A 212,694-nucleotide genomic window follows, 5' to 3' on the forward strand; every position below is an offset into this window, starting at 1 on the left:
ATCAATATAAACTACTAATTTAGTAGTTTTAGATTGATTTTATGTATTAATTATTAATCAACATAAATTAATTAGTATGATTTTGTGACTAAATTAAAAAAAAATGTCATACAATGTGCATATTCATCTAATATGAAAACACATAATTACATATGCTAATTACAATGCTAAATAATATCATGTGCAACTATAAATAATTTCAACTGCATAAAATATATTATATAAAATCTCAAATATTACAAAATGAGTTTCCAGCTTAATATTGGTTGGACTACAATTTACACGTGAAATATTATTTCGTCACTTCAAAAAATTATCATTGTGTTGCCAATGCAATGTAGGTGAATTTACCAACTCTAGAGACATGACCATCAGTCTTTATATGTGTGTTTCATGCAGGATATTAGTTTTAAGGGTATCATTAGTCTGATTCTCTTCTCTCTCTCTTTCTGCATTTGTGACTTCAGTGTTATTGTTCTCCTCTTTCTTCTATTCTTGCTTCTTACCATCAACACCGAGTTCCTCTTCTGAAAATGAGAGAAGATACAATGCAAAGTATAAGACATGAAAGATGATGAACACTGAAATATAAAATAAAGTAGACTATAAAGAATTTATATGACATATACCTCAACATCAACAATGTCAATGTCATTTTTCCCCAGAAAAGCAAGAAGCTCGATGAAGTTTTCTTCAGTTGGGCGATAGTATCTATTATGTGGCAAGATGACCTGCATAAACAAAGCAACTAAAATGTTACCATAGAAAAGAATACCTTAAGACTTAGTATTCAACCTTCAGGGAAATATTAGGCACAATCATGCTAACTAAGTTACATGCCAAAATTCTCGAGCTATAAATAACTTGTGAAAACAAAAGGAAAGAAAAAAACAACATATAATAAATAATGTATGACAGCTGGCTGGCAAATTGCATCATAGAAGAAAAAAATTATCCTATGGTTACCCATACATATGGGTGGGTAACCTACCCCAATATGCCATGATCCTTAGGGTCTAGAGGAAGTAAACCTCCTACTAACATAATCATTGATTGGTTACATCTTGGCTTCTAAACAACTACCATGATTTCCTTTACACAACATATTATTCAAAGATTTAGAAAACAACACAAGAACGAAGGATATAAAATTGTGTTCAATAATGATGATACATTCAAAGCATTGTGAGGTTAATAAAATAGTTTTGAGCAAATCAAATAAATATGGTAATCTGAAAATTTTCACTATGCCTTTTTTATCACAAATATAAAAATGTGAAACAAAGATCTATGTAATTATTTGATGAAGAACTTAGATTATTGTTTTAGAAAAAAGAAAAATATTTTTCCAATCAATAAATATTTTTGAGCACTCATTTCATTGAAATGGAAGTGGTCTATAAACAATATCCCATTGGGATGAGACAGTGTGCATAAATTGTAATAAATTGCACTACAAGGCAACAAGTGAATTTTAAAAATTGGAATGAAAGATACCTTGGATGTTTATAGTATTAATTGCTCATGCATCAATGTTTAATTTTATAAGATAAAATAATAAACAATGGCTAAATCACATATATCCAATTTTCAACAGATATATTTTTAGGTTTTACAAAGGTGTCCCAGCGTAATTTATTTCATAGTTTGACACTTTCAGTTCCAAATATTTCTTCTTAGGCAAGGGTAAAAGCCAAAAAAAAAAGTTCACGTTGGTTGGATTTATCAATATAGGATCAATCCTCTAATGCTACACCCCTTTCATAATTTCAAACTAATCTTGGGCAAGTTTTCCTTCGGATGTCAAATAGAATAAATTGATGTCGATGATAAACAACAGAGATAAAGAGAGAGGATGGAAGATCTTAACTGAAAATCATATAACACATTTCGAGGGTCAAATTGTCAACAATAAATATGTCCTTAAAATTTTTTGCACTGCATCAACAAACTTACTAAAGATTATGCACCATGTTCTTTTAGAAGTTTAATCATAGCCTGCTAGTTAGCACCCTTTGCATTTGCAAATGGCCGCAAAAGAAATTGTCTCACTTAAGTCCTCAAAGAAAACAATGCACATAGTGGATTTAGTACCACTGATGTTCAAAAATTGAAAAAGAAAAACAAATTAATAAATACTCCAAACAAGGTAAATATTTATAGCAACAAAATGTTTTGAAGGCGAAAATCGCACTCCTTGCTCTTGATCTATAAAACAAGCTTTCAACTGGAAATAAGTTGTGATACCAAAAATGCGAACTACAGGAAGGCTCAAGTGGAACTGGCTAATGATAAAGAAGAGGCATTCAATGCCAAGATGATAATTTGGAAGAATTTTATCTATGAGTCGATGGAGGTAACCAGCAAAACTCTTATCTCACCTCTCGCAAAGGATCTATGATTGTGAATCAAGACTATTGACCACTACGTTTCAACGACCCATAGCAATACACCCCCTTATTTTGCAAAAGGGATAGTAGATAACGGAACAGCAACGAAGTTTATGTATTAATCATAAAAACAAAGTTACAACTATCGCTCTTTAAAGAGAGTCGATGATCAAAGTTCAAATAATCCGCCCCTTGGGCTAGCAGCGCTGTCCCTTTTTATAATGGCCAGGTGGGAATACCAAAAATACAGATAGCCTTAAGGTAGGGAATAATTCGCCATATCTTTAATCTTCAGTTATCTTTTCGTCCTCTTGCACCGATACTGCGCTTCTTCTTCCTTTTCCTAGCCCATGCGCTCCGATATCGATTTCCTCGTTTGGATGCGGTTCGTTGTCAAAGGGACATCAGTTGGTTTTGCCTTGTCTTTTCCTCTGGAATGACGATTTTCCGTTTTCTTCACTTTCTGCATAAAAAAGACAATAATTAATCATTTTACATCAATCACAATACCCCTTAATTCTATCATAATCCTTTATCATATGACCATCTTAGAATGTAAAGAAGTTATGAATTAAAGGAAAAGATAAAGAAATAAGTGGCAATTACATACCTTTTCTAATGCTCAACACACCCCCATGCTTACCCTTTTTCACGCACTCATGAAAACATTGTAATTGACATGCAAGGCAGTTAGGGAATAGGTTGGAGAAGGATTTTCAGTTAGTGGTCTAAAACCATGATTTCTAGCTAAGACTTCAAAAATATGCCCTGTCTGACCTTCAGGCAATTCATATAAGGCTCTATATCCTGGTGCAGGATACCAAATGATTGGACTTCGAAACCTATAGCCTAATCAAGACGGACCTTCTCTCAAGATGAGGTCACCATAGATAACCAAGCGGTCAACAGCTAGCCTAAAATTCTCATAATTGAATGGCTCTCTGTTTTGGATATTCCGATTAGAAGTCTGGTATCGGAATTTGGCTGCTACTATGGCAAGGTCTTTGATGGTTAGGAAGTATTCTACCCCTTGCTGGACAACTGCTTTGTGAATAGGTCCCAATGTCTGGATCACACCCTTTGTTCTCATTAAGCTCATATGTTTATTCCATAGTTGCAATGGGTTTCTAAGTTCACCCCTTACCCACAGATCTAACCCATTCTTCTCTCTCTGGAAGATATTGTAGGCTTTAAGCCATTTTATCTGGTTGACAGCAAAAGAGATGAAGGCCTGAAGCTGGATATCACCCACAAAAGCGCCAGGGTTCTTTTCTGTTTCTCCATCCAACACAAGATTATGTAAATAAAACTCACATAACAATTTCCGGACTTTCACCCCATAATGCTTACAACAGTTTATGAAATCATCAATGGTTTTTATCTCTATAGGCACCCCTGCCTTGACAGCCTTAATTTTTAATTGTAAATACCTTTCCAAAAAAAACAAAGCATAGTTTTTGGCGGGTGCCCTACACGCTAGAACATCAGTATACAGAGAACATAAGGTATCCATTTGATTCATAATTGTGTCTAGTCTATGGGTTAACTTTTTAACTTTTTCCTCTGCCCTTCGCCATCCATCGAAGGCCTCGCTCTCTGATGCATTGATGTTCTTTAGCTGCTGTTGTAACTTCTGATATTTCTCTTGAGGAACAGTTTCCTCTGTGAGCTTTTCTATCGTTTGTTGGGCCTGTTAGCGCTTGAAATTTCACCTCAGGCTGAGAAAGGTAAACCTCAAGGCAACATCAAACCATTTAGCCTCGTAGCTAGCCCTACGGGGCAGGAGAAGGCTCTCTCCGGTCTATCTCGGTAAAATCTTCAATAGATGAGATGACCAATAAAGTAACACTGATATTAGGCTAGTAAACTGATCAAAAGGATTGATTTGGGGTTTTTTGGATTTTTGGTGGCAAAATGAGGAGAGGGCAATTTTGGGTGCGGGGATTGGACACAGTTTCTGCAGGGGGTTCTTTGGGGCGAGGTAGGAGACAGTATTGATGCCTTTGATTGAGGTGGATGGTCAGGAATGAAAGGTGAGGAGCTAAAGAGAGCAAACAATAACTTTGAATTCTCTTTAGACACTAGAAAACATTGAAATTAAACAAACTTAAAAGCAGAGCATGGCAAGCATGAATTCTTACTTTAACACTTCATTTGTTTAATGTGCAGAAGTAAAGGAAAGGAAATGATTCACATAACACACTTACAAGTACATTGAGAGACACACCATCAACACATGAGTCCACAAGAATCCCAAAGAGGACTGCAAAACCCTGGTCTTCCTTAGCCAAAAATTGCAGAGATACAGTGAATAATACAATGATAGCTTCTCCCTCAAGAGTCCAACCATGAAAATGAGCAAGAAAGTACATAATATAGATGATCTAACCTCTTTCCCTGCCTCCATGGGTCGAGCTCACTATCCTAGGAGCTGTTTCAACCACTTATAAACTATGCACTACAAACTAGGAAGTCAAAACAACTTGCCTCTATAAGCTAGGAAACCAATTCATTCATTTAATATTTACCCTTTACATGAATGAATCTTCTAGAAGTGTTACATGAGAGTAAAAGTGTCTAAAAAGTACAATAATTACATCAAAGAGAATCATAATTCACCCCAAAAAGTCAAACTGGGTCAAATCTGCGTTTTCTGAGCTGTACAGTGCATTTTGGCAAAATCTGCCTGACGGGTCGCGCGCCCCTGCCTGACGGGTCGCGCGAGCCATGTTTGGGGCACTTGCAGGTGTCCAAATTGGGCAAGAGTAGGCTTGTTGGAAAGGTCTGCGAGTCTACTTTCCAACCCAACTAGAATTTTTGAATTTGGAGTTCATTTGCCCTGTCAAAAATCAATTCTCCCAAGACTGCTTTCTGCAATTCAAAAAAGTGGCAGAAAGTCATTTTTTGCTAGTTTTTTGACTTTCTGGAGGCCCAAAACTTCACCAAATCTCAAGTCCATCCATGAGCATATGTAACTTTGCATGAAAAATCTGGAAATGCTGAGTTTTTGCCAAACGGAGTTGCCATGATGAAGGGTCGCGTGGGGGGTGAGACCCGTTAATGGGAAAAACCTGCAAATTGCCTGAAAATGCCAAAATTCACCCAAAATTCTCAAAATTTCTTGGGATTTGTGCTGTGGCTAGGCTATTTAGTGCCTTGATCCTTGAGTGAAGCCTCGGCCAAGATGTGGAGGGGATCGGGCCTCTTTCTCCGTTTTAGTGCCTTCGCCAACCGCCTTTGAAGCACTTTCATTTTTGCTTTGTACACGTGCATCCGTGCCCAATAATGGTTTTTCATGTTTCTCAGCAACTTTTTATCTTGGTTGGCCTTAGCCAACAGCCTCTCCAAGTGTGCATTGACCCGGATGAGCATGGTCTCCCGCTCCATTGGCACTAGATCACCGGGCCTTCTTCGGTTCAAGATTCGGTCACTACGGATGCTCCACAACTCATCAAGAAGTTTCTCATCCTCCAACTGTTTGTTGCGCTGCTCCAGGTATGAGATTGTCCATTGTGCACCTTCTAGTCTCTTTTGCAATACCTCATTTTCAGCTCTAAGGTGCTGAATGATCTCCTTTGCCTCTTGGCTCGGAGAACTGGCCTCAAGATCAACAAGCTCAATATCTGGAACTCCTGATGGCCCCTCATCAATCATGGGCTGCTTGCCCCTCTGTGCTGCCTGTGCTGCTGAAGAGAGCGAGGCCCCTTCCACCTGATGTGGAGATAACACTCGGTGAGCTGATGATGAAGGCGAGACCCCTTCCACCTGCTGTGGAGATAGTACTCGCCGAGCTGCTGCAAATAAGGCCCTCGGGCCTTTCTGATAGGTAACCAAAGGTGAGGAGCTGACATGTCTAGTGACAGGGATGTCATGCTGCTGTGATGGTCCTCCCTCCTCGTGAACAACCTCATGATGTGGCGAGGGTGGTGCTGTGCATGACATATACATCATCATACAATTTCATTTGCAAGGATGTTATGGGAGGTAGGGTTAGGGTTTAATTTTTTGATTTCTTAGGAAGAGGGGTAGGGTTTAGGGCTCTTAGCAATTGTGGAAGGGAAATTTAAATAAAAATGATAGGGAATATGGAATGGGAGGTGAAAAATAGGGAAGACAAGGGATACCTCAAAACAGCATATAAAACCCTAGCAATTTGACAACTTCAAGCCAAAGCACAATGGAGACTTCTACTTGCAAATGGAGACCTCTACAAATATAATCATGATCTTCTTAAACTGTAACAAGCAACAATTTTTCATGATTTGAGGGCATACCTTACAAAATTTGGCAATTTGTGGCTCCTTGGCAAGTTTACTGGCAAATTTCTATGGAGAAATCCCCAACGGGTCGCGCGCCCCTGACGGGTCGCGCCAGTGTAATTTTTGCACTGGCAAATGTGTCCTGATGGGTCGCGCGCCTTCAACGGGTCGCGCGCTTTTGCAGGAGGCTTTTGGAGGCCTTTCCGGTGTCGGAATCGGGCGCAGGATAGCTCGTTGGAAAGGTCTTTGAGTCTACTTTCCAACCCAACTGGAATTTTTCAATTTGGAGTTCATTTGACCTGTCAAAAATCAAATCTCCCAAGACTGGTCAAAAAATGCCAAATGAGGCTGCCTCAAGGAAGAGTGTTGTTGCAGTCAACTTTTGAATGTCTTCCTCAACCCCAAATTGAGCTCATGATAGCTCATTGGAAATATCTGTGTGTCTAGTTATCATTTTACCCACTGACTTATCTTTCTTGGTGTCTTGGTGCATCTCCAACTGACCCTCAAGCCTCCTCTTATACTTTTCATGTTCACAATTCAACGACCGAGATTAAGTCCCTAATCAACGGCTAAGATTAGATCTGGCTTGATCCTCGTTATTTAGAACTTTCTCACCCATATTATATTAATACACATTAATATTTTAATTTTCCTAAATTTAGACTTAGATACTCATTAAAAATATTAATTATTTTAATATCTCTCCATCCGAGTGGAATTTCCCCAAATGATTTCTAGGTCTTGGAGATCTCATGTGCCTTAGCCTCTCCACCAATTTTCATAGCTAGAGCACATCCGATGCTATCAAAAATCAACACAAGGTTGGTTGCTAAGGTAACAGTGGGTGACCTACTCAAGTGCCACTCAGATTGTGCAACATGGTTTGGAGCTCTTATCATTTCAACCAATGGTAAATTTATTGTCGGGGGTCCAAAATTTAAATTATCGGCAATATAAGAGAAAATATCAGAAATTATCGGCAAAATTGAAAAAAATACGAAAATAATCGTTTTTTTTTTTTTCAAATTTTTATTCTTTTAAAGCAACATCAACATCAAACAAACACATTGTCACACAAATATGAAAATAAAATTATACAACTACAATATAAAATGTATAAGATGTATATACTAGATATTGAAGTCTGAAATATGATATTTGTCATTTTGTAGTATAATCTCTCTTTCTGGTAGTATCACAAATTGAGTTCTTTTCAATAAGACAATGTCTGGGGTAGCTCTAGGGCAAATATGCACATCATGCCTTGGGATTTGGGTTAGGTGGTATTTCAAGCGGGTGATTCCAATTTCCGCCAAACATGCACACCACGCCCCGGGATTTTGGCAAGGTGATATATCAAGTGGGTGATTCCGCCAAACATTTCCATTCCACAAAGCTTACATCTCAACTTTGCTCTATTACCATGCTCACATTGCTTACCATACTCCCACATTTGATCCAATGGCTTTGCCATTTTGTAGAGTTGATTAATTTTTCAGGTTTTGGACCTACCACACAAAACAAATGTGGAAATTCAAGAGGATAAGAAGAGGTAAACTCTAAATTTATAGTATATACTAATCTTGGAAAACAAAGAAAGGGAAGGCATTTTTTTTTACATACCTGGAAATAATAAATATGGATATGGTATACTGGAGTAAATCTCCACTCCAAAAGTGCTCAGCGGATGGCAATGAAAACTATGAATTTCCTTTGTTTGCTTGATAAAAAATGGTCACAAGACTCACACAACCCTTAAAGCTCAATCTTATCCCAAGAAAAAAAAAAAAAATACCCGAGAAAAACCCAAACCGCAACTTATATTCGGGTTATTTTTTTCTATCAGGGCAATAATTTCCGATTGTCTCGCGATATTTTGAAATTAGCACGATAAATTCACCTAGGCAAATTATCGCAATAATTTCAGGTGATAATATCGACATAAGGTCTTTCGGCAATAATATCGCGATAATTCCGATATTATCACGATATGTGCAACAGTGATTTCAACACACAACTCGCAGAGGTAACACTGCCTACACCCTTTTCAGAGCAAATTGTTGCAGCCAGACTTGTATTTTGTATCTATGACACAAACAAACTTTTGACAAATACAATGATAGAGTACTATGCAATTCTTCACAGCTCTTTGAATTCATTGGTGCAATAGTCTTCTTTTGTGCAGTAACATGGGTGGCCTAAATGCCTTTACTTTGATTGTACCAGTCACTTAAAACACGCATTCTTTCTTTTTATTTTTTTCATCTCTAGCTGTTGCAAATTGGAACTCTCTTGCATGTATAAAGTATCAACATTCTTATGTCTCTGTTGATGCATAATAAATGCAAGGAAGTTCCAATTGCAGCAGCTAGATATGAAATAAAGAAAGAGAAAGAATGTATGTTGGCATTCATACTAAGGACCACTATTTTGGGTGTTGATCTGTCATGCTAACATACAGATTTTTGAACACTTGGGATGCCCCTCGGTGACTGAAAAAACACCAGCCCAATTGGAAGAGTGATTAGTGGTAATGTTGAGCTAGCTTCCCAGAGCTATTGCCTAGGTTTTCCTGGTGCACTACTGAGCAATAACATATCGAAGCACCATGAAAGTCAAAAAATTCGAAAAATATATTTCTGATGTTTATTACATGCCTGTTGAATATGTGCTCAAAATGGCGGATGATCTAAAAGATGTATCATATAGAATATATGAACCAAAATGCAAGAGACATGAAAAAGTATCAATTATATTAGTAATCAATCTCCTTTAGCCCACATGACCTGCATGTTGTACTTCATATGTTGATCACGTCAACATATTTGTATTCACGTTATATCAAATACAGAAAAAATGGAAAATTAAAGTACGTACTGGGACTGGGAGATCCAGCTTCATGCACTTGCTCAACTATTTTTCCAGGCTCGACCAAAGGCTCGAGTGTTATGTCACTGCAATTAGATGAAATTGCATCCATCCTCAGTTCATCTTTTAGAATAGCATATTGAAAATTCAAATCAATGAGTTTCGCCAGGCATTTACATACCCTATTTCTGGAGTCATTGCTTCAGAAAGTAATTTCCCCTGCTTTTGTTTCCTACAAGAAAAATAAAAATAGAAAATGTTTAGTAGTAGTGGTTCCTGTTCCATGGAAAAATTCAGAGTTCAGCCTGAAAGCAAAGCAAAATATCACCAAAAGATCTTAGTAGAGAAATGTAACCTAAACAACATATGCTTTTAGAAACAATTCAAGTGAATAATGTGGACCAGATACGTTTGTGTACACGGTGTAGAAACCAAGATATACACTAAAATAGCCAATGTCATTACTCCTGAGAGGGGCATCAAATAACATTCTAGGAACTTTCCCATGATAGTTCCTGAATGATCCTCAATCATATTCAGTACTTTAAACATCTTTGGATTTTGGTGGAAGGAAAACAACAGAAACCCACAAATCAAGATGGCATGAGAAAATTTGAAAGTGGGAATCGAGAAAAATCATTAATTTTAACCTCGACCATGACTAACAATGTGATTAAATAACTAACATTCGAGGAACTTTCCCATGATAGTTCCTGAATGATCCTCAATCATATTCAGTAGTTTAAACATCTTTGGATTTTGGTGGAAGGGAAACAACAGAAACCCACAAATCAAGATGGCATGAGAAAATTTGAAAGTGGGAATCGAGAAAAATCATTAATTTTAACCTCGACCATGACTAACAATGCGATTAAATAACTTAGAAATGCTCAAATATCTAATGCACCATGTAAGAAATTGATAAATATTTCTGACACTCTGAATGAGTCTAAGGCATTATATTTAAAAGATATGGTCAATGCTACTAAAATTAAGATAACAAGATCAAGATCTCATCTCCAGCATCAAAGCATTGAGTGATAAGATGGCTGCTGCAGGAACAAAAATAAAGGATACGGAATTGGTAAAATTGATCTTCAGATGATTGCCTGGCCTTATAACCCCTTCAAAACCCCATTCGGTAGAAAATTAGGAAAGCATCTAAAGCAGTTCTTGAAAAAAGGAAGCCGAAACAACAAACAAGAAATCTAGAACCAAGAAGAGGCAATCTAAGTTGCATGAAATGTGGAAAAATATAGAAGTCTCCAAAACAAGTATGGCTGGGATTGTGACCTCATCCCCTCCTTCCTCCCCCCTTCCCCAAGAAAATGGAAACGTCAAACAAAACATCATATATATATATATATATATATATATATATGATAATAACACATTTTCTTGCAAAAAATCGAAGATTTATTAAAAACTATGCCCATATAATGACACCCCTAACAATCCTTCTAAAGAAAAACTCATTTCGATGGTACGATGAAGCATAAAAGTGTTTTGAAGACTTTAAGGAAAATATGTCTAATGCCCCTATATTGGCAACTCCAGATTTCTAAAAACCTTTTGCAATTGAGTGTGATGCTTCAAGTTTTCGTATAGAAGCAGTATTAAGGTAAGATGGTCATCCAATAGCTTTCGAAAGCAGGAAACTCAATAAGCGAGAATGTCTAAAATATACATACAACAAAGAAATGCTCGCTATTATGCACGCACTAGACAAGTTGAGGCAATATCTTTTCGGAAGTAATTTCTCCATACGAACAAACTATAACAATCTCTAGTACCTCCTCCAACAAAAAACGCTCTTTGAAGAACAACAAAAGTAGATTGAAAAAATTGCTTCTTTTGACATTGTGATATTACATAAAAGAGGAAAGGACAATGTAGTGGCAAATGCTTTGTCTGGGAAAGACGAAGAACCATCATTACTTGCAGTTTTGGTCATTGTTCCCAAATGGCTTAATGAGATTCGAAGTGAATATGCAAAAGATCCAAAAACCAGTGCCATAATCAATAACCTTCCTCAAAATTCAAAATTTGAATGGAAGGACGATATTCTATGGTAAAAAGGAAGAATTTATCTGAATTCAAATTCCAAGATTAAAGCCAAGATTCTCAAGGAGTCACATGATTCATTATTAGTCGGACATGTAGGGCTCTTTAAAACCTACTATAATGCATGTTAGTCATTCTTTTGGAAGGGAATGAGTAACGATATTCAGAAATATGTAGCATAATGCAATAAATGCTAGAGGAATAAAAATGAAAATATTATGACACCTAGACTACTTCATCCTTTAAATATCCCGAATCAAAAATGGGAAGAAATATCAATGGACTTTATTGAAGGTTTACCTGTGTCTGAGGGTAAGGATAAAATTCTTGTAGTAGTCGACAAACTCACCAAGTATACTCACTTTATTGGAATGAGGAAATTTGACTCAACAAAACAAATCGCTGAGATATTTTACAAAAATGTTTACAAATTACATGGATTTCCCAAGGTCATTGTGAGCAATAGAGATGCCAAATTTAAGGGTAATTTTGGGAAGGAATTTTTCAATCATAGGAACCTACCTCAACATGAGTTTAGCCAAACAGATGGCCAAACAGAGATTGTCAATAAATGTTTAAAAGCCTTCCTACGTTGTTATCCCACAGAAAAACAAAACAAGTGGGTTCAGTGGTTACATCTCATTGAATGGTGGTACAATTACCACATGTCATCAAAAATGACTCCATTTCAAGCTCTATACGGTTACAAAACTCTGAAACGGAAGGACCTTGCCATTATTGAGACAAAACTTCCAGCTGTTAAAAACCAGTTAGAAGAAACTCAAAAAGGCGTCCAAACTCTTAAACAAGATCTAAATAATGCAAGAAATCGTATGAAGCAACAAGTTGATCGAAATAGAACAAAGAGGGAATTTGAAGTTGGAGAATGGGTATTTGTTAAACTTTAGTATTACAAGAAGTTATCCTTAAAACAGAAGGTAAAATACAAATTGGCACCAAGGTTTTATGGACCATACCAAATCGACAAAAAGATTAGCCAAGTAGCATACAGTTTAAGCCTCCCTAATAAAAGTCGTGTTCACAACGTTTTCCATGTTTCCTTCCTTAAAAAGGCACTTGGTGAACATCAATCAGCACAAACAACACTTCCAACTTTAAATGACGAAGGAAGGGTCATTCTAGAACCAGAAGGCATCATCTCTATCAACGAAAAGAAGTTGTGATCTCGAGTAATCAAAGAATACCTAATCAAGTGAAAGGACTTACCAGAAGAGGAAGCTTCTTGAGAGACTGAAATGTTTCGTCAACAACATCTGTCGTTACGTATGCTTTGAGGACAAAGCATCTTTTCAGGATGAAGGCAATGTTATGTAAAAATTAATTAACTCTGTAATGATTAGTTAAATTAAGGAAAAAGGGCATGACCAAAGATCGTGCCCATTCACCAAGAGGCACCCAACGTTGTATTTAAGCCAAGGGCCTCCCACAATTGTATCATCATTTTTCAATTATATATATATTTGTCAATCGTTGAGTTCTTTTACTCCAGAATGAAGAGGATACAACAACCAAGGAGCTTAAAGAAAGAACTAGTTACTGTGAAGGACTTGAAGTAGAAATCATCTCTCTCAAATCCAATCTTGAAAAGTCAAACAAACAATATGAGGAGATTCTTCAAGTATATAAAGAACAAGAAAACAAGTTTAAGAAGGAAATCATAGAGTTGAGAACTCAATTGGAAAAGACTAGAGATGAGAAAGAGGTTGAGGTAAGTATTCTAGAAGGAACGTTAGCGAAAAAGGATAAGCAATTGATATTTCAAGATAGCTCAAATATATTGGACAATATTCTTAGCAATCAAAGGTCTCCCTCCATTCAATCTAGTATTGCCTTTCTTGAAAATGTAAAAGGTTAATCTAGCTCACAAACTTGTGCAAGCAATCATAAGGTTGTCAAAGCAAATTTTGAAAAAATAGATAAAAGTCAACCAATCCAACAACCAAAGAAAGAAAATCTTCTAAGCAAATCATTCACTCCTAACTATCGAAGTAACAATCAATACTCTCCTCTACACAATAATGTTGAATGTTTTATCTATCATAACTTTGGACACTTTGCAGCCAATTATAAAAGCATATTCACAGGAAGATCAACAGCTCCCAAGTACTCAGGTTTCTTTAAGGGATATTGTTTTTCTTGCAACATGTTTGGTCACAAAGCTACTAATTGCAATAGAAGGAATATGAAATGATTCCTCAGCTCCGTTTTCTGGTCATATAAGATGTTATACTTGTAACAAGGTTGGGCATAAGGTCACTGATTGCATATCAAACATTTGGAATAGAAGAAAAAGGTGGGATAAGTTCCAACACATAATTAGAAATTGCAAGCATATATGGAGGAAGAAGGAACATCAATCAAAAATGTAGGGAAGCTTGACCCTACTGCAGTCCATCAATTTTAAAGCTTACTTTTCACAGTGACTACAGAAGTGATGTGAGGTACATGACCTCATGAAGAACAAATGATGACTATCAGCGTAATATCCCTAAGGGAAACTTAATAGTAAATATTCAAAGCAAAATAGTCAGACATCATAAAAACTAGAACAGACAATCAGACCATGAAAATGCTTACACAACAGCGTTGTATACTCATTTTATTAATTGGAAAAGGTGTGCAATCAAGGTGCTAAAATGAGTGCACCTGGGCTTGCTTTTAGCAAGCTAGCAAAGCCCACAATGATCCTTGAATCACCCTCCTCCAAGCTCTGTCAATTTGGCCCAACCACTGGGTTGTAATTCCTAGAAAATGGTGTTACTGCCTGAAATGAAGAGCTGCTAAAGCCCTCTCTACTGCTTAGAAAATTCAGAGAATTTAAAACTGGCCTCTACTCAAGAAACCCAGAATAACCCACGAAGGGTTTGGCCAAAGCTTAACTCCGGAATTTCGACCCCCTTGAGCTCGACTAGCTCTCCTGCAGGGAAATTCGACCTCCTATTGAAATGCCCCCAAAATGCCTGCAAACCCTGTTAGAAGGCTTCCCAAGCCTTCCATCTCCCCCTTGAACTCCCTTAAATCCCCAAACTCTCGGAGTGCCTCTAGAAATCACTGTGCACTCCCTGCACTGTTGTGGCTCTCTTTGTTGTTGTAAATTGACCTCCTCCTACTAGTACGAACTAGGTTGAAGAAGAAATCCCTCTTTGGGCTGGCACTCGAAGTCCACCGAAGCAAGGGCTGGGATTTCCACTCGAAAACACCCGGTGTGCTGAATAGCACATGCAGACTTGTCTCACTGCTCTTGTCAAAGACAAATTCTGAAATGATGAATGATAACCAAAATGAGAGCTCCTCCCTTCTTTTATCGAATTGCCTCCAAGACTGGCCATGTGGGCAAACATCGACTTTCTCCCACCTTTTTCGAGCCAATGAGAGCGTACTCTCCATGTGGGCCAAAAATGCCTTCGTGGTGGCCCCCACTTTCCACCAAAGCGCAATTTTTCATTGAGCACTATAGTTGGAGTACCTCTTAGGCCAAAAATCACCTATGAGTCCCCTAGGCCCCCTTTTCCTAAGTGAAATAATGCAAAATGCCAAAATTGGTCAAAATTTCAATATTCCCTTAGTGAAACACTAAGCAGGAATATCACAATCAGAACCACAGGATTAGTGATGTATGATCTCAAGGGGGACTATGCATGAGTATCTTGGTGATGGTTCTCTATTTTGGTTTGATATTCTTTTTTTTGTTCTGGTATTACTAACATTACATCTGATGTAGTAACAATAAACATGAACATACAGTACAGGCTCAGGGGGAGTTGTGGTTATGAAAGTTCAGCGTTTTACTTTATGTACATGGATCTTATTAAGGATAGTTGCGTATATACACGAAAATTGATCTAGACAGTGGCATATGTTTCTTTGAGATGAAGAAACAGTGGGACAGACTCCGGGGAAGTAATATGATATGCTTCAATCAGTTATTATTTGGCTTTCTGGTTCTTGGTAATTCTTAGGAATGATGGTTGGTTCATGATGGTTCATGAGATGTTTAAAAATGTTATTGTTGTTGTGATTCCTTGATGGATTTGTTGATTGATGAGTTGGATATATTCAGATTTGATAATGATAAGATGGCACGGGTTCAGGGGGAGCATCTGCTATGCTTCTAATAGTGCATTGTTAGCAATATGATGTCTAGAGCATTTCTTATTGATTTATGATGAGTATATATCATTGGTGATGTATAGATGATGTTGTTGAAGACACATGTTGTTGAACTCCTAGATGATGACTCAGTGAAGATGATCCTACGTTAATCACTTGATGAAGAAGATGTGCATGCTATGGTTAATGATTCACTCACTACTTGTTGACATTTATATTTTGTTGTCATTATGTCTTCTATGATGCATATGGTGAAGTTATGGATGATGCCTATATGTTGCTTGAGCTATATGTGAAAAGTTGCTATGATGTTGTTACTCAGTTCTATGTGATATTCTTTGTTTGCGCACATGTTATTGATGCATATGATGACGTATATGCTGCTTGAGGTTTGTGACTCTTCCTATGTGTGAAGAGAGCATGCTGATCTTGATGAGATGAGATCAAGGAGATGAGTTACTCACAGAGCTTGATTGCACAATCTTATGCTACAATTGGTTGATGATGAGTTCATGATTTACTCGTTGTTGTTGGCATCTCTCATTGATGAGAAGATATATACAAATTGTTGTCACTATGTCATGGGTTATCAATGATGGATGGATTGCAAATAGGGATCTTATAGATGATTACTTAAGTTGCATTTTGATATGCTCGATGAAGTATACTTTATGATCGTTATTGATGGATGCATGAAGATAATATCATGGCATTGATATTGCTGATTATAACCCTTCCTATATGTGGAAAAGGCATGTTACATGAACTCAAGAGGATGTTTATTGTTGTTGTTGCTACCACTGCTTAATGATGCCTGGAAACATTGCACATTTGGTCAAATATTGATGACTACATTGTCCTACATAATGATGATGAAGATGTTCATGTTGCAGGTTCCTATATGGTGTATGATGGTTACTGATGACTATCGTGGTCTTGCAACCTCATGAGCGAGGTTCTTGGTTTTGGTTAAAAAGGTCATATCTGTCTCTTGATGTAAAGGTCATATAAAGACCCATGTTGTAAATCATTGTAAAATTCAATCATGTAGGGCTATTGGGGTCAAGTCATTTATGTATGTAATTCCACTACTTTGGGCATTAGATGTAATGTTGAGTCAAATATGTAACCCCAGTATGGTGGGTGATTGATGTAAGCATGAGTATTGGTGAAGGGAAAGGTCATACTTGGTTGAATCATAAAGTCAAGTATTTCATTGAAGATCTTCATCATATGCTCAGGGGGAGCATGGTCAGTATATAGTTTTCATATTCAGCAGAACAAACCTACACTGATCCTCGCTACAAAAGGGAGAGAGAAGTCTTCATTCAGCATTGGTCAGCCCTTTTCCCTTGATGTCAAAGGGGGAGAGTGTTGATTTTTGAGTAGCTTGGGAGGTACTCCAAGCCCTAGGGTTCAGGTTTTGGAGGGCAAAGCGCAACAAGAGTCACTTGTGGGCTTGGAACCCAAGGTTGGGGTTTTGCACCCATCAAGATTTGGGCCAAAACCACGAACACATTTTGACATGTGATGGATGAGGATGATAGCACTCGTCGTGACGAATCCGACACAACGAAGATCACCCGATTCTGAGTTGTAGAAATGGAGTTTTGAATTCTTGAAATTGTGGAGTGGGTTTGCACCAAATGAGTTAAGGTCGGCTTAAGTTTAGTAAGCCTCTTGACACCTAGACAAGCCCCTGTTGGACGTTTTGAGAAGCCCTTCTTATGTGTATAAATAGGAGGTGATTTTGTCTCATTTAGACATATCCATTTGTACAACACATCGCAAGAAAATAGCTTGTTGAGGAGAAAATGAGACCTTGTCTAGGCCGCATCGAAAGCAGGCTGAACAACGAAGAGGAGAGGGCATCGTAGGGCTGTTTTGAGGCCCATTTCAGGTGACCGAGTTGTTGGTTGGAGAGTCGAGGAGTTGTGCTAGAGGGCCGACGCAAGGAGGGACTGTTTGAGGGCCAATTGAGGGTGGACAGTCCCAAAACAAGGTTGTCGCAGACTTGTAGGTGGAGATTTAGGGCAGCCGCAGTGACTTGAAGGAATTTCGAGGTCTATTTGAAGGCTAGAACAGCATCAAACTACCTTGTCCTCTCAAGGAGGGGCAAAACGACATTCAAGGGGAGCAATTATGGGCAAAATGAAGGCTGGATAAGGGACTGTGTTTTGTAACCTAACCAGGCCTAGTTTGCAGCGATGAAGGCAAACCTCAAACAGTGATCTAAGGTATGTTTTGTGAAACATTCTTTTAGGTGTTGGATCCATGATTCAGATCAGTTTTGGATCGATTGCTATTGCAACCTGTGGGAGCCAATTTGAAGGCTTGATTCGGTGATAGAAAGCCTTTCTAGGAGCAAATCCTACCGTGAAGTATTGGGTGCCATTTGTCTGGTGGAGGGCAGTGTGTTGGCTACCCAAAGTAGCCCTAGACAAGAAATCTTGAAGTGACAAAGAGAGTTGAAAGTTGGGTGAAGTTTAGTGCCTAATGTGCAGCACTTTGATGGACAAAAGTGACTGCTAGATTGGCGAATTAGAGCTCAGGGATTGGCCAGCCTAGAGATCAGATAGGATCAACTCGTGTACATGCAGCAAAAGTGACTTGCAACAGTGTTAGGTGGCAGCCCTCCTGGAGTCTCTATGTGTTGTCCTTTGAAGGACTAAGGGGCAGCTAGATATCAGTACGGAAGCGAAGGACTGGCAGGACAAGATACGACATTGAAGCTGCAGCAAAGATTGTCATTGTATCTTGTATTCCATAGATTGTTGTATTATTTAGATTGGTTTAATATAACGAAGATTGGACTGTAAATTATTGTACAATATTTGTTAAACATTGTGTATACTTATGCATATGTGATTTACTGCTTTATATTTTCCACTGTTCAAAGTAGTTCTTGTTGAGATTCTTGGTTTGGTAGCATCAGAGATTTTAAGATTCTAACCTAGACCCAAGATCGTGGAAATTCAACATGGTATCAGAGGGTGTTTGAGCTACTTTGGAAGTCAGTGAATCAGAGTTGTGCACAGCGAAGTACAACTTAAGAGGGAGTTGGTCACATTGTAGGTGACAATGTCAAAGTTGCAAGTTGGTTTCTAGTATGAGGACAGGTTGGAGGGTTTGTCCAACTATAGTCCATGGAAGGAAAGGATCAATTTGGTCTTGCAGGTCAACAGGATCTGGGAGTTCGTCGAGAAAGCCATAAAGAAGCCAACTGACCCAAAGGAGTTGGAAGTGTACGAGGATTTGGATACAAGGGCAAGATTGATCATCCTTGATAGTGTGAAAGATTCCCTAATACTTCATTTGTCTCGAAAGAACACTGCACATGAGATGTGGATGGCTCCTCATAATTTGTTCCAGAATAAGAATGAGAACCGAGTATTGGTATTGGAGGATAAGTTGAAGTCCACCAAGATGATACAGGGTGAAGAAGTGACTTTGTATCTGACGAGATTGTCTCAAGTCAAAGATGAGCTTGCTACCGTCGGCGTGACTATTTCAGATTCTGATACGGTGAGGATTGCTTTGAAAGGGTTCACCGAGGAATGGAAGCCCTTCATCGAAGGTATTGTTACCAGAGAGAAGATGCCAAACCAGAATAGGCTGTGGGACGACTTCATTCAGGAAGAGTTACGAGACAAGGATCTTCATCCGAAGAAGAGGGCTTCAAAGGATGACATGGCACTTGCAGCGCGAATGAAGGTTAAGCAGAAGGACTTGAGTAAAGTCAAGTGTTTCAACTTTGGCGAGATGGGTCATTTTCCGTTGAGATGTCCAATGAAGAAGAAAGGTGATGACGAGAAAAAGAAAGGAAAGCAAGTTGACGGTGTTGCCACTTCTGCTGAGACAGATGCTCTCACCAGGAGATTGGAGGAGGAGGACTTTGCTATGATCTCTCATTTCTCGTAGGGTACTATCAATGAGGATGTATTGTACGTGGACAGTGATGTGACGAAATATATGATAGGGTCACAGGGGGTTTTTGAGACTCTAGCTAAATGGGACTCGAAGTTGCACTTGGTGTTAGGTGACAAGAGATAGAAGGAGATCTGAGGATCGGGAGTTGTGGCATTCACAATGGAGACAAGATGAGTGATGCGGGTCCAACATGTATTATTTGTACCAAGTCTCAAATATAGCGTGATTTCTGTCTCGATGATCAAGAAGAAGGGGTTTGAGGTCTTGTTCTACGATAGGAAGGCAAGACTCAGGCCTAGAGGCTCTAGCTCCGATGGGATTGTGCTTGGAGTTAGAGTGCATGTTTTATACAGGCTAACGGGCAAGCCTATGGATCATGGGAAGAAACAGGTGGAGCAAGTGCAAGTTCCAGAGGTACAGGTACAAGTTCCGGAGAAGAAGGTCCAAATTCCAAAGGCTTAGAGGGAGTCGAGTTCTAAGGGGAGCTTGCAGATTCAGAGGAAGACTTTGCAGCCCAAGAAGAGCGCGTGGTCAGTGGGAAGCAAGGGTGCTTCGACATCTGGAAAGAAGGAATCATAGAGGGATTCAAAAGTGATACAGGAGAAGAAGAAGAAGCAGGATGCTTCCAGTGATAGCGACACTTCCGAGAGAGGGTTAGTTCATTCTTTAGGGATTGCCGGAGTGGTGAGCACCAAGAGTTGGGCGAGCGTTGCAAGTAGTGATGATGATGATGAGTTACTTCCTAGTCTTGTAAGTACCTTCGTCGCTAAGAGAGAGTGTTGACTTTTCAGTAGCTTGGGTGATACTCCAAGCCCTAGGGTTCAGGGTTTGGAGGGCAAAGCGCCACAAGAGTCACTTGTGGGCTTGGAACCCAAGGTTGGGGTTTTGCAGCCATCGAGATTTGGGCCAAAACTATGAACAAATTTCGACATGTGATGGATGAGGATGATAGATCTCGTTGAGACGAATCCAACGCAACAAAGATCACCCAATTTCGAGTTGTAGAAATGGAGTTATGAATTTTTTGGATTGTGGAGTGGGTTTGCACCAAATGAGTTAAAGTCGCCTTAAGTTTAGTAAGCCTCTTGACAGCTGGACAAGCCCTTGTTAGGCGTTTTGGGAAGCCCTTCTTATGTGTATAAATAGGAGGTGATTGTGTCTCATTTAGACATATCCATTGCTGCAACACATCACAAGAAAATAGCTCGTTGAGGAGAAAAGGACCTTGTTTAGGCCGCAGCAAAAGGAGGTTTAACAGCGAATAAGAGAGAGCATCATAGGGTTGTTTTAAGGCCCATTTTAGCTCACCAAGTTGTTTGTTGGAGGGTTGAGGAGTTGTGCTAGAGGGTCGAGGCGAGGAGGGACTGTTTGAGGGCCAATTGAGGGTGGACAGTCCCAAAACAAGCTGTCGCAGACCTGTAAGTGGAGATCTTGGACAGCCGCAATGACTTGAAGGAATTCCAAGTTCTATTTGAAGGCTAGGACAACATCAAACTACCTCAGCCACTCAAGGCGGGGTAGTCGCATTCAAGGGGAGCAATTCTGGGATAAATTAAGGCTGGATAAGGGACTGTGTTTTTTGCCCTAACCAGGCCTGGTTTGCAGCAATGAAGGCAAACCTCAAAGGGATTGGCATAAGGTATTGGCTAAGGATAAAGCCATATAAGGAGATAGAGATCAAAGTGTTAAGTGTGCAAGTTATGGGTTATTAATGTGTAATTTGATCTGAACTAGAGGTGCACTAAGGAGCTAGGAGAGGACTCAGATCTGAAAGATCTGAAGTATGGTGACATATGTGGTTGTTTGATGTACTCACTGAAAATGGCTAACAATGATAGATTTGTGCTGACAATAATGCTCTAATATGAATATGTGATGGTGAAGCATGCGCAGTATGTGTTGTGGTTGCAGTGAAGGTTTGACTCAGTAATTTCAAGATCTATACGCAAGTTTGCTTCAAAGAAATCGCGTGCATACATGGATATGCTTCTAGGTAGTCGCATATATATTCTGCAAAGTGTTTTCAGTATGTACAAATCCGTACGCGGGTGTTGTGAATGATAAGCGCGTACATACACAGATAGGCTTTATGAAAGTCGCGTACACATGCTAGGGCTTTGCAGTATGACTTATTGATGATATTTGATTAGTTCTTTTATGTTTGTTGTTGTTTGTTGATGATGTCTCTATCATGATAATTTGTGCTTCACAGTACTGGTTGGGTTGAGTTTGTTATGGAATGGAATGTTGATTAGTAAAGATGTTACTGTGTTGTGATCGTAATTGGCTCAATGATCTGTGATTGATTCAGTATTTGATTTAGTGATTGTTTCAGTAGCAGAGTGATTAAGATTCAGCTATCGGTATATTGAGATCTGTACACAGGTATTCTTCAGAGGACTCGTGTACATACGCTAGTCTACTTTAGGGAAGTAGCGTATACACTATGACGTATGTCTGATTAGGGTTTTCAGGAACAACACTATGTTTCTGTGATGATGAACAATATATGGATTGGTATATTGATGAGTGGTTGTGCATTGATATGACCTATTGATCTATTCCATTGGTTGATTGAGATTCATTGATTGGTTTGCTAATGTTGCAGTGTTTCAGTTGGTACTATGATTGGATAAGTTGGTTTAGTGTTTGGTTTCATAATTGTTATTTAATATTGGGCTTAATGTTGGAAGTGGGTCCAATCTAAAAATATGATGAAAAGTGGCCTACAGGTTTGATGGTTTCAGTCAAGTGGATCCAGTATGAAATATTATGAAACGTGGTCCACAGAGGTGCTAACGATTAGGGCTTTCAATAAGGGATTCGAAGCTTCCTTCCTGTAGTAGCTGGAGAATTTGTGCAAGGGGTAGGATCTCCCTTCCGGTAGGAGCCGGTAAACAAGATTAGGCGTTGGAGCTCCCTTCTAGTGGGTGTTGGAGAACAAGAGAAGGTTGTAGCCTTCTGTAGGTGGGTGCTTGTGTACTGGTAAGAGTCTGCGCCAGTACAAGATTGTAAAAGGTTTCTTTATAATAAGAAAGAAGACAGCCACAACAATAGCGGTAGTTTTCTCCCATATTGGGTTTCCACCTAAAAATCCTGGTGTTCTATGTGGGTTGCTTATGTGTTGTGTTATCTTCTCTTTACTGCTCATGCTTTCTGCTTAATAAATGAATAATGACATAATGATGCACTAGTTAAAGGTGAATAATTGATGGAACATACGCGAGTTTCATAAATGACAGTAGCATATAGAATGCAGAATAAGAAATGAAAAGTTTGAAGTGAGTTTAAAACACTGATTCACCCCCCCCCCTCTCAGTATTTTTCCCAAAACAACTACAAGGTAGTAGGTAGCTCATCAATCATCATCACCAAAATCAATATCACTGTCACGGTAACCACTACTCCCCTTTGCATCCTCCTCCTTTGTATCCAATGTAATCTCTGCATCTACTGGTGTGGAAGATGACCCCTCAAGAGTATCACCATCATCAAAAGTGATAGGCTCTAGCACTGGCTCATTAATATCCAAGTTGGCCAATGCCAACTCAACACTACTATCCAAACCCATATCATTAGGAAACACGCTCCTAGACCTTTTTCTACTCACTCTCACACACCCATGACAAGAGAGACACATTACAATGATGACAAAGTGGCCCAAATCGGGATTTTAAAGAGCCATGATAGGGTTTTCGAGAGGGACATGTATCACAAAATCGTGACACATTGCTCGGGAGAATCAGATTCGCTAGGTCCATGAATTGCTCATGTTTGGACCTGCTCAACCCACGAATCAAACACGTGTCCCTTGAGAATCGTGTTCAACACTCGTGATTCAAGACATGTGGGGGGGGAGGATGAATCTGGTTTCTTAGGTGACCCCTTTAGGAGAAATATACTCCTAGATTTGTCTTCAATCGGCAGGGAACAGTCCCTTGCAGCCACTAGATAGCTCAATGTGCCATTATTCTCCACTACCTGAGCTAGCCATTCTGCCCTCGCTCATCTCTTATGATCGTATGTTTGAAAGTGGGCCTTCCAACCCCAAAGGTATGATTTTTCATTATGTAATTGGGTGTTTATGCTTGCTTTCCTTGGGCACATTTGGACATGGATTAGTAGGGGGATTCGGCGAAAAGAAAGGGCTTTGACTGTACTCTTGTTACCTTACTTCAACTTGGGGGTTCATCTTGTATACTAGTCCTGTGAGATATCCTCTATTGGCTAAGCTTTAGGAGTGGCATTACATGGGAAACCCTAATTTTCGTTATGTGGTCCCGCTTACCCATATCATATATCTCACTCCTCTCCGCTCATTTCTATCCCTTTTCACAAGTCTTGATTTGGCGTTGTGTTTACAACACTTCAACAAACGCTTGACGATTGCCTTCGCCACAATGAAATTCGGCTTTTGCAAGTATAGCTTTGCCTTCAATAAAATGTAATCACTTCTCCTCTATATGTTATTCTACGTGCACGCCAAGCGGCTCCATCAAGCAATTGGCCTCTCAAGGAGCTGTCAAATTTGGTTTCTAAAAAATGCATGACCCTCCTAGTTTTTTAAATTAGGCCTTAGTTTAATTTTCAAAACGGCCTTGGGAAATTAATATGTGTCTGCCCCTTGCCAAACTTTGGCCTTCGAAATTTGATTTTCAAGTGGCCCTTTACCTTGCCAAGCTTTGTATTTTAAACAAAATATATGTTTAGTCCCCCCTTTAAAATTTAAAATTTGGCCCCTTAAAAAATTTGATCGATGACTTTTTGACTTCTCAACATTGGACTCAAATATGTCAAATTGTTATTATGCCTGGAACAACTTGTTAGAAATTTGTAGGACATTTACTACATGTGCAACAAATTTGCAATCAATGTGAGCTTGATAAATCTAGCCATAAAGTGTTCTTTAGCAACGATTTGGCTTCCTTAGCAAAATAAATTGGCACAATCAAAATAAAACCCTCGAACAATCTGCAATTAAGACCCTCAGGCTGCCAAGAACCACAGCTCTGATACCTCTGTAATATCCCAAACTAAAAAATTTGGCAAATTCTCGGAATTTAACTCAAGAAAGATGCTACATATAAAAATCCATTCATTTAACAAAAGATTGTCATGTAAAATATAGCAAATAGAGTTTTCCAATTCAAAAATACAATGAGCAGAAAATAATCTCAGCTTTTATTATAATAAATAAATTGGGGTTTACATGTTGATGCAATTAATATAGCTGAGATGGGAAACTGGCCTCAAGAACCTGCTCCAATGTTGCACTAGCCCTCCCAAATTGAACTGAACTGCAACTGTTAAGCTCTCCTATGAATTCCAGATGATTTCACCAAGGGGAGAGATGGGTACTCACCCACTCTCGTTGAATCACCTAAGGGTTTCCATCCTAGGGCTACTGCTGAAGCTGGGAAATCTCGGTGCTCCAAGACTCTCCACAAGAAAAGCACTCAACTCCAAGATATATAAAAATGGTCTCCTCCTCCTCTTTTATAGATATGATGGACCTCCCTCTGGCACCCTTTATTTTATTATTATTTTAATCACTTAGTTCCTTTTCACTGCTTTTATTTTAATTAAAATACCTTTTTAATTTGGGAAAATGGTAAATCAGCCACCACCCCTCCTTAGGCCACTAAAAGTCACTTCCCACCATCACATCCCGTTGATCTTCTCATTCCGGTTCCAAAGAGCTATTACACTAAGTTGTTCCATCAAGTATTCTTCCCGGAATGCCACCTTAAGCATAATTAATTGAGTTAGACTAAATAATAACCCCATTTTCCAAAAGTTGTCGGAATGCAACAAAACAAAAGGCAAGTTGTGCGGATGATGGAATATGCCAAGAGAATGCCATCGGACCTCATAAAAACTCCTCAAAACCTCTCCAGAAGCCCCTCGGCCCATTGATTGAGTAAACTTGCTCCTGTGACCTAACTGCCTCCAACCCTGGAAGTCCATCCTAACCACACCATAAGGAATCCCAAAAAAAAGGACATCACAATTATCTTTAGTTGGAGCATTTATTTAGCAAGTACATATAATTTGGCACTGGTCTCTTGGTTTCATTTTGCAATTTCAATACTTGTGGATGTATATGCTCATGAATGTACTTTGATTCTAAATAGTGTATTGTATCTTGGTCATCTTTACTAACTCCTAGAACTTAATTAGTTAAGCCTTAGATTATTTATAGGGTCGACCCCCCTTGGCTTCGCTAGGAGTAAGTCTAGATGGAAGTGTTGAGAATTGAGTAACAACCTCAACTTGAGACTTGCCCCCAAGGCCACACCAAGTAGAGTTAAAGTTTTTCTCCACAATAATCTCAGGTGTGGATTAAGGCAGCAACACAACACATAAACTATTTTTGCATAAGCCACATTTATTCTGATGCAAACCTTTAGCATGGAAACTTTCACATAGAATAGCGAATACATAATATATGACATTTAACAGCTTGGCAATTTAAAGAATCCTCAAAAAAAATGAGTGGAGATTCACAGAGAGTTTACCCATGTCAAACTCATTTACTTTCCTAAAGTTACAGCCTTAATCAAAATGTCATACAAATAAAAATGTATAACGCACCATCCTTTGGGTGGACACCTGAGATCATCCTGCAACAAGGCCATAAAAAACCATTGTGAGCAAACTACATAGTTTATCAAAGACATGCAAAAGTTAGAAAAATAAAAGAATAAAAAAGCGTGCCAGAAAAGAGGCATGACCAACCTTTTGGCTGCCACTTATAAGCTCCCAACGCTCATTGACTAACTGGAGTAATTCGACTTCACCATCGTCATACGTGATCTTTATACATGATAAGCTCAGAGTCACAATTAGTGGCATTAACAAATTTCATTTTAATCAAATCATATCACTTTAAATACATAATACAGTTAAAGTAGAAAGGGGGAAACAAAGAGAAATTCTTTTTGACGTAATTAAGGGAAGCAATTTCCATAACACATATCCATAGAAGATCTCGTCTAATAGATGACACATTTTTCTCAATTCATTTTAAAGAAATAGTTCTATATTAGTGATATAGCTCCCTGTTATTGCAAGCAATGCTTTCCTTTCTCCCCAAGTTCTGAATCCAAAGAGGGACAGCAAAATGTTACTTCAACATTAAGATCTCTCACAAGCAAGGAGAAACATAATAGCTGAAGATCTCTCAAAATCAATGAGAAACATAATATCATATATGTTATCGCCTTTCCGTGACTTTTCACCTTTTAGTCACTTTCCTTATAGAACAAAGACGGAACAGGTGAGAAGACCCAACAACAGTACTTCTAGGCCAAAACTTGCTCAAAGAATAGCACTGTGCTTTTGGATATAGATGCCAAAACTTGCTCAAGGAATAGCACTGTGCTTTTGGATCTAGATGATAACTACATTACAGGAAGTGTTGGAAATAATACAAAATCAGAAGATAGGTTAGCTGGAGTTGAACACTAGAAGGGTCTAGTCGTGAGCAAAAAAAGTAGAGAAATCAGAGCCAGAGTTTGAATAGGTCAAAGATTTGAGATTTGAGACTTCTGCAACATGAATTATGTTGAAATGCTTCCAGATCCATTGTATAAGGTTTTTTTTTGTTTATCAACTTTTGGAACCATCATATATGGCTCACCATCAGGATGAATTTAAGATTATCAACAAACTGTTGCTGCACACTATGATCCCAGATGGGTATTGCTCTGATCCATTTTTTCCAGCAGGAAAGTCAAAATACCCCAATGGCACCTACACAACAGAGTTGTGGTAAAGAATTGCACAGTAAAACAAACAACACAGAGATGGAGGTATGGAGATTTTTTTAAGAGGCAAAAATCCGAAGGGAAAAAACCACCACTACGTTGTTTTTAATTCCGTCAAAACTCAAAGGGATTTTTACGGATACCATTTCCAGGAGCCACAAGAAAGAAACACCTTTTCAGTTCACCACCTTCTTAAAAGATACAACCCCCAAATACAGAATGATCTGGACATGGAGAAACAATTTTCAAAACTGATGATATACCATTTTATTAATGGCCCATTAACTCTAGATGTTGACTGACACATACAGCTTGGATGGTTGAAAATACCCAATGTCATAGAAAAGATTATGTAGAACAATTTACGCTCTAACAAAACGGAGAATGCCCATATAAATGTAATTATAAAACAAATCATGCACTTATAGAACAAACACCATTCTACTTCTACAACAGTGAGTCCGTGCACCAATCCAACACTGATGGAAAGTGGAGATGTCATGCAGAATGAATTTAGACTAGGTATAACTTCAGTCTGTTAAGCATATATCTGTCAAACAGGGATCCCAACGCAGCCAGCAGCTGGAGGAGCTTGGGGAAATTGGGCCAATATTCCGAGGTCAAACAAAGATCCCAACTCAGCGAGCAACTGGAGGAGCTAGGGAAAATTGGGCAGAAATTCCGAGGTCAACATTTGGCCAATTCCTTCGTGGGTTTTTGTGGGTTATTGGTGGAGAGCCCGGGCTTAATTTCCCGGAATTTTCTGAGCACTGGAGGAGGCCCTAGCAGCCATTTCTTGCAGCGAGCAATGCAGATTTCAGAGGGACAGCGTAGAGCTTGGTTGGGGACAGCCACACTTGTGTCCAAATAGTTGATTTTATCACCTGGGCATTGTTAGTTTGCCTTGAGCAAGCCCAGGAGCGTGCTTTCTGATTTTACATTTGTACCCAGCAATTATATCAATAAAATGGCTCAGCTCAGCACAGATTTTGGCATTTTCTGGGTGTTTAATGTGGTGTAATTGTATATGTGTGTTTTTGCTGTGTTAGTTTTGTTTATCATTGTAAATTTTCATTAGGGATATTACAGTGGTATCATAGCATGATTTTGGCCAATTGTGGGTCTAAATCACGCTAATGCTCAAGCGCTATTGTGGGCTAGAATTTCAGAGGGTTAAACACTAGTCCCACATTATTCCTTAGATTGAACTTGTGCCCAAAAATGTCTCAGCGGGGGAAATTTGAAAATTATACTAGGAACCTCGAGACACTGGTGCAATAGCTCGAAGAGAGTGTGTCAGCAAGGGCAGCAAGAAGGAAACGTAGTTACCAACCATTAGATGAAGAAAACGAGAGGAGCATCATTATTGAACGAAATGCTAGTATCAATACTGCAGAGACAAAGAAGGAAGGCGAAGGCAGTGATGAGATGAGAAAGAACATACCCATTGAGGAGGGAATTCATCTAGATACATTCTAGGCAGTTGAGCATGAGGCTAACGGCACGCAGGAGGAGCACGAGGATACACCTAGTGTGATGCAAGAATCACCCTTGTTTGAGTTTCCTTTGGTAGCCCGAGTAGACAGATTCGTGGAGGAGACAGTTGAGCACACATCCGTTGTTGAGGTTGTGAAAATTTTTGAATCTAATTAACCAGAAATCCTACTGCAATAAACTGATTTACATTACCTACTTGTATTCTTCTTATGACAAGTTATTTTCAGAAATATTTAGAAAATATAAATGTAAATAAACTGCAGCCTACACCTCTATACAAATCAAGTACTGAAAAATAAAAGAGACAATCATGCAAAGGACACACTTATTTTTGGACTAAACGTCCCCAGAAAAGCCAAATGCAGGAAAACCGGTGCAGCAGCTCTGAAGGTTTTCTATTATTAAGCAGAAGTTTTAAATACAAGTGTTGGTTGCCCTCCCGGCAAACCAATGATAAAGAAATACAATGGCGGAGAACCTGAGTGACTTTTACCTCACTTCACCCAACAGAATCTAGCTGATCCGGCAACAAATCTCGCTGACCCCGGCTACAACTTCGTTGCCCCTTCACAGTAATTGTGTGGGCCTGTGTGGAGCTCTTTGAGGCTCTACGTCAGCACTACTGCCCATTGCGGCAATTTCCGGCAACTCCCCATCTTTCTGCGTGGAAGGCAGCTCTTTCTCTGCGCTGGCCCTTCTGGCTCTGTGTCAAGGTTGCGTGGGCCCAGAGTGGCATAGTGTCAGCTCTCTCGGCTACTACGCTACCTCCACAAGTTTCTCTCCGCCTTTCTATCAATAGTCCCGAACTATCATTGCCCTTCAGCTGCAAGATCTCCCCAATCGATTTCCCTCTTGAGAACTTCTTTCTGCGTGGAAGGCAGCTCTTTCTCTGCGCTGGCCCTCCTGGCTCTGTGTCAAGGCTGCATGGGCCCAGAGTGGCATAATGTCAGCTCTCTCGGCTACTACGCTACCTCCACAAGTTTCTCTCCGCCTTTCTATCAATAGTCCCGAACTATCATTGCCCTTCAGCTGCAAGATCTCCCCAATCGATTTCCCTCTTGAGAACTTCTCACCTCAGAAAACGATTTCCTCAATCTCTTTGTGTGTCTTCTCCAACTGACCCAATCCTTTATACCTTTCCTGCTGAGAAATCAACAGCCGAGATTAAGTCTCTAATCAACGGCTAAGATTAAATTAGATTTGATCCTCGTCTCTTAGAAGCGTCTCACCCATATTTTCATTAATGCCCATTAATATTTTAACTTTCCTAAGTTTAGATTTAGGAACCCCATTAAAAATATTAATTATTTTAATAAAATACAATCTGGGTGGAATTTCTCCAAATGATTTCTGAGTCTAGGAGGATCTCAATTGTTCTAGCCCCTCCACAAAATTTCGGAGCTAGAGCACATCTGATGCTACCCAAAATCAACACTCCCTCTTAGCGAGGAATGTGCTCTAGCAATACTTCCCAACAGAAGTATCACACTGATCCACGGGATCAGTCCTCTACGTTGCTAATGCTTGGCTTGTTGCCCTTCATCCATTGCTCTGTTGCAATTTGTGTTGCTGCCCATGGCACTGCCACTGTCACTGCTGCATCTGTACTGCAACTCCCTCTCAATATGTTGGATCATGTTGCCCATAGCATTGCCACTGCTAACTACTGCACTACAACTCAATTGCTAAGAAGTAAGCAACTGAAAAGTCACCCAAAAGCTGACATGTTCGTCAGTCTGGATGCCCCGTGATGCTGAAGCTACCTTTGCTGCTAATCTGTGCTGACCCTCTAATGCTACTACGCTGCTATTGTATCTGCTCTGTGCTGACCCTCTAATGCTACTGCGCCGCTGTTGTATCTTCTCTATGCCTCCCGCACTGCTACAACACCCGATTGCGTTGCTTCAGACTTTGGCTCTCTAGCTCCGCCTCTGTCGCTCCATCATCCCTTGCACCAACTGACTCTCGTCATTCTACTACTGTCATTGAGGGCTCCCGTAGCCATATATGATCCAAGAGTTTGGGCACCTCAAGGATCCTGCCCCTATGTAGTCCTCCCAACTACAACTAATATCGCCCCACTTCTTTACTAGAGGTGCATGAACACTCATAGCACAATCCTCATCATTGTCCTCCTTGTCAGCTTTCATTGGAGCAACCTTTGAGTCAGACTTCTCTTCCTTGCCCTTCTTCTAAGGGCACTAAGTGGCGAAATGACCCAGTTCTCCACATCTAAAGCATCTGACTTTGGATATATCTTTCTTTTTCCTCTTCTACTGCCCTTATTGTCCTGCTAATGTGAGAGCTTCCTCCTCCTCTTCCTCCTTTTTGGCTCTGATCCCTTTGTTGCTGCTTCCTGCCTTGGTCAACCGTTTGATCTCTTCTTGCGAAGAGCTGCCCACATCTCCTCCCAACTAGGGAGAGAAGCCCTGCCCAAGATGCTCTGGACAAAGGTTTCACAGTCTTCAATGACTGCATTCAGGGTAGTCCTGACCATGAATTCAAGATCTAGTGTAGACCCTACGGAAGTTAGTTGGTCTCGGATCCATTGCAACCTGAGAAGGAAGGGACTGATTTCTTCTCCATTATGCATCTGATACTGTCTCAGCTGACTCTTAAGCAACATCTTCTGTCGAACGGAAGTTGCCTCGTACAAAGTGGTCAAGGCCTCCCACATTTCCCTTGTTGTGTCCTTCTCAGCAATATGTGAGATCACATGATCCTTGACCCTGTCCAAGATCATGCACTTTGATTTTACCTGAGCCTCCTCGTACTTCTTGAGAGGATTAACATCAACCAGAACAGCAACTGTCTTCAAGGCATAATCCTTGATGCGATTTTTGTCCAAAACTGCCAAGATCCTGGCCATCCAGATACAAAGTTTGATGCTCCATCCAACCTGTCCTGATCCCTCAGTTCATTAACTGCCATCTCTGCTCAAACGAGTGTCGAACAAGTTCTCTTCTCCCTCTTTTTCTGCTACCCCAGCAAAAGTCGAATTTGGTTTTCTTTGACACTAGAAATCCTCTAAGGAACAAGCTCCCTCTGAAATTTGATTTCCTTCACGAAAATCCTTCTGCCCACAACTGTCGAACCACCCCTCTCTAATTTCTCTTTGCTGCTGCTCTACATTGGATCTAGATTTCTTGGCAAGAAATCTTCTAAGGAACTGATTCCCTCTACTTCACTTCTACCCCACTAGGTACTGTTCTGCAGCAACAAAATCAGCAGCCCACTAGCAACTCCAGATTAAGTCTGGGTTGCACCTCCAGCCCCAACACCTAGAAAAACAAGACTCAACAATCTATGCGCTGGCCCAGCAATCATTGCCCTGCCCTCTACAGCGACATCATCACACAAACAGGCAAAAGCAGGCTCTACATGAGCCTCCCTTGGTGACTGCATCACCCCTCCTCTAGTCTCTCGGCTAAAAACTGCGCTCTCTCGGGACAGTTGTCTTTAGCACTAATTCTCCTTTGTCTTTTCATTGATGGCTTCAGTCCTCCTTGATCTAGAATCGCTTTGATACCATGTGAAAATTTCTGAATCTAATTAACCATAAATCTTATTGCAGTAAATTGATTTACATTACCTACTTGTATTCTTCTTTTAACAAGTTATTTTTGGAAATATTCAGAAAATATAAATGTAAATACATTGCACAGTGCAGCCTACACCTCTATACAAATCAAGTACTGAAAAGTAAATGAGACAATCATGCAAAGGACAGACTTATTTTTGGACTAAACGTCACAGGAAAAACCCAATGCGGGAAAACTGGTACAGCAGCTCTGAGGCTTTTCCATTATTAAGCAGAAGTTCTGAATACAAGTGTCGGTTTCCCTCCCAGCAAACCAATGATAGAGAAATACAATGGCGGAGAACCTGAGTGAGTTTTACCTCACTTCACCCAATAGAATCCAACTGACCCGGCAACAAATCTGGCTAGCCCCGTCTACAACTTCTCTGCCCCTTCGCAGTAACTGTGTTGGCCTGCATGGAGCTCTTTGAGGGTCTGCGTCGACACTACTGCCCACTGAGTCAATTTTCCCGGCTGTTCCGGCAGTTTCCGCCAACTCCCCGGCTCTCTGTGTGGAACACAGCTCTTCCTCTGCGCTGGCCCTCCTGGCTCTACATCAAGGCTGCGTGACCCCAGACAGGCACAACGTCAGCTCTCCCGGCTACTGCGCTACCTCCACAAGTTTCTCTCCTCCTCTCTGTCAGTATTCCCGAACTATCACTGCCCCTCAGATGCAAGATCTCCCCAATCGATTTCCCTCCTAAGAACTTCTCACCTCAGAAAATCAATTTCCTCAATCTCTTTGTGTCTTCTCCAACTGACACCAAGCCTTCCTTTATACTTTTCCTATTGAGAAATCAAGGGCTGAGATTAAGTCTCTAATCAATAGCTAAGATTAAATTAGACTTGATCCTCGTCTCTTAGAAGCTTCTCACCCATATTTTCATTAGTACCCATTAATATTTTAATTTTCCTAAGTTTAGACTCAGGAACCCCATTAAAAATATTGATTATTTTAATAAAATACAATCCGGGTGGAACTTCTCCAAACGATTTCTGGGTCTTGGAGATCTCATGTGTTCTAGCCCTTCCACAAAATTTCAAAGCTAGAGCATGTTGATTTTTGGTAGCATCGGATGTTCTCTAGCCATGAAAATTGGTGGAAAGACTAAGGCACATGAGATCTCCAAGACAAAGAAACCGTTTGGAGAAATTCCACTCAGATGAACAGATATTAAAATAATTAATATTTTTAATGATACCCTAAGTCTAAACTTAGGAAAATTAAAATATTAATGTGTATTAACATAATATGGGTGAGAAAGTTCTAAATAACGAGGATCAAGCCAGATCTAATCTTAGTCGTTAATTAGGGACTTAATCTCGGTCATTGAATCGTCAACAGGAAAAGTATAAGAGGAGGCCTGAGGGTCAGTTGGAGACACACCAAGAGAGATCAGTCAGTTCGATTTTCTGGGGCGAGGTTTGCTAAGGAAATTGAACAAGTGATCAGTTGCAGTGAGGGGCAATTCGGCAGGAAGCCGAAGAATACATATCAGAGAGGCAGCAACAAGTCGGAAGAGGCAGCACAACACCTAGGAACATTGATGCAGAGGCTAAAGAGGCCAGCGCAAAGGACGCAGAAGTCACAGAGGTTGAAGTAGAAAGCCACAAAGGCTGACGCAGACAGTGCAGAGGCTGTAGAGGCTGACGCTAGGCTGAAGAGGTTGCGCTAAGGAGGTTTTGTGGTGCGGACTGAGAGCAGATTAGCCGGGAGAGGGTGATGTAGTTCCAGAGGAGTGCTTGGAGCAGCTTTCGCTATCCAAAACAAGGAACAGTTAGAGTCACTGTGGGGTTGTTCATCCAGCTGCTGATTTGCGGAATATTTGTCTCCGGAGTGAGGTTCTACTACCAAGGAAATTCTCTGAAGGGTGAGCCATTTCTGGCACCCTAGTTGTATTCAGAATCTACTTAATAATAAAACCCTCTATATGTTGCACCGGTTTTCCTGCATTGGGTTTTTCCGACGAGGATTGTCTAAAAATAACGGTGTCCCTTGTGTTGTCTATTTCATTTGTTGATCTATATATGTGTGAAGGTTGCATTTGTGTTTACTTAGATATTTATACATTTAAATAACTTCTTAACGCATAGAACAAGCAGGAGATAGTAATCCAGAAAATGTAGTAGGGGTTTCTGAGGTGTTAGATTCAGGAATTTTCCTAGAGCATATCCGTTGCTACCCAAAATCGACAGAGTTATCCATTGATGAGGCATCCAGGTCTATGACAGAGCTTCAAAACAACAACCACATACAGCCGACTGATGAGCATGTCGTGCATGTTGGAACTTGGGTTGTCTATGAAGGCGCAGTTGGAGGCTCATGTTGAGCCCATGATGGAGGAGGATGTGCAACCATCCTTTGGGCTAGCCATGGATGAGGGGCAGCATAGAGACCACAAGTTAGGATTTCAACACAGTTCACTTCGGAGGCGCACTAACAGGATATACAACATTATTAGTTCACCCCTACGCATTGGATTGAGAGAGACAAAGCTACCTAGTCAAATCTCTTGTGTTGTCCTAGATAGCAGGACGAGACGATCGGAGTTGCACAGGGTGCAGCATCCACATGTTGGGGTTGCTCCATGTGTGGGAGTTCATGCATTTGATCCCTCTCTTGGGATTGGATGTCAAAAGATCCTGAATTGGTACCCAGTGGAGTAGGCTATGGAGATGGTGGTGGACCCGGGTGTAGCTCAGCAGGAACTTCCAGGCACTAGGGATATTGGAAGCCCAAACTGGCATTGGGATCCTCGTGGGACTACCTATCATTTCCCAGGTATGCTGGTTGACTACGACCTGGATGGTACAGTTGACCTAGCAATCGAGCGTGCACATTCACTAGGGGAGTTTCGGTTAGCACCAGTGGCCAACCCATTTATGGACAGACTCCTTGGGTTGTCTTGGTATGACAATTGTACATCGAATCACAAAGTGATCAACATCTTTGGCAGGAGTTTGTCAGAGGAGGTGGCATTGGCAGGCCACCAAACGGTGCCTTGAATGGAGCTGGAGATTCTTCACATTTACGTGGGGCACAGAGGACGCAGAGGAGCAGAGCAGTGGTGGCATCGCCACTGACACATAGGGAGATTCACTTCTTGGGCCCCTCAGGGAGGATTTGGAGTGGAGATCCATTCATTGGAGGGTATGGTGATGTGACGATGGAGGTGATGATACCGATTGGGTGTGGTTCGACACATAGGGACACATCTCTAGGCCATCACATCCAAGGATATGTGGGAGCATCTAGCATTGAGCAGTGGTCTATAGTGGTCTACAGGTGGGCATGGAGATGCATGGTGGTATGTCATAGTGTGTTGGATTGCGTTGTGGAGTAGGAGTGTCTTACATCGCATTGAGTACATGCGGGGAGTGATTGGTGCCTTGACACAGATAAGGCATGGGACGGTACAGGATGGTATAGTCGTAGCCGGGGATATCCTGTGGTGTACAGGGACAGATTGCGGCATACAGTGGCATGCCGAGAAGTGTGGTGGTACTTGGTGCTATGTAGCAACATATGGTGCGGCACAGTGTGCCCTTGGAGCGTTGCCTCCAAGGAGACTTGTAGACAGGAACATTAGATGTATCGTTAGGTGTAACTCACCCGAGAGCAATGAGGACGTAGTTGAGCTCTTGAGCACACCACGTTCAACTAAGGCAAGTCTTCAATTGGTTTATCATCAGATCTAAGGCAAAGAGAGGGGCATCCATAGGGTTATTCCGCAGTACCCCTGCAAACTCTTGATCATACACTCGGGGACCTACCCACCCATCACTCTCCAGTTGAGACGTTTGGTGGAGGCACGCGCTGACTGTTGAAAAAAACGTAAGTAGGTTCGATCTTCATAATGACATGATCTTTGTAAATGATGTAATAAAGAGAATAAATTATTTTTGTATCCCTTGCTACACGGGTTTCATGAGCAAGAAGTCTCACTAGGTAAAACACATCTTCTTGATGTCTTTAGGATTTTATTATTATGTCAAAGAGTCATGTCATGTGTAAAAGCTCTTTAAGAGCCTATGTAAATGTATACAAGTCTTCAACAGTATGTAACAGCCCTCCAAGACCAAGAACAATCCTCCAAATACAAGAACACCAAAGTCTGCAAGCAGAATAATGAAGAGATCTTCATGTAGGCTCGAAAATGAATTAAAATAAATAAATGGAAGTAATGTCAACTCAATGGAACAGTCATGTCAGTTCATGAGTTCATGCCGGCTCAAATATGTGGCACAAACCACTATAAATACCCATCTAGGGTCAGGGAAGAAAAATAAGATTTTCGCATTCTTCCTCTGGATTTTTCGCATGGATGAAGATCAAATCCGCACCACAGAGAGGCATTAGGGCTTGATTGCACCTCAGTTGGGTATTAGGTGTTGATTTGGGATAGCATCGAATGCGCTCTAGCCATGAAAAATGGTGGAAAGGCTAATGCACATGAGATCTCCAAGACCCAGAAATGGTTTGGGCAGATTCTAACCGTTTTGGGAGATATTAAAATAATTAATATTTTTAATGGAGTTCCCAAGTCTAAACTCAAGAAAAATAAAATATTAATGGGTATTAATATAAAACTGGGTTAGAAGATTCTAAAAGTCATGGATCAAGCCGAATCTAATCTTAGTCGTTGATTAGAGATTTAATCTCGGTCGTTGATGGACCAACGAGAAAAGTATAAGAGGAGGCTTGAGGGTCAGTTGGAGAATACACCAGAGTGATCAGTCATTCGATTTTCTTGAGCAGGGTTTGCTAAGAAAAATCAAATCAGTGATCAACAGTGGGTGGCAATGAATACATAGCAGAGAGGCAGAGTTGATACCAAAGAGACAGCACAGAGCCCGGAGAGGATGACGCAAAGGCAATTGGGTGCTACGCAGAGGCAGTTGCGAGCTGCATAGAGCCAGGAAAGGCCGGCGTGGGTGACGCAGAGGCTTCAGTAGTTGCCTAGAGGCTAGCAGAGCTGACGCAGGGCCAAGAGGCAGTGATAGGAAGATTTTCGTCGGGCAGACTGGGTGCTAGTGAGCCGGGAAGGGTGACGCAGTCCCTATCAGAGTGACACAAAGCAGTGGAAGCTGCAATTGTTGTTGTGGGATCATTCATCTGGTGATTGATCAGCTGGAATATCTATCTCCGAGGAGAGGTACTACTGCCGAGGGAATTCTCTGTTGGGTGAACCATTTCTGGCACCCTGGTTGTATTCTGAAAACTGCATAATAATAAAACCCTCTGAATAGCTGCACCAATTTTCCCGCATTGGGTTTTTCCGAAGACATTGATGATCTATAGATGTTGATATTGTACTTGTGTTTATTTTCAGTATTTACATGGTAAATAACTTGTTAAGTAATTAAACAAGTAGGAAAGAATAAACTAGATAGTACAGGAAGAATTTCTAATGGGTTAAACTTAGAAATTCCAACATGGTATCAGAGCATGGTTCCAGATCATAGGAGAAATGAAGGCATCAACTAGCAGAAAAGTAGCAGCAAATTCAGCTGTCCAGAGCGATATAGCTGATCCGTGCAAAAGGCGATAGAGGAAGGAGTGACGCAAAGAGACTGCGTCATTAGTCTAGGCCAGAGAGGGGCCAGCGCAAAGGCTGTGGGAGGCAGAATCAGGCTCATGCAGAGCCACACAGAGGCCAGGAGGGCTAACGCGGTTGGATGAGGGAGTTGATTTGCCAGTGTCAAGATTGCGTAGGGCCAAGTGGCTCAATCCTTCAGTTGTTGGGGCATAGGAGGTTGTGGGTAGTTTGCAGAGCGAAGCTAGTGGGGAACTGTGGTCAGAACAATACCTAACAAGGCAAGACCAAGGTGGAGGAAGTTGCTACCGAGGCAAATTTCTAGCCAAGGAATCCTGATCAGTATCAGATGATCGGAGTGGGGCACCTTGACATTGGCAAAAGGATTCCCAGAAGGGAAATCGAGACTCAAAGGGAGTCGAACCAAGAACTTACAGGTGAGAAGTTGAGAGACTCGGAGGAGTCAAAAGAAGAGTAGCACAATGGTCGTGAATGAACTAAGAGATCAGGATAGGTTGGACGAAGCATCCAATTTCGTGGTCAGGAAGGCTAGAATCTTGTCCATTCTAGACAGAAATCGCATCAAGGACTTCGCCTTGAAAACAATAGCGATCCCAGTTGACCCAGCTGAAAATGAGAAGTACGAGGAGGCAATGGCTAGGGCAAACTGCATCATCCTTGTTGGGGTCAAGGATCATGTCGTACCGCATATTGCCGAAAAGGATACGGCAAATGAGATGTGGGAGGCCCTGAAGAAATTGTACCAGCATACTTCCGTGCAGAGGAAGATGTTACTTGAAAATCAGCTGCGGTCATACCAGATGCAGTAGGGAGAGCAGATAGATGTCTTCCTCGGTCGATTGAAGGAGATCCATGACCAGTGAACTTCCATAGGGGCCACGCCGATGATGAGGACCGCATTGAACGCAGTATCAGAGGATTGGGAGGTATTTGTCCAGAGCATACTAGGCAAGACGAGCCTTCCAGATTGCAAGGAATTGTAGGCAGCTCTTCATCAAGAAGAGATCAGACAAGTGACCAAGGCAGGAAATAGCGGCAAAGGGTTCAGAATCAAGGAGGAAGAAAAGGATGTGGCTCTAGAATCTGTGGGGAAGCAAGAGAAGAGAAAGAAGAAGGACCTCTCCAAGGTCAAGTGCTTCCATTGTGGGGAATTGGGTCATTTTGCGAACCAGTGTCCTAGGAAGAAGAGTAAGGGAGAGGCTTCTGAGACCAAGGCAGCACTAGCGCGGGCGAAGAAAGAAGTCGAGGAGGATGACGATTGTGCTATGAGTGCTCATGTGCCACTTGAGAAGAAGTGGGGAGATATCGAGCTGTAGTAAGGATGACTACAAGCGATGAGGGGTAGAATCCTTGAGGTACCCAACCTCTTGGATTATACCTTGCTACGGGAGCCCTGAAGAGGAGTAGCAAGACTGGCAGATGTCAGTAGTCACAGATGTGGATGGAGCGGCAGAGAGTGCCACAGTGCAAGAGTATCGGGATAGCGCGAGACTAGCAGGCTGCAACAGTGCGAGGCATGGGAGTGTTGCACTAGTGTAGGATGGCACAAAGAGGTGTGCAATGGTGCAAGATGCAGGGAGTTGTTGCAACAGCGCAGAGATCAGTGGAGGGAGCACTTGTTAGCGGCAAGGAGAGTTTCAACATCGGGAGTGTTTATAGCCTGACATGGATGTCAGAAGTTGGGTGGATCAGTTACTTACTTCTCAGTAACTGAGTTGCAGTGTAGTAGCAGTATGCAGTAGCACGATGCAGCATGATGAGAGGGGATTCAGTGCATATACAATGCTGGGAGGATGGACCAGCAGTAGCACAAACGCAGAGGTAGCTACCGTACGGATGCAGCAATGGCAGTGGCAGGGCCATGGGCAGCAATACAGGATGCAACAGTGCAAAGGATGTTGGGCAGGGAGACCTAGCATCAGCACAGGGATCGATGCTGGATAATCAAGGTGATGCTCAATGTGGAGTATTACTAGAGCACTGTCCTCGCTAACAGGGAGTGTTGATTTGGGGTAGCATCGAATGTGCTCTAGCCATGAAAATTGGTGGAGAGGCTAAAGCACATGAGATCTCCAAGACCCAGAAATGGTTTGGGCAGATTCTAACCGATTTGAGAGATATTAAAATAATTAATATTTTTTATGGAGTTCCTAAGTCTAAACTTAGGAAAAATAAAATATTAATGGGTATTAATATAAATTTGGGTTAGAAGGTTCCAAAAGTCATGGATCAAGCCAAATCTAATCTTAGTTGTTGATTAGAGATTTAATCTCGGTCGTTGATGGACCAACGAGAAAGTATAAGAGGAGGCTTGAGAGTCAGTTGGAGAATACACCAGAGTGATCAATCATTCGATTTTCTAGAGCGAGGTTTGCTAAGACAAATCGAATCAGTAGTCAACAGCGAGGGGCTGTGAATACATAGCAGAGAGACAGAGTCTGTACCAGAGAGAGCGCAGAGCCCGGAGAGGTTGACATAGAGGCAGCTAGGAGTTGCGCAGAGCCAGGAAAGGCCAGCGTGGCTAACGCAGAGGGTCTAAGGGCTGACGCAGAGGCTTCAGTAGTTGCGCCGAGGCTAGCAAAGCTGACGCAAGGCCCAGAGGCAGTGCTGGCAAGATTTTCGTGGCGCAGACTGGACGCTGGTGAGCCGGGAAGGGTGACACAGTCCCTATCAAAGTGACACAGAGCAGTGCAAGCTGCAATTGTTGTTGTGGGATCATTCATCCAGTGATTGATCAACTGGAATATCTATCTCCGAGGAGAGGTACTACTGCCGAGAGCATTCTCTGTTGGGTGAGCCATTTCTACCACCCTGGTTGTATTCTGAAAACTACATAATAATAAAACCCTCTGAATCGTTGCACGGGTTTTCCCGCATTGGGTTTTTCCACGAACATTGGTCCAAAAATAACGGTATCACTTGTGTGCTTGTTTTCTTTCAATTGATGATCTATAGATGTTGATATTGTACTTGTGTTTAATTTCAGTATTTACATGGTAAATAACTTGTTAAGTAATTAAACAAGTAGGAAGAAATAAACCAAAAAGTACAGGAAGAATTTCTAATGGGTTAAACTTAGAAATTCCAACATTAGGTGCAGTCATGGCCAGATCTTGGTTGCATAAATATGGACGCAACACTAATCCAAGTTTTGGAGCAGTGATGTCATCTCGGATGGATAGAGCATAAACCTTAATCTCGGTACGCCTATGAATAGAAGGTGGGATGGCTGGAACAAAGGTATGTTCTTAGCATACCTGTAGGTACAGTCAAGCTAGATCACGGTTGATGGAGCAGAAGAAATCTCGGATAGATAAGTAGTCTCAGCATATAGATATTTTAGCTCTTGCGAAGGTACAATAATGAGGTATAGTAACAACAGTGATCCTACAGCTGTAATGAGAGTCTTGGCATAATGACAAGGATAAGTAATCTTGGATTCATGACAGAAGCAGTAACCATTACAGTCTCGGCCTAGATGAAAGGTAAGATCACTATTTCAGTGGATCTACTTCATATGCAATCAGTGTATATATGATATTAAGAATTTCAGAACCCTTATTGTTCTTAATGTCTCGGGTTAATAGAGATCACGATGATTCTAAAGATGCTATCTCAGTCATGTTGAAAAGAATTTCGGTAACCATTGGAGTATAAGCATAACGAGGAGCAGTGTCAAGGGATTCAAGCAGCGTTAAGGATTGCAATGTAGGCATGATAAAAAGGAAATAGTAATGACAGTGATTGCTACACTCTCGGCATAACAAAAGAAGTTGTAGTAACAATGATGATCATGATCCTGTTCTTGAAAGAACACGGTCTCGATGAAGATACAGAGATCACCTCTGTGGCAACCTCAAGGGACAGTCATGGTGCAGCAATGATGACAATTGTAATAAAGATCTCAGTGATGCAGTAGTACAGTAGTGATGATGATCTCTGCAGTGATTAAGAAAAGGGATTGGTGTCTTGGTCTTGGAGAGGCAGAATGTGTAAAGGGTCATGGTCTTGGTATTCGTAAATGGAATCTCTATAAGAAGAATTTTGCGTGGGTTTTCCTCTCCAAGAGGGAGAGGTTTTAGCCTTGGCAGAAAGCCAAATATTTTTGTTCTTGTCTCTTTTGTTTTGATAGCAGTGTGATGAAGAAATCACACACACTAAGGAATGGAAGATTAAGCTAAAATTAAATTGTATAAATACTTCACAAATTGTTATCATGTAACAATGAATCACCTTAAATGTGTTTGCCCTAGATTTTTCAACACTGACAAATACAGGTTTAGGGATGGCGTGGCTTATTGTTGAAGTAGCATAAGTTCCATTCCTAGGCTCATATGTGGGAGTTGATTATGAGGAGACTGCACAATGCACTACTGGCGAGATAGTCTGAGGTGTCACAGGAGCTTGAGGGATAGTGGATGGTACACTTCGTCTACAAGAGGGTACCCAAACTCCAAGCAATGTCAAAGTGTATCATCAGGAGTTGGGATAGTGGATTTCACTATGTGGTCTGGCAGGAGCAGCGCAGGTTGGCATGCATGGGACAAACTCCTGATACTTAGCGTCCACCCCTAGGATACATACAAGGGTTAGAGATGACGGCCAGATGGGTTCTAGCAAGTAGCAGCACTAAGAAGCAACAACCCGTGAGGAGTGGGAGTTATGAGCTCCTAGTATGGTTGGGGGATCCAGAGATCCGGTTGGCAGTTGGATCACTCCACTTCGTGATGAGCAAGGTCATGGCAGAGTGTGATCCAGTTCACCTTAGGTTTAACACATGGGGGATCACTGAGACCTCCACTACATGGCGAGGTAGACTTATCTTCTTGTTGCTCAGGGTCGAGATTGGCAGTGGAGGGGTAGATATTGGCATCATGGAGATGCTCGGGCAGGATGAGCTTGGCTCTCACTGATTTTTCGCCAATAAGACTCAAGAGAGGAGGATATAGTCTATGCACAATGGGGAGTATGTCATAGTTAGAGTAGCGCAGATTCAGCATGGTGGCACCACTTTGAGATTAGCGGGGGACTTGAGCATCACAGCTCTTCACAACTCAATAACCTTTAGGGATGAGTTGGCTACTACAAGGGGAGATCACGCAGATCTTCCTTTTGGCTTCAGTGAGTCACTAATGGAGTGGGGGACTTCATTAGCGTGGCAGGTGCATAGCAAGATGATATCAGGAGAACCTCACGGGAGCGCAACACTATCTCTGTAGGGATTGGGTGGTATATTCAAGAGTATACTCTTTGAGTGCATGGGATGGCCTATGTAGTAGGATAACTTCACGAGGGGTCGGGCATAGTGCCACATTATCATGATCCCCTATTAATTGATGGTATGCAGGGAACTTCTGGTACTTGTATCGGGCAAGATAGTGAGTGGAGCGAGGGGAGCTTCACGCTGGACAAGATGGCTTAGGATCTTGGTATTGAGGGATTCTTTCATGTCAGAGCAGTGTAGAGGTCAGGGACAATTCAGTGGCACATCTAGGACCCTAGCCCATTTTGCAACAACAGTGGGGAGCAACACCTACAGAGGATGCTAGTTCAAGCATTGCTTGAGGAAAAGTGATTTTCGGTGAGGAGGACTGTAATATCCCTTCCCATAAAAATTTGCTAAATGTCTTTCTCAATTTTTGTAAATTATGGATGGGGAAATTTTTGGATACAAGCTTAGGAGAAGCAGGTGGATATTAATTAAATTAATGATGTGTGGTAGTGGAGGCCCCAAACATTAGACAAAGGGAAGATTAATCACATAGTGGGATGTGGGGACAACCCATGATGAAATACGCACCCCTTGATGGAGAAATTTGAATGGCTAAGAAGGAGACTCAAATTGCTTGGTGAAGGGGCCCACGTGAAGGAAGAGAAGCAATTATAAATAAGAGGAAGGCAACATCATTAAGCACTTTTGATCATTTGACATTTTACACTTTGTTGCTCAAGTTGTTCAACTGAGTCACAAGTGTTGTTTAGCACCAGAGGTTTCCAAGGCAAAATCTCACCCACTTCTTTGGTGGACCACAAGTGCCACCCTAGGGAGGCAAATTCTACTCATTTTTGTAGTTGGAAGGAAGACCACACAGGCGGCACTAATTCTGAGTTAGCTGGGACGCAGTTCTGGGAGCCACATAGTGATTGGAGGAGAGAAGACACGAAGTGAGGGGTTGTATTGTTGCTTCGGCACACTTTGAACAATTTTCTAGCACAGGAGGGAGATTTGTAGGGACAGAAAGCATCACCCAACGACCACTTGAATTCTTGGAGGAGGGCCTGCATCATTCTCTCCATGGACTGTGCAATCCTTTGTTGAGGCAACTTGTGGGGTGGCTTGCGAAGAGGTTTGAGCAGCTGGGGCTATTTGGAGTTGGATTGGATGGGATTGTGGGGGATTTTCCAACATTTTGGTGGAGCAGCAAACACAACATCTGTTGCAGGTTACATTTCTGCTTGTGGAGGAGGGCCAAGCATTTGGGGTCAACTTTGGAGCGTCAAAACTAGAGCAAACCCTTTCTGGGTTTTTGACAAGGATCTCATAAATAATTTGGCAGAATTTTATGGGCAGATTTGAGGGGTCAAACAAGGATACCAACTCAGCCAGCAGCTGGAGGAGCTAGGGGAAATTGGGCCGAAATTCTGAGGTCAACATTTGGCCAATTCCTTCGTGGGTTTTTGTGGGTTATTGGTAGAGAGCCCGAGGTTAATTTCCCATAATTTTATGAGCACCGAAGGAGGCCCTAGCAACCATTTCTTGCAGCCAACAGTGTAGAATTTAAAAGGGATAGTGTAGAGCTTGGTTGGGGACAGCCACACTTGTGTTCGAACAGTTGATTTCATCACCTAAGCATTGTTAGGTTACCTTGAGCAAGCCCAGGTGTATGCTTTCTGATTTTACTTTTGTACCCAGCGATTATATCAATAAAATGGCTCAGCTCAGCACAGATTTTGGCATTTTCTGGGTGTTTAATGTGGTGTAATTTCATTTGTGTTTTTGCTATGTTTGCTTTGTTTATCATTGTAAATTTCCATTAGGTATATTACAGGTCTGCTATAGCCTCTTCCTATTCCCGAGACGAAATGGGAGAGCATATTGATGGACTTCATTACCAGGTTGCCAGAAGTTCAGGGGCTAGATTGCATCTATGTGGTGGTTGACATACTGACAAAATTCGCCCACTTTTTCGCCATTCCAGCCAAAGACTCAGCTTCACAGGTGACCGAGTTATTTTTTCGAGAGGTGTTTAGGCTACATGGGTTGCCTAAGACAATTGTGAGTGATCGAGATAGCAGATTCATGGGAGGATTCTGACAAGAGCTATTTCGCCTTATGGGCGCACAGCTTACCCCCAGCATGAGCTACCATCCCTAGACAGATGGACAGACAGAGATAGTAAATAAGTGGTTGGAGGGCTACCTGCGCAACTATGTGACCGGGCAGCAGAGAGCGTGCGTGAAGTGGCTACACCTTGGAGAGTAGTGCTACAACAACACTTATCATTTGTCCATAGGTATGTCACTCTTTCGTGCTTTAAATGGTTATGATGCACTAATTTTTGCTGATACGGTCTTTGGAGACAGCATGGCCCCAGGGTCCAAGGACTGGATACAAGAAAGTCAGCATATCCTTATAGCTCTTAAGAATAATTTGCAAAATACTCAAAACTAGCAAAAGTTGTATGCGGACAAGGGTAGAGTTGAGCGGCATTTTCAAATGGGGGGCTTGGTTTTTCTGAGACTTTAGCCATACAAGTAGTCCACACTGAAGCAGAAGGGAGTTGAAAAGTTCAAGCCACGCTTTTATGGACCATACAAGGTGATTCGGCAAGTAGGAATAGTAGCATATGAGTTGGAGCTCCTACAAGAGAGTAAGGTGCACAAAGTATTTCATGTGTCCTGCTTCAAAAAGGCCTTGGGACAACAAGTGATAGCTACTACTGAGTTACCACCCATGGATGATGAGGGGCACTTAGTTTTGGTGTTGAAAGCTATCTTATAGGAGAGAGAAAGGAAGCTCAAGAGCAGCACAATCAAGGAGTTTCTTATGAGATGGAAGGACTTACCTGAGGAGGATGCCACCTGGGAGGGAGAGCAAATTTTGCAGCATCCAGCACTACAGTTGTTTGAGGACAAGCAACATTTGGGAGGGGAGGGCTGTCATGTCTCCAACAAATAATTTTGCTTAGGAGAATTCACAATTTTGCAATTTTGCTAATTGATCAATTTTTTGACTTAGGAGAAAGGGGTTGGAGGCATAAACTAAATTTTTTCAAGGAAAAGGTTACCAACTTAGGAAAAATGAAAAACTAAAGTTGGTGGGTTGTGGGGGCCACCCAAAGAGGGAAATTGAACCCCTTGGAGAAATTCGCACCACAAGAGGAAGAAGGAAAAAGGAGGGAGTGGGTGGGTTCAAACTAGTGGGCCCACAAGGAAGATCAGGGGCAGCAAGTATAAATAGGAGAAGCAAACTCATTTTTGGGGTTCTTGGATTGTGCATTTTCAGTGTTTTCTTGAGTTGTTTAGCCAAGTCAGCTGGTGCTGCTTAGCAGAGGGATTTTCAAACGGAAAATCCCAACTCTCTTTTGGTGAACCCAGTGTGTCACCCTAGGTGAGAATTTCAGAGCTCGGAGGTGATCGATTTCCATCTATTGTGAGCCCATTTCTCTACTGGTTCAACTAGTGCATGTTCCTTGGAGGATGCAGTAGCAGAAGTTCGTGGTGCTTGGAGGAGGTGATTTCTGGGGAGTTACACTTCAGGAATTTGCAGATAATTTCCTTGGAGGGGGACGAAGCACCTGGAAGAATTTCAGAATTAGAGATTGCTGCTCCTAAGAGAGCTGAATTTGGCCACTCTAGGGCCTGTGCAGGGGTGTTTCTGGGTCAAGCTGTGGCGCAGGGATTGAGGGGAGTTTGAGCTGAATTTGGGGGCAGGAATTTCATCCACATTCCTGCAAACAATCTTGCAGAGAATTTCCAGCCAATTGAGGAAGGTTTTGGCACAGAACTTGGCATCATTTCTGGGCTGGACGTTGGGCCAACAGTTGGAGGAGAACACACTAAATTTGGGTAATTCCGAGCAGCCAGAATAAGCCCAAGAGTTTTCTGGGTTTTGTTGGCTATGTGTTGAGGAGCTCAGTCCTAATTTTGCAGATTTTTTGGAGCAGGTTTGAAGCCCCAAATCACAGATTTCCACTAGTAGCAGTTGCAGAAAATTTCTGAGCAGAGCGTACAGCCAGTCTAGCCATTTCCAGCAAGGAGATTTACACATATTCACCTAGGTATTTCATGCTTGTTGTAGCAAGCCCAGGTGTTCTCATTCCATCTCCTATTGTACACAGATTGACTTATAATTTGCAATAAAATAGCTCAGAAATATTGTTCCTGCTCAATGGTGTTCAAATTGTCTTTGCATGTGTGAAATTTTCAGTTGCATGTTCCATTTATTTGCTGTAGCTTAGTTCATGTTCTTGCTATTCATTGTATTTCCCTAAGTATAATATTACACTAATCTAGCCAAATTTGATGATAGATTAAAATCTCTTTGTTCGAGGCTATGTTGCGGGGGAGCGCCCCCCCTCGAACCCGCTCCCGAATCGCGCTCCGGGCGGGAGCGCGCTCCCTCAAAAAAATTTGCGCTCCCTGGTCTGTTAGGAATCGTTATAGGGAGCGATCGCTCCGGCGCTCCCGGAGCGATTTTTAACGCCCGGGAATGATCAGGGAGCGATCGCTCCCGGGCGTTAAAAATCGCTCCGGGAGCAATTCGCGTGGGGCCGGGAGCGGGTCAGCGGAAAAAAATTCAGCGGACCCGAAAAAAAAAAAAAAAAAAAAAAATAAATAAAAAAAAAAAAAAAATAAAAAAAAATAAATAAAAAAAAATAAAATTTAAAAAAAAAATTGGTTTTAAAAGGCCAATGGGCCAAAAACATATTCATTGTTACTTCATTGAGCTTGAGTTTGGCGCTGGAGCAAGAGCAAAGGAGCGAGGAGCAAGTGCTGAGGAGCGAGGAGCAAGTGCCAAGGAGCGAGGAGCAAGTGCCAAGGAGCGAGGAGCAAGCCTACAGAGGTAAGTAACTTAGTAATTTATTTAGTTTAGTTGGTTAGGTAGTAATTTAGTTAATTTAATTTAGCTTATTGAGTTTAAAAATCATGTATTTAAATTAAATTAATAAACTAAATTAATTAATCCCAATAAATTAAATTAATTTGCAGATTCAAGAATCAAAACCCTACAAACATCAAACACCATGGACCTGGCTATATTTCTTGGCATTTTCCTCTTCCTGGTCCCTTTTATGGTTATTATGGTGCTGGAGAGTAGGAAATGGAGGGGCCAGCCCCAAACTGAAGAGGGGGATGAAGAAGCCGGAGAAAGTCAAATGGGTGAAAACCTCGGTGAGGAGGAGCTGGAGGAGGGTGAACATGACCCTCAAAAAACTAAACAAGACCAAACTCTATTGTGGAAATATGTTAACAGGGCTGAAACAGGGAGAGGGGTTGGAACCACTAAATTTCATTGCCCCCATTGCAACACTGATTACACAGGTTCATAATCACGTGCTAGAAGACACCTCTGCGGGAAAAGGCCATGGGATGGAGAGAAACAAATAGGAATCAAAACTTGTACAGCGGTGTCAGCAGCGGAGAGAGCCAAATACATAAGGGAAGAGGAGGAAGCCCAATACAGAACAAAAAAATCAAGGGGTTTCTTTGAACCAAGCTCACAATCACAAAAAACTCCTTCAGCATCCTCCCAAGGCAGTGGATATGGACATGGAGGCACAGGGTCATCATCTTTAAGGCGTAGAACCATATCAGATTTCCTTGATGAGGGGTGTAGGAATGATGTGGATTAAAAAGTTTACAGGTTTCTCTATGCATGTGGGATACCATTCAATGTTCTTCACTCACCTTATTGGCACGAAATGGTTTCTGCCATAAATGATTCCCCTAAAGGATACAAGAGCCCTAGGTATGACAAGGCAAGAACCGTTGGCCTTGATCATGAAAAAGCAAAAATATCACATTCTTTGAATAAAATGACAAGTTCTTGGACTGACCATGGGGTGTCCATTGTATCTGATGGATGGACAAATGTAATAGGCAAGCCATTGATAAGTGTTCTTGCTGTGTCGGTTAGTGGTCCCATCTTTCTAGCTGCACATGATTACTCAGACAAGTTTAAGACCGCCATCAACAATGCAGAAGCATTACTTGAAACAATTGAGCGTATTGGCCCATACAATGTCATCCAAGTCATCACTGATAATGCTCCTAATTGTAAGGCAGCAGGAGCAATTATTGAGGATAAATACCCCAACATATTTTGGTCTGGATGTTTGGTTCACACATTGAACCCTCTGTTGCATGATATTGTCAAAAACAAAAATGAACAATACCAATGGATTGGTAATTTGTACAAGAAAGGCAAACAAATGATAAAATTTATTACAAATCATAGCAATATCCATGGCCTTTTCCGCAGTCACTCGAGATTGGAGTTGTTGAAGATTGCGAAGACTAGATTTGGTAGCTATTACCTCACCTTCAGGCGCCTTTTGAAGGTAAGAGAGGCATTAGCTAGCATGGTATCAAGTCCACATTGGCAGGTGTTAAAGGAAAGGGCTACAAATGTAGCTGACATGGCAGGTTTTGAAATGGTGGAGGAGGCCGCTCTTGATGGGCAGTTTTGGACAAGTGTGAGGCAGGTATTGGATTTCACCAAGCCAATTTATCACATGATTCGGTTTGCAGATACAAACAAACCAGTGATTGGCGAGGTGTATGAGCAAATGGATACCATGTTGGGGGAAATAAAAGACATTGTTCATAATAGAGATCCCAACTTGTACAAACTGATTCATGATTGTGTGTGTGAACGGTGGAATAGGCTTAACCTTCCACTACAGTGCTTGGCGTATATCCTTATGCCAAAATACTACCCTACATCTTGGTTGGGCCAACCTGCAGCAAGGGGTGGGGTTAGGACCAAACCCCATTTAAATCCAGAGGTAACTAAAGGATATTTGGAAGCATTAGAAAAGTTGGTACCTGACAGGGAGGAATGTGCAGCTGTGCGCCTTGAAATAGGCAAATACTTCAGTGGCACTGGTTTGTATGGTAACTTCCATGCAATGGACGACAAAGATAAATTTGAATCTCTCACATGGTGGGAAACATATGGCGGCCACGGACTTTTGCCAAAATTGGCAAAAAAAGTTCTTTCACAGGTTGTAAATTCTTCTTCTGCAGAGAGGTGTTGGAGCACCCACAGCTATATACATAATGTGAAAAGAAACAGACTCAATGAAAACCGAGCAGAAAGCTTGGTTTATGTGCACTACAACTTGAGGTTGTTGAGTCATTACTGTGATCGGGCTAATGAGGATCCCACATATAAAATTTGGGACAATCACCCAGAGGATGACAATTTGGAGGATGGCATTGTACATATTGAAGAACTAGAAGAGGAACTTGTAAGGGATGAAAATGAAGCAGCAGCCATGCCACCTCCACCTCCACCTCCACCATCCAGTAGCAGTGCTCGAGGTCCGAGTCTTGTTCCTTTGCTGTCGCCACCTCCATCTACACCCTTGCGTGGAGGTTCTAGTTCTGGTCGTCGGTCTGTGCGGGAGACTCCTAGAAGACCACCACGACCTGCTTATACTCCTGGAGACTCTCATGGCAAGGGCCACATGTAGATTTACAGTTTACTTGTCTTTTTTAGTTTCTATTAGACTTTAGTTTTCATAACTGTTGAGTTTTGAGTCCTTGACTCTTGACTCTTGACTCTTTCATATCATAATGATATTTTTTGTAAACATTATATCACTGTGACAATGAAAATTTGAAGTTTGAAGTTGGGCCTTGGCAATTATAACTCATTGGTAATGATTGTGAATTATGAATATGATGCTTTGTGAAAGACTAAAGTTGTTTCATTTCATCTCATTATTCATGTTTCATTTTATAAATTTTTAACATTTCATATCGTGTTAACAGTTAGAAGTTAGGACTTAGAAATATCTTCGATATTACTTCTTGTAATGGTTAAACTTAGCTTACAAGTACAACTTTGGTGATCAATGATGATAAATGTTATTGAATTTTCAATTCTGAAAGCTTGAAGTTGAAACTTTAAGATTGAATTTGATGAATCATGATTTATAAGACTCAATATGTTGCAGTTGTAATATGTATTTTACTAACTTGTGGACATGGTTGATGACGATTATAATTTCTAGATGATTGATGTGATATGGTTCAATGATCAATCTATGTTTTTTTATGTTTTTTATGTCTAATTCATCATTCTACATGTTTTTGTTGACATATATGTATCAAAAATTAAAAAATATAAAAAATATATATATTTTTAAAAATTCGCTCCCAAACCAGGAGCTTCTGAAAATGGTCGCTCCCGCTCCCGTTTTCGCTCCCACTCCCGCTCCCAAGTAACATTGGTTCGAGGCGTCTTGCATGCTAAGTCACATGATTACTACAAACCTTGAGCTGATATTGGCTTTACCCCTGTAGGTTATCCAGACACTTTCCATTTTGCTCATTTGTATTTACTGGTTATAATAGACTGAAAAAAACTCACAATTTAGATTTATCATATAATATATGTACATGCATAATCCCAGCACAGCTGACTGGCGACAGAACATGAGTTATCCCACATGATTACTACAGACCTTGAATTAATTCTAGTAAGACCTCAAAATAATCTAGCCTAACCAAATTTTATAATAGATTAACTTCTCTTTGTCCTATATGTCATGAAAGTTGCATGTTGTTTTTTTCTTTTGGCATTTGTTTTCCTTGATCATAAAAAATGTATTGCCTCATTACCTTTTGTTGACAGATGTTGATAGTCGATTACAAAAACGTACCAATAAAATTTGGATTATTGAAAAGACACATGAGATTTAGCACCCGTATCTAATATTGTTATCTGTGAAACAGTTAAATCCAGTGTCTAACTTCTGAATAACGGCACACTCGTAAATGAACAAATCCGGAAGTTCAGGATACACATCATCAACATACATGTAAAGTTTGACTTTGTAGCCTACCTTATGGGTGTTGTTTGCAGGATCAAAATTGTTTATGTTTCCATAACGGAACCTGCAACAAAGCACAAAATTTATAGTGTAAATACCTGTACAAAACTAGCAAGGTATATATCCACAGTTAAGAACAAAATGATAGAATCACCACATGTTCAATCAATGCAATATTTACCTTCTATCAACTGGCCACCATAGTTTTATTCGCTTTCCAACAAGTGTCTCATCCCCTTCCCTATCTTTCTCAACCTTCCATTCAGGAGACTGCTAAAAAGTTTCATGTCAGGTGGATGGCCAAAAAAGCAATAAACAAAAGCTGTTGTATTTCGTAAGAATGAAGATTGGTGTTTTATAACAATCAATTTCTCTACCTTGCTATGATCTTCCACTGGAGTTTTGAAGCCTTGGACTGCTCCCTTAGCCATTTTCTCTGTGGCCTCGTTAGAAGGGACATCTTCATCAGTTTTTTTTATATGTTCTTCACTTTTTCGCCCATTCCTTATACTTTGGCTTCGTTGACAGACATCTTGCAATGTTTTTCGACTGTAGCATGACCTTCTGGGAGCTTCTACAATTTCATCTTGCACCCAATCTTCATTGCTTTTGTTGATCATAAATTCCTGGGCATCAACAGAAACGTCTTCATAATGGCGGTTTTCCTCATCTGCTATTGTATTTGATGGAGAAACTCTCCCCACAAAATCTTGATTCTGTACCTCTACCTCTGACTGTTGCTTCTTGGAATTCATTGACATCAAGTTGACACCATGCACAGGTTGGATTCTCTCATGTTCCGTTCCAGGTTGAGCCTTCTTGGGCCTCCCTCTTTTCCGTTCATGCACCAAACCTTCATTGGCATCTTCCTTTGACCTAGACTCACCCTGGTATCTAGATTTTGAGCTTCGAAGCCGTTTACTTCCATGAGACTTACTTTCCTGATCTACCTGTGAATCCTCTTTTCCCTGTTCTTCACTGGTCATCAAAGTGACACCCATCCTGTTTGGCTTTTGACATGACTTCTCTGAATCATGTAGAATTTCTTCTCTGGAAGAATCTGCCCAGTTTCTTCTAGTTCGTTTTACAAGGGGACTTGATGGCTAATAACAATTAATAAAAAAAAGGCTTAAATAACTAGTGAAGTAAGAGATAATAATACAAATGATTGAGCTTGAAGGAAGACCAGACTTCTAAGACATATTTGAAATGCTACCTGAGAAGAATGTGACATATTCCCAGCATGTAAAAACCTTGTGAATAACTCCCTGTCAGCTAGGCAATGTGGTAGAGAGCTTCCATCTGTCTGCACAAACAAACATGTATAATAGAAGCATAATTTGCATAACTTATTTATCTTGGCATAATAATGATATCTACATTCTTCAGTTCATAGCAGACCTTCTCTTCATTTCCTTCACAAACTTTGTAAAACTGAGAAGGCAAGGGTGTCCCTCCAGGAATACGACCAGAGGAGTTTTTTTTGTGTCCCAAATTCTTTGCAATAATGATGCCAATGTCACAGAGTACATAAAGATTCTGCACATACATGCTATTAAACATAAGGCATTGATATCCATGCTATGCCCATTGCTAGACTTTTATTATATAAGGAAAATATGACACAGAAAAAGCAGCTTACATTAGTGAAATGTTTATCTACTGCATCTTCAGCTCTTTTTATTGCACGGAAAATAGCTAGGATGGATGATAAGTTATCTATATCATCCTTTCTAGTACTGTCACTACGATCTTGGCAGAATAATGCCTGGAGATAAAATAGCAACTGCCTGCATAGAAATTAAGAAATGGTATAGCTCATTCATAAAAGCATATAATCTGTCATATGAATACATAGACAATCAAAATTGCAAATGCTGAGACAGAAACCTAAACTTCCAATGCATATGTTCAAACTCTGTTCTCTAATGAACAAAAATCCTTTCAATTATGTTCCTTCCGATGACGCATATACAACCACGCAGATGCAAAAATTTCTTGGCCAGAATGTATTAATCAAGATGAAACCTATAAAACGGTTCATAAGCTTCTTTGCTTTCAGCATCACTTCCCATTGGGAAGGTTGGATGATGTCCAAGAACGTGAACCAAGTATGTCAGAACATATTCTGGGTATATAGTAAGTGATGCTCCTTCCATTTGTTTAGGTGCAGATGATTGACGGAGTAAAGCTTCACGATGATAAGTATCAACAAAATCTGCTAGGTACTTTTTTGCCTGGAGTAAGGTGACACATAATAAGATATCTTTCAAAAAAATGGGTTTTGAAATACTCTACACAATAACTTGGAAAAGGAGCACAACAAGATGAACAAAGACAAAACAGTAATGCAAGCCTACATCTGCCTGAACATCTTTGACATCATCCGAAGCAGCCAATGCAAAGGCAGAAGCATATTTGTTACTGATTGTATGCCCTTTGAGGCACTGGTGAACTTTATCTAAGAACCTCCGTCGCACATGAACTGATGGATCCTGTGAATCAAGCAAAGAATTTGTATGTCTTATTCAAAACCAACAAGATATACAAATGAAAGCGATGATAAAATTAATATCACGAAGTGGTCATAACATGGTGTTTATCAAGCAAAGAATTTGTCTGTTTTATTCAAAATCAACGAGTTAAACAAATGAAAAAGACGATAGAATTAATATAGTGTAATGGTCATACCACTGTATTTTACTTAGGAGTCCGCATTAGGCAATAGATTGCCATACAACATGTCGTAATAAAGTCTGAATTCACATCACTAGGAGCTAAGAAATGTAATAAATGAGGAATTTATTATGTCACAATCCAATGCTAGATAGTTGTACTGGATATAATCTCCTTGAGACTGTTGTACTTCTAAGTTCTAACATTACTAACTCATCATTACAATGTTCTCCCTCTTCTTTTACAACTCTGTCAAATTTGTTAAATTTCTAATTCGTTATATGAGATCTACACAAAGATTTACCCCATGGCTGAAACTGAAAACATTAAGAAATATAAATCAATGTAATGTCCCAAACGGGATAATCTGCTAATTATGCAGAAATTTACTCAACCCAAAATTTCACCGTAAAATCAACATTCTATTAACAGAAGATTGCCATGTAAATAATCTCATTTTAATTATTATAGATAAACTGGGTTACATGCAAATACAACCAATATAGCTGAGATGAAAAGCTGGCCTCGACAAATCTGCTGCACCGGCCTCCCAAAACTGCACTGAAATCAATCATTGCACCTGTGAACTCTGGCTGAATCCACCAAGGAGATGAGGTGGGTTTCTGTCCACTCTCACCAAAATCACCCGAGGGTTTCCGTCTTGGGGCTACCCATGAAGTAGAGAACCAAGTTCTCAACCTCTCATACAAGAAGTAATGTCAAATCCAAGATGTCCTCCAATGGCCTCCTACTCCTCCTCCTCCTTTATAGATCTTACATGGCCTCCTCCTCCTCAACATTCTATTAACAGAAGATTGCCATGTAAGATATAACATATAGAGTGCATGCAATTTCATAACACAATAAGCAGAAAATAATCTCATTTTAATTATTATAGATAAACTGGGTTACATGCAAATACAACCAATATAGCTGAGAGATGAAAAGCTGGCCTCGACAAATCTGCTGCACCGGCCTCCCAAAACTGAACTGAAATCAATCATTGCACCTGTGAACTCTCGCTGAATCCACCAAGGAGATGAGGTGGGTTTCTGTCCACTCTCATCAAAATCACCCGAGGGTTTCCGTCTTGGGGCTACCCATGAAGTAGAGCACCAGGTTCTCAACCTCTCATACAAGAAGTAATGTCAAATACAAGATGTCCTCCAATGGGCTCCTCCTCCTCCTCCTCCGTTATAGATCTGATGGACTCCTATTTTATTATTATTTTATTCATGGAGCACTTTTCCCTTTTTTATTTCAATTAAAATATTATTTTTAATGCGAGAAAAGGGTAAATTGGCCACCATGTCTCCGCAGGTCACTGCAACTCACATCTAACCATTCCATCTGTTGGAATTTTTAAGTTTAACCCGTTAGAAATTCTTCCTGTACTATCTGGTTTATTTCTTCCTACTTGTTTAATTACTTAACAAGTTATTTACCATGTAAATACTGAAAATAAACACAAGTACAGTATCAACATCTACAGATCATCAACTGAAAGAAAACAAGCACACAAGTGACATTGTTATTTTTGGACCAACGGCCCCGAAAAAACCCAATGCGGGAAAACCGGTGCAACTATTCAGAGAGTTTTATTATTATGCAGTTTTCATAATACAACTAGGGTGCCAGAAATGGCTCACCCAACAAAGAAGGCCCTCGGCATTAGTACCTCTCCTCGAAGACAAATATTCCAGCTGATTAATCATCGGATGAACAATCCCATAGCAACAATTGCAGCGCCCACTGCTCTGCGTCACTCTGTTAGGGATTGCGTCACCCTACCCGACTCACCAGCTCCCAATCTGTCCCACGAAATCCTTCCATCGCTGCCTCTTGGCCCTGCATCAGCTCTACTAGCCTCTGCGTCAGCTTCTGGAGCTTCTGCGTCTTACACGCAGGCCTCTCCTGGCTCTACGCAGCGCCTGGCTGCCTCTGCGTAGCACCCAACTGCCTCTGCGTAGCACCCAGCTGCCTCTATGTCAACCTCTCTGGGCTCTGCATTCTCTCTCTGGTACCAACTCTGCCTCTCTGCTATGTATTCACTGCCCCTCGCTACTAATCACTGATTCTATCTCTCTTATCAAGCCCCGCTCTGGTGTGCTCTCCAACTGACCCTCAAGCCTCCTCTTATACTTTTTTCATTGGTCCACGAACAGTGGAGATTAAATCTCTAATCAACGGCTAAGATTAGATTTGGCTTGATCCATGACATTTGGAACCTTCTAACCCAGTGTTATATTAATAGCCATTAATATTTTATTTTTCCTCAGTTTAGACTTAGGAACTCCATAAAAAATATTAATTATTTTAATATCTCCCGAAACGGTTAGAATATTCCCAAACCATTTCTGGGTCTTGGAGATCTCATGTGCTTTAACCTCTCCACCAATTTTCATGGCTAGAGCACATTCGATGCTACCCCAAATCAACACCATCATGTAGATCTTCTCGTTCTGTTCCAACGAGCTATTACACTAAGGCGTTCTATCAAGTATTCCTCTCAGAATGCCACCTTAAGCATAATTAATTGAGTCAGGCCCAATAATAACAACGTTTTCTCAAAGTTGTCGAAATGCACCAGAACGAAAGGCAAATTGTGCGGATGATGGAATATACCAAACGAATGCCATCGGACCTCATAGAAACTCCTCAAAACCCCTCTAAAAGCCCTTGGGCCCGCTGATGACACCAACCTGCACCTGTGACCTGTCTACCCCCAACTCTGAAAGTCCATCCTAACCATGTCATAAGGAACACCAGAAAAAGGAACATTACAAATCCTCCCACCCCGAGATTGCTTGCCCTCAAGCAATCCAAACTTGTGGATTGATCTGTTGGCCCAACGCAACTGAAACCTAATGCCCAGATCCCATACGAACCACTAGGTGATGCTCTTCCTCTGTGTCAACCCATCATGAACGGACCCTTCAATGCTTGGATCCCAAATTGATCTTTGACTGTACCTAACATCAACCAATCCTCTTGGATCCCAATGCCACCATGGCCAATCATCGTCCAAGTGCCATGGCTCAGACTGTGCTCTGTCTCCAGCTATAGTTGTTGCTCCATAAAGCGAATACCAACTCATCAGCTCTCTCAAATCCCACCTCTGGCATAGGCCAAGGACAATCCCACTCTGTTAATGTTGGGCTAGTGCTACTGAAATGCTAATGAACAGTCAATGCACATCCCACTACCCACTAAAACACATATTAACCCTCTCATCTAAGCAGCCCTGTTGTACTGTGGCCCAGACTAAGGTTGATACTCCATGAAAAGGATACCAACTCATGATCTCTCGCCAATACATCCTATGTGATATTCCCACTTACCAATATTGCTAAGGGGAGATATCAATTTTGCCCAATTTTGGATAAATTCGCACTTGCACTTAAGAAATGTGGGTTTAGAGGTCGCACATGAATTTTTGAGTTAAAGGGAAGCCCAAACATTAGAGGAAGGAGGAGAAAAATCAAACTGCTAGTGGTAAGTGGGGGCTACCCATAGAGAAATACAACCCACAAGGAAACACGCACTCATTGGAGGGATATTGGTGGGGGGAAGTCAAAGTTGGGCCCACATGGGCATTTTAGAGGCTCTTTGACAAAAAGAGGAAGAGGCAATCATATTTTGTCATTCATGATTATTTGAGTTTTCTCTTAGACTAGCACGCTTGAGCTAAGGCCAAGTCTACAAGTGTTGTTGAGCACAAGAGGTTTCCAAGTAGAAATCTCACCCCTTGCTACAGTGGACTTCGAGTGCCAGCCCAAGGAGGGAGTCTCATCCTTTTTAGTTCGATCCGGGAGAAGCGAAGAGTGAGTGTGGAGAAGTTATAGCAGCAACAGCGCAGGCACTGCGCAGTCCTTAGAGGAGTTACATGTGAGAAGGGAATTTAGGGTTGAAACTTGGGGAGGAGTCTGGGGAGGAGATTTGTTGGTGATTGCAATCATTTTGGGGGCTTTTAGTGGTAGGATTATCAGGTGGGTCGAATTGCCCAACAGTAGTGCCATTCAATGAAATTGGGCTGAAATTCCAAAGTCAACATTCAGCAAATTCCTTCATGGGTTTTTGTGGGTATTTGGTGGAGAGTCAGGGGTTAATTTCCTAGAATGTTTTGAGCACCAGAGGTGGCCCTAGCAGCTATTCTTTAGAGTCGGTAGCTCATTTTATGAGCATTTCAGCACAAAGCCAAAGGGATATCAACCAGTACGCTTGGGGGACTTCATATTCATCACTTGGGCTTAGCTAGCTTGCCTTGAGCAAGACCAGGTGCATACTTTCCAAGCACCCATTGTAACCTCATGTTTTATCAATAAAATGGCTCAGTCGCGCAGTTTTTGGCTCTATTTCGTGTTCTAATATGTGGGCAAATTTTTTGTGTTTTTATCTATGCATGCTTTGTTTATTACTTCAAATTTTCCTTAGGGATATTACATCCTATGGGAAGGATCAGATGCATAGGCACCTGTATATGTTATAAGTCCTCTATGTTGCATCGTGCTCCACTCATGCAACCCCGCTTGGTCAACCAACAATATCAATCAAGAAAACCCTGCCTCTCTCCCTATAGTGGGTAAAAGTAGCCAAACTGTGCTGCAAGACCTATCTATGTACTCCTAGAGAGGGTTACTCCCTGAAAGGACTACAGCTATGCTAGTTGTTTGTGCATCTACCCTCACCTCATCAATGGGTCGGCCCAAATATGGATGCACTACCATCTCCAACAACTCCTCCCTCTTCTGATCGCAAACTCCATTCTCCTACCGTCTACTAGCCTCCTGCAAAACTACCCTGTCAACCTCCAACACCTCCTGAGAACAAGTGTCTGCCAATACTGCCACCCTGCTAGTTGTTTGTACATATGTCTGCTCCTCATCAATGACTAACCCCAAGGGTTGTTGCCCATCCTCCTTTATCACAGGCTCAATATGGACCTCCAACTGGCTCTCCCCAAAAGGCTCATCATGCATATTGTGCACATCATCTTCCTCAGCTGACTCATGCTCCACCATATGTTGTTCATGCTAACTCATCACTAGTGACACACTATCCTGAATGTCTCCCATAGGGTCCATTCACTTCTCATCATATAAATTTTCCCTGCTGTCAACAACTCCACATGACTCATGCTCCTCAGAGGCATCCTCGTATGAACCCATGGACTCGTCCAAAGAAGAATCCTCACCCTAAAATTCAGAAGGAATCTTCTTCTGCTCTACCTCTGCCATCTCCTCCATATTACTAAAGCATGAGTGGTCAAGCCCCCAAGCTTCCTTGCAGATGAAGCAAAGACCCTTCATCCACAGCTCATTCTTGTTGCATGATCCACCAAACCTGAGTAGCTCCTCCCTGGTCAATTGTCTCCTGAACAACCCAATGTTCTGCTCAACAAACCTTTCGGCTAGCTCATAAGCAGCGCATGAGACCAATTGTTCTCTCCTCCAAATGCTCAACAATCTACTCCGCAACTCCCTGCAAATGGCATCACGACCTCCCATACATGAAAATATAATGGACTGCATATGTGTTATGACCATGTCAGGATGATGTTTCCTAATGCTAAAGAAGCATTGGAACATCTGATGAATCAAGCCATCACACTCCAGATCAAGCATCATTTCATATTTTCAGAACATGGCCATGCCTCCTAAAATCTAAGGCTTCTTCCCAAACGTAGAGCCTGCACTATTGTCAAAGTCGTGGAAAGTCTCTACTATCAGTCTGAAAACTCTCCTCATAACATCATCAGTGTAAGGAGCTATAAGGGCAGTTAGTGTCATGATGTTACTGAGACAAGATGCAACTGGAAGTCTAACCCTGGTTGATTTGAGGTAGCATCAGATGTGCTCTAGCCATGAAAATTGGTGTAGAGGCTAAACCACATGAGATCTCCAAGACCCAGAAATGGTTTGGGCAGATTCTAACCGGTTTGGGAGATATTAAAATAATTAATATTTTTAATGGAGTTTCTAAGTGTAAACTTAGGAAAAATAAAATATTAATGGATATTAATATAAAACTGAGTTACAATGTTCCAAAAGTCGTGGATCAAGCCAAATCTAATCTTAGCCGTTGATTAGAGATTTAATCTCGGTCGTTGATGGACCAACGAGAAAAGTATAAGACGAGGCTTGAGCGTCAATTGGAGAATACACCAGAGTGATCGGTCATTCTATTCTCTAGAGTAGGATTTGCTAAGAGAGATAGAATCAGTGATCAACAGCAAAGGGTGGTGAATACATAGCAAAGAGGCAGAGTTGGCACTAGAGAGACAGCGTAGAGCCAGGAGAGGTTGATGTAGACACAGATGGGTGCTACGCAGAGTCAAGAAAGGCCAGCGTGTGAGACGCAAAGGGTCTAGGGGCTGACGCAGAAGCTCCAGAAGCTGACGTAGAGGCTAGCAGAGCTGATGCAGGGCCAAAAGGCAGCACTAGAAGGATTTCGTGGGACAAATTGGGTGTTGGTGAGCCAAATAGGGTGACGCAGTCCCTATCAGAGTGAAGCAAAGCAGTGGGAGTTGCAATTGTTGTTGTGAGATTGTTCATCCAGTGATTATTCAGCCGGAATATCTGCCTCTGAGGAGAGGTACTACTGCCGAGGGCATTCTCTGTTGGGTGAGCCATTTCTAGCACCCTGGTTGTATTCTGAAAACTGCATAATAATAAAACCCTCTGAATAGTTGCACCATTTTTCCCGCATTGGGTTTTTCCAGGGACATTGGTCCAAAAATAATGGTGTCACTTGTGTGCTTGTTTTCTTTCAGTTGATGATCTGTAGATGTTGATAATGTATTTGTGTTTATTTTCAGTATTTACATGGTAAATAACTTGTTAAGTAATTAAACAAGTAGGAAGAAATAAACCAGATAGTAAAGGAAGAATTTCTAATGGGTTAAACTTAGAAATTCCAACATGGTATCAGAGGGTGGTTGCAGATCACAGGATAATTGAAGGCATCAGCTAGCAGAGCAGTAGTAGCAGATTCAGCTATCCCAACTGATAGAGTTGATCCGTGTAGAAGGCGACAGAGGAAGGAGTGACGCAGAGAGACTGCACATCATTTTGGGCCAGAGAGAGGCAGCGCAGAGGCTAAGGGAGGCAAAATCAGGCTCACGCAGAGCCACGCAGAGGCCAAGAGGGCTGACGCAGTTAGCTAGGGGAGCTGATTTGCCAGTGACAGGATTGCGCAGAGCCAAGTGGTTAAATCCTTCAATTGTTGAGGTATAGGAGGCTGCGGGTAATTTGCGGAGCGAAGCTGGTGGGGTACTATGGTCAAAACAGTACCTAACAGGGCAAGACCAAGGAGGAGGGATTTCCAAAAGGGAAATCAGGACTCAGGGGCAGTCGAACCAAGAATTTCCAAATGGGAAGTTGAGAGACTCAGCAGGAGTCGAAAGAAGAGCAGCATAATGGTCGTGAATGGACTGAGAGATCAGTATAGGTTGGACGGAGCATCCAACTTCGTGGTCTGGAAGGCCAGGATCTTTTCCATTCTTGACAGATATCGCATCGCCTTGAAAAAAATAGCGATCCCAGTTGACCCAGCTGAAAATGAGAAGTACGAGGAGGCAATGGCCAGGGCGAAGTGCATCATCCTTGGTGGGGTCAAGCATAATATGGTACCGCATATTGCCAAAAAGGATATAGCGAATGAGATGTGGGAGGCCCTGAAGAAATTGTACTAGCATACCTCCGTGTAGAGGAAGATGTTACTTGAAAATCAATTGCGGTCATACCAGATGCAGAAGGGAGAGCAGATAGATATCTTCCTCAGTCGATTGCAGGAGATCTGTGACCAACTATATTCCATAGGGGCCACGCCGGATCAGGAATTGATGGTGAGGACCGCATTGAATGCAGTCTTAGAGGATTGGGAGGTATTTGTGCAGAACATACTCGGCAGGTCGAGCCTTCCAAATTAGGAGGAACTGTGGGCGGCTCTAAGAGATCAGAGGGGTGACCAAGGTTGGGAGTAGCGGCAAAGGGGTCAAAATCAAGGAGGAAGAAAAGGATGCGGCTCTAGCATCTGCGGGGAAGCAGGAGAAGAGAAAGAAGAAGGACCTCTTCAAGGGCAAGTGCTTCCATTATGGGGAACTGGGTCATTTTGCGAACCAGTGTCCTAGGAAGAAGAGTAAGGGAGAGGCTTCTGAGACCAAGGCAGCGCCAGCAAGGGCGGAGAAAGAAGTCGAGGATGACGATTGTGCCATGAGTTCTCATGTGCCACTTGAGAATAAGTGGGGAGACATTGAGCTGTAGTCAAGAGGACTACAAGCGATGAAGAACAGGATCCTTAAGGTACCCAACCTCTTGGATTATACCTTGCTACGGGAGCCCCGAAGAGGAGTAGCAATACTGGCAGATGTCAGTAGAGATGGATGTGGATGGTGCGGCAGAGAGTGCTACAATGCAAGAATCTCGGGACAGCGCAAGGGTAGTAGGCTGAAACAGTGTGAGAGGCACGAGAGTGTTGCACCAGTGCAAGATGGCACAGAGAGGTGTGCAATGGTGCAAGATGCAGGGAGTTGTTGCAGCAGCGCAGAGGTCAATAGAGGGAGCACTTGTTAGCGGCAGAGGAAGCTTTAGCATCGGGAGTGTCTCTAGCCTGACAGGGATGTCAGAGTTTGGTGGATCAGTTACTTACTTCTCAGTAACTGAGTTACAGTGCAGCAGTTAACAGTGGAAGTGCTACGGGCAACACGATGCAGCATGATGAGAGGGGATGCAGTGCAGATGCAGTGCCGGGAGGATGGACCAGCAGCAGCACGGATGCAGAGGGAGTTTCCGTACAGATGCACTAGTGGCAGTGGCAGAGCCATGGGCAGCAGTGCAGAGGATGTTGGGCAGGGAGGCCTAGCATCAGCACAGAGAATGGTGCTGGATAATGAGGGTGATACTCAGTGTGGAGTATTACTAGAGCACAGTCTTCGCTAAGAGGGAGTGTTGATTTGAGGTAGCACCGAATGTGCTCTAGCCATGAAAATTGGTGGAAAGGCTAAAGCACATGAGATCTCCAAGACCCAGAAATGGTTTGGGCAGATTCTAACAGGTTTGGGAGATATTAAAATAATTAATATTTTTAATGGAGTTCCTAAGTCTAAACTTCGGAAAAATAAAATATTAATGGGTATTAATATAGAACAGGGTTAGAATGTTCCAAAAGTCATGGATCAAGCCAAATCTAATCTTAGCCGTTGATTAGAGATTTAATCTCGGTCGTTGATGGACCAACGAGAAAAGTATAAGAGGAGGCTTGAGGATCAATTGGAGAATACACCAGAGTGATCAGTCATTTTATTCTCTAGAGCGAGGTTTGCTAAGAGCGATAGAATCAGTGATCAACAACGAGGGGTAGTGAATACATAGCAGAGAGGCAGAGTTGGTACCAGAGAGACAGCGCAGAGCCCGGAGAGGTTGACGCAGACGCAGTTGGGTGCTATGCAGAGGCAGCCAGGCGCTGCACAGAGCCAAGAAAGGCTAGCGTGTGAGATGTAGAGAGTCTAGGCGCTGATGAAGAAGCTCCAAAAGCTGACGTAGAGGCTAGCAGAGCTGACGCAGGGCCAAGAGGCAATGCTGGAAGGATTCTGTGGGACAAATTGGGTGCTAGTGAGCCGGATAGGGTGACGCAATCACTATCAGAGTGACAAAGAGCAGTGGGAGCTGCACTTGTTGTTGTGGGATCATTCATTCGGTGATTATTCAGCCGAAATATATGTCTTCGAGCAGAGGTACTACTGCCGCGGGCATTCTCTGTTGAGTGAGCCATTTCTGGCACCCTGGTTGTATTCTGAAAACTGCATAATAATAAAATCCTATGAATAGTTGCACTGGTTTTCTCGCATTGGGTTTTTCTAGGGACATTGGTAAAAAAATAACGATGTCACTTGTGTGCTTGTTTCCTTTCAGTTGATGATATATAGATATTGATACTGTACTTGTGTTTATTTTTAGTATTTACATGGTAAATAACTTGTTAAGTAATTAGACAAGTAGGAAGAAATAAACCAGATAGTACAGGGAGAATTTCTAATGGGTTAAACTTAGAAATTCCAACAACCCCTTCAAAGGGTTCCTCCAAGAACTTATGTTGTATGAGAGCAAGCATAGTTGGTTTTAGAGTCCAAATTAGTTTCTTCCCTTTTAACTGGCTCACTTTGGAAAGGAGTGCATCTAGTTCAGCAAGTTTGAAAAGAACATTCCATCTCACCCTCATGTGTTTTAAATCTAATCCAAGTTTAAAGATCTTGTGTCCCAACTCATGTTCTTTCTGTCGCAAGTCTTGTTGTAGCAAGGTAAGTATTCCCTTAGAAAGGGATGCAGTTAATTTTTGTTGCTAGTTTATTAAGGGACTTTATGAAGGTTTGATCCATGGTTTAGCTGAAGACTGGCAAGGACATCAAGTTGATTCATAAAATATTTTGACAAAAACACAATAGTAGTACACAATAAAATGACTAGCTCAATTGTTACACTGACCCTTCACTGTGAAAATTCGAAAAAACCCCGAATCCTACTAATGCAACTGATTAAGTTTCTTCTATTTGTTAAATGAATTGAACAAAATATTTACTGTATTCTACGGTAAATATGGAAACTAGTACACTGTAGCCTTCACAAATAAAATACTACGGAAGAAGAATAATGCTGGAAGAATAGATGCACACACACACAAATACACAATTATTTTTGGACCAATGTCTCCGAAAAAACCCAACTTGGGAAAATCGGTGTAGTTGCTGAGGATTTTATTATTATGAAATAGTAAATCTGAGTACAAAACTATGAATGCTCAAATCTAGCAAACCATACAAAGAAATGACTGACAATAAGCCTAATGAGAAAAATCTCACTCCCATTGGCTATCCGATACTGACCTTGGCTCAAGATGAGTTTCTCTTTGTTGCCTCTACGAAGTCCCTGTGTCAACCTACGCAGCACTGCTACCCACAACTCGAAATTGTTGGTCTCTTGCTATCTGATCCGCTGTTGTCTAGAAGATGGACCCCTCTGGCATCCGGACTCTCTCTCCGTCTTCTAGCACTGAATCACTGCTTCTCCCTAGTAGAATACGAAATCCCCTCTGAAGCACTGTGTTGCCTCTCTGTTGCACTCACTGCCTCTCTGCAATGCACTCATCGGAACAGGAAAATCTTCCTCTGGTCTTACTATCCCGGCCCCTCTCTCACTACTTCGAGCTCACTAGCTATCTCTCCGACAACTCAGCACTGCTACTCTGGAATTCGATCTACCAGTGAATTCGAATTGCTGGTCTTTGATGTGTATTCTCCAAGCCCCATCGAATTTATTCTTATAATCTCTCGTTCAAACATCAACGGCCAAGATTAAAACATAATCGATGGCTAAGATTAACTAGAACTCGATCCATGTCTTCTTCTAGAAGATTCTCACCTTGACTTAATTAATACCCTTTAATTAATCTGATTTCCCAAGTTTAGACTTAGGAAACATTAAAAAATGATTAATTATTTTAATTAAGTCATCCCTAGGTGCTATTTCCATAAACGATTTATGGATTTTGTAGAATACATGTATTCTAGCCTCTCCACCAAATTTCGTGGCTAGAACACATCCGATGCTACAAAAACTAACACTCCCTCTTAGCAAGGAATGTGTTCTAGTGCTGCAACCCACTGAAGCAACACCCCGTCTCTACAGTACCTCTTGTCACACTGCTGATGTCTAGCTGCTACTACCCACCAACTACTACACAACTCTGATATACACTGCATTTGTGTTGTTGCTGGCCCTACTAAACTGTTTCCAACACTGCATTTGCATTGCAACTCCCTCTCCATCTGTTGCTGCTGCAACTGCAACAACTGCAACTGAAAAGCATCCAAAACACTTAATCAACTGTGATGAGTATGATGCATCTATCTCTCGAGTCTCTGGCTGTTGCTCGTCTTTGCGCTGTCACTGAAGCCTCTGTGCTCCAGTTGACTTTGCTTTGTGCCAACTGCACTGCTGCCAACTCTGCACTATGCTGCCCAGTATCTGACCGCTACTAGCCACTGCAACTGTCACTTTGGCATCCGACTGCACCATCTACCATTGATCCATCCTGCTACTGCATGTTATGGGCTCCCGTAGCAAGGTATTGATTCATGAGGTGGACCTCCTCAAGAATCTTGCCCATCCTGTAGATCTCTGGGGCTACAAAACCAAATCACCCCACCTCACTCCTAGAGGTATATCCGTGATCATGGCAAACTCTTCCTCCAATCTAGAGGACAACCTATCGATCTCTGTGGATGCAGCCTCGTGATCCTGCTTCTCTTCCTTGTCCTTCTTTCTGGGAGGACATTGAGTGTTGTAGTGGCCAAGCTCACCACATCTGAAGCATTTGACCTTGAAAATATCCTTCTTCCTCCTACGTTGCTCCTCCTGCCCCTTTGATGCGAGGGCCACATTTTCCTCTTCCTTTACTTGCTTCATCCCACTGTTGTTGCTGGTGCCACTAATGGTGCTCTTCACCAAATCTGGCCTCATTTCCTCCTGCTGCAGATCAGCCCACATTTGATCCCACACTGGTAACTTGTCTTTACCCAGAATTCTTTGGACAAAGACTTGGTAGCCTTTGGAAATGTTGTTGAGAGCTAACCGCACCAATTCTATACGCTGGGGCGCTGACCCTATTGCAGACAGTTGGTCCCGGACATCCTGAAGCCTAGTGAGGAAGGGGTCATGCACTCCCCTTTCTACATCCTTGTGCATCTCATCTTTTTCTCAAGATACATCTTTCGTTGCTCAGAAGATCCCTCATATAGCGTAGCAAGAGCCTCCCACATATGTCGAGCAGTATCTTTGAGACACCACGTGACCTCAAACGCCATCGAGAATCAACCTCTTTGATTTTGCCATCTCCTTCTTGTAGGTCTTCAACATATCTGCATCTGCAAGTACAGTTACCATGTTATCAATGTAGGCTTTGAGATCGTATTCATCTAGAAGACAGGAAATTCTTGCCTACCAGATCACGTAGTTGGAGGCTCTGTCCAACCGATCCTGATCTCTCAGCCCCGCTAATGCCATCTCTGCAAAAAGTCGAATTCGTCCTCTTCTCCTTTGCGCAACTGCTAACTGCCTCTACATACTCCCTGCTAGAGTGGGAAAATCTGCTCACAACCACTGCTGCTCTGTAGGGAAAAATCGAACTTCTAGGCTAGAAGTTCCCCAAGGAAAGAATTCCCTCAGTGTTTGTTGTTTCTTCCCTTTGACACTTTTTCTTGCACTAGCAAACTGCTACAAAATAACTATGTCCCAACTAAAGATCTGATCTACAAGGAAAATATTGTTGCTCCCTCTACCTCTAGTACTCTTTGATCTGGAAAATTTATTCTCTGTCTACTCAGAAAAATAAAATTTTCCTCAAAAAATAACGACCCTCCTGGCCAAAGGAACTGCGTTGCCTCTGAGGGTTTCAAACTGTTGCCTACGCAGAGTTTCGAAAGTCCTCTTCCCTTCTGCTACTAAGCTCTCTGGCTTACGATCTATGCTCTGATACCATGTGAAAATTCGGAAAACACTTGAATCCTACTATAGCAATTGATTAAGTTTCTTCTATCTGTTAAATGAACTGAACAAACTATTTATTGTATTTGGCGATAAATATCGAAACTAATACACTGCAACCTTCACAAATAAAATACTATGGAAGAATAATAATACTGGAAGAATAGATGTGCACACACACAAATACACAGTTATTTTTGGACCAATGTCCCCAAAAAACCCAACTTGGGAAAACCGATGCAGCAACTGAGGGTTTTATTATTATGCAGTAGTAAATCTGAGTGCAAAACTATGGATGCTCAAATCTAGCATACCATAAAGAGAAATGACTGACAATAAGTCTAGTGAAAAAAGTCTCACTCCCACTCACTATCTGACACTGACCTTGGCTCAAGATGAGCTTTCTCTGTTGCCTCTGCGTAATCCCTACGTCAGCCTACGCAGTACTACTTCCAACAACTCGAAATTGTTGCTCTCTTGCTATCTAATCAGCTGTTGTCTAGAAGATGGACCCTTTTAGCCTCCGAACTCTCTCTTTGGCCCCTGGCACTGAATCACTGCTTCTCCTAACCAGAATACAAAATCACCTCTAAAGCACTGTGTTGCCTCTCTATGGCACTCACTACCTCTCTGCAATGCACTCACCAGAACAGGAAAATCCTCCTTCGGCCTTACTATCCCTGCCCCTCTCTCACTGCTTCAAGCTCACTAGGTCTCTCTCCGGCAACTCAGCGTTGCTACTCTGGAATTCAATCTACCAGTGAAATTGAATTGCTGGTATCTAATGTGTATTTACTATTCTCCAAGCCCAATCGAATTTCTTCAGATAATCTCTCGTTGAGACATCAACAACCAAGATTAAAACATAATCGATGGCTAAGAGTAACTAGAACTCGATCCATGTCTTCTTCTAGAAGATTCTCACCATGACTTAATTAATACCCTTTAATTAATTAGATTTCCTAAGTTTAGACTTAGGAAACATTAAAAACGATTCAGTATTTTAATTAAGTCGTCTCTAGGCTGAATTTCTAGAAACGATTTTTGGGTTTTGGAGAATAAAAATATTCTAGCATCTCCACCAAATTTTGTGGCCAGAACACATTCGATGCTACAAAAACTAGCATTCACATGGCATCAAAACTTGACTCAATCCATCAACCAAACTTCGTCATCCCTTTTGGAAAATCAAAGTAATTATATTAGGGTTTGATTCTCCTTTCTTGATAATTACTTGTGAGTGTGTTGGCTTCTTTTACTTCTTTATTAACTTATCTTTCATCATGCAATTACCATATTATATGTGTATGCACATCACAAAACAAGAGACACAAGATATAGGCACATGCCAGGGCAAAACCCCCTTCAAGGGGAAAACCCAGTCAAGATAATTCTTCCTTTCAATAGTATACTTTGAGACACTTTACCCTAGACCACGACCAGACTTTCCCTCCACACCAAGTCAGCCTCCCAAACCTTCGATCCCTTGCAGCAACTTTGACTGGGCAACAACTTCAAGCAACATGCAACTTCCAACAACAGAAAAATCTTAGGAGACTTCGATCTCCCAATCCAGACCACGAAACAGAGAGAGAGAGGCACCAAAATTTCGATTTTCTAACTCTCTATAGAATTCCCCAAACTCGCACTTCTTTCGAGCTCTCGACAACAGAGTTCGCACTTATCTAGCTCCTCTTTAGATATCGAACTTGCTTGGGAGTTGATGCTACAAATGACTTCGACCTCCTTGTATATATAGGCTTCTTGTGGGTCGAATTAGGGTCCTTAGGCCGACTTGATGTGGAGGGTACATAATTCATATTTGACTTAATATAAAACTTTTTTACATTATTCAAAAGCCCAAGAAGGGTCTCTTTAAATGTACAATGACTCTATAAACTCAACATTAATCCTAGGAGTCCACAAGGGGGGCTTTGACTAATATAATGATGACCCAAGCATGAAACCCATGCTTTAATAAGTCATTGTTACAATAATAAAAATTCTTTTCTTTATTCTTTTGACAAGTACATTACATAATGACTCAAGTAAATTATTGAAGACCGAATATAGTTACATTTTCTAACACTCCCTCTTAACTAGGGAGGTATTCATAATGTACACATACAATGGAAGAACTCAAACAATATGAAAACATGAAGAACTTTTAGGCACCGCAAACACATGGACTAGATTCCTGACCAGGGCAATTTATCAAAGTGAGATTAAGGTGGACTCAAGCTTTCAGCCCCTCTAGGTACCATTAGGCTTACTTGCTAACCAGTAACCCAATCATACAAGTGTGTATCCAAAACAAAGCTCAATAAACAACACCACCTTTTCAACTTCGGAACTCATACATTAACACAAACTACCGGCCAGATGTCTCTCTAGGCAATGCTTCACTCGCAAAGCCTCAACAAATCTCTTCAACTTTCTTATCATCAATACAATCAACAATATATACCAAACCAAACAGGATCCTTAGATATTCAAACTTCTTATTAGGAAGAGCCTTTGTCAATATCTCTGCTACCTGTTCATCTTTCGAGACATACTCCAACATTATGATCCCATCCTGCACCAAGTTCCTAATGTAGTGGAACTTATTATTGATATGCTTTGTCCTCGAATGAAACATGGGATCTCCAGACATCTTGATACAACTTTGATTGTCAAAATTAATCACGGTAGGACCCATAGACTTCTCGAACAAATTTGTCAGAAGCTTCCTTAACCAAACAGCCTCTTTTGCTACTTCACAAGCAGCCACATATTTTGCCTCAAAACTACTCAATGCAACGAGATCTTGCTTCCTACTCATCCATGAGATCGTAGCATCTCCCAAACTAAAGCATCCTCTAGTAGTGCTCCTTCTATCAGTCTCATTGTCACCCCAATCAGAGTCTGTGAAGCCAATTAGCTTGACTTCCTTACTATCATAGTTTAGGCAGTGATGTATAGTGCCACGAAGATACCTCAATATATGTTTGGCAATTATGCAGCAATCATGATGAGGCTCCAACTGAAACTGACTAAGAATTTTCATAGCAAAACATATACCTGGCCTAGTATTTACCAGATACATCAAGAAACCCACCAACTGTTGATATGAGGTAGGATCCACGAGACTAGAGTCAGAGCTCCTCAACTTCTTGAGGTTGGTGATCATAGGATAGTCATCGACTTGGAATCCATCATCCCTCAATGCATCAATCCTAGATCCTTCATTTCAAATTCAGCTGCCAACATTTTCTTGCATTCTTGAATTCTTCTCTCTACACCTGTGATGAATAGATCATCCACATATAGTAGAATAATGGCGGGCTCATTATTCACAACCTTGATGTAGAGATTCAGATCAACAGAACTCTTCATGAACCCAATCCTAAGTAGAGATGCATCCATCCTAGCACACCATGCCCTATGTGCTTGCTTCAAACCATATAGGGCCTTCTTAAGTCTGCAAACATGAAAGCCCCTGTTATTTACTTCAAAGCACTTGGGTTGTTCGACGTACACTTCCTCATCAATGGTCCCATTCAGAAATGTGGTCTTAATATCCATTTGATGGATATTCCACCCCATTGTAGCAACCAATGAAAGCAACGATCTAATGGTAGTGTACCTTGTTGCAAGTGCAAAGGTTTCTTCATAGTCAATGCCATCCTTTTGGGAGAAACCCCTTGCAACGAATCTTGCTTTGTACTTGTCTATACTTCCATCAATAGCATGTTTGATCTTATAGATCCACTCTGATGTGACAACCGATTTGTCACTAGGTCTAGGAACGATCTCCCAAACCCCATTCTTCATGATGGATTGATATTATTCTTGCATGGATTTCTTCCAAACCTCTTCATGCTCAGCTTCCTTGAATGTAGATGGTTCTGCTTCAATTAACTTTGTCATATATGCAACATAGCCAAAATATCTCTTTGGTTTCTTACTTTCCCTAAAGGAACCTTTCGCAGCTTCATGTCCTTTAGCATCTTCTAATGTAGCTTTCAACCAATTTTACCTCTTCCTTGCAATTGGGACAACCACCGATTGAATAGGCTCACTTGGTCCTTCTTCAATATTTGTAGTAGAGTTTTCATGATGAGCTTCTTCTTCTTCAAATACTGGAACTTCTTCATTATCAGAATCAACAGGAATATCCATTGTTTTCTTGTAAGCTTGATTTTCATCGAATATGACATCCCTTCTTACTTCAATGAGTCTTCCTTCCTTTATGTAGATTCTATATGCTTTTGAGGAAAGACTATAACCAACGAATACTCCCTTGATACTTGTCGAGTCCAACTTCTTTCACTTGTCTTTCAAAACATGGATATATGCTGGACTTCCAAAGATTCTAAGGTGATCCACACTTGGCTTCTTCCCTGTGAATACTTCTTCGGGTGTAGTATTATCAAGACTCTTATATGGACATCTATTTTGAATGTATACGGCAGTCCTCGCTGCTTCTCCCCATAAGAACTTCAGTAGATCTTAATCAAGGAGCATAGTTCGAATGCCTTCTTCAATTGACCTATTCTTTCTTTCGGCCACTCCATTTTGTTCAGGATAGTAGAGAACAATGAGCTCCCTCTTAATACCTGCTTCCTTACAATATGCAATCAACTCTTTAGAAGTATATTCCCCACCATTCTTAGACCTCGGAGTTTTTATCTTTCTTTCAGTTAGGGTTTCCACTTCAACCCTAAACTCCTTGAACATATCAAATACTTCATCTTTAGTTTTGAGTAGGTAGAGCCATGTCTTCCTAGAATGGTCATCAATGAATGTCACATAGTAAAGATGACCTCCAAGTGATTTGTCAGACATGGTCCCACACACATCGGAATGGATGATGTCTAATATTTTTTTAGACCTAGTTTCACTGTTATGAAATGGCTTTCTAGTATGTTTCCACAAAGAGCATCCCTTGCACACACTTTCATGATCTAACTTCATATTAGAAATACCATGAACCAGTTGACTAAGAGTAGGGATGACCTTCTAATGTAGATGACCATACCTCCTATGCCATAGCTCAATTGGAATTATTTCCATATGAACCAAAGCTTGAGGAGGTGGTGTAATGACCTGATAAAGACTTCCTTCATGAACTCCAATAACCCTAGCTTTATCAATGCTAGAGTCTTTTCCCCAAACGAATATTTTCCATCATCAAAAGCAACTCTTTCCCCTTTATCTTCTAAACAAGAAATAGAAAGTAAATTCTTTTTCAAACCTGGAACATAGAGAATGTTGTTGAGATGTAGCTTCAATCCATTATCTAGCTTCAACGACGTTGATCCCAAGCCTCTAACAGCACAGCTTTTGTTGTCACCCAATTCCACTACATGAGAAGATGGCTCCTTTGATAGTGTATGAAGTTGTTTGCTTTCACTTGTCATGTGTCTCGATGCTCCACTAACAATGATCCATGCATTGTAATCAGTAAGAGATCCTGTAAGGGCAGCCAAGAGTCCTTGACTCTTGACCTTGTTGAACAAGTAGTAGATAACCTTTTTTATCCAACTTCCAACAGTGTTGTAACCCATTCTTATGTAGTTCACTATAGAGGAAGAATCCATTACAATAAAGTGATCTTCGACTCTTCTTCAACTTAGCTCTGATACCATGTTGGAAAATAAAAGTAATTATATTAGGGTTTGATTCTCTTTTCTTGATAATTACTTGTGAGTGTGTTGGCTTCTTATACTTCTTTATTATCTTATGTTTCATCAAGCAATTACCATATTATATGTGTATGAAGATCACAAAACAAGAGACACAAGATATAGGCACATGCCAGGGCAAAACCCCTCTCGAGGGGAAAACCCAGTCAAGATAATTCTTCTTTTCAATAGTATTATTTGAGACTCTTTACCCTAGACCATGACCAGAATTTCCCTCCACACCAAGTCAGCCGCCCAAATCTTCGACCCCTTGCAGCAACTTCGACTAGGTAACAGCATCCGGCAACATACAACGTCTGGCAACAGCGAAATCTTAGGAGGCTTTGATCTCCCAATCCAGACCACGAAGTAAAGAGAGAGAGGCACCAAAATTTCGATTTTCTTCCTCTCTATAGACTTCCCCAAACTCACACTTCTTTCGACCTCCCGGTAACAGACTTCGCACTTCTCCAAATCCTCTTTCGATATCGAACTTGCTTGAGAGTTGATGCTACAAATGACTTCGACCTCCTTGTATATATAGGCTTCTTGTGGGTCGAATTAGGGTCCTTAGGCCGACTTGATGTGGAGGGTACATAATTCATATTTGACTCAATATAAAAACTTTTTACATGATTCAAAAGCCCAAGAAGGGTCTCTTTGAAGGGTCTCTTTGAATGATTCAAGTACATTATTGAAGACCGAACATAGCTACATTTTCTAACAATCTCCCAGCCAGAACTTAAAATATGACAAAATGTAGTTGCAAACCTTGTTCATTCCTCACTTATCAATACTCATCAATCATACAGAAATATATGGAAGTTATATATGGAGAGCTACATCAAATCAGCACATAACACAACGAATCCTCAACTTCAGGTACAATTTTTGATATATTTATTCCCAATTAATTATAGAGATGAGTAATGAGAATAGCAAGCTCAAGATGGCATGAAGGAACCTGGAATCGTTTCATTTTCCTGTAGCAGTCAATCCACACGGTTCCGAGGATCAACTCAGCTGGTTCAGGAGCTTAGGGTTTGAACATAAGGCTCCAGCTCCCCTCTTGTAAAAGCATGGCAGACCAGTCGTGGATCTTTGCCTCAACTCTGGTTCAAAAGAGATTTCTGGTAACCACCCACCATAATAGGCCCTTCATATCAGCTCAAGGTAACACACTGCCCAGAAATGGAACGTTGATGTTGGATGTCACCACAGGAAAGTATTCATGCCCAGCCTCAGATGATTTATACACCGTTGTATAGGAATTGAGGCCTTCGCCCATTCCACGAATGGACCCTTAATTCAACAGTAGATGACTAGGTCTCCTTGCAATAGGTACTCGGCCCTTTCAACGGCCTCATTCCCAAACACAAATTTCTCCAAAGAATTGATAACCAACTCGATCTGACCAAATGCCAACAATGCGGATTACTCACAATCTATCCAATGCTTGACAAACCGCAGGCACTTCAGTTGATCCTGACAGAGACTTCATGGGAAGGAAATTTCGCCTCAGCTCACAATTCAATAACCCAAAACAAGCAACGCAACTGAAAACAATTTGATTTGCACACTAGCTTCATCAAATCTCAGGTTTGTTTAGAATATGAATGCAACTCTGCAATTTGAGGTCCTTGACTCAAAAAAGAAAAATTGACAGCTATGTAACAACTGATCGATGAACTCAGCCGCGAAGCTAAGGATTTGGCCCAGTTGCACGTCATCTTGTCCCTCAGACAGTGAACATGACTCCCAAATAGTGAACACAACTCGACCTTCCTCGTAGTCCACTTGGCCCAATGTTGTATCCAAAGATTGATTTCCCTTGCAACGTCTCCAAACTTAGACCATGAACTCCACAGTCAGTGACGCTGGTTTCAGCTATTAATATGTGACAGACTCACCCTTCATCACATAGCTCGATCACATGCCTTTGGATGTTGCAGCACTCCTGAAATACGAGTTAATTGTCCACCGCAGATCGACACTCAAACAATTAATCCTCAACCTTTGTTCCGACTTGGTCCTCTGCTGTCAGCCATGTCTAGAACATGTGGACACACAAGCGACCCTCCCTCTCTAGAACCCACAAAACGACTTTCGCTACACCGGAGAATGTTGCCGCAAGAATTGCGCATAGGCAAAAGAATAGATCGATCTGGCACTATCAAACTTGTTTTGTTGACGATTATGCACTTTTACAACAACAATAACTCCCCACCTTGATATACGTTTTTGTCGTCCCACGAGAGCCGATCAATATACCTGGACACAACCACTCACGTACATGTATTCAGCCATGGCACCAAATCTCATCACAGACGCGTCATGATGCCGTTGATTTCCAACTTGTTGACTTCAACCCGATCTATAATTAAACTACGCCCATGGCAAGACCGTCGATCTGGCTATGGCACATGGACGTAACAGAGGATCGCCCCACTAGACGACTTGGATCGATCTCAAATAATTTGTCACGTTGATAACCCGACGACCTCATAAAATTGCAAGTTCTTCGCTAAACCCGACCCTGACTGCGTCATGTCCTCATGAACCAATGGTCCATAGGCATACAGTTGACCTTTAAATGTACATCGTCAACCTTTCTCTGTGCACTCTGTCAGACGCTACAAGTGTATTAAGCCTCCTCCATTGCACACCAGAAATGCTAACGCACTGCAGAGAGGCAACATTCATTGCACGGTAATGTTGGTCTACATATGCTTGGCACTTCAACGCATCAACACCATTCCATACACATGCATCACCACTAACAGACCATACAAGGTGTTGGGCCCAGATGAAGGCATTGACTTCGTTTCTAAGAGTTGGCTTTGGTCAATTCCACCCTTAATCTCTTGCCCTGCGTGTAATTTGAACCAATACGCCCATATGATCACAAACCAACACAACCTTGACAAATTTTAGAGCAGCTAGGATTTCAACCTACATGAAAACTTCTCGTTACCGCAACAGATAATAGGATTCAAAATGTTAAATCCCTCAGGCTAGCAGGAAAACTAGCTCTGATACCACTGTAATGTAACAAATGGGATAATATGTTAATTATGCAGAAATTTACTCAACCCAAAATTTCACCGTAAAATCAACATTCTATTAACAGAAGATTTCCATGTAAAATACAATAGATAGAGTGGATGCAATTTGATAACACAATAATCAAAAAATAATCTCATCTTTTATTATGATAGATACACTGGTTTACATGCAAATACAACCAATATAGCTGAGATGAAAAGTTGGCCTTGACAAATCTGTTGCACTACTTCACCGGCCTCCCAAAACTGAACTGAAATCAATCATTTCACTTATGAACTCTAAGTCTAGTTGAATCCACCAAGGAAATGACATGGGTTTTCGTCCACTCTCACCAAAATCACCCGATGGTTTCCATCCTGGGGCTACCCATGAAGTAGAGAATCGGGTTCTCAACCTCTCATACAAGAAGTAATGTCAAATCCAAGATGTCCTCCAATAGCCTCCTCCTTCACCTTTATAGATCGGATGGACTCATATTTTATTATTATTTTAGTCATGGAGCACTTTTCCCTGTTTTATTTCAATTAAAATATTCTTTTTAATTCGAGAAAAGGGTAAATTGGCCACCATGCCTCCTCAAGTCACTGCAACTCACATCTAACCATCCCACCCTGTAGATCTTCTCGTTCCGGTTCCAACAAGCTATTACACTAAGGTGTTATGTCAAGTATCCCCCTGGAATGCCACATTAAACATAATTATTGTGTCAAGCCCAATAATAACTCCGTTTTTTGAAAGTTGTCGGAATCCACCAGAATGAAAGGAAAACTGTGCGGATGATGGAATTGTGAAAATTTCTAAACTAAAATTCTACTCCAGCAACTGATTTATTTTACCTCCTTATTATTCACAATAAATTATTTACGAAATCCCTTCAGCAAATATTAAAATAAATTCTACTACAGCTATCACACAATTACCCAGAGAAAAATACATGCACAAGAACCAATCACATCAACACATTTGTTTTTGGACAATTGTCCCCGGAAAAACCCAATGTGGGAAAATCGGTGCAGCAGATGAGGGCTTTATTAATCTTCGGCAGCAATTGCTTTTACAATGAATGATTATACAGAGAAACTGAAAGAAAACACCTGAGACTTTTTAACACTTTGGAGACCCTGCTCCCACTCTTGTGTCACTTTGTGTGGCTCAACATGGCTCTGAGTGGCTCTGAGTCCCTCTGCATCAGCCTGCATGAGGGTTGCGTCTCTCCTCTGGACTGCGTCTCTCTCTGTGATGTCTCCCACTATCCCTGCATCACCTCCTAATCAGTCACTACCTGCTTTTGATGCCCTCCTCTTCCACCACCCTGCAACTCTCCCTCTAAAATCAATCTCCTTTACTTAAGAATCGATTTTCCTAGAGATACTGAGTATCTATCGGTGTGTCTCCAAATGATCCTCGAGTCTTCTCTTATACTTTTCCTGTTGATGAATCAATGGCCAAGATTAAGTCTCTAATCAACGGTTAAGATTAAAACAGACTTGATCCTCGTCTCTTAGAAGCGTCTCACCCTTATTTTTATTAATACCCATTAATATTCTTATTTTCCTAAGTTTAGACTTAGGAACCCATTAAAAATATTAATTATTTTAATAACTCCTCATCCGGGTGGAATTTCTCAAAACGATTTCTAGGTCTTGAAGATCTCATGTGCCTCAGCCTCTCCTCCAAATTTCAAGGATAGAACACATCCACTGCTACCAAAAATCAACATTCCCTCTTAACGAGGAATGTGCTCTAGCAATGCTTCACTATAGAAACATCACATTGATCTTCTGCATCGGTACCTGTGTTGATGCTTGGCCTACTGCCTCACATCCTGTGCACTATTGCTTCCTATATTGCTGCCCATGACACTACCCCTGCCACTGCTACATTTGTACTGCAGCTCCCTCTCAACATGCTGCATTATGCTGCCCATAGCACTGTCGCTGCTAATTGCTGCACTACAACTCCTGACACTTATCCATTTCTCCTATAGAAATGGATTCTTTACCATCCCCATCTTCTCCCTGAAATGAACAAACTTTGTTCTTCCTAGAGCCTTGGTGAGGATGTCTGCCACCTTTTCTCCTATAGGCGTGTACCTCAATTGTACTACGCCTCGTTGGACACAGTCTCTGACAAAGTGACACCTGATATCAATGTGCTTCGACCGATCATGAAATACTAGATTCTCAGAGAGCTTGATGCAACTCTGATTATCACACATGATCCTGGTCGCTTCCATCCTTCTCTTTAATAGTTGCACAAGCAATTTCCTAAGCCATATGGCTCGCATGAAGTTGTGCTAGCTGCCATATATTCTGCTTCAGCTTAGCTTAGAGCCATGGATTTCTATTTCCTACTAGACCAGGAGGTCATTCTTGATCCAATGTTGAAACAGTACCCAATTGTACTTTTCCGATCTACTGAACTTCCAAGCCAATCTACGTCAATGAACCCACTCAGCCTGACGTCATTGCCTCTGGTGTACAATAATCCATGCTCGACTGTTCCTTCTATATACTTGAGAACATGTTTGGTTGTTGCCCAGTGTGCCCTCTTAAGTTCCACCATGAACTAACTGAGGGTGTTGACAGCATAACAAATGTCTGGCCTGGTATTGACCAAATACATCAAGGACCCTATAAGTTTCCTGTACAAGGTGGGATCAACGTCTTTATCTTTTGATGCATCAATCTTCTTCCAATTGGTAATCATTGGAGTAGCCATAGGTCTACAGTCCTGCATCCTGAATCTCTTCAAGATCTTTGTAGCATATCTCCCTTGTCCAAGGAAGATCTCACCCTTCTGCTGCCAAATTTCCATCCCCAGAAAATAATGCAACTATCCCAAATCCTTCATGTCGAATTCTGTGGTTGGGTTCTTCTTGCAGTCTTTGATGAGCCTGGATGATCCTGTCAAGAAGAGATCATCAACATATAACACTAGGATTAGAGGCTCATTCTCTACGACAAGATAGTAGAGATTAGGGTCTACGTCGCTCTTGACGAACCCCATCTTCTGCAAGTAGCCATCAATTCCTTCCATATTTTGTACTCTTGCACCAATTTTAATAAAATGGATCAACTGCTTCCATATTTCTAATTATTATGGGTGTGTTCAAATTGTTTAAAAAACAGTTGTGGTAAAAAATCGTTATTTGCATGTATATCATTGTTTTTCCTATTTTGGAACATTACAATGGTATCAGAGCTCAAATCTTGGCTCAGCCGTGGGGGATTTTCCTAGGAGTGAGGAGGACCAACAAAACATTACTATAGGAGGCAAAGGAACCGAAGCAGTGAGAGGGAGCTAGAGATCACTCCAGACACAGAGAATCGTGGGAAGGCGGCGGTATCATAAGACATGGGAGAGCCCAAGAGCAGAGAGGAGATTGCCTTTGACAATCTCTTGGAGGCTCTGAGTGACTTGGCAAAATGGCAGAAGGAGATGTTAGATGAGATCAAAATGCAGAACCAGGAGCGAAGCACTCACCAGGATTTTCTATTTGGAGAGACTTCGGGAGCCTCTCAGCAGTTTGACCACCCTTCACTTGTTGAACAGCCACCATCCTCTAGTGGACCAACTAGAGCAACGCTACCTTCTTTCCTACCCTTGGCACAAGGTGAACCAGGGGGAGTTGATGATCAATCGCCTATGGGGGAGCATTTCAGGGAGTGGCAGTCCATGGGAACAGACTTCAAAGAAGCATTATCTTTTAGAGGTTTTTGCCAACTCAAGCAGAATGAGAAGGGAAGGAGCTATAGAGGCCATGGCACGAAGAACTACGAGTTGCAGTGTACCATTGGGAAGATGTACTTCCCCGCTTACAATGGCACAACCAAGTGCACAACTCGTGCTTGGGTGGAGAAGCTGGACACATATTTCAAGCTCAACAGGATGATGCAGGTAGAGGCCACTAAAATGGCCACATTGCATTTGGAGGGGGAGGCACACGACTGGTGGTTTCATGGCTTGTCCACTCTGGGGCATGCCAACGTGACCTCCTATGAGGATTTCACACGAAGAGTAGTGGAGCGTTTTGATCAGAGGGATCTGGAGGCTCACTTCAGGGAGTTGACCCAGCTCAGGAAGACAGGACATCCATAGCATTATATTTCAGAGTTCCTGAGGGTCTCAGTCATGGTGTCGATTTGTCAGATGCTAGACGAGTATACACATTTGTAGAGGGGTTGACGGAGCCACTGGGTGGACTGGTGAAGTCACGCAGGCCCTCTACTCTCCTGGACGTTGTGACTTGTACGAGAGACTTGCAGGGGGGCATCCCCAAGACCCGGGCACCTTTTCCACCATGCACTCCCTACCCTCAGAAGGCGAATGACACTAGAGCACCCCCAGCGCAAAGAGCAGCCCAAGGGCGAGGGCAGCTGGACAATGAGACCAGGAAAGACCTCAAGAGGAGGAAGTTGCGGTTTACATGTCGGAAGCCATGGGCACCAAGCCATCGGTGCATAGAGGGCAAGGCCCATTACATCGAGGTGTCCTTGGACAATGATCAAGAGGATGAGGTGGAGATAGAGCTTGGTGGGGGAGACAGCGAGGATCCGGCAAACAGGGGACCACCACCACATGGGGGAGCATCAGTTGCACCATCTGGGGGAGTCCTAACCTCTTTGTGCCGGGTTCCCAAATTTTTGACCATGAGAATCAGAGGCACAGTGCAGGGGCAGTGTGTCTCAGTCTTAGTAGAGTGGGGCCACCCACAATTTTATTGATGCTCAGATGTGTAAACTTTAAAGCCTTAAAATTTAAAGTGTAAAAAGAGAGTATAATAATTTCTGAATTTATCAATTTGATGTTGAGTACCTACCTGGGGTTTTTGTGATTGAATATGCTTTTGATATGCTCCCGCTCTCGTTACCAGAGCGACTAAAACCTCCCAACCAAACAGACCACCACTTCAGTGCCCAGCTCCAAAGTACTTCAAATTCGAGGTACTTTGACCCCCGGCCAAAAATCTCAAGAACAACTGAGGTCAGATTCTTTCTATCAGTAACATGTAACTTCCTTTCTCTGTAATTCTTCCTCTCTGTCTTCACCAAAAAAAAACTCCTCCCCCTCTTGGGCTCAGAATGCTCGGATTAATACTTGTCCTCCGGTGGTTGCCGCCTTCTTCCACCGCCTTCATTTGATTTCCTGCCTTAGTCATCTATTATACGTGTTATCTCGGGGAGAGTTACTTTAATATATAAAGGTGGATAAGTTTAATTTTCATTCATTCTGTTATTTAAACAAAATGTAATTTAATACATCACTTTATTTTATAGTATTAAAAATAAATGAACAGTTATTCATAACACATTATATTAAGTGTTTGATATTCTTAACAATGAATATTTAATATTTAAAAATGAATATGTGCACGTATTTACATTAAGGGGATTGAGAGTGTTAATTTTATTTAATAACCTTATAATTACAAAATATTTAATATGTATCTTTTGAGAGTGTCGAATCCCTTCTTAATTAATTTAGGTACTTGAACATCTTTCATAATTATTTAATAAGTATACTAGTGCAAGGCGTGCGATGTATGCATATGTAGCTATCATATGCATACATCGTATGCATGCTAATACCCTTTTGCTCTTAAATCGAAATGGGTCATTATGAGATGGTCCAGAGGAAAGGCATCACCACTGCAGAGTTTGAGGAGTTTTCAGTTCTAGTACCTGTTGATTTCTGGTAGCATCGGATGTGCTCTAAGTTGCAAATTTTGCAGGGAGACTTGGGCGCATGTATTCAAAAGAACCCAAAAAGCGTTTTGCGAAATTCCATGCGGAGACAGTTTTATTAAAATAATTAATTATTTTTAATGGGACCCTAAGTCTAAACTTAGGAAATTAAGATAATTAATGGGTATTAATTTAAACTGGGTGTAACTTCTAGAAGAAGACGAGGATCAAGCATAAATGATCTTAGCCATTGATTAGCTTCTAATATCGGTCGTTGAATGCCAACAAGAAGATTATTTAAGGAGGCTTGAGGTGTTGGAATTTCCAAGTCTGACACATTAGAAACCCTTCATACACTTTACTAATTTATCCCTACCTATTTGTTCTGTTAATTAACAAGTTATTTACCATGTAAGTACTGGAAATAAATACAAGTACATGCTCAACACATTACAGATCATCAACTGAAGGAAATAGAAACAAGCACACAAGTGACACCGTTGCTTTTGGACTAATGTCCCCGGAAAAACCCAATGCGGGAAAACCGATGCAGCTATCTAAGGGTTTGATTTATTAAGCAGTTTCAGAATACAATCTGGATGCCAAATCCGACTCACCCAACAAAGAAAAATCTCGGCAGTGGTACCGCTCTACTCGGAAGCAGATATTCCAGCTAAAACTCCTGATAAACACTCCAGCAACTCCATAGCTCCAATCTGCCCCACGAAACCCCAGCGTCAGCCCCTAGGGACTGCATCAGCCTCTCTCTGGCCCAACGTTAGCCTAGCGTCACTCTAGCTTGGCTTGCGTCAGCCTCTAGAGGCATTGCATCAACCCTCTGGCCCTCTGAGGCACTGCGCAGCTCCTGGCTGCCTCTGCGTGAGCCCTGGCAGCTTTTGCGTCCCTCTCTCCGGCTACTGCGTTGATCCTCCCGGTGCTATCTCTGCCTCTCTGCTTCTGTATCCACTGCCCCTCAGCTGCAACTCTAATCACTCTCTCAACTTTCTCAGCAAAACCAGCCCCAGAAAATCGAAATCTTAATCTCTTAGTGTGTTCTCCAAGTGACCCTCAAGCCTCCTCTTATACTTTTCTCATTGACAATTCAACGGTCGAGATTAAGTCCCTAATCAATGGCTAATATTAGATCTAGCTTGATCCATGACTTTTGGACCATTCTAACACAGTTTTATATTAATTCACATTAATATTTTATTTTCCCTAAGTTTAGACTTAGGGACTCCATTAAAAATATTGATTATTTTAATATCTCCCAAACTGCTTAGAATCTGCCCAAACCCTTTCTAGGTATTGGAGATCTCATGTGCCTTAGCCTCTCCACCAAATTTCGTGGCTAGAGCACATCCGATGCTACCCCAAATCAACATGAGGGTCATTCAGAAGATACATAGAGAGTCGATTAGTCAGATCGAATTGCTGAAGCTAAAGGCAAAGTAGTGATTTCATAACGATCACGCAGAGAGGGGCAGAGAGAGTTTTGGCTGGAGGATATTCTCCAGAGCCAAGAATACTCAGCAGAGAGGCAGAGAGACACATAGAAGAGGCAACGTAGTGACCAGAGTGGGTGACGCAGAGCCAGGAAGGGCTTACATAGGGCCCACGCAGAGCAGCGTAGAAGCCTTCCACGCAGAAGTCCGAAATTTGCTAAGTAGGTTGACGTTCTGAGCTGAGAGGGCTAGAGTCAGCTCCTGAGAGCAAATCGATCCAGCAAAGAGGTGACGCAATGCCTTAGAGGCTGACGCAGGCCCACGTAATGACTGCACAAAGGCAGCACAGAAGTAGCCGAGGACTCGTTGGTTCCGCTGCTAGATCAATCGGGACTTGTAGTGTAGAGTGAGGTAGTCTCACTAATTTCCTCTACCGAGTGATTTCTCTGTACTAGATTGCCAACAAGGTATCCAGAGATTGTATTCAGAAATAACTTCTGCTTAATAATAAAAACCCTCAGATCTGCTAACTGATTTTCCTGCATTGGGTTTTTCCGGGGACATTTCTCCAAAAATAACTGTCATTTGTGTTGTATCTTTCTCCTGTTCAGTTTCTTGTTTCGGCATATTATTTTAAATGGTGTAGTTTACAGTGTATGTATTTCAATGTTTGTCGTAGGAAACTGTAAATAACTTGTTCATGTAAATCTAACAAGTAGGAGAAATATCATCAGTCGCTGCAGTAGGGATTCTGGGTTAGAAATTTTCACATGGTATCAGAGCGGTGCAGGTGAAACAAGAAAAGCAGTGCTAGAGAACCCAACACTGAGCAGAAAAGGAGGTCGAATAGTTGCAAGAGGCAGCAGTTTGAATCCCCAAAGGGATTGCGCAGTCCAAGTCAAGAGGGCTGAATTTTCGAGAAAAGCCTCTCTCTGAGTGAGTCGACAGAGAGGAAGGGCTTCCAAATCAAAATTTTGTCGTGCCATAGGGAGCTGCGCGGAGCCTCAGTGTGAGGAAAGAGTTGGTGGGACGTAGTTTTTCTGCAAGTAGTTTGTTGGGCAGAAAATCGTCAGAAGAGAGGAAAAGCACAGTGAGGGAATTTTTTCCTCAGTAGACTTCCCGCCAAGAAGTCTGTTTTCCTATTGGCTGAGCAACAGCAGTAAGAAGAAGAGAGGAGTAATTCAACATTTTCGTGGCAGAGATGGCAACCAGTGGGCTGAGAGATCAGAACAAGTTGGATGGGGCATCCAACTATGTCATCTGGAAGGCAAGGATGTCATTCCTTCTAGATGAGCATTCTCTCAAGACCTATGTCGACAGTGTGGTGGTTGTGCCTATAGATCCAGATCAGTTGAAGAAGTACCAGGCAGAAATGGCAAAGGCCAAAAGGATTATCCTTGACGGAGTAAAGGATCACTTGGTTTGTCATGTCGCTAGCAGAGGGACTGCTAAGGAGATGTGGGATGCCTTGGCAACGTTGTATTAAGGATCTTCTGAGCAGTGGAAGATGTACTTAGAGCAGAAACTGTGATTTGCATAAGATGCAGAAGGGGTAGCGCATGGATCCGTTCCTCACGAAGCTTCAAGAGACCCGGGACAAGTTAGCAGTTGTGGGCTCTACACCTCAAGGTTCTGAGATGGTGAGACTGGCCCTAAACTCAGTCTCAGAAGAGTGGCAAGTCATTGTCTAGAGCATCTTGGGCAGGGCAACTTTGCCAGACTAGGATAGTATGTGAGCAGCTCTCAAGCAGGAAGAGTTGAGGAGAGATCTAGTCAAGTGCAAGCTTGATGGAAGCAGCAGCAGTGGGTCGAAGCCCAAGGAGGAGGAAGAGAATGCATCCCTTGCATCCAAGGGGCAACAGGAGCAACAGAGGCGGAAGAAGGACGTCTCGAAGATCAAATGCTTCAGGCGTGGTGAAATGGGTCACTACGCAACACAGTGTCCTCTCAGGAAGTGTTGTAGGGAAAAGTATCCGATTCGGATGACCCTATCCCACTCTAAGGGTGATAGTACCTCAGCAACAACTGTAAAGAAAACTACTTAAGGTTTACTTCTTTATGAAAGCAAGAGAGAATGAAGAAATGCACTAACCGTTGCCTTGCGCTTAATGTCGAATCCAAACTCTTCTCTTTGCTTGCTTGCTCCCAGCTCCTTGCTCTTTTGCTGGCCCAGCTACAATGAGATCCTGCAAAATAACCAAGAAGGAAACTACAAGAAGCATGCAATCATAACTGATTCAAGGATTAGCATAAATCAAATATACAATTATCACAACATATCATTGAAACAAGTGCATATAGAAGAACCTCAATAGCTTTTATTAATGGAAGAAGTAAAGTTCTGAGAGTGTTACAACCAATGAAGGCTCCAATCCAGCAACACCTCCCAGCAGAAAGAATTTCTCCTCTTCACCTCCTTCAAGCAATCACCCAATAGCTCTATAGTGAAACCAACAACATATCATTACTTTGCACAAAATTCCAGCCTCCTGAGCTCATAGGAGAGAGCTCAATATATAGATGAATTGAGAAAGGATGAGTCAGCTTCCAACTGATGTGTAGCTGCCTTGTGTCCTCTCTCTCTTCAGTTGATCTTCAGTTCTTGAGTCCACTTGGAGAACTTTGCTTCCACTTGGAGAAACAGAGCCTCTGACTCATCACAAGGCGAAATCACTGATCCAAGTGTCATTTTTGGAAGATTCCAGAGCAATGACTCAGTGTGCCACTTGTCCCATCTCGCTCAGCGCAGGTGGCCTTTGTCCTACCTGCTTTGCAACGCAGGTACACCATGGAGGAGCTGAGTTTCAGCGCAGAAGCCTAGTGGAGCACCTGCTTTGATTTCAGGATTGCTTGTTTTTGAGTGTTTTCAGGTGGAGAACTGATCTGAGAGCTGTTGGCTTGCTGACCTTGTTCCTCTAGGGGTAGGAACATCATGTTTAGGGACTTTGGATCCCTTGGATTATTGACAATTCATGCCTGATACTGCAAGGCACAAAATTGTCTATAACAGATGCCCCCTAAAGTATGAGGTCGTTTATCGGGTGAAATGCTTTATTAGGAGGATCCGAAGTTCATTCAATCTGCTGAGAAGTGTCCTGTAATAAGATACAATACAATACATTATTTTTCATACTTTTTCATGATCTAGCTGAGGCGGGCATTCCCATGCTCAGCTTTATAAATTCATTTTGGTACATAGAACAGACGATCGTCTGATGGTAGACTGATAATTCTCTGCTGAAATTATCATCCTTTGAGAAGGATGATCATCTGTTGCAATGATGTACATATCAAATGTCTTTATATCCTGAATATATATCGCAACCCGGATGGATGAAACTAGATCTGGGGTCTTCAATCTCTTCCGATCTTCACTCGATGTACAAGTCGATCCATGTGAGAATTTCTTGAAGTCGAACATGGAAAGACATCGCTTGATTACCGGTCAATGATGTAAACCGTTAACAAGCGTGAGAGGAATCACCGATAAGGATGATGACCCTCAAGGTACAGCAGTACAAGTCACATGGTGGGAATAAAGGACTTGGTGTCGACCACCATGCAAAATCCTCTGGTCGAAGGTCATTGATGTATACCTGTCGCCGGAAGTGAGAAACTTGCCATTGAGGCATGCAAGCTTCAAAGTACTGAAGGGGTTGTTCCTAGATCAACTCCTTGGATAATGAGCTGATGTCGACAAGGAGCGATCCGTCAAAGGAGGGCCTTAATGAATCCCACATCATTGACACGGAACGGAGCTAGTGATTGTGATGAGGTGAAAACAAACTGTGATGTATGATTCAGGGTGGCGGTCATGAAATGGATGAAGGATAATGTATGGCAGTGGATGGGACACGGTTGACTCTTTGCAGAACAACATCTCTTGAACATATAACGACACTGATGTGATGGATCGGTAGCATTACCCCAACTATGGATGGTGTGGCGAGGACCATGGTGATGAGACCGGTGAATGAAACAACCCAACCCGATGCGATACGGAGGACAAAGTGTCATGTTCAAGAGCGACTTGCTACCATTAAAGCTGTGAGGTTCTCCCAATTTTTCCCTAGTCATTGCTGACCAGTACCTCTTTATTTTTGTCAAGCTTGAGGAGGATAACATATGCTTGTTCTATAACCTGCCCTTCGGGCAAGCCCATCGCTATGTTTTAACGAGCCTAGCGATAGGGAAACTCATTCTCGTCTAAAGACAAGTTTGTCGCTATTTAATAAATTTAACGAGTCTAACGACAAGGATAACTCGGTCCTTTTCACTTTTAGAGAGTCTGAAAAGGTACATAAAGTTAACTCCAGAATTCCTTTTTCGTCATCTAATCCCTTAAGTCCGAAAAAGTATAAAACAATACAGAAGGGATGAGTTTTCGGTACTTTTAACGAGCCGAACAAACAAGCGCTCGATCTTTTTGTGCAATAATCCCTCAGGTCCAAAAAGATTAAAATCTAGAGGAGGGATAGCTTTCCGGTCGCTTTAACGAGCTGGAAGGCCAAAACTCGGCAAACTTTTCATATTTTACGAGTCAGTGAAAAGAGCTCAAAGAAGACTCGTCTTTTAAGGAACGAGTGATAAACAGGGATAGCAGCAGATTCCAGGTACAGGTTGGAATATTCCAATCACGGCAGTGTCACAAGGATGGCTTAGTGAAATCACTCTTCGCAGCTGTTCCTCAAAAGAAGGTAAACAATCATATGGAGATGAACGATTGGCCAAATGAATGGATGGAGGTGATGGCATATAAACACGACCAAGGGCTTTTAATATGGCAGTCAAAGGTTACATTTACCAAGGTTATTTACCGGTTCATTTTTTCTGGGTGAGCTTGAACTCTAGGGGAAGATTGCTCACAACTTATGTTTATTTTTTAACGAGCATGAACTATGCGCTAAAACTGCTCGGATCTTGCGTTTATTTTTTAACGAGCATGAACATTGCTAAAACTGCTCGATTATACCAGTCATAATACAAGAAACGCCTCAGGTGAGATAGCTATTTTTTAAGGAGCTTTATCCCACGAAGCTATGCTCCTATTTGGCAAGTTTTAACTTTTGCCCCTCATCCTTTCTTTATGCAAGCTGGAAACGGCTAATCCTACGAGTTTAACGGGTTAGACCTACAGGTTTAAAGGGAGGACCTAAAAATTTAAAAAATAAATAGTCGTCCCGTGCTTGCATTCCAAAAGGTTCGCATGCCCCCAGGTATAAAGTATAATTTCAAGGCTACCCCTCCTCTGTCCCACCTCTGTTTTTCTACTTGTCGTCTTGCTATATTTTTAACGATACTTGTCTTCTCGTTATTTTTCGATGCCGACAGTACTTGTCTTCTCGTCAGTTCACTTTTATATTTTCGCAAGATCGCAAGAGATAAAACATTGGTGTTACGGAGGGAGGTTTGCCTCTTACTTATTATCCGAAAAATGGTTTTATTTGCTGCCGCAAACTAAACTCTTTTTCCCGGCGATGTCTATCATTAGGTTGCTAAGGATGGTGACTACTTGTTGCAGCAATTTCATCTCTTTCTTTGGAGGCTGCCCCTACTTATCCTTCAAAACATATGTTTTAATGGGTGAGGTTTGCCTTCAAAGATGGTGGCTACTTGCCACCACAAATGGATCCCCTCCCTCAGGAGAGCCTACTTACCTAGACAAAGGGAGCGAGAAGCTGATTATCTCACTCACATAACTTTGACAAAAGAATCTTATTCTAGAACAACCCTCTCTTTCTTCTTTCAGACGGGGTACAGACTAGTCATATTCTTCTGCGGAAATCAACTTTATACCCAAGGTTTCCTCTGCCCAAGGCAGGCCAGGGTGCATGCCCCCTGGGTCCCAGTTCTTTCTTCCGAATCACTCGCATTCATCGGGAAGTAGAACCGAGGGTGGAGGCATTCCTTGAGTGAATAAACCGTTAAGGGATGGTATTTGACTATTTGCGATGCGTGATCCTGGAAATGAAAGTTGGTCTACGAGCTTGACCATTCTTCCTTCGTGCGGAAAACACATAACTCTAAAGAGTGAGGACACTATCGCCTCCATGCAATATATATAGTCTCGTCCAAGGAGTAAGTTATAAACCAAGGGTCCCTGGACGACCATGACATTCATATGAACTGTCTTCCCCTTCAATGTAATAGGAACATTGGGGAGAATCCCTAACGGGCGACTGGTTCCTTTATCAAAACCTGATAGACTTCTCATCTCAGGTAAAAGCGTCGGGGAACCCAGTGCTTTCCAAGCAATAGAGGAAAGGATACTCATAGATGCCCCCTCATCAATGATAGTTCCAGCCATCACCATTCTATAGATCTGGACAATGATTCTGAATGGGATACTGGCTGGTAACCGGGGTCTGCCTAGTTGATTCCAATCAAAGGATACAACTAGGTTGCTTGGCGGTGGGACCGAATACACGGCCGGATACGACCCTGACGATGTTCCTTCCTGCGATAAAGGAATGGGAGCATTGCCTTGATGCTCATCAGAGTCTGTGTTGATGAAAAGAATATGGACGGTGTCATCCTTATCCTCTTCAGTGAGGGTGTCATTCGAAGATGGATCTTCAATGACGGTGTCATTTGAGGATGAAACCTCTGAAGGAAGAACCGGGTCAACTGCCGTATCGACCTTTAGACTTTCGTCTGGTCTGGATTCAGTTGGTTCATTCTCAATGACCGACACTTCAGCTGACCACTTGAGCGGGCCAGCTGGATTCTCAACTATCGAGGGATTAGGCACGAGTTTTTGGTATCCAGGAGGAAGTCGTAACGGTGATACCGGACGATCTTCCAAAACTCTCTTCGCCTCATCTAAGAATGGACATCGGTGAATGGCATGATCGCCTTCACACAACATACAGGGTGATCTTGGTCTCCCTTTTCGTCCTTCACTCTCGCTAGTTGATGGACTGCAATCAACATGACTACCAGAGGTTGATGCTACCGGATTGTGCAACCTGGGGGACCAGTCCCTTAGTATCCGGGGAATACAAGGACAATCACGATGGAAGTGGGTCCCTTTGCAAATGACACATGGCGATTTAGGCCCGGTCGGTGCAGTGTGTGGATATTTGTCAGATGTCTTTTGCTTGCCCCCAGTCGCCTTCGCCATAGGCCCCTTCTGTTTCTTTTCTTTCTTCTTCTTTTCCTTCTTCTCCTTGGGAGGCTGACTTTTGCCGGCTCTACCTTGTGAATATGAAGGATCAGAGGAAGAATTGTAAGAAGTGGAAGGCTGGTGGGTAGCTCTAGACTGGTCTGACTGTTGATTCGACTGCTCAGGATTAGTGGCGATTTGAACTACATTAGTTGAAAAGAGCCATACAGGTAGGCCAATTGTCAATCCTGGAAGTGACAATGTGGCCATATGAGGCGCACCAACATCTCCCCAAGAGGAGAAGGGATTGGGACTTCCACCAAGGTGACTTCCTTGGTTGGTGGGCTCCATACTTTTCAACTGAAAGATCAACGTGGGAATAACAGGTGATTATGTTCCGATTAAAATAAATTTTATTAACGACGCTTTCGACACAACTTTGCTTTTTCATGTTTTAAGAGTCGAGAAAAAGCTAAAGATGACTCTAGTCTCCTTCGATGTATTAACGAGCCCGAAGTGACAAATGCTCGGTTGGACTTTTTCAGTTATAGAGTTTGAAAAAGGCCAAAAGAAACTGCTCTGGAGTTCTAGGTAGAGGGTGTGCCAAACCTTTCGCAAAACCACGGAATACGTTTTACGGTACGTGTGGTCAATCTTCGTGAATGCTGTGTTCACTGCATTGCGATCAGTAGGGCGGCCGACACGGCTTCCTATGGATAAAGGCTTTGTTCCTATAGGGGTCTCCCAATATATACGCGACGGTACGTGGGAGCACAAGTCCGTATTAGTGCCACCGACTCTCAGGAGGAATCACCCACCTTCGTAGAGATCGACAGTCACTAAGTTTAACGACGTCGGAACACGTCTCTACCTAGACCTCTATGTGTTTGCGTTATGTTACAAAGCGTTGTTATGTAAATTGAATTTATTTTAATGTTGATCTTGCTTAGCAGTTTGCCTTTAAGGATCACCACGAGATGTATGTAACAAATTCCTGAATGCAGTCTAAGATGAGAAGCAAACTTTTCAATCTTTCAACTTTGAAAATCTTAACTACTGAGGGAGAAGAAAGGCAAATCTTTTCTCACAGATCATAGAGCACACACTAATGCAAAATTTCCTAAATCGTCATGCAAGCAGTCAAATGCAAAATGCACAATGCATGTATTTTCTTTTCCCTTTCTTAATGTTGATGTGTTACAAAAAGAAAGTTGCTATATAACTTTGATTTCGATTTAAAGCGAAAGTAAACAAGCTAGTACAAAATCAAAAGACACCTTAAGATTTACTTGTTTAATCACTGGAAATACATGAAATCAAACCATAATGACAAAAGTGAAAAGACTAATCAGCTATGGACAGCAAACAAGCTAACTCTTTAGACCAGCAAAATGCCTAACACAGGTTCAGATCTAAGAGGCCAAAAGCAAGACTAGTTCACTTTCGTTATGGGAAATTGTAAATGACGTAAGAAATAAAAAAGAACAAGTACAATTTAGTTATATAACAGAGGCAGAATGATGGCAAGTAAGGTTGGTTTCAGATAGGTACTAAGACTGAAAAACTAACTGCAAAACTATAGTGAAAACAGGCAGGAAAAAGGGAGGAAACCCCAACTACACAAGGCAAAATTGGGCCAACGCAGGTGCTGCACAGCCAATCTGGCTCTCAGCGCAGGTAGCCCCTTCGGGACCTACATTGCAAAGCAGGTAGCCTGTGTACTACCTGCTTTGGAAAACGAAAGTTTCGTTTTCACAGTTTCCGGGTCACAATTTTCTCAAAAATTCACAGTTTTTGCTCAAATCAGAAGCTATCAGTCAAGCACACACTAAGGGATGACAAGGAAGGTGAAAAGATATCACTAAGAGCTTACAAGGATCCTTGTAGATCAGCTCTTCAAATCATGAACATGCTCAGAAATGAGCTAGAGTAGCTGCCCTCTACTTCGCTTTTGATATAGTCAAAAGCTTTTCGATTTGGTACTCTTTTGTTCAGGAAATGGATAGCAAAATACTACAAACAATCAAACAGATACGATCCCCAGTGGAGTCGCCAGTTTGTTGTAGGGAAAAGTATCCGATTCGGATGACCCTATCCCACTCTAAGGGTGATAGTACCTCAGCAACAACTGTAAAGAAAACTACTTAAGGTTTACTTCTTTATGAAAGCAAGAGAGAATGAAGAAATGCACTAACCGTTGCCTTGCGCTTAATGTCGAATCCAAACTCTTCTCTTTGCTTGCTTGCTCCCAGCTCCTTGCTCTTTTGCTGGCCCAGCTATAATGAGATCCTGCAAAATAACCAAGAAGGAAACTACAAGAAGCATGCAATCATAACTGATTCAAGGATTAGCATAAATCAAATATACAATTATCACAACATATTATTGAAACAAGTGCATATAGAAGAACCTCAATAGCTTTTATTAATGGAAGAAGTAAAGTTCTGAGAGTGTTACAATCATTGAAGGCTCCAATCCAGCAACACCTCCCAGCAGAAAGAATTTCTCCTCTTCACCTCCTTCAAGCAATCACCCAATAGCTCTATAGTGAAACCAACAACATATCATTACTTTGCACAAAATTCCAGCCTCCTGAGCTCATAGGAGAGAGCTCAATATATAGATGAATTGAGAAAGGATGAGTCAGCTTCCAACTGATGTGTAGCTGCCTTGTGTCCTCTCTCTCTTCAGTTGATCTTCAGTTCTTGAGTCCACTTGGAGAACTTTGCTTCCACTTGGAGAAACAGAGCCTCTGACTCATCACAAGGCGAAATCCCTGATCCAAGTGTCATTTTTGGAAGATTCCAGAGCAATGACTCAGTGTGCCACTTGTCCCATCTCGCTCAGCGTAGGTGGCCTTTGTCCTACCTGCTTTGCAACGCAGGTACACCATGGAGGAGCTGAGTTTCAGCGCAGAAGCCTAGTGGAGCACCTGCTTTGATTTCAGGATTGCTTGTTTTTGAGTGTTTTCAGGTGGAGAACTGATCTGAGAGCTGTTGGCTTTCTGACCTTGTTCCTCTAGGGGTAGGAACATCATGTTTAGGGACTTTGGATCCCTTGGATTATTGACAATTCATGCCTGATACTGCAAGGCACAAAATTGTCTATAACAGGAAGAAGGAAAAAGATGAGAAGCACGATCCGAAGGCTGCACCTGCAAATATCGAGGAGGACGAGTTTGCCATGACAACTGAGATATACCTTCAGGAGGGAGGTGGGTTGATTTAGAGTTGTAGTTCAAAAGAGCTACAGATGGGCAAGATCCTTGAGGAGCCCACGTCTTGGATCAATTCCTTGCTACGGGAGCCCAAATCAGAAGTAGCAGCATGGACCAGTGTCAGTTGGTGCAAAGTGTTGGAGCGACAGATGCAGTAACTAGAACGCCAAGTCTGAGCAGCATAGTGCAATGTTGCAGTAGTGTAGGCAGGCACAATGCAGTAGTAGCAATAGCACAATGCCTTCAGAGGGATAGCGTGGGACTAGCAGCAGTCAGATCTTCAGCATCGAGATGCATCTATGCTGAACACTTGTTCAGAAATTTGGGATGTTTTTTCGTTGTTGATGCAGTAGCAGTAGCAGTTTGCAATGCAGGGGAAGTTGGCAGTGGTAGTGCCAACAGCAGCATGGATGCAAAAATTCAGAGGGAGTTGTAGTACGAATGCATTGTTGACAATGGCAATGGCAGTGTCAATAGCAGTACAATTGCAGCAGCAACGCAGTAGTTGGTGGACAGCATGTCAAACATCAGCGGCGCAAAGGACGATATTATGAAATCAGGGTCATGCTCCAGTGGGAGGCATTGCTAGAGCACATTCCTCGGTAAGACGGAGTGTTGAATTTTGGTAGCATCGGATGTGTTCTAAGTCTCAAATTTTGCAGGGAGGCTTGGGCACATGTCTTCCAAAGAACCCAAAAAGCGTTTTGGGAAATTCCGCTTGGAGAGTTTTATTAAAATAATTAATTATTTTTAATGGGACCCTAAGTCTAAACTTAGGAAATTAAAATAACTAATGGGTATTAATCTAAATTGTGGTTGTAACTTCTAGAAGAAGACAAGGATCAAGCAGAAATGATCTTAGCCATTGATTAGCTTCTAATCTGGGTTGTTGAAGGTCAACGAGAAAATTATTTAAGGAGGCTTGAAGGTCATTTGGAAGATACACAGAGAGTTGATCAGTCAGATTGAATTACTGAAGCTAAAGGCAGCACAGTGATTTCGTAGTGATCACGCAGAGAGGTGCAGAGAGTTTTGGTTTGAGGATCTTCTCCAGAGCCAATAATACTCAGCAAAGAGGCAAAGAGACACACAAAGGAGGTCGCCCAATGCCAAGAGAGGGTGACGTAGAGCCAGGAAGGGCTCACGCACAACATCGCATAAGCCTTCCACGCAGAGGTCTGAAATTTGTTGGGGAGGTTGACGTTCTGAGCCAAGAGGGCTGGAGTCAGCTCCTGAAAGCAAATCGATCCAGCAAAGAAGTGACCCATTGCCTTAGAGGCTGACACAGGCCCACACAGTGATTGCAAAGCGGCAGCACAAAAGTAGTTGGGGACTCGTTGATTTAGCTATCGGATAAGTCGGGACTTGCAGTGTAGAGTGAGGTAATCTCACTAATTTATTTTGCCGAGTGATATTCTCTATACGGATTACCAACAAGGCATCCAAAGATTGTATTCAGAAATAACTTTGCTTAATAAAAAAAACCCTCAGATCTGTTGCACCAGTTTTCCCGTGTTGTGTCATTTATGTTGTATCATTCTCTTGTTCACTTTCTTGTTTCGACATATTATTTTAAATGATGTAGGCTGCAACATATGTATTTCAATGTTTGTCGTAGGAAACTGCAAATAACTTGTTCATGTAAATCTAACAAGTAGGAGAAATATCATCAATTGCTGCAGTAAGGATTCCGGTTTAGGAATTTTCATAGTACTAGGAGACAGGACTATGCAGTGCACTCGATATGTTCCCGCTTTGACAGTGACCATGGGGAATTATTCGATGATAGACCATTTCTTCACGGTGGGCATGCCAAACACCAATGTGGTGATGGGTGTCCAATGGTTGTATTCCCTTGGTCGAGTTACCACCAACTGGAGGAAACTAGAGATGGAGTTTGCCGGGTTGGATGGTAAGCTAGTGGTTCTTCGAGGCATGCATTCATATCCTCCATAGACAGTTTCAACCCATAGGATGGGAGCCAATTTGAGGCATAGGGACATAGCATGGGTTGTAGAGCTGAGGATTTCAGAGGCTGGGGAATGGACCCACCACATCCAGACATACAGGTGATACTGGATAGATATCCAATAGTTTTTGGAGATATACCACCAGGGCAGCCACCTAACAAGAGGTTTGAGCACACTATAGAATTGGAGCCCGGTGTGCAGGGAGTTATTACTACACCCTATAGGCATCCCAAAGCCTATAAGGATGAGATTAAGAAAGCCATCAGGGAGCTATTGGCGTTGGGCCACATCAGACCGAGTTCCAGTCCATTCGCTTCTTCAGTCGTGTTGGTGAAGAAGAAGGATGGGACTCTACGCATGTGCATTGACTACAGGAAACTCAACACGAAGACATTGAAGAACCGGTATCCCATTCCGCATATTGATGAGTTGATGGATGAGCTTAGAGGAGCCAAATACTTCTCTAAGATAGACTTGCGGTCTGGGTATCATCAGAAGAGGGTGAGGGAGTATGATATCCCGAAGACAACTTTCAGATGTCATTATGGGCATTTCGAGTTGTTGGTCATGCCCTTTGGGTTGACCAATGCACCTGCTACCTTTTAGTCATGCATGAACCATGTGTTCAGGGGTCAACTGAGGAGATTTGTGCTAGCATTGTTTGATGATATCTTGATCTACAGCAAGACGTGGGAGGAACACTTGCAGCATCTAGAGACAGTGTTACGTATCTTGGAGAAGCAGCAATTCTACGCCAAGATGTCCAAGTGCGAGTTTGGGCTGACAGAGATGCACTACTTGGGACACATAGGCGCAGATGGGGTCAAGGTACATGAGGAGATGATTAGGGCCATTCGGGATTGGCCAGTTCCTAGAGATATGACAGCGCTGAGAGGATTCTTGGGCATCTATACTTATTACCAAAAGTTCATTAAGGGCTTCTCATAGTTGGCAGCACCCCTTATTGATCTGACTAAGAAGGGGGCTTTTGCATGAACATATGGAGCTCAGATAGCATTTGATCGCCTCAAGGAGGTGATGAGTTGTTGCCCAGTATTAGCAATCGCGGACTTCACACAGCCCTTCACATTGGAGTGTGATGCATCGGGTGAGGGGATTGGGGCAATCTTGTCCCAAGGTGGGCACCCCATTGCTTTCGAGAGCCAGAAGCTCCTACCACATGAGAGGTCGTATTTCATATACGACAAGGAGATGTTGGCCATAATGCATGCATTGGCCAAGTTTCGACAATACTTGGTGGGTAACCAGTTTCGGGTGAAGACAGATCACAACAGTCTTCGCCACTTCATGGGGCAACAGGGCCTCAACGAAAGACAACAGAGATGGGTCAACAAGGTGCAAGCCTATGATTTTGATATTGAGTATGTGCGGGGGAAGCACAATGTGGTAGTCCATGCACTATCTAGGATACCAGCAGGACTTTCACTCATGAGCATTTACCATGACTGGAAGGCACAACTATTAGTGGAGTACTCCAAGGATCGTCAGACATGCGAGATCTTGAAGGGCAGTTATGCATATGAGAGCTACAGGGTGATGGACAAGTTATTTACTACAAGGGGAGCATATTTTTGGTTTCGGTGTCACAGTTGAGGGAGTGTATCCTTCATGCAGCTCATGATTATCCTTTTTCTGGGCACTAGGGATTCAAAAAGACCTACATGGCGATGAGAGAGTGCTTCACCTAGAAAGGCCTCAAGGGGGATGTATTGAGATATGTGCAGGAGTGCGAGGCTTGTCAGAGGAACAAGGGGGAGTTGACCCATCCAGCAGGATTGTTGCAGCCTCTCCCCATTCCTAAGGGGAAATGGGAGAGTATCTCTAGGGACTTCATCACGGGAATTCCCTAGGTGAAGGGGAAAGATTGCATTTCTGTGGTAGTCGACCAGCTGACCAAATTTGCACATTTCTTTGCCATTCCGACATGGTATTTAGCTTCACAGGTGGCAGAGTTGTTCTTTAGGGAGGTCTTCTGCCTGCACAGACTCCCTAAGACTATAGTCAGTGACCGGGACAGCCAATTTATGAGGGTATTTTGGCAGGAGCTTTTCAGGCTAGTAGGCACCGAGCTCACCCCGAGCACCAGTTACCATCCACAGACCGACAGCGAGACATAGAAGGTAAACAAATGGCTGGAGGGTTATCTCAGGAACTATGTGACAGGGTAGCAAAGCGCATGGATTCGATGGTTGCACTTGGGAGAGTACTACTACAACACTACACATCATATGTCAATTGGTATGGCTCCTTTCCATGCTCTATATGGTTATGATGATTTATCTTTTGCTGACATTTTTTTTGGAGACAGTCGGGCCCCAAAGGCCAAAGATTGGATCCTAGAGAGCCAAGACATCCTCAAGGCTCTTAAAGATAATTTGCAGACAGCTCAAAATCAGCAAAAGATATATGTTGATAAGCATCGGGTTGAGAGGCATTTTGAGGAGGGGGGCTTGGTGTACCTTTCATTACAGTCGTACCGACAGTCCACTCTGAAACATAAGGGGGTCGAAAAGCTGCAACCACGATTTTATGGGCCCTACAGGGTGATCAGGAGGGTTGGAGAGGTAGCTTATGAGTTGGAGCTACCGCTAGGGAGCAAGATCCACAATATTTTCCATGTTTCATGCCTCAATAAGGTGTTGGGGCAACAGGTTACAGCAGCGATAGAGTTGCCTCCACTTGATGATGAGGGGCATCTAGTTTTGGAACTTGAAGGCATCTTGGAGACCAAGGAAAGGAAGCTCAGAAGCTAATTAGAGAATACTCGGTGCATTGGAAGAGCTTGCCAGATCAAGATGCTATTGTTGAAGTTTCCAAGTATACCAGTTAGAAACCCTCTATGCACTTTACTCATTTGTTCATACCTACTTAACAAGTTATTTACAATGTAAATACTGAAAATAAACACTAGTGCATGCTCAACATATTACAGATCATCAACTGAAGGAAACAAAAACAAGCACACAAAATGACACTATTATTTTTGGAACAATGTCCCGGGAAAAACCCAATGCGGGAAAACCGATGCAGCAATCTGAGGGTTTTCTTATTAAGCAATTTCAGAGTACAACCTGGGTGCCAAATCCGGCTTACCCAACAGAGAATTTCCTTGGCAGTAGTACCTCTCAGTTTGAGACAAATGTCCTGACTGAAACCCCGGATAAACCTTCCGGCAGCTCCTCAACTCCAATCTGCCCCAGAAACCCCAGTGTCTGCCTTTCTAGACTCCATTAGCCTCTCTCTGCCCATCGTTAGCCCTACGTCACCCTAAATGGGTTTGCGTCAGCCTCAGGAGGCCCTGCGTCAGCATTCTGGCCCTCTGCGTCAGCCTCAGGAGGCCCTGCGTCAGCGTTTTGGCCCTCTACGTCAGCTACGCTAGCCTCTCTGAAGCACTGCGTAGCTCCTCGCTGCCTTTGCATGGCCCTGCGTCAGCCCTAGCTGCTATTACGTCACTCTCTCTGGCTCCTGCACTGATCTCCCGGTACTATCTCTACCTCTCTGTCTCTCTGTACTCAATGCCCCTCAGCTGCAACTCCGATCACTGATTCTATCTCTCTTAGCAAACCCCGCTCTAGATAATAGAATGACTAATCATCTAGTGTACTCTCCAAGTGACCCTCAAGCCTCCTCTTATACTTTTCTCATTGACATATGAACGGTCGAGATTAAGTCCCTAATCAACAGCTAAGATTAGATCTGACTTGATCCATGTCTTTTGGACCATTCTAACATAGTTTTTATATTAATCCACATTAATATTTTAATTTCCCTAAGTTTGGACTTAGGGACTCCATTAAAAATATTAATTATTTTAATATCTCCTGAACTGTTTAGAATCTGCTCAAACCCTTTCTGGGTATTGGAGATCTCATGTGCCCCAACCTCTCCACCAAATTTCGTGGCTAGAGCACATCTGATGCTACCACAAATCAACACTCCCTCTTAGCGAGGATTGTGCTCTAATAATACTCCTCACTGAGCATTACTCTGATCATCCGGCATCGGTCCCTGTGTTGATGTTAGGCCTGCTACCCACCATCCCCTACACTACTGCATCATGTACTGCTACCCATGGCCCTGCCACTGCCACTGTTGCATCCGTACTGCAACTCCCTCTGCATCCGTGCTGCTGCTAGTCCTTTCTCCCAACACTGCATCCACACTGCAACTCTTCTCATCATGCTGCATCGTGCTGCCCACTACTGCATTGCAACTCAGTTACTGAGAAGTAAGTAACTGATCTCCAAACTTTGACCTCTCTGTTGGGCTAGAGACCCTCCTGATGCTAAAGCTCCCTCTGCCACTGACAAGTGCTCCCTCTCTGACTTCTGCGTCGCTGCAACAACTCCCTGCATCTCACACTGTTTCACACCTCTCTGTGCCATCCTGCACTAGTGCAACACTCCCGTGCCTCTCGCACTCTTGCAACCTGCTAGCCTCGTGCTGTCTCGAGACTCCTACACTGTAGCTTTCTTTGTTGCTTTATCCGCATCTGTCTCTACCCACATCAGCCAATCCTGCTACTCCTCTTCGGGGCTCTCATAGCAAGGTCTAATCCAAGAGGCTGGGTACCTCAAGGATCCTGCCCCTCATCGCCTGTAGTCCGCTTGACTACAGCTCGATGTCTCCCCACTTCCGCACAAGTCGTGCATGTGCACTCATGGCACAATCATCGTTTGTCTCCACTTAATTCTCTGCCCTTGCTGGCGCTACCTTAGTCTTGGAAGACTCTCCCTTACTCTTCTTCCTTGGACACTGGGTCGCATAATGACCCAACTCCCCACTGTGGAAGCACTTGATCTTGGAGAGATCCTTCTGCTTCCGCTTTTCCTGTTTTCCCTCAAGATGCTAGGAAAACATCTTCCTCCTCTTCCTTTTTGACTCTGATCCCCTTACTGCTGCTTCCCGCCTTTGATTGTCATCTGATCTCTTCATGGCGAAGAGCCACCCACATCTCATCCCAAGGTGGAAGTGTCCCTCTGCCCAGTATACTCTGGACAAATACCTCCCAGTCTTCTGAGACTGCATTCAAGGTTGTCCTCACCATCAATTCCTGATCTGGCATGGCTTCTATGGCAGTCAACTGATCTTGGATCTCATTCAGTCCTCCGAGGAAGGTGTCAATCTGTTCTCCCTTCTTCATCTGATATGACCTCAATTGATTTTCTAGTAACATTCTTCTCTGCACAAAAGTATGTTGGTACAATTTCTTTAGGGCCTCCCACATCTCATTTGTCGTTTCCTTCTCGGCAATGTGTGGTACTACATGGTCCTTGACCCTATCAAGGATGATGCTCTTGGACCTCGCCATTGCCTCCTCGTACTTGTCGTTCTCAGTTGGGTCGATTGGGATAGCTATCGTCTTCAAGGCAAAGTGCTTGACACGATTTCTGTCAAGTACGGATAATATTCTGGCCTTCCAGACTGCGAAGTTTGACGCTCTGTCCAGCCTGTCCTGGTCTCTTACTCTGTGCAGTGCCATGATGCTCTTCTACTTCCCTCCTGGAAGTTCTCGATGTGACTACCTCTGAGTCTCGATTTCCCTCCTAGAAATCCTTTTGTCAATGTCGAGATGCCCCCTACTCTGATCGTCTGTGCAATCGTACCACTGATCCGGATTTCTCGGCTAGAAACCCTCAGTAGCAACTCCCTCCTCTTGGCCTTGCCCTGTCAGATACTGTTCTGACTACAATACCTCACTAGCTCCTCTCTGTAACTTTCCCACAGCCTCCTAAACCCCAGCAACCTGAAGGTGAGAGCTCCTACGCTCTGTGCAATCCCGACACTAGCAACCTGGCCTCCTCAGCCAACTGCATCAGCCCTCCTAGCTTCTGTGTGAGTCTCCCTTTGCGTCCCTTAGCCCCTACGCTGCCTCTTCCTGGCTCACCCTTGATGATGCAGGCACTGCGTCACCCTTCCCATGTAGCTGTTTTGCTAGAAACAACTTTTGTCACTGGGGATAGCTGTTTTCTGCTGCTATTGCTCTGCTTGGTTGATGTCCTCAGTTCTCCTATGATCTGCAACCATGCTCTGATACCATGTTGAAGTTTCTAAGTCTACTTGTTCCATTACTTAACAAGTTATTTACAATGTAAATACTGAAAATAAACACTAGTGCATGCTCAACATATTACAAATCATCAACCGAAGGAAACAGAAACAAGCACACAAAATGACACCGTTATTTTTTGACCAATGTCCCCGGAAAAACCCAATGCGGGAAAACTGGTGCAGCTATTTGAGGGTTTTCTTATTAAGCAATTTCATAATACAATCTAGGTGCCAAATCCAGCTTACCCAACAGAGAATTTCCTTGGAAGTACTACCTCCCAGTGAGTGACAAATGTCCTGGCTGAAACCCCGGATAAACCTTCCGGCAACTCCTTAGCTCCAATCTGCACCAGAAACCCCAGCGTCTGCTTTTCTGGACTGCATCAGCCTCTCTCTGCCCAGCACTGGCCCTGTGTCACCCTGAATAGGTCTGCGTCAGCCTTCTTGCCCTCTACGTCAGCTACGCTGGCCTCTCTGAAGCATTGCACAACTCCCGGTTGCCTCTGCATGGCCCTGCGTCAGCCCTAGCTACTACTGCGTCACTCTCTATGGCTCTTGCGTTGATCTCTCGGCACTATCTCTGCCTCTCTGTCTCTTTGTACTCAATTCCCCTCAGCTGCAACTCCGATCACTGATTCTATCTCTCTTAGCAAACCCCACTCTAGAGAATAGAATGACTGATCATCTGGTGCACTCTCCAAGTGACCCTCTAGCCTCCTCTTATACTTTTCTCGTTGACATATCAATGGCCGAGATTAAGTCCCTAATCAACGGCTAAGATTAGATCTGGCTTGATCCATGTCTTTTGGACCATTCTAACACAATTTTTATGTTAATCCACATTAATATTTTAATTTCCCTAAGTTTAGACTTAGGGACTCCATTAAAAATATTAATTATTTTAATATCTCCTGAATTGTTTAGAATGTTACCACCCCAACCTCTTCACCAAATTTCGTGGCTAGAGCACATCCGATGCTACCACAAATCAACAAGTACTTGGGAGGGTGAGCATATACTTGAGCATCCAACATTGAAGTTGCTTGGGGACAAGCAACATTTGGAAGGGGAGGACTATAACGTCCCTTCCTAAATTATTTTGGAACAAGGTTTATTTCTACATTGTTGGGGCCAATTTTGGAGGAGATGGGGCCCATTCGATTTTATTAGGAGACTTATAAGTTAGAAGCAAAATTATTTTGGTTTTGTTAGTAGCATGTGGGGGCCGCCCACACAAGGAAAAACTGCACTCCCTAGCAATTAGTACGAATTGCATGAGAGGGAAAATCGATGGCTTTGTGAGGGACCCACGAAGGAGGGAAACAAGCTCCACAAAATCTATAAAAGGAAGGCAACACTCCTCATTTCATCATCTTTGGCATATCAAATTTCTTCTTAGTTGCTCGAGTTGCTTAGCTAGGTCACTTGTTGTTTAGCAAGAGTTTTCCAAGTCGAGAACTCACCCTTTCTTTGGGGGACTTCAAGTGCCACGCTAGAGAATTTCATCCATAATCTTCCGAAGATGATTTTCAGTATGGTTTTCAGCAATTGTATTCAGCCTCTCTAGGTGGTGCGTATTTCTGGAGGACATGGTGGGAAAAAACGAGTTGGACCTTTTGCATTCTTTAGGGAAGCTTCGGTCGGGAGAAATTCCGAATAAGAAGCTCTAGTGATTTGCTGTCATTTAGGTGAGTTTTTGGGCTGGAGGAGAGAGCTATCATTTAGTGGGGATTTCACACTTACTCGGCCAGCGTAGAGGGTAGATATTAGGCACGCGTGGGAGGTGGAGACTCGGCCATTGAGGTTGATCCTTGTCGGGAGAAATAAGGAAGCATTTGTGGAGGGAATTGCTACTTTTCCGGAGTATTTGAGGAGGATTTTGCTAGTGTATTGGCAGGTTGTGTGCTTCAGCAGTTTGGAGGGCGTAGGGCCTTTTGGGGGTCGATTTTGGAAGGTCAAAACCAGGCCAAATCATTTCTGGGTTCTTGTGGGTTTTGCCTAAGAAGCCTAGAAATAATTTTGCAGAATTTTCTAAGCACTAGAGTTGGGGTTCTCAGCCATATCTTTGCAGCAAATAGTGCAGAATTACTGGGCACTGCGCAGTTCAGCAGTTGGTCAGTTGATTGTAGCTCCGAGTTGTCATTGCTTCGCCTAGGCTTTGCTCTGCTTGCCTTTGAGGCAAGCCGAGATGCATTCCTACCGTATTGCGTACTCTCGCACCAGTTTATAATAAAATGGCTTAGCCGCTTCCATATTTTTTATTGTTATGGGTGTGTTTTAATTGTTTAAAAAATTTATGAGGTGAAAAATTGTTATTTCCTTGCATATCATCGTTTTTCCTATTTTGGAACATTACATTATATAATATAATAAATAAAAGAAAAAATCGAAAGTATTAAAATATTTGAGATCAAGAATGGAGCCTAATTCGAAAATAATGGAAGGATGATTTTCCTATAAGGGTATTTTAACCACACATCATGAGTTAATTATATTAAGAGGGACTATCCAAGGGAAAAAAGTTAATATCGCTATTAGTACAAGTATTGACGAAAATTACATAAATATTAATCTGGGGAATCGATTGTTAATTTCAGATGCCAATTTAAGCGAAACAACAGATCTTTTTGGAAAAAATATGAAATTAATAATTTACAAATGACAGTAGATCATTATGAGTACATATCTCAATTTCATGTTGAAAAAATGTATAACATACAAGTTGACATAATTCTTGGTCAACCTTGGTTTAGAGAATTGGGTGCGTTCATATTAAACATAGAAAAAAAATTGATGTTTTCTTATAAGGGAAAGATGATCACATTTCGAGATATGACAATGAAGTCAAAATCGATATTGTCCTCATTAGAAAACTTTAAAGATGTTATAAAATTGATACATCAAATGAATCAAAACTCAATATCGAAGAGTAGCAAAAAGAGCTTGAGGAAGCCAAATCCAATAAAAACAAAGAAAATTCTTGTTTAAAAGATCATATCGAGAAACTACTTGCACAAGTCAAAAAGTGTAAAATTAGGAAGCACAAGTTAGAACAAGAAAAAGAAAGTTTTGACAAGAAATTCAACGAAAGTCTATCAGAGAAAGAAGAGGGAAATTTACGCTTAAAGGACTTTAACAAAAAATTATTAGAAAAAATCAAGTGTTTAAAGGACGAGAAGCTTAAATGCCAAAATAAAGTTGACTAAGAAAATGAGGAACTCTTACGCCTCAAAAATCATAATTAGAGTCTACTCACTCAAATTAAGAAACTTGAAAACGATAAGAAATCATTGAACACAAATTAGAAGAATTTATCACGAAGGAAGTGTCGAAGTCTTCGGTCCAAGTTTAAGGAAAAGATACGAACTCCAATCCAGTAAATATCACAATTCAAGAAGATGAGAAACCAATAGACGTTGAAACATATTCAGATGTTGCAGTTCAAACAATGGAAATTCTAAGTGATGATTCAGTAGCCAACTCAACATCAACAGTACCTAAAGTAAATCAGGAAACTGCCACACACAAGATAAGGGAAATTCCAACCAGAAGAACCCCTTATCAACATCTGAATCACAAGAGTAGACAATTAAGTCAATCTACATATTTGAACCATTAAGAACGGAATCAACAGAGTTATGTTCCAAGGAATACTGAAGTTTGCAGAATCCAATCCTATGATAACAATTCATTACAAATTTCCAGTGACCTGAAGATTCCATAGAAAATTAATCTAGGATGGTCAAATCTATTCTCAGTTCGCCAATTTTATTTATCACTCAAAGGATCATATCATCTTGTATCAACGAAGATGATAGTTCTGAAACGAGATGACATTCAAAACAGAAAAAGAGATAACCCTTTTCATCAATAAGCTTTGAGGACAAAGCTTTTTGAGGAGAAAGACAATGTTGTGAATAAAATATAAATATAAATAATAATAACGCGTCATAAATAACGATTAATTAGTGAATGAAGAGGTACGTCCCTAAGGACCTGACTGTTCAAAAAAGGACAATTGCCTATGGTAAATAAGCAGGCCCTCACTCTCATTTGTAACATCATTCTCATTCATACATTTTAACACATATTTTTGTATCTTCAATGGAGATCTTCATATTCCAAGTTTTCTAGAGTTTTTAACTTTTGAGTATACAAACCCTGTTTGTTACGTTGGTATCAAAGCATTCCTCTGAGTATACGAACTTTGTTCGTTCCACATGCCTTTTGACTTGTGACCTTGGGCTTACAGTGGTGGTGAAAAAAGTTACAATGATATGTATGTACCCTTACTAACATAAGGAGTAACAGTACCCAGAGTGATTTGATCCCTTGACCTCAGAAATTCAATTTCCATCTTGCTGGAAATTGTAATTTGCTGCAGTCCAAAGGCTTGCAAGTGATCCATCAAGGTCAATCTAGTCCTGCATAGCTTCTCCACCCCTAGATCTTTGATCCATAGTGACTTGGAAGTTGGCACTAATTGGGCGGTATTTTAAGGGGAACTTGGTTGTCGTCCATGTATTTTTCTATTAATTTTATAGCCTGCAGTTACAGGGAAACAAATAGATTTGTACTAGAACCCCTCTAACCACTACTCTAAATTCATAAATAACTTTAGAATTGGTTAGAGTATTATTTGTGTACTTATTTTGATGCATATATGCTATATCTTGTACTTTGAGTGTATCTTTTTGTTAATGTTAAGTTTTTGTTGGATATCTATACACAAAAAACCAACACGACAACAAGTAAATAACTTTTCTACCTCATCCTTTGACCCCAAGGAAGGCATCGATCTTCTCTTGTTTGGTTGAGGTAATATTTGGGATTCCTCCCTTGGCCTTTTCAAAGGAAGTTCGGCCTAAAAAGTGGAGGATTGGGCTGAGGTGACAATGGGCACCAACCCTGTGCATTCCTATCTTGGCAGGTTGCACGAACCTTTGCAACCGTGCTAATCAGATCAGTAACAGCTCCAGCCTCATTGGATTTCAAATGGAGAAAGTACAATTTCATATCCCATTCAAAAAATTATAGACTTGACAACTAAGTAACTGGATTCATTATAGAGAGGCCACATGTCCGAATCTTGTGAATCGAACACAATTCGCTGGGGATTCGAATCCCAGAAGGGGACACATCGTGTCGACAAAACATGTCCCGATTCTGGGATTCAAATCCCCAAAATTGAAACCTGCGCGAATAAAAAAGGTGTTGTTCTTTATGTTTTTTACCATATTTCTCTTTCAGTTTTGCATACTTTGAGTTGTGGATCTCAATGATTCAGTGTTAGAGCCTGTTAGATTTGATGACGGTGATATTTTAGAGGGGTCATCCTCCATACCAGCAGATGCAGAGGCAACTATGGATACAGGGGAGGAGGAGGATGCAGAGGAGAGCAGTGGTGACCATGAGGATGAGGACATTGATGCTGATTCTGATGATGACTATGAGGATTGATGACTCATGAGTCATGGGCTACCTATTGCCTTGAGGCTTGTATACCTATAGTTGTTTTATATTTTCTATTTCTATTTTCCATTGGCATTGCACCAGCACTACCTATGTAACACATTTTGATATGATGACTTAATGAGAAAACTACAGCTGTCAGTGTCTTTATCTTACTATCTTGTAGTTGTAAGTTGTCTTTCATTTATGAATCATGATTTATGTGACCACTGACATGTATTTGAATTTTGTATGTACTATGCATGCTATAATGTTACTAACTTACTTTGTAAACAGTAAAACTAACATCTAGATGAAGATCTATGTTTGAAATCAATAAATTTGTATCATTAATTAGAATTTGTGTAAAAAATATCTAATTTTTATATATATATATTATATATATATATATATATATATATATATATATATATATATATAAGAAAATAATATATAACGAATCCTACATGTCCTGTTCCGGGGGGTCAATGTGTCCGAATCCAACACTCAAATCCCCGTATCCTACGAATCCCGAATCCCCATGTCAGGTGACTTAGCTTGACAATTTTCAGGAGTTCAGGATTGGTAATATTGTAGTGCCTCCACTAGACTCTATCATGTAAGAGGGTATGAGATTGCCATTAACCAAAATCACGAAGTTATGAGATTTTGCATCATGTAAAAATCTAAGTTAAGATAGACATGGTTCTTCTTCTAAACTGTTATTTATGTGTATCATTGATAAGGAGTATATATATATATATATATATATATATATATATATTATATTATATATATATATATATATATATATTTTTTGTATTTTTGTTATTTTTTATATTCGTTTCCCCAATGTACCAATTTTCAGGATGTCACATTTCCAGGTGTTCCCATATCAGAAACTTGTACACGTTTCCACATTTTGTGCAACTTAGCTTTGATTTCCTTGCATTGAAGTCTTATAAGATCCTCATCTGAATTTTTCCCATGGAGTTAAAAATATTATTTTTCCAACTTCAAGGCTTTTAGTCTTTATTGTGCATTCTGAAAACAGATGATCAAAGATTTAATCCGAGGAAACTAAGTACAGTTGGTTATAATACTATTAACTTCAAAATATTGTGCAGATACTTTTTGGCAACCCTGGAGGTATCACACGGTCTGAATAGCCTTTTATTCCTAAATTCAGCACTTGAAACTTTATTTGTCTCTCCTCTGAAAAAAGTACTTGTATATCTCCATCAATGATTGAAGGTGGCTTAGCATGCCAACTACCTCAAACAACTTGATACCAAGTATTCTTCAGATAAATGCAGTAAGGTTTATTCGATCTGTCTATGGTTCTCCTTGCTTACTAAAACTTATGTAATCTTGTCAAAACAATAATGTATTAAAGGTAATCAACTGATGCAAATATAGACATGATCATGGTAGCCAAAGACTTCTTCTACAATCGTTAATATGCATATATCAAACTTTGTGGCCATTTAATATCTGAGTGGCAAGTTCAAATATGCACCTTGTACCCTTAGATATGATCATTCATTGAACAAATGAAAGATATAATCATTTATAAACATAAAGAAATGAAGACCTTGAATTGTAGGTTAATCTTGAAGAGGTGACAGATTTGGAAACCTTTATCCAAAAACTGGTAGCATTTAATGTTCCACATCTGCGATCACATTTATTCTTTTAGAGTGCATGCAGTATTCCAACATAATTTTTTGGAAAATCCAATAAAAGAATGTCAAGAGACCTAAAGAAGCTTGGGAAGAACGGGTGTGTACTTTTTGCACTTCTGAGGCAGTGGAATCGGAAAAGCATTTCATTTTGGAATGTGATGCTTTCAGAGACATCAGGGACAGTTATGGCAGTATGTTAGCATCAACTCCTTGGCATTGTCTTTTCAGCGAGGGGATTGTTAGAAGGTTGGGTCAGCTCATCATCAATTTGAGTAAGAAAAGGATTGAATTGCAAAAGGAAAAAAACAGGGAGGCTGGTAGTCCCATAGACTATTTTTAGTCTCGTGGATGTTAAAATATCATTCATTCATTCATTCAATACAGCATATTCAGTTAGAAGTCAACCTCCAAAGACATTTTGACAAGCAGAGATATATTAATACAAAAATACAATACATATTAGTTGATAAAGCACTTTGAATGTCATATAAATCATAACTAAAAAATATTTTCTATTATGAACAGTCATAGTATAGAGTTTAAATCCTCTTAGAAAACATTTTAAAATATGGAGCAATATATCAAACAGCAAACCTGAGCTTTTAACAGAGTCAGATGAAACAATTGAGGCGAGATATGGAACTCCCAACGTCTCGCAAGTCACAAAACAGACTTTGCAGCAGCTAATCTAAGGTGTGCCTTGTCAACCTCACTGCAATCGACCGACATTCTTAACATTTATCAACGAAGTATAAATAGAGTAAAAACACAAACATTATCTAAAGCCACATCATGTCTATATATTCACAATTTGATTTTCACCATTTTTCCTCTCAAGATTGTTTAGAGCATACTGTTTTAACACCAGAAACAAATTCAATATCGTTTGATACAACAATTTTGATCATTCAAATTGAAGTTCAAAGTTCACATCACAGATGATGCTTACACAAGCACCTACTAATAAGGACAGGTGTCTAAAAATAATTGATTTTTGATAGGATATAATGAACAATGTTAACTTAATATAAGTTAGTGTTAGTGTTAGGCATAGTTAATATGGAGTCAAGGTGCATGCACCTAGCACTATATTCAGTACCAGGTGCATCAATCCTACACCCAAGTGCGGTATGTACTATGTAGCCCACAACATCTCCCCCCACATCAACGCTATAGAATTGGGGTTGCATCCCATGCTAAGTTATCAGGATTCAGATATTCTGGATGCCAATCCATCAAATTATTGAAAAGCCAGAATATAAACATTCCATGGAAGTGGTGAGTCCAAAAAATATAGATATTTTTTTTTTAATAAAATGTATATAAATATTAATTATTTATATAAACATATAAATAATAATTAATCTACTTCATTAATTATTTATAAAGCTAATGTATATACAATTTAAGAAACATATATACACATTGCTGGCTAACTATTACCTATATAATATATATACATTAATTAATATTATGCAATATAAGTTTGTAGAACTTTGCATAACATTTATGGCTTGAATTCTCAAATCATCCTGATGGCTAAAATAAATACCTCTCACACCACAATTTCGATAACAAATAAATCATGGCATGGCTATGCCATGATTTCAATCAGAAACAAATTGTGGCGGCCTCTTAAGTGTGGCACAACAATGAACCTAAGTTTATTATTATACATATATCTACATCTCTCAACATGTCATCGAGCACCTTATCGCATTCCAATGCACCCTTGTTGTTGTCTTCTAAACCAAGCTCCATAGGGATTGCATTTTTGAGATTAATGGTTGTCGTCAGTTTACAAAGTGCCCTCAAGAATAACCATAGCATGTTCCAACACATATTGACTCAAGCCAATGTTGAAGTGGGCCAAAATAAGATTTAGAAAATGCACATATTAGCCCATTATCAACCAGCAAACTTCCGACCATGTGTCTCTTAAAAGGCTGATCTGCAATAAACATATCTTTTACACCTCCAAGAAAACAAAGGTTCTATACTCCAACAGAAAAATGTCTTCTATGAAGCAAAAGGATGAAGTATGAGATGAAATTTCAGAAAAATAAAATTATCCTTACTATTTGACAGCTGGAAATGACTCATAATATTTGAACTGAATATCTTACTGTTCCATACAATTTCCAGCACTAAAAACATGATTTGCAGTTGAAAAATCACATGCAATTTCACACAAAACTTAAGGTGTGGATGGCTGGAAATTTCCAGTGCTTTCATAACCTCTAACAAGCTCCAAAAATTGAAACTTTTAAGTCATATACATAAGCAAACATAGCTGCAAATCACTATCAAAATTTCTGCACATGCACCTACTAAACATGGCTGTCCAAGAGGCGCAAAATCACCATTTTCCTCCCTTGAATCATCCCCATTAGTATCATAGATGGGATTTGTTACCAACCAAAAGTGGGGACCCCATAGGAGAATTTTTTTCTCACCCACTTCGCATCCAGCTTGACAGCCAGCAGCCCCTAAAAAGCACCACCTATGTCACATGGTTCGGGTTGAATTTGAGTTCGGCAATGTTTAAATTCGATTCGAATTTGAATTTTCTGATGAAGTTCATATGAGGTTGGCCATTAAGTTCATTTATATACATATTCAAAATTTTCAAAATATATAAAAAATATTTGGAATTATATATTTTTTATCTTCATTTATAATTAATATTGCACATTATATTAATAAATTTATAAAATTCTCTAAATATAAGATATATTAATTTATAATATATGTGAAATTAATAAATTCATAATAACAATATTAATATTTTGGTGCCTTCTATAACATGCATTGTACAAAAAGACCAGCGCTAGGGTTCGTTCGTTCTGTAAAGCAAGCTATGCCACCACCGAGTTCAATTTTGCCTCTAAAGGTTCATGGCGCCCAATGTCTCGAGAAATGTGTGCTCTATTGGGGTTTTTTCCCCTGGATGTGGTCGTTTCTGGCTTCTTTTGGGGGTGTCTCAACGGAAGTTTCATTGTTGTGCTTCATTGGTCCCTGAAGAGATATGGGGTCTCAGCTCTGCGGATGAATTCCCTGCCATGGCACTTTCCCAAAATAATATTTGTGTACAAAGGGCGGACAAATGTGTAATCTATTTATATATAGACAGGGCCGTGGGAGGAGCAAATGACATGTTCATTGCTTGTCTTCTATTTTTTTATTTTTGTCTGTGTACAAAGGGCGGACAAATGTGTAATCTATTTATATATAGACAGGGCCGTGGGAGGAGCAAATGACATGTTCATTGCTTGTCTTCTATTTTTTTATTTTTGTCTGTGTACTTTGTCTCTTATGTCGAGCAACCCACAGTGGAGAGGATCTTGATGTTTAGGAATGTCGCCTCCACCCTTTTTCCAAACTCTGTCTCAGTTGTTGTCCAGACAGAGACAGAAAAAAGGCCCTTTCAAATATTCATAAAAAGCCTTAATGGAAAGTCCACACTTCTATGGATTAAGGAAATGGACTTGGTGCAAAATCTAGGACAGAATATGCAAAACAGTTCGGGCATTCTTGCATCTTCTCAATCTCCGATTTTTGAAGGGAAAATGCTTCAAAACCCATTCCAGATGAAGGACTATGGTGTCTTGAGGAATGCTACTATCATACTGAATCTAAGGCTGTGAGGTGGAGCTTCGGGTTCCAGTCATCCCAGAGGTCCTGCCTCTTTCAAAGATTCATTAAAGGGGAAGGCATCAAACCCTCCTGAACAGATCCAAAATATTCCAAGTCCCTACATTGTAGAGCAAAAGGAACATGCTCCAGTCATGGAAGTAAACGTCCCAGAGGTAAACTCTCTCCTTACTACTCTCTAATCAAAGGCTCTTATTTGCAAGTTTAATGGATTTTGGGCAAAATCTAATGCATTGCACCAATGGATTTTTTCCACCTGGACATCCAACTGTGACCTCTATTTGTGTTCAAAGGTTTTTTCATTGTTTAGTTTGATACACAGAAGGACCTGGAGTTTGTCCTGAATGAAGGGCCATGGTTCTGCGGTAGAGCAGGGCTTTTCATAACTCCATGGTTCCCAGAATTTTACGGTACAAACATGGTGGTTACGGCAATGTCGGATTGGGTGAGACTCCCAAACCTCCCTCTTCCTTTCAGGCATCATAAAGTCTAGAGGATATTGGGAATACTCTTGGAAAATTTAAAAAGATGGATCTAGAAAGAACAGAAAAAGGTCTGTTCTCTTTTGCAATAATCGGTGTTGAAATAGACCTTAGAAAAGCTCTACCTGACCACATCCAACTAAATCATAAAAACTTAAAGTGGACCCAAGCATTAGATTATGAGAGAACGTCCTTCAGATGTTGTGCATGTTTTCAAACAGGTCATTTGCAGAACACATGCCCTCTGGCAAAAAAGAACCCAAGAAAGAGAAAGAGGCCGGTCCAAAAGCCAAAAGGTTGGCAGGTATCAAAGCTTTACCTATCTGAAGAAGAGAAGAAGGAAATATTGAAAGTCAACCAAGCAATACATAAGTGGATGCGTAGGCACAAAAGGGAAATTGTAATATACCAGCACTAAATTTTGCAAAAAATTTATACCCAAAATTTTTCAACAAATTTTAAAACCTCATTGATGACTTTCTACAAACATTTCACACTCAAAACTTTCGTCAAACACATAGTGACTAACTCAGAGCATGAACAGCAGAAAATATATAACACAATTCAGTGTGAATTTTCGTCAAACATATCACCAATAAACTGGAAGCATCGCACAGTAGATAGTTTACTGTTTTGGCGCTAACAGCAATTTCAATTGATTTGATGGAAGGAATTTACAATGCACAGTAAGATTGAGAAACCTGTTTCATTTTCAGCAATACAACTCCAGAGAAGATAGCCCCACAATATAATTTCTAGAGGTACAAATTCAATTTCAGCTATAGGAATGACAGTCCAGGATAATAACTCGGTCCCTCCAAGATGAAGCTCCGCTCCAGCACTGAGTGAAGATGAAATTTGCCAGAATTCTGATTGCAATGATACAACTTTTGCTCCAAGTATTTTGACCAGCTTGTTGACCCCACTTTGTCAACAATTCAAGAAAGCAGTGTACAAGGAAGTACCGAAAATTTTTCAAAGATCAAAGGCATCAGTCAGCGTGATTTCAATTTTCATCATTGTAAACCCAATTTCTGCAAGAATTATTGTAAATGATGCTAGTATAACCATTTAATTATGTAACAGCACCTAGGTAAGCCTCTGATTTTGGCAAAAGATTTCATCCTAGGAAGTTTTTTAACCTCCTCGAATTATGTGTGTTTGTAAACACGCATAATCAGCAGAGTTTTTCTTCCAACTATAACCCCAAAGCTAGAGTGGAATTTGTTGACAAGGTCTTCGGTGAGTCCTAATGTTTATCGAGTCTATTGTAAAAGAGTGTTTAAGAATAATTTTAGTGCATGGTCCCTCGTACATAACCAGAACACCATGGCTAAATTATTTTATTATAAGCACACTTGGTTTTATACTAGATCATATTGTGTCGCAGAATTGGATAATGTCTTGAGGGTCTGGTCTAAATGTGTATTTACTATTTCCCCTTCTAAGGATTTAATTTATTGTAATATTTTGATGTAAAAAATATTTTAGTGCATGGTCCCTCACAATCAGACACCATGGTTGAAATATTTGAGGGTGGAAAAATAATTAAATCCCCTCTAGAGTCAGTTAATTAATTTTTTTGATAAAATTAAATAAAAATCCTAAACCAGAAAATTAATGAATTTTGAGTCAAAAAAAAGTTTTAGAGAAATTAATTTCTCTCCAAGTGGAAAATAATAAAAAATTCATCGATCAAAAGAAAGTCAATTTTTGGAGTTCATCCACCAAGGGAAAAAGAGATATTTTAAGAAAATTAGGGCCCTTGGACCTTGGTGGTTAAGTCAACGTCAATTTTTTGAGGAAATTAATCAAAAATATTAATTTTTTGATTAATAAAAAATGGTTTTTAAGAGAAATTCGAATTTTTCCTCAAAAATAAAAAATCGACGATGGAGATTAAAAGAAGATCAAGTTATTATCGACAGTGGAGATTATTTGACAAGGATCAAGCCAAGTAGCCATTATTTTCCACTTGGAGGGGTTTTCTCTATATAAGGAAGCTATTGAGCTTCTATTTCCCATCTTTGGGTGGAGTAATTTTCTATTGATGTACTAAGTTGTTGCTCTGCTGGAATTATTTTTCTCATAATAGAAACACTTTGAGGTTTCAGTTCATGGTGTTCTTCTATTTGTTGATCTATGGTATGTGCTTTGTTTATACTCTATATTGTGCCAAATATTGGAACCCTTATTTCATTTGTCAGTAATAAGAACATTCTATTGGTACAAGTTATCTTATGCGATTTGATTCACTGTATGATCTAACACTTATTTTAAGATTGAATAGAGATTTATAGGTACTCTAGCCCTTGGACTCCAAGTTCATAGACTGTGCAGAAGGGCTAACCTTGTTTGAGCTTCAGGCTTTCAACCATAACATTTATCCAAAAAATATAAAAAAATATTATTTAATCTTGGGCTACAAAGACTTAATTTGTTAATGAGAGCTAGTATTTGTATTAGCAGTGTTCCATGGGGACGTGTCCCCCAGGGTCGGGTGCAAGCACCCCTCGCACCCGGGACGGGGAGTCTCTTGGGGGTGTGTTTCCCCACGCACCCTTTTTGGGGAGTCACGAGGAGTTGCAAGGGGGTGCGTTTGGGCATCCCCCTTCAAAAAGGGTGCTTCTGGGCATCCCCCCTTAAATTTGTCTAACATGGCCTAAATTAAAAATTAAAAAATCAAAAATCAAAACAATTCAAAAAATTTAAAATTTAAACTAAATAAAACAAAAAATATTAAATAACTAAAACCTAGGTTGAAGAAAATGAAAGTTAAAACTTAATCGAACATTCATTCTTCATTTCAACGTTCAACTTGCTGAATACGCTGAGTCACTGTCAAGCCATCCTCCTGCCGCCACCAACACCGTCAAGACTTGTCTGTCGAGAGTCAACGCCACTTGCTCTAGAGTCCAGCCTTGACCCCTGCAGCACTTGTAGTTGCTCCAACCCGCAACTCGACCAACCCGTGTGCCGTCAATCTGTGCCCACTGTCATTGACATGCAAGTTGCTCCTTTGTCGTCGACCTCCAACGTGTGCATTGTGCCACACTGCCATCGTCGTCGACCCATGTGCCGTGACGTTATGGCCTTTCAACCTCCTCACTGAAATTTTCATTTTGTCGTTGACCTGTGCCTGCGCCATCGACCTCTAGGTAAACAATGAACATTGCTTGTTTTTAAAAAAATATTTTTTTTGCTAAACACTGAACAATGAACAGTAGTGTAGTTTTTAAATTTTGTTTTTTTTTTATTTTTTTTTGTTGAGCAGTGAACAACGAACAGTATTGTAATTTTTTTTTTTTTAATTCTAATTTGTAATGTTTAATCTTAATGTTTTAAATTTTTAAATTTTTAATAATTTTTAAATTTAATGAAAACACAGTGAACTGTTCACTGTAATTTAAATTTTTTTGTGTGTATAATAATGTTTCAGTTTTTAAATTTTAATAATTTAAATTTAATTCTAGTAGATTTGCATTGTAAATTTTAATTTACATGATGAGAATTTATTTTTTTAAACCCTTCCTGCAGGGCAGAAAACCAAAAAAATAAAATTGCAAAATAAATTAAAACACAGCAAGCTGCAAGTGTAAAATGGTTGATTACAATAGCATGAGCATCCACAGTGCCATTGGTAGTGATAGTGATTATGATATTCAAACAAAAAGTCCTCTTGGATCTGAAATCCCATCAACAATGAATGAAACCCATGGCAGCAATGCAACTAGTGTTTCTCCCAGTGCAACTGCAACCCTGTCAAAGTCATGGCAGAATATGCAAAAGGGACATTTAATCCAAGCAAACCTCTTTTGTTATATGTTACCAAAATCATTGACTCTTCAACTCAACCAAAACCAGGAAAACAAAGAGGTGGGGCACGCCATTGGAAATGCAATGTTTGTGGTCATTCTTGAGTTGGGAGTTATAGTCAGATCAAGATGCATCTTTTGGGTGTAGGTGGCAAAGGGGTTCATATATGTACAAAATTAACCTTATTGCAAAAATTAGAGCTCTTGAGGATGCAAATGGCAGCAAATGCAAAGGGTACCTTCTCAAGTAAAATTGTCATGGCCCAAGCTCACCAAAATATTGATGAAGCCACAAGCTCCAAAAGAAAATTAAAACAAATGAAAAATATGCCTCCACCATCTCCTGTTGGGACTAAGGGTTCTCGTTCTTGTGCAGTGGGACCAACTCTTACATGGATGTATGGTAAGTTCAACAGTGATGATACAAATGATGCCATTGGAAAATTTCTTTTTTCCAATCGCATTCCTTTCCATGTTAGTCGTTCTCCTTACTACAAGGAGAAGGTCAAAGCAATTGCAATAGTGGGACCCTCATATGTGCCCCCAGGTGAACAGAAGTTGAGGACAGTGATATTAGAAAGGCAAGTGGCCAATATTAATGTGCAAAAGGAAAATCTGAGTCAGACATGAGTGAGGGAAGGTTGTTCTATCGTTATGGATGCATGGGGGAAGGTTGTTCTATCGTTATGGATGGGTGGACAGACATTGCCAAACATCCACTTATCAACATCATAGTTACTTTCCGAGAGGGGCTTTTCTCTCTTAGAGTTATTGATTATTTTGGAAAGCGCAAAGATGCAGCTTTCCAATTTGAGCTTCTTCGTGATGCTATAGAGGAGGTTGGATCTAAAAATGTTGTATAGGTTGTGACAAATGCAGCAGCAATGTGTAGATTAGCAGGATTAATGATTCAAAGTAAATACAGGCATATTTTTTGGACCCCTTGTTGTGTGCATTCGCTCAATAAATTATTTGAAAGACATTGGCAAAATTGAGTAGGTATCTAATTTGGTGACAGCTGCAAGAAATGTGCAGATGTTTATTTGCAATCACCATACCTCTTTAGCCATGTACAGGTGTCATGCGAGGAAGGAATCTCTCAAACCTACTGATACCAGATATGCTAGTTATTTTCTTTTATTAGAGAGGATATTGGAGGTGCAGTCAGCATTGTAGGGCATGGTTGTGACTCCAGATTGGAACAGATGGGTAGAATCCAAGACAGAGGAAGGAAAGAAAATCAAGATTCAGATATTGGATAATGATTGGTGGACAGATTGTGGTTATTTGGTGTCACTTTTACGTCCTGTAGTTGAAGTCATTCACTACACTGACACAGATTCTCCTACTCTTGGAGAAATATATCAGACTTTTGATAGTATGTTGGATCAAGTAAGGGTGGCCATTCGTGAGAAAGATCCTTCCTTAGAGTTCTAAATGACCCAAATTCGACCCCTTATACAGCGTAGGTGGGTTCAAATGAATACGCCTTTGCACATCACAGCATATGCACTCAACCCAAAATGGTATGTGGAAAGGACTGGTAGAATTCTTCCCATTGAAGATCCAGAGGTCAAAAAGGGATTTCGGGCTGCCATTACAAAGAAGTATAGTTCAGAAGAAGGGAGAACAATTAGGAGACAGTGGATGCAATTTGAAAGTCTTGGTCACTTCAACAAGCATGATGCAAGGGAAGATCGCAATGATTTAGGTCACACTGACTCCATTGGTTGGTGGACCATGCATGGGGATGATACTGCAGAGATCCAACAACTTGCTATTCGCTTATTGTCTCAGATTGCTAGTTCCTCTGCAACAGAGAGGAATTGGTCCACATATAGCTTCATCCACTCTATCAAGAGGAATAGACTTTCCTCTAGGAGAGCAAAGAAGCTAATTGCAGTGCACAGTTCTCTACATCTTGCACATAGGAAGACACCAGAGTATCGGAAGGGACCGGCAACATCATGGGATGTGTATCTAGAGGATAGTGCACAGATAGATGACAAGGATGGACCAGATGAGCTGCAACATGGTTTGGTTGGAGTTTCGTTGGTTACTCAAGAGAGTGACTCTGACTCATACAATGATATTCCCAATGATGGTCCTGATGACTTCATGCAGCAGATGGATGTAGAGGACCAATCATTGAGATTGAGTCCTTGATGTTGATTTATCATTTTATTTTCATTGCTCATTATCCATTTTTACTTCTCATTTTTGACTTTTGAGTTGTGACACTAGATATAGATGACTTGACTCTTCACTCTTAACTATTTTTGAGTTTGAAACTTTGAGTTATATAAATTTAGTGTTCAAACTTTGAAAACATACTAGTACGTTTTGCTTTCAATTTAGATTCTAGAATGATGAATGACGAATTTAATTTTTAAATCAATGTCGATTGTAGAATGATCAATCATTGAATGATGAATGATATGGATCAATGTATTTGAATATTTCATTATTGATTTTTAACTTTTTTATCGAATCTCATGGTATGTATGAATAGTTCAATAATGAGTATGTCATATGAATGATGTATGTATCAAAATGAATGATGAGGATGGATCAATGATTCAATTGTCTATTTAATATTTATGCTTTCACTATTGAACAGTGAATAATGAATATGAACTTGAAAATATATATATATATATATATATACTTCGACGTCTCCCCACACCGTCGAAATTTCCCTAAAATTTGAGGATACTCCCACACGTCCCCCCTGTGCGTCTCCCCGCACCGGAGTCTTGGTGGAACATTGGTATTTAGTAAATATTGTACATTTGTAAATAAATCTAACCCTTGTTTTAGTTTTGTAGCACTTGGGGTTTTGGGATTTTTTTATTTTTTGGATATATGTAATGTTCCTTTTTCTGGTATTCCTTATGGCATGGATAGGATGGACTTTCAAAGTTGGGGGTAGACAGGTCACAGACGCAGGTTGTCGTCCTCAGCAGGCCCAGGGGCTTTTGAAGGGGTTCTAAGGAGTTTTTATGAGGTCCGATGGCATTTGCTTGGTATATTCCATCATCTGCATAGTTTTCCTTTCGTTTCGTTAAATTCCAACAACTTTAAAAAAACAGAGTTATTAATGGGCCTAACTCAATTAATTACGCTTAAGGTGGCATTTCGAGAGGAATACTTGGCAGAACACCTTAGTGTAATAGATCGTTGGAACTAGAACAAGAAGATCTACAGAATGGGATGGTTAGAAGTGGTTTCCAATGACCTAAGGAGGTACGATGACCAATTTACCCTTTTTCCACATTAAAAAGAATATTTTAATTGTGATAAAAGAGGGAAAAGTGCTCCACTATTAAAATAATAATAAAATAGGAGGTTCTAGAGCGGTCCATCAGATTTATAAAAGAGGAGGAGGAGGCCATTAGAGGACATCTTGGATTTTATATTTCTTCTTGTATGAGAGGTTGAAAACCCGGTTCTCTACTTCATTAATAGCCCCAGAACAGAAACCCTCGAGTGTGTTGATTTGAGGTAGCATCGGATGTACTCTAACCACGAAAACTGGTGGAGAGGCTAAGGCACATTAGATCTCCAATAACCCAAAAAGTGTTTGGGCAAATTCTAAAAAGTTTGGGAGATATTAAAATAATTAATATTGTTAATGAAGTCCCTAAGTCTAAACTTAGGGAAAATAAAATATTAGTGTGAATTAATATTAAACTGTGTTAGGATGGTCCAAAAGTCATGGATCAAGCTTAGCCGTTGATTAAGGACTTAATCTCGATCGTTGATTTGTCAACGAGAAAAGTATAAGAGGAGGCTTGAGGGTCACTTGGAGAATACACTGAGGGAGACCAGTCAGTTCAATTTCTGGAGCAGGGTTAGCTGAGAAATTGAACCAGTGGTCTGGTGAGCAGTCAGGAGGCAACAAGTACGGAACAGAGAGATGGGATCAGCCACTAGAGTTCAGCGCTGAGGCAGGAGAGGCAGATGCAGGGCATTTCAGGCAGACGTAGAGGCAGCAGGAGACTGCACAATCACTAATTGGACCTGCGTGGGTGACACAAACAGGCCCAAGGTTGATGCAGTCAAGCAGGGGCTGACGCAGAGGGTCAGAGAGCCACGTAGTCAAGCAGGGGTTAACGCAGAGGGTCAAAGAGCCACGATGTCAAGCAGGGGCTAACGCAGAGGGTCAGAGAGCCACGCAGTCAAGCAGGGGCTAACGCAGAGGGTCTGAGAGCCACGCAGAGGTCAGTCGGGTTGACACTGGGATTGCGAGAAGTGTTGGAGAAATTTTTTTTCTGTGGGTAAGCCAATTTGGCATCCTATTGCACTGAAGTATTGCTGAATAATAAAAACCTCCCTTGCTGCACCAGTTTTCCCGCAATGGGTTTTTCCGGGGATTGTTGTCCAAAATAATTGTGTCAATGTGTTGATTCTTATGCATATGTTTGTTTCTGTATTACAGTGTGATATCTGCAGTAGTATTTATTTTAATGTTTAGTGAAGTAATTTCATAAATAACTTATTGTGGAATAAGTAGAAAAAGTAAATCAATTGTTGTAGCGATAGAAATTTCACATGGTATGAGAGTGAGTAATCAAAGACAAGAAGAGAAAATCAGTTATGGGTCGGGACAACGATACAAAGGCATCAGGGGACTCACACAAATTTTCAGATGATTGCACAAGAGAAAGAGATTTCAATTTCTCTATGTTAGCTTCCAGGCTAGAAGAAGAAGTGGCGTGTATGACTAGTGCTGCATCATCAGAAGTATGGTATATAGACAGTGGAGCCTCATGGTATATGACGGGAATCAAGGAGTGTTTCTCAGAATATCGAGAAGAGAATATGAACTTTCAGATCACCATGGGGAACAAGGCAAAGTGTACCCCAGTAGGGAAGGGTACCATAGTCTTTCAGACAGAATCGGGCGAACGGTTCCGCTCTACAAATGGGCTGCATGTAATAGGATTGGGGATGAACTTACTTTCGTGTCGCAACTACAAGGCAAGGGCTATGACATATACTTCATCAAGGAGAAGGTATACGTCAAACACCCGAGCTAGAAAAAGAAAGTGTAGATCGGGATCAAAAGTAATCGGTTGTATAGATTACAACTAGAATCACCAATGGCACTAATAGGTAGTCATGGAGACAAAGACTTGAATGAACTATGGCACAAAAGAATGGGTCACTTGCACTATGGAGCTCTGAGAATTCTCAGGAGCACTGTAACAGGAGTTCTGAATCTGAATACGGAACGAGATGATGTATGCAGGGGATGTGCTCTAGGAAAGTATGCCAAGGCAGCATTTCCTAGGAGCAAACACAGGGCCAAGAGTGTACTAGGATTGATACACTCAAATATCTGCGGACCTATGTTCGTCAAAGATCTCAGTGGTGTCGAGTATTTCCTTACCTTCATTGATGACCACTCAAGGAAAACTTGGATTTATTTTCTGAAAACCAAGGATGAGGTTTTCTGTCGATTCAAGGAGTTCAAGGCTCTGGTGGAGAATCTGACTGGGAAGAAAATAAAAGTTTTGCGCTCAGATAATGGTGGAGAATATGTCAATAAGGACTTCACTGATTTTTGCGCTAAGGAGGAAATCAGAAAAGAGTGGACAGCTCCCTACAATCCGGAGCAAAATGGGGTAGCAGAAAGAAAGAACAAGACTATTGTAGAAGCCACTACGGCCATGATGTATGATCAAGATATGCCAAAATTCCTATGGGCGAAAGCATGCAACACAGCAATCTATGTTCAAAACATGACTCCTCATTGGGCATTGGGCAAGATTACTCTAGAGAAAGTCTTCACAGGGAAGACACCTGAAGTCAGTCATTTCAAGATATTTGGGAGTTTAGCATATTGCCGCATACCCGAAGAAAAGAGGAAGAAGCTGGATCAGACTACGGAAAAAGGATATCTGGTGGGATATAGCGAGAATGCTCTAAGGCATACAGAATCTATCTTCCAGGGAGCAGGAAGGTAGTAGTACGACAACATGTAAAGTTCATGGAGGACAAGGCTTTCAGAAGATCTCGCGAGTTGCCTTCCGAGGAGCAGTCGAAAGAGGAGTTGTTGGTTAAGCCTCTTCAACCAATAGAAGTAAGAATTCTTCCTCAAGATAGGAAGATTCTCAGGATGAGGAGGAGCGAACAAAAGCACCTGCTGGCAGAGGAAGAACTAGCAGGGAACTTCGTCAAATTCTGCGAGATGCAGAGGACTTCATCGATGCGCCAAGAAACAATAAGAGGGACCGAAAACAGCCAAATAGATATCAGGGATTAGTAGCTCAGGATGGAGAGCCTGCCATTTTCAAGGAGGCAGCTCAACATCAGGTTTGGTTAGATGTGATGGTAGAGGAATACAACTCCATAATCGTAAACGATGACTAGGAGGTGGTGCCAAGGCCTCAAGATAGATCAGTGGTAAGGTTCAAGATGGATCTACAAGATCAAATACAATGTAGACGGCAGTGTTGAGAAATACAAGGTCAGGTTTGTGGCTAAGGGGTATGCTCAAAAAAAAGGGATTGACTATGAGGAGACCTTCGCCCCGGTAGCCAGGTATACATCTATTAGGACAGTGATATCTCTTGCAGCCCAGAAGGGATGGGAGATCCGTCAGATGGATGTCAAAACGGCATTTCTGAATGGGGTAATATAAGAGGAGGTATACATTGAACAACCAGAGGGCTTTGAAACTCATGAGAAGAAGTCTCATGTATGCAGATTGAAGAAAGCCTTGTATGGGCTAAAACAAGCACCAAGAGCATGGTATGGTCGAATAAATGGCTACTTGCAGAAGATGGGATTTATCAAAAGTGACACGGATCCGAATCTCTATTATCTGGTTGTAGAAAACGATCCACTAATCTTAGTATTGTATGTGAATGATCTCTTTCTGACAGGATCATCCAGACTCATTGGGGACTGCAAGAAGAATCTAACCACAAAATTCGATATGAAGGATTTGGGATGAACGTACTACTTCCTAAGGTTGGAAGTTTGGCAGCAGAAGGGAGAAATCTTCCTTGGGCAAGGGAGGTATGCTACAGAAATCCTAAAAAGATTCGGGATGGAGGACTGTAGACCTATGGCTACGCCAATGATCACAAACTAGAAGAAGATTGATGCATCAGAAGACAAGGATGTCGATCCCACCCTATACAGGCAGCTCATAAGGTCCCTAATGTATCTAGTCAATACTAGGCCAGACATTTGCTACACTGTAAACACCCTTAGTCAGTTCATGGTGGAACCAAAGAGGGCACACTAGGCAGCAGCAAAACACGTTCTTAAGTATTTACAGGGAACAGTCGATTATGGGCTCTTGTGCACTAAAGGTAAGGATATCAGTTTGAGTGGATTTACTGATGCAGATTGGGCAGGAAGTTCAGTGGATCGGAAAAGTACCTCTGGGTACTGTTTCAACATTGGATCAGGAATGACCTCCTGGTGCAGTAGGAAACAGAAGTTCGTGGCTCTGATCTCATCTGAGACAGAATTTATGGCAGCAAGCACAGCGTCGTGTGAGGCCATATGGCTTAGAAAACTGTTGGTGAACCTATTCAGAAAGAATATGGAGGCGACCAGGATCATGTGCGACAATCAGAGTTGCATCAAGTTCTCTGAGAATCCAGTGTTTCATGATAGGTCGAAGCATATTGATATCCGGTGTCACTTTGTTAGAGACTGTGTCCAACGAGGAGTTGTACAGTTGAGCTACACTCCTACAGGAGAACAGGTGGCAGACATCCTCACCAAGGCCCTTAGAAGGACAAAGTTTGACTACTTCAGGGAAAAGATGGGGATGGTGAAGAACCTGTTTCAAAAGCAGAAATGGGAGTGATAGTAGCACAGATGCAGAGGGAGTTGCAGTGCGGATGCAGTGTTGGGAAAAAGGACTAGCAGTAGCACAGATGCAAAGTGAGTTGTCGTACAAATGCAGCAATGGCAGTGGCAAAGCCATGGGCAGAAGTACAGGATGCAGCAGTGCAGAGGATGATGGGCGGCAGGCCTAGCATCAGCACAAAGACCAATGCCGGATGATCAGGGTGATGCTCAATGAGGAGTATTGCTAGAGTGCAATCCTCGCTAAGAGGGAGTGTTGATTTGAGGTAGCATCGGATGTGCTCTAGCCACGAAAATTAGTGGAGAGGCTAAGGCACATGAGATCTCCAATACCCAGAAAGGGTTTGGGCAGATTCTAAACAATTTGGGAGATATTAAAATAATTAATATTGTTAATAAAGTCTCTAAGTCTAAACTTAGGAAAAATAAAATATTAATGTGAATTAATATAAAATTGTGTTAGAATGGTCCAAAAGTCATGGATCAAGCCAGATCTAATCTTAGTCGTGACTTAATCTCGACTGTTGATTTGTCAACAAGAAAAGTATAAGAGGAGGCTTGAGAGTAATTTGGAGAATACATTGAGGGAGTCAGTTCAATTTTTGGAGCAGGGTTAGCTGAGAAATTGAACCAGTGGTTTGGTGAGCAATCAGGAGGCAGCAAGTACAGAACAGAGAGACGGGATCAGCCACTAGAGAACAACGCTGAGGCAAGAGAGGCAGACGCAGGGCATTTAAGGCAGACGCAGACACAGCAGGAGATTACGCAGTCACTAACTGGGCCTGTGTGGGTAACACAGAGAGGCCCAAGGCTGACGCAGTCAATCTAAGAGCCAGGCTGACGCTGGGATTGGGAGAAGTGCTGGAGAATTTTTTTCTCTATCGGTAAGCCAGTTTGGCACCCTATTGTACTGAAGAATTGCTGAATAAGAAAAACCTCCCTTGTTGCACCAATTTTCCCACATTGGGTTTTTCCGGGGACTGTTGTCCAAAATAACTGCGTCAATGTGTTGATTCTTATGCATATGATTGCTTCTGTATTACGGTGTCATATCTGCAGTAGTGTTTATTTTATTGTTTATTTTAGTAATTTCATAAATAACTTATTGTGGAATAAGTAGGAAAAGTAAACCAGTTGTTGCTGTGATAGAATTTTCACAGGGTGTGCTAGTGGGCATTGGACAAAAACCCAACACTCTTGAGGAGATTTCACTTAGAAATCTCATAGTGCTCTATTGGAGTTTTGGAGAGAGCAATTTTGCAATAGCGGGTTTGCAGCAGTCTTCTCACCGGGCCATCTACATCATTGCCAGAATCATTCATCAATTGGGTCAGAGATCTTTTTCTGGGTTTTGCTCCACTTGCTTGTCAAGCTCAGGTTCCACTATTCCTCATGCTGATGTACTCTTGTCAATAGATTAATAAAATGGCTTAGTGAGTTTATTGGCATCTATTTGTGTATCAATTAGCTGGTTGTGTGTCTGTTTACGATTATTTTGTTGTTCACGTTCATTTTTGGTATCTACTGTTAAAATTTCCATTAAGGACATTACAATGGTATCAGAGCATTGGTCTTGGCTCAGCCTGTGGGTTTTTCACTTGCAACTATTATTGTTGAAAGGTTTTGTCAAAGAAATTGAAAACTCAGTTGCAGCAGCAAAATGAGAATTTGTAAAAAGGAGCTCGACAAATTTTTCTAATTGAATATACGACAAAATTTCAGTGAAATTGTCGCCTAAATATTAATTCTTGGACAAATTTATTTTGGAGGGTCAAGCTTTATATTTTATGAAAACTCATGGAAATACTATAAGCAAAAACGGCCTAAAGTTAAATTGGGACAAATTAATCCAAGAAGAAATATATTTAAACGGTGAGCATATATTCGAAAAATTTTGAAAGTCCTGAGCAATTTTATTAACCAAAGTTTTAATTTCTAAATAAGGTCATGAGAGTAATTTTAAAGGTGGCCAAATTAAATTTTGCGGCGAAAGGCCCGTGGCAAATTTTATGAGATCCCACTAGTCAGCTCAACCACCATCTCAGAAGTTCCAACTCGAGACAGCCATTTTTTTCAGGTATCGAGTTTGCAGTCAAGAAGGGTTTGTATCACCCAATCCGAGATCGAGGGTTGAGAGCAAATCTATCAGAAGTCGTGACGGTGAAGCGTATTCCTTGTGCTATGACCTCGAATCATCAAGGTCGATTACAAATGCATGGTGCAAAAGTCACAAAGGTCGAGGGCATTTTTGTAAAGGCGGAGAGCACCGTAAAAAATCATGTAACAAAATTCAAGAATCCGAGAAATAATTGAAGCCAAATTCCCTTGCATCCAAAAGAGAGCATCTTTTCTCGTGATGAACCATTCATTCGGGGGTCGAATTACAGTTGCATAGCAACATTATTACAGGCCAAATTAACTACACGTTCAGGCAAATTCACTTAGTTGTGACGACGACAGTAGAGGATTATGTAGGCATCTAAAATGATTATGCATGCTTACCTGAGCGTGCACTGGAGGAGCAACAGCCAAAGGAGCTCGTATAGTCAATGAGGAATGATATAATGCAAAAAGTGTAGGAGTCCAAGCTTTGAGATTATGGGGCTGAGTATTTCTCGTTGATTGAAGACAGTGTCAACAACTACAGACCTGATAAAATGTATATGTACAAGACAAAATGTATACGTACAATTATAATTTACAAAAGGCTAAGCTAAAGAGTGAGAGTAAACTCTCGTATTTTCTTAGCCATCTTCAAGCTCTTAGATAGAAAACAAAAAAAATGAAGTACAATGTTTTTAAAAGCAATTTAAATTTAGAAGTGCTCGGCTTGTGTACAAGTTATATAAACCACTTTGTCTGATAAGACTATGAAGGCTCAAAGAACAAATGAGAGCTCCTTTAAGAATGTATCAAGAGTGGGTTGGTCTCTCCAAAGACTTCCCCTCACGCTTGATTTTGTGATCCCAACAAGATGTTCCATCTACAAAAATTCAATCAAGAATTACTTCCCTATAGACTTAGCAATAAACAATGATAAGAAACTCTAGAGATTTATTTAAAACCAACTAGAGCATTCTACACCAATGTTGCACGAAGCGGGGACGAAACAAGGATGTTTTTTGGAAGCGGGCACACGTAAGCATCATTTTCCTAAAATCTACAAAGCGAAGCGTCTCGGAAGTGTCTACTATATATATATATATATATATATATATATATTGCATTTATATTCAAAACAAACATCCCAAATACCAAATTAGTTGTAGAAGACATGAAAACATGCATATTTTTACATAAATCAAGATAGATATGGCATTCATGATTCCATTGTAGTATGTACATCAATGATTAGTTATTCGAGCATCAACCATCTATATTCTAGCAATTATAAACATACATCAAATTTTTAAGCATACTATAAAACAAAAAGCATTTAAGCATATTATAAAACATAAAACATAGAGCATATTATGATTTATCTAGCAAGTGAGCAACTGTCAACATTTGTCATGTCCAAAATTCAAATAATAATGTTTACAAAATAGGTCACTTGATCACCACCAAGACAAAAAGGTTCAAATTCAAAAGCCTACAAGTCTAATGATAAATTTATGACAAAAGTAGAAAATTGTGGATATATCTACTAATCTCTCCTCCTTCCACCAAGAAGGGAACGTGGTAGTGGCCCTCCATGTGGTGGCAACGAAGAAGATGGTGCATGTGGAAGTTGTGGCACTAAAACTGATGAAGACGAACCCCCTGTTGTTGGTGTTGAACCATGGAACCTAGGAACCAAGGGACCAGATGGGGGTGGCATCTCAACTCGATCATCATCATCCTGGAATCGCTCAAAAAATTCATACCAAAAAAAACCACTATTTAACAAAAAAAATTACCATAGAAGTAAGTAAGTGCCATAGAAGTAATTTACCCTTGTATGCCCTGTGATGAATTTAATGAGTTGTTTCCCTCTCCTGTAAAGCTCATTAATCCACCCACATCCTTTATGCTTCACAATATCATGCATCAAAAGGTTCAATGTGTGAACCAGACACCCAGACCAAAAGATGTGTGGATGAGTACGCTCAATAACTTTTCATGTTGCCTTACAATTTGTTGCATTATCTGTGATCACTTGAACCACATTATTCAGACCAACATCTCTTATTGATTGCAATAGGAGATCTGCAATGTTTTGGGAAGATGCACTGATGGAGGAGGAGTCATGACATGTAATAAATATTGCAACACTAGCAGAAACACCAAGAACATTTATCAAATGTTGGTTTCTAATATTTGTCCACCCATCTGATATAATGGATACTCCACAATCTACCCACTCATTTGTAAAATGTGTCAAAGCTCTTTTAACCTTTGCTTTTTCTCTTTCTAATAACATTGTTCTAGCTTTCTCATAGTTGGGGGACTTGTATCCGTTTGGGGCTTCATTGATGGCCTTTACCATTTCATGCCAATAGGGAGAGCGAAGCACATTGAATGGTACATCGCAAGCACATTCAAGAAATCCCCTACTGTTCTTTTACCTCCAGAGCTTGTAGAAGTACCATGAGGAGATGAGCTACCAAATCTAGAGGTTGCACTTGATTTAGAATGAGTTTTTTGTTTCTTGCTTTTTTGTTGTACAACCTCCTCTACTTGGATGTATTTTCTTCTTTGTTCAGCTGAAATGTTTGGGCAAATTAGTATCCCCACAGCACCCTTTTTTTATTATTGTCCATCACCCCACAAAGATGCCTCCTCACACGGGTATATGAACCACTAAATGGTTTTCCTCCATGACAACAATGAGGGCACAAAAATTTGTAGCTTCCACCACCCTTCCCCCTTCAAGTTTGGTCACATAGTTCCACAAGTGTGTTAATGCAGCTTTCCCCTCTAGAGTTTCAGTGTTCCCTTCAGGTTCAACTTCATCCCCTTCCTCTTCAAACCCTTCCTCCTCATCATATATTGGGTCACTTATATTGGAACCACTATCCTCTTGTTCTTCTTCCCTTCTATTCTTACTTCCCCTTGCCATCATTAAAACTAAAAGCGGAATGATACATAGAAGCCAAAAGAACACCATCTTGGAATATGGATATAGGTGGTGGACAACCTGCAATTAAATGAGCAAGTAAAAGGAATGGGAAAGAGTAGGAGAGGGAGGAGAAAAATACAAAAAACAATGTCAAAAAAATGAGGGAGTTTGGGGTTTGCACTTACCTCTTTTGCTCTTGTAGCTCTTGTAGATGGAAGTCCTCCAAGCTCCTCCTCCTTCTCCTCCATGCTCTCCTCTCTTCTCTTCTTCTCTCTTCTCCAAGCTCTCCTAAAATAAAAGTAAGCAAATGAGAGATAAAGGGTATTAAATCCCTTCACTCCTCACCCTAACCCAAGGTGGACCCACCCCCAACCAAGGAAAACAAAAAAAAAAGCAAAAAAAATTTAAAAAGTCCCCTTTTTTTGGCCGACGTGGTGGAAACGACCACTTGCCCGACGAAGCGGTCGCAATACGAATCCGACCTGGATGCATCGCGGATCGTATAGCCAATCCGCTGTATGAAATGCGTTTCAGAAAAACCAAAACGCGGATCTGTCATATGGTTCCGAATTGGCAGGAAGTGTATTTATCAACTCGATCCGCGTTTCAGTTTTTCCGAAACGTGTTTCGGAGGGCGGATCACCTACGAATCCGTACGGATCGTAGATCGGACATTTGATCCAGGGGGGGACGTTTCCTACAACATTGCTCTAGCCCTCCTCCAACCTCAACACTCAAGCAAGAAAGGAAGACGTTGTCCTTAATGAAGTGAATTTTGGCATTTTGTGGTGATTTTTGGCATTTTGGGTTACCTATTTTTGGCTTTGCGGGAGTCCAAATTTTTTCTAAGGCCTAGCTGCAGCCTTATTCCCTTCATCCAGGTGAGTTGCATATTGAGAAGTGTAACTAGGTTTGGTCTTCATAATGACATGTAATTGTGATTTTACGTAAAAGATGTAAAAGAAAAATAAAATTATTGTAATGCTTGCCTCATGGGTTTCATGAGCAAGAGATTTTATTTTTAGTTAAAACTCCCATTGTGAGCCCTTAGGGATTTTGTCATCTAGTCATAAAAGTCTAAAGAGTCATTGTCATGTATTGAAGGCACGTTACACATTGTAAAAGTCAATTTTGTTTTTGTAATTCACCCTGCAAGACCTTGTCACTAGTCCTCACTTAAGTCGGCCTACAATGAAAGGGATAATACTAGAAAGATGGTGTCAGCCTATTCCTGTGATCATGTCAGCCTAGTAATCATGGACATACCACTATATATAGCAGTGCTCGGCCTCATTTGAAAGAGAACAATTCAGTGAAGCAAGTCTGAAATAACCAAGTGCGAAAATCATCTTAGAAGGAGCCTGAACATTAGTGACATCATTGTGTGACTGTTTTTGGGCTAGTCTACCCTCACACGTGCGAAGAATGCAGATCTGAAGTTTGCAAAGGGACGCTGAAGATTGCAGTCATATAAGGGTGATCTAGATTGGGTGGAGACTTCGTTGACGGGAAGCCGAGTAGAAGTGAAAAGAGTCTCCCTCTAAAAGGAGACTATTCAAGGATCAAAAGATGATTTAGGGTTTCTATTGTGAAGCAAAAAGTTGCAGACCTACAAGAGGCCGAAATTCTAAGGGAAGACGAGAAGACGAAGAAGAAGAGCAGCGTTGACCTAAGGGTCAAGAGGAGGCTTGTGACTTGGTCTTGGAAGGGCTCTAGTGTTAAGGGTCTTTGTCATGGTCTTCTATTCGTCAATTGAAGTTTTTATAAGAAGAATTTGTTTGGGTTTTCCTCTCAAAGAGTGAGAGGTTTTGGCCCTGGCTGACAGCCTCTATACTGTGTCTCTTGTCTCTTTATTGTTCATGAATTGGTAATTTTCTTGATGAAAAGAACACAATAATAACATAAGAAAGAGAAGATCATAATCAAGAAGTAAAAAGGCACTCACAAGCAATTGTCAAAGTAGAGAAATCACCTGTCTATTGATGCCCTAGATTTTTCAACACTGCAACCCTTTTTCCTCCTAGACGTCATCCCTAGAGGGCCTTTCCCTTGGACAGCAGCCCTATTAGGGCCTTTTCTACCCTTGAGGCAGGCCATTGGGCCTCTAACCCTTGAGCCGTGGGCCTAAGGCCTCTTCCCTAGCCTTGTTGTGGCCTCATTCGGCCTCCTATTCCTCTCGGTCCCCCTTCTTTGGCCTTATTCCCTTAGCCGCAGGCCAAGATTGGCCTTCTAGGCCCTCTATTGGCCTCTTCCAGCCCTGTTGTAGACCCTAGATGCTTGATCTCCCTAGTCGCTGTCATTTTCCTTAGCTTCTAGCCTTAGCGTTTCCCTTACTAGGCCTCTCTTCCTCCATCTTTTGCCTTCTAGCCTCATCGTTGGCCCCTTTAGCCCTCCTCTAGCCCGCATTCAATCATATCTTGAGTTGGCATTGGCATTTGTCTCTAACATTTTGTTTTGCAGACATCTCAAGTGTTTTTTGAGGGAGCTAACTTTGTGTTTGTAGGAAGCCACTCTCATTGGAAGCCAAACTAGACACCAACAAGGCCATTAGGCCAAGTGGTTTGCCCTCTAACTCTTTTTGCCTCGTCACTGTTGCATTCATAATTCTGAAGTACATTGTTGTAGTGGCATCTTCAAGGCCTAAACACACATAAATTAATCCTAACTCATCAAGTTTTTCACTTAAGGAAATAAACATTTATCTTGTGGTTCTATTGGTTGCATATAAGTGAAATTTGGATGACTGTGGTTGAATTTCAAAGTCTGATATAATTACCTACAGCAGTGACAAAAATACATGACAGTGGTATAATAAGTAAATTGCAATCATCTCTCTTCATTGGCATATTATTTGCATTGGTTGGGCTTGCATTTGCTTGGCATATCTTGTCATTTTTGGAGGACTGTCATAATAATTGGAGGTCTGATATATGCATTTTGAGGTCTAATCGTAAGCATATCAATGGTGTAAAAATTAATCAACCATCATCCCATCTCATTGGTAAGGCATTTGCATTATTGGGCTATTTCATTTTTGTATCTTGTTTTTAGAAGGGTTTGTTGTGATCATCCCTTGGCTGCCATCTCTTGCATCCATTGCACTTTTGCATAAGCATTCACTGTTTGCATCCTCATCTAGCTAAGAATATAAGTTCTCTAAAGGATAACTTGCATTATTGGACAAATTGGCAATTGTTGGATAAGATAAGCTTGTTGCCCTCATTGGTTGCCATTTCAAGCATTCTTTCATGTCATTGATTAACAAAATTGATAAATGTGTTGTTCTCTTTCATTAACATTGAAAAGCATTGATACATTGGTTGTCTAAAAGATAGCTAAGATTGTTGTGACATTGTTTCTAAGGGAATACTTCTAGTTTTTCATTGCTATCATTGGTTATTGGATAAGTGGTTATCTTTCTTTTCATTGTCATAAGTGGAATAAGAATTTCTTGTAAGTTTACTTTCGTAGCAAGCATACTAACATTGTGTTTTGCAAGTGAGCATCATATCTACATTCATAATCTTGCAAATCAACTCACTCTCAAAGCACCGAATTGATTGTCATATTGTGATAAGAGTAATTTTGGCATCTAAGTAATCTCAAGAAATTGCTAATCGTGTTCATTGTCTAATTGGCACTCTAGCATTGTTGAAAGAAGCATTGGACTTGTGTATTTATTGTCATTTCATGAGCAATTGTCCATTGTGATATTGGTAATCTTGATAACATTTTTTGTCACCACCAATTTGGTTCGTTGAGCACTTTCTTTTGGTGAAGATTGTCATTGTAAATTGTTTACTTTCATTGCTCTAAATCGAATATCTTTTGAGTTAATTTATCTCAAAGTACTTAAATCATTTAGCAATCTCACCTAAATTTAATCACTCATATTTTTCATTTTGCATTCTACGACTAGCTTGCATTAATTAACTTACCTCCAAGCATAAGCTTGGTTGAAAGACTTTAGGACCATCTTTCTCACCCAGCTTGCGAAATCTAGACCCCCTTTTGTGGTTAACACAATGACCTTACAGTGGTCAGAGCCACAGTCTCTACAGCGCCGAAGGCATCAAGTGGTTAGAATTCCTGGGAAGGTATCATTAATATAGCCCTTGCTATCTTTCCTTGGGATTCTCACCACAACCTACACTAGGGACTACTTTCAAAACAACTGAGAGAAAGGACTCACATAGGTAGGCATTTAACTTATCAACCAAGACTTTGCATTTCGCATTGATTTAGGTATCGCATTTCATATAGGATGGTGTGCATCCTAAGCAGCAATTGTTCATCCAGTAACTTGGTAACCATTTTTATTTAAGCAAGTAATTTTGACTCCATAAGGCACTGGTCTCTCAAGAAATTTAATCTAATTGTGCTAATAATTAAGCTTGCTAAATCATCATTTACCAGGTTGCTAGGATGTTCAATTGTGTCTCCCAGACTAGTCGGTCCCCAACAAGTCTCTCATCCACACATTTCATAGGGACTACCCCCCATACCCTGTTGTTGGGAGATAGCTAGAACGGAGAGGGCAGGGATCAAAGTGATAGCCCCCGCCTTGATTCGTCATCGCATTCACCTATACAATTTGGGTGATAACACAACTACACACGCACAGCAAAATAAGAGAACTTGCTCTGCAAATAAGGCACAATTCTCCCAGCAATACGACAAATCTCGTTCTGCCAACTGAGGTAGTCACGCCCAGAAGAAACAGGGGTACTCGACCTGGATTATGGAAAAGATTACAACCCTACAATCAGCAAATCAATCACCTGACAAATGGTGCGAATTTGCCTAGTATAAGAGAGGAATCAAACCCTTTATTTGAAGAAGATTTGCTCAACAATGCACTAGATAATTATGTAAACATGTCCTCTGCTAGGAAGGAGATGAAACTGCTGGAAATTGCAAGGATATAGACAAAAAAGGGTCACTGAGTTTAGAGAAGAATTTTGGCCTTCCTAATGTAGTGAAATCGGCCTCTATACTTCTAATCAAGCTCAGTCCCAATACTAAAGAAAACATCCCTCTCTTTTTTGGCACCAATCTCTGGAAAAGCTTAAGATAATTCGGCCAACTTTTTTATCAGATCGAAACTAGATTCAAGTCACTTGATTTGCTTGAGATTAACTTGCTCTTGATGCACAAATTATAAGATTAGGCCCTAGTATCCTTGGTTGAGCAATGGCATTATACAAATCCAACTCGACCTTTGTAATATGGGCATAGTCCTCTAGTATAATTCGGCCTCCGCTACTAAAAGCTCTTCAACCTTGGCTATAGGAGCAATCACTTAGCCCTTTAACAATCAATTTGGCCTCCCTCAATTTAACCTGTACTATAAGCTTGAAACTCGGCCTTTTGGAATTTGAGTGGACAAACAATTTGGCCTCCTTGTTTATTGACTGATATTTGAAGATGGAACGCTTGACTTATGATCCTTAGCTTGAGATATGAAGGCTCGACTTCTTACTCAAATAAACTTCGAAGTCCTTTGAAACAATATGATCCACGTTTTCCTACAGTGTCAAGAAGAACTGAAGATTTCTTGCAACAAACTTCATTAGATCTTTCGGAATAATCACTAGGGAAAGATCCAACTAGGGTGGAAATAATATCCACGAAATAAGGAGAAATACTAGTTAGGGTAGCAAGAGATCCAGTGAAACTAGGGTGTGGATTTCGCTTGAAACCCTCAAGACGGAAACTCCCTTGAGCTTCTATTCAATGGCAATGAGAAATGATAGGGGAGAATGATTAGCAAATGAGCTCCACCCTCCTATAATTTTCCATCGAGTCTTCTCCGAGCTTCTAGATCTTCTTTTAATATTATTTTATTGAAGAAGTCACTCTTCCTCCTAAGTGACTTTTGCCTCTTTTTCATTAATTTTAATTTACCCCTTTTATTTAATAATATCAATATTGGGTAAATTTCTTTTGGTCTCCTAAATAATTTTTCCTTCTCGCTAGCCTAAAGGAGACAATTAGGCGAGCGAAAATGTATCCCTTGTGCACAAGAAATTGGGGACATTACAGAAATCATGAAGAAGAAGGTAATGTGGAAAGGTCTGAAAGTGCAGCCGAAACTCTAATGGAGCTAAATGCATTTCTAAACCTGAAATAAACTCTTTAATGCATGTTTAGAATATGATGATTCCACAATCATTTTCAATGCTTTAATTTACCATGCTCATAAATTATGTTTGAGATGAATCAACTTCTTTAACTTGGAAACAATTTCATTTGGGCGAGAACAATGTTGAGAGGGAGTGCCCCCCCTTGCTCTTACTTCTAAGGCGCACTGCAAATGGAGGCGCTCAGGGAGTGACCCCGAGAGCACACTCTCGAATCACTCTTGTTTGGGAGCATTCTCCCGCAAAAAAAGAAAAAAATAAATAAATAAATAAAAATTGCTCACTAGCTTTTCTTTGCAAAAATAAAACTTATAGAAGTATATGACAAAGCTAGTGAGAAGGAATAGGGTTGGAACCAGTGCTACTAGGGAGCACCCCCCCCTTCGCTCCTACTCTCGAAGCGTTTGGAAAGAAGCACTCAGGGAGCAACCCCTGGAGCACGCTCCCGAATCGCTATTGTTTGGGAGCAATTTTTGGGAGCGCGCTCTCGCAAACAAAATGTCACTTGCTAGCTTTTCTTCGCAAAAAAACCCTTGCAAAAGTATGTGACAAAGCTGGCGAGAATGAAAAGGGTTAGAACAACAAATTTTACATGCTCCGGTTGTAAAACAACCTACACTAGTTCATATACTTGTGTAAGAAATCATTTCTACAAGATTATGCCATATGATGAAAATAAGATTGTATGAGTCAAGACTTGTGATCAAGTGCTAGCAAAAGATAGAAATAGATATTGAATAATAACCAACTGCAATACAATTCCCTCATACAAATGGAGGGTTGCCTTCTACAGCAAAACACCCTAAATTAACATAACTTTTATCATCAAATCTTCCACCTAATGAATGATCTAGATTGACTACAAAATTATAATATTTTACAAGGCAATTTTCTCAAAAGTTTCCATTTGGGGGTGCTGCCCTCGAACCCCTACCAGGGGGGCTCAAAGGTTGTTGCCACTCCCCCTGGACCCTTGTGCAACACTAGTGGGAGGGAAAGCCCCCCCATCAAGGATTGGGATCCAAACGCGATTGAAACAAGACCTCTAAATCAAGAAGATAATCCAGCTCCATACCCAACATGATGAGAACCAAGATGTTGTAACTTGTGGACCCGTGGTTGATGAAGATTATAACTAAAAGATGATTGATGTTATATTTTAATCCATGTTTTTATGCTTTTTATAACTAATTCATCATTCTACATGCTTTTGTTGACATATATGCATTAAAATATATATATATATATATATATATATACACACACATATATATATATACATATATATATACATATATATATATATATACATATATATATATATATACATATATATATATATATATATATACTATATACTATATAAAAAACGCTCCCAAAATCACTCTCGACCCGAAAGCTTCTAAAAATTGTCCCTCCCCGCTCTTGCTTCCTGCTTCCAAGCAGCCTTGGTTGGAACAACAAATTTTACATGCTCCCATTGTAAAACAACCTACATTAGTGCATATACTTGTGTAAGAAAGCATCTTTACAAGATTATGCCATGTGATGAAAATAAGACTATATGAGTCAAAACTTGTGATCAATTGCTAGCAAAAGATAGGAATAGATATAGAATAATACCCAGACACAATACAATTCCTTCATACAAATGGAGGGTTGCCTTCTAGGGAAAAAACCCTAAATTAACATATCTATCGTCAGATCACAAGCCCCCCACACGCCCCCCTAATCAAGGACTGGGATCCAAATGCAACCAAAACAAGACCTTTGAATCAGGAAGATAATCAGGGTACCCACCCAACAAGATGAGAACCAAGATGTTGTAACTTGTGGACCTATGGTTGATGAAAATTATAACTACTAGATGATTCATGTTATATGGTTTGATCCATGCTTTTATGCTTTTTATAACTAATTCATCATTCTACATGCTTTTGTTGACATATATGCATCAAGATATATAAAAATATATATTATATAAAATAATGCTCCCAAAATTGCTTTTCAAAATTCTCGCTCCCCGCTCCCACTTCCAAGCAGCGTTGGGCAAGAATGCCACAATCTACATGTTATGTGTAGTTAAGTCATTGGTCATATGTTATTTCATTTCTATAGAGTACTTTGGCATTCTAACTGGTAACTTAACTTTGGCAAAATAATTACATGAAAACAGCGTTTAGAGTATAACAAAATTTGCTTCATTTGATGTTGTAGTCTCACAACTATCCTCACATAAAAGTGCAGCATTCTTAATTGATCATTTAACTCATTGCCTCACAAATAGCATCATATTTAAGGAATAATTTTCAGAATTATATTTATTGTGGGTTAATATGAATGCGACATGTTTAGAACTATTTTATAATTCTGTTGAACAATGGGATAAACATATGGTGTGGGATCAATATCTTGAGTCGGATGGTAATCATTTATGTGGCCCTAATACACCTAATTTTGCCACTTGAATTTGTTATTTTCATTGAACATACTTTGTGTTGATTTCTGGTAGCATCAGATGTGCTCTAAGTCTCAAATTTTGCAGGGAGGCTTGGGCACATGTATTCCAAAGAACCCAGAAAGTGTTTTGGGAAATTCCACCCAGAAACAGTTTTATTAAAATAATTAATTATTTTTAATTAGACCCTAAGTCTAAACTTTAGGAAAATAAAATAATTAAAGGGTATTAATATAAATTGTGCATGTAACTTCTAAAAGAAGATGGGGATCAAACAAAAATGATCTTAGTCATTGATTAGCTTCTAATCTGGGTCGTTGAATGTCAACGAGGAGATTATTTAAGGAGGCTTGCGGGTCATTTGAAAAGACACATAGTGTAATATCCCGTTTCTGGGATATCCCTCAAACCCAAGCAAACTCCAACCAAACACACCCAAATGATATAGTGACCGAGAAACTCAAAGTGATAAAAATAACAGTGGTACAACATATAATAATGTGAACATGAAATATAAGCAGATACTCAAGTAATGCAGAAAGAAATGCTAAGCCATTTTATTATACTGAGTAATGGAAAGAGTACAAGAGGTGATCAGACAGGTAGCACCTCGACTTGCACAAGGCAAGTGAAGAAATACACTCAAAATAGCAAAGGAATGGCCTCTCTCTGAACTGCGTCCAAGCTGCTGGAGAACTGCCGTGCTGCTGCCACTGCTGGAAATCAAATGAGGATTTGGGGTTGTTCCCCTACTCAGAAAATGCTGAAACTCTGGAATCTGACTCTACTCAAGAAACCCAGAAAAACCCAGAAAGCTTTTTTGAAATAGCCGACCCCCGAAAATCACCCCCTTGGGGATCTACGTTGTCCCTCAAGGCTCTGCACTGCCACTGAATAGAATCCTCCAAAACTCCACCTGAAACTCTGCCAAAATCCTCCAATATGCAAGGGTTGATCCCCTGCTCAATCTCCCAGCTCAAATCCTCCACAAAACCCTCGAACCGGAACTCCCACCAAAAGAACTGTGTCCCTCTCTCAAGACTGCGCAGTTATCCAAAATGCTCAGTTCCTCCTCCCTCCAAAGATCAAACATCCTACAAAAGACTGCTGAAAACTACCTTGCCTGAGCAGGCACTCAAAGTCCCTGGGGGCTAAGGGTGAGATCTCTGAACGAAGACACTCGATGCACTAAACAGTGTTGCAGACCAGCTAAACAGCGAGCGTGCTCTAAGTCGAAGTGACTAGCGCAAATGCACATAATTGAATGACAAAATGAGGAGGCTCCCCTCTCCTTTATAGCGTTGGCCTCTCCAATCCCAAGGCCCACCTCCTCTAATGCAGTCCCTCTCTTGCCACATGTTTCTTTCCATCTGCGCAATCCCTCCAAGTGTCTGCGTGGGCCCCATCTCTGCGTGGTCCTTTGCCCCCCTTGGCTCCCCTTTAAGTCACAACGTTGTGCTACTAGGGAGTGACTTTATTCTAAAAGTGAATTATGTCCCCCTTTTCCTCACCTTTTTATTTATAAATAACTATAGAAGGCTAAATTGAATAAAATCGAATATTCCAATTAGCCATAGCTAATTAGGAATATTACACATAGAGAGTTCAGAAGTTCGATTTTCTGAAACATAGCAAAGAAGCTACCGGGAAAATTTCGATAGTGAGTTGTTGCAGTGAGGGGCAGGGATAGTTGGGTTGGAGTATCTTTTCCAAAGCGCAGGATACGTAGCAAAGAGGCAGAGAGACACCAGGAGGAGGCAGCGTAGAACCAGGAGGGGTTGACGTTGGGCCAGAAGGGCCCACGCAGAGCTTGACGCTGAGCGAAGAGGGCTCACGTAGAAGTTGTGCAGTCATTAGCAGAGAAGACCGAGTTTGTTGGGGGAGCTAACATTTCTAATTCGGGAGGACTAGAAACTGCTCTAGAGGGAAAACGTTTCCCAATTGAGCTGATGCAGAGCCTTTTGACGCTGATGCAAGGCTAGCGCAGAGATAGTCGGGGACAATTGGTTCAACTATCGAAACAGTTGAGAATTGTAGGGTAGAGTGAGGTAATCTCACTAAGTTTTTTTGCCAGTTTGTTGTCTTTGTAACTAGATTGCCGGAAAGACATCCAAAGTTGTATTCAGAAACTACTGCTTAATAATATAAAACCCTCAGAGTTGTTGCACTGGTTTTCCCACATTGGGTTTTACCAGGGACATTCGTCCAAAAAATATTGTGTCACTTGTGTGTATCTTTCTCTATTGTTTTGTTCTTTTTCTGGGAAAATTAATTAATTAAGTGAAGGCTACAGTTGTATTAGCTTTGATATTTGTTGTAGGAAACAGTAAATAATTTGTTTCAGTAATTAACAAATAGGAGTAGTTTAATCAGTTGCTGCAATAGTAGATTCGAGTGAGGATTCTCACATGGTATCAAAGGAGTGCAGGTGAGACAAGAAGAGCAGTGCCAGAGAACCCAACGTTGGGTAGAGAAGGAGGTCAAATAGCTGCAGGAGGCAGTAGTTCGAAACCCCAGAGGGTTTTTGCACATTCCTAGCCGGAGCGCTGATTTTCAAGACAATCTCTCTCTGAGTGAGTCGACAAAGAGGAAGGACTCCCAATTCGAAAGTTTTCCAAGGCAGAGGGAGCAGCGTTGAAGTCTCAGCGTGAGGAGAAGCTAGTGGGACGCAGCCTTTTCTGCAGGTCGTTTTGCTAGGTAGAAAGACGTCAAAAGAGAAGGAAGAAGCACGGTTGACGGAATTTCTTCCTCAATAAAACTTCCCGCCAAGAAGTCTGTTTTCTCATTGACTGAGCAATAGCAGTGAGAAGCAGAGAGGAGATTTTTGAAATTTGTTGCAGATATGGCAACAAGTGGATTGAGGGATCAAGATAGGTTGGATGGAGCATCCAACTATGTCATCTAGAAGGCAAGGATGTCATTCCTTCTAGATCAGCATGCCCTCAAAACATATTTCGACAATGTGGTGGTTGTGCCTTCAGATGCAAATCCGTTGAAGATTCAAGAAGTACCAAGCTTCAATGGCAAAAGCAAAAAGAATGATCCTCGACGGAGTGAAGGATCATGTTGTCTATCACATCGCTAGCAGAGGGACTGCTATGGAGATGTGTGATACTGATGCGTTGTCTACGCTATATCAGGGATCTTCCAAGCAACGGAAGATGTACTTGGAGCAGAAGCTTAGATCTACTCAGATGCAGAAGGGGGAGCGTGTGGATCCATTCCTATCAAAGCTTCACGAGACCCGTGATGAGTTATCTGTTGTGGGGTCTACACCTCAAGACTCAGAGTTAGTTAGACTAACCCTCAATTTTGTCTCAGAGGAGTAGCAATTCTTTGTCCAGAGTATCCTGGGCAGGGCGACTTTGTCGAATTGGGATGAGATGTGGGCAGCTCTCAAGAGGAGCTGAGGAGAGACTTGGTCAAGTGTATGCTTGATGAAAGCAACAGCAGTGGGTCGAAGCCCAAGGAGGAGGAGGATAATGCAGCCCTTGCATCGAAGGGACAACAGGAGCAGCAGAGACGTAAGAAGGACGTCTCGAAGATAAAGTGCTTCAGGTGTGACGAGATGGGTCACTACGCAACTCAATGTCCTCTCACAAAGAAGGACAAAGATGAGAAGCACGATCTGAAGGTTGCACCTGCGAAGATCGAGGAATAGGAGTTCGCCATGACAGCCAAGATACCTCTAGGAGGGAGGTGGGATGATTTGGAGTTGTAGTTCAAAGGAGCTACAGATGGGCAGGATCCTTGAAGAGCCCACCTAGGATCAATTCCTTACTACGGGAGCCCATATTAAAAGTAGCAAGATGGAATAGTGTTGGATGGTGTCAAGGAGTGTCGGAGACATTGTTACAATGGCTAGGAGTGCCAGAGACTGAGCAGCGTAGAGAAAAGTTGGCAGCAATGCAAATGGCACTGAGCAGTAGTCAGCAGCAACATAGTAGATTGAGAGGGTCAGCGGAGAGACTAGTAACAGTCAAGTTCCAACATTCACATGGTATCATACTGAACACAATTAGTTCAGTAATTTGGGATGTTTTTCCGTTGTTGATGGAGTAGCAACAATAGTTTGCAGTGCAGTGCAGTGGCAGTGCCAGCAGTAGCACAAATGCAAAATTTCAGAGGGAGTTGCAGTACGAAAGCAGTGTTGACAGTGCCAAGGTCAGCAGTGGTACAGATGCAGCATTTGTGCAGTAATTGATGGACAGCAGGTCTGACATAAGCAATGCAGAGGATGATGTTTCAGGATCAGAGTGATGCTTCAGTGAGAGGCATTGTTAGAGCACATTCCTGGCTAAGAGGAGTATTGATTTCTGGTAGCATCGGATTTGCTCTAAGTCTCAAATTTTGAAGGGAGGCTTGGGCACATGTATTCCAAAGAACCCAGAAAGCATTTTGGGAAATTCCACCCAAAAACAGTTTTATTAAAATAATTAATTATTTTTAATGGGAGCTGTTGACCACTGGAGTGGCACCTAATGATCAAATGAAAGACTCCATGCCCAAGGATGATCTAGAGGACACTTGTACCATCAGATACCATCAATCAACAGAGTTTTTTAACTTTAATTCTATCTTCTCATCATCTTTCTTGTACCCAGATTCCACACCCTGCGGGGAATTGTAATAAGTGATACTAGTAATGAGGAGTTTTTGAGTCTATAACGAGGCCTAGGATGTTGGAACTCAATCAACAAATGAGTACACCTTGGAGTGTTTTTTTATCTAATTAATTATCCCTTCTTTTTTAGAGGCAGATAATTTTTTGGGTTTTTTCACTCACTTTTTACTCCAAAGTCGGAGTGACAATTTGAAGATTGAGACCCTAACACATCTCAATGTCTAGAGTCGATATATATTACCATACTAGATCACACAAAAACATTGTGGAATTTGGTTAGGTTTAGGTAGTCATTTTTTTAATTTTAGATTTTTCCGCACTACGGAAATTGTTAATAAAATTGTATTTATAATGTAATAGGTGATGTCTAGAGAAATTGTATGGGGTATGAGTAAGGAAATTTGCACCTCTCACCCTCAACTTTCTATTATGACACACTTTGAGGGGTTAAAAATGTGTTTTGAATACTCAAAGCCCACTTTTCCTAAGTTTAGTGGAAAATCTAGCAATTAATCAAACCAGAAATTAAATAAATGGAGAAAAATAAATATTCACACATGTTAAATGTTGTGAAAATGAGGTGGAAAATTAGAGAGAGGTAAAGTGAAGTCCCAAGGTAATGTGGACTCCTAAAATCAAGGAAAGCACATGTGCTCAAATAAAATCGAATCTCTAGCATTAAATGAGAAAGTTGCTTACTTGGAAATTCCAATTTGTGAAGTTAATGCACATTTGGGAGGATTTGAGAGAATATTTGGTAGAGAATTTTGTGGGAAATTGTTCCCACATGAGTTACCACCCATATACACTTGTCATTCCATCATAAAATTCGAATTTGGCACATCAGAGAAGAAGAAAATGATGTCCACTTGCCAGAATTCGATTTTTACACTTAGCATTGGAAGTCCATTCAACAAATTCGAATTTCTCTTTGGGATTGTCACCTCATACCACTTGTTTAATCACTTATACATTCGGATTGGCTCCCATAGTTCTATATAATAGAGCCTTGAACTCTCATTTCTATCATATTGTTACTAACTATTGTGCTTGCAGAAGCGCTAGTGCCTTGTACACTTTCAAAAATATCAATAAAGACTTTAGGGTTTCATTCATGAGGTGTTCCTCATTTGGGAGTGCGATGAATTGTTGATCATTGGTATAATTACTTTAACTCATGCTTTGGTCTAATTTGTTTCCATATGCTCTTGTAGATTTGTTAATGTAAAGTTATCTTGCATCGACATTTGATTTAGAAGTATGCTCTAGGAATAGAACAGTGTTGCAAGATACGTCCCCCACCCCCCCGGATCAAAAGCCCGATACACGATCCGTACAGATCCATGGGTGATTCGGAACTGTACGGCCCATCCACGTTTTGGTTTTTCCGAAACATGTTTCGTACAGCGCATTGGCCGTACGATCCGTGGCGAATCCGGGTCAGAACTGTATGGATCGCGACCGCTTTGCCGGGCGATCGACTGTTTCCACCGCGCAAGCCAAAAAATGTGAATTTTTTTTATTTTTTTCGTTTTTTTCCCTAGTTGGAGGTGGGTCCACCTTGGGTTAGGGTGAGGAGTGAAGGGATTTAACACCCTTTCATCTCTCATTTGCTCACTTTTATTTTATGAAAGCTTGGAGAAGAGAAGAGAGCATGGAGGAGTGAAGGAGGAGGAGCTTGGAGGAATACAAGAGCTAAAGAGGTAAGTGCAAACCCCAAGCTCCCTCATTTTTTTTCACATTGTTTTTTGTATTTTTCTCCTCCCTCTCCTACTCTTTCCCATTCTTTCTACTTTCTCATTTAATTGCACGTTGTCCACCACCTATATCCATATTCCAAAATGGTGTTCTTTTGGCTTCTATGTATCATTCCACTTTTGGTTTTAATGATGGCAAGGGGTAGTAGGAATAGAAGGGAAGAAGAACAAGAGGATAGTGGTCCCAATATGAGTGACCCAATGTACGATGAGGAGGAAGGCTTTGAAGAGGAAGGGGATGAAGTTGAACCTGAAGGGAACATTGAAACACTAGAAGGTAAAGTTGCATAAACACCCTTGTGGAACTATGTGACCAAACTTGAAGGGGGAAAGGGTGGTGTAAGCTACAAATTTTTGTGCCCTCATTGTTGTCATGGAGGAAAACCATTTAGTGGTTCATATACCCGTGTGAGGAGGCATTTTTGTGGGGTGATGGACAGTGATGAAAAAAAGGGTGTTGTGGGGATACAAATTTGCCAAAACATTTCAGCTAAACAAAGAAGAAAATACATCCAAATAGAGGAAGTTGCACAACCAAAAAGCAAGAAACAAAAAGCTCATTCTGAAACAAGTGCAACCTTTAGATTTGGTAGTTCATCTCCTCATGGTACTTCTGCAAGCTCTAGAGGTAAAAGAACAATAAGGGATTTTCTTGAATGTTGATGGGAGGGATGATGTGGATGGAAAGATAGTCCGATTTATTTGTGCTTGTGGTGTACCATTCAATGTGCTTCGCTCTCCCTATTGGCATGAAATGGTAAAGGCCATCAATGAAACCCCAAAAGGATACAAGTCCCCCAACTATGAGAAAACTAGAATATTGTTATTAGAAAGAGAAAAAGCAAAGGTTCAAAGAGCATTGACACGTTTTACAAATGAGTGGGTAGATTGTGGGGTATCCATTGTATCAGATGGGTGGACAAATATTAGAAACCAGCATTTGATAAATGTTCTTGGTGTTTCTGCTAGTGATGCAGTATTTATTACATGTCATGACTCCTCCTCCATTAGCGCATCTTCCCAAAACATTGCAGATCTCCTATTGCAATCAATCAGAGATGTTGGTCCAAATAATGTGGTTCAATTGATCACAGATAATGCAGCAAATTGTAAGGAAGCAGGAAAAGTTATTGATCGTACTCATCCACACATCTTTTGGTCTGGGTGCCTGGTTCAAACATTGAACCTTTTGATGCATGATATTGTGAAGCATAAAGAATGTGGGTGGATTAATGAGCTTTACAGGAGAGGGAAGCAACTCATTAAATTCATCACAGGACATACAAAGGTAAACTACTTCTATGGCAATTACTCCAAGTTGCAGTTGCTTAAACTTGCAAAAACAAGATTTTCCAGTTATTACCTCACCTTTAGGCGGCTAGTGAAGGTGAGACAAGCTTTAACTAATATGGTGTGTGCTGAATCATGGGAGGAAATTAACACTAATAGAGATGGTGCTAATGTAGCCATGGACACTATTCTTGACATGTACTTTTGGTCACAGGTTAAATATGTTTTGCAATTCACCAAACCAATTTATTACATGATCAAGTTTGGAGATTCAGATCAACCAATAACTAGGGAGGTGTATGAGCAAATGGATAGCATGTTGGGGCAGATTAAAGACATTTTTGAGCCTAGAGATATCACCTTGTACAATTATATTCGTGCAGAGGTGGAAAACCGATGGGAAATGATAAATGTTCCATTGCATGCATTAGCATATGTTTTGACACCTAAATACTATCATCCATCATGGATTTCAACACCAGCACCTAGGCAGGGAAGCAGGAGAAAACCATGCCAAGATCAAGAGGTTCACAAAAAATATATGATTGCATTGAGTAAATTAGTCCCTGATGAGGAGGAGGCTGCCATGGTATGGAGACAGTTGAGCAACTCTACGCTTAGCGCTAGTCCATTTGGGAGCATGCATGCAATTAGAGATCGAGAGACTTTATCTTCTCTTGAGTGATGCAACATGCATGGAGGTGCTACTCCACTTCTAAAAACTTTGCATTGTGGGTGCTATCGCAGGTGGTAAACCCTTGTTCTATAGGGAGGCGTTGGGGCTCTTCTTATTTGATCCACAGTGTTAAAAGGAACAGGTTGAGTTTAGACCAGGCAGAGAGCTTGGTTTATGTTCATTACAACTTGCGATTGGTGTCCCATTACTGTGATGATGCAAAGACCTTAAGATTTGGGACAGGAATCTAGAGGAGCTCAATTTGGAGGATGGAGTGTTGCAATTAGAGCAATTAGAGAATGCTCTTATCCAGGTATGTCCATTGTGGTATGAATTTTTCTTATAAAGCATTTCTATAATTCCTATTTTTTATTTTTTTGTTAACTAGTGGTTTTTTTTTGTATGAATTTTTTGGGCGATTCCAAGATGATGATGATCGAGTTGAGATGCTACCCCCATCTGGTCCCTTGGTTCTATGGTTCAACACCAATCGCAGGGGGTTCGTCTTCATCAATTTCAATGCCACAACTTCCACACACACCATCTTTTTCATTGCCACCACGTGGACGCCCGTCGCCACGTTCTCTTCGTGGTGGAAGGAGAGATTAGTAGATATATTCACAATTTACTACTTTTGTCATAGATTAATCATTAGACTTGTAGGCTTGTGAATTTGAACCCTTTTGTCTTCTCAGTGACCAAGTGACCTATTTTGTAAACATTATTATTTGAATTTTGGACATCACAAATGTTGACAGTTGCTCACTTGCTAGATAATTCATAATATGTTCTATGTTTTATGTTTTATAATATGCTTAAATGTTTTATGTTTTATAATATGCTTAAAAATTTGATGTATGTTTGTAAATGCTAAAATATAGATGGTTGATGCTCAAATAATTAATCATTGATGTACATACTACAATGGAATCATGGATGCCATATCTATCTTGATTTATGTAAAAATATGCATGTTTTCATGTCTTCTACAACTAATTTGGTATTTGGGATGTTTGTTTTGAATATATATATATATAGTAGACGCTTCGCTTCCTAAATTTTTGGAAAATGACGTTTCTGCGTCCCCGCTTCATGTAACATTGGTATAGAATGCTCTAGTTGGTTTTAAATAAATTTCTAGAGTTTCTTATCATTGTTTATTGCTAAATGTATATGGAAGTAATTCTTGATTGAAATTTTGTAGATAGAACATATTATTGGAAGCACAAAATCAAGTGTGAGGGGAAGTCTTTGGAGAGACCAACCCACTCTTGATACATTCTTAAAGGAGCTCTCATTTGTTCTTTGCGCCTTCATAGTCTTGTCTTACAAAGTAGTTTTGCAGGAGTTTTGTCACATAGCTTGTACACAAGCAAAGCACTTCTAAACTTAAATCGCTTTTAAAAAAACATTGCACTTCATTTCTTTTATTTTCTATTTAAGAGCTTAAAGATGGCTAAGCAAAGGCGAGAGTTTACTCTCACTCTTTAGCTTAGCCTTTCGTAAATTATAATTGTACATATACATTTTATCTTCTTGATTTTTTCACTAATTCTTAACTTATTTTGCAGTCATTGTTTGGATTGCTTGCTAACTCTTGTGTGGCAGATTTTGAAGAGCAACCTCCCGCAATATCTAACAAGTGTTCGCACGACCTTTGGCAAATGTTGGGGGTTTGATTTCCAAGGATGTCGTAAGCCCTTTTGAGGCTTATTTTGGCCAAGTCGAGTTCACTAGAGGGTTGTCCATTTTCTGTTGATTTGGGGTAGCATCGGATGTGCTCTAGCCATGAAATTTGGTGGAGAGGCTAAGGCACATGAGATCTCCAATACCCAAAAAGGGTTTGGGCATATTCTAAACAGTTTGGGAGATATTAAAATAATTAATATTTTTAATAAGATATTAATGTGAATTAATAAAAAATTGTGTTAGAATGGTCCAAAAGGCATGGATCAAGCCAAATATAATCTTAGCCGTTGATTAGGGACTTAATCTCAGCCGTTGATTTGTCAATGAGAAAAGTATAAGAGGAGGCTTGAGGGTCACTTGGAGAATACACCAAGAGATCAAGATTTCGACTTTCTGGGCCTGGGTTTGCTGAGAAAGTTGAGAGAGTGATCAGGGGTTGTAGCTGAGAGGCAGTGAAAACAGAAGCAGAGAGGCAAAGATAGTGTCGGGAGGATCAGCGCAGCAGCCGGGAAAGCTAACGCAGAGGGCAGAAGCCGGAACTGTCGGGAACTGTCGGAACTGCCGGGAAAGCTAACGCAGAGGGCAGAAGTCGGAACTGTCAGGAACAGCCGGAACTGCCGGAACAGCCAAGAAAGCTGACGCAAAGGGTAGAAGCTTGAACTGCCATGAACAGCCGAGAACTGTCGGAACAGCCGAGAAAGCTGGCATAGAGGGCAGAAGCCGAAACTACTGGGAACAGTTAGAACTGCGGAGAACTGCAAGAACAGCCGAGAAAGCTGACGCAAAGGGCAAAAGCCGGAACTGCCGAGAACAGCCAGAACTGCCGGGAACTGCCAAAATAGCCGGGAAAGCTAACGCAGAGGGCAGAAGCCAAAACTTCCGAGATTTTTCTCTGTTGGGTGAGCCTGATTTGGCACCCAGATTGTATTCTAAAACTGCTTAATAAATCAAACCCTCAGATAGTTGCACCAGTTTTCCCGCATTGGGTTTTTCCGAGACATTAGTCCAAAAACAACGGTGTCAATTGTGTGCTTGTTTCTATTTCCTTCAGTTGATGATCTGTAATGTGTTGAGAATGTACCTGTATTTATTTCCAATATTTACATGGTAAATAACTTGTTAATTAACAGAACAAGTAGGTAGGAATAAATCAGTAAAGTGCATGGAGAGTTTCTAAGTGTTAGACTTAGAAACTTCAACATGGTATCAGAGGGTAATTGTAGATCACAGGAGAACTGAGGACATCAGCCGAACAGAGCATCAACAGCAGAAAACAGTTGTCCCGAGTGACAGAAGTTGTTACTAGTAGAGTAGCAGCAAGGAAGGGGTGACGCAGTGCCTGTGTCATCAAGATTGAGCCAGGAAGAGGCAGCATAAAAGCTGAGGGAGGCAAAGAAAAGCTCACGCAGAGCCACAAAGAGGCCAGGAGGTCTAACGCAGTTGGCTGAGGAGGCTAATTTACCAGTGTCGGGATTGCACAGAGCCTAGGAGCTCTAACCTTCAGGTTGCTAGGGTTTAGGAGGTTGTGTGTAAGTTGCAAAGTGGCGCTGGTGGGGTGTTGTAATCAGAACAGTACCTAACAGGGCAAGGCCAAGGTAGAGGGAGTCGCTACCGAGGTGGATTTCTAGCCAAGGAATTTGGATCAGTGTTGTTGTTGCACAAACGATCAAAGAGGGGCAACTTGACATTGGCAGAAGGATTTCCAGGTGGGAAATCGGGACTCAGAGGGAGTCCAAAAGTGAACTTCCATACGAGAAGTGGAGAGACTCAGCAGGAGTTGAACCGAGAACTTCTAGACGGGAAGTGGAGAGACTCAATAGGAGTTGAACCGAGAGCTTCCAGACGAGAAGTGGAGAGACTCAGCAGGAGTCGAACCAAGAACTTCCAGACGGGAAGTAGAGAGACTTAACAGGAGTCGAACCGAGAACTTTCAGACGGGAAGTGGAGAGACTCAGCAGGAGTCGAACCGAGAACTTCCAGGCAGGAAGTAAAGAGACTTAGCAGGAGTCGAATAGAGAACTTCCAGACGGGAAGTAGACTCAGCAAGAGTCAAATAGAGAATTTCCAGATAGGAAGTAGACTCAGCAGGAGTCAAACAGAGAACTTTCAGGCAAGAAGTAGAGAAACTTGGAGGATTCAACAAGAAGAGTAGAGAGATGGCCATGAATGGGTTGAGAGATCAGGACAGGTTGGATGAGGCATCCAACTTTGGCATCTGGAAAGCCAGGATCCTTTCTGTTCTGTGTGCCATGATTGCACACACACCACTTGATCGGAAGTGGGGAGACATCAAGCTATAGTTAGACAGACTACAGACGATGAGGGGCAGGATCCTCAAGGTACCCAACCTCTTGGATTAGACTTTGCTACGGGAGCCCCGAAGAGGAGTAACAGTGTTTGCGATGTCAGTAGAGACGGATGCGGATGGAGCGACAGAGGGAGCTACAGTGCAGGATTCCCAGGACAGCGTGAGGCAACAGTGCGAGAGGCACGAGAGTGTTGCAGCAATGCAGGATGGCACATAGAGGTATGCAACAGTGCGAGATGCATGGAGTTGTTGCAGCAGCGCAGAGGTCAGAGAGGGGGCACTTGTCAGTGACAGAAGGAGCTTCAGCATCAAGGGTGTCTCTAGCCTAACAGAGATGTCAGAGTTGGGAGATCAATTACTTCTCAGTAACTGAGTTGCAGTGCAGCAATTAACAGTGGTATTGCTATGGGCAACACACATGATGAGAGGGGATGCAATGCAGATGCAGTAGTGGCTGTGGCAAGGCCATGGGAAGCAGCATGGATGCAGAGGGAGTTGTCATACGGATGTAGTAGTGGCAGTGGCAGAGCCATGGATGGCAGTATGGGATGCAGCAGTACAGATGATGGGCAGCAGGCCTAGCATCAGGGACTGATGCCGGATGATCAGAGTAATACTTAATGAGGAGTATTGCTAGAGCACAATCCTCACTAAAAGGGAGTGTTGATTTCGGGTAGCATCGGATGTGCTCTAGCCATGAAATTTGGTGGAGAGGCTAAGGCACATGAGATCTCCAATACCCAGAAAGGGTTTGGGCAGATTCTAAACAGTTTGGGAGATATTAAAATAATTAATATTTTTAATGGAGTCCCTAAGTCTAAACTTAGGGAAATTAAAATATTAATGTGAATTAATATAAAACTGTGTTAGAATGGTCCAAAAGGCATGGATCAAGCCAAATATAATCTTAGCCGTTAATTAGGGACTTAATCTTGGCCGTTGATTTGTCAACAAGAAAAGTATAAGAGGAGGCTTGAGGGTCACTTGGAGAATACACCAAGAGATCAAGATTTCGACTTTCTGGGGCTGGGTTTGATGAGAAAGTTGAAAGAGTGACCAGGACTTGCAGCTGAGGGGCAATGAATACAGAAGCAAAGGCAGAGATAGTCCCAGGAGGATTAGCACAGCAGCCGGGAAAGCTAACGTAGAGGGCAGAAGTCGGAACTTCCTGGAACAGTCGGAATTGCCGGGAACTGCCGGAACAGCCAGGAAAGCTGACGCAAAGGGCAAAAGTCGGAACTGTCGGGAACAGTCGAAACTGCCGGAACAGTCGGGAAAGTTGACGCAAAGGGCAGACGTTGGAAGTGCTGGGAACAGCCGGGAACTGCCGGAACAACCGAGAAAGCTGACGCAAAGGGCAGAAGTCGGAACTGTCGGGAACAGCCGGAACTGCCAAAACAGTCGGGAACGCTGACGCAAAGGGCAGAAGCCAGAACTGTTGGGAACAGCCGGAACTGCCGGAACAGCCGGGAAAGTTGACGCAGAGAGCAGAAGCCGGAACTGCCAAGATTTTTCACTGTTGCATCAGCCAGATTTGGCACCCAGATTGTATTCTGAAACTGCTTAATAAATCAAACCCTCAGATAGTTGCACCGGTTTTCCCGCATTGAGTTTTTCCGAGGACATTAGTCCAAAAACAACGATGTCACTTGTGTGCTTGTTTCTATTTCCTTCAATTGATGATCTATAATGTGTTGAGCATGTACTTATATTTATTTCCAATATTTACATGGTAAATAGCTTGTTAATTAACAGAACAAGTAGGTAGGAATAAATCAATAAAGTGCATGGAGGGTTTCTAATTGTTAGACTTAGAAACTTCAACATTTTCCTCTTTAAGCCGTCGGCATTTGGAAGAAACTCACACCTTGTTTCCCTTGCACAAGTTTTGTGAAGTCTTGTCACTACTTTCTCAAGAAAGGAGGTCTAGTGTCCAAGTTTCAAGCAATTATTGTATGGACTCTCTTTGAAGTTTAGTTGAGGACTTTGAAGGGCCCTCTTCTCATTGTAATATTAATAAAAGATCTAACTTGTTTGTGGGAGCTTGGGATTTCTCCCATCGTATCCTATCTGCCCATTTAGAGGGAAGCTTCCCTTAGGTGGATTGACATTTGCATTGTTTACGCTTTCATACTTCATTCACTTACATGCACGCTTTAATTGGGAATTAACACAACCTCACTATCACATTTCATTAAGTTAAAGTTTGTTACAATTTCATTTGAGCTTTGCATTCTCTATCTCATTGTTGCTTGAAGCTACAAGCTTACACTTTACTTTGGGCAATTCATCATTTATATGCAAGCATTTTATATTCTTAACAAACTTTGATTCGTTTCCATTTACCTTGGTAAATTGTTTCATGAGCACTTGAATACATGCTTCATTTTTATGCTACAATGTTATCTTGAATATTGGATCAATTTATTGTCATTGTCTATTTGAAACAAATTTTACTTTCAAGCAAATTACTTGTATCATTTTAATTCATTGATAAAACACGTGCAACACTTCAAAGCTAATTTTATTCCTCCAATTGAAGTTATCATTGCAACTTATGTTGAACACTATTTCAATTTCAAGCATTGCAAATCAATCTCTTTGAAGCATTTGCATGTAAAATTATTTTATTTTGGGGAAAAAACTTACATGCATTTCATCTAGACATTTTAGTATAGGAAGGCCCCAAGCCTCAATAAAATTTTACCTCCAACATAAGTTGGTTGAAGTAGACATCTTAGAAATCCTCTACTCCTCTATTGACTCCTCACTGTGAGATCCATATCTTTGAGCGAGGGTAAGGTCTGAGAATTGAAGAGTTAAATTGTAATCTTGTTGTAGATATAATTAAAAAAATTAACCAAGAGCACTTTCCATTACATTTACTTTATTTGTCTCTTCATGGTTTGAGTTTTCATATGCAAAGTCTATTCCAAAAGCAAGTATTGTAATCCTTTCAAACAAGTGTTTTCTTTTCATGCTTCAAGTCTAGTTGCATATTGATGTCTTGGTTTAGCACTTCCTTTCTTTTACACTTCCAAGTTAATTACTAATTTTTGGGTTTTGGCAAGATACGTTTCACATGTCTTGATTTATAAAGAGTATTATCTCAAAAACATTTTGTATCTTACATATCTTGTGCTAGCAATTTTTTTTTACATTTTAGGGTTACTTTGCTTTCTCTTTTGAGAGCATTGCATTTTACTTTGAGCAAATATATCTTTAAATTGTTGAGCAAATTCCTTATAAGGCACTGGTTTTATGGTTTTTGTCATATTAATGATTGGAAATGTTATTTCAAGTTGCTCACTTCATATTTGCTCATAAATCCTTAAAAGTAATCCATTTGCACTATAATACTCTCCTAGAAACTCATATCTTTTAACTTAACTTTTCATTAGGGACCACACCCCTTTCCATTACATTTACTTTATTTGTCTCTTGATGGTTTGAGTTTTCATATGCAAAGTCTATTCCAAAAGCAAGTATTGTAATCCTTTCAAACAAGTGTTTTCTTTTCATGCTTCAAGTCTAATTGCATATTGATGTCTTAGTTTAGCACTTCCTTTCTTTTACAATTCCAAGTTAATTACTAATTTTTGGGTTTTGGCAAGATACATTTCACATGTCTTGATTTATAAAGAGTATTATCTCAAAAACATTTTGTATCTTACATATCTTGTGCTAGCAATTTTTTTTTACATTTTAGGGTTACTTTGATTTCTCTTTTGAGAGCATTACATTTTACTTTGAGCAAATATATGTTTAAATTGTTGAGAAAATTCCTTATAAGGCACTGGTTTTATGGTTTTTGTCATATTAATGATTGGAAATGTTATTTCAAGTTGCTCACTTCATATTTGCTCATAAATCCTTAAAAGTAATCCATTTGCACTATAATACTCTCCTAGAAACTCATATCTTTTAACTTAACTTTTCATTAGGGACCACCCCCCTTAGCTAACCTAGGAAATAGCTCAAACGGAGAGAGTCGGGATTAGTGTGACAACCCCTTCTCTGAGTTCCCTGCCACCAACCACACCTTGTGGGGTTGAAGGATTTTCTCACTGAGTTGTAGGTAGGTGTAGGCGGTAGGGTCCAGAGGACCCTAAGTCTAAACTTAGGAAAATAAAATAATTAGAGGGTATTAATATAAATTGTGGGTGTAGCTTCTAGAAGAAGACGGGGATCAAGCAGAAATGATCTTAGACATTGATTAGCTTCTAATCTGGGTCGTTAAATGCCAACGAGGAGATTATTTAAGGAGGCTTGAGGGTCACTAGGAAAGACACACACAGAGTTCAAAAGTTCGATTTTCTGAAGCAGAGTAGAGGAGTTGTCAAAAGAATTTCGATAGTGAGTTGTTGTAGTGAGGGGCAGGGATAGTTGGGTTGGAGTATCTTCTCCAGAGCCTAGGATATGCAACAGAGAGGCAGAGAGACACCAAGAGGAGGCAACGCAGACCCAGGAGAGGTTGATGTTGGGCCAGAAGGGCCCATGCAGTGCTGGATGCTGAGCCAGGAGGGCTCACACAAAAGTTGCGCAGTCTTCAACGCAGAAGTCCAAGTTTGCTGGGGGAGTTGACATTTCTGAGCCGGGAGGGTTGGAAACTACTCCAGAGGGCAAACGTTTCCCAATTGAGCTGACGCAGAGCCTTTTGAGGGTGACACAGGGCCAACGCAGAGATAGTCGGGGACAATTGGTTCAGCTGTTGGAACAGTCGGGAATTGTCGGGTAAAGTGAGGTAATCTCACTATGTTTCTCTGCCAGTTTATTGTCTCTGTAACTGGATTGTCAAAAGCGCATCCAGAGTTGTATTCAGAAACTACTGCTTAATAATATAAAACCCTCTGACTTGTTGCACCGGTTTTCCCACACTGGGTTTTTTCAGGGACATTTGTCCAAAAAATACGGTCACTTGTGTGTATCTTTCTCTATTGTTTTGTTCTTGTTTCGAGCAAATTAATTAATTAAATGAAAGCTGCAGTTGTATTAGCTTCGATATTTGCTGTAGGAAACAATAAATAATTTGTTTCATTAATTAACAAATAGGAGAAGTTTAATCAGTTGTTGCAGTAGTAGATACGGGTGAAGATTCGCGAATTTTCACACTTTGATGGTCTCATTTCCAAAAGATTAATTATTTAAGTTTGCAATTTAGTTATTTGATACATGATTCTTGAGTAAAGTTCTGTGGAATGAGCTGAATTCTATAGCTATTAGTGGATAATGATCATAGTTATCATTGTGTAATTTCTCGAGCATTGCCATTTGATAAGCACCAACACTTAAACTCACATCATCTCAACATTATAAGAAACTATTGGTTCTAGGCAGTGTTGTTAAAATCGCGATAAAATCGCGATTTTATCGGAAAATCGCGATTTTTTCCTCTGCCCGATTAAATCGCGATTTTTATAGCAAAAAATCGCGGACTTTTTTTTATAGCGATTTTTACAGAAAAAATCGCAGAGGCACGGGGCAGCGGGCTTTTAATAGGCGAAAATCGATTTTTTTTATGTCATTTTGCTGTTTGCGCGCGGAGGAGGAGGAGAAGAGGTGAGGGAGAGGAGCTGGAGGGTTTCCGTCGAATTTGGGAGCGAATCCAAGTGGTTTTAGGAGAAATCCAAGACAAGATCACCAATTTGTCCATAAAAAAGGTATGTAGATTAATTTTTTTTTGTTTTGCTTCTATAAAAACTTTGTTTTTCATTGTTTTTAAAGAATTTTTTGTAATTTTTCATTGATTTGGGATGGGTAATTTGTTATGACTATGAGAACCAATTTTTTATTTTTATTTTCTCATTTTTTTTAAACATTGTTTATTTTTTTTGAATTTTCATTGTTTTTTGGCATTTGCCATTGGCATTTGGTTGGGTAACTTGGGTTTAGAAATTGGGATTTTGGAAATAATTAACTTGTAATTTTGTAAATGCTAAATTGTAATTTGTATTATGTAATCCTAAATTCCTATTTCCTAATCCTTATTTTTAATTTTTTCCATAGGTTTGCAAATTCAAAATTCAAAAACAAACATGCCAAGGAAATTGGATCCTTTCTAGGAATATGGTGACCCTAAAACTCCGAATGATAGACAAAACTTGTATTGCAAGTTGTGTGGAAAGGAAATATTCGGGGGGGTGTACAGGTTGAAGTTCCACCTTGCACAAATCCCTGGACATGATGTGGGGCCCTGTCTAAATACAACTGCTGAAATTATCCAAAAAGCCATGAGAGCATTGGGAGAATTAGAGCACACTAGAGAGGCCAAAGAAGAACTCAAAAGGCAACTAAAAAGGTCAGCTGAAGGAAGTGGGCCAAGTGGCACTGGTTCTACTGCAGCGTCAGTCAATCCGGTAGTTGCATCATCATATTTTGTTCCTCGAACCACACCTGGTTCACAACCAACTATTGGTTCAATGCTAAAAAGAACTGAAAAAGAACAAGCTGACAAGTTGATGACAAAATTTCTCCTCTGGAGTGATATTCCTTTCAGCATTATAAGGAATAATCCATTTTTCCAACCTACTGTTGATGCTATTGCCAGTGTTGGCCCGGGGTACAAAATCCCTTCTCTTCATGATTTCAGAGGCCGGCTTCTTCAAGATGAAAAGCGTGACTGCACCCAAAGATTGGAGGATTTTAGGGCATCATGGGCACAAACAGGATGCACTGTTATGTCAGATGGTTGGACTGACCAAAAGGGGAGAACCCTTATAAACTTCTTGGTTAGTTGTCCCAAGGGGACTATGTTTATCAAATCTATTGATGCAACTCATCAAATCAAAGATGCAAGAACTTTATGTGATTTGCTGGATGTGTTTATTTTGGAGGTGGGTGCAGAAAATGTTGTCCAAGTCATAACGGACAATGCTGCAAATTATGTTGCTGCTGGTAGAATGCTTATGGACAGGCATCCTACTTTATTTTGGACACCTTGTGCTGCCCATTGTATTGATTTGATGTTAGAGGACATAGGGAAAATTCCCTTTGTCAAAGAGGTTGTTGACTCATCAAAAAGCATCACAAAATTTATTTACAACCACACATCTGTGCTTAGCTTGATGAGAAAATGCACCAACAACAAAGAGTTGGTGCGCCCCGCCATTACACGGTTTGCGACGAGTTTCATATCTCTTCAATCCCTCTTGAATTCTATGTGGGATTTGAAGAGAATGTTTCTTTCAGAGGAGTGGCGTGCTTCGCCAATGAGCCGCAAACCAGAAGGAGAAGCCGTGTGCAGACTAGTTTCATACCAGGAAGACTTCTGGGCGGGAGTGCAGGAGGTGTGCGCTGTTACTGAACCTTTGGTAAAGGTTCTTCGGTTGGTTGATGGTGAGAAGCCCGTAATGGGCTATTTGTATGAAGCCATGGACAGGGCCAAAGAAGCCATTCGGTCCTACTATGATGATAAGGGAGATGATGGGTTTCAGAGACAACTCCTTCTATGGGCAGTCATTGCTGAGCGATGGAACAACACACTCCATCGTCCCATTCATGCTGCTGGGCTTTTCCTGAACCCTGCATTTTCTTATGCATGTGGGTTTAATTTTGATGTTGAGGTCGTGGAAGGATTATTAACCTGTGTCCAGAAGATGGTGAGATCTCCAGAAGAACGTATGGAGATCTCTAGACAAATTGAGCAATATAAGTTGTCAGGTGGCACATTTGGCTTTGAGATGGCTGTCATTGATTGGACGATTAAAATGCCAGGTATTTTTTAGTTTGTACTTTGTAACTTTGTTTCAAATTTCATTGTCTCTTCAAATTCCATTTTTTTCTTATGTTTATTTAAAATTTTATTTGTAATTTTGTTGTAGACGCATGGTGGAAGATGTATGGTGGCAGAGTACCCCTTTTGCAAAATCTTGCCGTACGCATCCTCAGCCAAACATGCAGCTCCTCGGGATGTGAGCGCAATTGGAGTGTATTTGAAAAAATACACAACAAGAAGCGCAATAGGTTAACACTTAAACATTTAAAATATTGCAAATTTCCAAATAAATTTTTGAATTCATTAAAGTTTTAAACAATATTTTTTTTATAATATTAATTATTAATTATTATTTCATGAACTTTGTACAGGTTGGAGTCCCATAGACTTAATGACATGGTCTATGTCTACTACAATCTTCGATTGTGGGTGAGACAACTAGAGAAGACACCTGATACGGAAGCCATCTCATTGGATGGGATTGACACCACTGCTGAATGGAGGGTTGAGACCGAGAGGCCTCTCATGGATCCCACTGATGATTGGTTAGTGCAGGATGAGGGGGAGGAGGAGGGGGAGGAGGAGCAGGAGGAGGAGCAAGTGGAGGAGGAGGAGTAGGAGGAGGAGGTGACACCGCCTACCCGGGCTACCACTACCACCAGTAGAGGACGTGGTCTCCGTCCACCTCAGCCTCCTGTAGCTGCTACTACTAGTTCTTCAGCTTCTAGAGCACGTCAGACTCCACTGCCATTTCCACCAGCACAGGCACCAGCTTCTACATCTAGAGGGAAACAGAAAGTTGTGCCATTTTCTCGCAAGAGGGGCAGAGGAAATCAATAGGATTAGACTTTCATTTTATTGTATATGACATTATGACATGATGAGATACATTATCATATTTTTTGTTGATATTTTGAGGCTGAGTTGGGACTCAGGACTTACTATTCAGGACATGATTCAATGTTATGTGTGATTTTAGCGCTAGAAATGATATTAAACATCTTATATATTAGTTTTTTTATCATATTTATGTGTCAATGTATTTATTTTATGTTGTAGATGGTTTAGATATTAAAAAAATTGAAAAAAATTGAAAAAAATGAAAAAAAAATGAATATTTTTGTGCCAAACGCTTTTTTCCCGCTTTTTTCCCGCTTTTAACGATTTTTTCCGTTTTTTTCCCGGCGCCGATTAAATCCCGATCGCGCTTTGTGCAACATTGGTTCTAGGCCACACCTTTGAAAAAAAAAATCAAGTGAGTTGGTTGAGTACATTAATCCTAGGTTGCATTCCTCCCCTATACTGACAATAAACTCAGGATTTGTTAAGCAAATCCCCTGTTCGCTTTGGAAATTTCCAAGCCTAAAGATTGGATTGAATCACATAAGTGGCCGGTAGAGATTCACTTGACAGTGTCCTTAAGCTTCCCCATGAGTGAAGTTAAAACTTAAAACTTTTTCCCTAGGAAGTGTCTAAGAGATAACAAGCCCAAACATTAGTTAGATATCAGAAGAATGCACCGATTTCTACAAATCCAAACTGATTTCAAATTTATATCTGCTATTAGACCTGAGAAAATCACACATGCCTTTATGCCTGTAAAAAGAACGAAATTGAAGGCTATTGAAAGAAAGAAACTTCAGCCAAAAGTGAACTGCAAATGCAAGAAACAAACCAAATACAATATAACTAATCAAACGAATCATTTCAGAAGATAGTCAGTAAGATACAGCAAAGCAGGTCATGACCAGACAATTAAAAAGCAAGGACTTCTAAACAAAATAACACCATACCTAATCAGAAAAATTTAATTTAAATATGAAGTAGAATAACAAATAATAAAGAGCATTCAAAAAAATGACCTTGATTAATACTAACCATCAGTACTTACCAATTTTATGACCATAAAATAAACGCTAACATGAGCATGTCCTAATTAAAGCAGTAAAACGTGAATATTCTACAAAACTAATCAGACACTAGCAAAAGATGGGCTATCGAACCTTGACTTCACATCCTCTGAGATGTCACCTGTTTGAAGAAGCTTTGTGAGCACACCAAGCAGACCCTTGATCCTTTGTCTAGCATGTCCATCTTTATGTGGCAAAAAGCTTTTAACCAGAGTCTTCAATCCATATATCTGCGGTGATGTTAAGAGGAATGTCCAAATTAGAGTGAAAGGACACACCAAATAATGTGCATTCAGCATTTATGACCATGCCTTATTGTAACATGTGAACTATCATTCTACAATTTCATTCACGACAACTTTGAAAAGCATAACCATTTAAAAGGTCAAGTTAAAAGTCAACTTCCAAGACATGCATCATCATTTTCCCCACAGATACAAAACAATGGAATTGCATAGGGATCATTACTACCACAGATCCTCAACAACATTAATTCTCCCTGCTCAAATAACGGAAAGGAATATTTTTAGTCTTTAAAGGGTTATTGGCTCAACAATTATTTTCCTTATTCATCCCATCTTTTTCTATAGGAGAGGACTTGCCAAATGTGTCATTTACTGTGTCATCTGCTGGTGCCCCATCTATTATGAGATACGATGGACATAACATCGAGACTCAACAGAGTCCTTTGCAAGTTGCAACCCTTTTTCACTATTCAGATGAATGATGTTCAGCTCTGTCTGTCCAAGAGGCAAACACTCACAGATGACATAATTTGCATGACTCGTCTACACCCAGTTCCGCCAAGTTGATCACATCATTCTCACAGTGTATCTTGAGACTAGGAGGCATAAAGCACCTTACAAACATTCCAAGAGTATATACCAAGAGTAACAGGTCAATGAGACAGTGTGCACCCCCTTGTTATATCAGGAAAAGACTGACTTACACATACCCACAAAGAATTACTTGCCCCAAATGGCTTCTGTGTTGACTATTTCTCAGTGCAGATTTAACAGTCAGGTACCCATTACTAGATTATTCTTGGGCCTCAAATATTAGGAGAGATACTCCTGGTAGCACCTAGGCTACCCATTCTATCAAAATCAGAAATAAAGTTAAACTAGAACAAGAAGAAACTTCTAAAAATGTGAATATATTCGTCCCATTTCTTAAGAGATGAAATGGTCATGTTACCCCTCTTTTCCACAGGGGCACATATATATTCATTGCAGCTTTCTTAAACACCATTGTAATTCCAAGGTCACAAGTCAAAGCCATGTGACAACCATGTGAGGCCCCTGTAGGCATCCCAGCCCTGGTATCATTTTGAGTTAGTTTTTGTTATGGATGGACCATGGCCGGTGCCTTTGAGTTCACTTTGTGTTCCTCTCATATTATATAGGATTGAAGGCCCTTAGGTGAGCTTATATGTGAGCTCATGGTTTTTGAGAAGCCTTCTTTGTAAGGGGTGATCACCAATGTAGGGGCCAGTTCAACTTATGTCGGGTGCACCTATGACTTTCTGTATGGTTATAAGTCTATCAAGTCTGTATGTGTCCTTGGCTTTGGTGTCATATCCCTCAGATGTTACTCAGATATAGCAGTCTCACAATCAGCAACATTTTTCACATTTGCCAAGGCAAAGTGGTCCCAGAAGTCGAAAAGTCAACAGGGTCCTGAATCGCAGATTCTATAAGAGGATGGCATGCCACATGAATCTTTTCCACTTGGATGAGGCATTCTCAAGTTATGGTCAGTCAAAGACAATTAGCAGGGTTATGCAACTTTCCAGGGTCATCACAACTAAAGCATTGCAACATTTTGAATATCCATTATGTCAAAAGTCATCTATTCGCCAAGAGGAAAAAAACCTGTCTAAGAAAAAATTTATCCTCAAGGGCGTTGAAGATCCAAGGTTTGACCAAGCTTATGTGGCAATGCCCTTGATCTTTTGGATGATTCAGCATATGACATGGTATTATGTGACAAAGAGCAGCTAAATAGTGTGGAATGCTTGGCCAAGTGGGCTAGGGCATTAGAGATCTTCACGAGGTGGAATTTTGACATGGAAATGCATAAAAAAGTTCTGTTACACGGGAACCACTCCCAAGAGTTGGGAAACCCATTCCAAAGGTTCCCGTGCTCCCGGAAGCTTTGGAACTGTATGGGAACATTCCCTTTTCAGCGGGAGCTGCAATGGGAGCTTGGAAAAGTTCCGGGAGCTTTGAAGACTATTTTTTTTGGAGTTCCGTCGTTCCCTGGGGTTTAGGAATACAAATTATGTATAGAAATATGCCAAACTACCCACAAAACATGAGCCTAAGTTGAAACCTTCACAAGAAGAAAGGGAAAAGACATCCTTAACACTCATATCCTTAATTGAGAAACTAGAGAAATCTCTTGATGGGTTAAGGAAGCGTGTGGCACCTCGATGTAAGGGCAATATCTGGGATGTCATGCTGATGAATATTTCTTTTGTTGTTTATGTATATATATCACAGAAGATTGTGTGTGCATATTGTATGCGGCAATCAATGCTTAAACATTAGAGTTGCTTTACTTTTTCTCTTAAGAATAACTAGAGAAACATATGTAAAACTGTTCCTCTATATTTTTAAGCTAGATTGTTTCAAAAACTCGTCATGTGTCATAATGAACTTGAGATTTTAATCTCTTATATATATAAAAGGGAGAGACTCACGGGGAGAGACACCCAAAGAATATATTTATGTATAAGAGAGATTATATATTTATTATTTATATATTTAAATTGATTTTAATATTTGAATATTTTGATTCAATATTAATTTTGATTATTATATAAATATATGATTAAAAAAATATTTTTTTATTTTTATATTTTATAATTTTTTATTATATAATATTACCACTCCCGATTAGTCGTTCCCTGTAAATTTTGGGGAAACCTCCAGCCGTTCCCGACACCCGTACCCAAGTTCCCAACGTTCCCACGTTCCAGAAACTCATGCAACATAGTAAAAAAGTCAAGTCAATTAAAAAATAATTGTTCGGAAGGTCAATATAGCTATTGGAGATTTCTTTTTCCGAGAAGATGAGGATGAGGATCAAAAAATAGTCGTTACAAGTCAAAATAATGAGTCTTTGACTCATGGAACGAGTTCCCAAGGATGATCAATCTCTCTTTCCAAGACAAGTTGACCTACAAGAGGAAAGTTGGGGTGGATTTGATCACTAGTATTTCATTTTTTGACTTTCGTACCCTTTCCCTATGGAGCATTGAACTTTCCTGGTGGTGATGAGGCAATTCGACCTACTATTTGGGCAAATCCATTGTATGCCAAGTCAAATATTATTATTTTATTGCAGGAGGAAAACTAGCCATTAGCAATGAAACTTATAACTTGCAAGCTCCTCCTCCCATTAGATATTGTTGACTGTGATATCACTTATGCTATAGCAATAAAAAACCATTTTACAAAATACTCTCTCTATTGTGTATTGGATTGATTCTTCTATATTGTCTTCTTTAGCTTTTAATTTATGCTTAATAGACTAACTTGCAAGTATATGTTTGATTATCACAAAATTGTTGTGGTGATCCATTAAAGGACACATGGTCACGTGGAAGGGAATATTCTAATGTCACCCTTACCTATCATCGCGAAGACACAAATCTAAATGTTGGACAAGCCCTCTAGGGGGAACCTTCAACCAGATTTGTGGGATATTGTGGCACTGTTGCTGTAGCAGTTGGGGCATCTCCTAGGGGTAAATCCTTCTAGATAGTTTCACCCCCCAACTCCTCATTCGCTATTAGTCCTCAAGAGAAAGCTAACAAAAAGAGAGTTGTGATCGCAATCTGACAAAGTGGTAAAAAAAGCAAAGGTAAAGTCTCCCTTTTCAACCACTTATTCATAAAAATTCTAAAACAATTTTTCTTTTAAATTTCGTATTCTTTGTTTTACTTTTTTAGCATGTTTTAATTTTCATATCCTTTTACCTAATAAAACCTTGGACAGAAAGTGCATAATTTAAAATATTAACAGAGTGATAGATATATTTGGTTTCCTTGAGTTAATTTGTGTTGAGATTTGGTAGCTTGGGAGGTACTCCAAGCCCTAGGGTTCAGGGTTTGGAGGTTGGAGCACCACAAAAGTACTTTGTGGGCTTGGAACCCAAGGTGTGGGCTTTGCACCCAAGCTGGTGGGTGTGAAACCATGAGACATTTAAGTGATTTGACACATGGAGGTGTTAGAAGACCCTTAAAGGAGAAAGAGGCAGCAAAAACCACTCAAATCCGAGGTGTCTATCATGAGATATTAATTTTTTTATGTTGTTGGTGGGTTTTGTGGCACATAAGTCAGGTCAGCTTGGTGTGTTGGTGTGCCACAAGACATGTTGAAGACACCACATGAGATTGTATAAATTAGAGGTGGATGTGAGGGATTTGAGAAACATCCAAAGTGCATCTTCTCATGTGAAATACATCTCTGAGGTAGCCAAGCTCTAGGAGGAGGAGGACGAAGTGTTTAAGGGACTGTTTTGGGTGAGTTTGACATCTAGAACAGGGCCGTGTAGCTGCAGAAGGACAGCCGTTGTCTTGAGGTCAAATCTGGGCAAGATTTGTGTGATGTTTTGTGTCCTTGCAGGTCCAAATTCTGAGCAGGAGGCAGCTGCTTGATTGAGGAAGAGTTGGGACTAGTTTTTCGGGTAATTTGTGTGGCAAATCTCTGGTGTGGTGGGCCTCAGGCCTCCTGTAGCATTTCAGGCAGCTCAAGCCCTGTTTGGGCAGCCTTAAGGGAGTCCGTAACCCTATCTTACAGAGCAGCCAACCCAGACTTGTTATTAAGGAGAGGTCGCAGCTGACAGATGGCAGTTGGAGTAGTTTTGGAGGGTTGTAACAAGTTGGTTGGGTGCCCTAACCAGTGACCAGTAATCTACAGCAGTTTATGATAGCCCAACAAGACTCGAGGTATGTGATTCGTTGATGTATTTATGTTGAGTTAGATGCTAGTGAATGAAGTCCTAGTTTGGACATTTGTATTGGACGTTTGTGATCTGGTGGGCAGTGTGAGAGTGGACCAAGGGTAGCCTAGTGCAGCACCTTGATGGACTAAGGTGGCTGCTAGGAGAGGCAGTGAAGAGCTCAAGGTTTGGCCATCCAGGAGCAGTTTTGTACAGCCCGTGTTCATTGTTGGAGAAGCGACATTTGATAGTGATAGGTGGCAGCCCTCCTGCCTTATGTTAGTCTTCATGCGCAAGAAGACCATAGTGGGGAGAAGTCCCAAAAGAGTTGAGCAGCAGCAGTGGACAAAAGTCTCAAAATGTTGTGGCCTTGAAGGATGAAGGAGCAGCTAGTGAGCATGAAAACCCTATGAGTTGGAGCATTGATGGACTAATGAGCAGCTAGAGGGAAAATTGTAGAGACCTAGTTCAGTGGCCTAAAGTAGTTGGTGCATTGATAGAGGCAGGTGCTGCAGAACAGAAGTGAAGGACCTGCACTGTACAAGATACGACAAAGCAGATGTGATTGTGCACTACATCAGCTAGACCGTGAGTGTATCTTGTATCTTGTATTCTTGTACTGTGGATATATGAGGACCATTATCCCTAGTACGGGAGCCCTAGACTGTTGTATTATCAATTTTATTAATATAACGAAGTTGGATTGTATAAATTTGTAAAAAGTTGAATATATTTTGTGCACTAGTAGATTTACTGTTGTATAATATTCCGTTGTGCAAAGTAGTCCTGTTGCGATACTTGGATTGGTAGCATCAGTGATTTAAGATTCTATCCTAAACTTGTAATATTCCTAGGGAATTTTTATGGTAAATAACAAAGCATATATAGACATAAAGCCACAAAAAAATCAAACACATGAATCAGACTACGAATTTGCACCCAAAACTGGGTTGCTGAGCCATTTTATTAGAATATGAAGAGGGTACAATGAGGTGTTGGAAAGAGTGCACTTGGGCTTGCTCAAGGCAAGCTAGCTAAGCCCAAATTAACAATAAGAAGTCCCTCTCAGGTATGTTGCTGCTCTATCTCCTGGCTCTGGGCTGAACTGCCCAGAAATACATTGTTGGGTGTGAATATCTATTGCTAGGAATTCTTTCGGTGCTCAAACAATTATGGGAAATTAACCCCGGCCTCTCCACCAAATACACAGAATAATCCACGAAGGAATTGGCCTATGGTTGACCTTGCAATTTCAGCCCTCTTTTCCCTCTATGGCTCTATCGCTAGGTAATTCGACCCACCAGTCAATCCTGCCACAAATAGCCTCCAAAATAGCTGCAATCTCCAAGCAAGCACTCCCCTGGACTCCTCCTCAAAACTCAAGCCCAAACTCCCTTTACTCCTCAACCCCCAAGTGTGCCTCCTACAAGCACTGCGCAGTCCCTGTGCTACTGATGGTAACCCCTCCCCACAAACTCGCACTCCCACTACTGGAACAAACTAAAATGGATGGAACTCCCTCCTCGGGCTAACACTTGAAGTCCACCGAAGCAAGGGTTGATATTTTTGCTAGAAAACACTTGTGTGCTAAATAGCACTTGCAGACTTGGCTTCAGCTCAAGCGTGCTATGTCAAAGACAAGTTTTCTCAAAGATGAATGAACGACAAAATGAGTGCATTTCCTTCCTTTTTGTCAAAATGCCTCCAACATGCTCATGTGGGCCCAGCTAGATTTCCTCCCACCGAATTTCCTTCCAAGGCATGTGTATTCTCCATGTGGGCCACAATTCTCCATGGGTGACCCCCACGCTCCACTAGTGGATCGTTATTCCCTTCCACCTCTAACGTTTGGGGCTTGCTTTTAATCAAAAATCAATGTGGGGCCTCTAAACCCACATTTCCTAAGTGAAAACATGAATTAAAACAAAATTGACCAAAATTGATATTTCATTTAGCAATAATGCTAAGTGGGAATATCACAGTCCTCCCCACCAAGACATTGCTTGTCCTCAAGCAACTGTAATGAAGGATACTAAAGTATTTGCTCCCCTTCCCAAGTGGCATCCTCATTTGGTAGGCTCCTCCATTTGATCAGAAACTCCTTAATGACCCTGTTCCTCAAATGCCTCTCCATAACCTCCATGTCAAAATGCCTCTCCCGAGTGTCCCTGGAGGTGATTTGACACATGAAAATTGTTGTGCACCCGACTTCCCGGGGGTAGTTCTAGCTCATATGCTACCTCCCCAACTCTGCTAGTGACTCGGTATGGCCCATAAAAACAAGGTTTGAGCTTCTTAGCCCCCTTATGCTTCAGAGATGATTGCCTATACAGCTGAAGCCTCAAGAAGACCAAATCCCCTACCTCAAACTGTCTCTCAAATTTTCCCTTGTCTACATAAAGTTTTTGTTGGTTCTGTGTTGTCTGCATGTTATCTTTGAGAGCCCACAAAATGTCTTAGCTCTCCTGTATCCAATCCTTGGCCCTAGGGGCCTTGCTATCTCCAAACATCACGTTAGCAAAAGACAATGCATCATAACCATATAGAACTCGGAATGGATACATACCTATGGACATGTGGTACGTGGTGTTGTAGCAGTACTCTCCCAAGTGTAACCATCGTAACCATACTCGTTGATGGCCCATCACATAGTTACGCAAGTAACCATCTAGCCATTTGTTAACTATCTTCGTCTACCCCTTCTGTCTAGGGGTGATAACTAGTGCTCGGAGTGAGCTCAGTGCCCACTAGTTGGAATAGCTCCTACCAAAATCCCCCCATGAACCTCTTGTCTCGGTCACTGACAATGGTCTTCAGAAGACCATGTAGCCGAAACACCTCCCTGAAAAACAATTCGGCCACCTGTGAGGCCGAGTATTGAGCCGAGATGGCAAAGAAATGTGCAAACTTCGTCAATCAGTCCACCACCACGTAAATGCAGTGGTTGCCCTGTACTATGGGCAACCCAGTAATGAAGTCCATTGACACACTCTCCCATTTCCCCTCAGGGATAGGAAGAGGTTGTAGCAACCTTCCAGGGTGTGACTGCTCACCCCTGTTCCTCTGGCATGTGTGACACTCCCTGACATGCCTCAGAACGTCATCCTTCAAGCCCCTCCATGCAAAACGCTCTCTGGTGGCCTTATACGTCTTTGTGAACCCCTGGTGCCCTGGCAGTGGCGAGTCATGGACAACCTATAAAATCTTCTCCCTCAATTGGGAGTTGGGCACCAAGTAATTCCGGTCTCTAAAGTAAATCACCTCATCCATCACCCTGTACCGGTCATCTGTCACAGCCCCATCAAGTACCTCACATGCAAATCGCTCCTTGGAGTACTCCACCAGTAACTGCGCCCTCCAGTCCAGGGCAATGCTCATTAGCGAAAGGGCAGTCGGTCTCCTAGACAACACATCTGCCACTACGGTGTGCTTCCCTTTGACATACTCAATATCAAAGTCGTACGCTTGGAGCTTGCTCACCCACTTATGTTGCCTCCCCTGCAACTGCTTCTGCTCCAAGAGAAATTTGAGGTTGTTGTGGTCTATCATGACCCTAAACCAATTCCCCACCAAGTACTGTCTAAACTTGGCTAGCGCATGCATGATGGCTAGCATTTCCTTGTCATAAATAGAGTACAGCCTCTTGTGGGTCAATAGTTCCTTACTCTCAAAGGCTATATGGTGCCCTCCCTACATCAAAACTGAACCTACACCCTCTTTGGATGCATCACACTCAAGCACAAAGGGTTGGGTGAAATCTGGAAGTGCCAATATAAGACAACTGCTCATGACCTGTTTGAGGCGATCAAAAGCCTCCTACGTTGTAGTTTTCCACTCAAAGGCCCCCTTCTTCGTCAGATCGATGAGGGGAGCTACCAACTGAGAGAAGCCCTTTACGAACTTCTTGTACTAAGTTCATATGCCCACAAATCCCCTCAACTTTGTCACATTCTGGGGCTCTAGCCAATCTCGAATGGCCTTGATATTCTCCTCATCGACCTGTTGACCACTACATGTCAACGACCCATAGCAGTACACCCCCTTTTTTCGCAAAAGGGATAGCGCATAATCGACATGTCTGTGCCGTTCAACTATTATCATCAGCCTAATCATCATGTTATATTGTAAACCTTTTCCGCATGTGTAAATTGTAAACAATCTCAGCAGATCCGTGTCGTGTATGTAATTGCCTAGGTAAACCTATTTTTCTGGTGACGATCTACATTCTGGGAGGTTTTTTGTCTCACCGATCCATTCTCGGATGGTCGGCAGAGTTTTCCTTCATCCCTACCCCAAAGCCGGAGTGAATTTTGTCCTTGGGATCTTTGAGGAGCCTTAGTGTTCTAGATCGAGTCTATGTAAAAGTGATTTGGGAATAATCCTAGCTATTTGGTTAAGTTATTTTATTACAAATTGTTTGATCTGCTAGATTATATTTGTGTCACAGAACTGGGTAGTCTGTGAGGGTCCTTTTCAGATGGGTTTTCCCCCTTGTAATGTAAAAAAAGTGAAAATCATGATGTAAATAGTTATGAGGGTTGGAAAAATAATTTATCCCTTCATAGGTTAATTAATTAAATTTTCTGGCCAAATTAATTAAAATCCCAAGCCAGAAATTTAATTAATTCTAGGTCCTAGGTAAATTTAAATTCTCCGAAGGCAAAATTCCTTGGTCCTTAAAAAATTAAATTTTAAAAGGTCCAGGGACTAAGGTAAATTAATTATTTTGCTAAATTTTAGACCCTTGGTCCTTCAGGTTAAGTCAAAATCAAAATTTTGAGGAAATTAATTCAAAAATTTAATTTTTGAATTAATTAAAATACATTTAATTGAAAATTTCGAATTTCCTCAATAATTTAAAATTTGGATGGATGAAATTAAAAAAAAAATTGGCCATCATCAACGGTCGAGATTGATTTGACGAGGATCACTCGAACTAGCGGTTGGAGGATTTATATCTTTAAATAGGAAGTCATTTGTCAATCAGTTCATCTGATCTCTGGATCCTATACTAAGCTCTCAAGCTCTCTTGTATACTTGTTTGAATTAATGCAAACGTCTTTGGCATTTCAACGTGCTATAGTGTTCCTCTTCATGAATTTATGGTAACATTGTTTTAGTTTCTGCTTAATATTATGTGAAAATTATCAATCGATAACTCTCTTGGAATAATCTGAATACAAGTATCTTATTCAGTTTGTTGGATCTAGGGTAACATTTTTAATTTTGATCGAAGTAGCAGGCATCTCTATTTCTTCATAATTTTATTGTTGTTCTATTTCTCTACTTAATTTTATGGTTGTACTAGTGTTTGCAAAAGATCTCTCAGGTTCTCATTGAGCGTTTGGGGATAGTTTTCGGTTGGACCAGCCAACTCTCAACACATATTTTCTGAAGAGCTTACTTCATATAAGCCTCAGGATTTATCTAACGATAATCTTTTTTTCTGCAAGGTGTTTTTGGGCTAGTACCTCTCTAAAATTTCAAAATATTTTAAATATTTTGTGGAAATTTTGATAGATCTGGCTATTAAGAGCCTTAGATTATCAGATCTAGGAGCGGAGTTGGACTCATACTCCTCAGATCTGATAAATCTGTAAATTATTTGTATAGATCTGTTATTTACTTGTGTAGATCTGAAACTTTGTAACATAATTTTGAATTTTAACACTTGGGTTTTCGGGATATTCTCTATTTTTGTACATATAGGGTATTGGGTTTTTCTCTTTTCACTTATGCAAAAATAGATCTGAGAAATCAGCCAAGAAAATTTTTAGATCTGAGCTAGATCTAGACCCTGGAGGGTAAGATCTGGGCTCAAAGATTGTTTGCAGGAATAGATCTGGGAAATCAGCGAATTAAATCTTCAAATATGAGATTTTTTCAAGCAGATCTGGGGTTTTGAAACAGATCTAGGCCTATGGAGGGCAATATCTTGTCCCAAATATTTTTGCAAGACCAGCCATTAAAAATTTTGCAATAAATCTAAAGATCTGAAGCGAAATAATTTCTTTCAGAACAAGGGTTTCATGTTTTGGGGCTCCAAAGCCCAGATCTGCCTTCTCCTAGCCCAACGCTAGTTCTATTGGGCCTAGTGCTAACTCTCATTGGCCCTAGATTCCCTTGCTTCAATTCTTATTTGAATATTTGATTTTCTGAAGCTAATCAATGATGGATTTTTGCAGAAAATTTGGTAAAAATTTGTGTTTCAGATATTGAAATTTTTTTGGCAACTTGGGCAAGTGATCTTCAAAGCCTAGGGCCTAAGGGTTTGATCTCTAAACCATCCTTTTCCTCACTTTTTGCTACAGCAGTCATATACCTTTCTAATAGTGGTGAAAAACACATCTAAGTGGTTTGAAATTAACTAAAAAATTCCTAAATACATTAATAAGTCATTTATGTTTGATGTGTATCAAGAATTTGGCCTAGATTTACATTTTGGGTCATTGTTATCTCTGAATAATTCTATTTCTGAAGTCTGAAATATAACAGTGGTAAAATTTCATGTGGGTTAGCCTAAAATCAGTTCCTAAGTTGTCTAATACATTAAGGAATTAATTTCTTGAGTTGGGCATTCATCATTAGGCTTATTTCATGTTTTAGTTGCTGGTTGTAATAAGTATATCAGATCTGATATAATTCCCGAAATCACATCATAACAGGCTGAAAAAATTTTATAATTCATGTGGGCATGCTTGGAAAAATTTCGGTAAATTTTTGGCATAAAGATATCATTGATAGCTTACTGTTTTCCTTGTCATATTGTTGTTGTCATAAAAATTTTCTTACTGCTGTCCTAAAAACTCTGAAAATTAAGTACTCTGTCATGGAATTGTGATAAAATGCATATCTTTTGTTTCATAAACTGAGTATTATTTTAGCATTAGTTGATATTAATTGCAAAGAAGTTTTCGTTCTCTTTGAGCTATATTTGTATCAAAAGAGATTTGAAATAAGCTTGAGTTCTAAGTATAGTATCTTCAAGAGTTTATTTTCTAAGTCTTCATCTAAAAAAAGACAAGCATTTCAATTGGGAATTGATGGCTTTTGCGACATAAGTGTTTTCCCATTCTTGAGTCTAGCTTCATCTCATCTTCCGGTGCATTTGCATATAAGTTAACTTTGCATAGATAAAATTTACTTCCAAGCATAAGCTTGGACGATAGACAGATAGATCTCCGTCCGTCTTTTCTTGAGAACCCTGTTTTAATAGTACTTAAAACGGTGACCTTGCAGTCGTCAAAGCCACAGTTCTTTGCAGCACCGGAGGCACCAGGTATGTTAGAAGTTCAGGAGAGGTATCGTTAATCACACCTTAGTGTGCTTCTCTTGATCTTTTCTCTGCCAATTACTACGAAATCAGGCTCAACACAAAAAGTATTGAAGGGTTCACATTTAAATAGGCATCTAAACTAAAATTAACCAAGATTCTTGCATCTCACATTAGTTTTAGGATCTGCATTTCATATAAGATAGTCATTCATTTTAGCAGCAGTTGTTAATCGATTACTTGATTTTTATTTCCCTAGCAAGATCGTTGACTCCATAAGGCACTGGTATCAATCGTTTAAAATTTAATCAAATCCTAAGTCTTGCTAAATCTTAATCAAGTACTTGATCGCCTTGTTGTGTCTCCCGAACTGGTTGGTTCCCAACTAGTTCTTCTTCATTCCATTTTTCCATAGGGTCTACCCCCCTTAGAATGTTGTAGAGAGACAGCTTAAACGAAGAGATTGGGGATCAGGGTGACAACCCTCGATCTGAGTCGTTGTTGCAGTGCCTAGACGTTCTGTGCGACAATAGGACCCTCACACTGTCCTCCCCAATGATGTGCCCCAAGTAGAGCATCTCTATCAAGCCGAACTCGCAATTAGATAGTTTCGCATAAAACTATTGCTCCTCCAAAATGCGCAACACTGTCTCTAAGTGTTGTAAGTGCTCCTCCCATGTTCAGCTGTAAATCAAGATCTCATCAAAGAACACCAACACAAACTTCCACAACTGTCCACGAAACACGTGGTTCATGCAAGACTGGAAAGTGGTTGGTGTGTTGGTTAGACCAAAAGGCATAACCAGGAACTTGAAGTGCCCATAGCGGCACCTGAAAGCGATCTTAGGGACATCCTAGTCCCTCATCCTAATTTGGTGGTACCCTGAGCGTAGATCAATCTTGGTGAAGAATTTCGCCCCCCTCAGCTCGTCCAACAGCTCATCTATGTGTGGGATAGGGTAGCAGTTCTTCATGGTCTTCTTGTTAGGGGCCCTTAGTCAATGCACATCTGTAGGGACACATCCTTCTTCTTCATTAGAACAACTAATGAAGCAAAAGCATTGGAGCTAAGCTTGATATGCCCAAGTGCCAACAACTCATGAATGGCCATCTCTATCTCATCTCGATATGCCTTGGCATGTCGATAAGGGGTAGTAATCACGGCTTGTATCTACTACCCCCAGCTCCAGCTCAATGGTATGCTCAAACCCCCGGTCAGGTGGCTGACTAGAACAAAAAAATTGTTCACCCAATTTCACAAAACTCAAAAACATTGATGTTTTTAATCATATATATATATATATATATATATATTAAATAATGGATGATGATGTTACAAGGCTAGGGCGGTTCTCCTTTATAGGAGTTGATTGGCAACGAGCCTAAAGACACATCTTTTGAACTAATGCCTCTTCAAAACTAATAGAGTAACTTAGTTTAATTTATTTACTAATTATTAATTAATATTTATTTATTATTATTTTAATATTTTATCATTTATTTTATTTTTATTATTATTATTATTATTATTATTATATAATTCATAACATTGCCTCTCCCTTAAAAATGCTTTGTCCTCAAAGCATAGGCAATGTTGGGTGTTGCTGAAGAAAACGTTTGTCTCCCATCATGAGTCTTCCTCTGGAAGCTTTTTCCATTTCATAAGGTAGTCCTTCATAGTCTTGGATCTTAGTACCTTCTCTCTGGTAGCGAGGATGCCTTTAGGTTCTAAGATGATCCTTCCTTCTTCGTCAGTCTTGGGTATCTCTATTTGAGCTATTTGATTTTGCCCCAGTGCTTTTTTGAGACTTGATACATGGATTGTGTTGTGGATTCAACAATTGTCTGGTAGCTTCAGTCTATAAGCCATGTGACTTATTTTTTTGATTACTTGATATGGTCCATAATATTTAGGAGATAACTTATTTTTCACTTGTTGTTTTAATGATAATTGCTTATAGGGTTGAAGTCTAACAAAAACCCAATCTCCTTCTTTGAACTCTCTTTCGATGCGGTGCTAGTCGGCTTGTTGCTTCATTCTATTATGTGACACTGTTAGATTTCCTTTTAACAAGTTAATAATTCTTTGGTTTTCTTCTAAGTGGTTCTATACTGCTTGTATCTTAGAATTGGATAACGCAAAATCCTTCCACCTGGGTGGTTCAAAGCCATATAGGGCTTGGAAAAGCATCATTTTAGCTGAAGTATGATAGGTAGTATTGTATTACCATTCTGTCAGGTGTAGCCACTGAGACCATTTGTTTTGTTTGTCAGTGACGAAACAATGGAGATATGTTTCCAAACATTTATTTACAACTTCAGTTTGACCATCTGTCTGGGGGTGATAAGCCAAACTCATGTTGAGAGATATTCCTGCTTGGTGGCAGAAATATTTCCAAAAATTGCCTTTAAATTTTGTGTCTCTATCACTGACAATAACCTTGGGAAAACCATGTAGTTTGTAAATGTTTTTACAAAACACATCCGCAATTTGCTTAGTTGTGTCAGTTTTTTTTATTGCCATGAAGTGGGCATATTTGGTGAGTCTGTCGACTACGACAAATATCTTGTCCTTACCATCAAACATAGGTAGTCCTTCAATGAAATCCATCGAGATTTCCTCCCATTTTTTATTTGGAATATGTAATGGGTGTAGTAAACCAGGGGTTGGGATATTTTCACTCTTATTTCTCTGACAAACATCAAATTCCGCGACATATTTTTGGATTTCTTTAATCATACCCTTCTGGATTTCTTTAATCATACCCTTCCAATAGAATGATTGTCGAATGTTGTAGTAAGTTTTGAAGAATCCGACATGCCCAACGGCAAGAGAACTGTGAGATTCCTTTAGAATTTTCATTCTAAATTTGGATGATGGGATTAGGTAAATTCTACCCTTGTACCATAATATGTTGTTTTTCCATTCAAAATTGGCATATTGACTGATATTTTCAATCATATAGCCACAGTCCAAATCTTTGGCATACTTAGCTCGTATTTCGTCTAACCAATCAGGAACAACCACCAAGGCGACGCATGTTGTGTTGTCATCATCCTTCCGTGAGAGTGCATCAGCTACGACATTTTCCTTTCCTTTTTTGTGTAGTATTTCTAGTTTGAATGCTAAAAGTTTCTCCATCCACTTTTGTTGTTTTATTGACAGTGTTTTTTGTTGAAGTAGGAATTGAAGACTATTCTGATTAGTTCAGATTGAGAACCTACTTCCAAGTAGGTACTATTGCCATTTAGTTAAAGCATGTGTGATGGCAAGCATCTCCTTTTCGTAAGTTGATTTCAAGCTTTCTCATTTGCTAAGCTTCCTGCTCTCGAAGGCTATAAGGTGGTTGTTTTGCATTAATACTACTCCAATTTCAAACCCTGAGGCATCACATTCGACTATGGATGGTTTGGAGAAATATGGAGTTGCCAGTACCGATGTGGTTGATATCACTTCTTTTAGATTCTCGAAGCATTTCTCTGCCTGGCTATTCCATTGAAAGGCGTTCTTTTTTAACAAGTTGGTCAAGGGCGTCATCAAATGTGCATAGTTTTTTATTAACCTTTTGTAATACCCAATTAAACCTAGAAATCCTCTTAGTTCTGAAATGTTCTTGGGTTTGTGCCATTCTCTAATTGCTTTGATTTTGTTGGAGTCCACTTTGACTCCTTCCCTGGATAGAATGTGTCCCAGGTATTCAACTTCCCTTTGCCCAAAGGTACATTTTGATAACTTGGCGTAAAATTGATTCTTCTCTAATATGGAAAGTACTTCCTCTAGATGCTTGAGGTGCTCCTTCCACGTCTTATTGTAAACAAGAATATCATCGAAGAAGACTAATACAAAGTTTCACAAGTATGGATGGAAGAGTTCGTTCATGGGTGCCTAGCAAGTGGCTAGCGCGTTGTTAAACCAAATGGCATTACTTTAAACTCATAGTGCCCTTCATGAGTTATGAATGCATTCTTCTCGACGTCTTCTAATCTCACTCAAATTTGATAGTACCCTGATCTCAAATCTAATTTTGAGAAATATTATGCGCCATGGAGTTCGTCTAGCATCTCCTCAATGAATGGAATAGGAAATTTGTGTTTAAATGTAATTTTGTTTAATCCGCTGTAATCTATACACAACTGGAAAGATCCATCTTTCTTCCTGACTAATACTACTGGTGCAGCATATGGACTTCTACTTTTCGTAATGACTCCATGCTTTAACAGATCTTGTATTAATCGTTCTATTTCTGTGTTATGATGATGGGGGTAGCAATATGGCTTTACATTTACTAGTGTTGAATCTGATTTGACTTCAATGATATCTTCAATTTTCCTTTCAAGAGGTAATTTCATCAATAAATCTTGAAAAACCTTGTCATATTTCTGGATTAGGGATGAAACTTCAGACTGTTGGTGAACCCCTTCCATCAATAATAACTCTAACTGTTGACTTTGTGCAACGAATACTGGGGCTCCCTCGCGAATAAGCTTTTTCATTTGTTGAGCAGAAATGACTTGGGTAGGTGGGGCTTGGAACCCGAACAACTTATACTTCCTTCCATCCATTTTGAACTTAATGAACTATTTTTGGTGATTTTTCGAATACGTCCCTAGTGTTTGTAACCATTGTTCTCCTAAGACGGCGTGTACTCCTCCCAAATGGACCGTATAAAAACTGGACTCCATTTCGTATTCATTCAGTTGCATTTTAACTTTATGGCTCTTTGTTACTCCATTTATTCGTTTTCCATCTGCCACCATAACTTTTAAATCTGCTACAGGGTAGGCAAAAATGTTCAGTCTTTTTGCGACATTGACATCTATAAAATTGTGCGTACTTCCTGAATCTATTAAAACAATAACATTTTGTTTCTTGATATGTCCTTTAAGCTTTAGTGTTTGTGGTTGAGCTATCCCTGTGATCGCTGCTAGAGAAATTCGTGGCATATTCTCTTCTTCTGGATCTGGATTAGGGGTCTCGTTTTCTTCATTGTTTTCTTCGTCGGAGCTATCCTCTGAAGATTCTTCTTCTTGTTCTGCTTTGCAGTTGTAAAGTTTTTGCATAGTGCATATGTGCCCTAGGGAATATTTGTCTCCGCATGTCCAACAGTTGCCATCTCTTTTTCTTTCAACATTTGACTATAGTCTTCCTCCATTGCGCATTGGTGGTGGAACGTACTTACCAGTGTTTTTTGAAGACGATTTACTTGACTTCCCTCTTGAGTTGTTGTTTTATTTTTCATTATTGACATATGGCACTTTATGGAGTTTATATTTTCACTCAATAATTATTGTTGCATGTCTAGCTTCTTCAATGGTTTGGGGTTTATATAGTTTTAATTCTTCCAGAATATAATCCTTAAGGCCACATCGAATACATTTTTAGCAGCTCTTCGTCTGAGAATCCCCTTTCCCTGATAGCTAATACTTCCCACTCGTGGGTGTATTCGCTTACCGATCCTTTCTGTTTGAGATGAACGATTTTTTTGTAAACATCGTCTTCTTCTTCGTCATGAAACCTTTTTAGCAGGGTGTTTTAAAATTTTCCCAATTAAACGAGCGAGTTGCACATTTGTTGGACCACCATAGGAACCAATCATATGCTTCCACTTCCAAGTTGTTGGATGCGGTCATGACCTTCTCTTGTTCACCTATTGGCGGGTTTGCTTCGAAAATGGCGTCCATTTTATTTACTCATACAATGGCGCCTTTATGGTCCTTACCATCGTACTTTGGTAATTCCCTTTTAATTTTAAGGTAGTATCTATCGAGAAACTTTGTATGGTATTGATTTCCTTCGAACTGTATATGTGATACTCGTGGCTTTTTGTGCATCGAAAGAAATTCATGACTTGGAAAAATTTCGCATTCCAGAGTCTTTGGACTTTGCATGGCTGAGGGGTTAAAAGTGTCAATTTCTTGTAGCACCGGATGTACTCTAAACCTCAAAATTTGCAGGGAGGCTAGGACACATGTATTCCACAATACCTAGAAATTGTTTTAGGAAATTCCACCCAGAGACAGTTTTATTAAAATAAAAATATTTTTAATGGATGCCTAAGTATAAACTTGGGAAATTAAAATAATTAAAGGGTATTAATCAAACTGAGGGTGAAACTTCTAGAAGAAGACGGAGATCGAGTCCAAATGATTTAAGCCATTGATTAGAATCTAATCTAGGTTGTTGATTACTTAACTGCAGATTATAAGGATGACTTCGATGGGCATTTCGAAAACACATCGGAGAGAGATCAAGAGATCGAATTTCTCAGAGAGGGCAGCGTAGTAGTTGCTAGAGAATCGATCGAGGAGATTTATTGCAATGAGGGGCAGGGATAGTTTCTGAAGGGAAGTTTTCCTAGTCCGGAAAGTACAAGGCAGAGAGGGTAGAAAGACGTCCAAAGAGGCTGACGCAGGGCCACGCAAAGCTACACTGTAGCAGCGTAGAGCTTCAGAGGGAGATCGAAATTCTACTGAGGAATAGTCGGGATTTAGTGCCGGAGTCGGGGTGTGAGACTGGGAGGCCAGAGAGCTAAAGCTTTCAGCCAATAGAGGATCAGAAGGATGTGCAGCGCAGTCCAGCTGCAGTGACACAATGACTGCGTGGGCTCGATGCAAAACAGCACAGAGGCAACTCAGAGGCTCATATCCAACGCAAATCAGTGTCAGTTCTTCCAGTGACAGGGTGAGATCATCTCACTACTTTTTTGCCCAGTTTCTCTCTGTATCAGATAGCTAGTTGGACATCCAACGAATTGTATTCAAAAAACTACTACTTAATAATACAAACCCTTAGTCGTTGCATCGATTTTCCTACATTGGGTTTTTCCAGGGACATTTGTCCAAAAATAACGGTGTCATGTGTTGTGTATTTATTTCTTGCTCAGTTTCTTGTTTCCGCATTTAATTTAATTGGTGAAGGCTGCAGTGTATTAGTCTCGGTATTTGTTGTAGGATGCAGTAAATAATTTGTTCAGTAATTTAACAAATAGAAGATACTTAATCAGTTGCTGTAGTAGAAATTTAGGTCTCCAAATTTTCACAAAAAGGTGGATTGGCTCCTCCCATAAACTGTCTCATCATGCTCTTCAATTCTTTGATATCATCTGTCATCTGGTCTTGATTACCAACTATCTTCTCAACATTGTCAAGGGCATCTTATTGAGTTCTTGGAATTTTTTTTAATTTTCGTCATTATTACTTCCCATTTTGTTTTTCTTTTTTTTAGACCCAATTTTTTTTAATTAATTAATTAATTAAATTAATCAAATTATATAAATTAATTAATTAAGTTATACAGTTGTAATATATATAATATATATACATATTAATTTAATTCACAAACATTACCAAGTGAACCACGACTCTTTTTTTTTAAAGGGGTGACGTATCAACACACCTCGCCGGCAGAGATTTACCTGCAGAAATGTCAATGAGAGCGTTGGGTGTCGAACAGCAGCATGGACGCAGTCGTACACAAGTTGCAGCTGGTGGAATGGGATGTAGTGTCGAGCAGCATAGGGGAACGATTTGCAACGGACAGCAGGTTCGACAAGGAATCACAGTAACAGGGAGAACAGGGTATGTAACAAGAAGTCAGCACTAGCACTAAGTCGGACTGTCGAGAATCACAGTAGCGGGGAGCACGGGGGAGTGGACAGGAGTAACGCAGATAAGACCGGGACAACATATGGACGAAATAGTGATGACAGCAAAGGACGTCTTCCAAAGTACTGCAAGCTCTGATACCACTAGAACAAAAAAATTGTTCACTCAATTTCACAAAACTCAAAAACATTGATGTTTTTAATCATTTATATATATATATATATATATATATAGTTTATTCAATAATGGATGATGATGTTACAAGGCTAGGGCGGTTCTCCTTTATAGGAGTTGACTGGCCACGAGCCTAATGGCGCGTCTTTTAAACTAATGCCTCTTCAAAACTAATAGAGTAACCTAGTTTAATTTATTTACTAGTTATTAATTAATATTTATTTATTATTATTTTAATATTTAATCATTTATTTTATTATATATAGTTATAGTTATGAATATTTCATTCATAACACTGACCCGACGGTATGTCTCCAAACACTATTGGGTACCTATCAAAAATGGCCTGTATATCTGGGTGCAGTGGCTTGGGTTGACCTCCAGGCTCTGAAATCCTCAACTCCACAACCCCCTCAATGTCCCCATGTCTCAAATCCGCCTCCATCCCGTGGGTCGAAACAGTCTGTGGATGGTAAGGGTGCATACCCCGTAGTAAAATTGGTTTGCCATCTGGCCCATTGAATGCCATCTCCAACTTCCTCCAATCAGTAGTGACTCTGCCAAGCGAGTAGAGCCACTGGACACCCATCACCACATTGGTGTCCGGCACATCCACCACGAAGAAGTGATCTGTCACTGAGTAGTTCCCCATGGTCACTGTCAAAGCTGGAACATAGTGTGTGCACTGCATGGTTCTGTCACCTGGCACCAGAACCGAAAAACCCTCAAACTCCTTGGTTGTGATACCCCTCCTCTGGACCATCTGTGCATCAATGAAATTGTGGGTAGCCCCACTATCTACTAAAACTGAGACACGCTGCCCCTGCACAGTGCCCCTGATCCTCATAGTCAAAAACTTGGGTACCCCACGTAGAGATGCAAGGACCCCTCTTGATGGAGCGAAAGGAGCTCCCCCTGGTGGGGGTGGTGGTGGTGGCCCCCTCTCTGCCTACACTGCATTGTCATCTCCACCCATCTCCAAATACGCATCATCCTCCACATCACTGTCAGAGAAGACCTCAATGTAGTGGGCCTTGCCTATTGTGCATCTATGGCCTAGAGCCCATGGTTCCTGACAGGTAAAAAACAACTTCCTCCTTCGGATGTCTCTCTGGGTCTTCCTAATCCAAATGTCCACGCCCCTGGTTGGTCCTCGGTGGTGGAGCTCTAGTGTCTCTCCCCCTCTGCTGGAAGACTTGTCTAGGTGGTAGTGGTGCTCTAACCCTTAGTAGGGCATCTTGCAAATCTCTGGCGCTCCCCACTGCATCCTTCAAGGTAGTGGGTTTGTTGGACTTCACGAGTCCTTTCAGTGACTCTGCTAGCCCCTCTATAAACATGAAGGCCCTCCTGGACTCCGAGAGATCCGCACCATCACTGACAGCCTCGGAAACTCCGAAATGTTAGCCTCAACGCTCTTGGTCTGCTTGAGCCTTGTCCGCTCCCCAAAGTGCTCTTTCGGATCCTTCCTCTCAAAACGCTCCAACACTCTCCTGGTGAAATCCTCGTAGGTTGTCACCCTAGCATGTCCCATTGTGGTTAGCCCATGGAACAACCAATCATGGGCTTCTCCCTCCAAATGTAACGTGGCAATTTTTATTGCCTCCACCTCTGTCATCTGGTTTAGTTGGAAGTAGGCATCCAGCTTCTCTACCCACGCACTGGCTGAGCTCTTAGAAGAGCCATCAAAAGTTGGGAGAAACAGTCTCACCACAATACGCTGCAAATCTATCCCCTGCATGTAGTTTCCCCCACTCTGTCCCTTGGGCCTATTATTGCCCTTCAGCTAGCAAAAGTCCCTAAAAGTGATAGCTTCCCTGAACTCGAGTCCATAGGACTGATACTCCAAGAAGTAGTCCCCCATAGGCAACTCCTCTTGCCCTTGCAACCCACCAGGTCCAGATGTCAAGAATGTTGGAATAGTGAATCTAGGTGGTGTGTTGGGAATAAGAGGCATGTTGGGGTTAAAGGATGCATGGTGTTGCGAAGTACTGGAGCCTTCACCCAGATGGAATTCCCCTTGAATTCCCTTACACTTGTTGTTGCCACAATTTTGTTTCCTTAGTTCCTCAATACTCTTGGACAGGTGCTGAAGACACCAACCGAGAAAATCTGAGAATTTCCAGCAGAGACGCAGCTATCCCGAGAGATAGCGCTGCTCTAGAGCCAGAGACGCAAAAGGAGGGTCACAGTGCAGAGAAGGTGACACAGAGGCTCACACAGTGCCTGCGTCAACACTCTAAGCCAGGTGAAGGTGACGCAATAGCTGGGAGGAGCCCACGCAATAGCTATGTCAGCTATCCATGCCAGCACAGAGGCAGGGGGGGGCAGATCAAACCTACGCAATGCCAAGTCATCTTTCTCAACCAGGAAGGATTGACGCAGTGGCCAAGAGGAGCTGATCCAGCTCTCATTGTGATTGTGCAGAGCCAGAAGGGCTCAGATTCTTTAGTTGTCGGGCCTAAGGGAGCTTAGCAGATTTTGATTTGTGGAGCTGGTGAGACGTTGTTTCTGTGAGTGCAGAACAGTGTCAAGGAGATTGAACCAAGGTAGAGGGAAGCACTACCTCAACAGATTTCTAGCCAAGAAATCTAGATTCGGGTTGCAGCGACAAAGGAGGATTGGAGAGGAGTGATTTGACAGTTGGCCAGACGATTTCCGAGAGAGAAATCAGGACTTAGATAGAGTTTAGAGAAGAGGAGCAGAGATGGCAGTAAATGGATTGAGGGATCAGGACAGATTGGACGGGGCTTCCAATTTTGTCATCTCAAAGGTCGAGATCCTAGCAAATCCTGGATAAACATCGCATCAAGGACTATGCCTTGAAAACAGCTGTTGTCCCACTTGACCCTAATACAAATGAGAGGTATGAGGAGGTCGAGGCGAAGGCGAAATGCATGATTCTAGACAGGCTCAAGGATCATGTCATACCACATATTGCTGAGAAGAACACAAAAAGGGAGATGTGGCAAACGCTGACCACTTTATACCAAGGCTCTTCCGTGCAGCGAAAGATGTTATTAGAGAATCGGTTGAGGTCATATCAGATCCAGAAAGGAGAGGAGATAGATTTGTTCCTTCTCAGGTTGCAAGGAATTCGCAACCAGCTTACTTCCGTGGAGTCTACACCGAATCCAGAGTTTATGGTCAAGACTGCTCTGAATGCAATCTTCGAGGACTGGGAGGCGTTTGTCCAAAGCATTTTGGGCAGAGCGACTCTCCCCAGTTGGGAGGAGATGTGAGCAACTCTTTGACAGGAAGAGATCAGGAGGTTGACCAAGGCAGGGAGTAACAGTAAGGGAGTTCGAATCAAGAAAGAGGAGGAGGAAGATGCAGCTCTAGCATCTGCGGGACAGCAGGGGGTTCAGAAGAGGAAGAAGAAAGATATCTCTAAGGTCAAGTGCTTCAATTGTGGGGAGTTGGGGCATTATGCCTCTCAGTGCCCAAGGAAGAAAGGCAAGGGAGAAGCTTCCAACTCAAAGGCTACTCCAACAAAGGCGGAGAAAGATGTCGATATTAATGACGATTGTGCCATGAGTGCTCATGCACCTCTAGAGAAGAGGTGGGGAGACATAGAGCTGTAGTCGAGAGGACTACATAAGAAGTGCAAGCAGGATCCTTGAGGTGCCCAAATTCTTGGATCACATACGGCTATGGGAGCCCGTAACGACAGTAGCATGATGACAGGTGTCGGGAGGAGCAAGGTGTGATGGAGCGGCAAAGCAGTGCTAGAGTGCAGAAGTTTGTAGTAGCGCAGTGGAGGTTGCAGCAGTGCGAGAGGAACAGAGGTGTTTGCAGCAACACAATTGCAGCAGAGGGAGCACAGGATAGCAGCTGAGGTAGCTTCATCATCACGAGGCTTCCAGACTAACCGGTATGTCATTGTTTGGGTGAAGTCAATTACTTACTTCTCGGTAACTCAGTTGTAGTGCAACAGTTAGCAGTGGCAGCGCTATGGGCAGCATGATGCAGCAGTGCGAGAGGCACAGAGGTGTTTGCTATTGATTTGGGGTAGCATCGGATGTGATCTAGCCACGAAATTTGGTGGAGAGGTTAGGGCACATGAGATCTCCAATACCCAGAAAGGGTTTGGGCAAATTCTAAAGAGTTTGGGAGATATTAAAATAATTAATATTTTTAATGGAGTCCCTAAGTCTAAACTTAGCGAAATTAAAATATTAATGTGAATTAATATAAAATTGTGTTAGAATGGTCCAAAAGACATGGATCAAGCCAGATCTAATCTTAGCCATCGATTAGGGACTTAATCTCGGTCGCTGATTTGTCAACGAGAAGAGTATAAGAGGAGGCTTGAGAGTCACTTGGAGAACACACCAGAGTGATCATTCATTCTATTCTCTAGAGTGGGGTTTGCTAAGAGAGAGAGAATTAGTGATCAGTTGCAGCGAGGGGCAGTGATTATGAGACAGAGAGGCAGGGACAATGCCGAGAGACCAGCACAGAAGCAGAGACAGGCAGACGCAGAGCCAGAGGGAGCCACACAGACGCAGCAAAGACTGCGAAGAGCCAAAAGGGCCTGCATCATCCACGCAGAGGCTGCAAGAGTGACGCAGAGAGCCAGAGAGGTTGCGCAGAGCCTTAATAGGTTGACGCAGAGGCCAACAGGGCTGACCCTGAGCTTCAAATTGTGCTGGAGAGAGATTTCGTGGAGCAGGCTTTCTGAATACCTATTTCCAGCAGGGCTGACGCTGAGCTTCAAATTGTGCTGGAGAGGGATTTCGTGGAGCAGGCTTTCCAAATACCTGTTTCCGAAGAGAGGTATTAATGCCAGATTTTTATCTATATCCGGTTAGCCAGTTTGGCACCCAATGTACTCAAAAAAGAGTTGCTTAATAATAAAACCCTCAGATAGTTACACCGGTTTTCCCGCATTGGGTTTTTCCGGGGACATTAGTCCAAAAATAACGGTGTCATTTTTGTGCTTGCTTCTATTTCCTTTAGTTGATGATATGTAATGTGTTGAGCATGCAATTGTATTTATTTTCAGTATTTACATGGTAAATAACTTGTTAATTAACAGAACAAGTAGGTAGGAATAAATCAGTAAAGTGCATGGAGGGTTTCTAACTGTTAGACTTAGAAACTACAACGTGGTATTAGAGGGTGGTCGCAGATCACAGGAGAATTGAGGACATCAGCAGAGCAGAGCGGAAGCAGCAGAAAACAGTTGTCCCGAGTGAAAAAAGTTGTTCCTAGCAGCAAAGCAGCAAGGAAGGGGTGACGTAGTACCTGCGTCATCAAGTTCGAGCCAAGAAGAGGTTGCGCAGAGGCTTAAGGAGGCAAAGACAGGCTCACGCAGAGGCCAGGATGGCTGACGCAGTTGGCTAAGGGAGCTAGTTTTCCGGCGTCGGGACTGCGCAGAGCCTAAGAGCTCTCACCTTCAGGTTGCTTGGGTTTTAGAGGTTGTGGGTAAGTTGCAGAATGGAGCTGGTGGGGTACTGTAGTCAGAACAGTACCTAACAGGGCAAGGCCAAGGAGGAGGGAGTTGCTACCGAGGGTTTCTAGCCGAGAAATCCGGATTAGTGGTGCAGTTGCATAGACGATCAGAGTAAGGGGCATCTCAACATCGGCAGAAGGGTTTCCAGGAGGGAAATCAAGGCTCAGAGGGAGTCACACCGAGAACTTCCAGAAGGGAAGTAGAAGAGCAGCATGGCATTACACGGAGTAAAAGACCAGGACAGACTGGACGGAGTCTCAAACTTCGTAGTCTGGAAGGCCAGAATCTTGACAGAAATCGTGTCAAGCACTTTGCGTTAAGGATAATAACAATCCTAGTTGACCTAGTTGATAACGACAACTACGAGGAGGCAATGGCGAGGGCCAAGAGCATCATCCTTGACAGGGTCAAGGACCATGTAGTACTAGTACCACACATTGTCGAGAAGGAAACGACAAATGAGATGTGGGAGGCCCTAAAGAAATTGTACCAGCATACTTCTGTGCAGAGAAGGATGTTACTAGAAAATCAGTTGCGGTCATACCAGATGAAGAAGGGAGAACCGATCGACACCTTCCTCGGTCAACTGAATGAGATCCGGGATCAGCTGACTTCCATAGGGGCCACGTCAAATCAGGAATTGATGGTGAGAACAACCCTGAACATAGTCTCAGAAGACTGGGAGGTATTTGTCCAGAGTATACTAGGCAGAGCGACCCTTCCACATTGGGAGGAAATGTGGGCAGCTCTTCGCCAAGAAGAGATCAGAAGGCTAAGCAAGGCGGGAAGCAGCAGAAAGGGGATCAAAATCAAGGAGGAGGAGGATGTTGCCCTAGCATATGAGGGAAAGCAAGAGAAACGAAAGAAGAAGAACCTCTCTAAGGTCAAATGCTTCCACTGTGGGGAGCTAAGTCATTAAGCGACCCAATGTCCAAGGAAGAAGAGTAAGGGAGAGGCCTCCGAGACCAAGGCAGCGCCAGCAAGCGCAGAGAAGGAAGTGGAGACAGACGATGACTGTGCCATGAGTGCACACACGCCACTTGAGCAGAAGTGGGGAGACATCGAGCTGTAGTCAGATGGACTACAGGCAACGAGGTGCATGGATTCTCGAGGTACCCAGCCTCTTAGATTAGACCATGCTACGGGAGCCCTGAAGAGTAGCATGACTGGCGATGTGGGTAGCGACGAATGTGAATGAAGCAGCAAAGAGAGCTATAGTGCAGAATTCCCAGTACAGCGCGAGGCTAGCAGGCTGCAACAATGCAAGAGGCACGGGAGTGTTGCACCAATGCAGGATGGCACAGAGAGGTGTGCAACGGTGCGAGATGCAAGGAGTTGTTGCAGTAGCGCAGAGGTCAGAGAGGGAGCACTTGTTAGCAACAGAGGGAGCTTCAGCATCAAGAGTACTCTAGCCTGACAGAGAGGTCAGAGTTGGGAGATCAGTTACTTCTCAGTAACTGAGTTGTAATGCAGCAATTAACAGTGGTAGTGCTATGTGCAGCGCGATGCAACATGATGAGAGGAGATGCAGTGCAGACGTAGCAATGGCAATGGCAGGGCCATGGGTAGCAGCACGGATGCAGAGGGAGTTGTCGTACAGATGCAGCAATGGCAGTGGCAGAGCTATGGGCAGCAGTACAGGATGCAGCAGTGCAAAGGATGATGGGTAGCAAGCCTAGCATCAAGACAGAGACCGATGCCAGATGATCAGGGTGATACACAATAAGGAGTATTGCTAGAGCACAGTCCTCGCTAAGGAGTGTTGATTTGGGGTAGCATCGGATGTGCTCCAGCCACGAAATTTGGTGGAGAGGTTAGGGCACATGAGATCTCCAATACCCAGAAAGGGTTTGGGCAGATTCTAAACAGTTTAGGAGACATTAAAATAATTAATATTTTTAATGGAGTCCATTAAAATAATTATTATTTTTAATGGAGTCCCTAAGTCTAAACTTAGGGACATTAAAATATTAATGTGAATTAATATAAAACTGTGTTAGAATGGTCCAAAAGACATGGATCAAGCCAGGTCTAATATTAGTCGTTGATTAGGGACTTAATCTCGGCCGTTGATTTGTCAATGAAAAGAGTATAAGAAGAGGCTTGAGGGTCACTTCGAGAACACACTAGAGTGATCAGTCATTCTATTCTCTAGAGCGAGGTTTGCTAAGAGAGATAGATTTAGTGACCAGTTGCAGCGAGGGGCAGTGAGTACAAGACAGAGAGGCAGGGACAGTGCCGAGAGACCAGCGCAGAAATAGAGAGAGGCAGACGCAGAGCCAAAGGGAGCCACGCAGAGGCAATAGAGACTGCGAAGAGCCAGAAGGGCCTGCGTCATCCACGCAGAGGTTGCAAGAGTGACGTAGAGAGCCAGAGAAGCTGCGCAGAGCCTCAGTAGGCTGACGCAGAGGGTTTCAGGCTGACGCAAAGACCAGCAGGGCTAATGTTGAGCTTCAGATTGTGCTGGAGAGGGATTTTGTGGAGCAGGCTTTCCGAATACCTGTTTCCGAAAAGCGATATTGCTGCCAGATTTTTATATCTGTCGAGTTAGCCAGTTTGGCACCCAGTGTACTCAGAAAAGAGCTTCTTAATAATAAAACCCTCAATTAGCTACACCGGTTTTCCCGCATTGGGTTTTTCCGAAGACATTAGTCCAAAAATAAGAGTGTCATTTGTGTGCTTGTTTCTGTTTCCTTCAGTTGATGATCTATAATGTGTTGAGCATGCACTTGTATTTATTTTCAGTATTTACATGGTAAATAACTTATTAATTAATAGAACAGGTAGGTAGGAATAAATCAGTAAAGTGCATGGAGGGTTTCTAACTGTTAGACTTAGAAACTACAACATTTGCAGTAGCGTAGTTGCAGCAGAGGGAGCACACGATAGTAGCTGAGGTAGCTTCATCATCACGAGGCTTCCAGACTGACCGGGATGTCATTAATTGGGTGAAGTCAGTTACTTACTTCTCGGTAACTGAGTTGCAATGCAGCAGTTAGCAGTGGCAGTGCTATGGGCAGCATGATGCAGCATGTTGAGAGGGAGCTGCAGTATAGATGTAGCAGTGGTAGTGATAGTGTCATGGGCAGCAGTACAGGAAGCACCAATGCAGTGGATGTGGGGCAGCAAGCCAAACATCAGCACAAAGGACCGATGTAGAGGATCAGTGTGATGCTTCTATGGTGAAGCATTGCCAGAGCACATTCCTTGCTAAGAGGGAGTATTGATTTTGGTAGCTTCAGATGTGCTCTAGCCATGAAATTTGGTGGAGAGGCTAAGGCACATGAGATCTCCAAGGCCCATAAATCGTTTGGAGAAATCCCACCCAGATGAAGAGATAGTAAAATAATTAATATTTTTAATGAGTTCCTAAGTCTAAACTTAGGAAAATAAAATTGTTAATGTATATTAATATAATATGGGTGAGAAAGTTCTAAGTGACAAGGATCAAGCCAGTTCTAATCTTAGCCGTTGATTAACGACTTAATCTCAGTCGTTGAATCGTCAACAGGAAAAGTATAAAAGGGGGCTTGAGGGTCAATTGGAGATACACCAAGAGAGATCAATCAGTTCGATTTTCTGGGGCGAGGTTTACTGAGGAAATCAAGCAAGTGATCAGTTGCAGTGAGGGGCAGTTCAACAAGAGGCTGAAGAATACATAGCAGAGAGGCAGTGAAGTGTCGAGAGAGACAGCGCAAGCCTAGGAGGGCTGACGCAAAGGCCGTAGGAGCCAACGCACAGGCCGCAGAGGGCCATAGAGGCTAACGTAGAAGCCATAGACGCTAACGCAGAGGATGCAAAGGCTAACGCATAAGCTGCAAAGGCTGACACAGAAGTCGTAGAGGGCTTCAGAGGCAACGCTGGGAGATTTTGTGGGGCAGACTGGGAGCAGATCAGCTGAAGCAGAACCAAGAGAGGGTAATGCAATTCTTGAAGGGTGACGCAGTTCCAGAGCAATGCTTGGAGCAGCTTTCGCTGTCCAACACAAGGAACAACCGGAGTCACTGTGGGATTGATCATTCGGTTGCTGATTTGCCGGAATATCTGTCTCCAAATAAAGGTACTACTGTCGAGGACATTCCCTGTTGGGTAAGCATTTCTGGCACCCTAGTTGTATTCAGAAATCTACTTAATAATAAAACCCTCAAATATGTTGCACTGGTTCTCCAACATTAGGTTTTTCCGGGGACAATTGTCTAAAAATAACATTGTCCCTTGTGTTATTGTTTTTGTTTACTTCAGTGCATGATTTGTATATCTGTGAAGGCCGCATTTCTATTTACTTCGATGTTTATGTAATTAAATAACTGTTAATGTAAAGAAAAAGTATGAGATAGTAAACCAGAAATTGCAGTAGGGGTTTCTGATGTGTTAGATTCAGAAAATTTCACACCCCCAACCAAGCTCTACGTTGTCCCTCTGAAATTTGTACTGCTGGCTGCAAGAAATGGCTATTAGGGCCTCCTCCGATGCTCAGAAAATTCCAGGAAAATAACCTCGGGCTCTCCACCAATAACCCACAAACCCACGAAGGAATTGGCCAAATATTGACCTTGGAATTTCGGCCTAATTTCCCCTTGCTCCTCCAGCTGCTGGCTAAGTTGGGACCTGTTGAACCCCTCAAATCTGCCAAGAAAATTCTGCCAAATTAATCTTGGTCTCTCCTCAACAAACCCAGAAAGGGTTTGCACTAGTTTTGACACTCCAAAATTGACCCCAAAATGCTTAGCCCTCTTCTGTTGCTGGAAAATGTCGAATGTGATAGTTGGAGCCTTTTCTGCTCCTCAAAGGCTAGGCACTCTCCTCCAATCAAATCCCAAACAACTCCAGTTCTTCAATCCCAATCATCGAGCCTCCCCAAGAATAGCTCCACAACCCTCTACGCAGTGCTAGGGAAAAAAGGCGCAAGCCCAGCCATACCAATTCGTTCTGCTGAGAAAAGCACCTAAGCTCCTAGAAATTTCCTCCTTCTCGCATGTATTTGTGTGAGGATACAACCCAGCAACAACAAACCTCTTCTCTCCAGCACAATACCTCTCCAAGCTCTGCATAGCTCATTTTTCTGCGTCCCACTAATGCCAGGAATTCGTGCTACTGCGTGGTATCCTCCCAGCTACCAAAGAAGAGTAGAATTTGCCTCCCTAGGGTGGCACTCATGGTCCACCAAAGAAGAGAGTGAGATTTCCCCTTGGAAACCTCTGGTGCTAAACAGCACGTGTGACTCAGCTGAACAGCGTGAGCAACAATGTGTAAATGACAAGTTATCAAAAAAATACTCAATGTTGCCTTCAACCCCCTATTTATAATTGTTGCCTCCCTTTTCCTTGTGGGTCCCTTAGCCAACTATTTCGACCCCCTTCCCACACAATTGACTTTTCCTCTAGGGGTTGCGTATTCCATGAGGGGTAGCCCCCACATTCCACTAAGGTTGGAATTTTGGATTTCTCCTAAGTCCCACATACCCAAAATGTCTCCAATGCCCAGATTACAAAATTGTGCTAGGCTTAGCACTTCCCCAATAAACTTTGTTAATCCTATTAAATGAAAAATCAAAATTGGGGATATTACAGTCCTCCCCGCCAGAAATTGCTTATCCTCAAGCAATGCCTGAGCAAGCATCCTCTCGAGTCTCTAGTTCTTGCTCCCCACGGTCACTACAAAATGTGCCAAGGTACCAGATGCACCACTGAATCGTCCCTGACTTCTGCACTTCCTGACATGAAAGAATCCCTCAATACCAGGATCCCAAGCCACATTTCTATCAAGGCCTGCAATAGTGTCATTGTTATTTTTGGTGCAACCAGACATGCTTGACACTTGAATTTTAATGATGCATATACTGTGGTTCCTGAATTTTGCCAACCCAGAACAATGAGTTGTTGAAACTCTCTGCAAATAATCAAAGTTGATGGGTACTATCTAGTATCAACCTCCCAATTGAGAGGTATTATCCATCAACAACCATTATTGAGCCAATATTACAAAAATAGCTATCTGAGGAACAAAAGGGTGTGATTTGATGTTGAGGGAGGAAGCACGTGTTGATGACAATACTTTTCCATAAACATCAATCTCCTTGACAAAGGAGGTACTTGTCAATGTCAACCTAGCCAACAAAGGATCGTCAACATTGAAATCTCTCAAACATAAGTATGTGCGGGCATGGATATATACAAAACATATACATGTGCGTCTGCATCTATTCATGAGGTTCTCTTTTTTGTCAATTTCCATTTCAGTTAACACAGCTAAAATAACTGAAGAAAAGGAAGACACACCAGTATCCCAGAAAAAAATTGAAAACCATGGCTATGCAAGATTATAGACAGACCTTAAGTTGGCATACTCTGCTAGGATGCTCAATCTCAGTATCCAGAGATCCTTCCCCTTCCTGAGAGACAGAATCCTGCTAAAGCAACATAATGAAGAAGAAATAAGAATAAGCATGTGTTATAATCATGAATTAAAGGTATTAAAAAAAGAAATCATAGTAGCAATAACAAAAACAGAAATTAAATTGTATTCTCTAGACTCAAGATATTGTCCCAATTCGACATATGTATATATATACACAGAGAGAAAGAGAGAACCAGAAAATTTTCTTTAGAAAACAGACTGATATAATGGAAGAAAGGAAGAGAAAAGGAGGACTCACACAATCACTCCTAAGTAGCTTACGGACTATAAATTTGATGACTTCGTCCTCACGAGTCTCGAATATTGGAATAGCAGTCTGTGCGATACAACCAAGGGACTGCAATACTGTTGGAAGATTTTGACAATTGTTTATGGACTCCACCAGTTGCTGTGAGAAATTAAAATAGTCACCAAAAGAAGAAAATAAGAAAGAGGACAAATAACATCATATCCTCTCAAGAATAATGGAAAAAGGTGAAAGGACAAATCAGAAGATGGAATTTCACCCCCATGGGATATAGTAATATCTATCATATGAACACTCATAGCAATTATATTCCATGAGATCATCTTTAAATAACAAATAGCAGTAACAACCTAAAGTGGTCCAGATTGTATACTCTCAAAAAAGTTCAAGAGCTTTATCAGCCCATCATTCAATCAATTCCAGTGCAAAACTTTATTTCTACTAAATCATTCAACAAAGAGAGTGAGATAATTAAATAATAAATATGGTTGTGCTCTTCTAAATGTCATTGGTGGTAATGATAAAAGAATTTCTTAATTAAAAATTCAATTTTTTTCAAGCTTATCAATACATAAAATCTTGCAGCCTACAAACAGTCAGATGGTACCTTATACAAAAGAGACAATGTTTCCAGACCAGATTCAGCCGTCAATGCTGCAAGTGCAGAAACAGCATATTTTGCTTGCTTGCGATTCCCATCTATGCATAGCTTCTCCAACATTGCATCAACAGATCTGAAATGATTTAATATCTTAGTTACGACTCGCATAAATTCAATCTTCAATTCCTATAAAACACCAGAGCAACCATTCTCTATAAAATATATCCCAAACATCTCCATAACAAGTATGCCAGAAAATATTATCAGATACATGCACAGTCAAGTAATTCAGATAATTTCATTTATTGAAACCAAAAATCGGCTGAGAAAAATAACTATGTTAATAAAAGTTTCTACAGCCAACAATAAGCTAAAGTAGATAATAATGAAGCTTCTACTCTCAAAAGCTAGGCAGATAACTGCAAAAGAATATGAAACTAAAGCAGAACTCATAAATAAACACGGAAAACAATTTTAGCTCATCTGTAGAATCTAGAGAAATGTGAAATTGTGACCAAGTATGAAACAAATACAGTTGTCATGATTAACAAGGACAAAAACACTAAATTCAATGTTATGTTCACCCATGTTTGTGAGAGCTTAGATTAATGGAAATGAAAGAGTAAACAGAAAATGAGAAGTCTGTGCACATAAATAAATAGCAGAACAGAAAAAAAACAATATTCATGACAATGCAAAGAATGGCCTTATGCTCTAATTCAGAAAATAGTCTATTGCAATGTGTACACACCAACAACAAAAACGAAGGTATGAAGCACAAACACAATGATCCCTCTTTCCAGGATGACCAATTAGTTTAGGAATGGGGGGGCCTGCTATACACATTCAGGTGCTTCAAACATGATAGATGAGGAAGCAACAGTTCACCCCATCTAATTAAGACTTCTAAAGAAGACTACATGATTAAGTCTTCATTATAATAACGTCACATTTAGCTGGAAACCCATGAAGTAATCCTGTCTTAGAAACATGATAGTCTCACTAGTGAGTAACCATACAAGTCACTACAAGACCAAATAGACATCACGATGAAATGCATTTAGAGACATAATTGGGGATAACATTTGTCCCCACATATAGCCATGAGAGTTCTGCTCAAATAGTAGATAGACTCTGTATTCTTGTAGGAAACAATGTCCCACAGCCCGTGCTTGGGAATGACTAGCCAAGCAAAAGAATAACATGGTAAATACACAGGAAAACTCAGCATGAAACTCAACAAATAAATAACTCAAAAATTGCTTTAAAAATCATCATTTACCTAGAGGAACAGCTATTGCATGGTGAACAGAAAGGAATGAGCTTCGACAAACTTCAGAGAGTATTCCATCAGGCAACCAAACATGAAACTATTGGGATTCATAAAATAAGGAAAAAAAATAGGGCCCTTCAGGAATGTTGAACTGTGTCACATTTGTCCTCAGTCTTCAGCGGGTGGCAAGGGAGTGATGACAGTGATGCACAGCATGTTATGAGAATAGCAGGGAGAAATGCAGCGGAAATTAATTAATTTAATAGTGCAGATGGAAGCAGTTAGCAGAAAGAAGAAAAGATGACTCCACACCGGCCCAGCGAAAACGAATAGTATGCTAGTTTGGTTTTCATTTTCATTCATAGCATGTTTAGATCAGTAGGTATCCTTTGTTCCAGTAATGGTAAGACATCCAAAGAGTTCAAATTTGTAGACTGTATTCGAGGAAAGTTACTCTCTTTTGAAAGATTGTATCAGGAATGCATAGCCAATGTGTCATCTGATCTCTCCAGGAAGAATCAACTAACTATATATACTGCCATGGTCATCGTAATTTTCCATAATATGAAGGAAAACTACTGTTACTGTTTAAAAAACAAATCACAGAAAGAAATTTGAGATTATTCATTCACATACAAATGTTCTTCATACTATCATAGACACCAAAATAAACATAAAGCCATCTAAAAGTGAAGAGGAAAGTGTGAAACTTCACAGGAAAGTTTACATATACTTGAAACTTCAAACAGTTCATTTGATATTATAGAAACATTAAAAATTTATATTTACAAACTCTAGATTCTAGACACCAAAATCCATGAATGATGATCCATGGCATGAATAAATCAAGAAAACAGAAGTCTCGAGTTTTGCTGCTGAAATCCTTAATAACGACAGATTCCAGGTGCAATAATCTCATAGATAAATTTGTTTGAATTTTTATCACCACAAACAAAAAAAAAAAAAAAAATATAAAAAAAAAAAAAAAAAAAAAAACCAGAATGACCAATGAAGAACACAGGTTTTACCATCAATTTTGTGCTCTATGTCCCATGGGCCGACTCTATCTGCTGTATTCAGCAAGTCTGTCCCTCAAGCTTGGTAAGTCCAACAAAGGTGAAGCCCTGTATTTACTTATTGAGTAAACTTCACTTCTTTTTTCACCAAATTGAGTAGAACTGGCAGGTACTTGATGTGAAAATTTCTCAAAATTCAAAATTCAATGCAAAACAGAAATTTCACTTTCAACCTAAAAGTCTTCCTGGATATGAACCCTGTGATTTTTCAGCCTTAGAGCTGCTATAAAACACGGTACAAAACAGCAGCAGAAAGAGTACAATGTTCACTTCCAAGCAACCCAAACTTCCCAGCAGTTCAAAGAGAAAAGACACCAAATCAAAGGGATAATTTTTAGCCCTTTTGGGGAAACTTATCAACCAAAAAACAGATCTGAAAACACTACTTTACAGCAGTACAACAACAATCTGACAACAGTAAAATCAGCCCCTTATATTCTTTACTTCAATGTCAAATTGCTTAAAAACTGTCCTTTTACTTATGTCAAATCAGTAACAGGTATAGGGCTGTAAATAACAACGCATAAAGAACATATAGCGCTGAAAATCAAATCTGGAATTTGTACAAGTTTTCAAATTTCGACAACTGGAAACTTCATTAATATCCTCAAGATGAAGTAAATGTCTGCACTGTTACAACAAAATTTAGCAACTTCATAAAATGTAAAGTCCTAAGCACCAAGGGGCTAGTTTGTACAATTCAGGGAGGCTACCCCCTGTCACCTCAGCCACTTTTCCTCTCTCTTTAAATTGGCTGTCCTCCAACTCAAGGGGGTACAACTAAATAAGATTGCTTAGGCTCTGGAGTGGGGGTCTTAGATTTAGATGATATAGGAAGAGTAGGCCTTGACAAAATGTATGCATGTTGTAGTATAGGAAATGGGATGGAAATGGAAATGGAATAAGCACTAGATAGGAAAACAAAAGAAAAGAAAAAGGGATGAAAATATATGAAAGAAAACCAGTGCCTCTTGATCGTGGACTGTTAATTTTAGGTATGTTCTATGCTTAGCGCAATTTACTTCAATTTTTCCATATTAGCCCAATGACAATATTCAGATTAGCAATCACATCAGCATGATAGTAAAGTGCAGATAGAACATAAACATAAATCGCAGAAAACAAGCCAAGACAAGTGGACACAAGATGTGGCGCCAGCCAGGGACAAACCCCAATGTGGGGAACCCTTGATCAATTCTTCTTATATTCTTCAATAGTTCAGCAGAGAGAGAGATAGTACATATACATCAGAAGTCAACACTTTGACTTGACAAGATAAGAGCAGAGATCTTCACCATGAAGATGACATAATGAGGTTGCAGATCTGATGACAAGGACTGCAGATCTAAACTCAGGTGAAGGCATACTTCTTCAACTGATTCTCCAAGGTGATTCCATCACCATACTGCATCCAACGCCAAGCTGCATCCAAGTTTCCAACCATGCTGCATCCAATCATGCTGCATCTTCCAGAATGCTGTCCTTCTCCTGCAGTATTAGCTGTCACTGCTACATGAGATGGTGCATCAAACATTAGTTCTCATCCTTGATACAGTCATGATCCAAGTTGAGGTTTCAGCACTGCCATACTTGCAAGACTGACTTGTGCAACTCTTAACACAATCTATGCTGCTGACTATGGCCTGTGGCCTAGCCCAGCAGCAAGTAAGGTCTACACACAGCACCCAGCTATCTTTATCCTTGAACAGCAATGTCTTCCAATCTTCTCCTGAGAGATCTTCTTAGACAGACTTGATTGACCTTCTCTCTGAGGCTGCACTAGACCTGAGATCAGCCTTATCACGGCACAGTCACCACACTTCTAGGACACAGTCACTTGATGCCTAACATGGTGACTGGTTAGGGTATTTCTTCGTTGTAGTTCTGCCCCTCTAGAACAATGTCAACATGCCCAGAAAAGGTCTCAAATGAGCCACGCTGTCACCTACAGCAATGTGGCATAAGGACATATCCTCTAAGCTGTGATATGATTACTTTTAGCTGTCTTTCCTTACAGCGTCTTAAGGCACCCTCAATTGCTATGTATAGAAGCCTCCCCTTTGCTGCGTGTGAGTGCCTTTTCTTGCTGCATATAAACCTCTTTGATTGTGACCAGACAGCGTATAGATTAGGTGACTTTCAGACCTGTGACAAGGGCTCTTTTAGAGCTTCCTTAGACAGCAGATGGAAGGTCCATAGATATCTCCTTGCTGCGTAAACAGGTCTCCTCTTGCTGCTTATAAAAGCTCCCTTTTACAGTGGCTAGGTATCTTCTTCCTCTCCGGCTAGGGTTAGCTGTGTGAACTACAGCTAGGGCTATTTTAGAGCATCCTTTGGCAGCGTATTTAAGGCTTCTCCTTGCTTCGTGGAAGGGCCTCCTTTAGGACAGCATCGGAGCCTTTCTTAGACTCCTCCATGACAGAGTTAAGGGCTGTCCTTCATGACAGCATTAGGATCTAACCTTCATGACTGCATATTAGACTAGGGCATCATTAGGCCAGCGTATTAGACTCTTTCATGGTTGCTTGTAAGACTCCTCCAAGACTGCATTAAGGCTTCTTTATTGACTGCGTTAGGGCTTCTTCATTAGGGCAGCGTAGAACCTAGGGCACTCCCTCTAGATCTCTCCTTCATCTAAACCCAAAACAAAATGAAGAGAGAGATCACAAGAGTGTGTGTCAAAATGACTTGAAGGCCACCTCTATTTATAGTAAAACGTGGAGGACAAGTGGGGGTAATTTAGTTGCTGGCCGACCTTGATGAATTGTCATGTAACACAAATAAATTCATATCTCCATGAATACATGTCGGAATCGGATGATCTTTAGATCAATCCTACACCTCTCGACAAGAGGAATCCAAGAAAAATATCAGCTTCCATAAATAAGAAGACCCACATGGAGTTTGGCCATAGTTGCCAATTTTAACACTCCCTCTCAACTAGGGAGAACTCCATCTGCTAATCCATCTGCCAGTCTGTACTATCTCTGCCATCATTGCCCTGCACTGCTCTGCTCTGCTGAACTATGAAGAAGATGAAGTGATCGAGAATGTATCATACCATTCTCTACTACCCGAAGTCAGTCCCATAAAGAGAGTGTCTCATACCACTCTTACTGATCTGAAATCAGTTCCAAAAAGAGAGTGTATCATACCACTCTTACTGATCCAAAATCAGTTCCAAAAGAGAGTGAGTTATATCACTCTTACTGATCCGAAATCAGTTCCAAATAAGAGAGTGTGTCATACCACTCTTACTGATCCGAAATCAGTTCCAAAAGAGAGTGAGTTATATCACTCTTATTGACCCGAAGTCAGTTCCAATTGATCCGAGATCAATATCATCCTAGCATAGGGAGTACGGTAGTTACACGATACGTCATGGTACTCATTGTACTACTATGCCTCTCCTCGTTTCCCTACTCACTGGCCAGATGAGAGGTACTTCCCATGAGTCCCAGACTACATGGGTAGGATGTCTCAGCAAGAGAAAGATGAACCACTCATCCTGCCTACATGTCGCCATGGGTTATCCCAGGGGAAGGCTGAACCACTCACCATGTACACAAAAAATCACTAGGGGAATGTTGAACCACTCACCCTGTACACAACAAATCACTAGGGGAAGGCTAAACCACTCACCCTATGATTGTGTCTCAACAGGAGAAGGATGAACCACTCATCCTGCCTACATAGCAGACCACTAGGGGAAGGTTGAATCACTCACCCTATGGTAGCTCATCGCTCCAAGAAGTACCCCCAAGCCCCCCAGAGCTCCCAGAGCTCAGTGTCCATATCATACATGACCTTTAGGAGAGAGTCTCTCCACAACTCCTAGTCGTTCTCGGAAAGTCAAGAATTTGACCTTTCCTAGAGGCTTCATCTGAATATCGGCGACCTATACATCAGTCCCAGAGTGTTGGAGCCTTCTTGCTCTACTCCCCATTGTACCATATCCTAGATAATGTGGTACCTGATGTCTATATGCTTGGAGCGATCATATAACACGGGATTCCTCAACAATTGAATCCCACTCTGGTTGTCACGGCAGATCACGATGGTATCTAGCACGTGTCCAAACAACTCACAGAAGAGCTTCCACAACCAGACAGCTTGACATAAGATCATACTCACAGCTATGTATTCAGCCTCAGCGGTGCTCAAAGATACCGACCTCTACTTCCTGCTCATCCAGGATATCGAAGCAGAACCCAAAGAGAACCAGCACCCAGAAGTGCTCTTGTCCTCCACACTGCCTGCCTAATCAGCATCAGAATAATCATGTAGTTTCACATTTCCGACAGTGTATCTCAATCCATGAGAGATTGTGCCCTAAAGATATCTCAAATGATTCTTGGCACCAATCCAATGAGGCTCAACCATATATGAGCTCAAGATGCTAACTGCAAAACATATATCCAGATGGGAGTTCAACAAGAACATCAATGCTAGTATGAGTTTATGAAACTCAGAGGCATTTCCCAAATCAGGTGCGGTATCACTACAGCATAACTTCTTAAATTTAGGCTTCATCAAGGCAGTCACGGGCTTGCAGTTCACCATTCCAAATCCGGATTCCAACTACCTCTTACTTTTGCAAATGAGAGGGTCTGCACCTGTCAGAAAGAGGTCATCCTCATAAGGTACCAGTATGAGAGGTTTATCATCCACAACCTTAAAGCAATGTTTGGATCAGCTTCACTCCTAGTGAATCTCAGCTTCATCAGATAGCTATCAATCCTCTCATACCAAACCCGGGGTGCTTGCTTAAAACTATAGAGAGCTTTCTTCAACCTGCATACATGAGACTCCCAAACATGAATCTCAAAACCCCTTGGGTTGTTTCAAATCTGTGGTCTTGCTATTACATGAGGGGAATAGTCCCCTTGTAATATTTCCTTAGGTACATCTCGGACATATACCTTCATGCTCTTCCTTGAATTCAGGCATCCCTGTCACCATCTGATTCACATCGGGTAGGGCCCTACAATGAAGATGGGCAAACCTCTGGTGCCATAGAAGAGATGTGCCACATGACATGGTCCCGAATGGACTTCATGCAACTTGATACAAATTGCCAACCCTGAACCCAAGAATAAAAGCATCTTGAAAATTCCTTTTAAGCACGTACCTTTCCATCGAAGAATGCCACCTTGAAACCTTTGACTTCCATTGCCGAAATGGACACCAGGTTCCTTTTGAGATCAAGTACATAAAGAACTTCTTGTAAATGAATCGTGCTCCCCTCTTTCAATTGAAGGGTAGCATTCCCTACACCCTTTCCGGGATAGCTAGCATCGTCTCCAAGAAAAATCTCCATGATTGTCTCCTTCTCTATCAGATTAGAGAGCTTCCTTGTATCCAATGAAGTGCCTTGAAGCACCACTGGAGTTCCTTGCTTTCCTTGAAGAGTCGCCCATTTCCTTGATGACCTGCATTCCCTTTTCCTTTACCATTGTACCTGTCATTCCTCTGATCATTAAAGATGCCCCTAGAATGATTGTGATCATCATCATGTGATTTGTCCCTTCTATTTTGGACACTGCCTCGCATAATGGCCAAACTTATTGCAAGCAAGGCATCTTCCTTTCTTTCCACCCATAGATCCGGACTTCCCATTGAAGTGACCTTTAAGTAGGCCACCAAATGCTTCCACTGCGCCACTCTAATAATCTTCTTTGCTTCAACTTCACCCTTGGTGAATTTGAAGTGGGATGAGGAACCCATTAAGCCTTTTTGACCTTGTCCAACTATCTTCGATGATTGCCCTTTCACTCTTCTTGGGCTTTGTCTTCGCCTCAGCTCTGATACCATGTTAATTTTAGGTATGTTCTACACTTAGCGCAATTTACTTCAATTTTTCCATAATAGCCCGATGACAATATTCAGATTAGCAATCACATCGCATGATAGTAAAGTTCATATAGAACATAAACATAAATCGCATAAAAAAAGCCAAGACAAGAGGACACAAGATGTGGCGCAGCCAGGGACAAACCCCAATGTGGGGAACCCTTGATCAATTCTTCTTATATTCTTCAATAGTTCACCAGAGAGAGATATAGTACATATACATCAGAAGTCAACACTTTGACTTGACAAGATAAGAGCAGAGATCTTCACCATGAAGATGACATTGTGAGTTTGTAGATCTTATGACAAGGAATGCAGATCTAAACTCAAGTGAAGGCATACTTCTTCAACTGATTCTCCAAGGTGACTCCATCACCATACTGCATCCAACACCATGCTACATCCAACCATGTTGCATCTAACCATGTTGCATCCAATCATGCTACATCTTCCAGAATGTTGTCCTTCTCCTGCAGTACTAGTTGTCACTACTACATGAGATGGTGCATCAAACATCAGTTCTCATCCTTGATACAGTCATGATCCATGTTGAGGTTTCCGCACTGCCATACTTGCAAGACTGACTTGTACAACTCGTAACACAATCTATGCTGTTGGCTATGGCCTGCGACCTAGCCTAGCAGCAAGGTCTACACACAGTACCTAGCTATCTTTATCCTTGAACAGCAATGTCTTCCAATCTTCTCCTAAGAGATCTTCTTAGACAGACTTGATTGACCTTCTCTCTGAGCCTGCACTAGACCTGAGATCAGCCTTATTACGGCACAGTCACCACACTTCTACGACATAGTCACTTGATGCATAACATGGTGACTGGTTAGGGTATTTATTCGTTGTAGTTCTGCCCCTCAAGAACAACGTCAACATGCCCAAAACAGATCTCAAATGAGCCACGATGTCACCTATAGCAATGTGGCATAAGGACATATCCTCTAAGTTGTGATATGATTACTTTTAGTTGTCTTTCCTTACAGCGTCTTAAGGCACCCTCAATTGCTATGTATAGAAGCCTCCCCTTTGCTGCGTGTGAGTGCCTTTTCTTGCTGCATATAAACCTCTTTGATTATAACCAGACAGCGTATAGATTAGGTGACTTTTTGACCTGTGGCAATGGCTCTTTTAGAGCTTCCTTAGATAGCGGATGGAAGGTCCCATAGATATCTCTTTGCTGCGTAAACAAGTCTCCTCTTGTTGCTTATAAAAGCTCCCTTTTACAGTGGCTAGGTATCTTCTTCCTCTGCGGCTAGGGTTAGCTGTGTGAACTGCAGCTAGGGCTCTTTTAGAGCATCCTTTGGCAGCGTATTTAAGGCTTCTCCTTGCTGCGTAGAAGGGCCTTCTTTAGGACAGCGTAGGAGCCTTTCTTAGACTCCTCCATGACCGAGTTAAGGGTTGTCCTTCATGACAGCATTAGGATCTAGCCTTCATGACTGCGTATTAGACTAGGGCATCATTAGGCCAGCGTATTAGACTCTTTCATGGTTGCTTGTAAGACTCCTCCAAGACTACGTTAAGGCTTCTTTATTGACTGCGTTAGGGCTTCTTCATTAGGGCAGCATAGAGCCTAAGGCACTCCCTCTAGATCTCTCCTTCATCTAAACCAAAACAGAATGAAGTGAGAGATCACAAGAGTGTGCGTCAAATTAACTTGAAGACCACCTCTATTTATAGTAAAACGTGAAGGACAAGTGGGGGTAATTTGGTTGTTGGTCGACCTTGACGAACTGTCACATAACACAAATAAATTCATATGTCCATGACTACATGTCAGTATCGGATGATCTTTAGATCAATCCTACACCTCTCGACGAGAGGAATCCAAGAAAAATATTAGCTGCCATAAATAAGAAGACCCACATGGAGTTTGGCCCTAGTTTCCAATTTTAACACTCTCTCTCCACTAGGGAGAACTCCGTCTACTAATCCATCTGGCAGTCCGTACTATCTCTACCATTAGTGCCCTGCACTGCTCTGCTCTGTTGAACTATGAAGAAGATGAAGTGATCGAGAATGTACCATACCATTCTCTATTGACCTGAAGTCAGTCCCATAAAGAGAGTGTCTCATACCACTCTTACTGATCCGAAATCAATTGCAAAAAGAGAGTGTATCATACCACTCTTACTGATCCAAATTCAGTTCCAAAAGAGAGTGAGTTATATCACTCTTACTGATCTGAAATCAGTTCCAAAAAGGAGAGTGTCATACCACTCTTACTTATCCAAAATCAGTTCCAAAAGAGAGTGAGTTATATCACTCTTACTGACCCAAAGACAGTTCCAATTGATCCCAGATCAATATCATCCTAGCATAGGGAGTATGGTAGTTACACAATGCGTCTATCGGTACTACTATGGTCCCTATCTTCATTTCCCTACTCATTGGCCAGATGAGAGGTACTTCACATGAGTCCCAGACTGCATGGGTAGGATGTCTCAGCAGGAGAAGGATGAACCACTCATCCTGCCTACATGTCGCCATGAGGTATCCCAGGGGAAGGCTGAACCACTCACTGTATGATTGTATCTCGGCAAGAGAAGGATGAACCACTCATCCTGCCTACATGGCCACCACTAGGGGAAGGTTGAACCACTCACCCTATGGTTGCTCATCGCTCCAAGAAGTGCCCCCAAGCCCCCCAAAGCTTCCAGAGCTCAGTGTCCATATCATATAGGACCTTCAGGAGAGAGTCTCTCCACGACTCCTAGTCATTCTCAGAAAGTCAAGAATTTGACCTTTCCCAAGGGATTCATCTGAATATCGGTGACCTATACATTAGTCCCAGAGTGTTGGAGCCTTCTTGCTCCCCGTTGTACCATATCCCAGATAAAGTGGTACCTGATGTCTATATGCATGGAGCGATCATAGAACACAAGATTCCTCAAAAATCAAATCCCACTCTGGTTGTCACAGCAGATCACGATGGTATCCAGCACGTGTCCAAATAGCTCACAAAAGAGATTCCACAACCAAATGCTTGCAGTGGGAGCAGAAGCGGGAGTGGGAGCGACATTTTTAGAAGCTCCCTATTTGGGAGCGATTCCGAGAGCGTTTTTTATATAATATATATATTTCTTATATTTTTTGTATTTTGATGCATATATGTCAACAAAAGCATGTAGAATGAGGAATTAGATATAAAAAGCATAAAAAAACATAGATTGAACCATATAACAACAATCATCTAGAAGTTATAATCTTCATCAACCATGTCCACAAGTTAGTAACATACAACATATTGAGTCTCATGATTCATCAATCTTAAAGTTTCAAGCTTTCAAAATTCAATATATAACATTTATCATAATTGATCACCAAAGTTGTACTTGTAAGCTAAGTGTAACCATTACAACACAAAATATCTAACATGAAATGAAACAGCTTTCACGAAGCATCATATTCATAATTCATTACCAATGAGTTATAATTGCCAACTTCAAACTTCAAACTTAAATTGTCATATATTGTTAGAAAAAATATCGTAATAAATATGAAAGAGTCAACAGTTATTAAAACTACTAGAAACCAAAAAAGACAAGTAAATCCATCATCTACAACTTCCCTTGCCACCACAAGAAATGTCTAATTTCTAAGCAGTCGTGGTTGTCTTCTAGGAGTCTCCTCCCGCACAATCCCATGACCAGAACTAGAAGGCACATGCCCTCCACGTGAGGATGTACATGGAGGCGGCAGTAGTAAAGGAACAAGACTTGGAGCTCGAGCACTAGCATTGCTACTGGATGGTGGGGGTGGCATAGTTGTTGCTTCATCTTCATCTCTCATAAGTACTGCTTCCAGACCTTCAAGATGTATAGTGCCATCCTCCAAATAATCATCCTCTGGGTGGTTGTCCCAAATTTTATATATTGGATCCTCAAACCCGATCACAATAATGACTAAACAACTTCAAGTTGTAGTGCGCATAAACCAAGCTTTCTGCCCGGTTTTTATTGAGTCTGTTTCTTCTCACATTATGTATGAAGTTGTAGGTGCTCCAACACCTTTCTGCAGAAGAAGTATTTACAACTTGTGAGAGAAATTGTTTTGCCAATTTTGGCAAAAGTCCCATGCCGCCATATGCTTCCCAGCATGTGAGAGCATCAAATTTGTCTCTATCTTCCACTGCATGCAAAGAACCAAACAAACCAGCGCAACTGAAGTATCTGCCTAATTCAGGACGCAGATTAGCACACTCCTCCCTGTCAGCTACCAACTTGTCTAATGCTTGCATATATCCTGTAGATACCTCTGGATCAGTATGGGGTTTGACCCTAACCCACCCCCAGGTGCAGGTTGGCCCAACCAAGATGGAGTAGTATTTTGGCATAAGGATATACGCCAAGGCATGTAGTGGAACATTAAGTTTATGCCACCGTGTACACACACAATTGTAAATTAGAGTATACAAGTTGGGATCATCTTTCTGAACAATATCTTTGATTTGCCCCAACATGGTATCCATCTGCTCATACACCTACCCAATAACTGGTTTATTTGTATCTAAAACGAATCATGTTATAAATGGGCTTGGTGAATTCCAATACTTGCCTCACACGTGCCCAAAATAGACCATCAAGAGCAGTCTCCTCCACCTGTTCAAAACCTTGCTTGTCAGCTACATTTGTAGCCCTTTCCTTTAATACTTGCCAATGTGGACTTGATACCATGCTAGCCAATGACTCTCTTACCTTCAAAAGGCGCCTGAAGGTGAGGTAATAGCTAGCAAATCTAGTCTTCGCAATCTTCAACGGCTCCAATCTTGAGTGACTGCAGAAAAGCCCATGGGTATTGCTATGATTTGTAATAAATTTTATCATTTGTTTGCCTCTCTTGTACAAATCACCAATCCATTTGTATTGTTGGTTTTTGTTCTTAATAATATCATGCATCAAAAGGTTCATTGTGTGAACCAAACACCCAAACCAAAATATGTTGGGGTATTTATCCTCAATAATTGCTCTCGCTACCTTACAATTAGCAACGTTATCAGTGATGACTTGGATGACATTGTATGGCCCAATACGTTCAATTGTTTCAAGTAATGGTTCTGCAATGTTGATGTCGATCTTGAACTTCTCTGAGTAATCATATGCTGAAAGAAAGATGGCACCACTAACAAACACGACAAGAACAGTTATCAATGGCTTGCCCTTTACATTTGTCCATCAATCAAATACAATGGACAACCCATGCTCAGTCCAAGAATTTGTCATTCTACTCAAAGAATGTGATATTTTTTCTTTTTCATGATCAAGTCCAACGGTTCTAGCCTTGTCATACCCAGGGCTCTTGTATCCTTTAGGGGCATCATTTATGGCAAGAAACCATTTCATGCCAATAAGGTGAGCGAAGAACATTAAATGGTATCCCACATGCATAGAGAAACCGATAATTTTTTGAATCCACATCATTCCTACACCATTCATCAAGGAAATCTGATATGGTTCTATGCCTTAAAGAGATGTTTGGTCATGTGCCTCCATATCCACTGCCATGGGAGGATGTTGAAGGAGTTCTTTGTGCATGTTGATGTGATTGTGAGTTATGTTCAAAGAAACCCTTTGATTTTTTAGATTTGTATCGGGCTTCCTCCTCTTCCTTATGTATTTGGCTCTATCTGTCGCTGACAGACTTGCACAAGTTTTGATTCCTATTGGTTTATCTTCATCCCAAGACCTTTCCCACAGAGGTGCCTTTTGGCACGGGTGTATGAACCTGTGTAAGTTTTGTTGCAATGGGGGAAATCAAATTTAGTGGTTCCACCCCCTTTCCCTCCTTCAAGCCTAGAAACATATTTCCACAATGGGTTTTGGTCTTGTTTAGTTTTTTGGGATGAATCATGTTCACTCTCTTCGTCCTCACCAAGGTACTCCTCTTCGGGGTTTCCATCAAATCCACTATAACCCACTTCTTCATCCTCTTCTTGATCAACCCTCCTCCTTCTACTCTCCAACACCATAATAACCAAAAAAGAAACCAAGAAGAAGAAAATGTCAAGCCATATAACCATGATGTCTGAACTTTGAAGTTTTGAGTCTGCAAAAAATGGAGGAATTGGAATGGAAAATAGAGAAAAAAAAAATTATTTAGCAATATAACATAAAAAAAATGCTAGATTAGAGTGTAGATCCTACCTCTTTGGCCTTCAATCCCAAGCTCCAATCTCCCCTTGCAAGCTCCTCAAGCTCCTCTCTCACCAAGCTCCTCTCTTCAAGCCCTAAACTCTCTCTTGCTCAAGCCCCAAACTCTCTCTTGCTCCACTTTCCCTCAATGGATGAAGTGAATAATGGGGAGGGGGGAGGGTCTATTTATGCTTTTCCCCCTCCCCTTTTCCTCCCTTTCCTCCCTCCCTTTATCCTCCCTTTCCTCTCTCCTCCTCCGCCGTCGGTCGTCGCCCTCCCTCTCAGTCGTGCGTCTTTTTTGGATGGGAGTGTTTTCAAAGATGGGAGCAGTCGAGAGCGATCGCTCCCCAACCGCTCCCTCCTCTAGATCGCTCCGATCGCTCCCTCCTCTGAAAAAACGTTCCCAGAGCGTACGAGAGCAGTCAAGGAGCGAACACTCCCGAAAAAAACAGGGAGTTTTTTTTTTTTGTCGAGAGCGATTTTGGGATGCGCTCCCGACTAGCTCCCGCCCGCAACGCAAATTGGGAGCGGGTACGTTTGGGGGGGGGAGGGGGCGCTCCCCCACAACCCTAAGATTCCAACACATGAGCGTCGAAAATCAAGGCATGTAAATATTTGGGTTTGATTCCCCTTTCTTGATAATTACTTGTGATGTGTGTTGGCTTATTTTTCTTCTTTATTACGTTATCTTTTATCAAGAAATTACTAAATCAAAAGTGCATGAAGATCACAAGATATAGGCACTCAGCAAAAGCAAAACCCCTATCAGGGGAAAACCCAGTCAAACTCTTCCACTAGTAGATTCAAATGAGACAATCCAAGACCCTTTGACCTAGACAAAGACCTCCAATCACCAAGTTAGCCCTTCCTTCAAGTAGATGAACTTTGCCAAAGTCTCAAAGTGTCAGCTTCTCAAATGAAACTTCAATCCAAAATTTTAGCCCCAGCTACAGTCTTTCAGACCTGCAGCTACTTCATAAATTTTGGCCCTTGCAACTTGCCTAGAAACCCTAGAAAACTCGCACATGTGAGAGAGAGAGTGCTCCAAACTTCGATTTTGCTTCTTCCTTGAATTAGGTCTTCTTTCCTGCAATTTGCTCTTCATTTTCGTCCTCTTTCTCTTGTATATCGAACTTGTTGAGTGTGTGCCAAATGAGTTGAACTCCTCTTCTATTTATACTGCTTCTGTTGGGTCGAATAGCCCTAATCTGGGTCGACTTGGTGAGGAGGCGACAAATGACACTTTTGACTCGAAAATAGTTTTCTTTACATGATACAAATGCCCAAGAAGGGTCTAATAAATGTGACAATGACTGTTATGACTCAAGGCAAAACCTAAAAACCTTCAACAGATGCTATGACCTAGAAAATAAATGAAAGAGCATGGAACCCATGCTTCAAAATAATTTTTCTTTCACACTAAAAATTTTTGTTTACATCATGACTCAAATACAATTATGAATACCGACATAGTTACATTCTACCCTTAAACTAGGGAGGTATTCATAATTATACACACATATATATAGGTACAAAGATGAACTCAAAACGATATGATCTATGAAGAGTCACAGCACACGCAGTGCTAAAGATTAGGTATTGTTGGGTGTGTGTTATATTCTTTCCACGACCAGGCCCACGTGTTGTACGTTGTGTCAGGTGCAGCGGGGGGTCATAGGGGGGATGGCAGCCCCAGGGTTGCATGAAGCGCCCCCCCCAGGATCCCCCGCACCTAAAATTTGCGGAATCGCGTCCGTACGGAAGCGTTCCGGAAGCGTCAAAGAGCGCGATTGTTTTTCCCGAAGCGCGATTCCGCAATTTTGGAGCGATTCCTGGTTTGGGAATTCAATTGAATTGCGAAAACATCAAATAAATCTCGAAACTTTAATTGAAATGCAAATGCATCAAATAAATCTCTGTTTAATTGAATTGCAAAACGTAAAGCATGTAGCAAATCGACCATCAAACCATCCACGATTTTCTCCATCCACAAAGGATTGAAACATCTAAAGAGGATTGAATTTCAAATCCTTCACGTCAGAGGCAGCGCAATGCCCAATCTACGGTGACCTTTGCGTCCTTCTAAGCTTCAGGCTTTACATTTAACAAATAACTTCAATCTGAAAAGACGATATATAGATTACAGCAAAAGCACAAACAAAAGAGCGTCCTAGCTTAATGAATCATAGAGAGTGGGGTAAATAATGCAAGCAGTCGAGTTATTTAGTTTAATTTCAAATGGCAAAAAAACAAAACAAAGCTGTGAAAAATTTCATAAAAACAAATCTCTTGAAAAATCTGTGATAGCTACATCACTAGCTAGCGAGTGATTGAGACCAAATGAAGCTTAAATAGTTTCATTGCTATAGCCAAGTGATTATGGAGCCGTGTTGGACCAAAACGGTAACTCAAATTTCTTTCGAATGAAAAAAACAACGCTGTGAAAAAAAACTAAATAAACACGCAATCTCTGGTGCCGTTGGGGGCAAAACTTAAATCAAATTTTAAATTGTAATGTCATATAACTATGTTGAGATTAATATGTAAATGATCTAATCTTAATTTTAGATTAACAATAAAACCGTAGTATTTTACTTCAAATTAAATTAAATAGGAAATCTTCCCAAAAACAATTCTTTATTATGGATTAAATTATTTTTAAGGACTACTGATAGTAAACATTATTATTTGAATTTTGGACATGACAATGTTGACAAGTTGCTCCCTTGGCTAGATAAATCATAATATGCTCTATGTTTTAGTTTTTATAATATGCTTAAATGTTTTATGTTTTTTAAATGCTTAAAAATTTGAAGTATGTTTGTAATAGCTATAAATATAGATGATTGTTGTACATACTAGTAACTACAATGGAATCATGGATGCCATATCTATCTTGATTTATGCAAAAATATGCATGTTTTCCTGTCTTCTACAATTAATTTTGGTATTTGGGATGTTTGTTTTGAGTATAAAATGCAAAAAAATATAAAAATATATATATATTTAGCAGACGCTTCCGCGGACGCTTCGCTTCCTAGATTTTGGAAAATGACGCTTCCGCGCTCGCGCTTCCTCTTCGACCCGCATCGTGCAACATTGGGCAGCCCCCCTGTCAAGGGGTTTGTAGGGGGGTGGTAGCGCCCCTACACAGGTCCGTGCAGCGCCCCAGGAAAAAAAAATTATGCGGACCCAAGGATGGGGGGCAAACCCAAAGATGGTGGGCAGACCTACCCATGGTTTTGTGCATGGGTTTTGAACATGGTTTGGGGCATGATGGTTTTCTTCCCATGGTATTTTGTAGATCCAATCAAGGAACTACGTTTTAGTTCTAATCCAAGGTAATGGATTGGGGTTTATGAATCTTCCGCATGTATATATATGTATTGTAACATTGAAAGGAATATAATGAAAAAAACAGTCTGGTAGTCTCAGTTTAGTGATACAGGGAAAAAATATGTGTATATTTGTTTTATGTTCTCGCCATTGTATATTTTTCCGTTTTAAGAATTCATTTGCAGTTAACTTTTGTACAGGGTTAAAACCTACAAATACTTGACTAAGGTATCTAACCGGGTGGGACTAAGGTGTGTTCCAAGCTTTAGCCACTATAGGTACCATCAAGCTTCAGCTCTAACACCAACCCAAGGATCTAGGTATCGTATCCAAGGTCGGAGCTGCACAAGACCAACAATACCGTCCCTACTTCGGGATCTAGACATCATCACATAGGTCAGCCAGATGTCCTCCCAAGCATCAGGCACTCAGCCCCAGATGCTTCAATTCTCCATATCTACTAAATCTATAATGTCAACTAGTCTAAGCATGCTTCTGAAATATTCGAACTTCTTACTCAAAAGAGATTTTGTTAACACATCAACTACTTATTCATCAATCGGAATATATTGTAGCTTCACCACCCCATCTTGCACCAAACTTCTAATATAGTGGTACTTGTTAATGATATGCTTCGTCTTGGCACGAAACATGGGTTCTTCATACATCTTGATGTTTCTTTGATTAATCACAGTTTATAATTGTAGGATCTAATGGCCCTCCAAACAAATATGATAGAAGCTTTCTTACCAAACTGCTTCTTTTCCTACTTCACATGCAGCAATTTATTCGCTTCAACACTACTCAAAGCAATTGTATCTTGTTTTCTACTCATCCAAGAAATCATTATGGATCCCAAACTGAAACAACCACTGGTAGTGCTTCTTCATTATCACAACTGCCACACAAATCAGAATCGGTAAAACCTATCAATGAATCTCCTTCCATCATATTTTAGGCATCGATGAATAGTTCCACGTAGGTATCTCAAAATGTGCTTTGCAGCTACCAATGATCATAACGAGGTTCCATCTGAAATTGACTTAAACATTACAGCAAAGCACATATCACGTCTAGTGTTCCACAGCAGACCCACATGTTAATGTCCTCATCAGCGACCTTGACATCAAGCATTTGTCCACATAACAAGATCTGTTGCGCAAACCCTAGTCTCTCTACACACCAGACAATTTCACCATCT

At 41.0% G+C, this 212,694-nt stretch overlaps 1 protein-coding gene across 1 annotated transcript; it reads right to left on the reverse strand.

The window, feature by feature from the left end:
- Positions 1-636: 636 nt before the first annotated feature.
- LOC149157278 (sister chromatid cohesion protein PDS5 homolog A-like) lies at positions 637-193,943 on the reverse strand. Its single transcript, XM_089435768.1, has 16 exons — positions 193,822-193,943; positions 193,206-193,355; positions 192,882-192,956; positions 54,476-54,610; positions 54,144-54,352; positions 53,758-53,905; positions 53,517-53,654; positions 53,332-53,421; positions 52,493-53,218; positions 52,297-52,385; positions 52,128-52,179; positions 26,384-26,461; positions 26,240-26,268; positions 9,702-9,752; positions 9,530-9,606; positions 637-2,853 (listed from the first exon to the last, which is right to left on the reverse strand). The coding sequence occupies exons 1-16, from the start codon at positions 193,933-193,935 to the stop codon at positions 2,795-2,797; spliced, it is 2,220 nt and encodes a 739-aa protein (XP_089291894.1). The 5' UTR covers positions 193,936-193,943; the 3' UTR covers positions 637-2,794.
- Positions 193,944-212,694: the final 18,751 nt, after the last annotated feature.

Source organism: Pinus tabuliformis, chromosome 5_2 (assembly GCF_031772625.1).
Source record: "Pinus tabuliformis cultivar Carrire ecotype Pingquan chromosome 5_2, CPIR1, whole genome shotgun sequence".
NCBI lineage: Eukaryota > Viridiplantae > Streptophyta > Pinopsida > Pinales > Pinaceae > Pinus > Pinus tabuliformis.

Bases quoted from the DNA above. Each gene is read 5' to 3' on its own strand.
- LOC149157278 (XM_089435768.1), bottom strand. From the start codon at position 193,935: ATGTTGGAGAAGCTATGCATAGATGGGAATCGCAAGCAAGCAAAATAT. The intron at 53,655-53,757 runs GTAAGCTGCTTT...ATGTATGTGCAG, and splicing joins TAGATAAACATTTCACTAAT to AATCTTTATGTACTCTGTGA. The intron at 52,386-52,492 runs GTAGAGAAATTG...ACTTTTTAGCAG, and splicing joins CAGTGGAAGATCATAGCAAG to TCTCCTGAATGGAAGGTTGA.